General features: G+C 42.4%; 4 protein-coding genes, 1 long non-coding RNA gene and 1 pseudogene across 8 annotated transcripts in view; 3 read left to right on the top strand and 3 right to left on the bottom strand.

Moving 5' to 3' along the window:
- Positions 1 to 121,430: 121,430 nt before the first annotated feature.
- On the top strand, positions 121,431 to 169,556 carry cacna1da (calcium channel, voltage-dependent, L type, alpha 1D subunit, a; the record flags this gene model as incomplete). Its single annotated transcript, XM_079265411.1, has 48 exons — positions 121,431 to 121,732; positions 122,139 to 122,244; positions 134,031 to 134,170; positions 137,553 to 137,725; positions 138,308 to 138,460; positions 139,444 to 139,640; positions 140,010 to 140,113; positions 141,473 to 141,639; positions 143,094 to 143,168; positions 144,666 to 144,753; positions 145,144 to 145,170; positions 145,598 to 145,758; positions 146,210 to 146,435; positions 146,536 to 146,743; positions 147,649 to 147,769; positions 147,920 to 148,007; positions 148,107 to 148,137; positions 148,216 to 148,373; positions 148,471 to 148,600; positions 150,056 to 150,115; positions 150,194 to 150,253; positions 151,561 to 151,667; positions 151,843 to 151,930; positions 152,022 to 152,129; positions 152,237 to 152,289; positions 152,382 to 152,528; positions 152,668 to 152,869; positions 153,208 to 153,366; positions 154,115 to 154,225; positions 155,139 to 155,222; positions 159,420 to 159,452; positions 160,418 to 160,546; positions 160,639 to 160,704; positions 160,800 to 160,891; positions 160,979 to 161,138; positions 161,764 to 161,891; positions 161,994 to 162,090; positions 162,204 to 162,306; positions 162,461 to 162,562; positions 164,301 to 164,434; positions 165,264 to 165,380; positions 165,792 to 166,189; positions 167,008 to 167,034; positions 167,687 to 167,815; positions 167,993 to 168,132; positions 168,415 to 168,521; positions 168,757 to 169,074; positions 169,251 to 169,556. The coding sequence occupies 48 exons, from the start codon at positions 121,431 to 121,433 to the stop codon at positions 169,554 to 169,556; spliced, it is 6,420 nt and encodes a 2,139-aa protein (XP_079121537.1).
- Positions 169,557 to 172,651: 3,095 nt separating this feature from the next.
- On the bottom strand, positions 172,652 to 174,845 carry LOC306775636 (parapinopsin-like; annotated as a pseudogene). Its single transcript has 3 exons — positions 174,255 to 174,845; positions 173,523 to 173,601; positions 172,652 to 172,762 (listed from the first exon to the last, which is right to left on the bottom strand). The product of its transcript is annotated as a parapinopsin-like (transcript).
- A 4,578-nt stretch (positions 174,846 to 179,423) lies between these two features.
- Positions 179,424 to 209,284, top strand: cacna2d3 (calcium channel, voltage dependent, alpha2/delta subunit 3; the record flags this gene model as incomplete). The annotated part of the gene is made up of 39 exons (XM_079266097.1): positions 179,424 to 179,554; positions 180,950 to 181,031; positions 182,110 to 182,334; positions 183,841 to 183,957; positions 185,600 to 185,659; positions 189,762 to 189,924; positions 190,540 to 190,671; positions 191,637 to 191,697; positions 191,808 to 191,958; positions 192,175 to 192,249; positions 192,364 to 192,453; positions 194,720 to 194,833; positions 195,909 to 195,987; positions 196,811 to 196,944; positions 197,319 to 197,336; positions 199,059 to 199,130; positions 199,821 to 199,901; positions 200,006 to 200,080; positions 200,967 to 201,050; positions 201,358 to 201,429; positions 201,546 to 201,607; positions 201,730 to 201,797; positions 201,939 to 201,984; positions 202,098 to 202,195; positions 202,344 to 202,437; positions 203,352 to 203,447; positions 203,570 to 203,691; positions 204,296 to 204,373; positions 204,469 to 204,530; positions 204,617 to 204,661; positions 204,746 to 204,808; positions 205,195 to 205,265; positions 205,395 to 205,470; positions 205,693 to 205,733; positions 206,138 to 206,193; positions 206,337 to 206,454; positions 206,589 to 206,699; positions 206,903 to 206,987; positions 207,918 to 209,284. 39 exons carry the CDS (start codon positions 179,424 to 179,426, stop codon positions 208,008 to 208,010), a joined length of 3,501 nt encoding a protein of 1,166 aa, XP_079122223.1. The 3' UTR covers positions 208,011 to 209,284.
- Positions 209,285 to 209,839: 555 nt separating this feature from the next.
- Positions 209,840 to 227,335, bottom strand: LOC306775802. Its single transcript, XR_013771891.1, has 3 exons — positions 227,254 to 227,335; positions 210,390 to 210,476; positions 209,840 to 210,279 (listed from the first exon to the last, which is right to left on the bottom strand). It is a non-coding gene; the product is annotated as an uncharacterized lncRNA (long non-coding RNA).
- Positions 227,336 to 233,205: 5,870 nt separating this feature from the next.
- Positions 233,206 to 234,593, top strand: LOC306775634 (uncharacterized protein; the record flags this gene model as incomplete). The annotated part of the gene is made up of 4 exons (XM_079266096.1): positions 233,206 to 233,454; positions 233,533 to 233,632; positions 233,718 to 233,767; positions 234,177 to 234,593. The coding sequence occupies exons 1-4, from the start codon at positions 233,245 to 233,247 to the stop codon at positions 234,591 to 234,593; spliced, it is 777 nt and encodes a 258-aa protein (XP_079122222.1). The 5' UTR covers positions 233,206 to 233,244.
- Positions 234,594 to 237,523: 2,930 nt separating this feature from the next.
- The window catches only part of tmcc1b (transmembrane and coiled-coil domain family 1b), a 12,164-nt gene continuing 7,674 nt past the window's right edge, over positions 237,524 to 242,013 (bottom strand). For all 3 annotated transcript variants that reach the window (XM_079265713.1, XM_079265715.1, XM_079265714.1), the window contains exons 5-8: positions 240,270 to 240,689; positions 239,144 to 239,628; positions 238,916 to 239,051; positions 237,524 to 238,837 (exon numbers count right to left, since the gene is read on the bottom strand). In XM_079265713.1, the coding sequence (XP_079121839.1) occupies positions 238,523 to 238,837; positions 238,916 to 239,051; positions 239,144 to 239,628; positions 240,270 to 240,689 (1,356 nt within the window). In that variant the 3' untranslated portion in view covers positions 237,524 to 238,522. The remainder of the gene's footprint in view (positions 238,838 to 238,915; positions 239,052 to 239,143; positions 239,629 to 240,269; positions 240,690 to 242,013) is intronic.

Here is a 242,013-nt window from a genome sequence, read left to right as displayed (position 1 = left end):
AGAAGTGTCACAATAATAATATGTTAGTCACAATCTGTTTACAATATTCTTGCTTATAGAAGATATTATGTGTTACAGTATATTAACTAATTGAATGTATTGAATCATAAAAGTACAGTCACTAAAGGTATTAAAACACTAAGAATCGTTTGAGGGTCAGATAGAGAGTCTGAATGGGACATGCAGCAAATGGAGGATGTGGTCAGTGGGGAGGACAACTGACCAGAGGCGGAGTCAAGAAATGTTTTGCAAGGAGCAAAGATGTTTCGCTGAAGGATCGATCCAGGGAGGGGACAGAATTCGAATGGAGCCAATCACTGATCAATGGAGGATCAGCCACACGTTTTATGACATATAAGAGACTGTTCTAGAGAGAATTCCTCAGACCACATCCGCTCTCGTTTTTCAGTACCTGAATTCAGACCTGTGAGTGAGATGCGTGCGTGTGGTCTTTGTTCTCGAGAACATGATAGTTAATTCCGTTTGTAAGTGAACTTTGTGTAGTACATTAAATATTGTTTCATTTTGAAACCGGATCCAGTTCCGTTTTTCTGATGCGCGTGTGCAGTAGGAAGCTTGAAGCCGAAATCTCCCTGCAGCCTGCTGAAGCCTCGCATCCTTCTGTTTTAAACCCGAACAACAGAGAAAGGGGTAGTGCCGAAATGATTGTACAATGCCACTCTTGTTGGGGAGCAGAGAGGAAATCGAAATAATATAAGCAAATGTAAAAAAAAAACAAGATATGGACTGTCCAATGCCTTTTAAGATGTTAGCATGTAGCGTTAGCAGTTTACGAACAGTAAACAGTGGACATGTGTGTTAGTTAATGTACTGTACTAACGTTATTAGATCATGGTCAAAACATTGTTGTTTGGGTTTTGGCAATATATAAACAATATTGTGTAATATCCAGGTCAGCATTGTTCCGTTGAAGACGCGTCTATGGTCTCCGGTGTAGAGACGTTCAAAACTGGTCTAAGTCAATATGTTTTTCTATTACTTGTTTTATTTACAGATGTCCAGCTTGAAAATATGGCAGATCTCCTGAAACAGGCTCCTGTGTGGCTTTGAAAACGACATTTAAAGAAGGAAAAGGAGATTATGTTTTTATATAAAGAACATTGTTATATTTATATTGTGCTTTAATAAAAACTGAGAAACTGTTATTTCTGAATAAAAATGAATAAAATGTCCCCTGTCCTGTACATCACTGTCCAAGTTACACAAGCATATTCAGTCCCCTCTTCCTAGTTCCACAAGCACTTTCACTGTCCTCTGCCTGCTTAAGCCCATGCCATTTTCCTAAAGTGACATAATAACATTATTACACAACCTGCCATATCATGATACTACCATTTTGGGAAAATTTACACACAGAATACATTCAAAAAATATTTTATTATGCACATATGTGATCATTTATGTACAGAAATTATTTGGTCATACATTTTTGTAATTCATAGTCATTCCCAACAGCCATAACAGACACAAAAATTCAATGCATCACATTATGTGGTTCAGATACAGCTGCCTGTGATTTTACACTTGGCCAGTAGGTGGTATCGTGTGCACATGAAGCTTCGAGAAATGAACCCTTTCTCGAACCAATTGGCTGAAGTGGTTCGATGCCTCATGAGGCTTCATCTCGCCATCACTATAAAATAGACAGTTTGGTGAATTCGGCCAGCGAATATAAACTGTTAAACCTAGGATTTTGGTTAAAATGAGGAACAATGTTGCTGCGTGCCTCCTGTTACCCAAGAGGGATTGGTGGAAAAAGCATTGCGATGGGAGCTGCAGGCAGTTTTGTAGAACAGTGGCTGAACCACAGGGGTCCTGGCGCTGTCTTGGCTCTCGGCCAATGAGATTGCAGCGGTGCATTCAGGTGACCTCAGGAACGCATGGTTTTTTTGGGGGGGAGGAAATTCACACCTTAATGTGAAATTCCTTCAGAGGAGGTTTGGTGCTCATCAAACCAGAATCAGGATGAAGCCTTTGCTTGCAAAAGGGAAGGCCTGACTCTCTTTGTGCCACAGCACATGTTGAAGCCATATAGTCACACCCCAACAGTATCTTTTCCTTTTAATATCTTTAGGTTTTTTGTAGGCCATGCTGTAAGTCAATGAAGCTGACTGATTGTTGATAATGCTGAATTTTGTTTATTTATTTATTTGAATGTGCTGGAATATCTGACAAATCAAGATACTGTTCCATGAAACAGTGAAACACATTTCTGTCTGATTATTTTGTACATGAGCAGTTTATTTTTCTGAAATGTTACTATTATATTATTGTAATATATCAACACTGAAAAATAAAAGTACATATACAAATAGAAGATGGCATCCATATGGCCCACTCAGTGTTCTACAATTTAGTGATTTGATCATTATTAGGTCCAATTTAGAGAGTCCTTATTGCTGTAGCAATGCAATTTCTCTTTAAACCTTTTTAATATAATGGAAACTGAAACAATTCGTTGATTAATTAATGAGTTACTCAACAGAAAATGAATACATTTTACTGTCAAAAATGCCTCTGAAACGTGAATATTTGATGGTTTTCAGTGTTTTCTGATGGTAAACTAGAATCTTTGGGTTTTGGACTTTCGATGAGACTGCACTGCCCCGCTGGTCTGATTAAGATAATAGCGGCAGACGATGCTAAGCCGAGGTTTTAAGGCAGGAATGCGGTTTCCAGTATACATTTAGCTTAGGCCACCAACTAAACATAGACAAATTGCAGGGCCATGTTATGCTGCCACTCTCTGATTTTGGGTCCCGGCTCTCGTACTGTATGAGTGCACGCTTTGTATTTGGAGTTTGTGTGTGCAGAATGTAAACACAGATGAATGTGTCTTGTCTCATGTGATCACATAAGTGCTCAATTCACTCGTGCGAGGACAAGTCCTTGCACGAATCCACAAAATCACTTGTGTCTGGGTTGTGTTTGTGTTGGAGATGTAATTGACCCTTCGCTAAGTCCCGCCCTCCAACACAGACTGGCCAATCACAGCGTGGCATCGGCGAGCTCCGAACAGGGTCGGACAACTAACCAGCTCTGATCCACAGACTCTCAATCGTTCATATTTTCTTCTTTTTCAGGCTGGTGTTTGTGGAGCTGGTTATCTTTAAACGTTGCGTAATAGTGTTGGAGAGGTTGGAAGGAGGTGCACGTTTTAGAAACGAGCATTAGGCCTATATGTAAACAACTGTCTCGCTAACTTTAGCAGAGTACGTCAGCACGCCATTAATTAGCTTTAGCACTTCTATGCTATTTTTTAATCACCTTTAAACCCGCTATCCAACACATATATTCACAGTTTCAAGACTTTTTCCATAAAACTTTAAAGGAACTTCTCCGTTGAACACTTATTTTAAGCGTGTTTTACTTGCTGCTAGTGAGGGCAGAACAGATTCACTGCACCTTAGATTCTGACTAGACACATGAACATACTTCCAAAATATATTCCTTCATTTGGTATTATGCTGATGATGGTGGTGGAGAGTCCAATCAAACATGTCACTCCCAATTCTCCAACAGCTTTTAAACTGAGTTGACGTCGCAGGCCAAAGCTCATGATTTACATCATTTTCATTCTTCTCAAACCAGTCGATGGCCTCTTCTGTGGAAGCATCTGCATTGTTATGTTCCTCATTTATTCAGGTTTTTCCTCTAATAGGTAACCTATCTGCGTATATTGCATACTCTGAAAATTACAGGATTATTAAAAACAGCCTTTTCATGCTGCTGCTCTTTACACTGACCACACGCCTCACATATGTGGAAACATATATGCGAGGCTGCTGCATTGTCTCCTGCATACAGTGGAGCAGCAGGCAGTTCAGTGGGCTAACGGGCGAGCTGTCAGCCCCTTGAGACACAGTGACTGACCTGCTGGACCACCAGCCCTGCTATTTATTACAGTTCCATGTTTATAGAGAGGCACTGTGCATTGTTTACAATGCCATCAGGGATGTAACCAGTGGCGGCCGGCCAATAGAGGGCCACGGGGCCTGGCCCCACTCACCTTGAGCCACAAAAAAAAGAAAATTATAATATTATACTTTTTTTTATTTTTATAATATTAATAAATTATACAAATTGTCAATATTTGTGTTTTTGAGCTATGCAATATACCCAGTAATATTTGTAAAATAGGATATATAAATGCTTTTCCCTGCTTGTCCTCTCTGCTGGTGCACCTCTCAGCTGTCCCCGTGCAAGGCTCTACTGCGCGTGCACGTGCTGGGGCCAGATCGATTTGGCCCAAGGAAGACGGGTCTAATAAGCAGCTTAGCCAATCACTGATTAAGGAAATAAATGAGTGACTTACAATTTGGCCAATCAGCGCCCTAAAAAAGACTTCCGGGAGGACCAGACCCTCCCGGAAGTCTTTTTCTCCCGGAGTGCCCGTGTCTAGTTCTCATCACGTGTGTTCTCGCTACCCAGCTGGACGACGGTCACCGGCTTGCGGTAAAGAAACACAACGAGGAGGTGGATAAAAACCGGCACATTTTATCAAAAATAATTGATTGTGTCAAGTTTTGTGGGGCTTTTGAGTTGGCTTTGCGTGGGCATGACGAGACCCTGGCGTGTTCAAGGGACTGGTGGATTTTGTTGCGTCCCTCGACGGTGTGCTGGAGGAGCACCTGGAGACAGCCAGCGTTTTTAAAGGGACGTCGAAGACTGTACAAAATGAGCTGTTGGACTGCATGCTGTCGGTTGTAAGGGATTACATTCTGGAGGAAGTAAAGAACGCTGATTTTATCGCCAGCTGATTATAATTCCTCAGTATATATGGCAGCAGGATTAACAAAGTGCTGTGTGTGTTTGCTGGACTGTCTCTAGGAAGCTGAACACCGACTCATATATTCAGATGCCAACGGATTACAAAGCACTTTTACAGTACAGTAGTGCATGCTGTATATGTCTAAGAATTCAAAATGTTCATTTACCATGCTTTGTGGATGTGTTTTTTGCTGTGTCATCCCCATTCATATTAGATATTAGATGAACACATTAATGCCGACACTTCTCTCTTTATATGAGAAGTCAGCAGTGTGTTGAATATAGATTTATTTGCGTTGCCTCTGGTGGAATCTTTTCCTCAAATATCTGAACTGTTCTTTTGTTCAGCGGTTGTTTACATATTAGAGAGAACAGAAACTGTGGTTTGCTCCATAAAGCCCGAAAGGTGTTTCAACACAAATACTCAAACTGATCTATTTCCTGTTTCAACATGTTTGTAATTTAAGACCGATTTACTTTAAACAGGAACACAACAATAGCCCACAGAGAAGTCCTTCATGAGCAGAAAAGGCCTTTGACATTAATATGTAAAGCAGGTATTCTGTTTTACACACAATGTATTTTCAATCCCTTAATAAAACACCTTAAAGAAAGAAGCATGCGATTACATGTTTATAGTTGCTGTATCCGTTGAGTGGAGTGAAACAAAATCAAAAGTCAATCACAGTATTAAGCCTAACCTACTTTCCTTTGATTCCTGACTGTTGCAAATGTTGTGCAATGTTTCATAAGTTATGTAAAGTTATAATCTCCATAAAGAATCTCAACTACTTTCCAACGGTGCGGATATATCCCAGCAACTAGTCTTATAATGTTGTACATGTGAATTTAGCTGCTTTGATTTCGTGTTTAGAATAATATTGTAGATCTTATATGAAAATGTAGCATCTTTTACAATGTTTAAAATGTGTACAGTTGTTTCATTTATTGAAAGTTACAATTTTAGTACCGTCCATGCTAACTAGACTAGTCTGGGAATGTGCTATAAGTTACACATTTATCTTTAATATCAAATGCATTATTGTTAGATGAATTAAGTGTCCAGTGCCATACAGTTTGTTTTGTCCAGTTTGACATCATATTCTTGTCATGTTCAATTTGAACATAGTTGAAGGAAATGATTTTAATAAAAGAGTTGAATTATTAATTGACACTTATATTCGTAAATTTCTCCACTAAATGTCCAATGACATCAGCACATTCATTATTCCAGTGGTATAGTTGTGGCTAATTATTAAAGCATCTTGTATTACCTACAAATAGACAGCAAGATCATTCAAATCGGGGAAATACAAAGTTTTATTAAGAAAACAAATTTTCGGGAGGCCCAATTAGCGGCCATCTTGGATTTTTGAATGGCCAATCAGGCAGGTTTAACCAGATACCTCTGCAGAACAACTCCACCAAATTTCATGCTTGTATCATAAATTGCACGATTAATCTACTATCTGCCCCACTACATAAAACATGACACGATCATTTATATCAGTATTTTAAGAGGATTTATATTTTTTATATCTATATATGGTTACATATAGTTTCATTTCTTTGCCATATTTTAAGAATCATGAGAAATCATTACATTCATAAATTCAAAGATAAACATTCAATCTGGTATCCATAGTAACGATGCCATCTAGGACTCCATGGATACAATTCGTGATGTCATCGAATTCCTGTGGTCATCATCAGAATAGAATTCATCACGAATTCTATTCTGTGGCTTTGGTGTTATGCCAGTTTGTCCCTCACACATACCTTCACACATTTGAGAGCAGACATACTTGACAGTTACATTGAAAACTCTCACAGTTTTCACAGCACTCATCAAGTTGGTTCAGAAACAATTTGACAATTGCAATGGAACAAATGAGAAGAAACAAACAGTTGGTCAAGGATCATCAGAAGAAGCTGGAGTCTGAGCGTCAGCCTAAAACTGCCACCAACTACCACCAACTACCACCTAAAACTACCACCAAGGAGGAGATGGAGGTATTTCAGCTCAAGGAGGATCTTGACAAGGCCAGGCAGGAGCTGACAAATGGTCAACTACAATGGCAAAAGGAGAAGTCTCTCTATCACGCCAAGGCTTTCTGTCAAGCCAAGGCTTTCTATAAAGCCCAGATGGCCGAACAGAGAGCGGAGACAAACAGGATCGCAGCAGCTCTGGAAAAAACACAGGACCTGCTGGAGACTGAGTGTCTCATTCAGACTAGCACCAAGGCGGACCTGGACCTCTGTCAGGATACTCTTGATGAACAATTAGATGTCAGCAGTAAGCTCAAAGAGGATCTTGAGAAGGCCAAGCAGGAGCTGAAAAATGGTCATCTGCAATGGCAAGAGGAGAAGTCTCTCCATCAAGCCAAGGCTTTGTCTCAAGCCAAGGCTCTCTCTCAAGCCGAGGCTTCCTATCAAGCCCAGAGAGCGGAGACAAACAGGATCGCAGCAGCTCTGAAAGTAACACAGGACCTGCTGGACACTGAGCGTCACGTTCAAACTACCACCAAGGGGGAGAATGAGATACTTAAGAATCTCTGTCAGGATACATTTTACGAACAGTTGGATGTCAATAGTAAGCTCAAGGCAGCCTTTCACAAGGCTGAGAATGAGCTGAAGAACAGACACTTACTGTGGCAAGAGGAGAAGTCTTCGCTCCTAGACCAGAATAAAAAAGACTGTGAACTTTATCATACTCAGGTGAAGATCACAGCTGATTTTGGAAGAATGGAGAAGGAGGCTAAGGAGACGCTGCAGAGATTCAAGGCAGCTCATGAAGCCCAGCTGGTGGAACAGAGAACGGAGATAAACCGGATCAAAGCAGCCCGGAAAAAGACAGAAGATCTGTCAGAAACTGAACGTTTTCTTTGGCATCAGGAGAAGTCTTCCCTCCTTCAGGCCATCGAAGATCTTCAGGCCACTGAAAAAGATCTTCAGAGCCCGATCAAGAACAAGCAGAAGAAGAAAAAATGGTTCAAATTCTTCTAATGCCCGGCTCCCTACTGTCAAAACAGACAGTAAAACACTGACGCACATACACACACATACACAGACACACAGACACAGACACACGCACACAGACACACTGACACAGACACGCACACAGACACACTGACACAGACACGCACACAGACACACTGACACAGACACGCACACAGACACACTGATACTCCTCCGCGAACCGCCACCTTAACGTGGTGGAGGAGTTTGAGTGGCTCAGTGATCCTGGGAGCTATGTTGTCCGGGGACCCTGGTAGGGTCTCCCAAGGCAAACAGGTCTCAGGGGAGAGCCCAGACTAAGAGCGGTTCAAACATTATAAATAGCAGCCCACAGACTTCAGCCACCTCGGCCGGACCAGGGAAACCGGGGCACTCTCCCGGAGCCAGACCCAGGAGGGGAGCTCGTCAGCGGTGGCCGGGCCTTCGCCCATGGGGCTCAGCTCGAAGAAACAACATGGAGCAGCCACCCTGTGGACCCATCAGCCTCAGGGACAAGCATCGGGGTCTGGTGCAATGAAGACCGGGCGGCGGGCCGGGCCCGGGGCGGCGGGCTGGGCCCGGGCGAGTTTAAACACTATTTCATTGAATATACATTACATGTTTCAGTTTATAAATTACACTATTACCAAGTTACTATTATATATTTACGAGTATATGGATATCACTTTTATTTTAAGATTGCATCCTCATATGAAGTCGAACATGTAATCTATACATCTTTGACCAAGTAAAAAAATAATTCACATGCAAATGTGCCCACAAAGCTGATAGTTGATCCATTGTTTTAGTTCGCTGCCTTCTGTGATAGTAAATAAAATATTTTTGTGCTTTTGGATGATTGGTTGGAAAAAGAAGAAATTTGAAATGTGACCTTGAGAGTGTAGGAAATTGCAAATTTATTTGAGAGAAGAAAAATATTCGGCAGATTCGTCCTTAATTAAGTGATTGTCGTTGTAGCCCTACCAGATTTATTGAAACATTATAAAAGAGACATCCGCAAAGTCAGAAATCATATTCTAATTACTACACGAAGGAAAAAATGACTGCCGTGAAGCAAAGCTCAGGCAAAAGCAGCATCCACCATTACGTAACATCATAATACAGTTTCTGGTGAGGCACTGAGTCTTTCTATCTTTGCATTAAACCGCTTCCGGCTGGAGTCCAGAAGAAATAAATAATGATAAATAATAATTAATAAATTGTATGTTTGTCACACCAACATTTCATGACCAGAGATAATCAGTTTACTCTCACAGTGAAAAGCATCTTATCCTCACAATCTAAATGCTGGAATAAGTCATTGTTTGACTTTTTGTTGGTAAAATTACTTTATTGATTAATTATCAAAACCATTCATTATTTTTTTCTGATTGCAGCTTATCATTGCAACTTTAGATTTGAATATAGCGTTCATACGTTTGTATTGTTGGGAACGTAAAGGGGCGTATTTGGGTTATCAGCATCTAAGAAACTAAATTCTTGACATCAATAGAATTATTGATGTAAGTAACAATTATTAATGACGATTAATAATAACGGGGCACCACCCTGCAGACAGGGACCAATAACCAAACGATAAAACTAAGTCTCATAATTAGTGTTCACTCACAATGTCAATCGTCTGAGTACTATTACACATTCGGAGTGAAAGTGGTTTAAGTTCGAGCACAGACCACATATACAGTTATTATCACAATACGCATGCACAAAGTAATCACAGACAGCTGCTCTTTAAAATAACGTGGTACAGTGGTACAGTGACATGTGACGTAGTTGGGACGTGGTGACGTCTCTCATGCGTGAGACCCAAAATGGCGGATAGCCAACCAGGAGACCCGGCGTCTACATGTGGTAGCAGCTGTTCAGCACGTAGCTAGATTAGCTCAACGCTATATGTGTGTGTGTGTGTGGGTTAGTAAAAGAAAAGGGGAAGGAACCCAAACAAAATGAAATAAAACAAGCAATTACGATCCTCTGCGTCGCGTAGGAGTACTGAAGATTGCTCTCTCAGCCAGGGGAGAGAACAGCGACTCTTTGTCTCAGTCGGCGGTCTTAACCTCCTGAACTGATGAGAAGCAGCTTCGATCTAGGCGGCTCGCTCAACACAGATCACAGTAGCATGGAATACACGCTACTCCTACACGACCCCAACGATCTCAGCGATCGTTAGTGTCGGCGATTATGAAGCATACACCTCGTTATAAAAATGAACAGTACTTTAAGCACGTAAACAAGGTAAAATAAACACAAATTAACTCTCTCTAACTCTGCCCAGACTCTATTTTGCCTAATGCCGTGTTCACACGGGTCGCGTTGATTTTTTGACGCGCGTCGAGATTACATACAAAGTCTATGCACAGACGCGATGAGACTAGCGCGCCGCGATTTTGCGATGGCGCGGCGCGTTGGACGCGTTATTGCAGTGCGGTGGACGCGTTGGATGCCGCAAAATCGCCAACGCGCCAGTTGAAATTTTTCAACTTCAGCGACATAATCGCGTGACGCTGTGGCGCGATAGCCTATCAGCGTTGAGTTGCTCCCCCCGTCATCACTGGCTTTCTGCCGTTGTTGAATCAGGAAATAAATCCTGTAGCCGTCTGTGTTCACCCAGAGCGCTACGATACCTCATATCAACCAACAAATCGACCAAACTATGTGTATGCATGTGTGTGTGTAAACCATACGGTACAAACAATGAATAGACGCTGCCGTATTTACGTCTACGTGACGTTATTGAGTGCTGGTGGAGCTGCTACGATGTTAGCATAGCCTAGCACCGACCCATCAGAGCTCCATTGAGAAGACAAGTAGCCTACAAATCGGCATCATTACGTAGTTATTTCGGAGTCCCTTTTTGTCGGAGAAGACAAGTACAAATCGGCATCATTACGTAGTTATTTCGGAGTCCCTTTTTGTCGGTTTATTGCCGTTGAATCACAGCCAAATCAGTTTATTTTGTGTTCCTACAGCTGTAGTAAACAGCGACCGGTGGCTTGCTCGACACAGTGAATACAGCTCGATACAATCCACGGAGCTCCTCTGAACAATATTATGAACCAGACATGACGGCGTTTGGCATTCCGATGTTTGAGGGACTTCCACAACACGTACAAAGCAGCAATTGTCCTTATTCCTTTCACGGTTGACAGCGGAAATAAATGGCGGCCAGATGGAGGCTTCCAGGACGATAAACCACGCCCCCTCTCCGGCGCTACGAGATTTTGCGGCGTCTGGTGTGAACACGACCGGCGGCGCGTTGGACGCGATTGTGCAGTGCGTTGGACGCTTTTTTGCAGTGCGTCAAAAAATCAACGCGACCGGTGTGAACGCAGCATTAGACGTTCAGACCCCATATCAACGCTTTTTCAACCAGAAATCAACGTTGAAATCCGGGTTAGTGCTCACTGGGTGGGCCTATGTTACATACGTCATATCAAATCAGTGAGGCATTATATGGAGAAAAAAAAGCTTTACTAATCCTGGATGTGTCGCCGGAACATTCTCTGTGTTACATTACTCCATTTTGAACAGCCTTTCTTTACAGGCCGTTTGTGCTCCTAACATTAAACACCAGATGGCAATGTCTCCACAGAAATGTACGACAGCTTCAATGATGGTTTGTTGGATATTCCACCCACTTCCTTAGCCAATAACTGAAAAAAAAGAAGTGAATCAAGACATTTAATCTGCAGAGTTTTTGAATTAATTACTTAATTTTTAAATCATTGAATACTGAATCAATACAACGATGAGAAATGTGTTATAAACCATTACCTTATGAAATGGCACCAGATGTGTGTTGTATGTAAAGTGTTGGGGAACAGTCAGATTGAATGACAACATATCTAAGAGTCAGCTGAGTGTATGTGGTGGTTACACGTGCTCCCTGAGTGTCAGTGCTACAAATCATCGTCCTCTCCTTCCCCTCATTCATTTCCCCCTGCACCTTTTCAGACATGTGATCATCTCTGTGGATTCCTGCTTTTCGCTGTGACTGGGAGGTCACATCCCAGCACCTCAGCGCTCACAGCCATGATGATGCCATCTCTTGAACCCCCCCCCCCCCCCCCCCCCACCATTGCTCTCCTGGTTCCACCGACATTGTCCTTCTCCCAGTTTCCAGCAACTCCTCTGGGCTCCTGGGTCCTGTCAGAAAAGCTTTTCTTCACAGAGCCCCACAGATGCCAGCCAATGGCAGCCTGGGAAGGACATGCCACGTGATGGTGTGCAGCCAATCTCAGACACCCACAACTGCACACTTCCTGGAGGGAAAGTACATTCACAGAGCAAGAATGTTTCTATTTTTAATCTCTCTGGCAGAAAAAGAGGAGCAAAGCAACCACTTTTGAAACAATGCTTAAATATAACGCAGAGCATGTGTGCGTGGCTATTCAAACACAATGCAGAGCTCAGGTAAACAATAATGCACTCAGCATTGTTGGGCTAGAATGATGAATGGGATTTCAGAAGCAGCACAAATGCAGATACACAATACACACATCTTGGATTTTTGAATGGCCAATCAGGCAGGTTTAACCAGATACCTCTGCAGAACAACTCCACCAAATTTCATGCTTGTATCATAAATTGCACGATTAATCTACTATCTGCCCCACTACATAAAACATGACACGATCATTTATATCAGTATTTTAAGAGGATTTATATTTTTTATATCTATATATGGTTACATATAGTTTCATTTCTTTGCCATATTTTAAGAATCATGAGAAATCATTACATTCATAAATTCAAAGATAAACATTCAATCTGGTATCCATGGTAACGATGCCATCTAGGACTCCATGGATACAATTCGTGATGTCATCGAATTCCTGTGGTCATCATCAGAATAGAATTCATCACGAATTCTATTCTGTGGCTTTGGTGTTATGCCAGTTTGTCCCTCACACATACCTTCACACATTTGAGAGCAGACATACTTGACAGTTACATTGAAAACTCTCACAGTTTTCACAGCACTCATCAAGTTGGTTCAGAAACAATTTGACAATTGCAATGGAACAAATGAGAAGAAACAAACAGTTGGTCAAGGATCATCAGAAGAAGCTGGAGTCTGAGCGTCAGCCTAAAACTGCCACCAACTACCACCAACTACCACCTAAAACTACCACCAAGGAGGAGATGGAGGTATTTCAGCTCAAGGAGGATCTTGACAAGGCCAGGCAGGAGCTGACAAATGGTCAACTACAATGGCAAAAGGAGAAGTCTCTCTATCACGCCAAGGCTTTCTGTCAAGCCAAGGCTTTCTATAAAGCCCAGATGGCCGAACAGAGAGCGGAGACAAACAGGATCGCAGCAGCTCTGGAAAAAACACAGGACCTGCTGGAGACTGAGTGTCTCATTCAGACTAGCACCAAGGCGGACCTGGACCTCTGTCAGGATACTCTTGATGAACAATTAGATGTCAGCAGTAAGCTCAAAGAGGATCTTGAGAAGGCCAAGCAGGAGCTGAAAAATGGTCATCTGCAATGGCAAGAGGAGAAGTCTCTCCATCAAGCCAAGGCTTTGTCTCAAGCCAAGGCTCTCTCTCAAGCCGAGGCTTCCTATCAAGCCCAGAGAGCGGAGACAAACAGGATCGCAGCAGCTCTGAAAGTAACACAGGACCTGCTGGACACTGAGCGTCACGTTCAAACTACCACCAAGGGGGAGAATGAGATACTTAAGAATCTCTGTCAGGATACATTTTACGAACAGTTGGATGTCAATAGTAAGCTCAAGGCAGCCTTTCACAAGGCTGAGAATGAGCTGAAGAACAGACACTTACTGTGGCAAGAGGAGAAGTCTTCGCTCCTAGACCAGAATAAAAAAGACTGTGAACTTTATCATACTCAGGTGAAGATCACAGCTGATTTTGGAAGAATGGAGAAGGAGGCTAAGGAGACGCTGCAGAGATTCAAGGCAGCTCATGAAGCCCAGCTGGTGGAACAGAGAACGGAGATAAACCGGATCAAAGCAGCCCGGAAAAAGACAGAAGATCTGTCAGAAACTGAACGTTTTCTTTGGCATCAGGAGAAGTCTTCCCTCCTTCAGGCCATCGAAGATCTTCAGGCCACTGAAAAAGATCTTCAGAGCCCGATCAAGAACAAGCAGAAGAAGAAAAAATGGTTCAAATTCTTCTAATGCCCGGCTCCCTACTGTCAAAACAGACAGTAAAACACTGACGCACATACACACACATACACAGACACACAGACACAGACACACGCACACAGACACACTGACACAGACACGCACACAGACACACTGACACAGACACGCACACAGACACACTGACACAGACACGCACACAGACACACTGATCCACCTCCTCCGCGAACCGCCACCTTAACGTGGTGGAGGAGTTTGAGTGGCTCAGTGATCCTGGGAGCTATGTTGTCCGGGGACCCTGGTAGGGTCTCCCAAGGCAAACAGGTCTCAGGGGAGAGCCCAGACTAAGAGCGGTTCAAACATTATAAATAGCAGCCCACAGACTTCAGCCACCTCGGCCGGACCAGGGAAACCGGGGCACTCTCCCGGAGCCAGACCCAGGAGGGGAGCTCGTCAGCGGTGGCCGGGCCTTCGCCCATGGGGCTCAGCTCGAAGAAACAACATGGAGCAGCCACCCTGTGGACCCATCAGCCTCAGGGACAAGCATCGGGGTCTGGTGCAATGAAGACCGGGCGGCGGGCCGGGCCCGGGGCGGCGGGCTGGGCCCGGGCGAGTTTAAACACTATTTCATTGAATATACATTACATGTTTCAGTTTATAAATTACACTATTACCAAGTTACTATTATATATTTACGAGTATATGGATATCACTTTTATTTTAAGATTGCATCCTCATATGAAGTCGAACATGTAATCTATACATCTTTGACCAAGTAAAAAAATAATTCACATGCAAATGTGCCCACAAAGCTGATAGTTGATCCATTGTTTTAGTTCGCTGCCTTCTGTGATAGTAAATAAAATATTTTTGTGCTTTTGGATGATTGGTTGGAAAAAGAAGAAATTTGAAATGTGACCTTGAGAGTGTAGGAAATTGCAAATTTATTTGAGAGAAGAAAAATATTCGGCAGATTCGTCCTTAATTAAGTGATTGTCGTTGTAGCCCTACCAGATTTATTGAAACATTATAAAAGAGACATCCGCAAAGTCAGAAATCATATTCTAATTACTACACGAAGGAAAAAATGACTGCCGTGAAGCAAAGCTCAGGCAAAAGCAGCATCCACCATTACGTAACATCATAATACAGTTTCTGGTGAGGCACTGAGTCTTTCTATCTTTGCATTAAACCGCTTCCGGCTGGAGTCCAGAAGAAATAAATAATGATAAATAATAATTAATAAATTGTATGTTTGTCACACCAACATTTCATGACCAGAGATAATCAGTTTACTCTCACAGTGAAAAGCATCTTATCCTCACAATCTAAATGCTGGAATAAGTCATTGTTTGACTTTTTGTTGGTAAAATTACTTTATTGATTAATTATCAAAACCATTCATTATTTTTTTCTGATTGCAGCTTATCATTGCAACTTTAGATTTGAATATAGCGTTCATACGTTTGTATTGTTGGGAACGTAAAGGGGCGTATTTGGGTTATCAGCATCTAAGAAACTAAATTCTTGACATCAATAGAATTATTGATGTAAGTAACAATTATTAATGACGATTAATAATAACGGGGCACCACCCTGCAGACAGGGACCAATAACCAAACGATAAAACTAAGTCTCATAATTAGTGTTCACTCACAATGTCAATCGTCTGAGTACTATTACACATTCGGAGTGAAAGTGGTTTAAGTTCGAGCACAGACCACATATACAGTTATTATCACAATACGCATGCACAAAGTAATCACAGACAGCTGCTCTTTAAAATAACGTGGTACAGTGGTACAGTGACATGTGACGTAGTTGGGACGTGGTGACGTCTCTCATGCGTGAGACCCAAAATGGCGGATAGCCAACCAGGAGACCCGGCGTCTACATGTGGTAGCAGCTGTTCAGCACGTAGCTAGATTAGCTCAACGCTATATGTGTGTGTGTGTGTGGGTTAGTAAAAGAAAAGGGGAAGGAACCCAAACAAAATGAAATAAAACAAGCAATTACGATCCTCTGCGTCGCGTAGGAGTACTGAAGATTGCTCTCTCAGCCAGGGGAGAGAACAGCGACTCTTTGTCTCAGTCGGCGGTCTTAACCTCCTGAACTGATGAGAAGCAGCTTCGATCTAGGCGGCTCGCTCAACACAGATCACAGTAGCATGGAATACACGCTACTCCTACACGACCCCAACGATCTCAGCGATCGTTAGTGTCGGCGATTATGAAGCATACACCTCGTTATAAAAATGAACAGTACTTTAAGCACGTAAACAAGGTAAAATAAACACAAATTAACTCTCTCTAACTCTGCCCAGACTCTATTTTGCCTAATGCCGTGTTCACACGGGTCGCGTTGATTTTTTGACGCGCGTCGAGATTACATACAAAGTCTATGCACAGACGCGATGAGACTAGCGCGCCGCGATTTTGCGATGGCGCGGCGCGTTGGACGCGTTATTGCAGTGCGGTGGACGCGTTGGATGCCGCAAAATCGCCAACGCGCCAGTTGAAATTTTTCAACTTCAGCGACATAATCGCGTGACGCTGTGGCGCGATAGCCTATCAGCGTTGAGTTGCTCCCCCCGTCATCACTGGCTTTCTGCCGTTGTTGAATCAGGAAATAAATCCTGTAGCCGTCTGTGTTCACCCAGAGCGCTACGATACCTCATATCAACCAACAAATCGACCAAACTATGTGTATGCATGTGTGTGTGTAAACCATACGGTACAAACAATGAATAGACGCTGCCGTATTTACGTCTACGTGACGTTATTGAGTGCTGGTGGAGCTGCTACGATGTTAGCATAGCCTAGCACCGACCCATCAGAGCTCCATTGAGAAGACAAGTAGCCTACAAATCGGCATCATTACGTAGTTATTTCGGAGTCCCTTTTTGTCGGAGAAGACAAGTACAAATCGGCATCATTACGTAGTTATTTCGGAGTCCCTTTTTGTCGGTTTATTGCCGTTGAATCACAGCCAAATCAGTTTATTTTGTGTTCCTACAGCTGTAGTAAACAGCGACCGGTGGCTTGCTCGACACAGTGAATACAGCTCGATACAATCCACGGAGCTCCTCTGAACAATATTATGAACCAGACATGACGGCGTTTGGCATTCCGATGTTTGAGGGACTTCCACAACACGTACAAAGCAGCAATTGTCCTTATTCCTTTCACGGTTGACAGCGGAAATAAATGGCGGCCAGATGGAGGCTTCCAGGACGATAAACCACGCCCCCTCTCCGGCGCTACGAGATTTTGCGGCGTCTGGTGTGAACACGACCGGCGGCGCGTTGGACGCGATTGTGCAGTGCGTTGGACGCTTTTTTGCAGTGCGTCAAAAAATCAACGCGACCGGTGTGAACGCAGCATTAGACGTTCAGACCCCATATCAACGCTTTTTCAACCAGAAATCAACGTTGAAATCCGGGTTAGTGCTCACTGGGTGGGCCTATGTTACATACGTCATATCAAATCAGTGAGGCATTATATGGAGAAAAAAAAGCTTTACTAATCCTGGATGTGTCGCCGGAACATTCTCTGTGTTACATTACTCCATTTTGAACAGCCTTTCTTTACAGGCCGTTTGTGCTCCTAACATTAAACACCAGATGGCAATGTCTCCACAGAAATGTACGACAGCTTCAATGATGGTTTGTTGGATATTCCACCCACTTCCTTAGCCAATAACTGAAAAAAAAGAAGTGAATCAAGACATTTAATCTGCAGAGTTTTTGAATTAATTACTTAATTTTTAAATCATTGAATACTGAATCAATACAACGATGAGAAATGTGTTATAAACCATTACCTTATGAAATGGCACCAGATGTGTGTTGTATGTAAAGTGTTGGGGAACAGTCAGATTGAATGACAACATATCTAAGAGTCAGCTGAGTGTATGTGGTGGTTACACGTGCTCCCTGAGTGTCAGTGCTACAAATCATCGTCCTCTCCTTCCCCTCATTCATTTCCCCCTGCACCTTTTCAGACATGTGATCATCTCTGTGGATTCCTGCTTTTCGCTGTGACTGGGAGGTCACATCCCAGCACCTCAGCGCTCACAGCCATGATGATGCCATCTCTTGAACCCCCCCCCCCCCCCCACCATTGCTCTCCTGGTTCCACCGACATTGTCCTTCTCCCAGTTTCCAGCAACTCCTCTGGGCTCCTGGGTCCTGTCAGAAAAGCTTTTCTTCACAGAGCCCCACAGATGCCAGCCAATGGCAGCCTGGGAAGGACATGCCACGTGATGGTGTGCAGCCAATCTCAGACACCCACAACTGCACACTTCCTGGAGGGAAAGTACATTCACAGAGCAAGAATGTTTCTATTTTTAATCTCTCTGGCAGAAAAAGAGGAGCAAAGCAACCACTTTTGAAACAATGCTTAAATATAACGCAGAGCATGTGTGCGTGGCTATTCAAACACAATGCAGAGCTCAGGTAAACAATAATGCACTCAGCATTGTTGGGCTAGAATGATGAATGGGATTTCAGAAGCAGCACAAATGCAGATACACAATACACACATCTTGGATTTTTGAATGGCCAATCAGGCAGGTTTAACCAGATACCTCTGCAGAACAACTCCACCAAATTTCATGCTTGTATCATAAATTGCACGATTAATCTACTATCTGCCCCACTACATAAAACATGACACGATCATTTATATCAGTATTTTAAGAGGATTTATATTTTTTATATCTATATATGGTTACATATAGTTTCATTTCTTTGCCATATTTTAAGAATCATGAGAAATCATTACATTCATAAATTCAAAGATAAACATTCAATCTGGTATCCATAGTAACGATGCCATCTAGGACTCCATGGATACAATTCGTGATGTCATTGAATTCCTGTGGTCATCATCAGAATAGAATTCATCACGAATTCTATTCTGTGGCTTTGGTGTTATGCCAGTTTGTCCCTCACACATACCTTCACACATTTGAGAGCAGACATACTTGACAGTTACATTGAAAACTCTCACAGTTTTCACAGCACTCATCAAGTTGGTTCAGAAACAATTTGACAATTGCAATGGAACAAATGAGAAGAAACAAACAGTTGGTCAAGGATCATCAGAAGAAGCTGGAGTCTGAGCGTCAGCCTAAAACTGCCACCAACTACCACCAACTACCACCTAAAACTACCACCAAGGAGGAGATGGAGGTATTTCAGCTCAAGGAGGATCTTGACAAGGCCAGGCAGGAGCTGACAAATGGTCAACTACAATGGCAAAAGGAGAAGTCTCTCTATCACGCCAAGGCTTTCTGTCAAGCCAAGGCTTTCTATAAAGCCCAGATGGCCGAACAGAGAGCGGAGACAAACAGGATCGCAGCAGCTCTGGAAAAAACACAGGACCTGCTGGAGACTGAGTGTCTCATTCAGACTAGCACCAAGGCGGACCTGGACCTCTGTCAGGATACTCTTGATGAACAATTAGATGTCAGCAGTAAGCTCAAAGAGGATCTTGAGAAGGCCAAGCAGGAGCTGAAAAATGGTCATCTGCAATGGCAAGAGGAGAAGTCTCTCCATCAAGCCAAGGCTTTGTCTCAAGCCAAGGCTCTCTCTCAAGCCGAGGCTTCCTATCAAGCCCAGAGAGCGGAGACAAACAGGATCGCAGCAGCTCTGAAAGTAACACAGGACCTGCTGGACACTGAGCGTCACGTTCAAACTACCACCAAGGGGGAGAATGAGATACTTAAGAATCTCTGTCAGGATACATTTTACGAACAGTTGGATGTCAATAGTAAGCTCAAAGCAGCCTTTCACAAGGCTGAGAATGAGCTGAAGAACAGACACTTACTGTGGCAAGAGGAGAAGTCTTCGCTCCTAGACCAGAATAAAAAAGACTGTGAACTTTATCATACTCAGGTGAAGATCACAGCTGATTTTGGAAGAATGGAGAAGGAGGCTAAGGAGACGCTGCAGAGATTCAAGGCAGCTCATGAAGCCCAGCTGGTGGAACAGAGAACGGAGATAAACCGGATCAAAGCAGCCCGGAAAAAGACAGAAGATCTGTCAGAAACTGAACGTTTTCTTTGGCATCAGGAGAAGTCTTCCCTCCTTCAGGCCATCGAAGATCTTCAGGCCACTGAAAAAGATCTTCAGAGCCCGATCAAGAACAAGCAGAAGAAGAAAAAATGGTTCAAATTCTTCTAATGCCCGGCTCCCTACTGTCAAAACAGACAGTAAAACACTGACGCACATACACACACATACACAGACACACAGACACAGACACACGCACACAGACACACTGACACAGACACGCACACAGACACACTGACACAGACACGCACACAGACACACTGACACAGACACGCACACAGACACACTGATCCACCTCCTCCGCGAACCGCCACCTTAACGTGGTGGAGGAGTTTGAGTGGCTCAGTGATCCTGGGAGCTATGTTGTCCGGGGACCCTGGTAGGGTCTCCCAAGGCAAACAGGTCTCAGGGGAGAGCCCAGACTAAGAGCGGTTCAAACATTATAAATAGCAGCCCACAGACTTCAGCCACCTCGGCCGGACCAGGGAAACCGGGGCACTCTCCCGGAGCCAGACCCAGGAGGGGAGCTCGTCAGCGGTGGCCGGGCCTTCGCCCATGGGGCTCAGCTCGAAGAAACAACATGGAGCAGCCACCCTGTGGACCCATCAGCCTCAGGGACAAGCATCGGGGTCTGGTGCAATGAAGACCGGGCGGCGGGCTGGGCCCGGGCGAGTTTAAACACTATTTCATTGAATATACATTACATGTTTCAGTTTATAAATTACACTATTACCAAGTTACTATTATATATTTACGAGTATATGGATATCACTTTTATTTTAAGATTGCATCCTCATATGAAGTCGAACATGTAATCTATACATCTTTGACCAAGTAAAAAAATAATTCACATGCAAATGTGCCCACAAAGCTGATAGTTGATCCATTGTTTTAGTTCGCTGCCTTCTGTGATAGTAAATAAAATATTTTTGTGCTTTTGGATGATTGGTTGGAAAAAGAAGAAATTTGAAATGTGACCTTGAGAGTGTAGGAAATTGCAAATTTATTTGAGAGAAGAAAAATATTCGGCAGATTCGTCCTTAATTAAGTGATTGTCGTTGTAGCCCTACCAGATTTATTGAAACATTATAAAAGAGACATCCGCAAAGTCAGAAATCATATTCTAATTACTACACGAAGGAAAAAATGACTGCCGTGAAGCAAAGCTCAGGCAAAAGCAGCATCCACCATTACGTAACATCATAATACAGTTTCTGGTGAGGCACTGAGTCTTTCTATCTTTGCATTAAACCGCTTCCGGCTGGAGTCCAGAAGAAATAAATAATGATAAATAATAATTAATAAATTGTATGTTTGTCACACCAACATTTCATGACCAGAGATAATCAGTTTACTCTCACAGTGAAAAGCATCTTATCCTCACAATCTAAATGCTGGAATAAGTCATTGTTTGACTTTTTGTTGGTAAAATTACTTTATTGATTAATTATCAAAACCATTCATTATTTTTTTCTGATTGCAGCTTATCATTGCAACTTTAGATTTGAATATAGCGTTCATACGTTTGTATTGTTGGGAACGTAAAGGGGCGTATTTGGGTTATCAGCATCTAAGAAACTAAATTCTTGACATCAATAGAATTATTGATGTAAGTAACAATTATTAATGACGATTAATAATAACGGGGCACCACCCTGCAGACAGGGACCAATAACCAAACGATAAAACTAAGTCTCATAATTAGTGTTCACTCACAATGTCAATCGTCTGAGTACTATTACACATTCGGAGTGAAAGTGGTTTAAGTTCGAGCACAGACCACATATACAGTTATTATCACAATACGCATGCACAAAGTAATCACAGACAGCTGCTCTTTAAAATAACGTGGTACAGTGGTACAGTGACATGTGACGTAGTTGGGACGTGGTGACGTCTCTCATGCGTGAGACCCAAAATGGCGGATAGCCAACCAGGAGACCCGGCGTCTACATGTGGTAGCAGCTGTTCAGCACGTAGCTAGATTAGCTCAACGCTATATGTGTGTGTGTGTGTGGGTTAGTAAAAGAAAAGGGGAAGGAACCCAAACAAAATGAAATAAAACAAGCAATTACGATCCTCTGCGTCGCGTAGGAGTACTGAAGATTGCTCTCTCAGCCAGGGGAGAGAACAGCGACTCTTTGTCTCAGTCGGCGGTCTTAACCTCCTGAACTGATGAGAAGCAGCTTCGATCTAGGCGGCTCGCTCAACACAGATCACAGTAGCATGGAATACACGCTACTCCTACACGACCCCAACGATCTCAGCGATCGTTAGTGTCGGCGATTATGAAGCATACACCTCGTTATAAAAATGAACAGTACTTTAAGCACGTAAACAAGGTAAAATAAACACAAATTAACTCTCTCTAACTCTGCCCAGACTCTATTTTGCCTAATGCCGTGTTCACACGGGTCGCGTTGATTTTTTGACGCGCGTCGAGATTACATACAAAGTCTATGCACAGACGCGATGAGACTAGCGCGCCGCGATTTTGCGATGGCGCGGCGCGTTGGACGCGTTATTGCAGTGCGGTGGACGCGTTGGATGCCGCAAAATCGCCAACGCGCCAGTTGAAATTTTTCAACTTCAGCGACATAATCGCGTGACGCTGTGGCGCGATAGCCTATCAGCGTTGAGTTGCTCCCCCCGTCATCACTGGCTTTCTGCCGTTGTTGAATCAGGAAATAAATCCTGTAGCCGTCTGTGTTCACCCAGAGCGCTACGATACCTCATATCAACCAACAAATCGACCAAACTATGTGTATGCATGTGTGTGTGTAAACCATACGGTACAAACAATGAATAGACGCTGCCGTATTTACGTCTACGTGACGTTATTGAGTGCTGGTGGAGCTGCTACGATGTTAGCATAGCCTAGCACCGACCCATCAGAGCTCCATTGAGAAGACAAGTAGCCTACAAATCGGCATCATTACGTAGTTATTTCGGAGTCCCTTTTTGTCGGAGAAGACAAGTACAAATCGGCATCATTACGTAGTTATTTCGGAGTCCCTTTTTGTCGGTTTATTGCCGTTGAATCACAGCCAAATCAGTTTATTTTGTGTTCCTACAGCTGTAGTAAACAGCGACCGGTGGCTTGCTCGACACAGTGAATACAGCTCGATACAATCCACGGAGCTCCTCTGAACAATATTATGAACCAGACATGACGGCGTTTGGCATTCCGATGTTTGAGGGACTTCCACAACACGTACAAAGCAGCAATTGTCCTTATTCCTTTCACGGTTGACAGCGGAAATAAATGGCGGCCAGATGGAGGCTTCCAGGACGATAAACCACGCCCCCTCTCCGGCGCTACGAGATTTTGCGGCGTCTGGTGTGAACACGACCGGCGGCGCGTTGGACGCGATTGTGCAGTGCGTTGGACGCTTTTTTGCAGTGCGTCAAAAAATCAACGCGACCGGTGTGAACGCAGCATTAGACGTTCAGACCCCATATCAACGCTTTTTCAACCAGAAATCAACGTTGAAATCCGGGTTAGTGCTCACTGGGTGGGCCTATGTTACATACGTCATATCAAATCAGTGAGGCATTATATGGAGAAAAAAAAGCTTTACTAATCCTGGATGTGTCGCCGGAACATTCTCTGTGTTACATTACTCCATTTTGAACAGCCTTTCTTTACAGGCCGTTTGTGCTCCTAACATTAAACACCAGATGGCAATGTCTCCACAGAAATGTACGACAGCTTCAATGATGGTTTGTTGGATATTCCACCCACTTCCTTAGCCAATAACTGAAAAAAAAGAAGTGAATCAAGACATTTAATCTGCAGAGTTTTTGAATTAATTACTTAATTTTTAAATCATTGAATACTGAATCAATACAACGATGAGAAATGTGTTATAAACCATTACCTTATGAAATGGCACCAGATGTGTGTTGTATGTAAAGTGTTGGGGAACAGTCAGATTGAATGACAACATATCTAAGAGTCAGCTGAGTGTATGTGGTGGTTACACGTGCTCCCTGAGTGTCAGTGCTACAAATCATCGTCCTCTCCTTCCCCTCATTCATTTCCCCCTGCACCTTTTCAGACATGTGATCATCTCTGTGGATTCCTGCTTTTCGCTGTGACTGGGAGGTCACATCCCAGCACCTCAGCGCTCACAGCCATGATGATGCCATCTCTTGAACCCCCCCCCCCCCCCCACCATTGCTCTCCTGGTTCCACCGACATTGTCCTTCTCCCAGTTTCCAGCAACTCCTCTGGGCTCCTGGGTCCTGTCAGAAAAGCTTTTCTTCACAGAGCCCCACAGATGCCAGCCAATGGCAGCCTGGGAAGGACATGCCACGTGATGGTGTGCAGCCAATCTCAGACACCCACAACTGCACACTTCCTGGAGGGAAAGTACATTCACAGAGCAAGAATGTTTCTATTTTTAATCTCTCTGGCAGAAAAAGAGGAGCAAAGCAACCACTTTTGAAACAATGCTTAAATATAACGCAGAGCATGTGTGCGTGGCTATTCAAACACAATGCAGAGCTCAGGTAAACAATAATGCACTCAGCATTGTTGGGCTAGAATGATGAATGGGATTTCAGAAGCAGCACAAATGCAGATACACAATACACACATCTTGGATTTTTGAATGGCCAATCAGGCAGGTTTAACCAGATACCTCTGCAGAACAACTCCACCAAATTTCATGCTTGTATCATAAATTGCACGATTAATCTACTATATGCCCCACTACATAAAACATGACACGATCATTTATATCAGTATTTTAAGAGGATTTATATTTTTTATATCTATATATGGTTACATATAGTTTCATTTCTTTGCCATATTTTAAGAATCATGAGAAATCATTACATTCATAAATTCAAAGATAAACATTCAATCTGGTATCCATAGTAACGATGCCATCTAGGACTCCATGGATACAATTCGTGATGTCATCGAATTCCTGTGGTCATCATCAGAATAGAATTCATCACGAATTCTATTCTGTGGCTTTGGTGTTATGCCAGTTTGTCCCTCACACATACCTTCACACATTTGAGAGCAGACATACTTGACAGTTACATTGAAAACTCTCACAGTTTTCACAGCACTCATCAAGTTGGTTCAGAAACAATTTGACAATTGCAATGGAACAAATGAGAAGAAACAAACAGTTGGTCAAGGATCATCAGAAGAAGCTGGAGTCTGAGCGTCAGCCTAAAACTGCCACCAACTACCACCAACTACCACCTAAAACTACCACCAAGGAGGAGATGGAGGTATTTCAGCTCAAGGAGGATCTTGACAAGGCCAGGCAGGAGCTGACAAATGGTCAACTACAATGGCAAAAGGAGAAGTCTCTCTATCACGCCAAGGCTTTCTGTCAAGCCAAGGCTTTCTATAAAGCCCAGATGGCCGAACAGAGAGCGGAGACAAACAGGATCGCAGCAGCTCTGGAAAAAACACAGGACCTGCTGGAGACTGAGTGTCTCATTCAGACTAGCACCAAGGCGGACCTGGACCTCTGTCAGGATACTCTTGATGAACAATTAGATGTCAGCAGTAAGCTCAAAGAGGATCTTGAGAAGGCCAAGCAGGAGCTGAAAAATGGTCATCTGCAATGGCAAGAGGAGAAGTCTCTCCATCAAGCCAAGGCTTTGTCTCAAGCCAAGGCTCTCTCTCAAGCCGAGGCTTCCTATCAAGCCCAGAGAGCGGAGACAAACAGGATCGCAGCAGCTCTGAAAGTAACACAGGACCTGCTGGACACTGAGCGTCACGTTCAAACTACCACCAAGGGGGAGAATGAGATACTTAAGAATCTCTGTCAGGATACATTTTACGAACAGTTGGATGTCAATAGTAAGCTCAAGGCAGCCTTTCACAAGGCTGAGAATGAGCTGAAGAACAGACACTTACTGTGGCAAGAGGAGAAGTCTTCGCTCCTAGACCAGAATAAAAAAGACTGTGAACTTTATCATACTCAGGTGAAGATCACAGCTGATTTTGGAAGAATGGAGAAGGAGGCTAAGGAGACGCTGCAGAGATTCAAGGCAGCTCATGAAGCCCAGCTGGTGGAACAGAGAACGGAGATAAACCGGATCAAAGCAGCCCGGAAAAAGACAGAAGATCTGTCAGAAACTGAACGTTTTCTTTGGCATCAGGAGAAGTCTTCCCTCCTTCAGGCCATCGAAGATCTTCAGGCCACTGAAAAAGATCTTCAGAGCCCGATCAAGAACAAGCAGAAGAAGAAAAAATGGTTCAAATTCTTCTAATGCCCGGCTCCCTACTGTCAAAACAGACAGTAAAACACTGACGCACATACACACACATACACAGACACACAGACACAGACACACGCACACAGACACACTGACACAGACACGCACACAGACACACTGACACAGACACGCACACAGACACACTGACACAGACACGCACACAGACACACTGATCCACCTCCTCCGCGAACCGCCACCTTAACGTGGTGGAGGAGTTTGAGTGGCTCAGTGATCCTGGGAGCTATGTTGTCCGGGGACCCTGGTAGGGTCTCCCAAGGCAAACAGGTCTCAGGGGAGAGCCCAGACTAAGAGCGGTTCAAACATTATAAATAGCAGCCCACAGACTTCAGCCACCTCGGCCGGACCAGGGAAACCGGGGCACTCTCCCGGAGCCAGACCCAGGAGGGGAGCTCGTCAGCGGTGGCCGGGCCTTCGCCCATGGGGCTCAGCTCGAAGAAACAACATGGAGCAGCCACCCTGTGGACCCATCAGCCTCAGGGACAAGCATCGGGGTCTGGTGCAATGAAGACCGGGCGGCGGGCCGGGCCCGGGGCGGCGGGCTGGGCCCGGGCGAGTTTAAACACTATTTCATTGAATATACATTACATGTTTCAGTTTATAAATTACACTATTACCAAGTTACTATTATATATTTACGAGTATATGGATATCACTTTTATTTTAAGATTGCATCCTCATATGAAGTCGAACATGTAATCTATACATCTTTGACCAAGTAAAAAAATAATTCACATGCAAATGTGCCCACAAAGCTGATAGTTGATCCATTGTTTTAGTTCGCTGCCTTCTGTGATAGTAAATAAAATATTTTTGTGCTTTTGGATGATTGGTTGGAAAAAGAAGAAATTTGAAATGTGACCTTGAGAGTGTAGGAAATTGCAAATTTATTTGAGAGAAGAAAATATTCGGCAGATTCGTCCTTAATTAAGTGATTGTCGTTGTAGCCCTACCAGATTTATTGAAACATTATAAAAGAGACATCCGCAAAGTCAGAAATCATATTCTAATTACTACACGAAGGAAAAAATGACTGCCGTGAAGCAAAGCTCAGGCAAAAGCAGCATCCACCATTACGTAACATCATAATACAGTTTCTGGTGAGGCACTGAGTCTTTCTATCTTTGCATTAAACCGCTTCCGGCTGGAGTCCAGAAGAAATAAATAATGATAAATAATAATTAATAAATTGTATGTTTGTCACACCAACATTTCATGACCAGAGATAATCAGTTTACTCTCACAGTGAAAAGCATCTTATCCTCACAATCTAAATGCTGGAATAAGTCATTGTTTGACTTTTTGTTGGTAAAATTACTTTATTGATTAATTATCAAAACCATTCATTATTTTTTTCTGATTGCAGCTTATCATTGCAACTTTAGATTTGAATATAGCGTTCATACGTTTGTATTGTTGGGAACGTAAAGGGGCGTATTTGGGTTATCAGCATCTAAGAAACTAAATTCTTGACATCAATAGAATTATTGATGTAAGTAACAATTATTAATGACGATTAATAATAACGGGGCACCACCCTGCAGACAGGGACCAATAACCAAACGATAAAACTAAGTCTCATAATTAGTGTTCACTCACAATGTCAATCGTCTGAGTACTATTACACATTCGGAGTGAAAGTGGTTTAAGTTCGAGCACAGACCACATATACAGTTATTATCACAATACGCATGCACAAAGTAATCACAGACAGCTGCTCTTTAAAATAACGTGGTACAGTGGTACAGTGACATGTGACGTAGTTGGGACGTGGTGACGTCTCTCATGCGTGAGACCCAAAATGGCGGATAGCCAACCAGGAGACCCGGCGTCTACATGTGGTAGCAGCTGTTCAGCACGTAGCTAGATTAGCTCAACGCTATATGTGTGTGTGTGTGTGGGTTAGTAAAAGAAAAGGGGAAGGAACCCAAACAAAATGAAATAAAACAAGCAATTACGATCCTCTGCGTCGCGTAGGAGTACTGAAGATTGCTCTCTCAGCCAGGGGAGAGAACAGCGACTCTTTGTCTCAGTCGGCGGTCTTAACCTCCTGAACTGATGAGAAGCAGCTTCAATCTAGGCGGCTCGCTCAACACAGATCACAGTAGCATGGAATACACGCTACTCCTACACGACCCCAACGATCTCAGCGATCGTTAGTGTCGGCGATTATGAAGCATACACCTCGTTATAAAAATGAACAGTACTTTAAGCACGTAAACAAGGTAAAATAAACACAAATTAACTCTCTCTAACTCTGCCCAGACTCTATTTTGCCTAATGCCGTGTTCACACGGGTCGCGTTGATTTTTTGACGCGCGTCGAGATTACATACAAAGTCTATGCACAGACGCGATGAGACTAGCGCGCCGCGATTTTGCGATGGCGCGGCGCGTTGGACGCGTTATTGCAGTGCGGTGGACGCGTTGGATGCCGCAAAATCGCCAACGCGCCAGTTGAAATTTTTCAACTTCAGCGACATAATCGCGTGACGCTGTGGCGCGATAGCCTATCAGCGTTGAGTTGCTCCCCCCGTCATCACTGGCTTTCTGCCGTTGTTGAATCAGGAAATAAATCCTGTAGCCGTCTGTGTTCACCCAGAGCGCTACGATACCTCATATCAACCAACAAATCGACCAAACTATGTGTATGCATGTGTGTGTGTAAACCATACGGTACAAACAATGAATAGACGCTGCCGTATTTACGTCTACGTGACGTTATTGAGTGCTGGTGGAGCTGCTACGATGTTAGCATAGCCTAGCACCGACCCATCAGAGCTCCATTGAGAAGACAAGTAGCCTACAAATCGGCATCATTACGTAGTTATTTCGGAGTCCCTTTTTGTCGGAGAAGACAAGTACAAATCGGCATCATTACGTAGTTATTTCGGAGTCCCTTTTTGTCGGTTTATTGCCGTTGAATCACAGCCAAATCAGTTTATTTTGTGTTCCTACAGCTGTAGTAAACAGCGACCGGTGGCTTGCTCGACACAGTGAATACAGCTCGATACAATCCACGGAGCTCCTCTGAACAATATTATGAACCAGACATGACGGCGTTTGGCATTCCGATGTTTGAGGGACTTCCACAACACGTACAAAGCAGCAATTGTCCTTATTCCTTTCACGGTTGACAGCGGAAATAAATGGCGGCCAGATGGAGGCTTCCAGGACGATAAACCACGCCCCCTCTCCGGCGCTACGAGATTTTGCGGCGTCTGGTGTGAACACGACCGGCGGCGCGTTGGACGCGATTGTGCAGTGCGTTGGACGCTTTTTTGCAGTGCGTCAAAAAATCAACGCGACTGGTGTGAACGCAGCATTAGACGTTCAGACCCCATATCAACGCTTTTTCAACCAGAAATCAACGTTGAAATCCGGGTTAGTGCTCACTGGGTGGGCCTATGTTACATACGTCATATCAAATCAGTGAGGCATTATATGGAGAAAAAAAAGCTTTACTAATCCTGGATGTGTCGCCGGAACATTCTCTGTGTTACATTACTCCATTTTGAACAGCCTTTCTTTACAGGCCGTTTGTGCTCCTAACATTAAACACCAGATGGCAATGTCTCCACAGAAATGTACGACAGCTTCAATGATGGTTTGTTGGATATTCCACCCACTTCCTTAGCCAATAACTGAAAAAAAAGAAGTGAATCAAGACATTTAATCTGCAGAGTTTTTGAATTAATTACTTAATTTTTAAATCATTGAATACTGAATCAATACAACGATGAGAAATGTGTTATAAACCATTACCTTATGAAATGGCACCAGATGTGTGTTGTATGTAAAGTGTTGGGGAACAGTCAGATTGAATGACAACATATCTAAGAGTCAGCTGAGTGTATGTGGTGGTTACACGTGCTCCCTGAGTGTCAGTGCTACAAATCATCGTCCTCTCCTTCCCCTCATTCATTTCCCCCTGCACCTTTTCAGACATGTGATCATCTCTGTGGATTCCTGCTTTTCGATGTGACTGGGAGGTCACATCCCAGCACCTCAGCGCTCACAGCCATGATGATGCCATCTCTTGAACCCCCCCCCCCCCCCACCATTGCTCTCCTGGTTCCACCGACATTGTCCTTCTCCCAGTTTCCAGCAACTCCTCTGGGCTCCTGGGTCCTGTCAGAAAAGCTTTTCTTCACAGAGCCCCACAGATGCCAGCCAATGGCAGCCTGGGAAGGACATGCCACGTGATGGTGTGCAGCCAATCTCAGACACCCACAACTGCACACTTCCTGGAGGGAAAGTACATTCACAGAGCAAGAATGTTTCTATTTTTAATCTCTCTGGCAGAAAAAGAGGAGCAAAGCAACCACTTTTGAAACAATGCTTAAATATAACGCAGAGCATGTGTGCGTGGCTATTCAAACACAATGCAGAGCTCAGGTAAACAATAATGCACTCAGCATTGTTGGGCTAGAATGATGAATGGGATTTCAGAAGCAGCACAAATGCAGATACACAATACACACATCTTGGATTTTTGAATGGCCAATCAGGCAGGTTTAACCAGATACCTCTGCAGAACAACTCCACCAAATTTCATGCTTGTATCATAAATTGCACGATTAATCTACTATCTGCCCCACTACATAAAACATGACACGATCATTTATATCAGTATTTTAAGAGGATTTATATTTTTTATATCTATATATGGTTACATATAGTTTCATTTCTTTGCCATATTTTAAGAATCATGAGAAATCATTACATTCATAAATTCAAAGATAAACATTCAATCTGGTATCCATAGTAACGATGCCATCTAGGACTCCATGGATACAATTCGTGATGTCATCGAATTCCTGTGGTCATCATCAGAATAGAATTCATCACGAATTCTATTCTGTGGCTTTGGTGTTATGCCAGTTTGTCCCTCACACATACCTTCACACATTTGAGAGCAGACATACTTGACAGTTACATTGAAAACTCTCACAGTTTTCACAGCACTCATCAAGTTGGTTCAGAAACAATTTGACAATTGCAATGGAACAAATGAGAAGAAACAAACAGTTGGTCAAGGATCATCAGAAGAAGCTGGAGTCTGAGCGTCAGCCTAAAACTGCCACCAACTACCACCAACTACCACCTAAAACTACCACCAAGGAGGAGATGGAGGTATTTCAGCTCAAGGAGGATCTTGACAAGGCCAGGCAGGAGCTGACAAATGGTCAACTACAATGGCAAAAGGAGAAGTCTCTCTATCACGCCAAGGCTTTCTGTCAAGCCAAGGCTTTCTATAAAGCCCAGATGGCCGAACAGAGAGCGGAGACAAACAGGATCGCAGCAGCTCTGGAAAAAACACAGGACCTGCTGGAGACTGAGTGTCTCATTCAGACTAGCACCAAGGCGGACCTGGACCTCTGTCAGGATACTCTTGATGAACAATTAGATGTCAGCAGTAAGCTCAAAGAGGATCTTGAGAAGGCCAAGCAGGAGCTGAAAAATGGTCATCTGCAATGGCAAGAGGAGAAGTCTCTCCATCAAGCCAAGGCTTTGTCTCAAGCCAAGGCTCTCTCTCAAGCCAAGGCTTCCTATCAAGCCCAGAGAGCGGAGACAAACAGGATCGCAGCAGCTCTGAAAGTAACACAGGACCTGCTGGACACTGAGCGTCACGTTCAAACTACCACCAAGGGGGAGAATGAGATACTTAAGAATCTCTGTCAGGATACATTTTACGAACAGTTGGATGTCAATAGTAAGCTCAAGGCAGCCTTTCACAAGGCTGAGAATGAGCTGAAGAACAGACACTTACTGTGGCAAGAGGAGAAGTCTTCGCTCCTAGACCAGAATAAAAAAGACTGTGAACTTTATCATACTCAGGTGAAGATCACAGCTGATTTTGGAAGAATGGAGAAGGAGGCTAAGGAGACGCTGCAGAGATTCAAGGCAGCTCATGAAGCCCAGCTGGTGGAACAGAGAACGGAGATAAACCGGATCAAAGCAGCCCGGAAAAAGACAGAAGATCTGTCAGAAACTGAACGTTTTCTTTGGCATCAGGAGAAGTCTTCCCTCCTTCAGGCCATCGAAGATCTTCAGGCCACTGAAAAAGATCTTCAGAGCCCGATCAAGAACAAGCAGAAGAAGAAAAAATGGTTCAAATTCTTCTAATGCCCGGCTCCCTACTGTCAAAACAGACAGTAAAACACTGACGCACATACACACACATACACAGACACACAGACACAGACACACGCACACAGACACACTGACACAGACACGCACACAGACACACTGACACAGACACGCACACAGACACACTGACACAGACACGCACACAGACACACTGATCCACCTCCTCCGCGAACCGCCACCTTAACGTGGTGGAGGAGTTTGAGTGGCTCAGTGATCCTGGGAGCTATGTTGTCCGGGGACCCTGGTAGGGTCTCCCAAGGCAAACAGGTCTCAGGGGAGAGCCCAGACTAAGAGCGGTTCAAACATTATAAATAGCAGCCCACAGACTTCAGCCACCTCGGCCGGACCAGGGAAACCGGGGCACTCTCCCGGAGCCAGACCCAGGAGGGGAGCTCGTCAGCGGTGGCCGGGCCTTCGCCCATGGGGCTCAGCTCGAAGAAACAACATGGAGCAGCCACCCTGTGGACCCATCAGCCTCAGGGACAAGCATCGGGGTCTGGTGCAATGAAGACCGGGCGGCGGGCCGGGCCCGGGGCGGCGGGCTGGGCCCGGGCGAGTTTAAACACTATTTCATTGAATATACATTACATGTTTCAGTTTATAAATTACACTATTACCAAGTTACTATTATATATTTACGAGTATATGGATATCACTTTTATTTTAAGATTGCATCCTCATATGAAGTCGAACATGTAATCTATACATCTTTGACCAAGTAAAAAAATAATTCACATGCAAATGTGCCCACAAAGCTGATAGTTGATCCATTGTTTTAGTTCGCTGCCTTCTGTGATAGTAAATAAAATATTTTTGTGCTTTTGGATGATTGGTTGGAAAAAGAAGAAATTTGAAATGTGACCTTGAGAGTGTAGGAAATTGCAAATTTATTTGAGAGAAGAAAAATATTCGGCAGATTCGTCCTTAATTAAGTGATTGTCGTTGTAGCCCTACCAGATTTATTGAAACATTATAAAAGAGACATCCGCAAAGTCAGAAATCATATTCTAATTACTACACGAAGGAAAAAATGACTGCCGTGAAGCAAAGCTCAGGCAAAAGCAGCATCCACCATTACGTAACATCATAATACAGTTTCTGGTGAGGCACTGAGTCTTTCTATCTTTGCATTAAACCGCTTCCGGCTGGAGTCCAGAAGAAATAAATAATGATAAATAATAATTAATAAATTGTATGTTTGTCACACCAACATTTCATGACCAGAGATAATCAGTTTACTCTCACAGTGAAAAGCATCTTATCCTCACAATCTAAATGCTGGAATAAGTCATTGTTTGACTTTTTGTTGGTAAAATTACTTTATTGATTAATTATCAAAACCATTCATTATTTTTTTCTGATTGCAGCTTATCATTGCAACTTTAGATTTGAATATAGCGTTCATACGTTTGTATTGTTGGGAACGTAAAGGGGCGTATTTGGGTTATCAGCATCTAAGAAACTAAATTCTTGACATCAATAGAATTATTGATGTAAGTAACAATTATTAATGACGATTAATAATAACGGGGCACCACCCTGCAGACAGGGACCAATAACCAAACGATAAAACTAAGTCTCATAATTAGTGTTCACTCACAATGTCAATCGTCTGAGTACTATTACACATTCGGAGTGAAAGTGGTTTAAGTTCGAGCACAGACCACATATACAGTTATTATCACAATACGCATGCACAAAGTAATCACAGACAGCTGCTCTTTAAAATAACGTGGTACAGTGGTACAGTGACATGTGACGTAGTTGGGACGTGGTGACGTCTCTCATGCGTGAGACCCAAAATGGCGGATAGCCAACCAGGAGACCCGGCGTCTACATGTGGTAGCAGCTGTTCAGCACGTAGCTAGATTAGCTCAACGCTATATGTGTGTGTGTGTGTGGGTTAGTAAAAGAAAAGGGGAAGGAACCCAAACAAAATGAAATAAAACAAGCAATTACGATCCTCTGCGTCGCGTAGGAGTACTGAAGATTGCTCTCTCAGCCAGGGGAGAGAACAGCGACTCTTTGTCTCAGTCGGCGGTCTTAACCTCCTGAACTGATGAGAAGCAGCTTCGATCTAGGCGGCTCGCTCAACACAGATCACAGTAGCATGGAATACACGCTACTCCTACACGACCCCAACGATCTCAGCGATCGTTAGTGTCGGCGATTATGAAGCATACACCTCGTTATAAAAATGAACAGTACTTTAAGCACGTAAACAAGGTAAAATAAACACAAATTAACTCTCTCTAACTCTGCCCAGACTCTATTTTGCCTAATGCCGTGTTCACACGGGTCGCGTTGATTTTTTGACGCGCGTCGAGATTACATACAAAGTCTATGCACAGACGCGATGAGACTAGCGCGCCGCGATTTTGCGATGGCGCGGCGCGTTGGACGCGTTATTGCAGTGCGGTGGACGCGTTGGATGCCGCAAAATCGCCAACGCGCCAGTTGAAATTTTTCAACTTCAGCGACATAATCGCGTGACGCTGTGGCGCGATAGCCTATCAGCGTTGAGTTGCTCCCCCCGTCATCACTGGCTTTCTGCCGTTGTTGAATCAGGAAATAAATCCTGTAGCCGTCTGTGTTCACCCAGAGCGCTACGATACCTCATATCAACCAACAAATCGACCAAACTATGTGTATGCATGTGTGTGTGTAAACCATACGGTACAAACAATGAATAGACGCTGCCGTATTTACGTCTACGTGACGTTATTGAGTGCTGGTGGAGCTGCTACGATGTTAGCATAGCCTAGCACCGACCCATCAGAGCTCCATTGAGAAGACAAGTAGCCTACAAATCGGCATCATTACGTAGTTATTTCGGAGTCCCTTTTTGTCGGAGAAGACAAGTACAAATCGGCATCATTACGTAGTTATTTCGGAGTCCCTTTTTGTCGGTTTATTGCCGTTGAATCACAGCCAAATCAGTTTATTTTGTGTTCCTACAGCTGTAGTAAACAGCGACCGGTGGCTTGCTCGACACAGTGAATACAGCTCGATACAATCCACGGAGCTCCTCTGAACAATATTATGAACCAGACATGACGGCGTTTGGCATTCCGATGTTTGAGGGACTTCCACAACACGTACAAAGCAGCAATTGTCCTTATTCCTTTCACGGTTGACAGCGGAAATAAATGGCGGCCAGATGGAGGCTTCCAGGACGATAAACCACGCCCCCTCTCCGGCGCTACGAGATTTTGCGGCGTCTGGTGTGAACACGACCGGCGGCGCGTTGGACGCGATTGTGCAGTGCGTTGGACGCTTTTTTGCAGTGCGTCAAAAAATCAACGCGACCGGTGTGAACGCAGCATTAGACGTTCAGACCCCATATCAACGCTTTTTCAACCAGAAATCAACGTTGAAATCCGGGTTAGTGCTCACTGGGTGGGCCTATGTTACATACGTCATATCAAATCAGTGAGGCATTATATGGAGAAAAAAAAGCTTTACTAATCCTGGATGTGTCGCCGGAACATTCTCTGTGTTACATTACTCCATTTTGAACAGCCTTTCTTTACAGGCCGTTTGTGCTCCTAACATTAAACACCAGATGGCAATGTCTCCACAGAAATGTACGACAGCTTCAATGATGGTTTGTTGGATATTCCACCCACTTCCTTAGCCAATAACTGAAAAAAAAGAAGTGAATCAAGACATTTAATCTGCAGAGTTTTTGAATTAATTACTTAATTTTTAAATCATTGAATACTGAATCAATACAACGATGAGAAATGTGTTATAAACCATTACCTTATGAAATGGCACCAGATGTGTGTTGTATGTAAAGTGTTGGGGAACAGTCAGATTGAATGACAACATATCTAAGAGTCAGCTGAGTGTATGTGGTGGTTACACGTGCTCCCTGAGTGTCAGTGCTACAAATCATCGTCCTCTCCTTCCCCTCATTCATTTCCCCCTGCACCTTTTCAGACATGTGATCATCTCTGTGGATTCCTGCTTTTCGCTGTGACTGGGAGGTCACATCCCAGCACCTCAGCGCTCACAGCCATGATGATGCCATCTCTTGAACCCCCCCCCCCCCCCCCCACCATTGCTCTCCTGGTTCCACCGACATTGTCCTTCTCCCAGTTTCCAGCAACTCCTCTGGGCTCCTGGGTCCTGTCAGAAAAGCTTTTCTTCACAGAGCCCCACAGATGCCAGCCAATGGCAGCCTGGGAAGGACATGCCACGTGATGGTGTGCAGCCAATCTCAGACACCCACAACTGCACACTTCCTGGAGGGAAAGTACATTCACAGAGCAAGAATGTTTCTATTTTTAATCTCTCTGGCAGAAAAAGAGGAGCAAAGCAACCACTTTTGAAACAATGCTTAAATATAACGCAGAGCATGTGTGCGTGGCTATTCAAACACAATGCAGAGCTCAGGTAAACAATAATGCACTCAGCATTGTTGGGCTAGAATGATGAATGGGATTTCAGAAGCAGCACAAATGCAGATACACAATACACACATCTTGGATTTTTGAATGGCCAATCAGGCAGGTTTAACCAGATACCTCTGCAGAACAACTCCACCAAATTTCATGCTTGTATCATAAATTGCACGATTAATCTACTATCTGCCCCACTACATAAAACATGACACGATCATTTATATCAGTATTTTAAGAGGATTTATATTTTTTATATCTATATATGGTTACATATAGTTTCATTTCTTTGCCATATTTTAAGAATCATGAGAAATCATTACATTCATAAATTCAAAGATAAACATTCAATCTGGTATCCATAGTAACGATGCCATCTAGGACTCCATGGATACAATTCGTGATGTCATCGAATTCCTGTGGTCATCATCAGAATAGAATTCATCACGAATTCTATTCTGTGGCTTTGGTGTTATGCCAGTTTGTCCCTCACACATACCTTCACACATTTGAGAGCAGACATACTTGACAGTTACATTGAAAACTCTCACAGTTTTCACAGCACTCATCAAGTTGGTTCAGAAACAATTTGACAATTGCAATGGAACAAATGAGAAGAAACAAACAGTTGGTCAAGGATCATCAGAAGAAGCTGGAGTCTGAGCGTCAGCCTAAAACTGCCACCAACTACCACCAACTACCACCTAAAACTACCACCAAGGAGGAGATGGAGGTATTTCAGCTCAAGGAGGATCTTGACAAGGCCAGGCAGGAGCTGACAAATGGTCAACTACAATGGCAAAAGGAGAAGTCTCTCTATCACGCCAAGGCTTTCTGTCAAGCCAAGGCTTTCTATAAAGCCCAGATGGCCGAACAGAGAGCGGAGACAAACAGGATCGCAGCAGCTCTGGAAAAAACACAGGACCTGCTGGAGACTGAGTGTCTCATTCAGACTAGCACCAAGGCGGACCTGGACCTCTGTCAGGATACTCTTGATGAACAATTAGATGTCAGCAGTAAGCTCAAAGAGGATCTTGAGAAGGCCAAGCAGGAGCTGAAAAATGGTCATCTGCAATGGCAAGAGGAGAAGTCTCTCCATCAAGCCAAGGCTTTGTCTCAAGCCAAGGCTCTCTCTCAAGCCGAGGCTTCCTATCAAGCCCAGAGAGCGGAGACAAACAGGATCGCAGCAGCTCTGAAAGTAACACAGGACCTGCTGGACACTGAGCGTCACGTTCAAACTACCACCAAGGGGGAGAATGAGATACTTAAGAATCTCTGTCAGGATACATTTTACGAACAGTTGGATGTCAATAGTAAGCTCAAGGCAGCCTTTCACAAGGCTGAGAATGAGCTGAAGAACAGACACTTACTGTGGCAAGAGGAGAAGTCTTCGCTCCTAGACCAGAATAAAAAAGACTGTGAACTTTATCATACTCAGGTGAAGATCACATCTGATTTTGGAAGAATGGAGAAGGAGGCTAAGGAGACGCTGCAGAGATTCAAGGCAGCTCATGAAGCCCAGCTGGTGGAACAGAGAACGGAGATAAACCGGATCAAAGCAGCCCGGAAAAAGACAGAAGATCTGTCAGAAACTGAACGTTTTCTTTGGCATCAGGAGAAGTCTTCCCTCCTTCAGGCCATCGAAGATCTTCAGGCCACTGAAAAAGATCTTCAGAGCCCGATCAAGAACAAGCAGAAGAAGAAAAAATGGTTCAAATTCTTCTAATGCCCGGCTCCCTACTGTCAAAACAGACAGTAAAACACTGACGCACATACACACACATACACAGACACACAGACACAGACACACGCACACAGACACACTGACGCGCACACAGACACACTGACACAGACACGCACACAGACACACTGACACAGACACGCACACAGACACACTGACACAGACACGCACACAGACACACTGATCCACCTCCTCCGCGAACCGCCACCTTAACGTGGTGGAGGAGTTTGAGTGGCTCAGTGATCCTGGGAGCTATGTTGTCCGGGGACCCTGGTAGGGTCTCCCAAGGCAAACAGGTCTCAGGGGAGAGCCCAGACTAAGAGCGGTTCAAACATTATAAATAGCAGCCCACAGACTTCAGCCACCTCGGCCGGACCAGGGAAACCGGGGCACTCTCCCGGAGCCAGACCCAGGAGGGGAGCTCGTCAGCGGTGGCCGGGCCTTCGCCCATGGGGCTCAGCTCGAAGAAACAACATGGAGCAGCCACCCTGTGGACCCATCAGCCTCAGGGACAAGCATCGGGGTCTGGTGCAATGAAGACCGGGCGGCGGGCCGGGCCCGGGGCGGCGGGCTGGGCCCGGGCGAGTTTAAACACTATTTCATTGAATATACATTACATGTTTCAGTTTATAAATTACACTATTACCAAGTTACTATTATATATTTACGAGTATATGGATATCACTTTTATTTTAAGATTGCATCCTCATATGAAGTCGAACATGTAATCTATACATCTTTGACCAAGTAAAAAAATAATTCACATGCAAATGTGCCCACAAAGCTGATAGTTGATCCATTGTTTTAGTTCGCTGCCTTCTGTGATAGTAAATAAAATATTTTTGTGCTTTTGGATGATTGGTTGGAAAAAGAAGAAATTTGAAATGTGACCTTGAGAGTGTAGGAAATTGCAAATTTATTTGAGAGAAGAAAAATATTCGGCAGATTCGTCCTTAATTAAGTGATTGTCGTTGTAGCCCTACCAGATTTATTGAAACATTATAAAAGAGACATCCGCAAAGTCAGAAATCATATTCTAATTACTACACGAAGGAAAAAATGACTGCCGTGAAGCAAAGCTCAGGCAAAAGCAGCATCCACCATTACGTAACATCATAATACAGTTTCTGGTGAGGCACTGAGTCTTTCTATCTTTGCATTAAACCGCTTCCGGCTGGAGTCCAGAAGAAATAAATAATGATAAATAATAATTAATAAATTGTATGTTTGTCACACCAACATTTCATGACCAGAGATAATCAGTTTACTCTCACAGTGAAAAGCATCTTATCCTCACAATCTAAATGCTGGAATAAGTCATTGTTTGACTTTTTGTTGGTAAAATTACTTTATTGATTAATTATCAAAACCATTCATTATTTTTTTCTGATTGCAGCTTATCATTGCAACTTTAGATTTGAATATAGCGTTCATACGTTTGTATTGTTGGGAACGTAAAGGGGCGTATTTGGGTTATCAGCATCTAAGAAACTAAATTCTTGACATCAATAGAATTATTGATGTAAGTAACAATTATTAATGACGATTAATAATAACGGGGCACCACCCTGCAGACAGGGACCAATAACCAAACGATAAAACTAAGTCTCATAATTAGTGTTCACTCACAATGTCAATCGTCTGAGTACTATTACACATTCGGAGTGAAAGTGGTTTAAGTTCGAGCACAGACCACATATACAGTTATTATCACAATACGCATGCACAAAGTAATCACAGACAGCTGCTCTTTAAAATAACGTGGTACAGTGGTACAGTGACATGTGACGTAGTTGGGACGTGGTGACGTCTCTCATGCGTGAGACCCAAAATGGCGGATAGCCAACCAGGAGACCCGGCGTCTACATGTGGTAGCAGCTGTTCAGCACGTAGCTAGATTAGCTCAACGCTATATGTGTGTGTGTGTGTGGGTTAGTAAAAGAAAAGGGGAAGGAACCCAAACAAAATGAAATAAAACAAGCAATTACGATCCTCTGCGTCGCGTAGGAGTACTGAAGATTGCTCTCTCAGCCAGGGGAGAGAACAGCGACTCTTTGTCTCAGTCGGCGGTCTTAACCTCCTGAACTGATGAGAAGCAGCTTCGATCTAGGCGGCTCGCTCAACACAGATCACAGTAGCATGGAATACACGCTACTCCTACACGACCCCAACGATCTCAGCGATCGTTAGTGTCGGCGATTATGAAGCATACACCTCGTTATAAAAATGAACAGTACTTTAAGCACGTAAACAAGGTAAAATAAACACAAATTAACTCTCTCTAACTCTGCCCAGACTCTATTTTGCCTAATGCCGTGTTCACACGGGTCGCGTTGATTTTTTGACGCGCGTCGAGATTACATACAAAGTCTATGCACAGACGCGATGAGACTAGCGCGCCGCGATTTTGCGATGGCGCGGCGCGTTGGACGCGTTATTGCAGTGCGGTGGACGCGTTGGATGCCGCAAAATCGCCAACGCGCCAGTTGAAATTTTTCAACTTCAGCGACATAATCGCGTGACGCTGTGGCGCGATAGCCTATCAGCGTTGAGTTGCTCCCCCCGTCATCACTGGCTTTCTGCCGTTGTTGAATCAGGAAATAAATCCTGTAGCCGTCTGTGTTCACCCAGAGCGCTACGATACCTCATATCAACCAACAAATCGACCAAACTATGTGTATGCATGTGTGTGTGTAAACCATACGGTACAAACAATGAATAGACGCTGCCGTATTTACGTCTACGTGACGTTATTGAGTGCTGGTGGAGCTGCTACGATGTTAGCATAGCCTAGCACCGACCCATCAGAGCTCCATTGAGAAGACAAGTAGCCTACAAATCGGCATCATTACGTAGTTATTTCGGAGTCCCTTTTTGTCGGAGAAGACAAGTACAAATCGGCATCATTACGTAGTTATTTCGGAGTCCCTTTTTGTCGGTTTATTGCCGTTGAATCACAGCCAAATCAGTTTATTTTGTGTTCCTACAGCTGTAGTAAACAGCGACCGGTGGCTTGCGCGACACAGTGAATACAGCTCGATACAATCCACGGAGCTCCTCTGAACAATATTATGAACCAGACATGACGGCGTTTGGCATTCCGATGTTTGAGGGACTTCCACAACACGTACAAAGCAGCAATTGTCCTTATTCCTTTCACGGTTGACAGCGGAAATAAATGGCGGCCAGATGGAGGCTTCCAGGACGATAAACCACGCCCCCTCTCCGGCGCTACGAGATTTTGCGGCGTCTGGTGTGAACACGACCGGCGGCGCGTTGGACGCGATTGTGCAGTGCGTTGGACGCTTTTTTGCAGTGCGTCAAAAAATCAACGCGACCGGTGTGAACGCAGCATTAGACGTTCAGACCCCATATCAACGCTTTTTCAACCAGAAATCAACGTTGAAATCCGGGTTAGTGCTCACTGGGTGGGCCTATGTTACATACGTCATATCAAATCAGTGAGGCATTATATGGAGAAAAAAAAGCTTTACTAATCCTGGATGTGTCGCCGGAACATTCTCTGTGTTACATTACTCCATTTTGAACAGCCTTTCTTTACAGGCCGTTTGTGCTCCTAACATTAAACACCAGATGGCAATGTCTCCACAGAAATGTACGACAGCTTCAATGATGGTTTGTTGGATATTCCACCCACTTCCTTAGCCAATAACTGAAAAAAAAGAAGTGAATCAAGACATTTAATCTGCAGAGTTTTTGAATTAATTACTTAATTTTTAAATCATTGAATACTGAATCAATACAACGATGAGAAATGTGTTATAAACCATTACCTTATGAAATGGCACCAGATGTGTGTTGTATGTAAAGTGTTGGGGAACAGTCAGATTGAATGACAACATATCTAAGAGTCAGCTGAGTGTATGTGGTGGTTACACGTGCTCCCTGAGTGTCAGTGCTACAAATCATCGTCCTCTCCTTCCCCTCATTCATTTCCCCCTGCACCTTTTCAGACATGTGATCATCTCTGTGGATTCCTGCTTTTCGCTGTGACTGGGAGGTCACATCCCAGCACCTCAGCGCTCACAGCCATGATGATGCCATCTCTTGAACCCCCCACCATTGCTCTCCTGGTTCCACCGACATTGTCCTTCTCCCAGTTTCCAGCAACTCCTCTGGGCTCCTGGGTCCTGTCAGAAAAGCTTTTCTTCACAGAGCCCCACAGATGCCAGCCAATGGCAGCCTGGGAAGGACATGCCACGTGATGGTGTGCAGCCAATCTCAGACACCCACAACTGCACACTTCCTGGAGGGAAAGTACATTCACAGAGCAAGAATGTTTCTATTTTTAATCTCTCTGGCAGAAAAAGAGGAGCAAAGCAACCACTTTTGAAACAATGCTTAAATATAACGCAGAGCATGTGTGCGTGGCTATTCAAACACAATGCAGAGCTCAGGTAAACAATAATGCACTCAGCATTGTTGGGCTAGAATGATGAATGGGATTTCAGAAGCAGCACAAATGCAGATACACAATACACACATCTTGGATTTTTGAATGGCCAATCAGGCAGGTTTAACCAGATACCTCTGCAGAACAACTCCACCAAATTTCATGCTTGTATCATAAATTGCACGATTAATCTACTATCTGCCCCACTACATAAAACATGACACGATCATTTATATCAGTATTTTAAGAGGATTTATATTTTTTATATCTATATATGGTTACATATAGTTTCATTTCTTTGCCATATTTTAAGAATCATGAGAAATCATTACATTCATAAATTCAAAGATAAACATTCAATCTGGTATCCATAGTAACGATGCCATCTAGGACTCCATGGATACAATTCGTGATGTCATCGAATTCCTGTGGTCATCATCAGAATAGAATTCATCACGAATTCTATTCTGTGGCTTTGGTGTTATGCCAGTTTGTCCCTCACACATACCTTCACACATTTGAGAGCAGACATACTTGACAGTTACATTGAAAACTCTCACAGTTTTCACAGCACTCATCAAGTTGGTTCAGAAACAATTTGACAATTGCAATGGAACAAATGAGAAGAAACAAACAGTTGGTCAAGGATCATCAGAAGAAGCTGGAGTCTGAGCGTCAGCCTAAAACTGCCACCAACTACCACCAACTACCACCTAAAACTACCACCAAGGAGGAGATGGAGGTATTTCAGCTCAAGGAGGATCTTGACAAGGCCAGGCAGGAGCTGACAAATGGTCAACTACAATGGCAAAAGGAGAAGTCTCTCTATCACGCCAAGGCTTTCTGTCAAGCCAAGGCTTTCTATAAAGCCCAGATGGCCGAACAGAGAGCGGAGACAAACAGGATCGCAGCAGCTCTGGAAAAAACACAGGACCTGCTGGAGACTGAGTGTCTCATTCAGACTAGCACCAAGGCGGACCTGGACCTCTGTCAGGATACTCTTGATGAACAATTAGATGTCAGCAGTAAGCTCAAAGAGGATCTTGAGAAGGCCAAGCAGGAGCTGAAAAATGGTCATCTGCAATGGCAAGAGGAGAAGTCTCTCCATCAAGCCAAGGCTTTGTCTCAAGCCAAGGCTCTCTCTCAAGCCGAGGCTTCCTATCAAGCCCAGAGAGCGGAGACAAACAGGATCGCAGCAGCTCTGAAAGTAACACAGGACCTGCTGGACACTGAGCGTCACGTTCAAACTACCACCAAGGGGGAGAATGAGATACTTAAGAATCTCTGTCAGGATACATTTTACGAACAGTTGGATGTCAATAGTAAGCTCAAGGCAGCCTTTCACAAGGCTGAGAATGAGCTGAAGAACAGACACTTACTGTGGCAAGAGGAGAAGTCTTCGCTCCTAGACCAGAATAAAAAAGACTGTGAACTTTATCATACTCAGGTGAAGATCACAGCTGATTTTGGAAGAATGGAGAAGGAGGCTAAGGAGACGCTGCAGAGATTCAAGGCAGCTCATGAAGCCCAGCTGGTGGAACAGAGAACGGAGATAAACCGGATCAAAGCAGCCCGGAAAAAGACAGAAGATCTGTCAGAAACTGAACGTTTTCTTTGGCATCAGGAGAAGTCTTCCCTCCTTCAGGCCATCGAAGATCTTCAGGCCACTGAAAAAGATCTTCAGAGCCCGATCAAGAACAAGCAGAAGAAGAAAAAATGGTTCAAATTCTTCTAATGCCCGGCTCCCTACTGTCAAAACAGACAGTAAAACACTGACGCACATACACACACATACACAGACACACAGACACAGACACACGCACACAGACACACTGACACAGACACGCACACAGACACACTGACACAGACACGCACACAGACACACTGACACAGACACGCACACAGACACACTGATCCACCTCCTCCGCGAACCGCCACCTTAACGTGGTGGAGGAGTTTGAGTGGCTCAGTGATCCTGGGAGCTATGTTGTCCGGGGACCCTGGTAGGGTCTCCCAAGGCAAACAGGTCTCAGGGGAGAGCCCAGACTAAGAGCGGTTCAAACATTATAAATAGCAGCCCACAGACTTCAGCCACCTCGGCCGGACCAGGGAAACCGGGGCACTCTCCCGGAGCCAGACCCAGGAGGGGAGCTCGTCAGCGGTGGCCGGGCCTTCGCCCATGGGGCTCAGCTCGAAGAAACAACATGGAGCAGCCACCCTGTGGACCCATCAGCCTCAGGGACAAGCATCGGGGTCTGGTGCAATGAAGACCGGGCGGCGGGCCGGGCCCGGGGCGGCGGGCTGGGCCCGGGCGAGTTTAAACACTATTTCATTGAATATACATTACATGTTTCAGTTTATAAATTACACTATTACCAAGTTACTATTATATATTTACGAGTATATGGATATCACTTTTATTTTAAGATTGCATCCTCATATGAAGTCGAACATGTAATCTATACATCTTTGACCAAGTAAAAAAATAATTCACATGCAAATGTGCCCACAAAGCTGATAGTTGATCCATTGTTTTAGTTCGCTGCCTTCTGTGATAGTAAATAAAATATTTTTGTGCTTTTGGATGATTGGTTGGAAAAAGAAGAAATTTGAAATGTGACCTTGAGAGTGTAGGAAATTGCAAATTTATTTGAGAGAAGAAAAATATTCGGCAGATTCGTCCTTAATTAAGTGATTGTCGTTGTAGCCCTACCAGATTTATTGAAACATTATAAAAGAGACATCCGCAAAGTCAGAAATCATATTCTAATTACTACACGAAGGAAAAAATGACTGCCGTGAAGCAAAGCTCAGGCAAAAGCAGCATCCACCATTACGTAACATCATAATACAGTTTCTGGTGAGGCACTGAGTCTTTCTATCTTTGCATTAAACCGCTTCCGGCTGGAGTCCAGAAGAAATAAATAATGATAAATAATAATTAATAAATTGTATGTTTGTCACACCAACATTTCATGACCAGAGATAATCAGTTTACTCTCACAGTGAAAAGCATCTTATCCTCACAATCTAAATGCTGGAATAAGTCATTGTTTGACTTTTTGTTGGTAAAATTACTTTATTGATTAATTATCAAAACCATTCATTATTTTTTTCTGATTGCAGCTTATCATTGCAACTTTAGATTTGAATATAGCGTTCATACGTTTGTATTGTTGGGAACGTAAAGGGGCGTATTTGGGTTATCAGCATCTAAGAAACTAAATTCTTGACATCAATAGAATTATTGATGTAAGTAACAATTATTAATGACGATTAATAATAACGGGGCACCACCCTGCAGACAGGGACCAATAACCAAACGATAAAACTAAGTCTCATAATTAGTGTTCACTCACAATGTCAATCGTCTGAGTACTATTACACATTCGGAGTGAAAGTGGTTTAAGTTCGAGCACAGACCACATATACAGTTATTATCACAATACGCATGCACAAAGTAATCACAGACAGCTGCTCTTTAAAATAACGTGGTACAGTGGTACAGTGACATGTGACGTAGTTGGGACGTGGTGACGTCTCTCATGCGTGAGACCCAAAATGGCGGATAGCCAACCAGGAGACCCGGCGTCTACATGTGGTAGCAGCTGTTCAGCACGTAGCTAGATTAGCTCAACGCTATATGTGTGTGTGTGTGTGGGTTAGTAAAAGAAAAGGGGAAGGAACCCAAACAAAATGAAATAAAACAAGCAATTACGATCCTCTGCGTCGCGTAGGAGTACTGAAGATTGCTCTCTCAGCCAGGGGAGAGAACAGCGACTCTTTGTCTCAGTCGGCGGTCTTAACCTCCTGAACTGATGAGAAGCAGCTTCGATCTAGGCGGCTCGCTCAACACAGATCACAGTAGCATGGAATACACGCTACTCCTACACGACCCCAACGATCTCAGCGATCGTTAGTGTCGGCGATTATGAAGCATACACCTCGTTATAAAAATGAACAGTACTTTAAGCACGTAAACAAGGTAAAATAAACACAAATTAACTCTCTCTAACTCTGCCCAGACTCTATTTTGCCTAATGCCGTGTTCACACGGGTCGCGTTGATTTTTTGACGCGCGTCGAGATTACATACAAAGTCTATGCACAGACGCGATGAGACTAGCGCGCCGCGATTTTGCGATGGCGCGGCGCGTTGGACGCGTTATTGCAGTGCGGTGGACGCGTTGGATGCCGCAAAATCGCCAACGCGCCAGTTGAAATTTTTCAACTTCAGCGACATAATCGCGTGACGCTGTGGCGCGATAGCCTATCAGCGTTGAGTTGCTCCCCCCGTCATCACTGGCTTTCTGCCGTTGTTGAATCAGGAAATAAATCCTGTAGCCGTCTGTGTTCACCCAGAGCGCTACGATACCTCATATCAACCAACAAATCGACCAAACTATGTGTATGCATGTGTGTGTGTAAACCATACGGTACAAACAATGAATAGACGCTGCCGTATTTACGTCTACGTGACGTTATTGAGTGCTGGTGGAGCTGCTACGATGTTAGCATAGCCTAGCACCGACCCATCAGAGCTCCATTGAGAAGACAAGTAGCCTACAAATCGGCATCATTACGTAGTTATTTCGGAGTCCCTTTTTGTCGGAGAAGACAAGTACAAATCGGCATCATTACGTAGTTATTTCGGAGTCCCTTTTTGTCGGTTTATTGCCGTTGAATCACAGCCAAATCAGTTTATTTTGTGTTCCTACAGCTGTAGTAAACAGCGACCGGTGGCTTGCTCGACACAGTGAATACAGCTCGATACAATCCACGGAGCTCCTCTGAACAATATTATGAACCAGACATGACGGCGTTTGGCATTCCGATGTTTGAGGGACTTCCACAACACGTACAAAGCAGCAATTGTCCTTATTCCTTTCACGGTTGACAGCGGAAATAAATGGCGGCCAGATGGAGGCTTCCAGGACGATAAACCACGCCCCCTCTCCGGCGCTACGAGATTTTGCGGCGTCTGGTGTGAACACGACCGGCGGCGCGTTGGACGCGATTGTGCAGTGCGTTGGACGCTTTTTTGCAGTGCGTCAAAAAATCAACGCGACCGGTGTGAACACAGCATTAGACGTTCAGACCCCATATCAACGCTTTTTCAACCAGAAATCAACGTTGAAATCCGGGTTAGTGCTCACTGGGTGGGCCTATGTTACATACGTCATATCAAATCAGTGAGGCATTATATGGAGAAAAAAAAGCTTTACTAATCCTGGATGTGTCGCCGGAACATTCTCTGTGTTACATTACTCCATTTTGAACAGCCTTTCTTTACAGGCCGTTTGTGCTCCTAACATTAAACACCAGATGGCAATGTCTCCACAGAAATGTACGACAGCTTCAATGATGGTTTGTTGGATATTCCACCCACTTCCTTAGCCAATAACTGAAAAAAAAGAAGTGAATCAAGACATTTAATCTGCAGAGTTTTTGAATTAATTACTTAATTTTTAAATCATTGAATACTGAATCAATACAACGATGAGAAATGTGTTATAAACCATTACCTTATGAAATGGCACCAGATGTGTGTTGTATGTAAAGTGTTGGGGAACAGTCAGATTGAATGACAACATATCTAAGAGTCAGCTGAGTGTATGTGGTGGTTACACGTGCTCCCTGAGTGTCAGTGCTACAAATCATCGTCCTCTCCTTCCCCTCATTCATTTCCCCCTGCACCTTTTCAGACATGTGATCATCTCTGTGGATTCCTGCTTTTCGCTGTGACTGGGAGGTCACATCCCAGCACCTCAGCGCTCACAGCCATGATGATGCCATCTCTTGAACCCCCCCCCCCCCCACCATTGCTCTCCTGGTTCCACCGACATTGTCCTTCTCCCAGTTTCCAGCAACTCCTCTGGGCTCCTGGGTCCTGTCAGAAAAGCTTTTCTTCACAGAGCCCCACAGATGCCAGCCAATGGCAGCCTGGGAAGGACATGCCACGTGATGGTGTGCAGCCAATCTCAGACACCCACAACTGCACACTTCCTGGAGGGAAAGTACATTCACAGAGCAAGAATGTTTCTATTTTTAATCTCTCTGGCAGAAAAAGAGGAGCAAAGCAACCACTTTTGAAACAATGCTTAAATATAACGCAGAGCATGTGTGCGTGGCTATTCAAACACAATGCAGAGCTCAGGTAAACAATAATGCACTCAGCATTGTTGGGCTAGAATGATGAATGGGATTTCAGAAGCAGCACAAATGCAGATACACAATACACACATCTTGGATTTTTGAATGGCCAATCAGGCAGGTTTAACCAGATACCTCTGCAGAACAACTCCACCAAATTTCATGCTTGTATCATAAATTGCACGATTAATCTACTATCTGCCCCACTACATAAAACATGACACGATCATTTATATCAGTATTTTAAGAGGATTTATATTTTTTATATCTATATATGGTTACATATAGTTTCATTTCTTTGCCATATTTTAAGAATCATGAGAAATCATTACATTCATAAATTCAAAGATAAACATTCAATCTGGTATCCATAGTAACGATGCCATCTAGGACTCCATGGATACAATTCGTGATGTCATCGAATTCCTGTGGTCATCATCAGAATAGAATTCATCACGAATTCTATTCTGTGGCTTTGGTGTTATGCCAGTTTGTCCCTCACACATACCTTCACACATTTGAGAGCAGACATACTTGACAGTTACATTGAAAACTCTCACAGTTTTCACAGCACTCATCAAGTTGGTTCAGAAACAATTTGACAATTGCAATGGAACAAATGAGAAGAAACAAACAGTTGGTCAAGGATCATCAGAAGAAGCTGGAGTCTGAGCGTCAGCCTAAAACTGCCACCAACTACCACCAACTACCACCTAAAACTACCACCAAGGAGGAGATGGAGGTATTTCAGCTCAAGGAGGATCTTGACAAGGCCAGGCAGGAGCTGACAAATGGTCAACTACAATGGCAAAAGGAGAAGTCTCTCTATCACGCCAAGGCTTTCTGTCAAGCCAAGGCTTTCTATAAAGCCCAGATGGCCGAACAGAGAGCGGAGACAAACAGGATCGCAGCAGCTCTGGAAAAAACACAGGACCTGCTGGAGACTGAGTGTCTCATTCAGACTAGCACCAAGGCGGACCTGGACCTCTGTCAGGATACTCTTGATGAACAATTAGATGTCAGCAGTAAGCTCAAAGAGGATCTTGAGAAGGCCAAGCAGGAGCTGAAAAATGGTCATCTGCAATGGCAAGAGGAGAAGTCTCTCCATCAAGCCAAGGCTTTGTCTCAAGCCAAGGCTCTCTCTCAAGCCGAGGCTTCCTATCAAGCCCAGAGAGCGGAGACAAACAGGATCGCAGCAGCTCTGAAAGTAACACAGGACCTGCTGGACACTGAGCGTCACGTTCAAACTACCACCAAGGGGGAGAATGAGATACTTAAGAATCTCTGTCAGGATACATTTTACGAACAGTTGGATGTCAATAGTAAGCTCAAGGCAGCCTTTCACAAGGCTGAGAATGAGCTGAAGAACAGACACTTACTGTGGCAAGAGGAGAAGTCTTCGCTCCTAGACCAGAATAAAAAAGACTGTGAACTTTATCATACTCAGGTGAAGATCACAGCTGATTTTGGAAGAATGGAGAAGGAGGCTAAGGAGACGCTGCAGAGATTCAAGGCAGCTCATGAAGCCCAGCTGGTGGAACAGAGAACGGAGATAAACCGGATCAAAGCAGCCCGGAAAAAGACAGAAGATCTGTCAGAAACTGAACGTTTTCTTTGGCATCAGGAGAAGTCTTCCCTCCTTCAGGCCATCGAAGATCTTCAGGCCACTGAAAAAGATCTTCAGAGCCCGATCAAGAACAAGCAGAAGAAGAAAAAATGGTTCAAATTCTTCTAATGCCCGGCTCCCTACTGTCAAAACAGACAGTAAAACACTGACGCACATACACACACATACACAGACACACAGACACAGACACACGCACACAGACACACTGACACAGACACGCACACAGACACACTGACACAGACACGCACACAGACACACTGACACAGACACGCACACAGACACACTGATCCACCTCCTCCGCGAACCGCCACCTTAACGTGGTGGAGGAGTTTGAGTGGCTCAGTGATCCTGGGAGCTATGTTGTCCGGGGACCCTGGTAGGGTCTCCCAAGGCAAACAGGTCTCAGGGGAGAGCCCAGACTAAGAGCGGTTCAAACATTATAAATAGCAGCCCACAGACTTCAGCCACCTCGGCCGGACCAGGGAAACCGGGGCACTCTCCCGGAGCCAGACCCAGGAGGGGAGCTTGTCAGCGGTGGCCGGGCCTTCGCCCATGGGGCTCAGCTCGAAGAAACAACATGGAGCAGCCACCCTGTGGACCCATCAGCCTCAGGGACAAGCATCGGGGTCTGGTGCAATGAAGACCGGGCGGCGGGCCGGGCCCGGGGCGGCGGGCTGGGCCCGGGCGAGTTTAAACACTATTTCATTGAATATACATTACATGTTTCAGTTTATAAATTACACTATTACCAAGTTACTATTATATATTTACGAGTATATGGATATCACTTTTATTTTAAGATTGCATCCTCATATGAAGTCGAACATGTAATCTATACATCTTTGACCAAGTAAAAAAATAATTCACATGCAAATGTGCCCACAAAGCTGATAGTTGATCCATTGTTTTAGTTCGCTGCCTTCTGTGATAGTAAATAAAATATTTTTGTGCTTTTGGATGATTGGTTGGAAAAAGAAGAAATTTGAAATGTGACCTTGAGAGTGTAGGAAATTGCAAATTTATTTGAGAGAAGAAAAATATTCGGCAGATTCGTCCTTAATTAAGTGATTGTCGTTGTAGCCCTACCAGATTTATTGAAACATTATAAAAGAGACATCCGCAAAGTCAGAAATCATATTCTAATTACTACACGAAGGAAAAAATGACTGCCGTGAAGCAAAGCTCAGGCAAAAGCAGCATCCACCATTACGTAACATCATAATACAGTTTCTGGTGAGGCACTGAGTCTTTCTATCTTTGCATTAAACCGCTTCCGGCTGGAGTCCAGAAGAAATAAATAATGATAAATAATAATTAATAAATTGTATGTTTGTCACACCAACATTTCATGACCAGAGATAATCAGTTTACTCTCACAGTGAAAAGCATCTTATCCTCACAATCTAAATGCTGGAATAAGTCATTGTTTGACTTTTTGTTGGTAAAATTACTTTATTGATTAATTATCAAAACCATTCATTATTTTTTTCTGATTGCAGCTTATCATTGCAACTTTAGATTTGAATATAGCGTTCATACGTTTGTATTGTTGGGAACGTAAAGGGGCGTATTTGGGTTATCAGCATCTAAGAAACTAAATTCTTGACATCAATAGAATTATTGATGTAAGTAACAATTATTAATGACGATTAATAATAACGGGGCACCACCCTGCAGACAGGGACCAATAACCAAACGATAAAACTAAGTCTCATAATTAGTGTTCACTCACAATGTCAATCGTCTGAGTACTATTACACATTCGGAGTGAAAGTGGTTTAAGTTCGAGCACAGACCACATATACAGTTATTATCACAATACGCATGCACAAAGTAATCACAGACAGCTGCTCTTTAAAATAACGTGGTACAGTGGTACAGTGACATGTGACGTAGTTGGGACGTGGTGACGTCTCTCATGCGTGAGACCCAAAATGGCGGATAGCCAACCAGGAGACCCGGCGTCTACATGTGGTAGCAGCTGTTCAGCACGTAGCTAGATTAGCTCAACGCTATATGTGTGTGTGTGTGTGGGTTAGTAAAAGAAAAGGGGAAGGAACCCAAACAAAATGAAATAAAACAAGCAATTACGATCCTCTGCGTCGCGTAGGAGTACTGAAGATTGCTCTCTCAGCCAGGGGAGAGAACAGCGACTCTTTGTCTCAGTCGGCGGTCTTAACCTCCTGAACTGATGAGAAGCAGCTTCGATCTAGGCGGCTCGCTCAACACAGATCACAGTAGCATGGAATACACGCTACTCCTACACGACCCCAACGATCTCAGCGATCGTTAGTGTCGGCGATTATGAAGCATACACCTCGTTATAAAAATGAACAGTACTTTAAGCACGTAAACAAGGTAAAATAAACACAAATTAACTCTCTCTAACTCTGCCCAGACTCTATTTTGCCTAATGCCGTGTTCACACGGGTCGCGTTGATTTTTTGACGCGCGTCGAGATTACATACAAAGTCTATGCACAGACGCGATGAGACTAGCGCGCCGCGATTTTGCGATGGCGCGGCGCGTTGGACGCGTTATTGCAGTGCGGTGGACGCGTTGGATGCCGCAAAATCGCCAACGCGCCAGTTGAAATTTTTCAACTTCAGCGACATAATCGCGTGACGCTGTGGCGCGATAGCCTATCAGCGTTGAGTTGCTCCCCCCGTCATCACTGGCTTTCTGCCGTTGTTGAATCAGGAAATAAATCCTGTAGCCGTCTGTGTTCACCCAGAGCGCTACGATACCTCATATCAACCAACAAATCGACCAAACTATGTGTATGCATGTGTGTGTGTAAACCATACGGTACAAACAATGAATAGACGCTGCCGTATTTACGTCTACGTGACGTTATTGAGTGCTGGTGGAGCTGCTACGATGTTAGCATAGCCTAGCACCGACCCATCAGAGCTCCATTGAGAAGACAAGTAGCCTACAAATCGGCATCATTACGTAGTTATTTCGGAGTCCCTTTTTGTCGGAGAAGACAAGTACAAATCGGCATCATTACGTAGTTATTTCGGAGTCCCTTTTTGTCGGTTTATTGCCGTTGAATCACAGCCAAATCAGTTTATTTTGTGTTCCTACAGCTGTAGTAAACAGCGACCGGTGGCTTGCTCGACACAGTGAATACAGCTCGATACAATCCACGGAGCTCCTCTGAACAATATTATGAACCAGACATGACGGCGTTTGGCATTCCGATGTTTGAGGGACTTCCACAACACGTACAAAGCAGCAATTGTCCTTATTCCTTTCACGGTTGACAGCGGAAATAAATGGCGGCCAGATGGAGGCTTCCAGGACGATAAACCACGCCCCCTCTCCGGCGCTACGAGATTTTGCGGCGTCTGGTGTGAACACGACCGGCGGCGCGTTGGACGCGATTGTGCAGTGCGTTGGACGCTTTTTTGCAGTGCGTCAAAAAATCAACGCGACCGGTGTGAACGCAGCATTAGACGTTCAGACCCCATATCAACGCTTTTTCAACCAGAAATCAACGTTGAAATCCGGGTTAGTGCTCACTGGGTGGGCCTATGTTACATACGTCATATCAAATCAGTGAGGCATTATATGGAGAAAAAAAAGCTTTACTAATCCTGGATGTGTCGCCGGAACATTCTCTGTGTTACATTACTCCATTTTGAACAGCCTTTCTTTACAGGCCGTTTGTGCTCCTAACATTAAACACCAGATGGCAATGTCTCCACAGAAATGTACGACAGCTTCAATGATGGTTTGTTGGATATTCCACCCACTTCCTTAGCCAATAACTGAAAAAAGAGAAGTGAATCAAGACATTTAATCTGCAGAGTTTTTGAATTAATTACTTAATTTTTAAATCATTGAATACTGAATCAATACAACGATGAGAAATGTGTTATAAACCATTACCTTATGAAATGGCACCAGATGTGTGTTGTATGTAAAGTGTTGGGGAACAGTCAGATTGAATGACAACATATCTAAGAGTCAGCTGAGTGTATGTGGTGGTTACACGTGCTCCCTGAGTGTCAGTGCTACAAATCATCGTCCTCTCCTTCCCCTCATTCATTTCCCCCTGCACCTTTTCAGACATGTGATCATCTCTGTGGATTCCTGCTTTTCGCTGTGACTGGGAGGTCACATCCCAGCACCTCAGCGCTCACAGCCATGATGATGCCATCTCTTGAACCCCCCCCCCCCCCCCCCCCCCCCCACCATTGCTCTCCTGGTTCCACCGACATTGTCCTTCTCCCAGTTTCCAGCAACTCCTCTGGGCTCCTGGGTCCTGTCAGAAAAGCTTTTCTTCACAGAGCCCCACAGATGCCAGCCAATGGCAGCCTGGGAAGGACATGCCACGTGATGGTGTGCAGCCAATCTCAGACACCCACAACTGCACACTTCCTGGAGGGAAAGTACATTCACAGAGCAAGAATGTTTCTATTTTTAATCTCTCTGGCAGAAAAAGAGGAGCAAAGCAACCACTTTTGAAACAATGCTTAAATATAACGCAGAGCATGTGTGAGTGGCTATTCAAACACAATGCAGAGCTCAGGTAAACAATAATGCACTCAGCATTGTTGGGCTAGAATGATGAATGGGATTTCAGAAGCAGCACAAATGCAGATACACAATACACACATCTTGGATTTTTGAATGGCCAATCAGGCAGGTTTAACCAGATACCTCTGCAGAACAACTCCACCAAATTTCATGCTTGTATCATAAATTGCACGATTAATCTACTATCTGCCCCACTACATAAAACATGACACGATCATTTATATCAGTATTTTAAGAGGATTTATATTTTTTATATCTATATATGGTTACATATAGTTTCATTTCTTTGCCATATTTTAAGAATCATGAGAAATCATTACATTCATAAATTCAAAGATAAACATTCAATCTGGTATCCATAGTAACGATGCCATCTAGGACTCCATGGATACAATTCGTGATGTCATCGAATTCCTGTGGTCATCATCAGAATAGAATTCATCACGAATTCTATTCTGTGGCTTTGGTGTTATGCCAGTTTGTCCCTCACACATACCTTCACACATTTGAGAGCAGACATACTTGACAGTTACATTGAAAACTCTCACAGTTTTCACAGCACTCATCAAGTTGGTTCAGAAACAATTTGACAATTGCAATGGAACAAATGAGAAGAAACAAACAGTTGGTCAAGGATCATCAGAAGAAGCTGGAGTCTGAGCGTCAGCCTAAAACTGCCACCAACTACCACCAACTACCACCTAAAACTACCACCAAGGAGGAGATGGAGGTATTTCAGCTCAAGGAGGATCTTGACAAGGCCAGGCAGGAGCTGACAAATGGTCAACTACAATGGCAAAAGGAGAAGTCTCTCTATCACGCCAAGGCTTTCTGTCAAGCCAAGGCTTTCTATAAAGCCCAGATGGCCGAACAGAGAGCGGAGACAAACAGGATCGCAGCAGCTCTGGAAAAAACACAGGACCTGCTGGAGACTGAGTGTCTCATTCAGACTAGCACCAAGGCGGACCTGGACCTCTGTCAGGATACTCTTGATGAACAATTAGATGTCAGCAGTAAGCTCAAAGAGGATCTTGAGAAGGCCAAGCAGGAGCTGAAAAATGGTCATCTGCAATGGCAAGAGGAGAAGTCTCTCCATCAAGCCAAGGCTTTGTCTCAAGCCAAGGCTCTCTCTCAAGCCGAGGCTTCCTATCAAGCCCAGAGAGCGGAGACAAACAGGATCGCAGCAGCTCTGAAAGTAACACAGGACCTGCTGGACACTGAGCGTCACGTTCAAACTACCACCAAGGGGGAGAATGAGATACTTAAGAATCTCTGTCAGGATACATTTTACGAACAGTTGGATGTCAATAGTAAGCTCAAGGCAGCCTTTCACAAGGCTGAGAATGAGCTGAAGAACAGACACTTACTGTGGCAAGAGGAGAAGTCTTCGCTCCTAGACCAGAATAAAAAAGACTGTGAACTTTATCATACTCAGGTGAAGATCACAGCTGATTTTGGAAGAATGGAGAAGGAGGCTAAGGAGACGCTGCAGAGATTCAAGGCAGCTCATGAAGCCCAGCTGGTGGAACAGAGAACGGAGATAAACCGGATCAAAGCAGCCCGGAAAAAGACAGAAGATCTGTCAGAAACTGAACGTTTTCTTTGGCATCAGGAGAAGTCTTCCCTCCTTCAGGCCATCGAAGATCTTCAGGCCACTGAAAAAGATCTTCAGAGCCCGATCAAGAACAAGCAGAAGAAGAAAAAATGGTTCAAATTCTTCTAATGCCCGGCTCCCTACTGTCAAAACAGACAGTAAAACACTGACGCACATACACACACATACACAGACACACAGACACAGACACACGCACACAGACACACTGACGCGCACACAGACACACTGACACAGACACGCACACAGACACACTGACACAGACACGCACACAGACACACTGACACAGACACGCACACAGACACACTGATCCACCTCCTCCGCGAACCGCCACCTTAACGTGGTGGAGGAGTTTGAGTGGCTCAGTGATCCTGGGAGCTATGTTGTCCGGGGACCCTGGTAGGGTCTCCCAAGGCAAACAGGTCTCAGGGGAGAGCCCAGACTAAGAGCGGTTCAAACATTATAAATAGCAGCCCACAGACTTCAGCCACCTCGGCCGGACCAGGGAAACCGGGGCACTCTCCCGGAGCCAGACCCAGGAGGGGAGCTCGTCAGCGGTGGCCGGGCCTTCGCCCATGGGGCTCAGCTCGAAGAAACAACATGGAGCAGCCACCCTGTGGACCCATCAGCCTCAGGGACAAGCATCGGGGTCTGGTGCAATGAAGACCGGGCGGCGGGCCGGGCCCGGGGCGGCGGGCTGGGCCCGGGCGAGTTTAAACACTATTTCATTGAATATACATTACATGTTTCAGTTTATAAATTACACTATTACCAAGTTACTATTATATATTTACGAGTATATGGATATCACTTTTATTTTAAGATTGCATCCTCATATGAAGTCGAACATGTAATCTATACATCTTTGACCAAGTAAAAAAATAATTCACATGCAAATGTGCCCACAAAGCTGATAGTTGATCCATTGTTTTAGTTCGCTGCCTTCTGTGATAGTAAATAAAATATTTTTGTGCTTTTGGATGATTGGTTGGAAAAAGAAGAAATTTGAAATGTGACCTTGAGAGTGTAGGAAATTGCAAATTTATTTGAGAGAAGAAAAATATTCGGCAGATTCGTCCTTAATTAAGTGATTGTCGTTGTAGCCCTACCAGATTTATTGAAACATTATAAAAGAGACATCCGCAAAGTCAGAAATCATATTCTAATTACTACACGAAGGAAAAAATGACTGCCGTGAAGCAAAGCTCAGGCAAAAGCAGCATCCACCATTACGTAACATCATAATACAGTTTCTGGTGAGGCACTGAGTCTTTCTATCTTTGCATTAAACCGCTTCCGGCTGGAGTCCAGAAGAAATAAATAATGATAAATAATAATTAATAAATTGTATGTTTGTCACACCAACATTTCATGACCAGAGATAATCAGTTTACTCTCACAGTGAAAAGCATCTTATCCTCACAATCTAAATGCTGGAATAAGTCATTGTTTGACTTTTTGTTGGTAAAATTACTTTATTGATTAATTATCAAAACCATTCATTATTTTTTTCTGATTGCAGCTTATCATTGCAACTTTAGATTTGAATATAGCGTTCATACGTTTGTATTGTTGGGAACGTAAAGGGGCGTATTTGGGTTATCAGCATCTAAGAAACTAAATTCTTGACATCAATAGAATTATTGATGTAAGTAACAATTATTAATGACGATTAATAATAACGGGGCACCACCCTGCAGACAGGGACCAATAACCAAACGATAAAACTAAGTCTCATAATTAGTGTTCACTCACAATGTCAATCGTCTGAGTACTATTACACATTCGGAGTGAAAGTGGTTTAAGTTCGAGCACAGACCACATATACAGTTATTATCACAATACGCATGCACAAAGTAATCACAGACAGCTGCTCTTTAAAATAACGTGGTACAGTGGTACAGTGACATGTGACGTAGTTGGGACGTGGTGACGTCTCTCATGCGTGAGACCCAAAATGGCGGATAGCCAACCAGGAGACCCGGCGTCTACATGTGGTAGCAGCTGTTCAGCACGTAGCTAGATTAGCTCAACGCTATATGTGTGTGTGTGTGTGGGTTAGTAAAAGAAAAGGGGAAGGAACCCAAACAAAATGAAATAAAACAAGCAATTACGATCCTCTGCGTCGCGTAGGAGTACTGAAGATTGCTCTCTCAGCCAGGGGAGAGAACAGCGACTCTTTGTCTCAGTCGGCGGTCTTAACCTCCTGAACTGATGAGAAGCAGCTTCGATCTAGGCGGCTCGCTCAACACAGATCACAGTAGCATGGAATACACGCTACTCCTACACGACCCCAACGATCTCAGCGATCGTTAGTGTCGGCGATTATGAAGCATACACCTCGTTATAAAAATGAACAGTACTTTAAGCACGTAAACAAGGTAAAATAAACACAAATTAACTCTCTCTAACTCTGCCCAGACTCTATTTTGCCTAATGCCGTGTTCACACGGGTCGCGTTGATTTTTTGACGCGCGTCGAGATTACATACAAAGTCTATGCACAGACGCGATGAGACTAGCGCGCCGCGATTTTGCGATGGCGCGGCGCGTTGGACGCGTTATTGCAGTGCGGTGGACGCGTTGGATGCCGCAAAATCGCCAACGCGCCAGTTGAAATTTTTCAACTTCAGCGACATAATCGCGTGACGCTGTGGCGCGATAGCCTATCAGCGTTGAGTTGCTCCCCCCGTCATCACTGGCTTTCTGCCGTTGTTGAATCAGGAAATAAATCCTGTAGCCGTCTGTGTTCACCCAGAGCGCTACGATACCTCATATCAACCAACAAATCGACCAAACTATGTGTATGCATGTGTGTGTGTAAACCATACGGTACAAACAATGAATAGACGCTGCCGTATTTACGTCTACGTGACGTTATTGAGTGCTGGTGGAGCTGCTACGATGTTAGCATAGCCTAGCACCGACCCATCAGAGCTCCATTGAGAAGACAAGTAGCCTACAAATCGGCATCATTACGTAGTTATTTCGGAGTCCCTTTTTGTCGGAGAAGACAAGTACAAATCGGCATCATTACGTAGTTATTTCGGAGTCCCTTTTTGTCGGTTTATTGCCGTTGAATCACAGCCAAATCAGTTTATTTTGTGTTCCTACAGCTGTAGTAAACAGCGACCGGTGGCTTGCTCGACACAGTGAATACAGCTCGATACAATCCACGGAGCTCCTCTGAACAATATTATGAACCAGACATGACGGCGTTTGGCATTCCGATGTTTGAGGGACTTCCACAACACGTACAAAGCAGCAATTGTCCTTATTCCTTTCACGGTTGACAGCGGAAATAAATGGCGGCCAGATGGAGGCTTCCAGGACGATAAACCACGCCCCCTCTCCGGCGCTACGAGATTTTGCGGCGTCTGGTGTGAACACGACCGGCGGCGCGTTGGACGCGATTGTGCAGTGCGTTGGACGCTTTTTTGCAGTGCGTCAAAAAATCAACGCGACCGGTGTGAACGCATCATTAGACGTTCAGACCCCATATCAACGCTTTTTCAACCAGAAATCAACGTTGAAATCCGGGTTAGTGCTCACTGGGTGGGCCTATGTTACATACGTCATATCAAATCAGTGAGGCATTATATGGAGAAAAAAAAGCTTTACTAATCCTGGATGTGTCGCCGGAACATTCTCTGTGTTACATTACTCCATTTTGAACAGCCTTTCATTACAGGCCGTTTGTGCTCCTAACATTAAACACCAGATGGCAATGTCTCCACAGAAATGTACGACAGCTTCAATGATGGTTTGTTGGATATTCCACCCACTTCCTTAGCCAATAACTGAAAAAAAAGAAGTGAATCAAGACATTTAATCTGCAGAGTTTTTGAATTAATTACTTAATTTTTAAATCATTGAATACTGAATCAATACAACGATGAGAAATGTGTTATAAACCATTACCTTATGAAATGGCACCAGATGTGTGTTGTATGTAAAGTGTTGGGGAACAGTCAGATTGAATGACAACATATCTAAGAGTCAGCTGAGTGTATGTGGTGGTTACACGTGCTCCCTGAGTGTCAGTGCTACAAATCATCGTCCTCTCCTTCCCCTCATTCATTTCCCCCTGCACCTTTTCAGACATGTGATCATCTCTGTGGATTCCTGCTTTTCGCTGTGACTGGGAGGTCACATCCCAGCACCTCAGCGCTCACAGCCATGATGATGCCATCTCTTGAACCCCCCCCCCCCCCCCCCCCACCATTGCTCTCCTGGTTCCACCGACATTGTCCTTCTCCCAGTTTCCAGCAACTCCTCTGGGCTCCTGGGTCCTGTCAGAAAAGCTTTTCTTCACAGAGCCCCACAGATGCCAGCCAATGGCAGCCTGGGAAGGACATGCCACGTGATGGTGTGCAGCCAATCTCAGACACCCACAACTGCACACTTCCTGGAGGGAAAGTACATTCACAGAGCAAGAATGTTTCTATTTTTAATCTCTCTGGCAGAAAAAGAGGAGCAAAGCAACCACTTTTGAAACAATGCTTAAATATAACGCAGAGCATGTGTGCGTGGCTATTCAAACACAATGCAGAGCTCAGGTAAACAATAATGCACTCAGCATTGTTGGGCTAGAATGATGAATGGGATTTCAGAAGCAGCACAAATGCAGATACACAATACACACATCTTGGATTTTTGAATGGCCAATCAGGCAGGTTTAACCAGATACCTCTGCAGAACAACTCCACCAAATTTCATGCTTGTATCATAAATTGCACGATTAATCTACTATCTGCCCCACTACATAAAACATGACACGATCATTTATATCAGTATTTTAAGAGGATTTATATTTTTTATATCTATATATGGTTACATATAGTTTCATTTCTTTGCCATATTTTAAGAATCATGAGAAATCATTACATTCATAAATTCAAAGATAAACATTCAATCTGGTATCCATAGTAACGATGCCATCTAGGACTCCATGGATACAATTCGTGATGTCATCGAATTCCTGTGGTCATCATCAGAATAGAATTCATCACGAATTATATTCTGTGGCTTTGGTGTTATGCCAGTTTGTCCCTCACACATACCTTCACACATTTGAGAGCAGACATACTTGACAGTTACATTGAAAACTCTCACAGTTTTCACAGCACTCATCAAGTTGGTTCAGAAACAATTTGACAATTGCAATGGAACAAATGAGAAGAAACAAACAGTTGGTCAAGGATCATCAGAAGAAGCTGGAGTCTGAGCGTCAGCCTAAAACTGCCACCAACTACCACCAACTACCACCTAAAACTACCACCAAGGAGGAGATGGAGGTATTTCAGCTCAAGGAGGATCTTGACAAGGCCAGGCAGGAGCTGACAAATGGTCAACTACAATGGCAAAAGGAGAAGTCTCTCTATCACGCCAAGGCTTTCTGTCAAGCCAAGGCTTTCTATAAAGCCCAGATGGCCGAACAGAGAGCGGAGACAAACAGGATCGCAGCAGCTCTGGAAAAAACACAGGACCTGCTGGAGACTGAGTGTCTCATTCAGACTAGCACCAAGGCGGACCTGGACCTCTGTCAGGATACTCTTGATGAACAATTAGATGTCAGCAGTAAGCTCAAAGAGGATCTTGAGAAGGCCAAGCAGGAGCTGAAAAATGGTCATCTGCAATGGCAAGAGGAGAAGTCTCTCCATCAAGCCAAGGCTTTGTCTCAAGCCAAGGCTCTCTCTCAAGCCGAGGCTTCCTATCAAGCCCAGAGAGCGGAGACAAACAGGATCGCAGCAGCTCTGAAAGTAACACAGGACCTGCTGGACACTGAGCGTCACGTTCAAACTACCACCAAGGGGGAGAATGAGATACTTAAGAATCTCTGTCAGGATACATTTTACGAACAGTTGGATGTCAATAGTAAGCTCAAGGCAGCCTTTCACAAGGCTGAGAATGAGCTGAAGAACAGACACTTACTGTGGCAAGAGGAGAAGTCTTCGCTCCTAGACCAGAATAAAAAAGACTGTGAACTTTATCATACTCAGGTGAAGATCACAGCTGATTTTGGAAGAATGGAGAAGGAGGCTAAGGAGACGCTGCAGAGATTCAAGGCAGCTCATGAAGCCCAGCTGGTGGAACAGAGAACGGAGATAAACCGGATCAAAGCAGCCCGGAAAAAGACAGAAGATCTGTCAGAAACTGAACGTTTTCTTTGGCATCAGGAGAAGTCTTCCCTCCTTCAGGCCATCGAAGATCTTCAGGCCACTGAAAAAGATCTTCAGAGCCCGATCAAGAACAAGCAGAAGAAGAAAAAATGGTTCAAATTCTTCTAATGCCCGGCTCCCTACTGTCAAAACAGACAGTAAAACACAGACACACAGACACAGACACACGCACACAGACACACTGACACAGACACGCACACAGACACACTGACACAGACACGCACACAGACACACTGACACAGACACGCACACAGACACACTGATCCACCTCCTCCGCGAACCGCCACCTTAACGTGGTGGAGGAGTTTGAGTGGCTCAGTGATCCTGGGAGCTATGTTGTCCGGGGACCCTGGTAAGGTCTCCCAAGGCAAACAGGTCTCAGGGGAGAGCCCAGACTAAGAGCGGTTCAAACATTATAAATAGCAGCCCACAGACTTCAGCCACCTCGGCCGGACCAGGGAAACCGGGGCACTCTCCCGGAGCCAGACCCAGGAGGGGAGCTCGTCAGCGGTGGCCGGGCCTTCGCCCATGGGGCTCAGCTCGAAGAAACAACATGGAGCAGCCACCCTGTGGACCCATCAGCCTCAGGGACAAGCATCGGGGTCTGGTGCAATGAAGACCGGGCGGCGGGCCGGGCCCGGGGCGGCGGGCTGGGCCCGGGCGAGTTTAAACACTATTTCATTGAATATACATTACATGTTTCAGTTTATAAATTACACTATTACCAAGTTACTATTATATATTTACGAGTATATGGATATCACTTTTATTTTAAGATTGCATCCTCATATGAAGTCGAACATGTAATCTATACATCTTTGACCAAGTAAAAAAATAATTCACATGCAAATGTGCCCACAAAGCTGATAGTTGATCCATTGTTTTAGTTCGCTGCCTTCTGTGATAGTAAATAAAATATTTTTGTGCTTTTGGATGATTGGTTGGAAAAAGAAGAAATTTGAAATGTGACCTTGAGAGTGTAGGAAATTGCAAATTTATTTGAGAGAAGAAAAATATTCGGCAGATTCGTCCTTAATTAAGTGATTGTCGTTGTAGCCCTACCAGATTTATTGAAACATTATAAAAGAGACATCCGCAAAGTCAGAAATCATATTCTAATTACTACACGAAGGAAAAAATGACTGCCGTGAAGCAAAGCTCAGGCAAAAGCAGCATCCACCATTACGTAACATCATAATACAGTTTCTGGTGAGGCACTGAGTCTTTCTATCTTTGCATTAAACCGCTTCCGGCTGGAGTCCAGAAGAAATAAATAATGATAAATAATAATTAATAAATTGTATGTTTGTCACACCAACATTTCATGACCAGAGATAATCAGTTTACTCTCACAGTGAAAAGCATCTTATCCTCACAATCTAAATGCTGGAATAAGTCATTGTTTGACTTTTTGTTGGTAAAATTACTTTATTGATTAATTATCAAAACCATTCATTATTTTTTTCTGATTGCAGCTTATCATTGCAACTTTAGATTTGAATATAGCGTTCATACGTTTGTATTGTTGGGAACGTAAAGGGGCGTATTTGGGTTATCAGCATCTAAGAAACTAAATTCTTGACATCAATAGAATTATTGATGTAAGTAACAATTATTAATGACGATTAATAATAACGGGGCACCACCCTGCAGACAGGGACCAATAACCAAACGATAAAACTAAGTCTCATAATTAGTGTTCACTCACAATGTCAATCGTCTGAGTACTATTACACATTCGGAGTGAAAGTGGTTTAAGTTCGAGCACAGACCACATATACAGTTATTATCACAATACGCATGCACAAAGTAATCACAGACAGCTGCTCTTTAAAATAACGTGGTACAGTGGTACAGTGACATGTGACGTAGTTGGGACGTGGTGACGTCTCTCATGCGTGAGACCCAAAATGGCGGATAGCCAACCAGGAGACCCGGCGTCTACATGTGGTAGCAGCTGTTCAGCACGTAGCTAGATTAGCTCAACGCTATATGTGTGTGTGTGTGTGGGTTAGTAAAAGAAAAGGGGAAGGAACCCAAACAAAATGAAATAAAACAAGCAATTACGATCCTCTGCGTCGCGTAGGAGTACTGAAGATTGCTCTCTCAGCCAGGGGAGAGAACAGCGACTCTTTGTCTCAGTCGGCGGTCTTAACCTCCTGAACTGATGAGAAGCAGCTTCGATCTAGGCGGCTCGCTCAACACAGATCACAGTAGCATGGAATACACGCTACTCCTACACGACCCCAACGATCTCAGCGATCGTTAGTGTCGGCGATTATGAAGCATACACCTCGTTATAAAAATGAACAGTACTTTAAGCACGTAAACAAGGTAAAATAAACACAAATTAACTCTCTCTAACTCTGCCCAGACTCTATTTTGCCTAATGCCGTGTTCACACGGGTCGCGTTGATTTTTTGACGCGCGTCGAGATTACATACAAAGTCTATGCACAGACGCGATGAGACTAGCGCGCCGAGATTTTGCGATGGCGCGGCGCGTTGGACGCGTTATTGCAGTGCGGTGGACGCGTTGGATGCCGCAAAATCGCCAACGCGCCAGTTGAAATTTTTCAACTTCAGCGACATAATCGCGTGACGCTGTGGCGCGATAGCCTATCAGCGTTGAGTTGCTCCCCCCGTCATCACTGGCTTTCTGCCGTTGTTGAATCAGGAAATAAATCCTGTAGCCGTCTGTGTTCACCCAGAGCGCTACGATACCTCATATCAACCAACAAATCGACCAAACTATGTGTATGCATGTGTGTGTGTAAACCATACGGTACAAACAATGAATAGACGCTGCCGTATTTACGTCTACGTGACGTTATTGAGTGCTGGTGGAGCTGCTACGATGTTAGCATAGCCTAGCACCGACCCATCAGAGCTCCATTGAGAAGACAAGTAGCCTACAAATCGGCATCATTACGTAGTTATTTCGGAGTCCCTTTTTGTCGGAGAAGACAAGTACAAATCGGCATCATTACGTAGTTATTTCGGAGTCCCTTTTTGTCGGTTTATTGCCGTTGAATCACAGCCAAATCAGTTTATTTTGTGTTCCTACAGCTGTAGTAAACAGCGACCGGTGGCTTGCTCGACACAGTGAATACAGCTCGATACAATCCACGGAGCTCCTCTGAACAATATTATGAACCAGACATGACGGCGTTTGGCATTCCGATGTTTGAGGGACTTCCACAACACGTACAAAGCAGCAATTGTCCTTATTCCTTTCACGGTTGACAGCGGAAATAAATGGCGGCCAGATGGAGGCTTCCAGGACGATAAACCACGCCCCCTCTCCGGCGCTACGAGATTTTGCGGCGTCTGGTGTGAACACGACCGGCGGCGCGTTGGACGCGATTGTGCAGTGCGTTGGACGCTTTTTTGCAGTGCGTCAAAAAATCAACGCGACCGGTGTGAACACAGCATTAGACGTTCAGACCCCATATCAACGCTTTTTCAACCAGAAATCAACGTTGAAATCCGGGTTAGTGCTCACTGGGTGGGCCTATGTTACATACGTCATATCAAATCAGTGAGGCATTATATGGAGAAAAAAAAGCTTTACTAATCCTGGATGTGTCGCCGGAACATTCTCTGTGTTACATTACTCCATTTTGAACAGCCTTTCTTTACAGGCCGTTTGTGCTCCTAACATTAAACACCAGATGGCAATGTCTCCACAGAAATGTACGACAGCTTCAATGATGGTTTGTTGGATATTCCACCCACTTCCTTAGCCAATAACTGAAAAAAAAGAAGTGAATCAAGACATTTAATCTGCAGAGTTTTTGAATTAATTACTTAATTTTTAAATCATTGAATACTGAATCAATACAACGATGAGAAATGTGTTATAAACCATTACCTTATGAAATGGCACCAGATGTGTGTTGTATGTAAAGTGTTGGGGAACAGTCAGATTGAATGACAACATATCTAAGAGTCAGCTGAGTGTATGTGGTGGTTACACGTGCTCCCTGAGTGTCAGTGCTACAAATCATCGTCCTCTCCTTCCCCTCATTCATTTCCCCCTGCACCTTTTCAGACATGTGATCATCTCTGTGGATTCCTGCTTTTCGCTGTGACTGGGAGGTCACATCCCAGCACCTCAGCGCTCACAGCCATGATGATGCCATCTCTTGAACCCCCCCCCCCCCCCCCCCACCATTGCTCTCCTGGTTCCACCGACATTGTCCTTCTCCCAGTTTCCAGCAACTCCTCTGGGCTCCTGGGTCCTGTCAGAAAAGCTTTTCTTCACAGAGCCCCACAGATGCCAGCCAATGGCAGCCTGGGAAGGACATGCCACGTGATGGTGTGCAGCCAATCTCAGACACCCACAACTGCACACTTCCTGGAGGGAAAGTACATTCACAGAGCAAGAATGTTTCTATTTTTAATCTCTCTGGCAGAAAAAGAGGAGCAAAGCAACCACTTTTGAAACAATGCTTAAATATAACGCAGAGCATGTGTGCGTGGCTATTCAAACACAATGCAGAGCTCAGGTAAACAATAATGCACTCAGCATTGTTGGGCTAGAATGATGAATGGGATTTCAGAAGCAGCACAAATGCAGATACACAATACACACATCTTGGATTTTTGAATGGCCAATCAGGCAGGTTTAACCAGATACCTCTGCAGAACAACTCCACCAAATTTCATGCTTGTATCATAAATTGCACGATTAATCTACTATCTGCCCCACTACATAAAACATGACACGATCATTTATATCAGTATTTTAAGAGGATTTATATTTTTTATATCTATATATGGTTACATATAGTTTCATTTCTTTGCCATATTTTAAGAATCATGAGAAATCATTACATTCATAAATTCAAAGATAAACATTCAATCTGGTATCCATAGTAACGATGCCATCTAGGACTCCATGGATACAATTCGTGATGTCATCGAATTCCTGTGGTCATCATCAGAATAGAATTCATCACGAATTATATTCTGTGGCTTTGGTGTTATGCCAGTTTGTCCCTCACACATACCTTCACACATTTGAGAGCAGACATACTTGACAGTTACATTGAAAACTCTCACAGTTTTCACAGCACTCATCAAGTTGGTTCAGAAACAATTTGACAATTGCAATGGAACAAATGAGAAGAAACAAACAGTTGGTCAAGGATCATCAGAAGAAGCTGGAGTCTGAGCGTCAGCCTAAAACTGCCACCAACTACCACCAACTACCACCTAAAACTACCACCAAGGAGGAGATGGAGGTATTTCAGCTCAAGGAGGATCTTGACAAGGCCAGGCAGGAGCTGACAAATGGTCAACTACAATGGCAAAAGGAGAAGTCTCTCTATCACGCCAAGGCTTTCTGTCAAGCCAAGGCTTTCTATAAAGCCCAGATGGCCGAACAGAGAGCGGAGACAAACAGGATCGCAGCAGCTCTGGAAAAAACACAGGACCTGCTGGAGACTGAGTGTCTCATTCAGACTAGCACCAAGGCGGACCTGGACCTCTGTCAGGATACTCTTGATGAACAATTAGATGTCAGCAGTAAGCTCAAAGAGGATCTTGAGAAGGCCAAGCAGGAGCTGAAAAATGGTCATCTGCAATGGCAAGAGGAGAAGTCTCTCCATCAAGCCAAGGCTTTGTCTCAAGCCAAGGCTCTCTCTCAAGCCGAGGCTTCCTATCAAGCCCAGAGAGCGGAGACAAACAGGATCGCAGCAGCTCTGAAAGTAACACAGGACCTGCTGGACACTGAGCGTCACGTTCAAACTACCACCAAGGGGGAGAATGAGATACTTAAGAATCTCTGTCAGGATACATTTTACGAACAGTTGGATGTCAATAGTAAGCTCAAGGCAGCCTTTCACAAGGCTGAGAATGAGCTGAAGAACAGACACTTACTGTGGCAAGAGGAGAAGTCTTCGCTCCTAGACCAGAATAAAAAAGACTGTGAACTTTATCATACTCAGGTGAAGATCACAGCTGATTTTGGAAGAATGGAGAAGGAGGCTAAGGAGACGCTGCAGAGATTCAAGGCAGCTCATGAAGCCCAGCTGGTGGAACAGAGAACGGAGATAAACCGGATCAAAGCAGCCCGGAAAAAGACAGAAGATCTGTCAGAAACTGAACATTTTCTTTGGCATCAGGAGAAGTCTTCCCTCCTTCAGGCCATCGAAGATCTTCAGGCCACTGAAAAAGATCTTCAGAGCGCGATCAAGAACAAGCAGAAGAAGAAAAAATGGTTCAAATTCTTCTAATGCCCGGCTCCCTACTGTCAAAACAGACAGTAAAACACTGACGCACATACACACACATACACAGACACACAGACACAGACACACGCACACAGACACACTGACACAGACACGCACACAGACACACTGACACAGACACGCACACAGACACACTGACACAGACACGCACACAGACACACTGATCCACCTCCTCCGCGAACCGCCACCTTAACGTGGTGGAGGAGTTTGAGTGGCTCAGTGATCCTGGGAGCTATGTTGTCCGGGGACCCTGGTAGGGTCTCCCAAGGCAAACAGGTCTCAGGGGAGAGCCCAGACTAAGAGCGGTTCAAACATTATAAATAGCAGCCCACAGACTTCAGCCACCTCGGCCGGACCAGGGAAACCGGGGCACTCTCCCGGAGCCAGACCCAGGAGGGGAGCTCGTCAGCGGTGGCCGGGCCTTCGCCCATGGGGCTCAGCTCGAAGAAACAACATGGAGCAGCCACCCTGTGGACCCATCAGCCTCAGGGACAAGCATCGGGGTCTGGTGCAATGAAGACCGGGCGGCGGGCCGGGCCCGGGGCGGCGGGCTGGGCCCGGGCGAGTTTAAACACTATTTCATTGAATATACATTACATGTTTCAGTTTATAAATTACACTATTACCAAGTTACTATTATATATTTACGAGTATATGGATATCACTTTTATTTTAAGATTGCATCCTCATATGAAGTCGAACATGTAATCTATACATCTTTGACCAAGTAAAAAAATAATTCACATGCAAATGTGCCCACAAAGCTGATAGTTGATCCATTGTTTTAGTTCGCTGCCTTCTGTGATAGTAAATAAAATATTTTTGTGCTTTTGGATGATTGGTTGGAAAAAGAAGAAATTTGAAATGTGACCTTGAGAGTGTAGGAAATTGCAAATTTATTTGAGAGAAGAAAAATATTCGGCAGATTCGTCCTTAATTAAGTGATTGTCGTTGTAGCCCTACCAGATTTATTGAAACATTATAAAAGAGACATCCGCAAAGTCAGAAATCATATTCTAATTACTACACGAAGGAAAAAATGACTGCCGTGAAGCAAAGCTCAGGCAAAAGCAGCATCCACCATTACGTAACATCATAATACAGTTTCTGGTGAGGCACTGAGTCTTTCTATCTTTGCATTAAACCGCTTCCGGCTGGAGTCCAGAAGAAATAAATAATGATAAATAATAATTAATAAATTGTATGTTTGTCACACCAACATTTCATGACCAGAGATAATCAGTTTACTCTCACAGTGAAAAGCATCTTATCCTCACAATCTAAATGCTGGAATAAGTCATTGTTTGACTTTTTGTTGGTAAAATTACTTTATTGATTAATTATCAAAACCATTCATTATTTTTTTCTGATTGCAGCTTATCATTGCAACTTTAGATTTGAATATAGCGTTCATACGTTTGTATTGTTGGGAACGTAAAGGGGCGTATTTGGGTTATCAGCATCTAAGAAACTAAATTCTTGACATCAATAGAATTATTGATGTAAGTAACAATTATTAATGACGATTAATAATAACGGGGCACCACCCTGCAGACAGGGACCAATAACCAAACGATAAAACTAAGTCTCATAATTAGTGTTCACTCACAATGTCAATCGTCTGAGTACTATTACACATTCGGAGTGAAAGTGGTTTAAGTTCGAGCACAGACCACATATACAGTTATTATCACAATACGCATGCACAAAGTAATCACAGACAGCTGCTCTTTAAAATAACGTGGTACAGTGGTACAGTGACATGTGACGTAGTTGGGACGTGGTGACGTCTCTCATGCGTGAGACCCAAAATGGCGGATAGCCAACCAGGAGACCCGGCGTCTACATGTGGTAGCAGCTGTTCAGCACGTAGCTAGATTAGCTCAACGCTATATGTGTGTGTGTGTGTGTGTGGGTTAGTAAAAGAAAAGGGGAAGGAACCCAAACAAAATGAAATAAAACAAGCAATTACGATCCTCTGCGTCGCGTAGGAGTACTGAAGATTGCTCTCTCAGCCAGGGGAGAGAACAGCGACTCTTTGTCTCAGTCGGCGGTCTTAACCTCCTGAACTGATGAGAAGCAGCTTCGATCTAGGCGGCTCGCTCAACACAGATCACAGTAGCATGGAATACACGCTACTCCTACACGACCCCAACGATCTCAGCGATCGTTAGTGTCGGCGATTATGAAGCATACACCTCGTTATAAAAATGAACAGTACTTTAAGCACGTAAACAAGGTAAAATAAACACAAATTAACTCTCTCTAACTCTGCCCAGACTCTATTTTGCCTAATGCCGTGTTCACACGGGTCGCGTTGATTTTTTGACGCGCGTCGAGATTACATACAAAGTCTATGCACAGACGCGATGAGACTAGCGCGCCGCGATTTTGCGATGGCGCGGCGCGTAGGACGCGTTATTGCAGTGCGGTGGACGCGTTGGATGCCGCAAAATCGCCAACGCGCCAGTTGAAATTTTTCAACTTCAGCGACATAATCGCGTGACGCTGTGGCGCGATAGCCTATCAGCGTTGAGTTGCTCCCCCCGTCATCACTGGCTTTCTGCCGTTGTTGAATCAGGAAATAAATCCTGTAGCCGTCTGTGTTCACCCAGAGCGCTACGATACCTCATATCAACCAACAAATCGACCAAACTATGTGTATGCATGTGTGTGTGTAAACCATACGGTACAAACAATGAATAGACGCTGCCGTATTTACGTCTACGTGACGTTATTGAGTGCTGGTGGAGCTGCTACGATGTTAGCATAGCCTAGCACCGACCCATCAGAGCTCCATTGAGAAGACAAGTAGCCTACAAATCGGCATCATTACGTAGTTATTTCGGAGTCCCTTTTTGTCGGAGAAGACAAGTACAAATCGGCATCATTACGTAGTTATTTCGGAGTCCCTTTTTGTCGGTTTATTGCCGTTGAATCACAGCCAAATCAGTTTATTTTGTGTTCCTACAGCTGTAGTAAACAGCGACCGGTGGCTTGCTCGACACAGTGAATACAGCTCGATACAATCCACGGAGCTCCTCTGAACAATATTATGAACCAGACATGACGGCGTTTGGCATTCCGATGTTTGAGGGACTTCCACAACACGTACAAAGCAGCAATTGTCCTTATTCCTTTCACGGTTGACAGCGGAAATAAATGGCGGCCAGATGGAGGCTTCCAGGACGATAAACCACGCCCCCTCTCCGGCGCTACGAGATTTTGCGGCGTCTGGTGTGAACACGACCGGCGGCGCGTTGGACGCGATTGTGCAGTGCGTTGGACGCTTTTTTGCAGTGCGTCAAAAAATCAACGCGACCGGTGTGAACGCAGCATTAGACGTTCAGACCCCATATCAACGCTTTTTCAACCAGAAATCAACGTTGAAATCCGGGTTAGTGCTCACTGGGTGGGCCTATGTTACATACGTCATATCAAATCAGTGAGGCATTATATGGAGAAAAAAAAGCTTTACTAATCCTGGATGTGTCGCCGGAACATTCTCTGTGTTACATTACTCCATTTTGAACAGCCTTTCTTTACAGGCCGTTTGTGCTCCTAACATTAAACACCAGATGGCAATGTCTCCACAGAAATGTACGACAGCTTCAATGATGGTTTGTTGGATATTCCACCCACTTCCTTAGCCAATAACTGAAAAAAAAGAAGTGAATCAAGACATTTAATCTGCAGAGTTTTTGAATTAATTACTTAATTTTTAAATCATTGAATACTGAATCAATACAACGATGAGAAATGTGTTATAAACCATTACCTTATGAAATGGCACCAGATGTGTGTTGTATGTAAAGTGTTGGGGAACAGTCAGATTGAATGACAACATATCTAAGAGTCAGCTGAGTGTATGTGGTGGTTACACGTGCTCCCTGAGTGTCAGTGCTACAAATCATCGTCCTCTCCTTCCCCTCATTCATTTCCCCCTGCACCTTTTCAGACATGTGATCATCTCTGTGGATTCCTGCTTTTCGCTGTGACTGGGAGGTCACATCCCAGCACCTCAGCGCTCACAGCCATGATGATGCCATCTCTTGAACCCCCCCCCCCCCCCCCCCCACCATTGCTCTCCTGGTTCCACCGACATTGTCCTTCTCCCAGTTTCCAGCAACTCCTCTGGGCTCCTGGGTCCTGTCAGAAAAGCTTTTCTTCACAGAGCCCCACAGATGCCAGCCAATGGCAGCCTGGGAAGGACATGCCACGTGATGGTGTGCAGCCAATCTCAGACACCCACAACTGCACACTTCCTGGAGGGAAACTACATTCACAGAGCAAGAATGTTTCTATTTTTAATCTCTCTGGCAGAAAAAGAGGAGCAAAGCAACCACTTTTGAAACAATGCTTAAATATAACGCAGAGCATGTGTGCGTGGCTATTCAAACACAATGCAGAGCTCAGGTAAACAATAATGCACTCAGCATTGTTGGGCTAGAATGATGAATGGGATTTCAGAAGCAGCACAAATGCAGATACACAATACACACATCTTGGATTTTTGAATGGCCAATCAGGCAGGTTTAACCAGATACCTCTGCAGAACAACTCCACCAAATTTCATGCTTGTATCATAAATTGCACGATTAATCTACTATCTGCCCCACTACATAAAACATGACACGATCATTTATATCAGTATTTTAAGAGGATTTATATTTTTTATATCTATATATGGTTACATATAGTTTCATTTCTTTGCCATATTTTAAGAATCATGAGAAATCATTACATTCATAAATTCAAAGATAAACATTCAATCTGGTATCCATAGTAACGATGCCATCTAGGACTCCATGGATACAATTCGTGATGTCATCGAATTCCTGTGGTCATCATCAGAATAGAATTCATCACGAATTCTATTCTGTGGCTTTGGTGTTATGCCAGTTTGTCCCTCACACATACCTTCACACATTTGAGAGCAGACATACTTGACAGTTACATTGAAAACTCTCACAGTTTTCACAGCACTCATCAAGTTGGTTCAGAAACAATTTGACAATTGCAATGGAACAAATGAGAAGAAACAAACAGTTGGTCAAGGATCATCAGAAGAAGCTGGAGTCTGAGCGTCAGCCTAAAACTGCCACCAACTACCACCAACTACCACCTAAAACTACCACCAAGGAGGAGATGGAGGTATTTCAGCTCAAGGAGGATCTTGACAAGGCCAGGCAGGAGCTGACAAATGGTCAACTACAATGGCAAAAGGAGAAGTCTCTCTATCACGCCAAGGCTTTCTGTCAAGCCAAGGCTTTCTATAAAGCCCAGATGGCCGAACAGAGAGCGGAGACAAACAGGATCGCAGCAGCTCTGGAAAAAACACAGGACCTGCTGGAGACTGAGTGTCTCATTCAGACTAGCACCAAGGCGGACCTGGACCTCTGTCAGGATACTCTTGATGAACAATTAGATGTCAGCAGTAAGCTCAAAGAGGATCTTGAGAAGGCCAAGCAGGAGCTGAAAAATGGTCATCTGCAATGGCAAGAGGAGAAGTCTCTCCATCAAGCCAAGGCTTTGTCTCAAGCCAAGGCTCTCTCTCAAGCCGAGGCTTCCTATCAAGCCCAGAGAGCGGAGACAAACAGGATCGCAGCAGCTCTGAAAGTAACACAGGACCTGCTGGACACTGAGCGTCACGTTCAAACTACCACCAAGGGGGAGAATGAGATACTTAAGAATCTCTGTCAGGATACATTTTACGAACAGTTGGATGTCAATAGTAAGCTCAAGGCAGCCTTTCACAAGGCTGAGAATGAGCTGAAGAACAGACACTTACTGTGGCAAGAGGAGAAGTCTTCGCTCCTAGACCAGAATAAAAAAGACTGTGAACTTTATCATACTCAGGTGAAGATCACAGCTGATTTTGGAAGAATGGAGAAGGAGGCTAAGGAGACGCTGCAGAGATTCAAGGCAGCTCATGAAGCCCAGCTGGTGGAACAGAGAACGGAGATAAACCGGATCAAAGCAGCCCGGAAAAAGACAGAAGATCTGTCAGAAACTGAACGTTTTCTTTGGCATCAGGAGAAGTCTTCCCTCCTTCAGGCCATCGAAGATCTTCAGGCCACTGAAAAAGATCTTCAGAGCCCGATCAAGAACAAGCAGAAGAAGAAAAAATGGTTCAAATTCTTCTAATGCCCGGCTCCCTACTGTCAAAACAGACAGTAAAACACTGACGCACATACACACACATACACAGACACACAGACACAGACACACGCACACAGACACACTGACACAGACACGCACACAGACACACTGACACAGACACGCACACAGACACACTGACACAGACACGCACACAGACACACTGATCCACCTCCTCCGCGAACCGCCACCTTAACGTGGTGGAGGAGTTTGAGTGGCTCAGTGATCCTGGGAGCTATGTTGTCCGGGGACCCTGGTAGGGTCTCCCAAGGCAAACAGGTCTCAGGGGAGAGCCCAGACTAAGAGCGGTTCAAACATTATAAATAGCAGCCCACAGACTTCAGCCACCTCGGCCGGACCAGGGAAACCGGGGCACTCTCCCGGAGCCAGACCCAGGAGGGGAGCTCGTCAGCGGTGGCCGGGCCTTCGCCCATGGGGCTCAGCTCGAAGAAACAACATGGAGCAGCCACCCTGTGGACCCATCAGCCTCAGGGACAAGCATCGGGGTCTGGTGCAATGAAGACCGGGCGGCGGGCCGGGCCCGGGGCGGCGGGCTGGGCCCGGGCGAGTTTAAACACTATTTCATTGAATATACATTACATGTTTCAGTTTATAAATTACACTATTACCAAGTTACTATTATATATTTACGAGTATATGGATATCACTTTTATTTTAAGATTGCATCCTCATATGAAGTCGAACATGTAATCTATACATCTTTGACCAAGTAAAAAAATAATTCACATGCAAATGTGCCCACAAAGCTGATAGTTGATCCATTGTTTTAGTTCGCTGCCTTCTGTGATAGTAAATAAAATATTTTTGTGCTTTTGGATGATTGGTTGGAAAAAGAAGAAATTTGAAATGTGACCTTGAGAGTGTAGGAAATTGCAAATTTATTTGAGAGAAGAAAAATATTCGGCAGATTCGTCCTTAATTAAGTGATTGTCGTTGTAGCCCTACCAGATTTATTGAAACATTATAAAAGAGACATCCGCAAAGTCAGAAATCATATTCTAATTACTACACGAAGGAAAAAATGACTGCCGTGAAGCAAAGCTCAGGCAAAAGCAGCATCCACCATTACGTAACATCATAATACAGTTTCTGGTGAGGCACTGAGTCTTTCTATCTTTGCATTAAACCGCTTCCGGCTGGAGTCCAGAAGAAATAAATAATGATAAATAATAATTAATAAATTGTATGTTTGTCACACCAACATTTCATGACCAGAGATAATCAGTTTACTCTCACAGTGAAAAGCATCTTATCCTCACAATCTAAATGCTGGAATAAGTCATTGTTTGACTTTTTGTTGGTAAAATTACTTTATTGATTAATTATCAAAACCATTCATTATTTTTTTCTGATTGCAGCTTATCATTGCAACTTTAGATTTGAATATAGCGTTCATACGTTTGTATTGTTGGGAACGTAAAGGGGCGTATTTGGGTTATCAGCATCTAAGAAACTAAATTCTTGACATCAATAGAATTATTGATGTAAGTAACAATTATTAATGACGATTAATAATAACGGGGCACCACCCTGCAGACAGGGACCAATAACCAAACGATAAAACTAAGTCTCATAATTAGTGTTCACTCACAATGTCAATCGTCTGAGTACTATTACACATTCGGAGTGAAAGTGGTTTAAGTTCGAGCACAGACCACATATACAGTTATTATCACAATACGCATGCACAAAGTAATCACAGACAGCTGCTCTTTAAAATAACGTGGTACAGTGGTACAGTGACATGTGACGTAGTTGGGACGTGGTGACGTCTCTCATGCGTGAGACCCAAAATGGCGGATAGCCAACCAGGAGACCCGGCGTCTACATGTGGTAGCAGCTGTTCAGCACATAGCTAGATTAGCTCAACGCTATATGTGTGTGTGTGTGTGGGTTAGTAAAAGAAAAGGGGAAGGAACCCAAACAAAATGAAATAAAACAAGCAATTACGATCCTCTGCGTCGCGTAGGAGTACTGAAGATTGCTCTCTCAGCCAGGGGAGAGAACAGCGACTCTTTGTCTCAGTCGGCGGTCTTAACCTCCTGAACTGATGAGAAGCAGCTTCAATCTAGGCGGCTCGCTCAACACAGATCACAGTAGCATGGAATACACGCTACTCCTACACGACCCCAACGATCTCAGCGATCGTTAGTGTCGGCGATTATGAAGCATACACCTCGTTATAAAAATGAACAGTACTTTAAGCACGTAAACAAGGTAAAATAAACACAAATTAACTCTCTCTAACTCTGCCCAGACTCTATTTTGCCTAATGCCGTGTTCACACGGGTCGCGTTGATTTTTTGACGCGCGTCGAGATTACATACAAAGTCTATGCACAGACGCGATGAGACTAGCGCGCCGCGATTTTGCGATGGCGCGGCGCGTTGGACGCGTTATTGCAGTGCGGTGGACGCGTTGGATGCCGCAAAATCGCCAACGCGCCAGTTGAAATTTTTCAACTTCAGCACATAATCGCGTGACGCTGTGGCGCGATAGCCTATCAGCGTTGAGTTGCTCCCCCCGTCATCACTGGCTTTCTGCCGTTGTTGAATCAGGAAATAAATCCTGTAGCCGTCTGTGTTCACCCAGAGCGCTACGATACCTCATATCAACCAACAAATCGACCAAACTATGTGTATGCATGTGTGTGTGTAAACCATACGGTACAAACAATGAATAGACGCTGCCGTATTTACGTCTACGTGACGTTATTGAGTGCTGGTGGAGCTGCTACGATGTTAGCATAGCCTAGCACCGACCCATCAGAGCTCCATTGAGAAGACAAGTAGCCTACAAATCGGCATCATTACGTAGTTATTTCGGAGTCCCTTTTTGTCGGAGAAGACAAGTACAAATCGGCATCATTACGTAGTTATTTCGGAGTCCCTTTTTGTCGGTTTATTGCCGTTGAATCACAGCCAAATCAGTTTATTTTGTGTTCCTACAGCTGTAGTAAACAGCGACCGGTGGCTTGCTCGACACAGTGAATACAGCTCGATACAATCCACGGAGCTCCTCTGAACAATATTATGAACCAGACATGACGGCGTTTGGCATTCCGATGTTTGAGGGACTTCCACAACACGTACAAAGCAGCAATTGTCCTTATTCCTTTCACGGTTGACAGCGGAAATAAATGGCGGCCAGATGGAGGCTTCCAGGACGATAAACCACGCCCCCTCTCCGGCGCTACGAGATTTTGCGGCGTCTGGTGTGAACACGACCGGCGGCGCGTTGGACGCGATTGTGCAGTGCGTTGGACGCTTTTTTGCAGTGCGTCAAAAAATCAACGCGACCGGTGTGAACGCAGCATTAGACGTTCAGACCCCATATCAACGCTTTTTCAACCAGAAATCAACGTTGAAATCCGGGTTAGTGCTCACTGGGTGGGCCTATGTTACATACGTCATATCAAATCAGTGAGGCATTATATGGAGAAAAAAAAGCTTTACTAATCCTGGATGTGTCGCCGGAACATTCTCTGTGTTACATTACTCCATTTTGAACAGCCTTTCTTTACAGGCCGTTTGTGCTCCTAACATTAAACACCAGATGGCAATGTCTCCACAGAAATGTACGACAGCTTCAATGATGGTTTGTTGGATATTCCACCCACTTCCTTAGCCAATAACTGAAAAAAAAGAAGTGAATCAAGACATTTAATCTGCAGAGTTTTTGAATTAATTACTTAATTTTTAAATCATTGAATACTGAATCAATACAACGATGAGAAATGTGTTATAAACCATTACCTTATGAAATGGCACCAGATGTGTGTTGTATGTAAAGTGTTGGGGAACAGTCAGATTGAATGACAACATATCTAAGAGTCAGCTGAGTGTATGTGGTGGTTACACGTGCTCCCTGAGTGTCAGTGCTACAAATCATCGTCCTCTCCTTCCCCTCATTCATTTCCCCCTGCACCTTTTCAGACATGTGATCATCTCTGTGGATTCCTGCTTTTCGCTGTGACTGGGAGGTCACATCCCAGCACCTCAGCGCTCACAGCCATGATGATGCCATCTCTTGAACCCCCCCCCCCCCCCCCCCACCATTGCTCTCCTGGTTCCACCGACATTGTCCTTCTCCCAGTTTCCAGCAACTCCTCTGGGCTCCTGGGTCCTGTCAGAAAAGCTTTTCTTCACAGAGCCCCACAGATGCCAGCCAATGGCAGCCTGGGAAGGACATGCCACGTGATGGTGTGCAGCCAATCTCAGACACCCACAACTGCACACTTCCTGGAGGGAAAGTACATTCACAGAGCAAGAATGTTTCTATTTTTAATCTCTCTGGCAGAAAAAGAGGAGCAAAGCAACCACTTTTGAAACAATGCTTAAATATAACGCAGAGCATGTGTGCGTGGCTATTCAAACACAATGCAGAGCTCAGGTAAACAATAATGCACTCAGCATTGTTGGGCTAGAATGATGAATGGGATTTCAGAAGCAGCACAAATGCAGATACACAATACACACATCTTGGATTTTTGAATGGCCAATCAGGCAGGTTTAACCAGATACCTCTGCAGAACAACTCCACCAAATTTCATGCTTGTATCATAAATTGCACGATTAATCTACTATCTGCCCCACTACATAAAACATGACACGATCATTTATATCAGTATTTTAAGAGGATTTATATTTTTTATATCTATATATGGTTACATATAGTTTCATTTCTTTGCCATATTTTAAGAATCATGAGAAATCATTACATTCATAAATTCAAAGATAAACATTCAATCTGGTATCCATAGTAACGATGCCATCTAGGACTCCATGGATACAATTCGTGATGTCATCGAATTCCTGTGGTCATCATCAGAATAGAATTCATCACGAATTCTATTCTGTGGCTTTGGTGTTATGCCAGTTTGTCCCTCACACATACCTTCACACATTTGAGAGCAGACATACTTGACAGTTACATTGAAAACTCTCACAGTTTTCACAGCACTCATCAAGTTGGTTCAGAAACAATTTGACAATTGCAATGGAACAAATGAGAAGAAACAAACAGTTGGTCAAGGATCATCAGAAGAAGCTGGAGTCTGAGCGTCAGCCTAAAACTGCCACCAACTACCACCAACTACCACCTAAAACTACCACCAAGGAGGAGATGGAGGTATTTCAGCTCAAGGAGGATCTTGACAAGGCCAGGCAGGAGCTGACAAATGGTCAACTACAATGGCAAAAGGAGAAGTCTCTCTATCACGCCAAGGCTTTCTGTCAAGCCAAGGCTTTCTATAAAGCCCAGATGGCCGAACAGAGAGCGGAGACAAACAGGATCGCAGCAGCTCTGGAAAAAACACAGGACCTGCTGGAGACTGAGTGTCTCATTCAGACTAGCACCAAGGCGGACCTGGACCTCTGTCAGGATACTCTTGATGAACAATTAGATGTCAGCAGTAAGCTCAAAGAGGATCTTGAGAAGGCCAAGCAGGAGCTGAAAAATGGTCATCTGCAATGGCAAGAGGAGAAGTCTCTCCATCAAGCCAAGGCTTTGTCTCAAGCCAAGGCTCTCTCTCAAGCCGAGGCTTCCTATCAAGCCCAGAGAGCGGAGACAAACAGGATCGCAGCAGCTCTGAAAGTAACACAGGACCTGCTGGACACTGAGCGTCACGTTCAAACTACCACCAAGGGGGAGAATGAGATACTTAAGAATCTCTGTCAGGATACATTTTACGAACAGTTGGATGTCAATAGTAAGCTCAAGGCAGCCTTTCACAAGGCTGAGAATGAGCTGAAGAACAGACACTTACTGTGGCAAGAGGAGAAGTCTTCGCTCCTAGACCAGAATAAAAAAGACTGTGAACTTTATCATACTCAGGTGAAGATCACAGCTGATTTTGGAAGAATGGAGAAGGAGGCTAAGGAGACGCTGCAGAGATTCAAGGCAGCTCATGAAGCCCAGCTGGTGGAACAGAGAACGGAGATAAACCGGATCAAAGCAGCCCGGAAAAAGACAGAAGATCTGTCAGAAACTGAACGTTTTCTTTGGCATCAGGAGAAGTCTTCCCTCCTTCAGGCCATCGAAGATCTTCAGGCCACTGAAAAAGATCTTCAGAGCCCGATCAAGAACAAGCAGAAGAAGAAAAAATGGTTCAAATTCTTCTAATGCCCGGCTCCCTACTGTCAAAACAGACAGTAAAACACTGACGCACATACACACACATACACAGACACACAGACACAGACACACGCACACAGACACACTGACGCGCACACAGACACACTGACACAGACACGCACACAGACACACTGACACAGACACGCACACAGACACACTGACACAGACACGCACACAGACACACTGATCCACCTCCTCCGCGAACCGCCACCTTAACGTGGTGGAGGAGTTTGAGTGGCTCAGTGATCCTGGGAGCTATGTTGTCCGGGGACCCTGGTAGGGTCTCCCAAGGCAAACAGGTCTCAGGGGAGAGCCCAGACTAAGAGCGGTTCAAACATTATAAATAGCAGCCCACAGACTTCAGCCACCTCGGCCGGACCAGGGAAACCGGGGCACTCTCCCGGAGCCAGACCCAGGAGGGGAGCTCGTCAGCGGTGGCCGGGCCTTCGCCCATGGGGCTCAGCTCGAAGAAACAACATGGAGCAGCCACCCTGTGGACCCATCAGCCTCAGGGACAAGCATCGGGGTCTGGTGCAATGAAGACCGGGCGGCGGGCCGGGCCCGGGGCGGCGGGCTGGGCCCGGGCGAGTTTAAACACTATTTCATTGAATATACATTACATGTTTCAGTTTATAAATTACACTATTACCAAGTTACTATTATATATTTACGAGTATATGGATATCACTTTTATTTTAAGATTGCATCCTCATATGAAGTCGAACATGTAATCTATACATCTTTGACCAAGTAAAAAAATAATTCACATGCAAATGTGCCCACAAAGCTGATAGTTGATCCATTGTTTTAGTTCGCTGCCTTCTGTGATAGTAAATAAAATATTTTTGTGCTTTTGGATGATTGGTTGGAAAAAGAAGAAATTTGAAATGTGACCTTGAGAGTGTAGGAAATTGCAAATTTATTTGAGAGAAGAAAAATATTCGGCAGATTCGTCCTTAATTAAGTGATTGTCGTTGTAGCCCTACCAGATTTATTGAAACATTATAAAAGAGACATCCGCAAAGTCAGAAATCATATTCTAATTACTACACGAAGGAAAAAATGACTGCCGTGAAGCAAAGCTCAGGCAAAAGCAGCATCCACCATTACGTAACATCATAATACAGTTTCTGGTGAGGCACTGAGTCTTTCTATCTTTGCATTAAACCGCTTCCGGCTGGAGTCCAGAAGAAATAAATAATGATAAATAATAATTAATAAATTGTATGTTTGTCACACCAACATTTCATGACCAGAGATAATCAGTTTACTCTCACAGTGAAAAGCATCTTATCCTCACAATCTAAATGCTGGAATAAGTCATTGTTTGACTTTTTGTTGGTAAAATTACTTTATTGATTAATTATCAAAACCATTCATTATTTTTTTCTGATTGCAGCTTATCATTGCAACTTTAGATTTGAATATAGCGTTCATACGTTTGTATTGTTGGGAACGTAAAGGGGCGTATTTGGGTTATCAGCATCTAAGAAACTAAATTCTTGACATCAATAGAATTATTGATGTAAGTAACAATTATTAATGACGATTAATAATAACGGGGCACCACCCTGCAGACAGGGACCAATAACCAAACGATAAAACTAAGTCTCATAATTAGTGTTCACTCACAATGTCAATCGTCTGAGTACTATTACACATTCGGAGTGAAAGTGGTTTAAGTTCGAGCACAGACCACATATACAGTTATTATCACAATACGCATGCACAAAGTAATCACAGACAGCTGCTCTTTAAAATAACGTGGTACAGTGGTACAGTGACATGTGACGTAGTTGGGACGTGGTGACGTCTCTCATGCGTGAGACCCAAAATGGCGGATAGCCAACCAGGAGACCCGGCGTCTACATGTGGTAGCAGCTGTTCAGCACGTAGCTAGATTAGCTCAACGCTATATGTGTGTGTGTGTGTGGGTTAGTAAAAGAAAAGGGGAAGGAACCCAAACAAAATGAAATAAAACAAGCAATTACGATCCTCTGCGTCGCGTAGGAGTACTGAAGATTGCTCTCTCAGCCAGGGGAGAGAACAGCGACTCTTTGTCTCAGTCGGCGGTCTTAACCTCCTGAACTGATGAGAAGCAGCTTCGATCTAGGCGGCTCGCTCAACACAGATCACAGTAGCATGGAATACACGCTACTCCTACACGACCCCAACGATCTCAGCGATCGTTAGTGTCGGCGATTATGAAGCATACACCTCGTTATAAAAATGAACAGTACTTTAAGCACGTAAACAAGGTAAAATAAACACAAATTAACTCTCTCTAACTCTGCCCAGACTCTATTTTGCCTAATGCCGTGTTCACACGGGTCGCGTTGATTTTTTGACGCGCGTCGAGATTACATACAAAGTCTATGCACAGACGCGATGAGACTAGCGCGCCGCGATTTTGCGATGGCGCGGCGCGTTGGACGCGTTATTGCAGTGCGGTGGACGCGTTGGATGCCGCAAAATCGCCAACGCGCCAGTTGAAATTTTTCAACTTCAGCGACATAATCGCGTGACGCTGTGGCGCGATAGCCTATCAGCGTTGAGTTGCTCCCCCCGTCATCACTGGCTTTCTGCCGTTGTTGAATCAGGAAATAAATCCTGTAGCCGTCTGTGTTCACCCAGAGCGCTACGATACCTCATATCAACCAACAAATCGACCAAACTATGTGTATGCATGTGTGTGTGTAAACCATACGGTACAAACAATGAATAGACGCTGCCGTATTTACGTCTACGTGACGTTATTGAGTGCTGGTGGAGCTGCTACGATGTTAGCATAGCCTAGCACCGACCCATCAGAGCTCCATTGAGAAGACAAGTAGCCTACAAATCGGCATCATTACGTAGTTATTTCGGAGTCCCTTTTTGTCGGAGAAGACAAGTACAAATCGGCATCATTACGTAGTTATTTCGGAGTCCCTTTTTGTCGGTTTATTGCCGTTGAATCACAGCCAAATCAGTTTATTTTGTGTTCCTACAGCTGTAGTAAACAGCGACCGGTGGCTTGCTCGACACAGTGAATACAGCTCGATACAATCCACGGAGCTCCTCTGAACAATATTATGAACCAGACATGACGGCGTTTGGCATTCCGATGTTTGAGGGACTTCCACAACACGTACAAAGCAGCAATTGTCCTTATTCCTTTCACGGTTGACAGCGGAAATAAATGGCGGCCAGATGGAGGCTTCCAGGACGATAAACCACGCCCCCTCTCCGGCGCTACGAGATTTTGCGGCGTCTGGTGTGAACACGACCGGCGGCGCGTTGGACGCGATTGTGCAGTGCGTTGGACGCTTTTTTGCAGTGCGTCAAAAAATCAACGCGACCGGTGTGAACGCAGCATTAGACGTTCAGACCCCATATCAACGCTTTTTCAACCAGAAATCAACGTTGAAATCCGGGTTAGTGCTCACTGGGTGGGCCTATGTTACATACGTCATATCAAATCAGTGAGGCATTATATGGAGAAAAAAAAGCTTTACTAATCCTGGATGTGTCGCCGGAACATTCTCTGTGTTACATTACTCCATTTTGAACAGCCTTTCTTTACAGGCCGTTTGTGCTCCTAACATTAAACAGCAGATGGCAATGTCTCCACAGAAATGTACGACAGCTTCAATGATGGTTTGTTGGATATTCCACCCACTTCCTTAGCCAATAACTGAAAAAAAAGAAGTGAATCAAGACATTTAATCTGCAGAGTTTTTGAATTAATTACTTAATTTTTAAATCATTGAATACTGAATCAATACAACGATGAGAAATGTGTTATAAACCATTACCTTATGAAATGGCACCAGATGTGTGTTGTATGTAAAGTGTTGGGGAACAGTCAGATTGAATGACAACATATCTAAGAGTCAGCTGAGTGTATGTGGTGGTTACACGTGCTCCCTGAGTGTCAGTGCTACAAATCATCGTCCTCTCCTTCCCCTCATTCATTTCCCCCTGCACCTTTTCAGACATGTGATCATCTCTGTGGATTCCTGCTTTTCGCTGTGACTGGGAGGTCACATCCCAGCACCTCAGCGCTCACAGCCATGATGATGCCATCTCTTGAACCCCCCCCCCCCCCCACCATTGCTCTCCTGGTTCCACCGACATTGTCCTTCTCCCAGTTTCCAGCAACTCCTCTGGGCTCCTGGGTCCTGTCAGAAAAGCTTTTCTTCACAGAGCCCCACAGATGCCAGCCAATGGCAGCCTGGGAAGGACATGCCACGTGATGGTGTGCAGCCAATCTCAGACACCCACAACTGCACACTTCCTGGAGGGAAAGTACATTCACAGAGCAAGAATGTTTCTATTTTTAATCTCTCTGGCAGAAAAAGAGGAGCAAAGCAACCACTTTTGAAACAATGCTTAAATATAACGCAGAGCATGTGTGCGTGGCTATTCAAACACAATGCAGAGCTCAGGTAAACAATAATGCACTCAGCATTGTTGGGCTAGAATGATGAATGGGATTTCAGAAGCAGCACAAATGCAGATACACAATACACACATCTTGGATTTTTGAATGGCCAATCAGGCAGGTTTAACCAGATACCTCTGCAGAACAACTCCACCAAATTTCATGCTTGTATCATAAATTGCACGATTAATCTACTATCTGCCCCACTACATAAAACATGACACGATCATTTATATCAGTATTTTAAGAGGATTTATATTTTTTTATATCTATATATGGTTACATATAGTTTCATTTCTTTGCCATATTTTAAGAATCATGAGAAATCATTACATTCATAAATTCAAAGATAAACATTCAATCTGGTATCCATAGTAACGATGCCATCTAGGACTCCATGGATACAATTCGTGATGTCATCGAATTCCTGTGGTCATCATCAGAATAGAATTCATCACGAATTCTATTCTGTGGCTTTGGTGTTATGCCAGTTTGTCCCTCACACATACCTTCACACATTTGAGAGCAGACATACTTGACAGTTACATTGAAAACTCTCACAGTTTTCACAGCACTCATCAAGTTGGTTCAGAAACAATTTGACAATTGCAATGGAACAAATGAGAAGAAACAAACAGTTGGTCAAGGATCATCAGAAGAAGCTGGAGTCTGAGCGTCAGCCTAAAACTGCCACCAACTACCACCAACTACCACCTAAAACTACCACCAAGGAGGAGATGGAGGTATTTCAGCTCAAGGAGGATCTTGACAAGGCCAGGCAGGAGCTGACAAATGGTCAACTACAATGGCAAAAGGAGAAGTCTCTCTATCACGCCAAGGCTTTCTGTCAAGCCAAGGCTTTCTATAAAGCCCAGATGGCCGAACAGAGAGCGGAGACAAACAGGATCGCAGCAGCTCTGGAAAAAACACAGGACCTGCTGGAGACTGAGTGTCTCATTCAGACTAGCACCAAGGCGGACCTGGACCTCTGTCAGGATACTCTTGATGAACAATTAGATGTCAGCAGTAAGCTCAAAGAGGATCTTGAGAAGGCCAAGCAGGAGCTGAAAAATGGTCATCTGCAATGGCAAGAGGAGAAGTCTCTCCATCAAGCCAAGGCTTTGTCTCAAGCCAAGGCTCTCTCTCAAGCCGAGGCTTCCTATCAAGCCCAGAGAGCGGAGACAAACAGGATCGCAGCAGCTCTGAAAGTAACACAGGACCTGCTGGACACTGAGCGTCACGTTCAAACTACCACCAAGGGGGAGAATGAGATACTTAAGAATCTCTGTCAGGATACATTTTACGAACAGTTGGATGTCAATAGTAAGCTCAAGGCAGCCTTTCACAAGGCTGAGAATGAGCTGAAGAACAGACACTTACTGTGGCAAGAGGAGAAGTCTTCGCTCCTAGACCAGAATAAAAAAGACTGTGAACTTTATCATACTCAGGTGAAGATCACAGCTGATTTTGGAAGAATGGAGAAGGAGGCTAAGGAGACGCTGCAGAGATTCAAGGCAGCTCATGAAGCCCAGCTGGTGGAACAGAGAACGGAGATAAACCGGATCAAAGCAGCCCGGAAAAAGACAGAAGATCTGTCAGAAACTGAACGTTTTCTTTGGCATCAGGAGAAGTCTTCCCTCCTTCAGGCCATCGAAGATCTTCAGGCCACTGAAAAAGATCTTCAGAGCCCGATCAAGAACAAGCAGAAGAAGAAAAAATGGTTCAAATTCTTCTAATGCCCGGCTCCCTACTGTCAAAACAGACAGTAAAACACTGACGCACATACACACACATACACAGACACACAGACACAGACACACGCACACAGACACACTGACACAGACACGCACACAGACACACTGACACAGACACGCACACAGACACACTGACACAGACACGCACACAGACACACTGATCCACCTCCTCCGCGAACCGCCACCTTAACGTGGTGGAGGAGTTTGAGTGGCTCAGTGATCCTGGGAGCTATGTTGTCCGGGGACCCTGGTAAGGTCTCCCAAGGCAAACAGGTCTCAGGGGAGAGCCCAGACTAAGAGCGGTTCAAACATTATAAATAGCAGCCCACAGACTTCAGCCACCTCGGCCGGACCAGGGAAACCGGGGCACTCTCCCGGAGCCAGACCCAGGAGGGGAGCTCGTCAGCGGTGGCCGGGCCTTCGCCCATGGGGCTCAGCTCGAAGAAACAACATGGAGCAGCCACCCTGTGGACCCATCAGCCTCAGGGACAAGCATCGGGGTCTGGTGCAATGAAGACCGGGCGGCGGGCCGGGCCCGGGGCGGCGGGCTGGGCCCGGGCGAGTTTAAACACTATTTCATTGAATATACATTACATGTTTCAGTTTATAAATTACACTATTACCAAGTTACTATTATATATTTACGAGTATATGGATATCACTTTTATTTTAAGATTGCATCCTCATATGAAGTCGAACATGTAATCTATACATCTTTGACCAAGTAAAAAAATAATTCACATGCAAATGTGCCCACAAAGCTGATAGTTGATCCATTGTTTTAGTTCGCTGCCTTCTGTGATAGTAAATAAAATATTTTTGTGCTTTTGGATGATTGGTTGGAAAAAGAAGAAATTTGAAATGTGACCTTGAGAGTGTAGGAAATTGCAAATTTATTTGAGAGAAGAAAAATATTCGGCAGATTCGTCCTTAATTAAGTGATTGTCGTTGTAGCCCTACCAGATTTATTGAAACATTATAAAAGAGACATCCGCAAAGTCAGAAATCATATTCTAATTACTACACGAAGGAAAAAATGACTGCCGTGAAGCAAAGCTCAGGCAAAAGCAGCATCCACCATTACGTAACATCATAATACAGTTTCTGGTGAGGCACTGAGTCTTTCTATCTTTGCATTAAACCGCTTCCGGCTGGAGTCCAGAAGAAATAAATAATGATAAATAATAATTAATAAATTGTATGTTTGTCACACCAACATTTCATGACCAGAGATAATCAGTTTACTCTCACAGTGAAAAGCATCTTATCCTCACAATCTAAATGCTGGAATAAGTCATTGTTTGACTTTTTGTTGGTAAAATTACTTTATTGATTAATTATCAAAACCATTCATTATTTTTTTCTGATTGCAGCTTATCATTGCAACTTTAGATTTGAATATAGCGTTCATACGTTTGTATTGTTGGGAACGTAAAGGGGCGTATTTGGGTTATCAGCATCTAAGAAACTAAATTCTTGACATCAATAGAATTATTGATGTAAGTAACAATTATTAATGACGATTAATAATAACGGGGCACCACCCTGCAGACAGGGACCAATAACCAAACGATAAAACTAAGTCTCATAATTAGTGTTCACTCACAATGTCAATCGTCTGAGTACTATTACACATTCGGAGTGAAAGTGGTTTAAGTTCGAGCACAGACCACATATACAGTTATTATCACAATACGCATGCACAAAGTAATCACAGACAGCTGCTCTTTAAAATAACGTGGTACAGTGGTACAGTGACATGTGACGTAGTTGGGACGTGGTGACGTCTCTCATGCGTGAGACCCAAAATGGCGGATAGCCAACCAGGAGACCCGGCGTCTACATGTGGTAGCAGCTGTTCAGCACGTAGCTAGATTAGCTCAACGCTATATGTGTGTGTGTGTGTGGGTTAGTAAAAGAAAAGGGGAAGGAACCCAAACAAAATGAAATAAAACAAGCAATTACGATCCTCTGCGTCGCGTAGGAGTACTGAAGATTGCTCTCTCAGCCAGGGGAGAGAACAGCGACTCTTTGTCTCAGTCGGCGGTCTTAACCTCCTGAACTGATGAGAAGCAGCTTCAATCTAGGCGGCTCGCTCAACACAGATCACAGTAGCATGGAATACACGCTACTCCTACACGACCCCAACGATCTCAGCGATCGTTAGTGTCGGCGATTATGAAGCATACACCTCGTTATAAAAATGAACAGTACTTTAAGCACGTAAACAAGGTAAAATAAACACAAATTAACTCTCTCTAACTCTGCCCAGACTCTATTTTGCCTAATGCCGTGTTCACACGGGTCGCGTTGATTTTTTGACGCGCGTCGAGATTACATACAAAGTCTATGCACAGACGCGATGAGACTAGCGCGCCGCGATTTTGCGATGGCGCGGCGCGTTGGACGCGTTATTGCAGTGCGGTGGACGCGTTGGATGCCGCAAAATCGCCAACGCGCCAGTTGAAATTTTTCAACTTCAGCGACATAATCGCGTGACGCTGTGGCGCGATAGCCTATCAGCGTTGAGTTGCTCCCCCCGTCATCACTGGCTTTCTGCCGTTGTTGAATCAGGAAATAAATCCTGTAGCCGTCTGTGTTCACCCAGAGCGCTACGATACCTCATATCAACCAACAAATCGACCAAACTATGTGTATGCATGTGTGTGTGTAAACCATACGGTACAAACAATGAATAGACGCTGCCGTATTTACGTCTACGTGACGTTATTGAGTGCTGGTGGAGCTGCTACGATGTTAGCATAGCCTAGCACCGACCCATCAGAGCTCCATTGAGAAGACAAGTAGCCTACAAATCGGCATCATTACGTAGTTATTTCGGAGTCCCTTTTTGTCGGAGAAGACAAGTACAAATCGGCATCATTACGTAGTTATTTCGGAGTCCCTTTTTGTCGGTTTATTGCCGTTGAATCACAGCCAAATCAGTTTATTTTGTGTTCCTACAGCTGTAGTAAACAGCGACCGGTGGCTTGCTCGACACAGTGAATACAGCTCGATACAATCCACGGAGCTCCTCTGAACAATATTATGAACCAGACATGACGGCGTTTGGCATTCCGATGTTTGAGGGACTTCCACAACACGTACAAAGCAGCAATTGTCCTTATTCCTTTCACGGTTGACAGCGGAAATAAATGGCGGCCAGATGGAGGCTTCCAGGACGATAAACCACGCCCCCTCTCCGGCGCTACGAGATTTTGCGGCGTCTGGTGTGAACACGACCGGCGGCGCGTTGGATGCGATTGTGCAGTGCGTTGGACGCTTTTTTGCAGTGCGTCAAAAAATCAACGCGACCGGTGTGAACACAGCATTAGACGTTCAGACCCCATATCAACGCTTTTTCAACCAGAAATCAACGTTGAAATCCGGGTTAGTGCTCACTGGGTGGGCCTATGTTACATACGTCATATCAAATCAGTGAGGCATTATATGGAGAAAAAAAAGCTTTACTAATCCTGGATGTGTCGCCGGAACATTCTCTGTGTTACATTACTCCATTTTGAACAGCCTTTCTTTACAGGCCGTTTGTGCTCCTAACATTAAACACCAGATGGCAATGTCTCCACAGAAATGTACGACAGCTTCAATGATGGTTTGTTGGATATTCCACCCACTTCCTTAGCCAATAACTGAAAAAAAAGAAGTGAATCAAGACATTTAATCTGCAGAGTTTTTGAATTAATTACTTAATTTTTAAATCATTGAATACTGAATCAATACAACGATGAGAAATGTGTTATAAACCATTACCTTATGAAATGGCACCAGATGTGTGTTGTATGTAAAGTGTTGGGGAACAGTCAGATTGAATGACAACATATCTAAGAGTCAGCTGAGTGTATGTGGTGGTTACACGTGCTCCCTGAGTGTCAGTGCTACAAATCATCGTCCTCTCCTTCCCCTCATTCATTTCCCCCTGCACCTTTTCAGACATGTGATCATCTCTGTGGATTCCTGCTTTTCGCTGTGACTGGGAGGTCACATCCCAGCACCTCAGCGCTCACAGCCATGATGATGCCATCTCTTGAACCCCCCCCCCCCCCCCCCCCCCCACCATTGCTCTCCTGGTTCCACCGACATTGTCCTTCTCCCAGTTTCCAGCAACTCCTCTGGGCTCCTGGGTCCTGTCAGAAAAGCTTTTCTTCACAGAGCCCCACAGATGCCAGCCAATGGCAGCCTGGGAAGGACATGCCACGTGATGGTGTGCAGCCAATCTCAGACACCCACAACTGCACACTTCCTGGAGGGAAAGTACATTCACAGAGCAAGAATGTTTCTATTTTTAATCTCTCTGGCAGAAAAAGAGGAGCAAAGCAACCACTTTTGAAACAATGCTTAAATATAACGCAGAGCATGTGTGCGTGGCTATTCAAACACAATGCAGAGCTCAGGTAAACAATAATGCACTCAGCATTGTTGGGCTAGAATGATGAATGGGATTTCAGAAGCAGCACAAATGCAGATACACAATACACACATCTTGGATTTTTGAATGGCCAATCAGGCAGGTTTAACCAGATACCTCTGCAGAACAACTCCACCAAATTTCATGCTTGTATCATAAATTGCACGATTAATCTACTATCTGCCCCACTACATAAAACATGACACGATCATTTATATCAGTATTTTAAGAGGATTTATATTTTTTATATCTATATATGGTTACATATAGTTTCATTTCTTTGCCATATTTTAAGAATCATGAGAAATCATTACATTCATAAATTCAAAGATAAACATTCAATCTGGTATCCATAGTAACGATGCCATCTAGGACTCCATGGATACAATTCGTGATGTCATCGAATTCCTGTGGTCATCATCAGAATAGAATTCATCACGAATTCTATTCTGTGGCTTTGGTGTTATGCCAGTTTGTCCCTCACACATACCTTCACACATTTGAGAGCAGACATACTTGACAGTTACATTGAAAACTCTCACAGTTTTCACAGCACTCATCAAGTTGGTTCAGAAACAATTTGACAATTGCAATGGAACAAATGAGAAGAAACAAACAGTTGGTCAAGGATCATCAGAAGAAGCTGGAGTCTGAGCGTCAGCCTAAAACTGCCACCAACTACCACCAACTACCACCTAAAACTACCACCAAGGAGGAGATGGAGGTATTTCAGCTCAAGGAGGATCTTGACAAGGCCAGGCAGGAGCTGACAAATGGTCAACTACAATGGCAAAAGGAGAAGTCTCTCTATCACGCCAAGGCTTTCTGTCAAGCCAAGGCTTTCTATAAAGCCCAGATGGCCGAACAGAGAGCGGAGACAAACAGGATCGCAGCAGCTCTGGAAAAAACACAGGACCTGCTGGAGACTGAGTGTCTCATTCAGACTAGCACCAAGGCGGACCTGGACCTCTGTCAGGATACTCTTGATGAACAATTAGATGTCAGCAGTAAGCTCAAAGAGGATCTTGAGAAGGCCAAGCAGGAGCTGAAAAATGGTCATCTGCAATGGCAAGAGGAGAAGTCTCTCCATCAAGCCAAGGCTTTGTCTCAAGCCAAGGCTCTCTCTCAAGCCGAGGCTTCCTATCAAGCCCAGAGAGCGGAGACAAACAGGATCGCAGCAGCTCTGAAAGTAACACAGGACCTGCTGGACACTGAGCGTCACGTTCAAACTACCACCAAGGGGGAGAATGAGATACTTAAGAATCTCTGTCAGGATACATTTTACGAACAGTTGGATGTCAATAGTAAGCTCAAGGCAGCCTTTCACAAGGCTGAGAATGAGCTGAAGAACAGACACTTACTGTGGCAAGAGGAGAAGTCTTCGCTCCTAGACCAGAATAAAAAAGACTGTGAACTTTATCATACTCAGGTGAAGATCACAGCTGATTTTGGAAGAATGGAGAAGGAGGCTAAGGAGACGCTGCAGAGATTCAAGGCAGCTCATGAAGCCCAGCTGGTGGAACAGAGAACGGAGATAAACCGGATCAAAGCAGCCCGGAAAAAGACAGAAGATCTGTCAGAAACTGAACGTTTTCTTTGGCATCAGGAGAAGTCTTCCCTCCTTCAGGCCATCGAAGATCTTCAGGCCACTGAAAAAGATCTTCAGAGCCCGATCAAGAACAAGCAGAAGAAGAAAAAATGGTTCAAATTCTTCTAATGCCCGGCTCCCTACTGTCAAAACAGACAGTAAAACACTGACGCACATACACACACATACACAGACACACAGACACAGACACACGCACACAGACACACTGACACAGACACGCACACAGACACACTGACACAGACACGCACACAGACACACTGACACAGACACGCACACAGACACACTGATCCACCTCCTCCGCGAACCGCCACCTTAACGTGGTGGAGGAGTTTGAGTGGCTCAGTGATCCTGGGAGCTATGTTGTCCGGGGACCCTGGTAGGGTCTCCCAAGGCAAACAGGTCTCAGGGGAGAGCCCAGACTAAGAGCGGTTCAAACATTATAAATAGCAGCCCACAGACTTCAGCCACCTCGGCCGGACCAGGGAAACCGGGGCACTCTCCCGGAGCCAGACCCAGGAGGGGAGCTCGTCAGCGGTGGCCGGGCCTTCGCCCATGGGGCTCAGCTCGAAGAAACAACATGGAGCAGCCACCCTGTGGACCCATCAGCCTCAGGGACAAGCATCGGGGTCTGGTGCAATGAAGACCGGGCGGCGGGCCGGGCCCGGGGCGGCGGGCTGGGCCCGGGCGAGTTTAAACACTATTTCATTGAATATACATTACATGTTTCAGTTTATAAATTACACTATTACCAAGTTACTATTATATATTTACGAGTATATGGATATCACTTTTATTTTAAGATTGCATCCTCATATGAAGTCGAACATGTAATCTATACATCTTTGACCAAGTAAAAAAATAATTCACATGCAAATGTGCCCACAAAGCTGATAGTTGATCCATTGTTTTAGTTCGCTGCCTTCTGTGATAGTAAATAAAATATTTTTGTGCTTTTGGATGATTGGTTGGAAAAAGAAGAAATTTGAAATGTGACCTTGAGAGTGTAGGAAATTGCAAATTTATTTGAGAGAAGAAAAATATTCGGCAGATTCGTCCTTAATTAAGTGATTGTCGTTGTAGCCCTACCAGATTTATTGAAACATTATAAAAGAGACATCCGCAAAGTCAGAAATCATATTCTAATTACTACACGAAGGAAAAAATGACTGCCGTGAAGCAAAGCTCAGGCAAAAGCAGCATCCACCATTACGTAACATCATAATACAGTTTCTGGTGAGGCACTGAGTCTTTCTATCTTTGCATTAAACCGCTTCCGGCTGGAGTCCAGAAGAAATAAATAATGATAAATAATAATTAATAAATTGTATGTTTGTCACACCAACATTTCATGACCAGAGATAATCAGTTTACTCTCACAGTGAAAAGCATCTTATCCTCACAATCTAAATGCTGGAATAAGTCATTGTTTGACTTTTTGTTGGTAAAATTACTTTATTGATTAATTATCAAAACCATTCATTATTTTTTTCTGATTGCAGCTTATCATTGCAACTTTAGATTTGAATATAGCGTTCATACGTTTGTATTGTTGGGAACGTAAAGGGGCGTATTTGGGTTATCAGCATCTAAGAAACTAAATTCTTGACATCAATAGAATTATTGATGTAAGTAACAATTATTAATGACGATTAATAATAACGGGGCACCACCCTGCAGACAGGGACCAATAACCAAACGATAAAACTAAGTCTCATAATTAGTGTTCACTCACAATGTCAATCGTCTGAGTACTATTACACATTCGGAGTGAAAGTGGTTTAAGTTCGAGCACAGACCACATATACAGTTATTATCACAATACGCATGCACAAAGTAATCACAGACAGCTGCTCTTTAAAATAACGTGGTACAGTGGTACAGTGACATGTGACGTAGTTGGGACGTGGTGACGTCTCTCATGCGTGAGACCCAAAATGGCGGATAGCCAACCAGGAGACCCGGCGTCTACATGTGGTAGCAGCTGTTCAGCACGTAGCTAGATTAGCTCAACGCTATATGTGTGTGTGTGTGTGGGTTAGTAAAAGAAAAGGGGAAGGAACCCAAACAAAATGAAATAAAACAAGCAATTACGATCCTCTGCGTCGCGTAGGAGTACTGAAGATTGCTCTCTCAGCCAGGGGAGAGAACAGCGACTCTTTGTCTCAGTCGGCGGTCTTAACCTCCTGAACTGATGAGAAGCAGCTTCGATCTAGGCGGCTCGCTCAACACAGATCACAGTAGCATGGAATACACGCTACTCCTACACGACCCCAACGATCTCAGCGATCGTTAGTGTCGGCGATTATGAAGCATACACCTCGTTATAAAAATGAACAGTACTTTAAGCACGTAAACAAGGTAAAATAAACACAAATTAACTCTCTCTAACTCTGCCCAGACTCTATTTTGCCTAATGCCGTGTTCACACGGGTCGCGTTGATTTTTTGACGCGCGTCGAGATTACATACAAAGTCTATGCACAGACGCGATGAGACTAGCGCGCCACGATTTTGCGATGGCGCGGCGCGTTGGACGCGTTATTGCAGTGCGGTGGACGCGTTGGATGCCGCAAAATCGCCAACGCGCCAGTTGAAATTTTTCAACTTCAGCGACATAATCGCGTGACGCTGTGGCGCGATAGCCTATCAGCGTTGAGTTGCTCCCCCCGTCATCACTGGCTTTCTGCCGTTGTTGAATCAGGAAATAAATCCTGTAGCCGTCTGTGTTCACCCAGAGCGCTACGATACCTCATATCAACCAACAAATCGACCAAACTATGTGTATGCATGTGTGTGTGTAAACCATACGGTACAAACAATGAATAGACGCTGCCGTATTTACGTCTACGTGACGTTATTGAGTGCTGGTGGAGCTGCTACGATGTTAGCATAGCCTAGCACCGACCCATCAGAGCTCCATTGAGAAGACAAGTAGCCTACAAATCGGCATCATTACGTAGTTATTTCGGAGTCCCTTTTTGTCGGAGAAGACAAGTACAAATCGGCATCATTACGTAGTTATTTCGGAGTCCCTTTTTGTCGGTTTATTGCCGTTGAATCACAGCCAAATCAGTTTATTTTGTGTTCCTACAGCTGTAGTAAACAGCGACCGGTGGCTTGCTCGACACAGTGAATACAGCTCGATACAATCCACGGAGCTCCTCTGAACAATATTATGAACCAGACATGACGGCGTTTGGCATTCCGATGTTTGAGGGACTTCCACAACACGTACAAAGCAGCAATTGTCCTTATTCCTTTCACGGTTGACAGCGGAAATAAATGGCGGCCAGATGGAGGCTTCCAGGACGATAAACCACGCCCCCTCTCCGGCGTTACGAGATTTTGCGGCGTCTGGTGTGAACACGACCGGCGGCGCGTTGGACGCGATTGTGCAGTGCGTTGGACGCTTTTTTGCAGTGCGTCAAAAAATCAACGCGACCGGTGTGAACGCAGCATTAGACGTTCAGACCCCATATCAACGCTTTTTCAACCAGAAATCAACGTTGAAATCCGGGTTAGTGCTCACTGGGTGGGCCTATGTTACATACGTCATATCAAATCAGTGAGGCATTATATGGAGAAAAAAAAGCTTTACTAATCCTGGATGTGTCGCCGGAACATTCTCTGTGTTACATTACTCCATTTTGAACAGCCTTTCTTTACAGGCCGTTTGTGCTCCTAACATTAAACACCAGATGGCAATGTCTCCACAGAAATGTACGACAGCTTCAATGATGGTTTGTTGGATATTCCACCCACTTCCTTAGCCAATAACTGAAAAAAAAGAAGTGAATCAAGACATTTAATCTGCAGAGTTTTTGAATTAATTACTTAATTTTTAAATCATTGAATACTGAATCAATACAACGATGAGAAATGTGTTATAAACCATTACCTTATGAAATGGCACCAGATGTGTGTTGTATGTAAAGTGTTGGGGAACAGTCAGATTGAATGACAACATATCTAAGAGTCAGCTGAGTGTATGTGGTGGTTACACGTGCTCCCTGAGTGTCAGTGCTACAAATCATCGTCCTCTCCTTCCCCTCATTCATTTCCCCCTGCACCTTTTCAGACATGTGATCATCTCTGTGGATTCCTGCTTTTCGCTGTGACTGGGAGGTCACATCCCAGCACCTCAGCGCTCACAGCCATGATGATGCCATCTCTTGAACCCCCCCCCCCCCCCCCCCCCACCATTGCTCTCCTGGTTCCACCGACATTGTCCTTCTCCCAGTTTCCAGCAACTCCTCTGGGCTCCTGGGTCCTGTCAGAAAAGCTTTTCTTCACAGAGCCCCACAGATGCCAGCCAATGGCAGCCTGGGAAGGACATGCCACGTGATGGTGTGCAGCCAATCTCAGACACCCACAACTGCACACTTCCTGGAGGGAAAGTACATTCACAGAGCAAGAATGTTTCTATTTTTAATCTCTCTGGCAGAAAAAGAGGAGCAAAGCAACCACTTTTGAAACAATGCTTAAATATAACGCAGAGCATGTGTGCGTGGCTATTCAAACACAATGCAGAGCTCAGGTAAACAATAATGCACTCAGCATTGTTGGGCTAGAATGATGAATGGGATTTCAGAAGCAGCACAAATGCAGATACACAATACACACATCTTGGATTTTTGAATGGCCAATCAGGCAGGTTTAACCAGATACCTCTGCAGAACAACTCCACCAAATTTCATGCTTGTATCATAAATTGCACGATTAATCTACTATCTGCCCCACTACATAAAACATGACACGATCATTTATATCAGTATTTTAAGAGGATTTATATTTTTTATATCTATATATGGTTACATATAGTTTCATTTCTTTGCCATATTTTAAGAATCATGAGAAATCATTACATTCATAAATTCAAAGATAAACATTCAATCTGGTATCCATAGTAACGATGCCATCTAGGACTCCATGGATACAATTCGTGATGTCATCGAATTCCTGTGGTCATCATCAGAATAGAATTCATCACGAATTCTATTCTGTGGCTTTGGTGTTATGCCAGTTTGTCCCTCACACATACCTTCACACATTTGAGAGCAGACATACTTGACAGTTACATTGAAAACTCTCACAGTTTTCACAGCACTCATCAAGTTGGTTCAGAAACAATTTGACAATTGCAATGGAACAAATGAGAAGAAACAAACAGTTGGTCAAGGATCATCAGAAGAAGCTGGAGTCTGAGCGTCAGCCTAAAACTGCCACCAACTACCACCAACTACCACCTAAAACTACCACCAAGGAGGAGATGGAGGTATTTCAGCTCAAGGAGGATCTTGACAAGGCCAGGCAGGAGCTGACAAATGGTCAACTACAATGGCAAAAGGAGAAGTCTCTCTATCACGCCAAGGCTTTCTGTCAAGCCAAGGCTTTCTATAAAGCCCAGATGGCCGAACAGAGAGCGGAGACAAACAGGATCGCAGCAGCTCTGGAAAAAACACAGGACCTGCTGGAGACTGAGTGTCTCATTCAGACTAGCACCAAGGCGGACCTGGACCTCTGTCAGGATACTCTTGATGAACAATTAGATGTCAGCAGTAAGCTCAAAGAGGATCTTGAGAAGGCCAAGCAGGAGCTGAAAAATGGTCATCTGCAATGGCAAGAGGAGAAGTCTCTCCATCAAGCCAAGGCTTTGTCTCAAGCCAAGGCTCTCTCTCAAGCCGAGGCTTCCTATCAAGCCCAGAGAGCGGAGACAAACAGGATCGCAGCAGCTCTGAAAGTAACACAGGACCTGCTGGACACTGAGCGTCACGTTCAAACTACCACCAAGGGGGAGAATGAGATACTTAAGAATCTCTGTCAGGATACATTTTACGAACAGTTGGATGTCAATAGTAAGCTCAAGGCAGCCTTTCACAAGGCTGAGAATGAGCTGAAGAACAGACACTTACTGTGGCAAGAGGAGAAGTCTTCGCTCCTAGACCAGAATAAAAAAGACTGTGAACTTTATCATACTCAGGTGAAGATCACAGCTGATTTTGGAAGAATGGAGAAGGAGGCTAAGGAGACGCTGCAGAGATTCAAGGCAGCTCATGAAGCCCAGCTGGTGGAACAGAGAACGGAGATAAACCGGATCAAAGCAGCCCGGAAAAAGACAGAAGATCTGTCAGAAACTGAACGTTTTCTTTGGCATCAGGAGAAGTCTTCCCTCCTTCAGGCCATCGAAGATCTTCAGGCCACTGAAAAAGATCTTCAGAGCCCGATCAAGAACAAGCAGAAGAAGAAAAAATGGTTCAAATTCTTCTAATGCCCGGCTCCCTACTGTCAAAACAGACAGTAAAACACTGACGCACATACACACACATACACAGACACACAGACACAGACACACGCACACAGACACACTGACACAGACACGCACACAGACACACTGACACAGACACGCACACAGACACACTGACACAGACACGCACACAGACACACTGATCCACCTCCTCCGCGAACCGCCACCTTAACGTGGTGGAGGAGTTTGAGTGGCTCAGTGATCCTGGGAGCTATGTTGTCCGGGGACCCTGGTAAGGTCTCCCAAGGCAAACAGGTCTCAGGGGAGAGCCCAGACTAAGAGCGGTTCAAACATTATAAATAGCAGCCCACAGACTTCAGCCACCTCGGCCGGACCAGGGAAACCGGGGCACTCTCCCGGAGCCAGACCCAGGAGGGGAGCTCGTCAGCGGTGGCCGGGCCTTCGCCCATGGGGCTCAGCTCGAAGAAACAACATGGAGCAGCCACCCTGTGGACCCATCAGCCTCAGGGACAAGCATCGGGGTCTGGTGCAATGAAGACCGGGCGGCGGGCCGGGCCCGGGGCGGCGGGCTGGGCCCGGGCGAGTTTAAACACTATTTCATTGAATATACATTACATGTTTCAGTTTATAAATTACACTATTACCAAGTTACTATTATATATTTACGAGTATATGGATATCACTTTTATTTTAAGATTGCATCCTCATATGAAGTCGAACATGTAATCTATACATCTTTGACCAAGTAAAAAAATAATTCACATGCAAATGTGCCCACAAAGCTGATAGTTGATCCATTGTTTTAGTTCGCTGCCTTCTGTGATAGTAAATAAAATATTTTTGTGCTTTTGGATGATTGGTTGGAAAAAGAAGAAATTTGAAATGTGACCTTGAGAGTGTAGGAAATTGCAAATTTATTTGAGAGAAGAAAAATATTCGGCAGATTCGTCCTTAATTAAGTGATTGTCGTTGTAGCCCTACCAGATTTATTGAAACATTATAAAAGAGACATCCGCAAAGTCAGAAATCATATTCTAATTACTACACGAAGGAAAAAATGACTGCCGTGAAGCAAAGCTCAGGCAAAAGCAGCATCCACCATTACGTAACATCATAATACAGTTTCTGGTGAGGCACTGAGTCTTTCTATCTTTGCATTAAACCGCTTCCGGCTGGAGTCCAGAAGAAATAAATAATGATAAATAATAATTAATAAATTGTATGTTTGTCACACCAACATTTCATGACCAGAGATAATCAGTTTACTCTCACAGTGAAAAGCATCTTATCCTCACAATCTAAATGCTGGAATAAGTCATTGTTTGACTTTTTGTTGGTAAAATTACTTTATTGATTAATTATCAAAACCATTCATTATTTTTTTCTGATTGCAGCTTATCATTGCAACTTTAGATTTGAATATAGCGTTCATACGTTTGTATTGTTGGGAACGTAAAGGGGCGTATTTGGGTTATCAGCATCTAAGAAACTAAATTCTTGACATCAATATAATTATTGATGTAAGTAACAATTATTAATGACGATTAATAATAACGGGGCACCACCCTGCAGACAGGGACCAATAACCAAACGATAAAACTAAGTCTCATAATTAGTGTTCACTCACAATGTCAATCGTCTGAGTACTATTACACATTCGGAGTGAAAGTGGTTTAAGTTCGAGCACAGACCACATATACAGTTATTATCACAATACGCATGCACAAAGTAATCACAGACAGCTGCTCTTTAAAATAACGTGGTACAGTGGTACAGTGACATGTGACGTAGTTGGGACGTGGTGACGTCTCTCATGCGTGAGACCCAAAATGGCGGATAGCCAACCAGGAGACCCGGCGTCTACATGTGGTAGCAGCTGTTCAGCACGTAGCTAGATTAGCTCAACGCTATATGTGTGTGTGTGTGTGGGTTAGTAAAAGAAAAGGGGAAGGAACCCAAACAAAATGAAATAAAACAAGCAATTACGATCCTCTGCGTCGCGTAGGAGTACTGAAGATTGCTCTCTCAGCCAGGGGAGAGAACAGCGACTCTTTGTCTCAGTCGGCGGTCTTAACCTCCTGAACTGATGAGAAGCAGCTTCGATCTAGGCGGCTCGCTCAACACAGATCACAGTAGCATGGAATACACGCTACTCCTACACGACCCCAACGATCTCAGCGATCGTTAGTGTCGGCGATTATGAAGCATACACCTCGTTATAAAAATGAACAGTACTTTAAGCACGTAAACAAGGTAAAATAAACACAAATTAACTCTCTCTAACTCTGCCCAGACTCTATTTTGCCTAATGCCGTGTTCACACGGGTCGCGTTGATTTTTTGACGCGCGTCGAGATTACATACAAAGTCTATGCACAGACGCGATGAGACTAGCGCGCCGAGATTTTGCGATGGTGCGGCGCGTTGGACGCGTTATTGCAGTGCGGTGGACGCGTTGGATGCCGCAAAATCGCCAACGCGCCAGTTGAAATTTTTCAACTTCAGCGACATAATCGCGTGACGCTGTGGCGCGATAGCCTATCAGCGTTGAGTTGCTCCCCCCGTCATCACTGGCTTTCTGCCGTTGTTGAATCAGGAAATAAATCCTGTAGCCGTCTGTGTTCACCCAGAGCGCTACGATACCTCATATCAACCAACAAATCGACCAAACTATGTGTATGCATGTGTGTGTGTAAACCATACGGTACAAACAATGAATAGACGCTGCCGTATTTACGTCTACGTGACGTTATTGAGTGCTGGTGGAGCTGCTACGATGTTAGCATAGCCTAGCACCGACCCATCAGAGCTCCATTGAGAAGACAAGTAGCCTACAAATCGGCATCATTACGTAGTTATTTCGGAGTCCCTTTTTGTCGGAGAAGACAAGTACAAATCGGCATCATTACGTAGTTATTTCGGAGTCCCTTTTTGTCGGTTTATTGCCGTTGAATCACAGCCAAATCAGTTTATTTTGTGTTCCTACAGCTGTAGTAAACAGCGACCGGTGGCTTGCTCGACACAGTGAATACAGCTCGATACAATCCACGGAGCTCCTCTGAACAATATTATGAACCAGACATGACGGCGTTTGGCATTCCGATGTTTGAGGGACTTCCACAACACGTACAAAGCAGCAATTGTCCTTATTCCTTTCACGGTTGACAGCGGAAATAAATGGCGGCCAGATGGAGGCTTCCAGGACGATAAACCACGCCCCCTCTCCGGCGCTACGAGATTTTGCGGCGTCTGGTGTGAACACGACCGGCGGCGCGTTGGACGCGATTGTGCAGTGCGTTGGACGCTTTTTTGCAGTGCGTCAAAAAATCAACGCGACCGGTGTGAACACAGCATTAGACGTTCAGACCCCATATCAACGCTTTTTCAACCAGAAATCAACGTTGAAATCCGGGTTAGTGCTCACTGGGTGGGCCTATGTTACATACGTCATATCAAATCAGTGAGGCATTATATGGAGAAAAAAAAGCTTTACTAATCCTGGATGTGTCGCCGGAACATTCTCTGTGTTACATTACTCCATTTTGAACAGCCTTTCTTTACAGGCCGTTTGTGCTCCTAACATTAAACACCAGATGGCAATGTCTCCACAGAAATGTACGACAGCTTCAATGATGGTTTGTTGGATATTCCACCCACTTCCTTAGCCAATAACTGAAAAAAAAGAAGTGAATCAAGACATTTAATCTGCAGAGTTTTTGAATTAATTACTTAATTTTTAAATCATTGAATACTGAATCAATACAACGATGAGAAATGTGTTATAAACCATTACCTTATGAAATGGCACCAGATGTGTGTTGTATGTAAAGTGTTGGGGAACAGTCAGATTGAATGACAACATATCTAAGAGTCAGCTGAGTGTATGTGGTGGTTACACGTGCTCCCTGAGTGTCAGTGCTACAAATCATCGTCCTCTCCTTCCCCTCATTCATTTCCCCCTGCACCTTTTCAGACATGTGATCATCTCTGTGGATTCCTGCTTTTCGCTGTGACTGGGAGGTCACATCCCAGCACCTCAGCGCTCACAGCCATGATGATGCCATCTCTTGAACCCCCCCCCCCCCCCCCACCATTGCTCTCCTGGTTCCACCGACATTGTCCTTCTCCCAGTTTCCAGCAACTCCTCTGGGCTCCTGGGTCCTGTCAGAAAAGCTTTTCTTCACAGAGCCCCACAGATGCCAGCCAATGGCAGCCTGGGAAGGACATGCCACGTGATGGTGTGCAGCCAATCTCAGACACCCACAACTGCACACTTCCTGGAGGGAAAGTACATTCACAGAGCAAGAATGTTTCTATTTTTAATCTCTCTGGCAGAAAAAGAGGAGCAAAGCAACCACTTTTGAAACAATGCTTAAATATAACGCAGAGCATGTGTGCGTGGCTATTCAAACACAATGCAGAGCTCAGGTAAACAATAATGCACTCAGCATTGTTGGGCTAGAATGATGAATGGGATTTCAGAAGCAGCACAAATGCAGATACACAATACACACATCTTGGATTTTTGAATGGCCAATCAGGCAGGTTTAACCAGATACCTCTGCAGAACAACTCCACCAAATTTCATGCTTGTATCATAAATTGCACGATTAATCTACTATCTGCCCCACTACATAAAACATGACACGATCATTTATATCAGTATTTTAAGAGGATTTATATTTTTTATATCTATATATGGTTACATATAGTTTCATTTCTTTGCCATATTTTAAGAATCATGAGAAATCATTACATTCATAAATTCAAAGATAAACATTCAATCTGGTATCCATAGTAACGATGCCATCTAGGACTCCATGGATACAATTCGTGATGTCATCGAATTCCTGTGGTCATCATCAGAATAGAATTCATCACGAATTCTATTCTGTGGCTTTGGTGTTATGCCAGTTTGTCCCTCACACATACCTTCACACATTTGAGAGCAGACATACTTGACAGTTACATTGAAAACTCTCACAGTTTTCACAGCACTCATCAAGTTGGTTCAGAAACAATTTGACAATTGCAATGGAACAAATGAGAAGAAACAAACAGTTGGTCAAGGATCATCAGAAGAAGCTGGAGTCTGAGCGTCAGCCTAAAACTGCCACCAACTACCACCAACTACCACCTAAAACTACCACCAAGGAGGAGATGGAGGTATTTCAGCTCAAGGAGGATCTTGACAAGGCCAGGCAGGAGCTGACAAATGGTCAACTACAATGGCAAAAGGAGAAGTCTCTCTATCACGCCAAGGCTTTCTGTCAAGCCAAGGCTTTCTATAAAGCCCAGATGGCCGAACAGAGAGCGGAGACAAACAGGATCGCAGCAGCTCTGGAAAAAACACAGGACCTGCTGGAGACTGAGTGTCTCATTCAGACTAGCACCAAGGCGGACCTGGACCTCTGTCAGGATACTCTTGATGAACAATTAGATGTCAGCAGTAAGCTCAAAGAGGATCTTGAGAAGGCCAAGCAGGAGCTGAAAAATGGTCATCTGCAATGGCAAGAGGAGAAGTCTCTCCATCAAGCCAAGGCTTTGTCTCAAGCCAAGGCTCTCTCTCAAGCCGAGGCTTCCTATCAAGCCCAGAGAGCGGAGACAAACAGGATCGCAGCAGCTCTGAAAGTAACACAGGACCTGCTGGACACTGAGCGTCACGTTCAAACTACCACCAAGGGGGAGAATGAGATACTTAAGAATCTCTGTCAGGATACATTTTACGAACAGTTGGATGTCAATAGTAAGCTCAAGGCAGCCTTTCACAAGGCTGAGAATGAGCTGAAGAACAGACACTTACTGTGGCAAGAGGAGAAGTCTTCGCTCCTAGACCAGAATAAAAAAGACTGTGAACTTTATCATACTCAGGTGAAGATCACAGCTGATTTTGGAAGAATGGAGAAGGAGGCTAAGGAGACGCTGCAGAGATTCAAGGCAGCTCATGAAGCCCAGCTGGTGGAACAGAGAACGGAGATAAACCGGATCAAAGCAGCCCGGAAAAAGACAGAAGATCTGTCAGAAACTGAACATTTTCTTTGGCATCAGGAGAAGTCTTCCCTCCTTCAGGCCATCGAAGATCTTCAGGCCACTGAAAAAGATCTTCAGAGCGCGATCAAGAACAAGCAGAAGAAGAAAAAATGGTTCAAATTCTTCTAATGCCCGGCTCCCTACTGTCAAAACAGACAGTAAAACACTGACGCACATACACACACATACACAGACACACAGACACAGACACACGCACACAGACACACTGACACAGACACGCACACAGACACACTGACACAGACACGCACACAGACACACTGACACAGACACGCACACAGACACACTGATCCACCTCCTCCGCGAACCGCCACCTTAACGTGGTGGAGGAGTTTGAGTGGCTCAGTGATCCTGGGAGCTATGTTGTCCGGGGACCCTGGTAGGGTCTCCCAAGGCAAACAGGTCTCAGGGGAGAGCCCAGACTAAGAGCGGTTCAAACATTATAAATAGCAGCCCACAGACTTCAGCCACCTCGGCCGGACCAGGGAAACCGGGGCACTCTCCCGGAGCCAGACCCAGGAGGGGAGCTCGTCAGCGGTGGCCGGGCCTTCGCCCATGGGGCTCAGCTCGAAGAAACAACATGGAGCAGCCACCCTGTGGACCCATCAGCCTCAGGGACAAGCATCGGGGTCTGGTGCAATGAAGACCGGGCGGCGGGCCGGGCCCGGGGCGGCGGGCTGGGCCCGGGCGAGTTTAAACACTATTTCATTGAATATACATTACATGTTTCAGTTTATAAATTACACTATTACCAAGTTACTATTATATATTTACGAGTATATGGATATCACTTTTATTTTAAGATTGCATCCTCATATGAAGTCGAACATGTAATCTATACATCTTTGACCAAGTAAAAAAATAATTCACATGCAAATGTGCCCACAAAGCTGATAGTTGATCCATTGTTTTAGTTCGCTGCCTTCTGTGATAGTAAATAAAATATTTTTGTGCTTTTGGATGATTGGTTGGAAAAAGAAGAAATTTGAAATGTGACCTTGAGAGTGTAGGAAATTGCAAATTTATTTGAGAGAAGAAAAATATTCGGCAGATTCGTCCTTAATTAAGTGATTGTCGTTGTAGCCCTACCAGATTTATTGAAACATTATAAAAGAGACATCCGCAAAGTCAGAAATCATATTCTAATTACTACACGAAGGAAAAAATGACTGCCGTGAAGCAAAGCTCAGGCAAAAGCAGCATCCACCATTACGTAACATCATAATACAGTTTCTGGTGAGGCACTGAGTCTTTCTATCTTTGCATTAAACCGCTTCCGGCTGGAGTCCAGAAGAAATAAATAATGATAAATAATAATTAATAAATTGTATGTTTGTCACACCAACATTTCATGACCAGAGATAATCAGTTTACTCTCACAGTGAAAAGCATCTTATCCTCACAATCTAAATGCTGGAATAAGTCATTGTTTGACTTTTTGTTGGTAAAATTACTTTATTGATTAATTATCAAAACCATTCATTATTTTTTTCTGATTGCAGCTTATCATTGCAACTTTAGATTTGAATATAGCGTTCATACGTTTGTATTGTTGGGAACGTAAAGGGGCGTATTTGGGTTATCAGCATCTAAGAAACTAAATTCTTGACATCAATAGAATTATTGATGTAAGTAACAATTATTAATGACGATTAATAATAACGGGGCACCACCCTGCAGACAGGGACCAATAACCAAACGATAAAACTAAGTCTCATAATTAGTGTTCACTCACAATGTCAATCGTCTGAGTACTATTACACATTCGGAGTGAAAGTGGTTTAAGTTCGAGCACAGACCACATATACAGTTATTATCACAATACGCATGCACAAAGTAATCACAGACAGCTGCTCTTTAAAATAACGTGGTACAGTGGTACAGTGACATGTGACGTAGTTGGGACGTGGTGACGTCTCTCATGCGTGAGACCCAAAATGGCGGATAGCCAACCAGGAGACCCGGCGTCTACATGTGGTAGCAGCTGTTCAGCACGTAGCTAGATTAGCTCAACGCTATATGTGTGTGTGTGTGTGTGTGGGTTAGTAAAAGAAAAGGGGAAGGAACCCAAACAAAATGAAATAAAACAAGCAATTACGATCCTCTGCGTCGCGTAGGAGTACTGAAGATTGCTCTCTCAGCCAGGGGAGAGAACAGCGACTCTTTGTCTCAGTCGGCGGTCTTAACCTCCTGAACTGATGAGAAGCAGCTTCGATCTAGGCGGCTCGCTCAACACAGATCACAGTAGCATGGAATACACGCTACTCCTACACGACCCCAACGATCTCAGCGATCGTTAGTGTCGGCGATTATGAAGCATACACCTCGTTATAAAAATGAACAGTACTTTAAGCACGTAAACAAGGTAAAATAAACACAAATTAACTCTCTCTAACTCTGCCCAGACTCTATTTTGCCTAATGCCGTGTTCACACGGGTCGCGTTGATTTTTTGACGCGCGTCGAGATTACATACAAAGTCTATGCACAGACGCGATGAGACTAGCGCGCCGCGATTTTGCGATGGCGCGGCGCGTAGGACGCGTTATTGCAGTGCGGTGGACGCGTTGGATGCCGCAAAATCGCCAACGCGCCAGTTGAAATTTTTCAACTTCAGCGACATAATCGCGTGACGCTGTGGCGCGATAGCCTATCAGCGTTGAGTTGCTCCCCCCGTCATCACTGGCTTTCTGCCGTTGTTGAATCAGGAAATAAATCCTGTAGCCGTCTGTGTTCACCCAGAGCGCTACGATACCTCATATCAACCAACAAATCGACCAAACTATGTGTATGCATGTGTGTGTGTAAACCATACGGTACAAACAATGAATAGACGCTGCCGTATTTACGTCTACGTGACGTTATTGAGTGCTGGTGGAGCTGCTACGATGTTAGCATAGCCTAGCACCGACCCATCAGAGCTCCATTGAGAAGACAAGTAGCCTACAAATCGGCATCATTACGTAGTTATTTCGGAGTCCCTTTTTGTCGGAGAAGACAAGTACAAATCGGCATCATTACGTAGTTATTTCGGAGTCCCTTTTTGTCGGTTTATTGCCGTTGAATCACAGCCAAATCAGTTTATTTTGTGTTCCTACAGCTGTAGTAAACAGCGACCGGTGGCTTGCTCGACACAGTGAATACAGCTCGATACAATCCACGGAGCTCCTCTGAACAATATTATGAACCAGACATGACGGCGTTTGGCATTCCGATGTTTGAGGGACTTCCACAACACGTACAAAGCAGCAATTGTCCTTATTCCTTTCACGGTTGACAGCGGAAATAAATGGCGGCCAGATGGAGGCTTCCAGGACGATAAACCACGCCCCCTCTCCGGCGCTACGAGATTTTGCGGCGTCTGGTGTGAACACGACCGGCGGCGCGTTGGACGCGATTGTGCAGTGCGTTGGACGCTTTTTTGCAGTGCGTCAAAAAATCAACGCGACCGGTGTGAACACAGCATTAGACGTTCAGACCCCATATCAACGCTTTTTCAACCAGAAATCAACGTTGAAATCCGGGTTAGTGCTCACTGGGTGGGCCTATGTTACATACGTCATATCAAATCAGTGAGGCATTATATGGAGAAAAAAAAGCTTTACTAATCCTGGATGTGTCGCCGGAACATTCTCTGTGTTACATTACTCCATTTTGAACAGCCTTTCTTTACAGGCCGTTTGTGCTCCTAACATTAAACACCAGATGGCAATGTCTCCACAGAAATGTACGACAGCTTCAATGATGGTTTGTTGGATATTCCACCCACTTCCTTAGCCAATAACTGAAAAAAAAGAAGTGAATCAAGACATTTAATCTGCAGAGTTTTTGAATTAATTACTTAATTTTTAAATCATTGAATACTGAATCAATACAACGATGAGAAATGTGTTATAAACCATTACCTTATGAAATGGCACCAGATGTGTGTTGTATGTAAAGTGTTGGGGAACAGTCAGATTGAATGACAACATATCTAAGAGTCAGCTGAGTGTATGTGGTGGTTACACGTGCTCCCTGAGTGTCAGTGCTACAAATCATCGTCCTCTCCTTCCCCTCATTCATTTCCCCCTGCACCTTTTCAGACATGTGATCATCTCTGTGGATTCCTGCTTTTCGCTGTGACTGGGAGGTCACATCCCAGCACCTCAGCGCTCACAGCCATGATGATGCCATCTCTTGAACCCCCCCCCCCCCCCACCATTGCTCTCCTGGTTCCACCGACATTGTCCTTCTCCCAGTTTCGAGCAACTCCTCTGGGCTCCTGGGTCCTGTCAGAAAAGCTTTTCTTCACAGAGCCCCACAGATGCCAGCCAATGGCAGCCTGGGAAGGACATGCCACGTGATGGTGTGCAGCCAATCTCAGACACCCACAACTGCACACTTCCTGGAGGGAAAGTACATTCACAGAGCAAGAATGTTTCTATTTTTAATCTCTCTGGCAGAAAAAGAGGAGCAAAGCAACCACTTTTGAAACAATGCTTAAATATAACGCAGAGCATGTGTGCGTGGCTATTCAAACACAATGCAGAGCTCAGGTAAACAATAATGCACTCAGCATTGTTGGGCTAGAATGATGAATGGGATTTCAGAAGCAGCACAAATGCAGATACACAATACACACATACAGGCCTATGCACTAAGGCTTGCTGACATATGCGCATATTGACACACAAACTGGAATATTCTCACACTCCTATGCATAGAATCTTACACACATTCATGAATCTTGGGACATTGCTTTAATGCCAGTCGCCCCTTCAGGATTGAGCCTCTTCCTCTCTGCTCTTATCACTCCATTTCCTTAAATCGCTCTGCAGTCACCATGATGACATAGTGCTTGCCCTTCTATCTGAGAGCTGTCTGTCACTCAAAGGCCCCACCCCCTGACAGTGCATGAGACAAAAGCAGAGGATTTATGATGGAATTATCAACAGTCATATAGCTTTTTGGTGATCATCCTGGAAGTCAGTGTCTGGGCCTGGTTGAGGGCACACATTGGAAAAATAAAGCAGTGAAAAGGACTGAGACGTAGAGGCATAGAGGTGGAATCAGTGAATAAGTGAGGTAGTCAAACCAAAGTGCATAAAGGAACTGGTTAAAGACGAGCGTTTTAAAGATTCAGACGCAGAGCTTTAAATAAGCAGAGAGAGAGAGTGGATGAAGAGAAACAAAGAGAGAACGGAAGCTTCAGAGAGAAGAGTAGAGTGTGCGAGCAGGGGTTAAGGCTGAGCGTGTGTTGTGGGCTCAGCAGTGAAGTTGACGATGCGCTGGGAGAACAGTTACGCTGCAGGGCTTTCAGGCTCCATCACTACTGCTCTCCTTCAAGCAGCACCACCAACACACTCCCTCCCTCACACTCTCACACACACACACACACACACACACACAGCTCTCTCATAAACATGCAAACACTGATTGTTGCATCAGTGCTTTTGCATGAGTGCCTGCTAACCAGGTTTTACATGCATGTTGATGCTATGAAATCAGACATCAAGTGGCACATGCTAATATTCAAATTTGTTTTAAAAAATGCCAAATCCTCATTACCATAAGATTTCAGATAGCAAGTGAAGATATAGAAATGCTGAATGAGACTAAATGAGAACAGCACGAAGAAAACAACAGTTTTGCAGCTTATGAATGAAGAGTTCATATAGCTTTATTGCAATCTGATTTAAAAAGGGAGGGAGGGAGAGGATGAGGCTGAAGGATAAAGTGTAAAAGCTAAGTGCATTTATAAAGAGATCAAAAAACAAACAAACATCTGTTTGAGTGACTTGTCTGTGTAAACTAAAAACCTGCATTTTTATCGAGTCAACACATCATAATCTCTTTAGAGGTTGGCCAAACACAAGATTTACACGACCTTCACCTCAGCAGAGCTAAGAGCCAAAGACCTGCTTTGTGCACAATTAAAGCCGATTGTCTGATGTGCTTATGCAGATTACAAGACATATTCATGTGGATCTTTAAAAAAAAAACCGGAAAATAATGAAAAATAAATAACTGGGAAATTAAGATTTCATTATGTTTCTTTGTTACTATGAAAGCAGAAAAGCTTAAAACTCCTGTTTTCTAATGATTCGGGTTCAAAGTGAATCCCCATATTTGAATAAAGTGAATTTCGGTTTTGAATGTTTGGTGGTGCAGAGAGGAAAGAAGCAGATCAAATCGTAGGTGGGTGCAGACTGCTGGGTGGAGCCAAATGGCATCCGTGGTCCCTGGGGGCCACTGCACCCTCTGTTTGTATTTTTACTCCATTTGCAGTGAAAATGAACTGCAATGTGCTTTCCCACCAGGGACTACAGACTGGGTTTGTGTGTGTAAGTATTTTTTACACAATCTCAAAATAAAACACAAACACATAAATACATGCATAGATACTATTCCAGGTGAATGAACACAGACACCTAAAACTATTATTTCCACCATCCTCACTACTGTGCGGCCATCTTTGGAGGGAAATCCACTCATCGGTAAGAAACCAGGTCAAGAACAGAAGAAGAAGCAAAAAAGAGAAGAAAAAAACATTTCTCAAGAGTGAGGTTAGAAAAATAAACAGAAGTGATTTGTTTCCTTTTAAAGTACAAAGCATTGCTGATAGGTTATTATGTCTGAATCAGGGTAAAGTGATACCAACCTCCAATGTCCTGGATGTGAAGGATGTCAACATATTTTGGGAAGACTTATTTGCTTTCTTGTCAGGAGTTATTAGAAGATTTGTGCATTGAATATAAAGCTAGAGCCAGCAGGCTTTTAGCTTAGCGTAAAGACTGGAAGCAGGGGTAAAAACAATGCACCAGTGCCTCTGTAGCTCACCAATTAAGACCTATATTATATCGTGTTTGTTTAATGGGTACAAAAACCGTGCTGTAACTATTTATTAGCAAGGCACAGTGACTTCCTGAAGTGTGTCCGGATTAAACAAATGGGATATAACATTTTATTTAATAAGCTTTAGAGGTGCAAACCCAGTTCATGCATAGCTAAGCTAATTGCCTGCTGGATCCGTCACATTTACTCAAAATAAATGAATGGTTTTACCCCGTGTCAGAATATTCGAGTGCACATCTAAACATGTAGCAGAATCTTGACGAAGAGCTCATGATAACCACATTTACCAAAACAAAACTCAATTCAACATATCACAGACAAGTTAAATAATTACAGGGCCAAAAAATCTTTTTTTTCAGTGTGGACACAATAACAGAAATACCTACTAATAAGCCCTGGTGAAAGTCTGAATTTGGGGAAACTGATATTTGTTTTTGTATGAAGATGTTGAATAGAATATGTTTTCAGATCACAGTTTCTTGTTAATCAGGTGTGTCTCTTATTTGCCAACCCTTGAATTACATAATCAACAAGTGCCAATTAATAAAGAATGTCATCAAACCATTTTCTGCCATTTGACACACGCTGCCACATAATTACCAGCAACACAGAAACACACACACACACACACACACACACACACACCACCTCATCTGTAGGTGAATAATTCAAGACGATAGAGGAAACCATTATCCTGGGCAGACAGGTAAGATGATGCGATGAGCCTCGTCCCTGCCTCCTCGCCCCGCAGCCGTTCTCCACCTCTCACCAAACACTGCTGCCGTTCACTCACTCACCAGCCTGCCAGGGAAGAAGATGATGTTTTCTGCTCTTTGTTGTCAGCTGGGACATGCAGGTGAAGCAGAGGCCTAAGGTCAGCTCTTCTACTCTGGCAGGTATTTTCACAGACTACTGAACTGTGGTCACTGCTATTTGAGCAAACTGCCACGAAAACATTTTATGATACCAGGTTCTGTTTTTACGTTGTAGTATGGTTGATGGATATTAATGAAAGCATTATGCGGAAAAGGAAATACCATTCATTTAAATATTTTAACTTTTATATTACACTGCGAAGTCAGTCTTGTCCAACAGTTGCTGGAAGAACTGTTGGACAACACTGACCAACATAACAAGTGACTGACAATAAAATTGAGAGAAGAGTTTTTAAAGGGTCTGCTGAGGTTCCGAGCTATCATTTGGTCATTAGTTTTTCATAAGGGTATAGATTAACATGTAGCGTTATGCTTGACAGATGTACAAGTGCCTTGTGATGCAGTTTGCGTTTGTAACTTACAAATTAACGTATTTTATGCGACAACAATGTTAAAAGGGCTGGTGTAAGACAAGGTTATGTGTTTTACAAAACTAAACACCACAAAATAAATCATTTGAGATCAGAAATGAATGAGTTGGACTGGTGATTTAGTATTTTACAGACTTTTTAAAACATTATTTCTGATCGTAAAAGAGCGTCACAGCTGTACGTCTCTTTTTAAAAAAAAGATAGTTGAAGGAACAGTTTTGTACATACACATCTGAAATATTACAGAATCTGCTGCTCTCAAAGAACGGCTGTAATGGTAGAGAGGTGTATGTGTGTGTTACATCTACAGTATCTGGCAAGGTGGTGTTGACTTACTTTGTCATCATGGACACATGCACTGGCAAATGGGAAATGTAGTTACATATTCAAAAGGGAACAGTTAAAGGAGGGCAACATATTGTCAGTTGAAAGAACACATTTTCACTGACTTTGGCAGGAAAACATTTGATTCATGGTCGACATGGCTCATTATATAATTTGGTATACAGAATATATGTTTTTAAGGCTGCTGTAATCAATATGTTTATTCTTACAATGTATCAAACAACAATGTGAACAATGTGGCAATGTTGTAATGAACCTAATGAAAATCATCACCTGAATCTGCAGCTCCGCTACAATGAGTTTCAGATCATTGTTTCGCTGTTCGTATCACTTTACTTTGTATTATTTTCACTGCTCTCATTTAGTTGTTTTTTCAGTTGCAGCAGGCATCTGTTTTCAGGGAAACAACCCTCTAAAATACCTACTGTACACTATTTGATCAGCACTGAACAGCAGACAGTTAGTAACTAACTGGAGGACATATATGGAGCATTTAGTTAAAGAAACAGATATGTCGCTCAGGAGTTGGCGGAGACTAAAAACAGAGCTAAAAGAGAGTGACTATTGCACTTCTATCATATTATTTTCAAAATTTTCTCAGAAGAAAATGACATTTCTAACATTTCAAGTAAGAAATAATATAAATTCTCACAAATGGATGAATATTATTTCGTGACCAAACTGTAAAAACATAATGGGAGATGGGACGTATGCTGTATTCTAATCCAGCATGGTTTATAGTTGTAGATCTGGGAATTTGGGAGGCAGCAATTGTTTTTATTTGGGTAAAGTTCAATTTTTTAACAAAATATCTGAACATCAGTGGTTGTATTGCTGTCCTGCTGTATTTCAAGATGTCTGGAATACATGCAATACCATTCGGCAATCCTTATAAAGGCTTAACCGAATGGTTAACTAATAATTCACTAATGCTTATAACCAGTTAACAGGATCACATTTTGGGTTGCCAAGATATGAAAAGCTCTAACAAAGAAGACATTTATTGACAAATAAGTTAATATTGTAACTGCAGATTTAAATGTAGATTAATTACCTGTTAACATGTTTAACCACAGACGTAATGGCTTATCAGAAAGTTGCAAACCATGAATTGTTATTTCAGCATTCTTTCCAAATAGAAATGAGACAAAAACAACTGCAGGGGGGATTTTTCACAACTTGGCAAACCACAATTAGTTCATAATGACTCATAATGTATTACATTTACAATTGAATGCATTTGCCATAACAAAGCATGCAGGGTGCCTTATTAGAAAGTGTACCCATGTCAGTTTAATGAGATCAGTTGCTAAACCAGTGTTTTAATGGTAGCCTACCATGTTGTCTTAATGACCTTCACGTGAGCAATGGATGCTGAATGTGACGCCCTGTTTGAAAGTTGTCTCCTTGCGCTACATTGCGCACATGTGCATGCCATAGCACCTTTGTGATGTGAGGGGTCTTGTGCAGCAGCAGGAGGAGAGCTCGCTTTCTGATGTAGACTCGTTTCTCTGTTAACTGGCGCCGTGACGATAAGTAGGCAGCGGATGAGGATGCTCTGTTGTGTGGTGCGCACTCTCCTGTCTCCAGCTCTCCACGATCACCATGGAAGAGCATAATTAATGCACAGGCTTTATGTGTCCCTCCTGCTGCCGGAGCTGATGCATATTAAACCGCCGTTTGAGACCGGACTTGCGATTTTGTCCCTGGACCCGTGTTACCGAGCGGAGAGGACCGCGGCTGAGTCATAAAGTCTTCAGAAAAGGTACAGCGCGGTGCGGTTTCTGCTCCGCAAACTGAAGTTAGCCTCTTAGCATAGCTGCGTTTTGCTGCATGCAGGCAATGGTGATGCTTTCCTCATTATTGTCAGAGGACAGCAGTTATTATTAAATGGCCACTTTCCTTTCGACGCTGTCACGTTTTGTGGAGTATGGGGAGGAGATTCATCGCCTTGTCATGAACAAGACATTTAAATATACATTTTAATAGAGCATGGCCAGGGCTGATGCCAGCTGGTGCCTTTTCTCCAAACGGACGTGGGCTCTGGTCATGTGGACTGTCCACTATATTAGCCCTGAGTGCAAGAGCATCACTGATTGAGGTTTGTTGTAATAACGTTGCCAGCTGTTTCTGCTGAGCAGGACCATCTGACGGCTGTGCGTTGCTCAGTTTTCCCTGTGAGCGCTCGGAGTTAAGTCAGTCTGTCATTTCACATCATTTTTGGGGTGATTTTTATCACATCCTACCTTGGTGGAGTCCAAGGAGACATACGAGGACAATTGATGATGGTTCATTTGTCACGAGTCGCTCATGCGGTCAGTGTTCGTTTTTATCACGGGTGAACGGTCGACGTTGTCGATGCAGCGGTGAAATTAATATTCCAAAATAAGCGCATTTTGCACGCATTGTTCCCATATTGAGCTTGCACTAGCCCGGGCTACATGAAGGCAGCATCTTAGCACAAAGGAGACCTGAAGCTGGCAGCCTAAATTCTTCACAAGATGTGCAGTCTTACATCACAGTACCACTCATAGCCCATTTGTCTGTAAAATATGAAGATGCATTCCTCTTGGAGCATCACTGCAATGTGACCTTTCCTGCTTCTTCCTCTGCGGGCCTGCTCGGCAGTTCAAGGACTTACACAACTGATGGGACCAAGTGATGCCTGAGAGTGGCAGCTCTGAATTTACAGCTTAATTTGTGTGTGTGTGTGTGTGTGTGTGTGTGTGTGTGTGTTTTGACATCGGCATGTCATCTGCTTACAGTTTTTTTCCCCTCATAGAATATATTCAGTTTCAGGAAATTAATGTTTAATAAAGGCAGTCTTGATGGCAACATGAGAACCAGGCCAACGTGCCTTACCTCTGGTTTTGAACGATCCTCGGCGTCAGTTGCACATCTCACTATTTTCACATAAGATCACATTATTTTATTTGCATGTTTTAGGGGAAACAAACAGCTTCTTTATCCTTGAAGAGACTACAGCAATTCAACAAGCTGCCATCTTTACATTTTGCAGGTGTGTGTGGTCATAATATCAGCTGTGTCTAAGCTGAAGTAAAAGTTCTCACATTGTCTTAACCCTCCTGTTACTTTTGGGGTCAATTTGACCCCATTCAATGTTTAACGTCTCTAAATAAATAATTGACATCATTTTTTTTGCTTCATATTTAATGACTTTTCCTAATTTAACGGGGACAACTGGGTAAACATAAAATGAACATGATGATATGTTTTCAATGTCCTGTACACATGCTGTACGCATCGGTGTTCTTTGGGGTCAATTTGACCCCAGGCTGTTTTAGCTGTGTAAAACATATAAGGTCTGCAGGTGCAAGCACATACTTGCACCTGCGGCATATTATCAAACAATCTACAAAATAACACATTTGAACCAATTTGGGTGTGGTGGTGGGTGGAGCTGGTGCTACTGTGAGAGCCTGTGAGTGCTATAAAAGCTTGGTGCTTTGGGTGGTCTCTCTTTCTGCTCTCTCTCTCAACTGAAAATGACTTCTAAAGAAAGATATTCTGTCAGTGAGGTGTTGTCACAGCTCTTTGACCATGAAAGTGACATAGAGGAGGAGAATGTCTCTGAGACAGAGGATGATGTTGAGAAGGACCCTGATTATGAGGCATCCTCCTCTGATGAGAATGAGACTCATTGTTGACCCTCCTGTTGTCTCTCAACCACCAGCAAACACTCTACCTTCCAAAAATGGAAAGTTATTGTGGTCCGTCTCCCCACTTGAACAACAGGGTAGACTTAGTGCTTCTAATGTCATCAAAATGGTTCCAGGTCCCACCAGATACGCTGTCAGCCATGTCAATGACATAAAATCAGCATTTGAGCTCTTCATAACACCATCAATTGAAAAGGATATACTTGAGATGTCAAATTTAGAGGGCAGGCGTGTGTATGGGAAGAGTTGGAAAGACTTGGATGTGACCGACTTGCAAGCCTACATTGGGTTGCTCATTTTGGCAGGAGTGTACAAGTCAAAAGGCGAAGCAACAGCAAGCCTTTGGGCTGCTGACACTGGAAGGGCAATATTTCCAGCCACCATGTCTCTAAACACCTTCCATGTTTTCTCACGTGTCATACGCTTTGATGACAGAGAAACAAGGCAGGGCCGACGAGAGCGTGACAAACTTGCAGCAATACGGGATGTATGGGACAAGTGGGTTCAACGATTACCCTTTCTTTATAATCCAGGCCCCTACGTGACTGTGGATGAATGTCTGGTTGCATTTCGTGGACGCTGTCCCTTCAGACAATACATTCCGAGCAAACCGGCCAAATATGGAATCAAAATATGGGCAGCATGTGATGCACAGTCTAGCTATGCTTGGAATATGCAGGTGTACACTGGTAAATCCCCTGGAGAAGCACCTGAAAAAAATCAGGGCATGAGGGTGGTACTTGACATGGCTGAAGGACTGAATGGTCACAACATTACATGTGATCATTTTTTCACATCGTACGCCCTGGGTGAAGAACTTCTCAAAAGGAAGATTACCATGTTGGGGACAGTGAGAAAAAACAAGCCGGAGCTTCCCACTGAGCTGCTTTTGATGAAGAACAGGAAGGTAACATCTTCAATTGTTGCCTTTACTGACAAAGCCACTGTCGTCTCCTACTGCCCCAAGAAAGGGAAACATGTCCTGCTGATGAGCACCATGCACAAAGATGCTGTCCTGAGCACCAGAGAAGACAAAAAAACACAAATGGTCTTGGACTACAACGAGACAAAGGGAGGTGTTGATAACCTGGACAAGGTCACAGCCACATACAGCTGCCGACGCATGACTGCCCGTTGGCCCCTTGTAATTTTCTTCAACATCATTGATGTGAGCGCCTACAATGCCTTTGTAATATGGAGGGAAATGAACAAGGACTGGAACAGCGGACAACTGAGTCAAAGGAGGATTTTCCTGGAGCAACTGGGTTACGCGTTGGTGAAACCTCATATCGAGAGAAGACGGTGCCTTCCGAGAGCATCAACAGCTGCTGCAACCGTTGTGAAGGACATCCAAACAGAGACATACACCCCAACTCCTCTAGTGGTTCAAACTGGAGGCAAGAAACGTGGCAGGTGCCAGGTCTGTCCCAACAGAAATGACTACAAGACCAGCAACACCTGTGTGAAATACATCTGCAAGGAACATGCATGCACTCTCTGCACATCATGTGTACAGTAGTGCAAACAACAGGCTGGAATGTACCTTCTGGTGGCCTGAAGGAAAAATAACATACTGTTCATATTCTGTCAGTTCGTATTCTGTCAAACTAATTTTAGTGACCATGTTTGTTTTTTACTATCTCGCACATACATAGTCGCATTAGTAGCATAGAACAATCCCTGATGCACACGTCTTTTTTATAGTTTTTTTGTACATACAGAAGTGTTATGTGTTCTTTACTGATGTTCTGATGATGATGATGTTCTTTAAAAAAAATAAAATCCTTCAAAATTTTGGAAATTGGTTTTGTTTTTCCTGGGGTCAAATTGACCCCGAACATAACGAATGTTACTCGTCTTAATAACAGAAATAGTTTTTCATTCCAAACTTTACAGATAACAAAAATATGTACTTAGAGACAATATAAAGCCATTAAAACACCAACAAATTATCTCTTTTAAATGATATGTCAATCAGTGAGATTTTATTCTGATCTGCATATTTCTCCATAGTCGCTTAACAGGTATTCCCGGATGTTTAAGGGGGTGGGTGTCTTTTAATTTTTTATTTAATGCGCTATTTAGGTAGTCAACAAACAAGCAAAAAGTTCCTAATACATAAACTTGGAGAAAAATTTGAATTATGATCATTTTCTGGAGGTTGAAATTGCTGGGGTCAAATTGACCCCAATAGTAAAAGATGTTAGTAAATTTGAAGGTAACAGGAGGGTTAAATATTAATTGTGGGCCAGTACTGTATATACACCAGTATTAATTACTCCTGCACCTTTTTATTTCACTGAAGTCCCTTTGTCGTTGAGACCATTTGGAGCATCTTGCTGTACTTACCTGCTGCAGCACAACACAGTGCTGTGAAAGCCATAGTTTAGTTCAGAAAGTACAGTTTGCAGTATGAGCTGGATTGTCAATATTTAGCTTGAAGAAAAACACATTTAATTAAAGGCAAGGGAAGCATCATTTATATTGCATCTTTCATATGCTCATAAGTTTGTCAAAAGACAAAGAAAAGTAATAATAATAGTAATTCACTATTAGCTATTCACGACACGCATACAGGGAGATTCACATATTATTCAGTTAGAAACAATGTTTTGCACATTATCAGTATATCTTTCATCAGAAAGCTTATTAAAGCATCAAGGGGCATAACATCTAAAGGCAGCTTCACCAGTTGTTGAACCGACTAAAGAATGATTGAAGTTATCAGACCAGTTGACCTAAGAAGGCCGTGCATGGCTTTATAGACAGGCAGAAGAACCTGAGTGCATTCTAGTGCATTGTGGAAGTCAATGTAGTCATTTTAAGGCAGACAAAAGCAATGTCAATAATCCTTTTATTGTTATATAAAGTGTAAAATGTACTAATGCCATGATCTCATCTCACCCTTTTCTCATTCTCAGAGGCAAATTATGCCAGCAGCACCAGAGTCACTCCCCCTGGTGACGTGCCAGCTCATTGGTCAGACTATTCTGCCCTTCTCTAGCCACCCAGTCTACCCTGGCAGATCCATGCTGCTGGATGCTCCTCACAGAGCCACGCCCACACTATGAGCGCCAAAGGGCCTGCCCCAGACCCAGCCCCCACGGCCCCAGAGGCCCCTCCGGCCTCAACCCCTGCCCCTACCCCTGCTGCGGCCCCAGCCCCTGTGGCACCTCCCGCACCTCCTGCCCTGCCTGCTCCAGTGTCCAGTACCATCCCGGTCGGTGCGTTGGCACAGAAGAAGCGGCAACAGTATGCCAAAAGCAAGAAACAGGGCAGTAACGCCAACAGCAGGCCACCAAGGGCTCTGTTCTGCCTCAAACTCAACAACCCCATACGCAGGGCCTGCATCAGCCTGGTGGAGTGGAAGTATCCTTTACAGTGGTGTTATGTAGAGCTGGGTGAATGTCGGAGTGTTGGGATTTGACCAAAGAGCATCACCTGTTGACAGAGCTGAAGCGGTTAGATTAGAAAACGAATGACTATTTTCATAATCAATTCCTCAAAAAACTTTTCAAGGTTTTTTTTTGTTTTATATCAGTGTTGATTAGATACCTTCGGGTTTTGGATTGTAATTCGGACAAAACAATCTTCACTTTGGGCACTGGGAAGCTGTCATGTGCATTTTTTCCACTATTTAATGTTAATTTCATGTCGCGCTTTTTAAAGTAATCAGACTACATCAGGAGATTTGAAAAGTGTTTTGTCGTGTGTTATTTTGTATTGCTCTGTTCCATAATTTTCTTCCGTGTTTTCCTTAACTTTTGTTTCTCAGGCCATTTGATATATTTATATTAATTGCTATTTTTGCCAACTGTATGGCCTTAGCTGTCTATGTCCCCTTCCCTGCAGATGATTCCAACTCCACAAACCATGACCTGGTGAGTAGTCTGTATATATGTCACTATGATACATTTATTCATTTGGTGCCTGTTGTATCAGTGCTGCTACTTAAAGGCAAAAACAGACTGGTATTGCTTTGCATAGGTTTTATATAGTCTCTCCGAGTTCACATTGTCAAACTCCTAATGTCTGGCTTGTTAGGTTTGTGATAAGGAGTTAAAGAATGGAAGATAATCTCCTTTCGTGCCTGTTGTTCTGTTCTTGTTTGGTTGAATAATTTCAAGATTCATTACAACATGCATTGTTACTTCATAATCCTCTTTCAGATGAAAACATGTGATTGTATCGTCCTTTTGATAAGAGATATGGTAGGTATAGTATATAGAGATTTGCTGTAATAGTAAGACGTTTCATACAGATTGTATCTTCAGTGTATTGCTCTATCATGCAGATTTCAAGTATCTGCTGTGCCGACACAGAGAAACACGTTGACAACTATCCTCATTGGTGCTTTATCATGTCATAGTTTCCCTGTACAGAGCTTTTATTCAGCTCTCTATTTTTAGAATGTATCGTCATTGCACCACTCTGTGCACCTTGTGCATTCATGTCTGTGTGATGAATTATGGGTGATGTAGTGTTGTAAGCATTGTTCCACAGCTGAGCATGAGTGCTCTCTCCAAAAGCCAGACAAACACACAGAATGTGGTCCTCTCTACGTGAGCGGAATTCAGCTGTAGTGCTCAATGATTCATGAATACAGTGTGTCTGCAGACATTTCAATGTTCTTGAAAGCTTCGTCTGAGAGCAGGAACATGTTTGAGGAGGTTGCCGGCTCGCTGTACAAAAGCAGCGGAGTGTTTCTCAGTCCGTTACGCTGTTGAACCTGCTGTGTAAGATAAGCTGGTTAAAAGGGTCTCTGCTCTACTTTAGAGAAGATGTTCTGCTTCTCGGTCTGACCTCCTGGAGGGTGACCTCAGGGTGTTTGTTTACACAGCGGTGGTGCATCAGGGGAAAGTGGGCCATCTGGGACATTACAGTACCTGATGCAGTATTATGTACAGTGTGTTGTCAGGGTTAGTTTGGGAGTGAGGTTTGAAAGAGTTGGATTGTCCTAATAGTGTCAACTGGAAAGGGGAAATGTTCACACTTGCGTGAGAAGAAACAAACAAGAATCTAGAAAAACATTGAAGGGCTGGTTGGAAAAAGCAATGCTGAAACATCTGTGCATTTTGCTGATGTGAATACAAATACAGCAGCAATAGAGTTTAAAGACTGTTCTAATCAGCATGCAAGTCTTTGTGGACTGGGGTAGTTACACACACACACACCAGCTGTCTTTTTGTTTTTGGTTTACGGATGCAACAATCCGACCCGTTGGATTGGTATCTGCACCACACTGACCTTATGAAGTAAATCAGGTACTGGCCAGAATATACAAATGTAGTTTATTTTTGTTCATTTTCTGTTTCGAGCTGGTCTTGATGCTTAAAGTAATTGAACACATTTCTTTTAATGTGAAGGCTACTTTCGGTTGTGAGTTTTCAGAAGCCACTCACTATTGTGTGTCCCAGCCTCAGACTGACTGTAAACCATGCGTTGACGGGTGCTTATTTCATACTGGTAGCTTTACAGTATGTATAACCTCTAAACCTCAGGTCTTCTTATTCATTTGCAATGCAGCCATTGTGGAGCCTAACTGCAATGTTTATAAATTCAGAGCGTCGCCAGAATTGACATTCATATGTTCAGAGCTTCACCGTCTTATGTGTTCAGATCACTAAAGGTCTGGCACCAACTAAATAACTAAGCTTGCTTGGAAGTTAAATACTATGTCTCATCTCAGCCTTTATCATGCAAACCAAATCTGTAAGTGTGAACATGTGATGGATAGTTTGGCATTTTTTAATGATGCCTTCATTATGTCTTTTGTCTGAACCTGTTGCGGCATCGCTGTGTAAGATTTGTCACTGTATTCTCATGGATGTTGCATATGTCTCCTCTGTCCACGAGTAGAAGATTAGAGCTGTGGACCTACTAGGAATGAACCACAAAGCTACATTTTGTGCACTTTTGCGCAGACAGTTCAGGACTGAGCAGCATCATTGATGCGGCTTACGTGCTTCATGAACAAGATCATGAAGTAGAGATGAGACGATCATGTTGATGATTCGATTTCAAGTTATTCATCATTTAGTCACATCCTTTGTAGTCAGGACAAAGCTTAACTTTTTGAAAATGCATAACTGCCTCCTCTGTGCTTATATGGATGCTTCCTTAACTGCACTATACAGTATATGTTTTTGCTGATCCTCATACTGATCCTTGTCATGCTTGCACAAGCCTTTGGTATCTGATACAATGTCGACACTGCAGAATTAAACCAGAGGGCAAATACTGCAATCTTTCCCTTTTCAGCAGAGGTTGAACAATATAATACTTTGTAGGGCAGGTGTGCCAGCTTGGCCTTAGTTGTTCTACAGAACTCACGCTGTAGTCACAGGAGGAGCACTAGAGACAAAAGTGCTGAGCTATGTTTTCTGTAGCGGCCAGCAGGTAAGCTGTAGTGGAGATTGTCATTTCACACCGCTCCGCTCTGCAGCCTCAGAGGTGGACTGAGAACTCATATGAAACCTGAGGTGGGGGCGCTGAGGGGCCTGATGTGTAAAGCAAGGATCAAATTACATCACTAGGCTGTCGAAGAAGCAGGTTTTTACGCATCCACGCATTCAACACAAAGAGACACTGAAATGTTGCAATACAGACCAACTGACGTCTAGGCTCGTGAATGTGTAGACTGTTCATTTAGTGCATTCTCTGGTAACACCATCAACATTAACACCATCAACATCAACACCATAAACATACTGAATATGTTTGCTGGTGTCACACTGTCCACACGGTGCCTCGGTGCTGCAGAGCTGCTCCGGGTGAGAACAGTGCAATGCTGCAAAGTCACAGAGGCCTTAATAGCATGAGTCTGCCCGTCTTGTTCGTAAGGCTTGGTTAAATGCAGCAGCTCATTATAAATAGAAAGCTATTTCCTCCTCAGGCGGAACACTGGGCAAAGGCTTGAGGTGCTGCTACCACCAGGAGGCACAAGTGAGTAACAGGACGTAGCGAGCACACACGTGCATGTAAGACAGCAAACCCTGTCAGGAACCCACAGTCATTTCCTCCTTCTTCTGCTTAGCTTTCTCCTTTATAGCTCTTCCTTTGTTGAGTCATTTCACTGCAATATAAGACACACAACCCATCCTGCCTGCACGTGACTGTGTGTCCTCTGCACCCACCTTGTCTCGGGGACAGACAAATAGTCTGCAACCCTCCTGCCTTTGCTTTAAGGTCAATTCTGACTTATCTATCTGAGACACAACACTCTGGGCAGCTCCGGCTGAAGGTAGCTGAGCAAAACAATGACCTTTTCATGGTGAATATGAATCATACATCTCCTCCTTACTGAGGCAACACACAGTGAAACGCGTATGGTATCATGTAGTGTTTGCCCGTGCCACTGTTGTTGCATAACTCTGGAGCCGCAGAGCGATTTATTTTACTGGGGACAAAAGGACACAAACATGTAAAGACTGAAATGTCCCACACAAACCAATAGAGAGGTCATTTGGACGACAGCAGAGAACTCGCAGCCTAAATCAGCTTCACATTTAGATGCCGTTACATTTGAGGATATCAGCATTTTCATCAGAAATTTGAGATGTATGCTTTTGTTTTTAGCAATTTAGATGACACACACTTGTGTATCACAATATGATTTCATCATGAAATTATCATATTGAATTACTGCCCAGTCCTTACGTGAATAATTGTGCTGAATAATATTCATATGTGATTTAATGGTATTGACAGAGGGACTGAGGAACACAAACACACACACACACACACACACACGCACACACACACACACACACACACACACACACACACACACACACACACACACACACACACACACACACACACACACACACACACACACACACACACACACACACACATGTTGGTGCCTGGTTTTAGTGAGTCCCTCATTTAATATCTGTATTTCTGGTTATAAAAAACCCATTTGTTATGATGTTGACATTTGGTGTTAGAATAAGCTCAAGTGGTTTACGCAGGATGAGGTGAGAGGGGCGGGAGATGGTCATTGTAGACAACTGTCCCATCTGTTTCAGATGAAGTGCAGCTTGTTATGACACTTACATGCTTGTCATCTAATGTGATGTAATCTTTATTGTGTTTTATATTACACAACTAGACAGCACAGCTTTTCTAATTTCATCTGTATTGAGATGGCAGGGAGATGGCAGGCTTACAATTTATAAATGCTGTGCGTGAGTGAATACTAATGGGTTGAACAAACAGAAGCCACACATGGCTGCTATGGAGAGTAGTAATAAATCTCCCTTTCTTCATCAAGAAGTCACGCACAGGATGCACAGTTTTGACCTCTAAAGTCACACACCGTATACTTGTCTTCATAGTGCACCATGACAATTAATCCTGTGCTGCAAGACACATTTAAAATCGATTTATATCAATTGGCGCTTAGCTTTATGGCACACGACTGTATTCAAACGTAAACTGGCCTTGTTCATCAACACCATTCAACACCATTTGCAGGCCAGCAGAGGTTCCTGGTTCACACGTTCAAACACACTTAAGCGTTACTAATTAAAACAGATCTATCATCAGTTATCCCCTAAAACTTACACTGAGTCAGTCAGCTCACTCATGCACGCAAACTCTCAGGCCTGTTGCACGAGACAAAAGCCACGCTAAAGCAAAGCCGCGTTCATATATTCTGTATTTGCATGCAACTCTGCTGTAGGCGTGAAATGCACATAGCGACCGTGCCCTACAAAGTGAGCAACTATGAACAAATAAGTCATTTCTGATGTAAATACATACCAACAACCATCACAGTGCCAGACTTGTGACTGGCAGCAAATGCCTGTTGACTGATCACAGTCACCAAGTGCTTCAGTGTGACACCCAGCCACTAAGAGGCATCTGCCAGATTGCAGTGGTTCTTGTCAAATAAGATCAGAGGCACAATGCAGTGAAATGTCTTCTTTTGAGCTGACATCTGACGATATTGTAAGTGCCTCCATGATATCCTGCATCTTGCCTTTTCAACCTATTTTAAGGATGCAGATCAGGAATGTAGAAATGTAGAAATACCACTTCAATATATATTTCACATATTAGTTCTGCGCAGGTTCTCCCTCAGTTTGCCTTTGTTATTCTCTTGTATTAAAGGGCCTTGTGTTATTTGCCAGCTTTGTAGTCACCAAATCAAGGTCACAGCCTCTGTGCCAATTAAACATTGTGTGCTGTACATTCATAGAATTGCAATGAAATAAAAACACTTTTAGTTAACATGCACCACAATCTTTCAGGTAATTGCCCTTAATTGACCATATCCTGTCTGTATTTACAATTCAAAACACAACCTGCCACTGTGTTTTTTTTAAATACGATTGCTGATGTTGCTTTTTGCAAAAGTCTTTGACAGTATTTGTAGTAATGTTTCGAGTCTACGGTTGGGGAGTTGATGACATATATTTCCATCTGAGGAGGGCTTCGTGTGTTAGTATTTTGGCTGCACATGTACAGAAGAGTGTACATTTGTACGTGTGTGATGGATGAAGCAGTTGGCGGTGTGTGTGTGTGTGTGTGTGCAACGTCTGGACTGTGGCCTCCCATAGAGATGATGTTAGAAGTATGTGTTTAGTCACTTAATGTAACTGCTCATTTGTGGCTCACACTAGCACTGTCCCTGCTTGTTATCTTGAATGTGTATTTCTGCACGTGTGTGCAAGTGTGAGAGTGTGTTTGCGTGTGTTTGAGAGGGAGTCAGAGCCGGCTTTGTGTGGATACTCTGTGGAAGTGCAGTCATGATTAAGAAGAGAAGAGCATGTGCACACTGTGTGCATCAAACAGGCCATCTTAAAGGGGAATGACAGATGATTTATGAATTTTTTTTTTCTCAGGTTCTGTAAATAATAATTATGATTTCTTATGAATATGATGTAATGAACAAAAGTGACAAGTGACAAGAGTGAGTTTTCTGTTTCTTTAGTGTCTTCATGACTTGTTGTTTTGTCCTGCTTATACTCTCAATGTAGTTATTTTCACCAATGCAAATGTTATATTAGCATTTGACAGTTAACATATTTTCACATTATAATATTTTGGGACTTTATACTAGATTCAAGAGAGTTGTATCTTTGTTGCAACTCTGCAATCTGTTGCTAAGTCAGTAAAGATAAATAATAGCTGTGTTGCACAAAAACTACGATAACAAGTTTTATGATGAGTATCTTCTCTCATCTCTCAGCTTCTCCACTCACAGGAAATGAAAAAACACGCCGTGAAACTCCAAACTTTTTAACAGAAGCGCTGCCGATCACTTTGCTGATTCAAATCATTTTGTTCAATGAAGGTAAAAGTTGTAAGTCACTAACTGTGAGTTTGTTCTCTTTTTTTCCCCTTCGCAGCATCACAGCTCAAATGCACTGCAGTACGTACATCAGTACAAACTGAAGAGCAGTCCAAGTTCATTTTAATACAAAACTGCACATAAGGTTATTAACTAAGCAGCCAATTATTTATAACCGAGTTATGATTGTTTCTGTGGCTTTTGCTGTCTTTCAGGAGGTTTTTAATGAGAATTGTTCTTTTGCTTCTTTCTTGTCTTTTGTTTGCTTTGGTTGACTAACATGTTGGTTTAGTGGCATGATGGTTTATTTCCAGGGTCAGTTGAATACTTTTTTTGTGAAAATATTCAACTTAAACTTCATCGAATGCCTGCTTGAGCCAAAAGCTTTAGAGGAATTTCAAAAAAACTGAAGATCCGAGAATGCTTTACTTCCTGTGAGGTGTTGCAGAATTGAGGTTGCAGATTCACTTCTTGCCTCTTTCTCTACATCAACACTCACAGGAAAACACCGACACAATTAAACAACACCAAGAGAAGCTTTAATGGTTTTTCTCATGAACTCAGCAGGTTGAATCTTTTTGGCTGACAGACAGATGTCACTCTGCGCAAGTCGTGCTGTATCGGCCGCTTTAAAAAAGCTGATTCCAGTTGAACTGCACTGAGCTATTGCTGTGTTCAGCCAAACAGGGTCTGACAGCTGCAGCATTTTACAAGCTGAAAAAAAACATCTTGATTGAACGACTACATCGCTGTTCAATTCTGTGTCGATCGTGTAACTTTAGGGCAAAACTAAGCGATACATCACTGAGCTTATGCAACAAGTATTCAGTATGATGTTTTCTTCCTTTGTGAAGACATTGGTGGAGCGGGTATTCTTAAGATGACCTGCACTTGTAGTGTTTTCCTTGGCAGAGTGACATCCACATCCTCACACAATTCCTGCCGCCCCCACATTTCTTCACATACACACACAATTGTGTGTACACATACACCATATACAAAGACACATCAATATACTGCAATGTGCATCTAAACGTACGGTCCCAGCTCTATAGAGCTATAAAGAATGTTGCATACAAACAGATGTGCGGTACACTTAGTCGTATCTTGTGTAGTCGCTGAATTAAAATGTTGTGGATTCAAGTACAAACAAGACATCTTGTTGCTGCTGTTATTGTTTTATTGTTGGATTTAGTCAGTACGGTAGTTCAGAATTAAACACAAGAACAGTTAACAATAAAAGCAATGCAAAGACATGTGGAGGGATTTCAGCAAACACATTATACTATTTCCTGATGAGAAATAGCAATAAATGATTAATAAACTGTGATAAAATGAAAACATGACTACAAATAGAATCACCTGGTAATGTGACAGGCCTCATCGAAATATACTGAAGATGAACACAAACCCCATACATAACACACACTTATGCACACGTTTTAAGTTTTTCCTCAAAACTAGAGAATGAGACTTGAATTTTACGCCAAAGCCTAATTTTATGTTGCTAACAACCAACAGCCTTAAACCATACAATCAGAACCAGAATCAGAACCGTTTATTGCCAAGGAAGTTTGCACCTACAAGGAATTTGTCATGGCGGGATCACTAAAAGAAAAAAATATATCTGTAGTAATCTATTTTTTTTTTTTTCAATCAGTCTCTCATATCCACGTGCACTAACATGCACTAAAAACATGCACAGCCGGCCTGGCTATGTCAACATCACACATCTGTGTGTAGCCTGGAGGAAGATAGATGGAGCTTCATGGGCATTGTGCACAGGGCCATCTGAATTCTTACGTAATAGGTGTACATTGCCGCTGGCCGCATATCTCAGTAAAATGGGAAGTTATGTAAAGGAATGCATGGTTCCGCGGGTTCCTTTGTCATATGGGGATCTGAGCTCTGTGAGTGTGTGAGATGAACCGTCGTGCCTGTAGACATGAACGCTCACCCTGCGGCAGAAGGGAAACTGTACGACTGTGGGGGTCGAGGAGGAACACGCATTATGCCGTGTGATGAGTTTGTCATATTGTTGGCGTGTATTTTAGAACATAAATATATGCCGTGCAAGTGTGTGCATGTGAGCGTGTGTAATGTATCATGTTGTGTGTGGTTAACACAAGAGCAGCAAGTTATGTGAACACTTAAAATTAATATATTATATGCTGCATGAGAAAAGGGAACATACTACTGTCTCTTTATAGCACAAATCAACTAAGATAAGTCAGAGATATTTATGGTCATCCCCAATGGCCTCTTTCCTCACTCTCCTTCTCTTTCTGTGTCTCTCCCTCTGTCTATTTATGCTCGCAGAATAACGTGCTGATGATTGAATAAATTGCTGGTTGATTGAGAACGAATGGTTATCATTTGCTATTATATTTAACATGCTTTCACAAAGCAGGAAGTGGCAATTTGCATAAATTAACTGTGCCTTTGAAAGCTAAAACTGTTCCGACAACGTATTACATGCTGCTGTCTGTATCTTTACGATTATTACTCAATTACTGCTGTAGACCACACAAGAGGAAATATTATATAATATATCATATATATATTTATATGTATATATATATATTCACATGGAGAATGTGCCCACCACTAGGCACTATGTTGATAGACCTTTGGCATATAAGAAGACATGCTGGATACCTTTTGTTAATGTGTACTCAACCATCTAACTGAAGCCCGTGTTACACCAAAGCAGTTTTCTATCGCTCCTTTTGGCCTCAATGTTCACTTGTCTCTCCGTCACTTCCCTTCCATCCTCGATTGAATCGCTCAGTTCTCTCTGGTCCCTGCGGCCCTGAGCATGCTCCGTCATGGAGGCAGCAGCCACAAGCTTAACTCAACCTTTTACTTCACCAACAAAGAGGCCCATGTCTCCTATTCTGGGCTAAGTGCTTCTCACAATCTGCAGTAAACTGTTGGGAAAAACGAGCCCCTGCAGCCCACAGTGCTCTTGCATTTATGGTGTCCGCAGAGAACACAGAGCAAAGGATTAAGGACTCCCTCAGGCAGAAGAGGTTATTATCTATATAATAATATATATATATATATATGTATATATATATGTGTGTGTGTGTGTGTGTGTGTGTGGCTTTTAGCATTTGTCTGCATTGTGTATTATAAGAGCCCTTGGGCATCCCATGTGAAAAGTTAAATGACTCCTGTATTGATGGAAAGATATCATGGTTACCAGTGTGCAGAGTTTACATTGACCTGCCTGATGCATAAAGGAAGAAGAGGGCCTCTCTATGGTTACATATCTCCAGGGAGGTCCCAGGACTGTCCTAAATAAGCTGAGTCACCCTGGTGTGTCCACCTACAGCGTCTCACGCATCGCACTGCGCTAAGACGGCACATGCCACCTTTATCTAGCAACGTGTGCCTCTGTTGTTATCGTCACTCGACCTGGCCCGATGTTCCTGTTCTCTCTCTGTCTTTGAAACAACAGTAGAATGGTGCAATGCTGTGTTACATCACTGATTCTACACAACATCTTTTTAATATAAGTGTGTTTTCCCTTTTTTAACTTCGCTCAGCCGATTCATACAGCGGTGGGCGAGAGATCTCTGACTGGTTGTTCTGATAAGTGAATCAGTGTTTTCATCCATCAGTGCCGTTTGGTCCTTATTTGTGCTTTCCCATGTTTTCCGCCCACAACGGCACAACTTTTTACCTTAATATTATATCTAATTATCAAACAAGGAATCTCTGTCATGTCTGTCTGTCTGTGGGCATGAACCATTTACACCATCTATTCACACTTGGTGGGTGTATTGCTGGGGACCCAAGGAAGTGCTTCCGTCAAATTTGATGCAAATTGTGACATGCAACACATTTAATATCAATAAACTTTGAATAAATAAATGCTCTGTGCAGCAGTGGGTGCAGAGTTTCAGGACTCTGTGGACTCAGGGCCTGTACACTGCACTTCCTTTAGCTGCTGGATGCTGGACAAAGTCTGCTTTGGGTGCTGGGTATATACTGACGTTAAATGGATGCTGGATAAAACGTTACAACCACACTCTGGTTCACATAGTCAACAGGAACGGATAGCCAACTGGAAGCAGAATCAGACTTTTGTTTCGTCGTGTTTCACAACTTAGGAGTGTTTTCCAACTATGTCATGGCATGTGTGTTGAGTGTAAAGTTGTTTGTACGAGTGGTTTTCAAGAAAGCTGAAAGCAGCAACACCACAGGCCAAGCCACGGCCAGTTCTGAACACATGTGTTTTGCACTGGACTAGTATTATCAATGAAACTTCCAAGTTAATTCAGTTTTGTTTTGTTATTTTTGGATTATGAGTTCAGACTACTGACTTGTCATTTGCTGTCATGGAGGCTCAGAAGGTAGATCTCAGTTGTCAGCTGTCCGATGTGGTGTGTTCAATCCCAAAAACGTTCACTCAGTCTTCCACTTCCGGGTTAGTTTGGTGTGTACGAAACAATGAAGCCAAACAGCTTCTGGTCTTTCCAGTTTTAACTTGAGGTTACATGATACTAAATCAAAACACTGCTTTTCCTGTCTGTCTTTCCTAGAGTGGAAAGGTGTCTCATGTTTGCATGTCTTTCATGATGTTCTGTGAATATGTGCAGAGATAAATGTTGTAAAGTGTCACAACCAAATCAGATCAGAATGAGCTCAAGATGTTGGCTGCTCTGGTTAAACAAGGCTGTTTTTACTTTTTGAATTGATTGAACTTTCACATGGAAAAGAACACGTGACACTGGTGAACTAGATATTATACAGTCGTCCTCCTATTCTTAGACTCAGCCAGCTTGAATAGCTCATCCAATATGAAATACCCCATTGATGCTTTCTTCACTGCAGCCATCTCTGTGACTGGCATTTGGGTAACGATTGGCAGGTTGTGACCATATTTAAAATTTGGTCAGACACTGAATTGGTGACAGGAATCTTGGGTGCCCACCTTGAAACTGTGGTGATTGTATATATTCAGTGCAGCCATGTTGGACATGTTTGTGAAGCATCTATGTTTTAGAATTTGTAGCTTCTTTGCAGCAACATAAATACATATTGGGACCATCTGTACATTACAGACCGTAATCTAAAGCATTACCCAAAATGTCCTGGACCTATTTCCATCGTTTTCTCAGATCCTTCCTCAAAAAAGTTGCGTTCTCTTTACTCCATTGAGCACATTCATGGATACTACAGAGCTGGATTAAAATGTTCACACCAGATTCTTGTGTCTGCTCTGTATTTGTGACCTCTGTACGTTGCACCCAACACACTGTATTTATGCCATGCTCATGGTCTTTCATGATAATCCATCATATCTAGTTCTTGTCAAAAATCTATTGTTCTCTCTTTTATTCTGTGTACCTGCAGGAAACGGTTGAGTATGCCTTCCTCATCGTTTTCACAATTGAGACCTTTCTGAAGATTATCGCTTATGGTTTGGTGATGCACCAGAATGCGTACGTGAGAAACGGTTGGAACATGCTGGATTTCGTCATTGTCGTCATAGGGTAAGTCATCGAGTTCAGTTATTTCAATCGATGTTTTCTTCCATCTTAATATAATGTATTTGATTGAACATATTACCTGCACCAGTGGGCATCATGCCAGGTGATCCAAACATTGTGTCATTTTACAGATCGCATCATGAGGTTTTGTTTTTTCAGTGGATTTAGTATTTAATCTCAGTTTTTTAAAATTAATTTATTGAAATATTATTTATCCAGGAAAAGCCACATTGAGACTAAATATTTACAAAAGTCCTGGCCAAGACAGGCAGCAGCACAATAAACAAAATGTCAGATATACTGGTCAATAATATCCAGTTTATCAAGACTCTCTGCTTTGTCACATTTAAATGAGCCTCCTGTCTTGAATGTATCATGTTAACAAAATAAACAAATGAATTGTCAGAGCATATAAAACAAGGCGTCGAGGACGGACCAACACCTCAGAATTAGAAGAGTCCGCATAACAGTTTGACAGTTGCAGGTTACAGTGTATCTGAGCGAGGCAGTCGGTGTTAAAGTTAAAGTTGCTTCAGCCTCTGCTCCAAGCGGCTAATAGAGACCCTCATACACCCACAGTATATGACCCAGAAAAGACAGAGAGAATAAATCACAGCTTTACCACCACTGGAGTGAGTCACCATCTCTCCATACTTCATCTCTTCTCCAACACTCCCTCCCATTTTTCCTCTCCTCTCACTGCCTTTCTTTCGCTCACACTCTGCCATCCGGCTCTGCTTTGTCTCTGCAGCTATTTTCTTACACTTCCCCCATCCATTTTGATCTTGTACGTCATGCTGTACCCTTCTCACTCTGCCCTCATTCCTATCTCCTGCACGTTCTCCTCTCATTATCTTCATCCTATTCATTCATTCAGATCTCTGTCTGTATGCGGCATGCAGGGTTTATCTGCCATGCAATCAAATGCAACGACGGCTGCTCCTGCTATGAAGAGTGTCTGTTGCTGCTACATCACTGAAATGACACACTGAAATAATATGGCCAGAAATCAAATATATGGCTCAATACCGCCCCGAAATGGCTAAATAAATGAATGTTGCAAGGCCAAAGGTCAGCCCACTGCAGGCTTCAATATGTTTGTGTGTCTTTGTATTTATAGATTATAGAATGGCACGTAAGGGTTCAACAGAGGTGTGAAAAAGGATGTAGGCGCTCGAGGATACAGCTCTTTGAAGAGTTTGAATGTATTTCGTCGTTAAGTGACGCTCTTCATAGAGTGAAAGATTGCCTGTTGTCGAAAGATTCAATATAATCTATTGCTGTCATAAAGACAGCAATAGATTATATTGAATCTTTCTGCTGCTGTGCTTGTACGATGCTTTTTTTATCAGATCAAATATTGTTGGTTCAATCAAGATTTGAGAGTGTGAGAGTGTCAAGTGCAAGAAATAATATCTGAGGTGTTTGAAGTATAATGTTACAGGGAACATCCTTCTTTCTTGACTTGTCTGACATGTGGGGAGAAATGTACTAAAGATTGATTTAAAAGATAATTGTATTAAAAGGACATAGTTGTCAGAAATTTAAATCAGCTCTGTAGCAAAAACAATCATGCCAAAATCATAAATGATCATGCCAGTGTATTGAGCTAGCGAGCTCTTAAAGCACCTGTCTTTTAAAGGCTGCACTAATGAATATTTTTTTTATATTAACAATGGATTAAACAAATGGATATACTCTTAATCTGCAGCTTTTAGTTAGCAACTAGCTGATGAACACTTTGCAGCAAAAGATACATATATTCCCCTCAGGAGGTAGAGACCAACATATAAAGACAATGAATATTGGATTTACAAGTCAATGCTAATGTTGCCTTGTTGCTGGATTGTCTGGTATGTATATAGATTTTAACATTTGACCAATTTCAAATAAAGATGATATGGTTCCATATATTGGGATGAACAGTTTTCAAAATTTTTACATGCAGCAATTGTTCACATACTTTTCTGCTTAGTGTGTAGAATTTCAGAAATACCATGAAACCAATGGATGCCTATCACAGAAGAACGAAACATTAAAATTCCTAACACACAGTTAGCGGAGTTTACAAATTGATTGTAAAGTGATTTGCATTTTAAACCACTTTTATACTTCCTTCGATAGTGCGGAGACACATTGAGGTTATGCAGCTTGACTGGTAAAGAAACCTGACGCATCACTTTCTCCTCAGGTATATGCAGTAAAAATGTTGATGTGTTTTCCTTTCAACATGACTGGATGAGTAATGAAACCCCAGTGGCAGGCGGTCAGTCTTACGGCTGTGACTCAGTATAACATAAGCCTGAGCAGACTCTGCTTATTGGCCCTCAGAACTCCTTCCTATCGGCAGCTTCATTCACTGCTTTTAGTCCGCATCTTTGATGCGACGTGTCGAGATGATTTCCCCTCTTGGCTAGGTGAGAAATGTCTATCTGACTGTAATGAAGTGTCCTCGTTCATGGTGAGAGATTTGTTCACTGCTGATTTCACTTTGTGATCACAGTAGGAAACCGTTCTTGTACTCCATTTATCTGCTGTTTGCATACTCTTAACTGCATTGACACAAAGGGGTGGAATGCTGCTGTACTACACTCACAGCCTCGCCGCCGGCGTTATCTAGAAAATAAATAACTGGCAATTGTTTTTTCAGGGCTTAAAATTACAGTGTGGAAGCTACCAGTGCAGTGTTTATTAACCAGTTTTTATAGCATCTATTAACATTAATGGCCACTGGATTTATTACGTGTGTAGTACTTTTGTTAATCCAACCGTATCCTGGTGATCAGTATGGTTTGTGGGTGGCTGTAAAGTAAACTGATGACACAGGCTAAATTATAGTTTCACTGCTAAATGATAAATGAGCTAAATTTGAGGGTTCAACAACAATAAAAAAAACGCGTTTTAAGGGCAACCTGTCTCCACATGAATGATTATTGATACGCTTGTAATATCTGGAATAAGTACAGTCAGACAAAAAAATACACATCTCGTATATTGCTTGAAAAAACATCGCCTGTAATGTTAATATGAAGAAACAACGAATTAATTTCTTTATTGATTAATGCTGCTGATTATTTTCTTGATGAATTGATTGGTCGTTCTTTCAAACAAAATGCCTGGAATAATTTTCCAGACTCAAAGGTGACATCTGCAAATAGTTAGTTTGGCGTGTCCTTTTTTTGAAAACAGACTCAAACAATTAATCAAAATAGCTGCTGATTTATTTCCTATTGATTGACTCATCTTTTCAGCTCTACTGACACAAGATAAGGATTCTCTGGAACAGACAATAAACGATAAGCAGCTCAGATCTAAACGTGTTATGGTGTGTCATACAGTATGTTTTCCTCGCCGGACTAACAGTGTGAGGTTTGCTTTCTGACAGACTCTTCAGTGTTGTGTTGGAGCTTTTGACCAAAGAAGAGAAGGTAGAAGTCGAAGGAGAAAATGACCATCCGTCAATGCAAGGACACGGAGGTAAACCAGGTGGATTCGATGTTAAAGCCCTTCGAGCCTTCCGTGTGCTGCGACCCCTGCGGCTGGTCTCAGGAGTACCCAGTGAGTACTGAGCTCCATGTGCCAACACAACCCACGGCAACTCAATGTAAGATAAGATTCACCACATATCTTCTGTATATACTGCGTAATGATCACAGCCCTGAATAATCCCAGTGAATTGTAGGTTGGATGGTTACACATGATGAGTCCAGATGGTCGATGTATCATCCCTGAGGACTGTTCTTCAAAAAAATCCATTCATCTACATCAGCACGCTAGAGACATGAGCTCTGTGATTAAAAACTCAGAGTAAACGCAAGTGACACATTCATGAACTTTATGTTGTTCTAGATTTTCTGAAATATTTACTGAAACTGGTATCAAATATTAGAAAAACAACTTCCTTTTTGTGGGGAAAACGTACAGTTGGCTACAGTATAGCTGCACACATACTGTATGCTCACATCTGTTGTTGACAAACAAAATATTGTAAATTCATAATTTTGTGTTGACATCATCAGCTTTTTTGCAGTAAGACCAGGGATGGAGACCGACGCAACCAACGTTTGTAGCGGTATTTTCTCACTGCGCATTCAAAGTACAGCAGCTTCATATAATGTGTTCATTTTCTTCCTTGCTTAGGTTTACAGGTGGTGTTGAACTCCATCATTAAAGCCATGGTACCTCTTCTTCACATTGCCCTCCTGGTCTTGTTCGTCATCATCATCTATGCTATTATCGGCCTGGAGCTCTTCATCGGTAAAATGCACTCGACCTGCTATATTCTTGGCTCAGGTACGCCCTCTTGATTGTCTGTTGTACACATGAAATCAAGTCAACTTTCTAGTCGACACATCTTGTATTTTGAATACTGTAACAAGCAGCAATGTTAGCCTGACCTTAAAACTTTCAACAAACATCAACATGCATTTCTCGATTCTGAAGGTGAAACCTGATATTTAATCTGACCACATGTGGGCCCAGTTTAGCAAGTGAGCAAAGGATTCTTTACACAATTCACCAAGTCAGGTTTACATAACAGCGTATGTGCGTTACATATTGCACAGCCTCAATCATAGAAGTTTAGGAACACTTTTTCATCATTTGATTTAAATCTTAAATGGGGAATAAAACATGTTTCGTGTATTTCTGGTTTCAGCACCATGACACGATATGTGCAGCCAGCTAGGATTGGCCAGGCATCCATGCTCGTCGAAATATCCATATGGGGTCCCAAACTTAAATTACCTGGTGGCCACTGGCCAGGTTCTTCACTCCTAGGGGGGCCACTTAAAACCAGTGCTTGTTTTTCCCCTGCCTCCCTCGTACATGGTGCTGCTCTGCATGTTCATTAGAGTAACACCGAGTGAGAACGCTTTCCAGGAGAACAGCAGCTTTCTCCTTGCAGGTGTGAAGTGACTCACGTTACACTCCATGGAGAACAACAATCCACCTGGTGGTCAACCTCTCTTTGAGGTGTAGAAAATGTAGAATGCAGTCGCTCAAAGCAAGTGTTAAATCAGCAGCTAAGCCTAAATGTCAAATAGAAAGTAATTTCGTTGACACTATTTTGAAGTCTTGCTTGAAAGTTTAATGATTTCTCCAATTACATTGGGAAAATGGGAAAAGTAAAGAAACGTATTTGTAGGCCAGGTATAACAATGCATTGTAACCATGGTGAGGGCCTGATTCAGTTTCCAGAGGGGCTGTAGTTTGAGATAATGTTTTAAATAATGTAGCAATGATTCTAGACACATTTCTTTCCTCTTTTTCTTTAGATGTGCTAGCAGGAGAGGAACACGCTCCATGTGCGATCTCAGGGCACGGGCGCCAATGCCCCATCAACGGCAGCGAGTGTAGGGAAGGCTGGCACGGTCCCAATGGTGGCATCACCAACTTTGACAACTTCCTGTTTGCCATGCTGACAGTGTTTCAATGTATCACCATGGAGGGCTGGACGGATGTGCTGTACTGGGTGAGTCTCTGCCCTCCCAGTTCAACATCCTGTGACTGTCACACGCCTTCAGCTTAAATGTCTGTTCAGATCAGACTCACGACAATGATGTGACTGGCATTCTGACGATGAAGCTGCTGATAACTTCCAGAGACAGCTCTGATCACTCTGATGTGATTGATTGACTCAATGATTGAATGCGTTCAACAACTGACAACAAAAATATGATGCTATCCTGGTACTTTTAGTCTACCTGCAAAATCTCTATTTTTCTTCATCTGAAGAAAAAGCTACTTTTTTTCTGTTCTTCTTGTCTGACAGTTGATTTCACTATTTTCTCCCTTTCTTCTCCCTGTTCTCCTTCTTTCGTGCTGATGCTTGTTCCTCCAGATGAACGATGCTATGGGCTTTGAGCTTCCATGGGTTTACTTTGTCAGTCTTGTGGTCTTCGGCTCCTTTTTTGTTCTTAACCTGGTTTTGGGTGTGTTGAGCGGGTAAGCACCTTCCTCTCTTTGCTCTTTGTTTGAGTTTCTGTCTGTTAACCGTCTACTTTTGGCTCCTGTAGGTCAATGACGCCATTGGAGGGGGAACACCTTCGATTTATTTTGTTAGCCTGATCATACTGGGATCCTTTTTCGTGTTAAACCTTGTGTTAGGTGTGCTAAGTGGGTAAGAGGAAACTTGTGCAGTGGTTTTCGTTTGCAGTGAGCAAAGCGTGTTTGCAGTGGTTTGTTTTGCACTCAGGCACATCTTACTCTGTAATGTTAGCCTATAAATTACTGGATGGATGTAAGATCCTGACTATCTTTATATCAAAATATATTGAACTATTACCCCGTGATTGTGCATTTGGACCATGAGATAAATTAATATTTTCTCAGGCATTCTTCTCTGACCTCTGCTGGCATCAAACTATCACGTTTCTTTCCACGGCAACTGCAAAGTGAGCGTTTCCTCCCCCCCCCCAACCTCCTGAGAGAGAAATTAATCTTATTCCTCGCCCTTCACTCCCTCTGCGCTACTAAGCTCTCTCAAACCCCAGTTTGCTTCCCCAGCTCTGTGGAGTGGGGGGTGGGGTATTACAGTGGAATTAACTCTGGGTGGTTGACCAGCCAGCAAAGCCCGGTTTGCTGGTTTACAAGGCAACAAGGTCAACAGAATCTCCAACTCAGACACTCTTGCAGTCCCGTCAGCTGCTTTAGATTGTCACAATTTATTCTCAACTGTCTCAATGCAGTTCTAAAAATGCTGCTTTGCTCCCCTCTCAGCATCAAGTATCTTTTTTTGTCTTTTTCAGTATCACAGCTTAACTGCAGATCATTCTCAGTAACGACAATATTCCACCATGCACTGAATACATTTACGTACCGTCTTCTGAATTCCTCCATATTATAATTTCCACAGTCGTTGTTTTATATAATCTATGAGTTTAGACGCTGTGCAAATTTTTCGTGCCGCTTGAAACCATCTGTCCACCTAAATTGCCTTTTGTGTACGATTAAGATGCTCGCCTGAAGGACACGCTACTGTACTTTCAGCTCTAAATAAAGTGCTGTGTTGTCTGTCAGGAGGTGTACATCTCCCTCCAGTGGCTAGGGTTCACAAAAACACAAGGCATTTCAAGGTTGTGATTAAAGTATATGAATACGCAGCGTGTCTTCATGCAGTGTAGTGAATGCCGTAGAGAGTATTTAAATACAGGAAGGAAGATTTGTTTATTTCCATTTCATGTGAAAAAAACACCTTTTTCTTCATTGCTGTTAAAGTATGTTTGTCTTTGTTTGTGTATTTGATCATTGATGTACTCCTGTGTGTTTGTGTTTTTTTGTGTATGTGTGGCTCTGCAAACCCAGAGAGTTCTCCAAGGAGAGAGAGAAAGCCAAAGCTCGAGGAGACTTCCAGAAGCTGCGTGAGAAGCAGCAGCTGGAGGAGGATCTGAAGGGTTACTTGGACTGGATCACTCAGGCTGAAGACATCGACCCCGACAACGAGGATGAGGCCGAGGAGGGCAAGCGCAACCGTAAGAACCTTTCCTCTGGTTACTGCCAGAGTCATGCTGCGCTGGCATCACCAGAGCCCTTCAGTACTGACCCGATCTCTTACTTCCACTTCATAAAATACGCAGCAGGGTTTATTATTGTTGGCTTGAGAGTATTGTGAACTGTAATTTTATATTTATATAATTGGGAAATGCAAGAGTTTGTATAAATCTACAATGTTGTGTGAGTTTTGTAAAAAAAACACACAGTGGATTAGCTAAAAGATCATTACTCTGGAGGAGAAATATGTATACCAAAATACTGTTTAAAACAAAAGAGGTGCTTTTCCTGGCACTCCTGTGTCCATTTTGGTGCAAAGTGCTCTATTTTTTCTTATTGCCCCATAACAAGTCAATCATGTTGATACAGTGGGTATTAATTCGGAAACAAGAGCCTTCAAGCTGAAACATGGCCTCGTCTTTCTCCACCTTCAGTAGCATCAACAGTCCATAATGCAATTCATGCAGATCTTTTCTTGGTCTAATTATGCTTTTCAACAGTAATTCTGGGAATTGTAAATAACCACTAACTGAAGCAGATGAAACAGTTTTAGGCTATGGTCAATAAGACTTTCACAACACACACACACAGATACATACCTACATAACATAGTGGCATTTATCGGTGAAGAGAGAGTCTTTCTCTCGAGGTGTTCACTACAAACAAAGGTGTTTGAAGCAGAGCGGTACAGCATGTTCTTATCTTCACGCTCAATGTAAGTCACTGATGGAAGTGCAGCACGCTGTGAGTACCACTACAGTTTATCTAAGAACGGTAAAAGGGGAAAAAAGATGTTACTTGAGCTCTTAATCCAAATCCTCTTTATATAAGCAGCACACATGATGCAGAACAGAGGAACTGCGGCTGATTCACCTTACATTTTGAGTATAAGATGTTTATTTTTTCCATTCTGCTCATTCCAATCAGTCTTCCCTCATGTTTGATGTACTTGTCCATTTACTTTCGCCTTACTGTCTTTTCCTCTAGTCATACTTCATTTATAAAGTTTGACTTTTAGGGTCCTAGTCAAAGCTGTGGAGGTTCTGTGTGACAAGGAGGCAAGTCCATACTGCCTTCCTGCAACATGCATCCTGGCTTTTGTTGTCTGTCGACGATACATGAGCCCCTGCTAACACGTTAACATGCAAATGATTTGACATGCACTGTAACATGTTAGTACAGGGCCTTGTCACCTGCAGGCGCTTCCAGTGACTAACAGCTCTCCGTGTTGTTCTTCTGCCCTCCTCAGTGTCTGCAGCCCCGGTGGCTCCTGCTGCTCTTGTCATTGTTGGATATTGATATTTTGAATACTGTTGTTGTCCTGTGGTGCTTGTCTGCTCTGACCCATTTTGATAGCGGCCCATTCTCGCCCCCCATGTCCCTCTGCTGTTCCGTTGTGTCTGAATGCATGGGCTTGCATGCATTACACATGAAGGGGTGACTCTGGCTGACCTTACTGAGAAGAAGAAAGGAAGGTTTGGGTGGTTCAGCCAGTCGTCCGACACTCATGGTAAATCCTGTGGTTTCCCTCCAGTGTTCTCTTGCTTTTGTGTATGCGTGTGTGCACCTGTGTGTGTGTGTTTTGATGCTCGAATGACAGAAAAATGTGTCTGTTTTCACTCAATGATCAGACCAGAATCTGATAAGAACTGAACTCTTCTTTTGTTTTACAAAGTTTTGCCTTTTGTTACATCTTGTGAGCAAAACAACACAAAGAAAAACATGTACTTTGCCCTAACTTCCCTTTACACTACTTAACAGCATATATCAGGGAAGAAGGGGTGATCTGTTTTTCACAAATACTACAAATACTCTACATTATTGGGGAATACATGAGGACTTAAAATCTCGGAAATGAATGAAAAAGATAAGCCGCAGTGGCCTTAAAATCCCAGTTGGAGCATCTAAAGTGACTGTTGAGTGAGTGTGTGTGTGTGTGTGTGTGTTTGTGTGTGTGTGTGTGTGTGTGTGTTGATGTGCAGCCTAATGTAATACCTCATCACTTTGTGCTTTACTATTTTGTTAAACCCGTTGTGTCCGAACATCACAGCCTTTTTTTTCTGTTTTTGTCCTCCATGTTTTGTTTTTTTCATAGGTTTACTAATTCTAAATAAAAAATGTTTTACTCGTTAAATTAGTCTAAAATGGAATAGAAATACAGCTGCGTTTGATAGCAGGCACACCCCGTTTACCTTCCATGTCCCATTTCAAAAGCAGTGGCTCAGTGTGACTATAGGAAACAGGGCTAAACCCAGATCACTACTCCAGCAGTCAGCACTATTTTCAGAGCTGAGAGCTGTCCGACCACTCAGGAACCAAAGCCAACACGTCTACGTAAGCTAAGCAGCAGCACACACCACGCTCCCTCGTACGAGTTAAAGCACTGAGACGTTTTGCACGGTTAATCATCATCTGTCTGCGCAGACAGTCTTTCCGCAGCGCTGGCAGTACTTTTCACTGTGGCATCTCAGAGACGGCTTTAAGAGCTCTGTCCTCCTCGGCCAGCTCCCCTCTTCCCTCTGCTCCCTCATTGTGTGCATCAGTCAGCCCTCGTAGAGCAGCTGTCCACTCGCCTGTCCCATGTCAGCTCCCTTTCAGCACTTGGTAAACGACACGAATGATGACAGTGATGCGCAGCCACAGCACGTAGTTCCTTTCTTTCTATGAGGTCAAAAGTTGTATGGCTGCAGCATTGCTTTCAAGATAAAAAAATAATAATAATTTTGTGACTTCTTTTTTTAAACCACTATCAAATCATTTTGATGCTCTTCATTTTTGGAGCGTAATCCTTTTTTTAATCTTTGCTGAATTATAAAAGATGTTCTTTAGTGTATCTTATTTGCTTCCTTTTGGAAAAAATGGCTATCAGAATAGCCGGATGTGATGAAGGCAGTCTCCATTTTCTTTCTTTTCACACTTCTTCCCCCTGGGATGCATTGCACTGTGTCTACGTAAAAAAATCTCGTGAGTATTATTTTGTAAATATCTGCTTCATTTGCTGCTTCAGCGAGCGTTCCAGCCAGCGAAACAGAATCCGTAAACACCGAGAATCAAAATGGGGAGGATGAAAAGACGCCGTGCTGTGGACCTCTGTGGTGAGAACTTTGCACAACAAACCTTTTCATAAACAAGAACACTGTTATTACTTTGAATTACAATGCTTTGATTGCTGCCCCCTCTGGTGTGACCGCTGCCGCAGAGATTTAAAAAAAAAAAAAGCAGGCTCTGACGTTACAGCACAAACAGCCACATTTGATCCTGTATAAGTGCTACCTACTCTCTTTACTTTCTGATTTGTAATAAAAGAAAAATGGTCAAATGGTTAAAGCAAACAACTCACTTACGTGTTCATTTTGTTTACATGAGCTGCTGACTCTTGTGGTTGGACATGTTTTACATTGTTATCAATGAGCCATAATCACTAATCAATGCTTCTTCACACATCTGCTACAACCTGCATTTGTAAACTTTCTTCTTTCTTTCAGTCAAAAAATTTCCAAGTCAAAGTTCAGGTCAGTATCTTCTTGGGTCTGTGTCTCCGCTCGGTGCAAATATCCGTCACTGTGAGAGTTAGTGCCCAGCATTAGATTATCCAGATATTTTTTTTTGTAAGTGCTTGGCTTTCATTTTACTGTATTTTAATGAGACTTTACGAGGGATGATAAATCAACAGCTTTTCGAAAGTCAGCATGTACCATAAGGTATTTTTGGAGAGAAGTCTTACGCAGTATTTTTCAGCTCTTTTGCTGAACAGTATGACTTGCAAAAATGATATTGATGCAGTTCCCCTGTGGCTCTTTCCCCTCACTCCTCTGCATTCTTCTCAGTAATAGAAACAAACTATGATTTCCTTATAAAAACACTGAGGTGATGTAAGTAAGTGTCAGTGTATTTATTTGAAGTTATTTTCTGCACTGACGTTGCGTTCTCCTTCTGTAGTCGGCGCTGGCGCCGCTGGAACAGGTTCTGCCGCAGGAACTGCCGGTTGGCTGTCAAATCGGTGCCTTTCTATTGGCTGGTCATCATCCTGGTGTTCCTCAACACTCTCACCATATCGTCAGAGCATTACAACCAACCGTCGTGGCTGACACAAGTGCAGGGTATGAAGAGCACTACAGTGCACATGAAAAAGAAAGAAAGAAAACCTTTTGATTCAGTTTATTACCCAATTTGTCTGTTGTTTAGTTCGTAGGATATCTTATCTTACATTTCATTTTCAATGAAATAGGTAGAACCATTTGTTTTAATCATTAGCCATTGTAAAGGGTTTCTTATTATTCCTCTTAATATTGCGCTCTCACTTATTTAAATATAAATGTAAAATAGAATATTAGTGAACATTTTTGTTTTATTTATATTTTATTTTTGCATTATGTGTGTGTGTGCTGCTATTATACTTGTGCAGCCTTGGCAGAGTTTAACAGTACAGTCTCTGAGCGGTTTAACAGCAGCGATGATTCTTTGCATCGTTTTTCTCTTATTTTTTAGCAAAACAAATGTCTTTGTCTCTCTCTCTCTCTCATTGTGTTTCTTCATTATTCTGGCTTTCAGATGTGGCCAACAAGGTGCTGCTAGCCCTGTTCACATGTGAAATGTTGGTGAAGATGTACAGTCTCGGGCTACAGTCCTACTTTGTGTCACTCTTCAACCGCTTTGACTGCTTTGTGGTTTGTGGAGGAATCACGGAAACCATTCTGGTCGAGCTGGAAGTTATGTCTCCTCTCGGTATCTCTGTGTTCCGCTGCGTCCGCCTGCTGAGGATCTTTAAGGTCACGCGGTAAGACCGTGCTGCGTTTGTGTGTGTGTGTGTGTGTGTGTGTGTGTGTGTGTGGTGTTCAGTTAATCACCTGTCTCTCCTTCTTTTCTCTGCTTCATAGTCACTGGCAGTCTCTAAGTAACCTGGTGGCATCTCTGCTCAACTCCATGAAGTCCATTGCTTCTCTGCTGCTGCTGCTCTTCCTCTTCATCATCATCTTCTCCCTGCTGGGCATGCAGGTGTTCGGCGGAAAGTTTAACTTTGACGAGACGCAGACCAAGAGGAGCACCTTTGACAACTTTCCCCAAGCCCTACTCACTGTGTTTCAGGTATTTCCTGTTCATATTATGGATGTACACCACGGTCACTCTGAACAGCAAACATGCAGCATATGACATTCAGATACAAAATTGAAAAAGCTCTTTGTACAATTTTTTGCACAAACAGACAGAAATAATTATGGTTAAGAGGTTTTACAGACTGTGGAAGGCTAAGAGAAGATAAATAGAGCCAGACCAATGAATCAGCCTGGCGGATATTGGCTCACTGCACATAATAGTTTTACAGAAACGCCACGCTGGGTTTGACGTCATTTTGAAACACAATCAGTTTTACAAAGTTTATAGCATTTTTCAACTAACACTTAGTATATATTGTGGGGACGTCCTAAAAAAAGAAAGAAAGCTAGGGGAACTGTATCAAGATTTTTGATTATGTAAAGAAATGAAAGATCGTTATCAGATCTTTTGTGGCCACGAATATTGATGCAGAATCACAAATCCAGTATTCAGTTTGGCTTCAAAAATAAATGAATGGATTAAAGCGATCCTAGTGCCAAACATGAATATGTAGTTGCGGTTTTGTGCCTGGTCTTGTATCTGTTTCGCTGAAGTTCCCAAAATTTTAATTTTGCTGACAGTTCCTAAAGTTGGTGCAGTGTCAAAATAAGAAGCATATATATGGCCATATTTCAACAAGCATGCATCTCCTGTATCTCTGCCTATTGATAGCAGCTGTAACAGGTTATTGTGGCCTCTCAGTGGCATGTGAAAGTGTTGTCAACACATACCCTTTATAGACAATTTCACAGTTTATTATCTGTCTGAGTATATGTGAATGGCATCAGCTGACAGGAAGTAAACACGGTCCCAAGCTGTTGCTTAGCAATGCAGTTCTGTTGAAACGGTACTGTTGATGTATTTCCCTCAAAATAAAAAACGATGATCGATTTTAGATCCTGACCGGAGAAGATTGGAACGCTGTTATGTACGATGGCATCATGGCGTACGGAGGGCCTTCCTCTTCTGGGATGATCGTGTGCTTTTACTTCATCATCCTCTTCATCTGCGGAAACTGTATCCTCACTGACGCAAACATACTTTAAACTGTTGAAACAAGCAAATACATGAGTTAACCTGCTCTCGTCATTTCATGTATGGCCGATATGAAGCAGTTTTAAAGTGCTTTTACAGAGAGAGTTGTCCTTTACTCAACACTTTGCTCAGACATCCTCCTGAATGTCTTCTTGGCTATCGCTGTGGACAACTTGGCAGATGCAGAGTCTCTCAACGCCGACGGAGGAAACAAGAAAGGGTAACACCTGGATCGTTTACGATGTCTCTCTGTGACAAATATGCTCAGATGTGTGCTCAAACTCTACTCTATTCATAACAATATCTATGTTCATTACAGGGACAAAAAGGAGGTGGAAAAAGATGACAAGGTATCCTCACTCTCTGAATCATACAGTAACTTATCGTTACAGTTTGAGGCGTGATACTTACTTTCTACGTGTTTGTAGGAGGACGAAGAGGAGAATGACGACACTGCGGCGGAGGAGGAGGAGGATCCAGAAGTCCCAGCGGGGCCTCGGCCGGTCATCTCTGACCTGGTGAAGAAGGAGAAGATCACTCCTATCCCAGAGGGAAGCGCCTTCTTCATCTTCAGCACCACAAACCCGTACGAAACACATTGTGTTCACACACACGGACACGTACACACCGGTTGTGCCTCATATCTCACCGATGTCTCCGGCTGTGTTTCCTTTGTCCTCCAGGTTTCGTGTGTTTTGCCACAAACTCATCAACCACCACATATTCACCAACCTCATCCTGGTGTTCATCATGCTCAGCTCCGTGTCACTCGCCGCCGAGGATCCGATCCGAAACTTCTCAGCTCGCAATATTGTAAGTCAACAAACCCAAAACCGAATTGTATTTAAGGCTTCTGAAAGACAAAGACAAGCAACATTATTAATAAATCACTTTTCTGGGTGTAACGTTAGTTTAGTGCTTTGAGTTGCAAATCTATAACCACACTGGTGGTTTTACATGTTTCAGCCCATTTTTTTATAACTTGCATATGTGACATTACTGCTGACCATTTTCCAAAGCATTTGTCATTCTATGCATTGATTTCTTTCTTTTGAAGCAGCATGTATGATTATGTCTCAGTAAGTCAGTTTTAATTATTTGACATGCAAGATAGAAGCAACTTCAGGAGCTCTGTTCTTAACAACACCATTGTCTGAGGAGGATTTAAAGCTTTTTTCACAATAAGTAAAGCAACAAACAAAGAATGCATTTTAATTCTTTTCGAGAGATGTCATCAAAAAAATCATCAATTTACCAATTTGAGACATTTACCGATTGTTTCTGAGAGTTTTAACTCAACCAATCTGCTCATAACTCATAGATTGTGTTATTTCTCTGCAGAGAGAGCTTATAGTCCACTGCTGCTGTTCTGCTTCACACCGAGATGCAAAAAGGAGAAGAAACTGATTTTCCTTGTATACTATCTTAGTCATTTATCCTGTCCTTGACAGCGCATAAAAAAAAGTATTTTTTTTTCAAAAACAATACAGACAGTGTAATTGTGAGGACAAAGACTGGTCCTGTCAGGATGGCGGGATAAATCGTTGAAAAGATGCGCTGTTGAAAGTTAATGTCGACCTCTGGCAACGCTGCTAATGCTGGTCTGGTCCAACATTCATGATTTAGGGGTCTAGATACTCAGGAGCAACCTTTTAAAGACATGATCTTTTTGACAATGGTGTTTGTTTCTTGAAATTCTTTTAACTGCATCATACCTTATGAATGCATTGCAGCCCACAAATCACAGATGTCAGAGTGTCCTTAAACGCACCATGAAGGAGAGCTTTTGAAAATGTTGCCAGGTTTCTGAAATACTGATAATAAATTAACCTTTGTTGCTATCTGGAACACTTATGGTACTGTACACTTTGGCTGACAATAACGTTAAGTATGCAATTCATATTTTATAAGTTAAAACAGGTAAAACTGGTAGAGTCCAAAACGACTAAACATTCAACCAGAGGTCTTTGTGTTTCATTTGCCGTGCATTGTAATGCTTTTAACTGCACTATGAACACGAATGCTTCTCTGTTTATGTTTGAGATATATTGCATATAAATGATGGCGTAGTAAAAGCACCTTGCACTACATGAACTACTCAATAGATACTTTTTAAAAGTAATGAATGTACTGTGTGACATTAACTCTAACAAACTCTTTCCAGAAAATGCTCCAATTTCTTTTTTTTTTTATTCATCTTGTTTACATATAATGTATGAAGTTGCACAATTAACTGTCTTTGTCAAACATGTACGTTGCTTTTTGCAGATACTTGGTTACTTTGACTATGCTTTCACGGCTATCTTTACTGTTGAGATCGTATTGAAGGTAAATGCCATGTGTCCCCTGTCCGTGCTGTGACTAACCACACCCCAATAACACTCCAAACGTCTCGTTGCCTTCCAGGTCCTAGGCTATGCAGATTATGTCTTCACTAGTATGTTTACATTTGAGATCATATTGAAGGTAACCCCTTAAATGACAACGAGAGCCTTGCTGCATTCTCTCCTTGTGTGTCACCTGCCACTCAGTACAACCTGGCTTGTTTGTTTCCTTTCTCTTATTTACTTTTTTCTTCACGGCACCTCTTTTAAAAAGCAAAAAATATTGGAGTTGCTACTTTGCACACACTTACACAAACACAAGATTTGTTCAAATTACACCAATCAAATAACTCATGTTGGGGGAAGGAAACATCACATCTACATTACATTACATACTCACATGGGAGTCACGTCATTCGCTGAAATGATTTTGATGATGCAGATATGTAAAACATGATGCAACCTTTAGTGTGATGCAACAAATTGTAGTGGGCTGTTCAGACATCGTTAAGGCATTGGCTGAAGTTGAGTTCGGGATCATCATCAGGGAGGTGTTCGAAGTCAACTCCAGTCGAAGCTGACTCCATGCCTCTCGTACTGACTGCTCTTCAGATTAGCCATAAAAGAGGGGGCAAAACCAACCATGTTCCTGCCGAGCATGGTTCAGTCTGCTTTCCCTGACTGAGTGCATAGAAATGTGGAGTTGCGTTTGCAGCCATTTGGGCAAAACCTTACCGTGTCCATCGCTGTTTCACTTCAAAATGCTCCAATGCTCCTCGTTAGCGCTTTCCTCTCTCCGTCTTTCTGCAAGGCTCCACATTTACATGCACTTGGGAAATTAATCCTTTACTTTTATTATTTGAAAAAGAGTTGTTTTGGCTGGTTTTTTCTTCTCTGCCTGCTCAACTTTGAAGTTGTAATTGGGAGCTGCTTCCCTTTATATTATTACTATTAAACTATTAAAGAACATAATGGAATGTGCTTTAAGATGACGGTCCACATGAACGTGACAGTAAGGCCATTTCTACTTTCCAATCACTATAACTGGAGCTCTTGCAGGTAGTAAATATTCCTGACATGGCAACAAAATGCATGTTTTATTGCCTCATCCCATAGTCGATTGAGAAATGAATGACTTACTACTACATTCATGTAGTTAAGGGCTGTGGGGGTGGCGACGGTAGATCTAGCCTCCTGTTTCACCGCTCTGAGCTCGCCACCCTGAATCAGAGTGATCTAAAAGAGTGTGGAGACGTGTGCGCGTGTGCAAGATGGAGAGTGCTGTATGTGAGGATATGTTTTCCTGTTTAACATGTTCATACTGTACAGTATGTGTGTCTGCATCCTCTGCAGTGTAACTCTGTGTTTGTGTGTTTCGAGTGCTCTGGATGAGATGTGTATTTTTTGTGGTGTCATTTGCCCCTTTAACTTATTCTGTCGTCTCCTCAGATGACAACATATGGAGCCTTTCTCCATAAAGGGGCATTCTGTAGGAATTACTTCAACCTCCTGGACCTGTTGGTGGTGGGAGTTTCCCTCGTTTCCTTTGGCATTCAGTGAGTATAAACAAACACCGCCTTAGTAGTTCCACGACCATCAAAAGTACATTGTACTACACAGTGCTATGGCAGAGAAATTACTGAATTCCTGGTTCTTCTGGTTAAAAAGTTCCTGAAATGGTTCCTGGGCTTCTGGAAACTGACACGACAACCCTTTGCTTTCATTGTTCAGGTCCTCGGCCATCTCTGTGGTCAAGATTCTTAGGGTCCTTCGTGTTCTTCGACCCCTGAGGGCCATCAACCGAGCCAAAGGCCTGAAGGTGGCAAAGTCATCCTGCAGCTTGTCCAAAACAGTAACCACAATCAGAGGTTGCCACAGTGTGTAAACCTGTTTATGTCTCTGTCTTGCAGCACGTGGTGCAGTGTGTGTTTGTGGCCATCAGAACGATCGGTAACATCATGATCGTCACCACTCTGCTCCAGTTCATGTTCGCCTGCATAGGGGTGCAGCTGTTTAAGGTCATCAGCACTGAGATTGAAGAAAATTACATGTGAAGTCAGAGATATTGAGTTAATACCTTTAAAATATTATCATTAGAGTGTAAATATTGTGTTTTCCTGCACAGGGAAAGTTCTATCGCTGCACAGATGAGGCCAAGTCCAACTCAGAAGAGTGCAAGTTAGTTTTTCTTGCTCCTTCACAGCTAATTACCTGCAATTATGATCCTGGTTTCAGTCATAACCTTCACGCAACATGTCATTTTCTCATAGGGGCACCTACATCCTGTATAAGGATGGAGACGTGAACCAGCCAACCATCCACAGACGAATTTGGCACAACAGTGACTTCAACTTTGACAACATCCTCATGGCTATGATGGCTCTGTTCACTGTGTCCACTTTTGAAGGCTGGCCTTCGTAAGATTCAAAATGTTTAATCCTATTAACGCTCTGAAAATGAGAGTTCAGTATTATCAACACTGTCTGAAAAAGTTGAAAACAAAGGTTTGGGCTGAGAGGCTGGATCACATGCGCTCTCTTTTTGTTCTCTTCCCAGTTTACTATACAAGGCGATCGACTCAAACAGGGAGAACCTGGGTCCCATTTACAACTACCGCGTGGAGATTTCCATCTTCTTCATCATCTACATCATCATCATCGCTTTCTTCATGATGAACATCTTCGTCGGTTTTGTGATCGTCACATTTCAGGAACAAGGAGAGAAAGAGTACAAAAACTGTGAACTGGACAAGAACCAGGTCAGAGTCAGCAGCTTCACAAAGTGTTTGTTTGTTTGGTGAAAGGAGAACTTACAATATACTGATTTTAACTATTTCCAGGTCTCTTGACTTTGTGGTAATGTGTGAAAAAAGGCTGAGACATGATTTTCTTGACAATAAGCACTAGTTATAGTTATGGTTATAGTTATTGCATGTCCTATTTGACAATGTTTTGTACAAATTCTAAAACTGATTATCACCATTACACTGTTGGTTATTACTGTGGCTCACATGAATGCTCTAGGTTGGATTGAAATAAAGGTATCGAGTGTGTCATTAACTGAGCATTAAAACCAACTTTGTATATCTCTGTGCAGCGGCAGTGTGTCGAGTACGCTCTTAAGGCGCGTCCACTGAGGAGGTACATCCCTAAAAACCCGTACCAGTACAAGTTCTGGTATGTGGTGAACTCCACTGGGTTTGAGTACATCATGTTTGTGCTCATTATGCTCAACACGCTCTGCCTGGCTGTGCAGGTAAGGAGTCACACTGTATGTACACCGCTGAAAGCAACCAGCTCTGTGACAAAAATAAGACAACATCCGTTGAAAGGAAAGGGCTCATACTGAATAGCAAGAAGTATGAAGTAGTACTAACATCAAATATATTTACAGATTGCAGGTGTTTTAAATGTGCTCATGTCTATTTAGTTTGAAAGCAGAAGTTGAGAAAGGTTTTTTTTGTCAGTGGGCATTTAATAATCATTCATAAATAAAACTGTTTGATTAAGTCCTACATTTTTGTTTGTACATGATAAAACATCTGCAGTCAAGTCTCCTTTACAATGTATCAAACATTGATCTTAGTGCAGTGATGTTTTCATCAGTATAGATGAGCTACTAGCTTTCTGCCTGCCATGGTTACTTAAGCATTGCAGGTTATTTTCTGGTACAATGTGTACAGTTTTAAAATGTATATTTGTGGCTCCATCCAGTGGTATTATCATAAAAGACACTGTGTTATATATCATCAATGCAAACTGGCCCAGGGCGAAGGAGATAAAGGGACTGAAAGCAAAGCATGCAACATACATTTTCACCCAGATTGTTTCATTCATTTTTACAACGTACAACTTAATCCTTAAAATGTTCTTGTTTTTTGTATCTTTCTGACCCAAGTCTTTGATTCACGGAAGTCTTTGATTTGTGTCAAATGATTTAAGTACATATTAAAATAACATGAGCTCTGTTTTCTTCAACTGTCCCTTTCTTTGCCTCTCTGCAGCACCACGGACAGTCAGCACTCTTTAACTACGTAATGGACATTCTCAATATGGTCTTCACGACTGTATTCACTGTGGAAATGGTTCTCAAACTCATCGCTTTCAAACCCAGGGTGAGCAAATGTCTTCACTGACAACCACTTCCATCCGCCTCTCAGCAAGAGAGCCAATATGCGCATTTCCCCAAAATGTTGAACGATTGCTTGAATGTTTAAAAATGAAGCAGTTGTATGTGAACGTGTGACAACTGATGAGTCAGTGAATGTTTTTTTGTGGTATTTTCCCTTCAACTGCCTGGCCAACAGCTCTGTGTTGCGAAGAAGGACAGGCTGCTAGTAAGAGACAGAGTGGCGTGGAGTGCTGATCTTTTTGATGAAAGTAGCACTCGCTGTTTGTCAAGTTCTGGCAGCAGTGTTTCTGCATGTAACATTAGTATCAACATCAATTTGGTGCAGATCTGGTACCCTGCAGCTTTTAATATCGCTCTCTGCACTATTATCATGAGCCCTTAAGCTGAAGTAGCCAGCAGGGGTTCCTGTGTGTTTTTATATTAGCACAATCAGTCTGTATTTTTCAGTGTAAAACTCAAGACTTTGTGTTTGTGCCTGATCTCGCATCCAACTTGCACACTACTCGCTCCACCTCACTCAGGGCTATTTTGAGGATGCCTGGAATGTGTTCGACGCCCTGGTTGTGATTGGCAGCATAGTAGACATTGTTCTGAGTGAGATTGATGTAAGTAAAGCTCAGCTACAACGAGTCCCGCTGCTCTCTGACCCTCTCTCTGTTTGGGCCACCTCGGCCTAGACCGCTGGTTTCTACTCTGACTCTGATTCTGGCGTTTCATCTGCCCAATCTTAATACTTGATGTCCTTTTTTCTCTCTTTTTGTCTTCCCCCGACTCTGCCATTTCATTAAATCCACTCTTCTGATCATCTGTCTGATTCTGTCTCCCTCTCCTTCTCTTCGTGGTCTTTCTCTTTCATTCCCATCTGCACCCTTTCATGTAACGCCATGCATTAACAGCATTATTTCGCTGATGCTTGGAACACTTTTGATGCCTTAATTGTTGTCGGTAGCGTCGTCGATATTGCTATCACTGAAGTTAATGTAAGTACTTCTTTTTTCTTCCTTCCAAGTTGAAGTGAAGCCTTACAGGAAAGCCACATGGCAATCGGCAGGATTATTGTCAGCCTCTAGTGCAGCGGTTCCCAAACCTTTTGTCTTAAGGACCCTGAAAATGAAGTAGACTCTTGACAAGAGTTGAGAGAAGATCAATGAATGAGTTTATTTTAATCTTCTTCTTTGATTTCTTTCATTGAAAGGATTTTAGACTCCTAAAGTGCTAAAAGTAAAAACATAAGAAACATCATTACGTGTCACAGATCGCATGATGGCCCTTCACACTTTGTCTGGGAATGTCTTGTGGGAACCACTTCTCTAGTGTGTTCAGCTGTAGCCTTTACTTTAACATCTTATCAGCTAAACTAAGAGCTTCCATTATCACGATACTTAGCATGCTAAAGCTTGACATTTGTATTTGTGAGAAGGCATTCATAGTTGTTAAAGCGCCATTGGCTTATTCTGTAAAGCTTCAGTTTGACCTTTATTTCTCTCCTGTTGTTATTGGTGCTACATCTACAGTACATTGAGTGAATCCAACAGTCTTTTGCCTCCGCTTAATGTTTTATTGTCAATGTGTTGCAGTACTTTGTTGCAGGAATCATGACAAATATCTGATGAACGTGTGCTGATTGTTAACTCTTGGACACGGCAGTGAAAATACGAGTCAAAAACAGGAGTCTCTCTCATTTCTTTGTGAAATGAAGCCTGTATTTGGTTCAGAGAAGGATGATTTATGAAATGGTTGTCTAATTCTTACTCTTGTTCATTTTGTTTCCATAGAAACTTGTAGAGGCAAGTATGACAATGAACTAAAATGTTGTGTGTGTGTGTGTAACCTGTTGTTTATAACAACTTTATCTCCGAGGCCCCGTTTACAGTGGATCAAAAACTAAACTCGTCATTTAATGTTTAATTGACTCAAGCAAAAATAGATTTTTGTAATTTTTGTTGAACAGTAACACATCGATTTCATTTTAATTGAAAGCTTATTTCAATATTGATCAAAGTCATTCGCTTTGAAAATTCATGTCACGGCTCACTAAAAGAGTGGATGACTACTTCTCCACATTAGCCAACTGCAAAAACACACTTCATGGTTTGGTTCTTCACAAAAACCCTAAAACAACGACTAAGCGTTGGTGATCAACTTCGTTGTGTTTGCTTTGAGTTTAACAAAAACGGTAAAGATCAGATTTGTAGTCCAAACAAACACCAGGAATGCTAAAGTCAAGGTTCTGGTGATTGTGCTCGTGAGAGTTGCAGTGTACCAAAGACTCACCGCTCAACCTGCCCCTCCTCCCCCTTCTGAGCGCTCTCACATCTGAGCTGCAGTTCTGTTTTTCTGGAGTTATATTTCATGTTTTCTGTGTTTTCTCAGTTTGAGTTCCTAAATGTGTGTCTGCATGAGTGTATAAACAAGCACTATCTTTGTTTAAAGCATACAGTGGTGGTGTGTGTAGGTTAATATTGTTATGCATGTGTGTTTAACATAGTTTGTACTTTAAGGTGTATGTATAAACGAGTGTGTGTGTGTGTGTGTGTGTGTGTGTGTGTGTGTGTGTGTGTGTGTGTGTGTGTGTGTGTGTGTGTGTGTGTGTGTGTTGGTAATGTTGGGGACATTATGTTGATTTCACAAGGACCGTCATAGTGGTTCTTGTGAGGCACCTTTCATCCACCATTTACATTATATGTGTTGTTTGCATTGCATGTGGTTGTTGTTGTTTGTGTGGTACAGCAAACTGATCAGACAGTAAACTTCTCCATGAAATCAATTGTAATAGCTGATCTGCAAAGAGTTTGAATTTTGATTTATAGATGACGTTACCTGCTTGCCATTCCACTCATGCGTGTGATCGTTAGTTTCCTGCCTGACTGCTGTGATCTCCCCAAGTGCATGCTGGGAAGCGTCAGCCCTTCACCTCACTCCCTAACATCCTTTCCATGTCCCGCCTCTCACAGATGGCGCTCGGCCACCCGCTCCATTCCCCTCCGGTCAGTTTTTTGCACCGCGCCTTGTGAAGTTTGATCTTTTCTCTCCTACCATACCCCGCAATCTTTGCCTCCAGACAGAATGGCCCTGTAGCTCAGAGCTTGGAAATGTTCATCCTACACACAACATTCAGGACAATTTTAGTGTAGAATCAGTGGAGCTCAATCTGCTTGAAAAGCTGAAAATTGTGATGAGATTTTTAAGAAATGTCATCTTTTACTTGCCTTATAGTTGTGTAGACCACTGCATCTCAACATGTTTTTGATTTAGTGCATCAATATTGTGTCAAACAGATGTCATGTCGTGAAATGGAAAGGAACATAAGCTTTTAGCGGCAACTAAATATTAGATTAGGCTTCAGTTACAGTTCTCAAATTAATGTTGAAGTCTCAGCATCCTTTTACCAAACAGTTATCAGGTAAGAATCTGTGAACAAAAAAATCATCAGCCGATAAGAAGACACTGAGCTCGTCGTTATTTTTGTACATTTCCACTAACGGTGGTTTAACAGCTGGGTTTGAGGTTCTTTGATGATCTTGTGTTTGTGTCTTTGTGAGTGATCGTCTCTGTGTTTTGTTCTGTCTTCCTGTAGTGAGCTCTTAAAGCTCAGAATGGAGCTCATATGTAGCGCAGGTGTGTAGACTCCAGTCAGGTGCATGAACACAGTAACTCTCTCCTCTTCAAACCTCTCTGCACTTCCTCTTCTTCCTGTTCCAGTATGGCTCAATCTGTCTGGTTTTACGTCCTGTCAAAGTGTTGGTCTCTACCTCTATTTTTCTCCTCCTCCCTCTCTGTCCTTCTCTCTCCTCTGCTCTTCATTCACCTCTTTCTGCACCGGACTGTGAGAGCGACCTGCGATGGCAGTTTTGTTGCAGCGGGCACCACTGACATGCATGAGTTGCTGCATTGCTATGAGTTCACCAATGGCTCCTCATCTTACAAATGCCTTGCGTGTGCGCGCAGTGCTTCCCCAGCAACGTGGCAATGCCGTGCGCATGCTCCATCAGCGCTGTGGCCAGGATTACCTAAAGAACCTCCTCAAGCTAATTCTACATTTATTTTATCATTGCTGTTCATTCTGCACCTCATACTGGCGGGTTGTGAAGTATCGTGCTGAGGGATTTGAATGAAGCCATATCTGTCTGGAGTGTCTCTTTGTTTTCAATGCTGAGCCTCCTGATATGACTTTTTTCAGTGTTAAGTTATTGTCATTCTTTTGCAAAAAAAAAATCACAAGATCATTATCCAGGTTCAATCTAGCCGCCACCACTGTGATTGATTTTATGTTGCACCTAAACTTTCTCTGTGTTGAAATGCTCGCTGAATACTGCTGATATCCTGTGATTTGTTGTTAAATGACGTGAATCGCAAACAACAACTGTGTTTAGGTGTGAGTCTGAGTGAGCAAATGTGTCGAACAAACTATTTCATGATGCTCGATCTCTTTTTGGTCAGCGAGTGTTTTCATCTCAGACACGGAGAAATACACAGAGAGAGAGTGAGATTGCAGCTTTCTTGAATGTACTACAATCATTTTACTGGGTGCCATTAACGATGCACAGAATGTAGGAGTGTCACCCAGTTAAGTCGTGTTAATGACAATATACAGAAAAAAACGAATAATTAGCCATGTGTTGAGAAGAAAAATAGCAGACGGTGCTCTCATCATGACATGAATTCATAACATTTGTGACGTCAGTCAGTTATCTTCTCATTAACGTTGTCTGAAGCTCGGCAAAGACATCTCAGCCATAAAATCCAGTCAATCCCATCATCAGTAGGGACCATTACACCGGGGGAGTGATAAAGTTGTGTGCCAGTCTTACATGTTACTAAGTAATTAAGTAATTTCATGTTGTTTGTCAGTCTGACATGCAAGTCCTACATAAGAATGTTCAGCTGTAAACCTGTTGTGTGGCAGTCCGTTAAAGTGTTAAGATAATGTATTATGTCTGTCATTGTATCGAATAAGTGTACATAGACAATGATACATGGATGTCCGTCTTTGTCAAAGTGAAACGAGAGAGTTTTGTCCCGTCTATGAGAAGAGTAGTGACTTTGTTCTGTCTGCGTCTTGACTGACGTGTGCTGGCCGTTGTGTGACACTTTTCCAATGTTTACGTGTTTGGCCCGATGTGTGTGAGACCTGCGGGCCCTGTCCATGACATTAATACAGGTCTTTGATTTTAAAGCCAACGGAGACGCCTCAGGTGGATGAGCAGGGGGTAAGATGCTCCGCCCCCCCTCCCCCTTCAGGGCCATGCCATGTTTATTAGATCTGCATCTCTTTGTTTGGTATTTTTCTGTTACACCTCCTATGATCGCTTATTTCTATTTCAATTATTTTCTCATGGTATGTTCCCATTCCCTGTATTTTTTCAAACATTTTTCTTGCATTTGTTTTGTTTGTTGATTTGCATATATCTTAAACACAAAAATGCTTTTCATTTTTCCTCAATGTTTGGAGTTATTCCAAAGGAGAGTGTGTCACTCAAACGTGCCGCTGCGTGTCCTGTGAGGTGGGAACGGTTTTTGTGCCGCTCCCCACGTTTGTGATGTTGACACTGCTACATGGCCTCCCTTCTTGCGTGGGGTAGTTACCCATGGATGACCCACGGGATCAGGTCACTCTGCTCTGACCTGTGAACTCCCTGGCCGACCTGTTCGGGTTGGCCCCACTGTGACTCTGCATGCAGTGACTCTGGATTGAGGGTGCCATGCTTGCGCAGATGTTCCCTTTCAAATATGCGGCAAGGTTTTCTCCAGCATGCTCGCCTCCTTGCTTCCTCCCTTGTAGGTCTTTACAGAGACAGGGCTCCTGACAGTGCTTTTGATGCAGACTAACAGAAACATATCGGCTGCAGCTGCTCTGCTTTGATGACTCTGTTTGATGATGATTTGACCAGAAATTGCCTAAAATCTGCAGGCTTGTATATGCTGTATAGAATAACTGCACAACATGTAAACAATGTTGCCGCCACACCAGAAAACTACTCAAATGCAAAACTAGGTTTGCTCGAAACACACAGTTTTGCCCATAAGATGCAGTGCTGCTTTTTCAGCCCATATGTATCTGACTCCGGGGTCTCAGTTGTGACCTCTTCATCCCGTAAGGCGCAGCCAGGTGCTCTGTGTCCACGACATGCGCTGTTGCTGTCCTGTCCTCTGACTCCGGCCTGTTTCTCCTCAGAACACGGAGGACAGCGCTCGCATCTCCATCACCTTCTTTCGTCTGTTTCGAGTCATGCGGCTGGTCAAGCTCCTCAGCAGAGGGGAGGGCATTCGCACCCTGCTTTGGACTTTCATCAAATCATTCCAGGTGAGGTGTAGCACGATTATCTTATCGACGGCTGAGGGAAACAGTAAAATCACACACATTAATCAACTGTTTTTCCTCTCTTTTGCTCGTAGGCACTGCCATATGTTGCTCTTCTGATAGCCATGCTGTTCTTCATCTACGCTGTCATTGGCATGCAGGTTGGTAACTAAATGTGACAGAAACATTTTCCCTTTGTGTTACCCAAATTGGTGTGGCTGCAGTTACATTCATGCGAGCCATATTTCTGCTTCAGGTGTTTGGAAAGGTTGCCATGGTGGACGGCACGCACATCAACAGAAACAACAACTTCCAGACCTTCCCTCAGGCAGTGCTCCTTCTCTTCAGGTCTGCAGCTTTTTGGGGTCATCAGGAAACCGGTTCACTGTTTTTAGTTTTCTGCATTACTTAATTGAGTGCTTCATTTTCCACTAGGTGTGCCACTGGAGAGGCGTGGCAGGAGATCATGTTGGGCTGTATTGCAGGGAAACTGTGCGACCCAGAGTCCGACTACAACCCCGGCGAGGAGATGACGTGTGGCAGTGGATTTGCAATAATTTACTTCATCAGCTTCTACATGCTCTGCGCCTTCTTGGTACACACACATTTTAAACAGTGTTTATCTTAATACTAGTTATTTACTTTATAGCATCGGTAGATTACCATGAGATTTAAGATTTTAAATTTCTGTGTTTGAAGGAATGTCTTTCCTACAGTCTGAGTATGATTCATTGGATAATATGTAAAGCCTGCCTTTCATTTACAGGCCATGCAGCTCCACTGATATTCCATAAACAACATGGCTCCCAATAATTAGAGAACTGAACAAAGTTGTAATATGACATTGGCCGTAACTCAATAATAATCGGTGCAAACAATATAAAACGTTGGAAGAGAGAGCAACAACCAAGACAGCATCGTAGTAGTTCCTTTCCAATAAAGTACCAAACAATGCTATTCAATCTATTGTTGTCATTTAGTTTATCTGATCTAGTCATAGCATGTAACATCCATAATTCACAGCCCTTTCTAAACTGGCTGATAGCCAGTATTTACACTTTTGTTTTGAAGTTCAGATTTATTTTAACCTAGATTGCTCAAGTTTCAAAAACAACATCTGTGTCTAGTAATTGTGATTGATATGATTCGTTGAAACACATTGAATATTCCGCACAATGCCAAGCAAATGTATGTAACACAATCTTCTTGTGCCGCTCCAGATTATCAACTTGTTTGTGGCAGTCATCATGGACAACTTTGACTATCTAACACGTGATTGGTCCATTCTTGGTCCACATCACCTTGATGAATTCAAGAGAATTTGGTCAGAGTACGACCCAGAGGCTAAGTATGTGCTTTATTACCGTCAGTACCAGAAAGTATTTCATATTCATTTGACCGTGCAGTCGTTTGTCTGTACACTGATCTTTCATTGTTTTTTCTCATAAAGGGGCAGAATTAAACATCTGGATGTTGTTACACTTCTTCGTCGTATCCAGCCTCCTCTCGGCTTCGGCAAACTGTGCCCTCACAGAGTGGCTTGCAAGGTCTCTTCTCCCTTAATTTAACATCTAATTTACAAAATCCAAACAGACATACTGATCATGCAGCTGGCCTGACCTGACCATGTTAAAGGCCTCTATGTGCTCTCTTCTTTCAGAGGTTGGTAGCCATGAACATGCCCCTGAACAGTGACGGCACCGTCATGTTTAACGCCACTTTGTTTGCACTGGTGCGCACGGCCCTGAAGATCAAAACAGAAGGTATGAGCCAAACATATATCCCATTACACCGCTCCTGAAAAAGACACATACAATATTCTGCTGTTGCCTTCAATCACCAACTTGCTTGGATTTAAAATGGCTGTGGGCCGGAGCGCTGGTTTCTTAGGGACGTTTTTATTTCCCTGTGGTGCAGGTAATCTGGAGCAGGCCAATGAAGAGCTGCGCGCTGTCATCAAGAAAATCTGGAAAAGAACCAGCATGAAGCTGCTGGACCAAATGGTGCCTCCTGCTGGTGGTTAGTGGAATCTGCCCGTCAATGAAATCACACGCACACACACTCACACACACGCACACACACGCACACACACACACACACACACACACACACACCTCTCTGTCCTTCTGTTGTAGTTTGACACACAAATCAAGCTGAAGCCGCTAGCACACACACACACACACACACACACGCCAGATGCTGCCCATATGCTATTTGCATAAAATGACAGGAAGCTCAAAACTGCTCTTTCAATGTCCTAAAATAAAAAACTCGCCAACACACATTGATGCTCACACACAAGTAAAGCTGTGTTGTGCTGTTTCTGCTCTGCTCATTTTCTCCTGGTTGTCCCTTCAGCAGTGTGTTTCTTATCTATGTGTGTGTGTTTGATCGACACTCCTCCCTCCTGCCGTGGATGCTGATGGAGGCCACTGACTGTCTGCTGGGCTTTGGGCTTGCATGGCCTTGTAGACCACTGTGCAAGTGCATGCTCTGTCTTCCTCACTAATACGTCTCTCGTTTCTTATGTATCTGTCTCTCTTTCTCTTTCCTCAGTTCCTCTGATTCACTCTGTTGTCTTAATCTCTGTCCTTTTCTCACCGCTTGAGCTTCCACAGCTTATTCTTCTCACACTTTCATATCTCTGTATCCAAACTCTGAAGCTCTTCAGAATATTCTGAAGCAGTTCTGTTTTAGGGTGGTGGCATGGAACTAGTGTTGCCTCTCTCTCCGCTCTCTGTCCCCAGCGTTCTTGTTCAAAGTGATTCAGACCCCTGCTTCAGAATGATTCTCACACACTACAATAACAATAACAATAAAAAATCCAATGGGACAAAAAATACATCCGTGAACATCCACGTTCGTCCGTGAACACACAGTTTTAAGTACAACCGTCTCTGGCTCGTACACATATAACAAACAGGCATACATGAGCACAAACAGGTGAATTCACGCAAACATACTGACATGTATGACGCATACTGTAGATCTGCTTGCTTGCATGTGCTAAAGTAGTAAATTAAATGGCATTCTCTGACATGTAAAACAAATAATTTGGTTCACACACCATCCTATCTCCCAGTAAAAAATCTCAAAAATATTTAACAAATTATAGAAGTGTCTCAAAGGTAAATGAATGGCAGTTGCTTCAGACAAATGTTATCTTAATATTTAAAAGTCTTGTTTTTGCAGCCTGTATTTCACTACTAATTACATACTGCTGATTGAAAAGCAGCAGTATTCTGTGACATCTAGTGTATGTTTATTTGTTGTCTATCGGACCTTGAGTCTGCTCATCCTGTCCTGTACAGAGAGGTTACAATAGTTATTACTCTCAGCTTTAGTGGGTCCTATTTATACAATTGAATCCATCCAATTTCAAAACAATTGTACATCTGATTCTGTTATTGATCACCTAAAGCTGTTCAGGTGTAGAAAGCCACACACACATGAAGGGTTTGTGGCAAATATTTGATTCATTTTGTTCTTTTTTAAAACACAGCAAAGGATCTCATGTGGTGCAGATTGAGGTACAGTATATACACCATCAAGATGGATGTATATAATTGGGATATGAATTACTTTTGGTTGATTTGGGGTTGAAGAGTGCCTCCCTTGTCTGTAGTCCTGAGGAGAAGGACCCACAGTTGATAGAGAATGGACGAGAGAAGAGAAGCGTGTCTCCTTCTCTCGATGAGGGGTTCTGTGTGTAGTGACCTGCTGACACAGGAAGCATTTGTGTGGTCTGTTCACTCAGATGATGAGGTAACCGTGGGGAAGTTCTATGCCACCTTCCTGATACAGGACTACTTTAGGAAATTCAAGAAACGTAAAGAGGAAGGCCTGGTGAGTGCTCACCCGTCGCAGAACAACACAGCTATCGCTTTACAGGTGAGTCTCCTCTTGTGTGTGTGTGTGTGTGTGTATTATTTATGAGAGAGAGAGAATTGAGTGAAAACATGGATTTATGAGCGTTGCAATTCTGTTGTGTCAAGTCTGTAAAATGTGTCTTTGTGCATTTCATTCAAATGCCATTAAGTGTGCTAATGTTATGGTTTATGATCCAGCAGGACGTTCATGATCTTGGTGTACAGTATGAATCTGTTACTGTGCTGTTGTTTCCAATGTGTGAATTTGTTGTTTGTGTATCTGTGTCTTTAGATACCATATATGTTGATGTTAAGCGCGTGTCATCGTCTCCAGCCATATTTTCATGTGTTTTCACAATTCACTCATCGATTCATGAAATTCACACGCAAAGCTTGTCGCCATTTCTGTTACCTTTACGATGTACTGTATGATATATGGCTACAATATAACCCCATATATCATTGTCAGACAGTAAACATGACCAACCTTTCATTTAATTACAGTGACAATTTGTGTGTATTGTTCTAATTTGGTGAAGTACAACTACAAATCAAGGAAAGGAAGAAAAGTAATTATTCCCTCCCTGCTGCTCGAGACATCTCAGAAGAGTAATCCTCACAGCAGGCTGCATTGAGGAGAGCACATTTGTCTGTCTATGTGTTCTCATCTCACACAGTCTGTCAGTATACCGTTAATGTCAGGTGTTGCATATTCCAGCACAGGTGTGTGTGTGTGTGTGTGCCCAGTATGTGTGGTGGTTGTGACTGTATGACCTCAGATCTGCTACTGTGAGTTGTAAGATGAAGGTTCCCCGCTGTAGCGTTTAGCCCTCTTATTGTCATGGTTACAGGCTGGCCTTCGCACGCTGCATGATATTGGGCCCGAAATTCGCCGAGCGATATCATGTGATCTGCAAGATGACGAGCTAGTAGACTTTATTCCAGAGGAAGACGAGGAAATTTATAGGGTAACTGATTAAATTTTACATGACAAGAGGACATTTTAAATATTGTGTTTGTAAAGTTGTTGGTGTTTTCCATTTTTGTTTAAAGCTATAAAAGGAAATGTACTCAGTGAAATATGAATCATCTGAATTTAAATACTAGCTGTTGTCTTTAATTTATGTTGCTACAATACGTAGCTTTTGGATCATTTGGTTTGTTTTGGCTTCCTTTGTTTTCCTTCATTTCAATTCAAACAAAAGTGCATTCATGTTTGCTCACGTCATGTGCCATGAACCAGCTTTTGAACTTATTTTTGCTCATACAATTTCTGAAAAAGAAATCAGTCCTGAGACTTAACATCAATAGCACATTTGTTCTGCTGCTTTGTAAGAAGTCGAGGCTCTGGAGGATTGACTTTGAGCATTCCTTCGCAGCGTAATGGTGGACTCTTCGGTAACCATCTCATGAATGGCGGTCACCGGCGATCCAACGGCCACCAGACCAACGCCACACAGCGACCTCTGCAGGTGCAGCCTCCGCCTCACTACGCCCACATGGAGCAGCCGGTGGGACGCCTGTCTCGAGCCAACGCAATGTCCCACCCCAACCACCCCAACCACCATCACCACCGCCACCACCACCACCACCGCCACCACAACTCCTACGGCAAGTCTCCCAAATCCACCAACGTCAACCTCAACAACGCCAACGCGTCCAGTCTTCCCAACGGAGGACACCATCGTTACTATGAACACGCGCCTCCCAATGGCTACCCGGGTCTTCGCAACTCCGACTACGACTACGACAAGCCACGGACACCCCAGGGTCAAAGGTATCCACACGCCGATCGCCAGCCTTTGATCTGCTGCAGAAATAGTTCAAACAACAGATGTAGATTCAGACCTTTCAGCACATTTTATTTGGGGGTGTGTTCTTATTCCTGAACTTGCCAGATGTGGAAATTGAATAGATAGGAAAAAGAAAACCTCACCGGAGATGTTTTCTTAGTCGCTTCAAGCAGCTCTCTGACTGAGGAATTAACTTATTAAATAAAATAAGAAAACACAAGTTTCTATGCATCGAGTGCTCGCTGCAACAAGGAGGACATCTTATTTTAAATTATTATCTGTTGCAAAGTCTTTTTTTTTCAACAGGCAGGACCTGGCTTCTTGTAAAACCTTTCCTTTTCACAAACCTTTATTGTAAACCCTTCACTTCATAATGGGTCACAATCCTACTCTCACACTGACAGTTCATTTCATAAGTGATCAATAGTGCACTTATCTCATGATTTCCCATCCGATGTTTATTCAGCCGCTCCATTGGGCCTGTTTTTCTTCAGTACCCAATAAGTTTGGGGGACAATTTCATTGCTGCCACTTTACAAAAGACAAATGATTTTTTTGTTTGTTTCTTATCTCAAGAATAGAAAATGGAATTGTCAACCAACACTGGAGTCCACATCAGCCATCACGCTCTGTCCTCCTCATACATATATATATATATATATGAGAATGCTGTATATGTTTCATATACTGTATGATATATATGTCATGCTTTCTCTGTCCTTTTCTCTGTGTTCTCTCCTCCCTTTTCTCCTTCCTAACCAAAATGCTTTCTCTCAACCATCCCTCTGCTATCTTGGGACAGAAGGCGCTACTATGAGACCTATGTTAGGTATGTTGCTTTTATAGGTTTGGCTCCAGCAGTATGTCTCAACAGCAAAGGAAGGACTTTATTTTTATGTTTATTTGATTCATTTTGACTTGATTTTGAATCGGCGAATGGTTGCATCCTTGTTAAGTCAGTGTTATGCGCTACATGCTGGCCGGTCATTCGTCTGGTTGTCATCTGCCTCTGTTATAACGCAGTTGTGTCAATGCTTTGAAATAGAAATAACATAAATGTCAGTGGCCAGCATATCGCTGAGAGCAGCCCTGCTTTATGCATGTGTAAAAGTTTCCTTTGCACAAGCACCCAGATGCTCAAAAACAAGGTGGTGTATGAGAATGTTTTAAAAACCGCACTACTAGTCACCGCTGGTTCTGAAAATAATTGCAAAGTCCTACACTTAGTTCACTCCAGAAAAAATCGGTGTTTTAACGGCGGGCCTCAGGGTGGATGGCGTGTCGACAGAGTGATCTCTTTAGCGCGAAACCTCTGCCTGTTGTCTTGGTTTGGATGTGGTTAATATTTATAAGAGTGATCGGTTGCATCGCTGTCCCCTGGAGACTGGAGTCTGCATGGCAGTGCATGGCCATATTCCAGTTACGTCACTGAACAGCAGCAGCGGGCACGCTGTGACCCCTGTGCTCTAACCTTTCATCAGGTCCCACGGAGTAGATGGACACCACCCCACCATCCGCAGGGAGGAGGAGCTTGATGAAGACCGCCTTTCTGGGGAGTATTACAGCGGGGAGGAGTTTTATGAAGACGACAGTATGCTGTCAGGGGACAGGTATTACTCTTTCTGACTCGTGTGGCCAGTTGTATGTGCATTTGTACCCGGCTCAGAATAGAACACGTGTACAAAGATTTATAAAGAATCACAAACTCAATGGTTTCTTATGGGTGTTGGGATAGTGTGTGTAAGACTATTGCCGGCCATCATGCTCTTAATTCTGTGTGTTGACAGGTATCAGAACAGTGACACGGAGTATGAGACTCCCAAAGGTTACCATCACCCTGACAGTTACTATGACGATGACGAGCAGCCTCTCTACCACGACTCAAGGAGGTCACCAAAGAGACGGTTGCTTCCTGCCACGCCTCAAGGTATCTTGACCCCATGAATCCTGCAGCATAAGCATGTTTACCTTATACGTATCTATACACTATATATATTATTCTATAAACTAAAAGCTCTGGATAAAATAACTCATTAAACAGCTTTTTTTTGTTGTCAAAGAGTCACTCTACTGAATGCATTCATACCAATACGTTTTACACCCACTGTATGATTTACCCACTCACCAGGTTTCATATTCCTTGAGTGTTCGCATGCTGTCAAAGCTTCCTGCATGAGGTCACTCACTGGTTCACTCCTGACTCACTCAGGTCACAGAAGGCCATCCTTCAACTTTGAGTGTCTGCGCAGACAAAGTAGCCAGGACGAGCTTCCACATCAGCGTACTGCTCTACCACTGCACCTTATGCAGCAGCAGGTAACACAGGCTGCCCATGTCTCTCGTGTTTGCTCACTTATATTGTTTTGAACACCGTACCACATCTTAGACATTTTTAGAATTTGTTTATTATTTACAGTCTCTAAATTAAATAATATAAAACGTGCATTTGTTGAAGCAAGATAAATCGTGCACATATCCTCCTGGAGTTAGTAAAATGTGCCTGAGTAGAGTAGAACAGAGTTTGTGTCATGTGTCTCTTCTGATCCAACAGATTATGGCTGTAGCAGGCCTGGACTCCAGCAGAGCCCACCGCCTCTCCCCAACCCGCTCCACCCGCTCCTGGGCCACTCCTCCTGCCACACCGGCCAGTAAAGACCAGTCACCGTACTACACCCCTCTCATCCGCGTGGACCACCCACACAGGGAGAGCGCTGCTAGCAGCCAAGTGTCTGTGCGCAAGAGCTCCTGGTACACAGATGACCCCGAGTTCTCCCAGAGGATGTACTCACCTGTCCACCTGCAGGTGCCACCTGAATACCACAACCAGTACCACCAGAAGAGAGGTAGCGCCACCAGCCTTGTGGAAGCGGTGAGTTTGAGCCTTGGTAGGGATGTAGGAAGAGGAGAGGTGTGTGTGTGTGTGTGTAATTTGATCTCACAGGCACAGATTTATGCTGCTGTCAAAACAAAACTGGAAAAGCCAGAAAACTGAAACAAGAACAATCCACTCGAACATATTTTTTTTCCTCTCATTCTGTCGAGCAGGTTTTGATATCAGAAGGGCTTGGGCGATATGCCAAGGATCCCAAGTTCGTCGCTGCCACAAAGCACGAGATAGCAGACGCGTGTGAGATGACAATAGATGAGATGGAGAGCGCAGCCAGCCACCTGCTGAACGGAGGGATTCCTCCGATCGTCAACGGGGTCAACGTGTTCCCACTGCTGACTCCAAGGGACTATGAACTGCAGGACACTGCAGCCAGCTACAGCGACGAGGAGCCAGAGAGAGAACCGAGAGCTCCTTATGAGGAGGACCTGGCAGACGAGATGATCTGCATCACGACTTTATAGCAGTGGCTGGATCGAACGGAAATCTGCTATTTAGAACCTTGTCAGACTAAAATCAGTCAAAAAAAAATAAAAAAATGCATCTGTTGGCTCCGACCAAAAGAAGTGCCTTTAACATTGAAGAGAAAAGGCATATAGAAGAGAGACACATTAGTCCTGTTCATTTAATTGTTCTCATAACACAGAGCCAGATACCATCCCGGCTGAGCACAGAGGGACTGACTGCACCCTGCTGTCAAAGGCCTTGTGCTGGAGGTGACATACAGGTTCAGCTCCAGCCAATCAGATGTGTCTGTATTGATGCCAGTGAAAAACGGACCAACTCGCAAAGGTGTGAGATACTCTCTAGGGCGGGTCTCTAATGGTGATGACAATCAGATGTACGATGTCATTACCTCGGTCACTTTAATAAGGTTTGGCATATCATGCAAGTTTTCAATGCAAGCATGAAAAGGCATATCTCTTCCCGTAGTTGTTAGTATGAGTTGATCCCTTTGTTGTTATTGCAGACCGTTTAATGAGCGCTACAGCTGAGTCAAAAAGTGAAGAGCACCAGTAGAGTTGTACCAGATTATGCAGGAAATAACTGTCCTACTTATAGCATCATTCAACTTGAGATATGTACTTTTGAAGTGACAAAAGCATTTGTGATGCAGGCAGGTTATTTTAAATTCTTAGAATATCCTGATTAATATTTCATAGTTGATATGCTGTAAATTGTATTATAGAACAAAATTAACTTTGTAAAGAGATATTCTATATTTTGTAATTATGTATAATTTAAAAGATCAGCAATATGGACCCTTGTGACTCCTGCTATAAAAGCAGACTTGCATTATTTTATTTGGTAGGTTCCGATATTTATTTGCCTTTTGTTGCTAATATGCACCCTTTATTTTGCCGATGGAAACAGCATTATTAAGAGGTTCTACTTGTGTGACATCACTACTGCACAAGATATGCAAATGACTTTGATTTCTTAGCTTAGGAGTACATGTGTTACTTCATTAAACCAACACCAGTTGCATAAGGTTAAGCCCCCTTTAAAGGAGCATTTTATGGATCCAGCGCTGAAATTTTATACAGATGTGATGAACACATTTGTTTGCATATTTTGTGCAGGGCATGCACAAGAATTTAAAATGCACAGTGCATTAACAATGCTGCTTTTTTAGTTGGTTTCAGAGTCAAACCTAGGTTTCGTCACACCCCACTGAAATGCCTTTTTGCTGCTGAGAGGACGAGAAATGATAGATGGTAATAACAGGGATAAATTAATATTTCTCATAGCTTGTGCTGGGATTTTCCATGACATGCTCTTTGTTGATGGTGTACTTCCATTTAACCTTTGTACTGAATCTTGGCAATCACATCTTAGCCTTCGTGTAGTGTGCGAGTCCTCGCAGCCTGTGGTGGCAGGAGACGCATGCACACATCCAAAGGTCAGAAACAGTCCAATGTGTGTTGTAGGTGGAAGGACAGAGGGTGTCCTGGTGTCAGGATGCTGGAGAGAGGCTAAGCAATACTAACCCCTCGCCCTCTCAGCCGGCCTGGTTCCTGCATTCAGTACAGTGTACCTCGTTCGGCAACAGTGACAACATATCATTGTCTCAACTTACCTGTCTGTCACAGTGTCCCGCAGTAGAGTCTTTGATTAGGTTTGAACCTTTGTGTTTTTCCCCTGATCAGATTTATTAATGAGAAAACTCACCCTGGATGCATAAAGAGGAGCAACTAAATCCCACAAGTTGGAACAAAAAGACAACTAAATATCTATTAAGTTTTTATCAATGACCATTTATTCATATATTACATTACGGTTACTGGTATAAATAAGCAGAAGTGGGCTTTTACCATGGAGAGTTTGAATTAGCACCACGGATATTTAGGGGTAATGTGTCGTTCATGAGTGTTTGATTTGTCGGCGAGTGCGTACTGTACTCTAAATCAACCGAATACTGTCATGAAAATGTAGGTTTTCCATTTTGTGTGCACATTGAAAGGGCTCTTTGAATTGTTTGTGAGTGAAAAAAAATAAATGTGTTCCAGTCCTTTTGTTGATGACTGTCATATAAAAGGACCAATGCACATAACAGGCACATTGTACTATTCGTAGCAATTACAGTACTGATGAACTGAAGATATGCATTATTTTGTAAACACTTTTAAAAGTTGTGTTAAACTAAAGATGAAAAGAACTTACTTTTACCTCATGTCAGGGATTCCTGAAAAAAGAAAATAATGATTTGGTTCGGTCTATACCAATGGTATTTAAATATTAGCACATAGCTGTTTGTCTTTGCACAAGTAACTGTATAGTGCTTTCGTTTCTCCTTTTTCTAAACAGATTTGTGTATTAAGGTGAGACATTTTTGTACTTTTTGTGGACGTGTGTATGGTTTAGTGGAATCTATATTTGTCATTTACACCTCACCTTACAATGCTGGGATTGAAAAAGTATTAAAAGATATTTTCAAGGTGCAATGTTTCTCTGTTCGCAGGTAGAAAAAAAAAAAGGTAAAGTACCAGTTCAGAGAAACACATATTGATTTGAACGTTTCTATTGGTTTTCTTCATATTGTTATGATTATAATTACGATTACAACTATTAATGTTCTGAAAGCTGTATTAAAATAGAATATAATGTAAAATATGTACAAAAGTATGGAAAGACCCATGGTAATGTTCTACTTGAAAGTCTTGATATTTGCTCCTTAATGTTTTTATTCAGTAAACATAATTTCTCTTAGTAGCAAATGCTTTACTATGACCTTCTGGGTTTTTTATCAATACATATTTTGTATTTTTCATTTAATTTTGGCCTTTACTTTATTTGAATCGACACTGATATTTTATTTTCTATTGATCATCATTGAATAAACTTATGCTGAATTACTGTTGTGGTTTATTTGTATTCTGCCCTTTTTTAGAGACACTGGACACCAATAAGTCTGTACCCGTGAAATTAAAGAGATCGTCACCGATAAAATCACAATTAAACTCTAAATTAAACTTTAAAAAGACACAAACGTGGAACAGATTTTTATACATTTCAGGCAAAGATCTTGTGAATACACAGCTGTCGGGGTTTTTACATTTCAAGCAGGAGACACTTTGTTGGTGGAAATCTCCACAGTCGTTGCCTCTGATGCCTCATCGTCCTCCAAGAGCTCTTTACACAGCAGGAAGGGCACTGCGTATTTACGAACCTATGGACAGCAAAAGGAGACAAAGAGTAAAACGTTTTACCAAGACAAAACATACTGTCTCCTCTTTTAATGGAATAACATTCAAACATCATTCAGCTACTAGTACAAGGTGCATCATTCTGCGCATAAAATACATCCAAATCAGAAAAATTATACGTGCTATGTAATATTTGTTATATAATATGTAACTCATATTTCACAAAATTGTTGAATATATTGTTGAATGAACCACAACTTGAATAATTATAACATTTTTCTTTAACTCCCCCTATTTATCATTTATAAGCAGTGTATAAAGCTTTTATTAATGGTTCATGACATCGTGTGTTATGACTGTAATGTAGTTGTGGACAGAAATAAGTGTTTTTTAATGTGGTCGTAACGCCATTGTAATAATGTAAAATATGTCTTTATAGGAGAAGTTGTTGTTCATTATTGACAAAGATTGTACGTTAATAAACACATTAAAATGTATTTGTATCTGCTTACAAAGACAACGTGTTTAAAAAAATAAGAATGAAGGAATTCTATTAAAAAACTTTATTGTAAGGGAAGACTTAAAATAATGAAAGAGTTATTATTACATTCAAATGTTGTTATGTCTTAAGAATATATCCTAAAACGAGGTATACTGTCCATCAATACCACTAGATGGAGCTGACGTGAAGTATTTAGAGCTGATTCGCAGCAAGTTTTTCCTACATTCTTTTCATCATATGTGGATCAATTCAATTCTTGTGTGTATGTGTTGTTACATTACCTGTTTGTTGAGATAGATGTAGATGATAGGGTTGAACGCAGTGCTGCTCTTGGCCAGGTGAACTGGCACTGTGCCACTTCTTTAAAAATACATTATCAGTAATATGTGCTTTAAGAATACAAATTAAAAGTACTCATTCTGCAGAAAAATGGCCCATGTGAGTGATATATTATAATGATTACTGATGCAACAAGTAAGCAGCATTTTACTGACAGCTGGTCGAGGTGAAGCTCATTTTAAATATCAAGTGTAGTCCAGTGGTTCCGAACATGGGGTTCTGGTCCCCTCCAATGGGTCACAAGATAAATGTGAGGGGCTGTGAGATGATGTCTGCAACACCAATTTTTTATTTATTTTTTGTGTGTGTTTTCTCTCTCTCTCTCTCTCTCTCTCTCTCTCTCTCTCTCTCTCTCTCTCTCTCTCTCTCTCTCTCTCTCTCTCTCTCTCTCTCTCTCTTTGAGCAATCAAAATGTCTCTGAATCTTTTGGCCTGGAAAAGTTATTTCAATAAAAACATCGGAGAAATTTAGAGGGGATATTGGCTTTTTAAAAATTCATTGACATCTGAATTGAGGGGCAGCTGGCGTTGGGATTTGCAGGATGTAATTTACTGCAGATGTCAAATCAATGTAATGGATAAAAAAGTGGTATATTTCCCTCTTAAGTGTGAAAATACTCAAGAATGGCACCTCAAAAATGTACTTAAGTTCAGTACTTGAGTAAATGTACTTACAGGAGATACTTTACACCACTGCCTGTGATGAAGCCACATTTATAGATGCTCACCTGGTGTAATGTCCACATTAGCTTCGTGTAAGATGCCAAGATAAGCGCAAAGGGAACTGCAAAGCACACAGCAAAGTAAGCCAGGATGTAGGAGACGTTTTTAGGGTCTTGGTTGTGCCAGTCGGGTGCACAGGACGTCCCGACGCCCTCCAGCTCATACCTGCCCCAGCCAAACAGGGGAGGTAAGTTCCAACAGAGGGACCACAACCAGGATAAGGCAATACCTCCGACTGCATGTTTCTTTTGGAAGGTTATCTGTCCCAACGGCTTACACACAACAAACATCCTCTCCACTGCAATCAGAGCAACTGTACACAGCGATGTGATGCCTGCGGACCAGTGAGGGAAAACAAAGTCAGGGGGACACATGAGAGAAGCAGGGAAGTGCCTGAAAAATAGTAGAGTTGAGTATGATGGCCGGACCGGTGACAAGGGCCATAATGATGGCGAGAATGATGAAGCCAGTGCGTGACAGAGGGGGTTCCCCATGTGGTCCCACATAGGAGGAAGCATTTGAGAAAAAAACTGATGGTTGCATGGATGCAAAGCTTCCAAACGGTGGTCAGGAAGTCTCAGAGCTACTGGGTGTAGAATATGTCACTGCTGTAGTGGGACAGCGGAGATTAGATGCCACAGTCTAAGCATAAGTCCTCCAGATCTGGACTTAACAAAGAGTGATTCCTCCAAATGATGATCCTTGATCCCTCACCTGTTGCCAAATTGTAAAGGCACTTAAATAGGCTCCACACTGCTCCGCATCAGCCCCCTAAAGAAGTGCAAAAAAAGAAATGCTCAGAGGAGGCGTGTCTGTAAATACAGTAAATATTGATGATCTCCTTCTGGTTCTCTCTGTCGCCTTTGCTCTCCTTACATAAACCAGGGATCAGAGAAAGTACAATCAGCAGTCAGGTCAACTTATTTATAGAGCTTATGTAATAACAATAGATGTTTACCAAACTGCTTTACAGAATCATTCAAGTACATTTGGGAAAAAAACGAAAACGATGGCTTTGCCAACTAAATAAGAGGGATCATGTGTTTACGTGGTCTGCCTTGTTGGTAGCAGTGAGGAGTCTGTCTGCTGCACTGTAGACAAGCTGCAGGTGAGACTGACTGACTCCCAAATAAAGAGAGTTACAGTCATCAAGTCTCAGATAAATGAGAAAAGGTAGAACGTTTATGTCAAAATTGATTTTGTAAGCATGATCTTCCTCCTTTGAAAACTGTTTATATTCAACCCAAATGTGGAAAATGGCAAATTGATTAATTTAAACCTGCTGCAAAACATCATTGCACCATGGAAGTATTAACTGCACAAATCAATGCCAAGTAGAAGACATATTCTGGTGGACACTTGCTTGTATTTTCTTGACTATTACTGAAGCATTTTAATTATTTTTATTTCAACAGACATAAGTAGAAGAAGCCACAAAGTTAATTTGTCAGATTTAAACTTTCAAGTTGTGGTTTGATGAATCAGTATGTGGGAACGGTTTAATTCCTCGTAATTCCTCGAGGTGAGATGTAATCTCTCTGCAGGAACAGTTCACAGGATGAGAAGAAGTTGACAGTTGTAGGTGGTCTGGTATGAATTATCCGGCGTCTGCTGAAGGCATGAGGCGAGGTTAAGCCTCCGGACTGAACATGGCAGGTGTCCGAAGTTTAACCCTCGAAGAGGTTTACGTCCAATCAAGTCAAGAAAGAGATTACAACTGTTTGGGTTGAGAGTTCAACAGCAGTCTGGCTCCTAATAAATAGCGTTATGCCTTCATGTAAAGCTTTTCCCCTGTATCTTTTCTCAACTACATGGTGACCATTGAATTCAAATTATTTCGTCAAACTTCTATTTCCAAGGATAAGCATAAACTTACATCGAGCCATTCTGGACAAAAACTCCTCAAAGAGCTGTGGATTAAATGATGCATGACAGAATAAGCCCCAGAATAAGCTTGCACTTCAACCTTAACTATTTGTCTTTACAGAAACAACAAGGAACTTATATTTTGTGTTGATGCTGTCGGCCCCTGAGGATGAAAGCAGTGTTTTCAATAATCACCGCTCCAGGAAAGAGCACCACACATTGAAGCATATTTTACATCGTGGCCAAACCGTGGAGTTACAACTTCCAAGTCCATTGGGCCCAAACATATTTTTCGTCTGAAAAATCAATATAGCCGTATCCCATGTTATTTTCCTTCCTCCTTTAATGTGAATGAGCCCGAGAATGAGGCTGGACCGAGGGCTGGTGGTGTAAAAGGAAACGCAATGCTGTATGAATAAAATATCACAATCTAGGAGGAAGGGGGACAATTCAGGATTGGTTTTGTAAAATCCTGCAATTCTCTCCATCTGTTCAATGACTCACCAAGGTTAACTCATGTTTTATTCCATGCTCTATCACCTTGACTTTTAGCTCTTTTTTATTTTATTTGGTCTATTCTTATCTTTTTTTCTTGGCTGATCCTCCCCTAGTATCAGCCATAACCATATAAGGTCAACTAGAAACCTCCGTCTCCCTAACCAGTCAAGTTGTAGTTTACATCCATGTCTGTCCAAAATGTCATTCAAATATCATTCAGATCAGAGGGAACAATATTAACCATATCATGAAAAACAACACGATGTAAAAATGAACACAGCAGTAAGGCTACTGCAGATGTAAAAAACACAAAAGCAGTTGACTTACCAAAGCTGCTTATCACTAAAGACAAAGTCCAGCCTCCTCTCTTTGGTTATAAGAGTTTAATCCCACGGTTGTACAGAACATCGGTGCGGTTCAGTTCCAGCCAGAGGTTCTTCTCCATTCATGGACGCCAGTGAAGACAGTCCAGCCTCCCCAGTTGTATTTCTTGAATACGTTTTAATGTATATGAGAGCTGAAAAAGTTTGCTTGACAGAGGCAGTCGATTTTGGGATTGTCACCGCCAAACATGCCAAAAACGCTGTTACCTGCTGCGGACAGTATTTGAGATGTGATGTGATGAAGGTACCAAGGAAAACACCCACACAATGTTACTGGATATATTTATAGTAGGACTGTGAATGCTGGGAGCCATGTGCACAGCTGGGACACAGAGTTGTTCCTTTAATTCTCCCTGCGAATAAACATAGACAACTGCAATCAAGTTGAGAATGTGTTGTGTATCCTGATGCGTTGAGGATGGTGAGACTGGTGCAACGACCCGGAAGAAGGTAACACATTCCTTGCTCAAAGACACTTCAGCATGAGTCCCAGTCGTGTCTTCAACTGGACAAATACAACTAGTGGACTTTTTTCAGTATATTGTGACAGAGAACTGCATTTATTTGCCATCAATAGTTCATTAAAGCACTCACGGAGGCTGTGTTGTGAGAGAGGCTGGATGATACTGTCCATCATCCAACGTGCAGGAACCTTATCGGCACGTCCCAGACAGTACAGGCTCCTCACAACTTTGATGTACGATGCAATTACTAAACTAATAAAAGCTTCAAGTGGAAACACGGTTCCTGGTGGTGGTGAAGGTGGTGGTGCATCAACCCGCCTGCTGCATTGACATCATTATCGCGTCCTAATCAGCGTTCAGAGAAGACGACGGGAACATTGTCCAGTCTTATTTTATATAGTAAGCACTGATGACACCGACTGAAACTTCAAAGCCTACTTCATAAACTTCATGAGTTGTTTCTTCAGTCTCGCGACAGAGGCGCTAACTCACTACACCTTTAGTCTGTACCTATTGGGTCCAGTGACGTCATTAATGAATCATCAGACTTCAGTTATTCACAGAAAAATACACAAGGTTGTATTTGTCTCATACTTCTACTTCACCCCATTTCAGTAGGAAATATTGTAGCCTACTTTTCACCATTTATTTAGGAGCATTAGTTAGAAATATTTTTCAAATTAAAGGTTGACATACAAAACGTAAGATTATAAAATATGCATTATCACAAATGAAATGGCTCAAATAAGCTCCACTTTGACCAGGGACAAAATTAAAGTAGGCTAGGCTGCATTATTACATTAATAATAAATGCTATAAGAACATAACGCTTTTATAATTTTGGGTGCAGGACTTTCACATGAAATTGTGTGTCTTTATGCTGCACTTTTACTAAAGTAAATCATTTGAATACTTCTTCCACCACTGTCTCTCATTTTGGTTGTTTTGTATACTGTTCATTGTCTGAACTCAATGTGCACATTGTTTGTCTTTTATGCTGCTGGCAGTGCGGAAGCCTCCATGAAACATCTGCAGTCTCATTATCGCCCAGAGAGCCATTTTATGTCCGGAATCTCCCCTTATTGTGTGCTGCTTATTTTAACTTCCATATTCTTACGAATCCATGACGTAATCCATAATAATACCATTGCAGTTGTAATAAAATCCCACGCTTTCGCGGGTTTTGTGTGTGTGTGTGTGTGTGTGTGTGTGTGTGTGTGTGTGTGTGTGTGTGTGTGTGCAGCGTGGAGCTGGGGGAGAGCAGTTCAAGCGTGTAGTATACTGCAGCGTCAGCGTTAAATGCAACAACTTCTGAGCAGTCGACATGAGAGAAGTGCGTCGCAGAGAAGAACCAAAGTTCACATCGATCATCAGCATTTTGCTGAAGAATTTAAATTATTCTCGGTAGATCTGTGGCCGGCAAACACCTGCATGCTGCTAATTCTCAGTTGGAAATTGAGGAACCCCCCTCGACTCCAGGAATCAGGGTCGATTTCGCCTCCTTAAGCTTTTCAGTCTTTGTTTCAAACACTCAGACGACACGTTTCCAAGAATAAAAGGTTTGTGATCATTGCAGCACAGAACCGACTGAGGGGGTTTCCCTCTTCAGAGAACGGCGAATGAGAGGAGTATTGAGGCTGGAAGGTGACTCTCTCTCTCTCTCTCTCTCTCTCTCTCTCTCTCTCTCTCTCTCTCTCTCTCTCTCTCTCTCTCTCTCTCTCTCCCTCTCTCTCGCTCTCTCTCTCTCTCTCTCTCAGATACAGTAGGGTACGTGCTGGCAGAACCACGGCTGGAGACTGTGCACCGGGGTCCAGCAGTCCAGTACGGTGTTGGGACGGGATTTTTACTGTACAGATATTTTATTATCGGAGCTGAAGATGTTTGGGAGCTGGAGAATCCTGTTGTCGCACATGTGCAGCAGCAGCAGCAGCAGCAGCAGCAGCAGCAGCAGCAGCAGCAGCAGCTTCCTTATGCTTTGGATCCTCGTCGGCTTGAATGTGGTGGAGGTGGCGGGGTCCCAGCAAGGGATCCCTCTGTCAGTGTGAGTGAGAGGCAGCTCTGCAACTTTGTTTCACATGGAATTAGCTGAAGTTGATCTCGTATTGGTAAAGAGTGATACTATAGAAGGGAACCTGCAATTACAGATGGGATTTCAGCAAATAAGCAGCATGAGTGAAAATCTCCCCTTTCTTTTATGTTCTATGACAGCATTACATTCAACAAATTTACAATAAAAATGATATGTGTTCTTAAATAGCACGCATTACTGTTGGGCTCCACTGTGTTCTGCCACAAACTACAGACACTTTTATTTCTCATGGACATAACATACATTTTTAGAGGCACCTTTTATCTAAATAATTTTTCCTACATGTATATTAATTCAACTTGATAAAGAGCAGGTTATTTTTTGATAACTTTCACAAACTTTTCCGATAACTTTAAATTGGTTCAATTTAATTCACAGTTTTGCAGGCCTTTACAAATGTAATCTAATAATGCTCAATTTGTTTGCATATCACAACAACAATGAACTGATAGTGAATCACATTCTTCTTCATTAGTCAGACTGAGCCTTGTTCAATAGCTGTACCTTTTACTCTGGGAACTTTTATTTGCAGGATTTTGTTTCCTATTTCTACCTAAAACAATTCAGATAAGAAAAGATAATGGGAATTCCCAAGTAAAAGTATAATATGTGAATGCATATTCAGAAAGTTAATCTCACCCATGACAACGTTCATGCCAGAGTTACATATTTTTTAAACTCTTAGCACAACCTTAAAAGGGCTAGATTAAATATCCTGCAGGGCATTTTGTGTCTTTAACTGCACGGATCAGGAGTCGTGCTTCTAATTAAAAATAAAGACAATAAATGCTGTTGTCCTCGCAAGGTCTTCGAAGGGTTAGTTTAGTTTAAAATCCACAATGTTACAAAAACAATCAATAATATCAGGCAAACCAGTAGAAAACAGAACCGTGACTGAAATAATTTCATTTTTAAAGAAACAGTTTAGGAAATGGTTCTATTTCCAAATACCTCTGATCTGTGTTTGAACAATTGGCTCTGCAGATATTGGACACTTTACACTGCGCATGGGCTAACGACAAATCTTTAATTTTTTTTAATGTTTTCCTTCCCAAGAGACATTTTCAGTTTAATAGAAACGCTATACAGTAGATCATCAAAATGAAAGCAATCATTTGTCATGAGAGTGAAGGTCAGGGACACCGGGCCATATAATCTTCTGACTGATCATGTCAGACAATTAAAAGATAAGGACATTTAAAAGTAGCTCGATTAAGATATTATTTTCCTTTATTTAATATAATCCCTTACCTTTCTCTGTGTTTCATTTCACATTTGGACGCACATTGTTCTATAATACTTGGGCGACTGTTGGCTAAACTGTTATTTATCTGCACTTTGTTCCAGCGTAAAGCTATGGGCTTCAGCATTTGGTGGAGAAATTAAATCCATCTCTGCAAAATATTCTGGATCCCAACTCCTGCAAAAGGTATTCTTCTTATTTCCCAGTCTTGTGGACACAAATGCACTTTTCCTTTTGTCTGATGGTCGTTACACACATTGTATTATGTAATCTAATGGCTGCAGAGACATTACGGTGTCTCAGCTGAACGCTCATGCGCTGTTTTAGAGGAGACTCAGGTGTGTTTGGCAGGGACAGAGGTGCGCGTGTGTGTGTGTGTGTGTGTGTGTGTGTGTGCGTGCGTGTGTTTGTACTCGACACGGCCCATTAACCACGGCTCTGATTCCTCTCTCAGTTAAAACTCTCTGGAGTCAAGAGTTTCAACCTCTGGATATGAATGCGACAAGGAGACAAATTGAATAAGTGTGGTTGAGTTCGATGGGTGAGGCGACGTTGATATGATGAGTGAAATCAGCAGCGAATGAGTGATGACCCAGTGCAGCAGATTTCACTTTTTGTCCACTGGATGGCAAAGGTGCGCTCTGTGTTGCAGGCCTCCGGTGGTCTGAACTGAGTTAGGTGCACTGAATGTTCACCGTTCGTCAGCAGGCTTACAATTTGTTTTAAGTCTCTTTTACCCATGTTAGATTTATATATAGATGTGTGAAAGATTACTAGCTGTACAAAATTAACATTTATGTCTTATGATAATTTAAAGGCCTTAAATCCTAATTAACCCCTAAATGTAACCTTAATTAGTAAGGAAGTTTTCACTGAAAACAAGAGAAAAAGAAAAATACAGAGAGACGGACTGGACGCTAAAAACATGAACACAGACTGAACAAGCCACAAAAAATATAAATGTGTTTCTACATTTAAGAAACCCTACATTTAAAGAAAGTATCCTCTCTGTGACAGTTGTCCCTTGTTTCAACAGAATACTGAGACCATGTGAAATAGTCAAACTCAACACTTTGTTTTTTTATGACTGCATCATCACATCGGAAGTAAATGTTCTGGAAATCTTGCGCTTTATTTCATGCTTGGACACCGTGATCCATGTGTCAACAACAACTCTTTCATTTCTCCCTGTAGGTTAAGTTACTACACGAGTCCTTGTCGTACTTGTTAATCCTCTGCATTTGACTCATCCTCACTATTTTAGGAGCTGTGGGCGATCACAGTGCTGCGTCCGGGGACCAACTCCAGTACTGAGGCCAGTGCCTCGGCCAGGGGCGGTAGCAGGATCAATCCTAAAAATGCTGCATGTCTTGGAGCGTGGGAGGAAAGCGGAGGAATCAGAGGAAGTCCACGCAAATACGGGGAGAGCTTTCAAACTGCATATAGAAAGCGGCTCCTGGGTTCAAACCAAGGACCTCCTTGCTCTGAGGTGACAGTTCCTTAAAGATATGATTTAAAGTTCAAACGTGTGGTGGAAGCTGAAGCGCTGTCCTTCCATTTCTAGCCAAACTTTTCATTTTTTGTCTAAAAACATTTTGTAACATGCCCTGCAGATTTGTTCCCTTTTTTGTGTGTGTATGTAAGCACTTTGCTCATGTTCCTGTTCATAGAGGCACGTCTGGAGAGAGCTGTGCCGAGCAAGTCAGCACAAAGCAGTGAGCTGTGAGGGAACTGACGGGTCGTTAGAGGCTGGGCATTAAGGCTGATCATTAGATGCTTTTATGGCGAATTACCCGATTTCACTAAGATTTCAGCAAAGGGGGAAACACGAGAGCTCTTCAGGCTCCCGGCCTTACTACAGCATTGGTCATCATTACTCGAATCAATAATCATGATCAGTGTTTTTGATGAATGGGGCTTGACCTCCTCTTCATGATGACTGGAGGAGTGTGAGGGAGGAGGAGGAGGGTGTGGGGGAGGGAGTCGGGGGGGACTTGGGGATTCTGGGTGCTGAGGCGAGGAGGACAGGCGTGAAATGAACTGTTCTGCTCTACTGCGAGCCCACACTCTTCCTTTCAGTAGGTCATTTGTCGCCTCATGTACTGGTGTGTGTGTGTGTGTGTGTGTGTGTGTGTGTGTGTGTGTGTGTGTGTGTGTGTGTGTGTGTGTGTGTTTTGCGTGCATCCTGTCCTCACGATGTGTAATGTGTTTGAATGTGCTACGAGCCTAACGTGGCATATGTTTATTTTTAGATCTTGGAAGTGTGTGATGTAGCTGACTGGACAGCGTGAGAGGATCAGGTTTTTGTTTTCATTTGGCATGTGTGTGTGCGCACCAGGTGTGGGATTATGTAATGTTATATTCCTCCGAGCTGTGGCGGGCTCTGTTCTGTATCACTGGAGGTCCTGTGCATGCAGCAGAATCAGCATTATGTGAGGTGTAGTTCATTACCCAGAATCGCCCGAGCTTGACACGTTATTATCTTTTTCCTGTGCTTTGACTCCATTTCAATTACCCTCTTACCATGCATAGCCTTCAGATTCAGCCCCCCCATGGCCACCCAACATGCCATCTCCAGCCAATCGGAGAGAAAGAAGCACCATGTGCAGCCAATGACTGAGACGGGATAAAGACTATCAATCATTCTGTGTTGCAGGGAGGGTTTTATCAGCCGTTCATCTGAGACTGGCTGCATGCAGCTTGTCAGCCAACATGTGAAAGCTTATAAGCCTTGTTTAACAATTCCCCACCTCTCTGGAGTGGAATGTAATGAAACAACAGTACTCTAAAATGTTGCAGAACACACACAGAAAAGATGATTATCTGAATGTTTTTTTTTCTTTTCTTATTAAGTGGGCATTTAAATTACTCCTAATGGGTTGATCAACCATCTGAGCTCAATATGTTTCCAGTATGTGTTCTTGCAGCCAATGTTGAAAGATTGAGAGTCGTCCCCTCTGCCAATGCCACACTTGTGTTCCCCGCTTATTTTCAGAAATACAAAGAACTTGAGAAGTCAGTCAGAGTGGAAGAAATTGATGGTGTGAAACTGGTCAAAAACCTGGCTGTGGAGATGGAGGAAGTGTTCCGGAAAAAAGCAGAGGCCACCAGGGTAGGCACAATATTAAATATGTCGTGGGGAAAAGCATTTTATTGTCTTCATATTTCTGGAATGTTCTGCAGAATTCTGTTATAGCCATATTGTTTGGCAATAATTGACTGTACTTCTGAAGTGCCATTTGTTGGCTATGTGTCTTTGTCAACATATTAAGGTTTAAATAGGAGAAATGTGTTCTTTTGTTTAGAGATATTAGGGGGGAGGATGCAATGTTTCTTATTGGGTCGAAAGAAAATATGAATAAATGTGGGGAGGGTAATGTTTAAAAAAAAAAGTCAAACATAGACCCCACAATAGGCCAAATTGTTGTATCGTCGTTGTAAACGCAGCTGTTCAAAGACTAAATCTGTACTGAACGTTGGTGTAAAAGGTCCGTCTGGAATATGGTCGTGCATGTAATTTATTACAGTCCAGCCTGAGCGGTTGTCAGCCGCACAGCAGCAGCCTCTCTGCGACCTCAGCACAGAGGAGCTTGTAACCATTTTAATGCTGCACCTAGCAGGGACTGCTGGGAAATGATAACGTTTATCTCCCCCCGCCTGATGCCACGTGTTCATGACAGTTCGGCCTATAAATTACACTTGTATGACAGCTATTCATTTGATTTGATTCCCTGAGATACGTCAACATATTGGTTTTTTTAATTATATGCGAAAACAATATAGGCACACATTTGGCTTTTGTAAAAATAGAAAAATAAAAAAAACGACACCAAAACGGGAGTGCTAAATCCTAATCTGGACGTCATTACTTTGATCCAAATTGAGAAGCGAGTTTTAAAATGAGGCAGCGACCTCAGTGGTGGAGGTCGGGTGTCTGCAGGTATATTTCATAAGAAGAAAAATGATGCCTATAGCTATGAAGAGAATATAAGTCAGAAATATTTACATCATTATGTTTTTTATATTCGCCAACTGCTGACGACATGAGATCTCACCACGAGGTCAATTGAATTTGGCCACCACCGCCTCGGTTGTGTTTATATAGCAGTTATTTTGTGACAGACGTTAATTACCTGCTTGGCTCCGAAGGCGAGAGTGACTGTAACGTTTAGGTGGCATTTCCCGGAAACACAGAGCCAAGCACATTTTCCAGAATCGAGTTATTACAGAAGCGATGGTGCTTTGGTACACGACATGAAATCCTGCTCCAACCTTCCTCCATCAATCATTTCACTGTGGCACTCCCCAGTAGTGCCCTACATTTTATGCACATTGTTTTGCCCTTAAATATTACTATCAGGATTTCCAAGGACGGTGGAACAGTTCTGGCAACACGTGCTATTAAAACAAAAGCTTGACATGGATTCCATCCAATCCAAAAATTAATCTTAAACCTGGCAATGGTCCTCGATCATGTTCCTCTTCAATGGAACGACATTTGTTGAGATTTGAAAATGATGGAGGGACATAATAATGTGCAAACAGCAAGTTTGAGAAATACGGAGAGCAGCGAAGTGTGAACCATGTGGCTCTGAAGGGATTTATGGAGGCCTTTTGGGAAGTTTGTTAAAGTCTTAAAGAATATGTATACATATTTTCCTATTGTAAATATGCATGTTTTATAGAATTTGGTCGTTTGCATATATTTTAAACGTATTGCGTGTATTAGCTAAACCATTTTTTCCTCCTCTCAGCGGCTCGTGGAGGCAGCAGAAGAAGCGCACCATCAGCACGAGGATAATCCCGATCTCCAGGTGAGGTTTGTGCCGGAAAAAAATAAGAAGAAGGAAAGGGAACGTGATTGTTGAAAATGTGGTGCGTCATTGTTTAAGACCAGGCTGAATCATTTTAGTCGGGCTGGGGAGGAGCGGCTGCAAGGTGAGAGAAGGGTAATAGACCCTAAAAGTCTTTAATTGCCTTGGCATCGTCCTTCACACTCATGGCCTGTCAGCGGTTTGATACATAATGCTTCTTTGATAAGCAATGCCGCACACATTGAAGGCAGTGCGACGCTGTTATAACTCACGCTGACCGTTTATAAGTGTAGCCTCATCGCACAGCTCAAAAACGGGTCTTTGCTGCTGCAGCGCCTTAAAGTTCTGTACAGTAGCCGTAGAACTGTAATACAGTATTGGAGATCTTTTGCCAGTGTCCTGATGTTGCATGCAGAATTAAAGACTGCCGAAGGGTGTAATGCATGGCAAAATATTTCGATCAGAGTAACATTTCTCTGGAGACAGTGTTGGACTGCAGAGAGAAAAATGGGATATAAATCGGCCTGCATTGCTTGTCATTTTAATCGTATTTCACAGGATATGCTCATGTGCTCAGACTCAGGTCGGGACATTATTTAGCGGCTCTCATTGCGGATTTCCAGGGCGCACTGAGCTCTCTGTGTCTGCAGAGGGAATGCAGTATTTCTGTCGTTTGCCCTCTCTCTCTCTCTCTCTCTCTCTCGCCCCCCCTCCCTCCCTCCCTCCCTCCCTCCATCCAGTAGACAAAGATAAATGAAACTTTGCGCGGCGCATTGTTTCACTTTCATGGCTCGAGATTGGAAAGCCACTCGAGCAACAAAACACTGAAATAACGGCAGCACTTTACAGTTCATAGTAGCATTTACATCATAGGAATACATTCCACTCGCATTGTTCCCTGCCCGTTTCTCTGCTGTTCACACAGCCAGAACAAGACAGGTAGATAGATTGCGCCTTTAAATATGACTGCTATTTTTAACTGTAGACTATTAATAAAAGAAACATTGATTTGTTTTCACCAGTATCCTTGACAATTTTTCACGTAGACTTTAACAGATCTGCAACTGCAATATTGCTTTGCCCCTCTCAGATTGCTTACAAAAACCCAATTTACTGAAGGATTTGTGCATGCATGGTAGGCCTATGTTTTCATTGCATATTTTATTTAATTATATTTCAGCTATTATTTCTGAAAGAAAATGTGCAAGGTTTCCATTTACTCCTAAATGTATTGACAGTTTATCTTTTATTCTAAAATCAATATTCCTTAAATCCAACATTGTAGACTCCAAATATGTATGAAAACATCAGTATTCATTCAATTATCTATGATCATTGCAATTGCTTTGTTTTTATATTTTGCCTTGTGAAAATATGTATATATATATATATATACTTAGCCATTATTGTGTTTTTACGAATTACACAAAAAAAATGTTTACGTTTTCTAAGTTCAAGCTATGTGAATACTTTTATTCCAGCAATTGAAGTAGTCATTTTATCTTAAAGGCCATAAAAAGTAATAAGGAAAATTCAATATCCACCAGCGATAATGATGTGATGTCATGATACTGCTCCTTGTGGCATCATTTAGCCAGCCTCGCTTCCCCTGACACTGCACGTTTTTCACGCACCATTTCACTGACCACAATGAGATAAGCCGGCTGCTCTTATCTCAGATGCTTTGTGTCAGGACAGTCGGGTGGTTTGCATTGACCCCAGCGTAGTCTGTGGTTCAAGGGTGTGGAGATCAGGTCTGATGGAGCAACAGACTTGTCTCTTACTTCAGAAATGTTATTTACTGTCATGTTTTTTTGGGGGGGATTAGTGTATTTTTACTAACATCTGTGGGCCTAGAAAAAGCCTCAAATAGATTTTGATAAACAGGAACATTTCGGAAACATGAAATGAAAAAATCTAAAGTAGCATTTTAAATAAACAAGCTGAATTAAACAGTTTGCATTCAATGCTCTTTGCATTAAAACACATTAAATCTATTCAAGCTTCAAGTTAAAGGCCACATTTCTGACCCCTGAAAGATTTGAAGCATATAGTAAACAGTAAAAAGAAATGCAATATTATATCGAATGATATAGAATAATTAAAAAACACACGTTGCAAAATAATGCTACAGAATAACAATCTGTATGATTCATATAGTAAAGTGTATTTTGCTCATATGCTGAATGTTTTTAATGATATTACTGTAACTTAACATCTTGAACAATGTGATCCGTAACATCAGGGAAGTGTGCAGCCTCTCAACAAATTAGTTCAACTCTATGCAGCTGTTAACAAATGCATTAAGAGTGAGGGCCAGTTAAAGCTTATTGAGACACCCCATCTCCAGATTTTGGAGTGTGGGTACACAGTAAGGCCCAGCAGGCCGTAATGGAGGGCAGATCTCTGCAGTGGGGCCTACAGCTAACTGCAGAACCAGTGGAGCGTCTCGGAGAGCTGCAGTGTCCCATGGCCTGCTCTACAGTAATAACCCTGGTGGTTAACGTGCCTCTCTACAGCACTATCAGTTCTGCTGAGGGTGCACATTTCTCTCCCCTGCTGCTCCTCCTCTGCAGCAGCACCCCGCCGCCGCCACCACCCCTCCGCCCTGCCGCAGCTCGTCAGAGAGCTGCTCAGGCGTGGTATGAGCTGTCAGGGGCTGCTTGATGGTGATGCCCGCACGGCCTCCCCCGAGTGTGATACTGGGGAGTCCATCACCCATCTCTCTCTCTCTCTCTCTCTCCCCCCTCTCTCTCTCTCTCTCTCCCCCCCCTCTCTCTCTCAATAAAGGCCACAGAGAGGCCACTCAGACAGGATGAGGTAGTCTTTCTTCTGCAACAGCAGGCAGTGAAGGACAGGACAGACAAACTGTTGGGTTTCACTTTAGGGAGGCGAGACTTTTCACTGGCAGTCATGAAGTCCTCTTTGCACGTCCAGTTCCTTCTTAGACCTCAGTGACAATTGCAACTGCTGTAGTTAATGCACATTTTCGACACACTGGGAACATTTAAAATCGAATTAGACATCCACAAAAAAATCTTCACTCACACACAGACACACACACACACACACACACACACACACACACACACACACACACACACACACACCTGTTATCATTAAAAGTAGCTGTAGCTTAAGTGGTGGAGCAGATTTATATATTACTGCCCGTGTCCAAGCGTCCTTGAGCGAGACACTGAACCCCAAATTACTCCCAAGTAGTGAGTGTGTATTTGGCAGAAATAATTTAGATAATTTTGTTCAAAAACCTCTTCCAAATAAATGCAATAGAAAATGTGTAACATATTTGTTTTCTACTTTGTGAGAAGCAATTGATATTTGAACCATTCCGGCTTTGTTTTACTGTCTAATGTTTCTGTTTCATTGAGACACTTCCTTTCAGCTTTATTTTGGAGTCTTGGAGGACAGATGTAGACAGATGTAGACAGATGTAGACAGATGTAGACAGATGTAGACAGATGTAGACAGATGTAGACATAAGCAGACGTTACTGTGCATATGATGAATAATCTGTGCGGGAAAGGCAACCTGTATGAGGGGAATTTAACCCCTCATACCCCTCATAGGTTCAGTCTGCCTTATAAAACAATACTTACGTTCAAACATATGCATGTTACAGTTTTTGGTTGCTGTAATTGTTCTTCCTGTCCATACTGCCTGTGAAGAGATGGGGGACAAAATCAATCCCCGATACAATCGTTGTGTTTATTATAGCTCAACCACAGCAACATGTCAGGGGACACACAAAGAAGGAATTGATACTAATAGGGCTGTAACGTTGGAGGATGCTCAGACTAACTTAGACTGATCAAACTTTAGCTTTGACTAAACTTTAGAGAGCACTTTTTGCACAGACTGTGGATTCTCTTCCCCATCACTTTCATTGAAATCCCTTTAGGCAGGGATCTCTTACTGGCCAGTATTTACAAGAGGAATGATTACAAAACGTTTTCAATATCCATATGTGAGTATTGTGATAAGATAGATTTGTAAACATGTGAACCTATTCTTTCGTATTAATATCAACATTGCTTTCACAGTTACTACATTTAACTTTGTCCGTATTCACTCTTTTCCTCAGTATGAGTACTTTAACGCCGTACTGATCAATGAAGTGGACGAGGAGGGCAATAACGTAGAGCTCGGAGGAGAGTTTGTTCTGGAGCCCAACGACCATTTCAATAACCTGTCGGTCAACCTGAGCCTCAGTGTGGTGCAGGTGCCCACCAACATGTACAACAAAGGTGAGAGCTCTGCCTGTGGCCTGCAAAAAGCCTTATTATGTGAGTGTTATTGACCTACAGTGAGCTGATGAGTAGGGAGGAGAAGAGGACCGGGGAAAGTGTAAGTGTAAGTGGTGAAAGAGAGAAATGGCAGCTGAAGCTGCCATTTCTGTATCAGCAGCTGTGTATCAGTGTCCCATTTTGGAGAAGTGGAGTTGGGCGATCGATGACAGTCCAGACATAATATGGAAAGCAACTGCAGACCTCTCAAAGAGACTGAAAAGAGTAAAGAGAGGGGGGGGATGGGAAAGATGTTTATCATACGCTAGCTGTTCAGTCGCTTCTTGTTTTTTAACGTGTGTGTCACCTCTCCCTGAGTAACGCCAGGGCTGCTTTTGTTTGGCTATAATGGACTCCCCATAACTCTCTGTTCGCAGCACAAAGGGAGGCTCGTCCAGCAGGAGGAGGGGAGGGGATGATGTAGTCACAGGCTTTGTAGCTCTTTCAGGGGGGTCAATAAGGGACAAAGGTCAACTGTGCACTCGGTAATGGTGACCAGGATGATTTCTATTATCACCACTTCATTTACTTGTTTCTCTCCCATCTCTGTGTCTTTGCCCTCCTCCTCCTCCTCAGATCCTGACATAGTGAACGGAGTTTACTGGTCCGAGGCTCTGAACAAAGTATTTGTAGATAATTTTGAGAGAGACCCAACACTGATCTGGCAGTACTTTGGGAGCTCCAAAGGTTTCTTCAGGCAGTACCCAGGTGAGTGCTGTCACCCTGTTAGTCGTCCCCACTGTCTGTCCCTGTGTGTGTGTGTGTGTGTGTGTGTGTGTGTGTGTGTGTGTGTGTGTGTGTGTGTGTGTGTGTGTGTGTGTGTGTGTGTGTGTGCGCGTGCGAACAGAAAGGCTTGTCTCAAGGGAGTCATAAGCCGTCATTGCGAGAGTAAAAAAAAGATCAGAACAAATGATTTAGAATAACTAAAAGGGTAATTTGGCTAATGTTGTAATTTTACAGACCATCAGAGAGGATGCACATATGCAGACTGTAATTAATCAGAGTTTGCCGTTGTGGGTCTACAGTCATGCTGAGAAACAGTGCGTGGCTGCTGGATCCAACTGAACTCATCAGACCGTTACAGTTATATGAAACAGGCGGTCGACTCACTGCAGTGTTGGAGTTAAGCTGCAGAGATACACAGCTGATGATATGCTTTTACAAATATGGACTCTTTATGTTCAATGTATAAGGAGCGATTCATGCAAATGTATTTCTTTCACCAGTGTTTTACAACAACCTTTTACTAATGTATACATCATTTAAATGTTAGAATTCACACTCCATTGAACTCTCAATATGAAGTTTATACTGTAAGCAGTGATGAAAAGTAACGAAGTACATTTACTTTCAGTCCTTTACTTAAGTCAGTTATTTGATTACTTCTTCCACCACTGACTTTACATGTAGGGCTCAAAACATCCAAAACAAAATGATTGGTCACCAATATAAAAAGCCAAAGCTGTTTAAACATAAGGCATTGCTGTGAATGAGTAAATAGTTTGTGTTGATTTTAAATGCCACAGTCTGAGCACAGCATTCACTGTATAACAGCGGCTTGGTGCAGCACGCTGGCATAGATATCCTGTCTTTCTTTTCTTTGTGTTCATCCAGCTTGTTATTTTCTGTTTTCCGATATTTTCTCGTAATTGACTTCCTGATAAATTTGACAGGAGTAAAGTGGCATCCAGATGAACATGGCGTCATTGGCTTTGACTCTAGAAACAGGAAGTGGTAAGCCTTTTACATACCTGCTCTTTGTTCTGCATCTCATCTTCTCTAAAAAACACGTCTTTTTCTATTCTGCAACAAGGTATCAAAATGTGTCATTTAACATATTTCAGGTACATCCAGGCAGCAACGTCTCCTAAGGATGTTGTTATCTTAGTCGATGTTAGTGGAAGCATGAAAGGACTGAGGCTGACCATCGCCAGGCAGACTGTCTCCTCCATTTTAGATACATTTGGAGATGACGACTTCTTCAACATCATTGCAGTAAGTTTTTTTTAAACCTTTTCTCAGTTTGATTCTGTAATGTTTGTATCTTTGTTCGTTCATATTGTGCATCTCTATGTTCTATATAATCTCATTCTAATGCTGTGTATTAATAATATTTACCAAAGACATATCTGTTTAGACTTTCAGATAACTGGAGCTCATTCTTCCATGAAGAAATACTAATCCATCTGAATGTTGTTTGCATTTCCACAGTATAATCAGGAGATCCACTATGTGGAGCCTTGTTTGAATGGCACACTGGTCCGAGCTGACAGAACCAATAAAGACGTGAGTGGAGCTCAAACTGAAATGTAATGAGTATATATGTGGATCGTATCAGGTTGAATTTGTGTGGTTTCATGTTTGAAACCTGTCTTTTCCACTTCTATCGTTATCTATTAGCATTTCCGTGAACATCTGGACAAGCTGTTTGCCAAAGGGATCGGGCTGCTGGGTGACGCTCTGGCCGAAGCGTTCACAATCCTGAATAATGTGAGTTCCAGTGTAAACCGCTCTGTATCTGTGACTGTCGCTTTAAACACAAATCTTCTCCATTCCACTGAAATCTTTTATCCCGAAGCAGATCAACTGAATTATTTTTTACGTGTTATGTGACATTGCTTTTCAGTATTCATGAGTTTTCACAAAATGATTAACCAATTCATTAATTGATTAATTTAACATAAAAATAATGAATTTGTGTTCAGCCATCACAAAGGCACTTTGTTTTCATTTAAGTGAAGGACTCCACTTGACCAGAACATTAGGAAAACTTTCATTTTACAAGCAACATTTGTTTTCAGTGACAGGAAGTGTTCGAGTACAACCCTCTGCTTGTTCCCTGCTAATCATAAAAAAGTAGCACACTCCAGTCAAATATATTTGAGTGTTTGGGAGGTGTGTCGCCTGTCGAAACGCTCCAGCGCCATCCCTGTTCCGCCCTCCAAACACAGACACATCCATTCTGAATCGTGATTAATGGCTCTAATTAATGTCGATGATTGATAACGTGGCTGATTGGAACACAAAGCAGATAAGGCCAGGAGCCGCACTCCTTTTATCTCCCTGTTTTCAGGCGGCTGCGCTGCTGAAACTGAGGGACTGCAGCTTTTACCTCTGCATTTGTCAGATTAATTAAAGCCCTGCAATGAATATGGTAATCAGGTAGCCAGTAGCCCACAACTGAAATGCATTGTTATACCACTTCCCGGTGAATTAAGTCAGAACACAGCCTATCGTAGACCAAATCAAAAAGAAACTCGCTTCACTTGAAGAGCACTGCACCATTTTCATAGGAGCAGTGTTGAGATAAAGAAAAGCTCAGCCTCCCCCCTCACGGGCCGATGCTACGAAAGAATCACAAAACAGCGAGCATCTAATTCAACATTTCAGCATATTTTAGCTCATCTCCTTGTTGGATGACTTTACAACAAGATCATTAATTTACCTCTCAAACAACGAGGGTGGGATTGATTCCATTTTATCAGCATCAATTACTGAATGATCCCTGTCATTGATTATGTCCTTTATCATTAACATTTAGATTCACTATTCCTTATTTACTTACAGTACTGAAACAAAGGGCATACTATTCAAACAAAGGCTAAAGGACAGATGCTCTGCAGCAGATGGTGCAGAGAGTCTCAATAACGACTTTTGACATTTTCGCTGAAAATCCTCGTCTGGCTCAGTGAATGAAGGGTCCATGTGAGAGATGTATTAGAACGCGTCATTTATTGAACTCAACGTTACAAAAAATGAGGATGTTCACATCAGCAATAAAGGCATGCATTCCTGTGTAGGGCATGTGTTATGCTGGTGTGCATAAGGAAAAGAACCAGACGCAGCTGAGGGAAGAGAGAAAAGGAAGAGCTTCAGCCCATAAAAGTCCAGATGAGCAGCCGACCCTCCAACGTCGGCCAGTTGCCTCCTGAGCTTGACGAGGAGAGCCCACAGGCTCAGGGACTTAACATACTGGGACAACTTTTTTCATCACATGTCAAAAGCACAGGTTTAAATAACAGAATTAATGATGTAGCTGCTTCAGTTTCAGGGTCCTTGTATTGTGCATGCTGGCTCACTGTCACTGCTTGGACACTGAATGGAACAGAGCCAACGTTAATGTTGTTAATAACACATGTGCCCCTAAGTCAAAATGGTTCATGTGAAAAAGTCTATGATGAGCAACCAAATAAATATTTCATGACTTACTTTAGAGCTGATTTCCTATTATTGAACATGAAAACTACAGATAACAATCAAACGTTTTCTAATATAACACTTTTTTTGTCTCTCACATACAAGTGGCCAACCAATGCAAACTTTTAAGACACACAAATTATAAATACTGTTGCAGTGATGGAACAGTCGGACATTCCCATAACTTTTTATATTACAAGACTTCACACTTTATAACAGCTGTTCTGAAGGCATCCTGTGATTTAAGAGTAGCGGTGCTCAGCAGGTTTCATCCTGTAACCGCGTCACTACATCCTCCTTTTTCTCCCCACATTCATTCTGTTACAGGTCAATGAACCACTTAATTACTGCGATGCATCTTCTGGGATCAGAACAAAGTGTACCGCATTCCTCAGGTTTATTTACCAAGACATGATGTATTGACTGATGGCTGCACAGCTGCCATATCAGGCATTATCATCGGTGGAAATGGACAGCTCTGTTTGTTTAATGTTTAAACAACGCATATATTATTTGGGTTTTAAATTTATATCTTCATGTGTTTTCTCTCATTTTGCAGTTTAATCAAACTGGACATGGCAGTTTGTGCAGCCAGGCCATAATGCTTGTGACTGACGGGGCGACTGAAATGTACGACGATGTTTTTGAGAAGTACAATTGGCCAGAAAGAAAGGTCAGCACTTTATTTATTTTCCTCTCTCTTCTGCTCCTCACAGTGCCTAAAGTTCAATGTCATTTGTGTCCTTTTCCAGAATAATCTGCTAGCCCTTTGGTTTTCATCCAGCGGGGATAGATGTACATTTTAATACTTCATGCCAGCTGGACCTCCTGTCTTGACGTTCGGAGGAATTGTTTTCTTTACTTCATTACCACCCATAGCTCTGTAATGTATACAGTCCATGTCAATATGATGGTTTTCAACGTATTGACGCATTACAGCATAATGTTTCCCCCCACGAGAAATAAAACATTGGAAATGAACTGCTTTCAAGGGCAGAGTATGTGCAGTGCAAGCAGCTCAGTCTCAAAGGCTCTGGTCTTCGTCCCCCCACCGCTGTGCCTTCCCCACGTTTCTTCCTGGAATCAACGATGGGTTTAAAATCTTTTGTCAGCCTCCCTTTGTAAGACCTAAATGCAGTTGAAATGAAATGGACTGCTGTGCCACTCACAAAGCAATAAAAACAACAGCTCCGGGGCTTTTGTTCAGTCCTAAGCATATGTGTGTTGGCAGTGTTTGGCAGGGTGCAGGGCAGTATTTGGCAGGGTACCCCCCCCCTCATATACCCTCAGGGCCGCTATATGGCAGCCATTCAGTGTTTTCTATATGCTTCATGCTAAGCAAAGCATCTGGAGCCAATGAGCCGTGCAGGTTTGGCAAAATGTCACACTGCGTTCTTTAAAAGGACAGTGGATTATGCCCTCGTGCCAAACCCCCAACAAAAGAAAATTAACAGAATTTAACTGCACTGAGAGTACAAACTGAAAAAGAATCCCCAAATAACTGTTAAAAAAACTGACAAAGATGGACTGAAAAAAGTTAAAGGATGAAAAGAAAGAGCTGGAACAGCAGCTTAATGCTCAGTGTTTCGTCATGAAGATGTGAAAGCATGCAGCTACTTCTTGCTCCAACGCCTGATAGAATCAGGACAGGAAGATAAAGTACTAAGGAGACGCATCGCTTTGCGTGTTGTTTTTTTGAAAATCCTTCCATCTTTGAAACTCTCGACATCTATGTGTCCTCTGTACAGGTGCGAATATTCCCGTACCTGATTGGACGGGAGTCTGCATTCGCTGATAACCTCAAATGGATGGCGTGTGCCAACAAAGGTTTGGGACCTTTTGATAAACGCTTCTCGAGACAGCTTCTTGTCAGAGTGTGGAGTACGGGCTGATGTGGTGTTTCTGTGGAGGATGTGTGGGTGTACGTGCAGTTTGGCTGTGGATGTAAATGTGTGTTTTTCGTGTGTGCATGCATGTGTATGTGCTGGCTCAGACTCTTTCTGCCAAGAGGCAATGAAGTGGCACTCGGGGAGGGTCAGAGGTCAATCTGCTCTAATCCCTCTTCCTGTCAGAGTGTCTCCCTCTTGGCTGCTCGCCGCTGATGGCCCCTACGTGTCAACGCTCTGGATGAGCGCCCTCTGGAAAGGAGAGTAACAGTCGGGAAAACAGAGGGATTGTGGGCGGACAAGCCCCAAACATCCTCCCCATACTGCTCCCCACTGTGGAATGACCTTACCTGTCCAATATGAAGCATTGACAGCAACAGCAGGAGCTGACACGAGTCAAAACGCTCCTGTGTCAGTGCAAAGTGAACCACTTGAAACCTGTTTCCAGGGTGTTCAGCACAGCGCAGTAATGTCAGGGACATCAGCAGAAAATGACACCATTTTGTAAAGGGCTAAAGGGTGCATTGGGGAAACGTGGACACAAGACTTCAGTACTTCTAAAATCCTTTGTGCGGCGCTGTTTTCTGAAAGTACTTTTATTTAAGTTCCAGACGCAGGACCAAACATTGCTGATCCAATACTTCTTTCAACCACTGCATAACGTCGAGTCTCAAATAGTCCAATTACATGTAGGATTGCACATTGTGAAAGATGTAAATGCTGTCTCTTATTTTAGGTTAATATATGTGTGCATTTAATTGCAGGTTATTTCAGTCAGATCTCGACCTTAGCAGATGTTCAGGAGAACGTGATGAGGTATCTTCACGTCATGAGCCGCCCAAAGGTTATTGACCACGAGCACGACACAGTGTGGACTGAAGCTTACATGGACAGTGCTGTGAGTGTGTTACAGCGCTAGTTATGAGTCCTCATTCCCAATTTACATTTGTATACGAGTGCGACTGCATGCGTGTCTGTACAGTGCAGCAACATGCTTTGATTAGACTTTCTGAGGCTGGTGTCTGTGTTATTTGCAGGATTCACGTTATTTTCTGCATCCCTGTACCGTACGGTAGATGTGCATATGTGTTGTTCTGCATTCTCATCATTACTCTTTATGCTGCTGGAATGATTCCTCATTATGAGCTTCATTAATCTGTATGGATTCCCCCCCCCCCCCCCTTACATCTGAGTCCATAAAGTCAATGCAGAATGTGAAGGCTTTGATCCTCTGAATGATTCAATCTTTATGCGTCTTTTCTTTCATTTCAGCTTTCCCAGGCTCATAAGGTAAATATATAGATGTGATCTGTTCTGATCTTTACGTGCTCTTAGCTATCATATTTGTCAGAAACATAATTTATCTCTTGTCTTATCATAACATAATCGACCAGATGCTGTTGGAAGTAGCTCTGAACAAGCATTGGAAAGGAGATCACATGCAGGTTATAAAAGGTTTCCCCTGCGACTCAAATTTGAGCCATGTTGTATGAAGTAGAAGTGCCTGAGAGGAACTTCCGAGGTTAACTGGTTGCTTATAGACTACTTTAAGATCTCTGAGGAAGTCAAAAGTGAGGAGATGCTCTTCTTCTCTGGGGGGCAGGAGCAGTAAATGAGCATTTATTGTACTTCTATCCAGTACGGAGCTTATGAGCATGCACACACCAAACACACTAAAACACGTACACACACAGACACACACACACACACGCACACGCACACGCACGCGCACGCGCACACACGCACACACAGAAGGGTTGGGAGATTGTCCTCTGGAGTGTGTGCTCTTGTATCTCAGCCTCAGACACACCATTCATCATTCTGTGGATCATTGCATTTTATCTCCTGAAGCCCATAATAAAACTGACATTGGAGGGGAGACCAAGAAAGAGAGAGAGAAAAGGGAAAAGGAGAGAGGGGGGTGTTGGAGTGCTTGGCCTTACCTGTGTGTGTGTGTGTGTGTGTGTGTGTGTGTGTGTGTGTGTGTGTGTGTGTGTGTGTGTGTGTGTGTGTGTGTGTGTGTAGACTTAAGCAGTCCAGTTTCTGCTTCCATTGTGTGTTTTGATGAATTTAAGGACCCACCGTTCTTCATTTTGTCAAGCTCTAGATATCACACACTACAATTCACAGCTTGTTTGTTTCATATGCATGCACATACACACATTAGCATCCAACCACACAAACAGGGACATGGGCACATTCGGCTGTGTCAACTCACGAGGTGAGGGAATAGCAGACCTACTTTAACGGCGCTCGTGTGCTTAATTATGTCAGCCTTTATCCTATGACCTCCTCTGAGACTCGCATGGTTCAGGTTTGACAACAGAAAGGCTGCGACCAGGATCCTGTGCTTCTGCAGGAATTCATTTGGAGGCTGCTATTAATTAATTCTGTGTCAAATAGTACTGTGATGTAATGAGACCTTTGTGTCCTTACTCCTTACGTTGGTAGCCACTTTTGCCTTCATTATTGTCAAGTCCTGAGGCTGTTATTCCCCTCCTCGCTTTTCTATCCAAAAGATTTAATTGAATTTCATGTCAATTAGGCTGCCTCTTCACTGGTAATTACCTACTGTACTGTGTGAAAAAAACCAAATTGTTCCTTGGGCCGTTAACGTTGATGTAACATTTCCAAGGCAGCTTGTACATTTAAATTCTCATATGATTTTGTTGAATGGTTTAGATGATTTTTTGTTTTAAATAAAATTATTGTTTTAGTCATTAATGGCATTTTTCTACAGTAGTTGCAACAACAATTCAATCTCAAACTCCTCTTGGAATCTCAGTTTGTCAGCTCAAATTGAATATATATGCAGTGTAATAAATGCGTGTGCAGTGTGTTAGTTTTTGCTCAAAATGCATGAGATGTGCTGAGTAAATGTTTCAGAGTTCTGTGGGCATAATAATGCAGTTTAAATGTGTGTCGTTCTCATGCTGACACCCCCCTCAATGGGATTACGCAGCTGAAATAGCAGCATTCAACAGTTAGAAATGTCTTCTTTTTGTTCTTCAGTTGAAGGACAAAGTGGGCCCCAGTCTGATGACCACAGTTGCCATGCCTGTCTTCAGCACAAAGAATGAAACGGTGAGGGAGTCAGTGAGTCTGAATGAATGTCTCGTAACATGTTTGGCTTGTAACCCCTTAAAAATAAATATTTCTGATGGCTTCTTGTCACATTTCTGATCTCAGTCTATCAGTTGTTAGCAGTTCCACCAAAGTTACATTTCTCCTCTTAACTTCTCACATGGTTTCATTTTAACAACTTTCCGAGGTCTAAAGAGGCAAAATTTGATTGGCAAAAAGTCCATAAATTATTATAAATTGTGCATTCTGTTTTTCTATTTCTTTTGATCTTTAACACCCACCATCTCACTGTCCCTCAGATTTATCTTGTGAGCCTTTTGAAGGCCCGACTCCTAGTTTGGATTAAACTACCTAACTGTATATAAAACGGTTCAAATGAGTCACCCCTTGACCAGCTGTAACAGTGAAATACTTACACATTGATGAATCAGTATTATCTGTCATATATAGTAGATCACTGACGGGACATTTCTTTATGTAACGGTAACTTTTGCTTTTTTACATTTTGTTGATAATTCTTCTGATCTTTTATTTAAGTCGGATTTTGAATTCTACCTTTAACGGAGTATTTTAACGATGCGGAATTGTTACTTTTACTCGACATGAGTACTTCTTTCGACATTGCTAAGTGAATATTCATACAGATTTATTCTCAAGTTGTGCACGTGTGTTTTGAATCTCTTCGTGCAGAAGAACCAGGGTATTCTGTTGGGGGTCGTAGGAACAGACATCCCTCTGCAGGAGCTGATGAAGCTCATCCCTAAACATATGGTACAATCAGCTGTTCTTGTACTTTTTACTTGAAATAAATGAATTCATTGATATGCATTTTGTTTTTTAACTTCTTCCTTGTGTATCTGATTTTGTGTTTCTAGTTAGGAATCCATGGGTACGCATTTGTTATCACAAACAATGGCTACATCCTGATTCATCCGGACCTCAGGCCTTTGGTAACTCAGTTTCTTAACGTTACTTTTTCACCAGGAAAGTCTCACAGCATTCCCTGACTTTACCCTGTTTTCCTTGTTTTGTCCATGCAATTCTTTGAATAACAGAAATGATGAACTGAAAGCCTCCGTTAACGAGGGCACACGGAGACAAATGTGTTATAGGAGGCTGAATGGGCTCGTATAGTCTGTAATCCCAACCTTTTCCTTTGATGTATGCATGCAGGGATAAAGGCCACTCATAGGGCTGGCTGGCCTGAGATTTCCCAGAGGTAACTTAACACTCACTGGCAGAGACCACAGCCGCTCGCCCTGGGACCGCTGGTTCCTCAGGAGCGATGGCTGTGCTAGTGGATCTGTGTGTGCCAGTGTTAGTGCTATTCCTCTCTGTGCAACTGTCTGTGTGTTGGTCGGTGTTGTTTTTTTGTGAGTGTGTCTTTGTGGCTAAAACTGTGCTGTGGTTGTAGTCATTGACTTGTTGTTTCTTGTGAACCAGACGACAGACAGAAGCAGAGTTTGACATTTTAATGACAGTTTAATGCATTGATGTAGACTTCCTATCAATCATATTCATCATTTTTAATTTACATGACAGTGTTAACTTCACAGACGATTTGTTGAATAATTACACAGCAAAACCTCCATAACAATCCTTGATGAATAGGAGCATACTTTTGACATTGAAACACAAAAGACAGATTACAGTGAAGCTTTTCTAAATAGATTTGTTGATTTAATATCAAGCTCGTAAATTTAGAAAATGATGTGTCACATGATTTCACAGTTGGTCAGGCTAGAGCAGCAGACATGTTTATGCAGCGGTTAGTCCAAATACAACGTCACTACACAAAGTGGATCATTTCTGTGTATGTTGTGCTCCTCTGTGCAGTATCAGGATGGTCAGAAGAGGAGGAAGCCCAACTACAGCAGTGTGGATCTCTCAGAGGTGGAATGGGAAGACAAAGATGATATTGTATGTGTCTAGCTCCTACAAATGTTATAGAAGTCATTATTCACTGTACAATATGAAACACCAGATCTACTTTGTTCTACATGCAACATTGTGTGACTGCAATGGACAAACAGCCTTGCTTTCACAATGTTACTGCATGTTCAGTAGTTTGTCCCGTGAATGATCTATTATTTCAAATGAACTCAAAGAATCATCAAAGCATGACTCTGTTTTCAGTATCCTAGTAAAATGGCAGCCACACAAAGGATCAATGAGCCAGCCTTGACTCCTCTGCCCTATGTGCCTCTTTGTGTTCTTTATCTTTCAGCTACGCAACGCGATGGTGAACAGGAGAACAGGGACTTTCTCCATGGAGGTGAAGAAGACGGTGGATGGAGGGGTGAGGCTGCTGATGAAGATGTTTAATGTCTCTTTATCAGAAGAGGGTTCTTCTCTCTGTTGTCTCTAGACTCAAGAAGCAAATTTCATCTGCACCATTTGTTCTGCTCTTTTTAGAGGCGTGTCCTGAAGATGCACAATGACTATTACTACACTGACATCAAAGGAACACCATTTAGGTGGAGAAAAAGTTTCATTACATTCCTAAAACGACCTTCTGTCTGTTTGTTTTATTGAATTGAATTGAACTATGTCTCGGTTACCGTTAAACGTTGATTCCCTCCTCTGTTTGTGTCTCCAGTGTTGGAGTTGCTCTCTCCAGAGGTCATGGAAAGTACTTCTTCAGAGGAAATGTATCAGTTGAAGTCGGTATGTCACTCTGACTCTGTTATTAGCTCTGTTATTAACTAAAGCCTGAATACAGTGAGATGCATGTCACTCTGAAGGGGCTTACTGCGTCAGTCTACTCAGGCTGGCTTTGCTGAAGCGTTACTGACTTGTGTTTTTCAGGGCTCCGTGATCTGGAACAGCCAGATGTCGCCCTGGCAGATGAATGGTAAGGCTGGGGTTATGGGAGCGGGCATTCATGCGTTATGTAGGTTATCCCTCTGTGTTCATCAGGGATGTTGAGGGCTGTGATGTAACAGCGGGGCTCTGTTTGGACCACAGGACGTACTGCAACACAGAGGAGCAGCATGAGCACCGTCACCTGACCCAGATTCAAGCCATCAAGCTCTTCATGACGGGCCGCAGACTACACCTCAAATGTAAGGGACATCTGAGTCAGACCGCAATAAACTACACTACGCACAGCCTGTTTTTATCCACAATTAAATTATCATATGAAGATTGAAATGAATAAATAATGGTTACAAAAGAGATGGGTGTTTTGGGTCTTTAAACAACACTGTGCAGGTGACAGAGAGCTCATCCAGGAGGTGTTATTTGATGCTGTGGTCACCGCTCCACTGGAGGCCTACTGGACTGGACTGGCCCTCAACAAGTCAGAGTAAGAACATTTTCTTGCTGCTTAATATTCTCCTTGCAAGTCCACTTACAAGTGTTACAAAGGCTGTCTAGGGTTTTCTAATGAGCCAACATTGAATGTTTGTGAGTCGGAATTATAAATGATTGCAAATGTATTATATGTTCTTACAATAATCAATGAAGTCTGCGTTAGTTAATGGTAATAAGTTGCCATGATCAAGTAGAGGAAACACCAGCCAAAGGGATTTTTCACAACCTGACAACACAAACATTGTTTTTTAGTTTTATGGCTTATAACTGATGTTTAAATCATTGTTAGCCACTAACAAGACCATTAGTTATAAACTCTTTCACACGCCTTTTTAGAAAGTGGCAACCGCATTCTTGTGTTGGACTGAGGATAATACAAAGGGAAGTTTGTACTTAAGAGAACGTAACTTTGGGAGATTCGCACTTTATTGCTTTAAATCAAACTGAAAACTCATATTAGTTGCAGCTGGAATAGAGAATCTCGACCGATCTCGATGCATATGTGGACATTTACTCTGTGATGTGAGGACTATTCCGTCTGTTGATATTTGATAAGTATCCCACTTCATAGATATTACTGTGATGTTTAGTTCTTTGCTGTATGTTTTCTTTACTTTACAAAGAAAAGAAAAGGGAAGCTTGCTTACCTGGCATGTATGATGAGGATCCAACCCTTTACAATAAGAATATATGAAACACATGTGGACGTGTGAGTTCTATTTTAAGACAAAGCACATGGTATTTTGACAATATACCTCCAAAATGAGAGCTACATCAGCTGCGTCAAGAACTTTCCTCTAATCACCTCTCGGTGTAATCAGCAGCAGATCTGAATCAGTGCATTCAGGGAAAGCGTTCAAAAATGTGACGCATAGATGTGTTTTACTGCTCTGCATAAACCAACAGGAACTCAGACAAAGGAGTGGAGATCGCCTTCCTGGGTACACGCACCGGCCTGTCGAGGACCAACCTGTTTGTGCCCGCCGATCAGCTCTCCAATCAGTGAGTCCTGCTGCTCAACATCTCTCTAATCACTACTTACAGCACAGGGCGAGGCCGTGATTGGGCTTGATGAAACGAATCCTTTGCTCCTCTCCTCACTTTCATTCTGTGTGCTTCCTCAGAGACTTCCTGACAGCGAAGGACAAGGAGGGTGTGTTTAATGCCGATCACTTCCCTCTGTGGTACAAGAGAGCTGCAGAGCAAGTCCCCGGCACATTTCTCTACTCCATTCCCTTCAGCACAGGTATGCAGAGCAAAACCAGAGATTTAAGGCAATAGCCCAAGTGTGCATACAAAATAAAAGTCCCCTGAACCCGAACAAAACTGCACCGTCCATCTTAATATATTTTCAATTATCGAGTGCAGCATTATGTCAATTACTTTTTGGAAACGCATCTGGTGGCTTTAGTCATTCAGAATTTGAACATCTTAATCAGTCTTTTTGTATGTCCCTCTCTCTGTTATGGACTGTGGTTTTTACTGGTCTCCACTGATAGGATGTGCAGCATAGCTCACCTCCCTCACAGCCTTTATGCCGTTAATGTTGCCCACGTTCAGCCTGCGAGGCAGAGGATGGAGAATTCAGCTTCACTCTCCAGGACATTTACCACCTTCCCTCTGTCAATGATGACTGCATCCACTCATAACCTGAAATGATCCTATCACAGCACCCATTTCAGAATTATTGGAGTCGTCTGGCTGTAGAAAACGCTCTGACCAGACTTTGCTGTAGTGTAATGTGATGGACTGGTACTGCGGTTTCTTTTCAGCCGGCCAACCGGTGAGTAAAGGGCACCATCTAGTGAGCAGAAAGTGTAATCTGAATATTCTCTGCTCTTCCTCTCTAGCTTTAGATAATAAGAGTGTGGTTTTGGCCAGCACAGCAATTCAGCTCCTCGATGACAGGAAGTCTCCAATCGTTGCAGGTAACGGCCTCTGAACCATCTTTCACAATGATCTTCATGTTGAGACTTATTTGTGTAGATTGTGCAGTCTCTTAAACGTTTGGTTGTATGCTCAGCTGTAGGGATCCAGATGAAGCTGGAGTTCTTTCAGAGGAAGTTCTGGACTGCCTGCAGACAGGTAAACACACACAACAACTGCTGCAGCCTTTTACAATGAGCTCCCTTATTCGTTGTACAGCTTAACGACTTATGTTTTGTTCTCAGTGTACAGCTCTGGATGGAAAATGTAGCATTAGCTGCGATAACGCGGTAAGAGCAGTAACATGACTCTAACTTTCTATTTTCTTTCAGGTTATTTCGTGAACATAATCATTTTGTTTGCCCCTCTGACAGGACATTAACTGTTATCTCATTGACAACAATGCCTTCATTCTTGTCACAGAGGAGCAATCTCAGGTACGGTGTAAACTGTAATGTTTGTGGGTGCATGTTTACATCTGAAATAATGTAAACACCTAAACACATGCCCCCCCCCCCCCCCGTTTCCTTAACTGCTCCAATTGTCCCTTAAATGTTTTTGCACAAGTCTTGAAAATGTATGTAGCGCAACATGGGGTTCTTCCAAATAAGATAGGTTGACGATCTGGAGGGAAGCAGGGTGAAAGATAGAGGAAGGCAATGAAAGTCTACTTGTCATTTTGCACTTAGAACATCCCACAGAAACTCAATAATGGTTAGATCTGATAATAAAACACACTGAAATAAATACCAGTTTCTCTGCTGATGCACTTTGTCTGTGTTGAGCTGTGTGCCTGTGTGCCTTGACATAACTTCTCTCTCAGACAGGGCTCTTCTTCGGAGAGGTGGAGGGTGCTGTTATGAACAAACTTCTCCAAATGGGGTCCTTCAAAAGGTCTGAGACACGGCAAAACATTTCTCTGAGTCCTGAACTTACACATTAAACATAACTTTAAAAGCATGTTGTTATAAACATCATATTTGATGGTTATTACAACCTCTGCTACTCTGTTTGTTGTTGCAGGATCGCGCTGTATGATTACCAGGCCGTTTGCAGAGAGTACGCTGGGCGCAGGGACAGTGCACGCACTCTATCAGACGTAAGACACAAGATGACGCTAGAAGCAATGATTACGTCTACATTTGTACAACCTGAGTTCAGATCGTCAGCATCAACCTTGAAACCTGTATCTCAGAGTTTGTGGTCAACACTGGAGGAACATCAGTACAGAGCACAGTCTAAAAATCAACTCCTACATTTAAACAACCTCGTATATAGTTTCATTTCAGACTCTAACATTAGCTCTTTTTTTCTCTTTCAGCCTTTCACAGTTGTTAAGTGGCTCCTGGCTGAACTTGTTATGTAAGTACACCACAACATTTAGATACGTGTACATTACATGGGCCCATGGAGTACATGCTATGATGTACACAATCACAATGTGTCTTTATAAAAGGAGAATATTGTTAATTAATAGTTAGTATTTGATCAAAACAAAAAGGCTGGAGATGTAAGTGGATTACTAATATCTTTTAAAAAGTAATTTACACATTACACCCTATCGTGTGTACTAACAGTACCTCATTCCTCAGCATGTCAACCAGTAACAAGACAAATAGTTCATGGTTGCTTACTACTTATTATTGTGCTTAAATAGTTACATATTAATCCATTTTCTCATTTACTATTTTTTACTTTGAGAAAGACAATAGTTTACAGTTAATCCTTGTGTTACCTGACATTCATAAGTATTTTTCTTATTACAGTTTTCTGCTAGAATTTAACCTGTACAGCTGGTGGAATGTGGATCTTTCAGTTGAAGGTAACTGTGGTTGACGATCATTACAGGCGTGTATGTGTGTGAGACAGAGAGGTGAATGTGTGAGAGAGTATGAGAAGTGGAGCTCTTCTCTGTTTTTCTGTGGTTTTGATCACTTACTGCAGATCAATTTCTCACACATTCAGCTCAGAGGTCTCGGGGTAAACCCACGATGGTGCCGTGTGATACAGAATACCCCGCCTTTGTCTCCGAACGCACCATCAAAGAAACAACAGGCAACATTGACTGTGAGGGCTGTATCAGGTACTTCGTCAGGCCAACAGCAGACACAGTGAATCATCAAATGCTGACACTGACTTTCTTAAACAGTAGATATTCAGTCTGCTACTAATCCTGCAACAGTTTGATTCCAGTGTCTGTCTCTGTTTGGGCCGCAGGTCATTTGTCATACAGCAGATTCCCAGCAGCAACCTCTTCATGGTTGTTGTGGACAATAAGTGTGACTGCAGCAGTTCTCCTCCAGTAACCATGGATCCCAACGAGATCATGTATATCCTTTTTCGGTGAAACACAGATGTTTGATATGTGGAAGCAGATGCAGAAAGTAGATCATAAAAATATTTTAGTTACTGACTGTGAGAATTATGTTTGACTTTCACTACTTAAGTGTTGCTTCAGCCTGAATGAGTTGGGGAAGCTCTGAACTTATAAACGTGTTCAGTTGATGTATTTTCACCCTTGACGCCTTTGAACACAACGAGTCACTAAAATGTGACAGACTGAAGTTTCAGAAGGACAGAAAGAAGCCTGAATCGTGTCATCCTTTCCACCCTGAGGTATGAGGATGTGTGTTTTGTCTGCATGTGACTACATGTAGCCGACAGTTATACGGTGACGTTCATACTGGAGCACAGAAACAGTCTGGTTTGCGTGCAGAAGTATTTGTTGACTTCCTCGAGTTGTCTGGTGACGGCCAAGCTCCAGGAAGTCACCGCTCGCGGCCAAGACGTAACGAATATTTAGAGGAGCTCAAAGGCATATATTTAGGTCAAACAGAGCCAGGCTAGCCGTTTACCCCTGCTTCCAGTCTCTATGCTCATCCTGTTCAACTCTAACAAATCAAAAAGGTCTTTGTTAGGACCGTAGAAAAATTTACTCTGTAAAATATTGTAGATCAATCCATAAGTCACGCATCAACCATGAAGCAAGTTGACCACTTATATGAATTCTCACTCTGAGAAACTAAGAAGCTCCATGGAATGAAACACAGACAAGTTATGCATGATTTGATAGTAACAGGATATTTTCAGCTTATTACAACTTGAGTCTTACGTTTGTAGTTTTGGCCATCATTCACATTGGTAATAATAATATTGTAACACCATACTAATTGTTGGTCTATGGGAACGCTATGCTATTGTTAAAAAGAAGTCCAAAGGGGCAAAGAGTCCGCCAGTCATACTGGTTGTAAATACATAATAATAGATATATAATAATAAATAAACCCTGAGGTTAGCACATTTATTGGGATGAAAAAAGGAGGTGAATAGACAAAATATCCCCCAAAGGCCAACTTACTACCTCAGCTTTAACCAAACTCCTGTGCAATTAGGTATTATTAACAGTATTTTAGTTGGGTTTCATTTTGGTTTTTATCTGGAAAGAAAGTGGTTTAACTTGTTCAACAACAACAACAACAACAACAGTTCACATCTATTAGCAACCACTACTCTCTATCCCATGACAAATGGCTGTGTCTTCTGCAGGAAAATGCCATGGAGTGTGGTTCAGCAACACGCCTCTGCAGTCCTCTAACAGCAGCTCTGCTCCCTCTGATAGCAGCGACCATCAGCAGGTGACCTTTAGCAGCAGAACTGCACATCAGGACTAAATCAACAAGAAGATGCTTTAAACACATAGAGAACATGGCCAGTCAGAAATGAATTTGCTCATCCCTCTGCAACAGGCAGCGCTATACGAAGAAAAAAATCTTTATATGTAGCACTGAGACTCGCATCCATTATTGCAGAAAACATGAGCGATGTGGCGCAGCAAAAGTAAATGAGATGAATGTGAGTGCTTGGCGACTTTGCTCAGAGCATTGCTTATGATGCCACTGACAGTTTGCCATATTGTACTGAATGTGTGCTGAAATTAAATAAGAGAAAGAAATATACTATGTCAACAGTAAAAATAAGGCATTTTTTGTCAAAGTATAAAACAAGTCCTTTCTGCAAAGGATGATAGGAAGAGATCAAATATATGTTTGTTTCTTTATGAGGAAAAAATGTAAGGAATGTAAAATGCACTTTTGTCGTGTGAAAAGAATGCAGAGCTGTCTTTATTTTGGCAGTAAATTGTTAGAAAAGAGTTGACAGTGTCATCATAGTTTTCTTTTCTTCAAATATTTTAATTTGTACCTTAATTCTTTTTGGTGTCTGTAATAATCATGTAAAACAGCTGCGAGACAAGGGGGAATTAGAACTTTCTTTATTCTGCCAGTTTTAAAGCAGACGACATTTCAGACGAGCTAAAGATGCATGAAGAAGATCACAGAATGTCACATCAATGTATCCCGCCATAATTTGTCAAGGTGCCCATACTCTTAACCTCATGTTTGAGAAAGCTGATGAATAAATACGAAGAAATATTTTCCTTCCTTTATTTACTCCTTGTGTTATTTTTTTAAAGTGTGTGTGTGTTTGGCGACGTGGATGCGGATGTGTGCTATTGTGAGAGTAAAAAAATATATATTGTCATTATATTTTATATAAATAAAATGTAACGTAATCTAATTGAATGTAATGTTTTCCATTTAAAGCGCCATAGAAAGAAACCTCAACTTCAACCTTTGAAATCAATTTGTACTTGTAATAGTTGTGAAAGCATTGCGACACATGACACACGTTATATTCTGACCTTACTTCTGTGTCTAGTCAATGAAGTTCAATTGAGCCATTACACCATTATAGTTTCAACTCTTTGGGATAATGATGTACTAAGCGTAAACAACTAAACTGTACATAAAAAAGCAAAGTGAAAGAGGAGCAAGAGAAACTGTTTGTAGGTCAAGTTGACGTTAGAGTGCTGTACACTGCATTGCTCAGCGCTGATGTAGCTGGCCTCTCTCAGGTGCAGCTGATGTCCCGCTATAAGAAAAAGAAACAGACATAACTGTCGTCAGTGAAGTGTTTTTATCAAGAATAAAAGTTGCACATGTTTAGTATCTGTCATGCTGCAATAATAACTTTTGTAGGAGTGTACCTGTCATGTTATGCCTGTTAACTGTGATCTTTAACAATTATATATTGTTTTAACCATACACAAATTATATTAATTTCATATATATATATTATTATCATTTAAAAGTTTCTGGAGATATTGCAATAATACAGTAACCGTGTAGTGAAAATCTAATATGACAGCCCTACTATGAACCTTCGACTACATTCAGGACGAGAGAAGCAGCTCACCAGTTCGTAGAGTAGGTGACGACACTGTAGGTTTCATCATAATCAACCTGCAAACCATTTGGTCTAAAGGGGAAAAAAGTTTAAAACAAGGTTTTGTAAAGAGTGTTTCTTCATTAAAGAGGAGAGCAAAAGCAAAGTACACATTACCAGATGAATGTACTGTATTATACTCTCCAAACATCTAAATGATGTGACTGAAAAGTGACTTTCTGACCCGACAGTTGTCACTATTACTCTGCTGATTCCTTCATGTCAACACCTACTTGTTGCTGTGGCTTGCTCCATCGACCTACCTCCTCCTCCTTGCTTTTATTCAAGTTTCGTCAATTTGTTGCCTTAATACGGATCTATTGTGATCTCTGAATTATGTATCCTATGTCTCCTTTGCTGCTCAGACCTTTTGAGAGGTCCCTCAAAGAACCTTAGTGCCAAATGTCCACGTGCCCTTGAGAAAGACATTTATCCTGCAACTGTAGTAGAGCAGCTCAAAGACAGCTGCTGTCGTTGTCCTAAGCAGCTGCCAGAAAGAATACTTGAAACGACGACTGTAAATTAAAGCAATGATGAAAAAGAATATACACATAGTGGTATTCACTGCAGTTTACGTGACAATATTTGAGAAATATGATTTCTTACCTCTTGGAAACACATGTTTCTAGAAAATGCACAACAAAAATAACCAATGATTATTGAAAACAATGTGAAACCACATTAAATATTTCCTATTTTAGAAAGAACACATGGTTATTGTTATTTAATTCTTACCAATCCTGCTTTGATTCAAGAGAAGTGCCAATCCAAGCAAGAGGACTCCCACAGTCACACCTCCTCCAATCATCAATGTGAACTTCTCTGCATTAATAGAAGAGACAATTAACAAGTGCCTTCCTAATGTTAACAGCAATGATTGAAGACGAGGTAAGAATACAAACCCTGAGAAACATTTATGTTCAATACTCCTCCCAATATCAACGTGGTCATGCAATAAATGTAGCACTCACATATAGCATAATACACATATATGTGATTAATGGAAGTCTGACTCAATGTACCTGTAATTGTGTTACCTGACGTTTGTTTTATAGGAGTTACAGGAGTTGAAGCAAGGAGCCTGCTAACAGTAACACCTGCTGAATAAAAATAACAAATATATCAGTGATTCGTGATAATGATCTGGATTTCTATTTAAATGTCCTACCTGTGGTCATAGTTGGCAGCTTAGTCTGCGTCGTGCTTGACTCCACAACATCTACAACAAAAGAAGATGGATTTGGACGTGTCAGCTTCATGTGTGAACAACAGTGTGGGACGGTATTTGTACAATCGCTGAGCAGGCAGCAAGAGAAGAAACAATTTGTGATTAATAAATGTCACATGTAATACATCTAGAATTGTGTTACCTGATACTGGTTTCCCAGTAATTCCAAAAGTGGAAGCAGTAGACCTGCTATCAGTAAGATCTGGTGAATTGTTGGGCTGAAACTCACACCCCACAGAGAGAAGGCCGGAGCACGTGTGTCCGGCTGCTTTGTGCAGTCGACACGCTCCAATAAGAAATCGACCAAGACTGGTTTACAATTATAAGGAATTTAATTCCACTGATGCAAGTACGATTACAGTTAAACATTGGAGTACATACTCCTACGAAATATTACAATATTAACCCCCTTTGGAAAAAAACTACCTCTGGTCCCATGAGACACAGCCGTCCCAGGAAAACGCATGCTAGAAAGAGGCAGAAAAAACACTTTCTAACCCGCCCACATATTCGTTCGCGACTCCTCCCCTGCCGTCTATCTCAATTTCTATTGGCCAATTTCCCTACGCATTCTGTAAACGCCTATCTCACATCTCTAACACATTCAATCCCCAGTTATGGCTTAATTCCTTCTATGATAATCCTTCAGTATATAAACTACACTTCTGCAACCTTGGCAGAAGCTTCATTTCTTTTAGCTACTAATCCTACATCACTTTATGTTTATCTTAATTATGCATTCCCAAAACCCTTATGTTTATGACTAATTATGAATTCTTAATTATGAATTATTAAACACTTTTATTATATCTACTAACTACAGTTTTTTGCTCAAATTTCTTACAGAATAAATACACACACAAAAACTTTAGAAAATATATTTTATAGTATTATGTGATGATGTTCTGGATTGCTATAATAAGTCCTACCTTTGTTCTTCATAAATGCTGAGTCTGTGGAGGTCATGCTTGATTCTTTTTTCACAATATCTACAGCAAAAGGAAACAGATTTGTGTCTGTCAATTTTACATATGTACAAATAAATACCAATTCGTGTTTTGCCTCCTATTTGTGAAGTGACTTAAGCAAAGAACCTTTAAAAAGACAAGAAACCAGAGAACATGTACGTTCATTTTATCCATGGCAGAGGAATGGCCTTAGGGATGGCAATGGCCACTGAATGGTCCACACTGAAATATTTGTTCTTGTTAATATATATCAGTGGCGGGCCGTGTATTTTATACCTGGGCCTTCAGTGCTGTCCTACTACAGTTGAACCACCTCCTAATAACCTCATTATGACGCCACAGCTATGTAATATCTGCAGCACTCTGTTCGTCCGTCACTGTCCTCAAAACCAACTGTCCTGTCTGAAAATGTCTTGTATTGTCTAATTTACACAATTCAGATTCTGCTGTCACAGCATCATATAGAAACATTTCAAATGACATGCAACAACAAACATGCAAAAAAACATAATTTGTGATGTTTGTCTGAATTTATACATTCAATGGAAATTAACTTTATTCCATTCATTAATTTCTAGTGTTGTGTCACAAGAATATAGATAGCATGTGTGTCCATGTCTTTGCCAACTCACCATCCAAGCTGGATCGATCACTACGAGGAGACAAAGAGTTGGGTTCACTCCCCAAACTGTAATCACAGCTGGCATCGCTTCTTTGAAGAAAATGAAGGCGTCTCAGCAAATCATCAATTGTGACAGTAAACTGGCAGAACCACAGATTGTTTGAGGTCCTTTTCTTCCAGACAGTTGTTGTTGTGACTGCACGACTTTCTTCTCCAAAGTACAGGTTACATCTCGTGTCTTTATTAGCAGATCCAGGCAGAGAGCAAGTAAAAATAACCTGCTCACCGTCAAAATGCTGAAGCATCAATTGTGGTTTTTCACCTGTTAAGAGATGGGGAAAAAAGGAAGAATGAAAAGTCATAGTATACCATGGGCCATTCTGTAATCAAGTAAAATGTATGTTGCAGCATCAATTTCAAACTGTGCTCACATTCACAGATGTCCTTTCACACCTCTTTCATCATGTTTTACAATTAACATTAAATTTAATGTTTCATTATGATGTGTCATCTTAAGTGAGTGTGAGTTATACTCGTAACAATAATATCTCAGAATAAAGCAGACTCTGACAACAAAAATGCAATATTTTGAACTGACAAAACTGTAAAAATGTTAAATAGTATTCATCCCACAGGTAGCATAATGTGAATGGAAGTTGAATCATTGTTTTTTTAATCCCTTCAAAACACCTGAAATATGACACCACGTCACTCACAAGTTATCTTCCGGTAAAACCATATGATAATTCATCAAAGAATCGGATAAGCAGTCACTCACTCTGTATGGTGATGGAGGATGTGTCACTGTGTGGAGATTGATCGTTGTTCTCTCCAAGCATTACAGTGTAAAAACATTTCACTTGAACCTCAGCAGGTGATCTCTGCTGTGACATCCTCAGCAGCTCAGTTCCTGTCAGTGTCTGCAGACAACTGAAGCCTTTGGCATTTTCTCTCCCCACAGTGTAGAAATAACATTGATGCACAGGAACAGATGATGGAGTCTGACAGGCCAGTGTGACTGTTTCCGTCTCTGTGATCACCGGCAGATTCACTATCAGTTTAGGTTGAGGTTGGTAAATTCCTGGTGTAAAATAGTATAAAAAATAGTCAATATTAAATAATTAAAGACTATAATAAACTCCCCTACAGTGAAAACAGCACAGCTAGACATGAAAGAGAAACGATCAGAGACTGACCTTGTGTTTGAATCTTGTGAAAGGAATCTGTTGGAAACACAAAGTGTTGACACGGCAAACATAATAACTCATTAATACGTTCAACAAAATAAAGAGGAGTAAAACTCCACACAATGTCAAATTCTTGTCAAACATATACGTTGGAGTAGTGAGATCAAGATCAGGATACATTTTATTTAATTTATTTAATGGGGAAATGAGTTTTGGACTGAAGTTACACAAAAAGTTTACAAATAAGCAGCAACAACACAGACAAAACACACATAATGTACAATTATAAAAAAGCATGTATGGTACAACGTACTGATACTGTATGGCTGACATTATATATTAATGTCATGTTTGCAAGTGAACCTGCATTAGTTTGTAACAGACAACATAAATAATGAGAATCGATAGGTTTAACTTACACATGAGGATGACAAACAGCAGGCGTCCAGCCATGATGAAGCCAAATACTGAGACTGACTACAAAGAAGATACTTCTGTGTCTGACTATGTGAAATATCACATGCAGAACATGTTCTCAGAAAAACCACAGCGTGCATAAGAAGTGAATCAAACTGACAGAAAGGCCACAGGAACACACACACATTTATGATGCCCCCCCCCCCCCCTTGGAAGGCAAGGCAAGGCAAGTTTATTTGTACAGCACATTTCAACAACAAGGTAATTCAAAGTGCTTCACATAAAACCATTAAAAGCATCAAAACATAAGGCAAAAGAAAAGGAGATTTAAAAACAATTAAAGAAACAGTGTAAGAAATAAAATTCAGTCGTAAAAAGTAAAGGAGATTTAAAACATACATTGAAACAATAATTGATGTCTCCCTGAGACATTACGCTGCACGCAATCAACCATACACTGCCGCAATTCTGCAATTACTCGCACACAAACCACGTCTGGAAAAGATCTCTGCCGATCTGCGTTTTATAGTGTACGCCTTGCACGAACTCGGTCCCGGAGGAAATGGCGATATATTGTGTAGTCCTTTTAAAACCATTAAAAGCATCAAAACATAAGGCAAAAGAAAAGGAGATTTAACAGCAATTAAGAACAGTGTAAGAAATAAAATGCAGTAGTAAAATGCAGAAATGCAGGAAATTGATTAATATATTAATTGAATGTGGTTCAATTAAAGGCAGCAGCAAACAGAAAAGTCTTCAATCTTGATTTAAATGGGGGGGGAAGCCAGTCAACTTTACACTTAGTCTTAAGATAAAATACTTAAATACAGTATTTAGTTTAGGTCTATACTCAGCTCAAACTTGCACACAGGTGTAGATTTATACCATTACATTATTCAGATATACACAGATGACGTGTTCTGAAGAGAAAAAACATCGGAGAAGATCAGTCTAAAATGTGCATGCAAATGGAGCAAGGGGCCTTTTCAGATTTCTGCAGCTTTTTCCTTTTTAAACAAACTTTATATTCATCTGGACTTCCACCCAGTGCACGCACAGTCTCTTTTGGAAAATAAAATATGCCAAGGGGCGTCAAGGACCATTTTTTTCAATAACCCTGTAATTTTTCATCAGTGACCCAATCACACATATTTTACTTTCACCTGGGCATCCTTCAACCTCCACATTTTAAAGAACACCATGCAATACGGCCTGATGCAATTCCTACTTCCACTAATTTATTTACACTTACAATTCAAACACCGACTATTACAGTTACAGTTACACGGGAAAGATCCTGAGAGACAAGGAACAATTAGAACTTGCTTTATTCTGCCAGTTTCTCCTTGTGTTAAAGCAGAGGACATTTCAGACGAGCTAAAGATGCACAAAGAAGATTACAGAATGTCACATTCATATATCCAGCCATAACGTCAAGGTGACCATACTCTTAACCTCGTGTTTTAAAAAGCTGATGAATAACCCCTCTTGTGTTGTTTTTTAAAGCGTTTGTAAGTTTTGGTTTAATTTGTAAAATTTAATTTTTTTGTTTTTGTTTAATCAACCAAATATTTCGCGGACCCCCTGTTGAAGACCTCTGGTCTAGATTATACCAGACAACTTTAAACACACGGTTTACTTTACTGACAGTAAGTTGTCTGCTTTCTCTTTCTCGATGCAGTATTAATCAGTTTGTGTTTCAGTGTGGCTGCACCGTGCTGTACACCATCCCCTTCAGGGCTGAGGCAGCTGGCTCCTCAGAGATGGTGCTGTATAAATGGTACGTGTCGAACTAGGAAAAGAAATATACCAACTGTAGCATCCATTAATATATATGACAAATATATCTAATACTGGCCCTCCTGTCAGACTTATATTCTCCTGCCACCTTTTCACTTCCTCCAAACCTGCCCCTGTGAAATACACAAGGCCTGTAGCCTATATATCAAATAATACATTTCTCTAAATGAAAGAATAAGTCTTCAGCCCGGCTGATTAGGTTCAAGAATGTGAAGGTCACAGTATAGACAGCATTACCCTTTCAAGTCCACAAAATACACTGTTTAGAGAACAATTTCTGTGCCATCTCTACTCATGCAGTATTTTGTTCACATGTGAAAAAGAGTTCGACCCGAGCAAAGGAGGTTATTTTTGTTTCAGTGCAGTGGTTGTCACACGTGGTTTATTTTCAGTTTGAGGTGCAGGTCTTGTATGTTTGTTCCGTGCAAGCTGAAGATTTACACAACAGTTATTTTAGTAGCTCTGAGCTACGTGAAGGCTGTTCAAACTAAACAAATGTGAATGAGCATTCAATATCTCCTGGAAACTGCAGATGTTTTTAAGATCCCAGCTAGAATGTGTGAATGGGACATCTGTAACTATTCTTCAGACAGAACAGAGGAGCTGCGCTTACAGCTGGCTGTCAGCATGCCCATTACAACCTGACACTTCACAGGGATATTCTGCTGAGACAATCGCGGCAATGACGTTTGCTGTTAAAGTTCCTTTCAACAACCTTCTCCTTATCGGCCATATTTTTGATATTGTTAATCCACCAAAAATTGAATGATGTTGGATTTTCAGAGCGCTTCCTCTCAAATAATATTACATTGATATATATTAAAAATAGCCAATTCCTTTGACAGGTGTCTCTGACTAAAGTGGTATCTTTTTTTGGTGCTTATATATTTGAGTGTTCGTTAAATGTCAAGATGCAAAGATTGTAAAAATGCTACTTTTAGATATTTATTGTTAGAGACAATCTGACAAATTCTACCCTTCAGTATTAAACAGCATGTATTTACACCCATATAAAACAGATGCTGACTTTATTAGACAAACACATCGACATTGTTCTCACCAGTTCTTTTTTAGTTATGCAGAAGTGCAGAAACCAGCAAGATGCCCACCGTTACTCTACAAACCAGCCACAACTGCTACAAACTTCCTTATGCACGTTTCTGCTTCGCCTCAACAGAAGCCATAAACAAGTGTCAGTTTTGCTTCTCACAACATTAACAAAGAGCAGGAAGACTGTGCAGGACCACCATCTTCCAACCACCAATACCAGTGCATACCAAATATACAAACTGAAAAGCACATTATTGCTTTGTTAATGATTTATAGCAATAATTAGTGAGAGTAATTTAGGTGGTAAAGATAATTGAATCACTGAACTCAAGTGCTAAAGAATTACACATACTCATGTGAGGCTGTTTGCAGAGTGGTTGCCGGGTTAGAGCTCTCTTTAGTGCCAGGAGAACAAACACTTGAACCTAATATGTGCACAGCCACAAACATTAACACCACACAGTAATACATGTCAGCATTTTCATGCAATAATAACAATCTTTAGTCTACCGGCTATTTCATCGAGATTCATAGGAGTCGTACTAGTTTCTGGAACAAAAACATATTAACATTACAACTATATATTGTTTTCCTTTGTACTGGGGGTACAAATATGACACAGCGCATTGTTCATTTACTTGAATAACCTAACCTGGGCTAGCATCTGCAAAGTAGGAAGCTTGGTTGGATGATGAGACGTTGGGCCCTGAGGCGAAAGGCGTGTCTGTGCCTCTTTGGGCATTTTGAGTCTCTTTGTGGTTGGATTGACCCTTTTCATAGTGAGTCTCTTTTGGAGTTCTATTTGTCTTTTGGTGTCTCTCTGTAGTTGTTCTATGTTTCTTTGTGGTCATTTTGAGTCTCTTCCTGGTTGTGCGTGTCTCTTTGAGTGACAGTTTGTGGGTGAAGGCCCTGACACTTTGCCCCTTTGTACCCATCACACACATACAAGATAAAACTGAGAGTGTTACTTGGTGAACCAACAATCCAACCTGCTGAATCAATAAAACTACATTTCAATATACTGAAAACACTGAAACACATAATTTGTAACTAACTTAAGTCACATTTATTATGTGTAATTTTGTAACCAGATGTTTGTTTAAAAGAGATCAACTAAAAATATATAAATATATTCATGACGGTTTTGAACAAGACATCCCTTATGAATAATACAGAAGTAATTCAAAGTATGGTAATATTAGTAGACAGTGGTCTAAAACATACATACATACTTTATGTAGCTCAGACAAAATATATCCAGTTACAAAAAATATGATCAACATAAAAGAGGAAACATTATAAAAACAAAAGAGAAAATTACTAACATGATTAAAGTAAAACTAAATACATTTCTAGTCGTGATTTAACAACATTTAAATTAAAATGCAGTTTAGAACCCACGCTGTGCTTTATACATCATAAAACTCGATTTGAAAGTTGGATCTAACTGTTGGAAAATGTTCATAGAACTTCTGTGTTATCAACATAAACAATTTGGATGATCTGAGAAAAATACATTACAGTCTAACATTAGTCTGGATTAGGGGTCTTCAACGTTTTTCAGGCCAAGGACCCCCAAACTGATAGAGAGATGGAGCAGGGACCCCCGACTATATATATTGTATAAAATTGTGTTTTATATTATATGGGCCTAGTACCGTGTATAAACATACCTCTTTATTGTGCATTCAACACTAAGCTATTCAAATAATACACAGGTTCATATATTCATGTTGTTATTTTAAACATGTGCAGGGTACAGTGGGTAGGGAGCCGTGCCGCTGCCATTGATAAACACACCTTGTCAGCTGATACCAATGCCAATATCAACATTGTCTGTCAATTGCATGACAATCCTGCATACAAGGTATTCAAATTGATGTTTTTATTTTAAACGTAAATGTGGAAACCAAAAATGAGTGATGGCCTATTAGTGCCACTGCCATGCTTAAAGATACCTGTTATCTTGCATACAATACTGAACTATTAAAATAATGGACACATTCATGTTTAGAGAAAAACAAAAATTAAATTTTTTTTTTTTTGTTTAATCAACCAAATATTTCGCGGACCCCCTGTTGAAGACCTCTGGTCTAGATTATACCAGACAACTTTAAACACACGGTTTACTTTACTGACAGTAAGTTGTCTGCTTTCTCTTTCTCGATGCAGTATTAATCAGTTTGTGTTTCAGTGTGGCTGCACCGTGCTGTACACCATCCCCTTCAGGGCTGAGGCAGCTGGCTCCTCAGAGATGGTGCTGTATAAATGGTACGTGTCCAACTGAAAAGAAAGAAACCAACGGTCTATTAATATATATGGCAAATATATTTGACGATGTCCCTCATGTCAGACTTACATTCTCCTTTTGAGCCTCCCGCCCCCTTTTCACATCCTCAGAACCTGCTCCTAAGAAAGACGCACAGAGTAAGATGATTATTTTCCACAACTTGCAATTCATTGCAAAGTTTGTATATCAAATGATATGTTTCTCTGAGTAAACGGAAAAGTTATCTGTCCATCTGATTGGATATATATATATGGCTAGCATTACAATTTCAAGTTAATCTCTTCGCCAAAACAAAGTAAACAACAAAATATAAGTTGTCAAGAGTACGAACCCAGGGTATTTGAGTGGAGATTGTATCGCTCCACTTGACATAGTCCATACAGGGACTGACCTTAATGGGGTCAGCTGACGTGGATACTCTTTAAGACACTTCACATGGTAGCTCGGATTGGTGACACATGGTTATATAAGCACCACGTGTGTGGGCCTCTCTGGTTTCCATTGTCAAGCAGTGAGATGTGTGTGTGTCTTGGCACTGAGTTGTGATTTGAGGGCCTCTCTATGGATCGCTGTGTTTTTCCTCCTACACAGGCTGTTGGAAGGATGGTAGCTTGCGCTCCGGTGTGGCTTATGTGTATCGGCGTCAGCACTAACGCACACAGCCGTATAGTTCCCTTGGAATCTGACCATGGGGTAAGCAAGACCTGGACTCGCTTTGGTACAAGTAACGTGTGGTTTACTTTGAGTTTGAGATGCAGGTCTTGCATTTGTGTTCAGTGCAAGTTGATTAATTACAAATAGTTGTTTTAGTAGCTCTGAGCTACATGTTCACCTGAACAAATGTAAAGCTGCATCAAACGTTTCCTATGTTTTTGTTTCGTCCTGTTATGTTCCGTCTAAAAAACAGCGATTAACTAGTTCCCACTGCCCATTTTAATGAGCGTTTAGGCAACACCAAAATGTGTTAGTTCAGACGAAGCACTGGAGACACGCCTGCATTAGCTGACTGCCATCATCGGTTTCATTCATGCTTCAATATCAGTGGCTCTTTCACCATCTGTGTGGCAATCTGCATGCCACACATACTCACTGATACACTCACGCCAATGATGTTATTTGCTGCTGCTGCTTCTTTCACCAACCTCCTCCTCATGAGCAATACATTATGTATTGTTAATTTAACTGAAGTTGAATGCTGCTGAATTCTTTGAGAGCTTCCTTGAATCAGCAATGTTAAATATGATTGTATAGCCATTTGTTAAAAATTACCAATTTTTTAAACTTGAATTCAAATTACATTTGGGTAGTTGTTTAATCCTCGTCAACTGAATAAATCTGAAGATGCAATGATTGTGGAAAAGCAATTTTAGAGCTTACATGTTTAATCGGCCTAAAACCAACTGTCTGATGAAAACAGTGAGTGAACACCCACATAAAAAAACTGAGTCTGACTTTATCAAACAAACACATCAACATAGTTCTCACCAGTTCTTCTTTTGTTACACAGAAGTGCCGAAACCAGCAAGATGACTCCCATGGTTACTCCACAACCAGCCACCAGTGCTACAAACTTCAAAATCCACGTTTCTGCTTTTCAACAACATGAAGCCATAAACAAGAGTCAGTCTCGCTTCTCAAAACGTTAACATGGACTGTGCATAACTACAGTATTTCAACCAGTAACATCATTTTCATGCAATAAGAATGTTTCATCTGTACCTGTTATTTTATCGCCAGATTCTGGATTCACAGGAGTCATTTTTATATCTGTTTCTTAAAGGCACAAAAACATGTTAACATCAAATCTATATATTGTCTTAAAAGGACACAGATTTAATGTGCTGTTAGTAGCTTTATTTTACTTGAACAATGACTATCCCAATGAGCAACCATCACCTTAGTATGTGCTGTGACAGAGACTCAGGATAATCACTTTTCATAACCATATTCAGTGTTTCACATGTGAATATTAGATAGTGTGTATATGAACTTTGTAACGAGGCTGAGTCGTTGAAAAACGTAATAATTACCTGATGTTGGTTTCACTGATGTGAGGAAAGTAGATATTAAGCTGACAGTGTTACTTGATGTACCAACAGTCCACCCTGGTGGAACAAAAGTACACTTCAATATAGTTCTAATGTTTAGAAACACATGATTTGCGATTTATGAAAGTCACATTTTAATTATCTCCACCACATTTTGTTACCTGATGTTACAGCAGTTTCAGGAGTTACAGGAGCAGAAGTACGAGGCATACTAACAGTCAGACCTGCTGAATACAAATTGTATAACTTTAAAAATAACAAATATAGTATGTTATTTGTGATGTTCTGGATTTTTATTTAAATGTATGTCCTACCTGCGGTCATAGTAAATGCCGGCATAGTCGGCGTCTTGTGTGACTCCATTTCCACAACATCTATAAAGGAAGGTGAATTTGAACCTGTCAATTTCATGTGTGGTAAACTGTGTGTGACATCATATTTGTCTTATCTCTTGAGCAGTCATTTTCACAAAATTAGAAACTAAACAAGCATTTTGATAGAAATGGAGGTTGTAAAATAGTCTCTCTCTCTTTCTTTATGTTTGTATCCTCTGGAAACAATTTCCCACCTGAATTATAATGCCACATCACTTTTCTTGTGCTGATACTGTATCAATACATGATAATGATATCAGATGTGAGAAACAGTCACTCACTATGGATGGTGATGGAGGATGTGTCACTGTGTGGAGATGGATAATTTTTCGCTCCAAGCTTCACAATGTAAAAACACGTCACTTGAACCTCAGCAGGTGGTCTCTGTTGTGATATCTTCAGCAGCTCACTTCCCGTCAGTGTCTGCAGACAAGAGGGGAATCTGACGGTTCCTCCACTTGAAGTGAAGAAACTACACCGAGGCACAGAAGCAGACGATGGAGCCTCACAGTTCAGAGTGACCGAGTCCGTCTCATGGATCACCGGTGGATTCACTGTCAGTTGAGGTGGAAGAGATGCTGAAAGTTTCGTAAAGTGAAATTATAAGTATAAATTTGATTAACTAACTGACAATTGCATTTATCTAATATAAGTATTTTGATACATAATGAGACAGGATATCCTTTCTAAATCGTCTGTCTCTTCTTCTTTTTAAGACCCAACCCCCATGTGCTCGTACTGTAGCAAGATATCCTAATATTAGTCCACAGCAACAGTGTTTACTCACTTCGAATGATGATGGATGACATGTCACTGTCAGGAGATGAAAACACTTTAAGATAAAAACACGTCACTTGAACCTCAGCAGGTGAACTCTGATTTGATATCTTCAGCAGCTCAGTTCCTGTCATTGTCTGAAGACAAGGGAAGCTTTTGGCAGTTCCTCCTCTTACTATACGGAAATAACACTCAGTCACAGAAGCAGATGATGGAGTCTGACAGTTCAGAGTGACTGAGTCTGTCTCTGTGATCACCGGTGGATTCACTGTCAGTTGAGGCGGACGAAGTGCTGAAAATTGTAATATATGTTGCATTAACTGAAAACAGCCTTTACTTACAATTATTCTGATGATAAATGTGTGTGTTTGACAAACTTAACAGTTGCATTAAGATGAGGAAATAATAAACTGAATTAATCATAAACAGCATAGAAAAGACAAGAGTACTGTACAGCCAACTATGTGCTAAACTGTGCTTACAGTGATAACATTCTACTAATAACTAATATTCGGGACTGACCTTGTGCTTTCATCTCAGAAAAGGGATCTGTTAGAGAAGAAAACATAGTTTACAGAGAAGCATGTTATAATAAATAGTAAACATATGTTCATTTTCTATTTCTTTCAACCTGACGTAAAATGTTCATAAAACATGCTGATACCAATACATAATGGGCTGGCATAACAAATGCATTTGGCAATTGCCAATAAAATGTACCTGTGTTGGTGAGTAACTTTACAATGGAAGAAAATGAAAAGATGTTCAACTTACACATGAGGACGACTAACAGCAGGCGTCCAGCCATGATGAAGCAGAATAATGTGAACGTCCAAGAGTTCTTTAAAGGCAACACTTGTGTGTCTGTCTACGTGGACTGTCACATACACAATGCGTCATTCTGCAGAACATGTTCTCAGGAAAACCACAGAAAGAATCACAAGGGAACCACACCGACATGCAGAAAGGTGGCAGGAACACAGATGCACTTGAACATTTTTATTTAGTTCCAGTATGTGTGACACTGTATGTTTCGATCACATCTAACACAGTGATGGCTTACTGGTTAAAAAACAATAAGTTTCTCCATTAGTTGCTTTCTTATTGTTGTTCATATTGTTTGTTTTTTTACTTGTTACTTTTTCTAAAGTGACAGGACTAGTGCTGACTTAAACGAATATCAATAAATTATTCCGATATGGACAGGTAGGTAATGTGCTCTTAAGAGATACAAACAACATTTGAATTCTTGCAGTAACATAGATCAGATGTGGTCAACTTGACAGAGAGGTAAAATGTGGTACTGAAGTTAGGGACCGCCTCAAAAGTGTATACCAGTGAGCCATAGCTCATAGCTTTTTCTTATTTATTTATTTTCATATTTTGCGTGATTACACGCACACACAAACATGTAGTTATTTCCCATTTTTGTCCTGACCATTCAACACAGAAATATGCATTTCGCTCATTCTTGTATTTTGGGAGGATAACTTGAAAGATGGCCTCTGAACCAAAACATGCATGATTTGTTAACAGGCATGTGAACCTGCAACCTGCATGTAGCAGGCGGGGAAGCCCCATCTGCGGGCTAACAAAGACCCTACGTTTCTGCCTTAATCTACCAATATGCACTTCACCGCGCTTAACCTGACTCTTGCAGCGCTCTTGTTAGTCATTTAACTGTGTGACAGGAAGTAAGCTAGGTTGATAATAGGCGGTATTCCCCTTGCATCACTAATGGATACACGTTTATACTTGCTAACATGTCCACTATTTCCAGCTGTTTCGTACACTAACTTGAAGTGGCCCCAGAGAAAAAGAAAAGAAACACGTCATAACAGATGGTTGTCTTATTTTTAAAAGACATGGTTCAAACACATATAAAGATATCCACATTCAATCGAGCAGGCATTGTGTTACAGGTAATAAAGTAGCAAGCTTATGCCTTCCCATCTTTGACTTGAATCTTTAAAGATTTAAGTTTGCTACAATCTGGTGTTATGACCATAAACACCCTCCAACTTCACAAGATAACAATTGTGAAGAATACAAGTCGAGATTAAATGAAGATGCCTTTTTACCATTTTAGATCATATCTCCGCTCATTCTTTGCACCTATTTAATCACAAATGCAAACATCCGTTTCTCCGTATTTCTATATCAAAATCCAATGATCCTTTCTTTCTGTAAAACAAAATATGAAGTGTGCTAACGTGCTAAAAGCCACCCAGCTGAGAACTGTTTAATTTATGACAGTTGATATTTTAGCCTGGAAAGATTCCACGGTCGACTTTTCACAGGTCAACACCAGATCACATATGTTATCAATTTTACAAAAAACATGAAGAGTTTAAAAATTAACTTAAATAAAATAAAACATGGATTAAAAATAATTCTTTATGCTGTCTGCTTTCTGTTTCTCTACACAGTATAAAAGGTTTGTGCTTCAATGTGGCTGCAGGGTGCTGTACACCATGTCCTCCAGGGCTGATGCAGGTGGCTGCTCGGAGATGGTGGCGTAGATATTCAACACTGTGCAAATCTCACTTACGTCCTCATTTTGAGGCGCTTGCTCCTCCAGTTTCTCAGAAGCTGCAAATGTGAGAGAGAAAAGCACACTAAGATGATTGTTTTCTGTCAAGTTTGGCATTTTATTGCACCGTCTGTAAAAAGCCAACAGTATACCACCTGATCTATGTTTAGAATGTGATGGGAATTGTGCTCTCCTAAATTTTGTCATCTTTAATAAGATTTCATTGAATAAATATTGGCCGATAACACAAGCCAGTAAAAGTATTGTGAAAACAAAAGCCTGTTTTGGGGATGTTTGTGTTAATACACTAAAATGGTTTCGGGTTGTTTGTTGTTGTATTGCATATTCAATTAAAGTGTATAATAAAATGATTGTAGTTATGAAGGTATCTAACTATATTAGTCATACACCTTCTGGTATATTTTGCCAGCAACTAATGCTGCAAATTAATTATGATTCTTTTTTTATTGTACATAATATACATTATGTAAAGAATAGAACCCTGATCTTCACCGTTTACAGGGTACAGGGGGGATGTATACATGTATACATTCATGTAGGTGTAAAGAGAAAAGCAGCCCACCAGTAGGACAGTCAGCAGCAGCTGCTGAGGTGATCATACTGTAGGCTCCCTCATCATCTGCAGGTAACTAAAGATAACAGGAAAAAGAGGAGATTGACACATCACTGTAATCCATCTTGAGGAGCATTGCTGTTTGAATGACTAATAATTAGATTGTTTAGGGTGATATGAACGTTACATCTGACAGAGAAAAAATGTATTAATTAATTACCGATCCTCCATGTTCAAGATTTCTCATGCTCATTAAGTCATCTGCAACATCGGGGAAAAGACACCTCAATAAAAGACCAAAATATAAATGCAATATACGAATGTGTAAAGAAATGATACAGTGATGATGCCTGACTACATGTGCACATTACCAGTGACATTGGCTTGTGACCTATACAGAAATAAAAGGGGAACAAGTGTTAATACAGAGTGAGTGTGTCCTCATTACACAAGAAGCAGAATGCACTGTAGGACAATAAACATAATATGATAATAATCTGAGACCACCGGCCACGACTAAAGCTTAGGGTTTAATGAGGAAGTTGACTCTCTCCACTCATTTCAACTAATGTACTGCAGCTATACTTGCAGTGAATAAGATGAACTGAAATGAAATAATCAGTCCTTACCGGTACTTAGCTTTTGCTGAAAAGGTAAAACAAAATCTTACCTCTTGTTCGAACATTTTCCTGAAAAAATGAAAAAGAGAGAAAAGCCTTTCATTAGTACAGGCAGAGCACTGAAGTTGTGCTTGTATTGAAATCAGCTTTTGACGAAATGCTTGGTTGGCTTGCACGGGTGACCAGTGACGTCCAATCATATTCATGCATATGTGGTCATATTGTTGATTAAACAGAGTCATGTGCATGAGTGTGTTTAAAAGGGGCTTTAGCTCTTTTATAGCCTGACCTCTGCTCAGATTATTTGAGAGCTCCCACAAACAGCAGGGAGCAAAAAAATCATTCAATCTTTACAGACACGTGAATCAAGTTCTCACCAAATCTTCTTTTGGTACAGAGAAATGCCAGTCCCAGTAAGAGAACACCTCCCAAACAAGCCGCAAGTATCATGTACCGGTACTTCGATATCCAAGTTTCTGTTTTGGAAGTCACAACAAAGTCAGTTTCAGTTTCACCTTTAACACAAAAGCATGGAGGTGTGTGTACTGAATGCTTACTAATGGCACCCCAAGTATAAACAATGAGGAGCAATCTGTTGCTTTGCAACTGATATAAATTGAACTTGTAAAAAAAAATTGTGAACATGATTAATCATTGAATTCAGGATTATAATCACGAATAAGGTGGCTTCACTGTGACACTTTAGAGCAATACATACGACTCAAACCCAGCAGATATACATGGTATGCACTGTTGATGAGGTGGGGACCATTTCTAACAATATAATATTAAATCTTAAGCATTTGTTCACATTTTACAAGAAGGAAATACTTAAATAAAATTAATTGCATCTCATCTGTAAGTTACTTTTTACTCCCTTGATGCTGGTTTAAGTGTGCTTACAGGGAGAGCAGTGTTCGTCTTAAGAAGTGTCTGAGCTACAGGCGTAAATAAATAAAATCATTCATCGCAAAGAATTTCAGCATATGATGCAGTCACCTTTAATATTGTCTCCTGGTAATATATTCATAGGAGTGTTGATATCGTTAAAATATTCAATAAACAATAAAAAGTCACTGTGAATAATTACGAAACTGATTATTTGTGTCACCTGATGTTGGTTTTACTGGTGTTGGGGAAGTAGAAATAAAACTGCCAGTGTTGCTTGATCCAACAGTCTGATCTGGTGAAAGAAGAAAACTGCATTTAAAAAACAATTATTAATACTTTTTTAATTTTTTTATTTTGTTATTTTTATTTAAATATGACAAAGAAAAGAGTATATTGTATTCATATTCTATATGTGTGCTCCTGTATATGTGTGTTTGTCAAAATGCTCAAATAAAAGAAAAACATTTAAGAGAGAAAACAGTCATAGCACTCACATATAGCATAATACATGATGTGTGATTCATTAAAGTCCGACTTAATGTACCTGTAAGTTTTTTACCTGACGTTTGTTTTATAGGAGTTACAGGAGTTGAAGCAAGGAGCCTGCTAACAGTAACACCTGCTGAATAAAAATAACAAATATATCAGTGATTCGTGATAATGATCTGGATTTCTATTTAAATGTCCTACCTGTGGTCATAGTTGGCAGCTTAGTCTGCGTCGTGCTTGACTCCACAACATCTACAACAAAAGAAGATGGATTTGGACGTGTCAGCTTCATGTGTGAACAACAGTGTGGGACGGTATTTGTACAATCGCTGAGCAGGCAGCAAGAGAAGAAACTATTTGTGATTAATAAATGTCACATGTAATACATCTAGAATTGTGTTACCTGATACTGGTTTCCCAGTAATTCCAAAAGTGGAAGCAGTAGACCTGCTATCAGTAAGATCTGGTGAATAAATACACACACAAAAACTTTAGAAAATATATTTTATAGTATTATGTGATGATGTTCTGGATTGCTATAATAAGTCCTACCTTTGTTCTTCGTAAATGCTGAGTCTGTGGAGGTCATGCTTGATTCTTTTTTCACAATATCTACAGCAAAAGGAAACAGATTTGAAACAGAGAATGGCAATGGCCACTTTGGTCCACACTGAAATACTTGTTATTGTTAATAAATATATATATATACACATACATACATACATACATACATACATACATACATACATACATACATACATACATACATACATACATACATACATACATACATACATACATACATACATACATACATACATACATACATATATATATATATATATATATATATATATATACACATACACATACACATACACATATATATATATATATATATATATATATATATACACATATACATATATATATATATACACATACATATATATATATATATATATATATATATATATATATACACATATACATATACATATACATATATATATATATATACATATACATATATATATATATATATATATATATATACATATATATATATATATATACATATACATATACATATATATATATATATATATATATATATATACATATATATATATATATATACATATACATATACATATATATATATATATATATACATATATATATATAAATATATATATATATATATATATATATATATATATATACACATACTGTATACACACACACACATACTGGTGTGTATGACACCAATATACATGAACTAAAAGTAACTCAACTTCATACCTTTGTGCAACTTGGAAATGTGAGTGAAAAGTCAATCCACAGACCCTAACCTCCATAGAGTGCTGCATGAATGGCAGACATTTATGCTTCAAACATCATAAAAGTGTTGGTCATTTGTGAAGATTATCTTGATGAAAAAAACGATTAAGTATCAAAAACATTTGTTTGCCACAGAGCTTATGTTCTGAAATAATCCAAAACCCAATGAAACAATCCCATTGGCTTTCTGTCAGGAAAATATGCCTGCAGCACTTTATTTGTCCGTCACTGTCCTCAAAACCAACTGTCCTGTCGGGCAAATTCTTGTACTTGGCTAATTTACACAATTCAGATTCTGCTGTCACAGCATCATATAGAAACATTTCAAATGACATGCAACAACAAACATGCAAAAAACATAATTTGTGATGTTTGTCTGAATTTATACATTCAATGGAAATTAACTTTATTCCATTCATTAATTTCTAGTGTTGTGTCACAAGAATATCGGTAGCATGTGTGTCCATGTCTTTGCCAACTCACCATTCAAGCTGGATCGATCACTACGAGGAGACAAAGAGTTGGGTTCACTCCCCAAACTGTAATCACAGCTGGCATCGCTTCTTTGAAGAAAATGAAGGCGTCTCAGCAAATCATCAATTGTGACAGTAAACTGGCAGAACCACAGATTGTTTAAGGTCCTTTTCTTCCAGACAGTTGTTGTTGTGACTGCACGACTTTCTTCTCCAAAGTACAGGTTACATCTCGTGTCTGTATTAGCAGATCCAGGCAGAGAGCAAGTAAAAATAACCTGCTCACCGTCAAAATGCTGACGACTCAATTGTGGTTTTTCACCTATTAAGAGATGAACGAAAAGACCATCATCATCATCATGTCATACTGTTACAGCTCAGTCATTGTGGTTTACAATTATCATTGAACTTAATAGTTCATAAAAACTCTGTGGGAATGTAAGTCACACTGTAAAAAAACATTATGCAGAATAAAGCCCAAATCTGACAACAAAAAAGGAAACATTTCATCCCACAGGCAGCATTTTATTGTAACAACTCGGAAGTTGTTGAATCCTTAGTTTGTTCCTCTTTTTTCAGTCCCTTCAAAACACCTGAAATATGACATGTCACCGAGTTATCATTCACCAACAATATATGATAAGCAGTCACTCACTATGTATGGTGATGGAGGATGTGTCACTGTGTGGAGATGGACTGTTGTTCTCTCCAAGCATTACAGTGTAAAAACATTTCACTTGAACCTCAGCAGGTGATCTCTGCTGTGACATCCTCAGCAGCTGAGTTCCTGTCAGTGTCTGCAGACAACTGAAGACTTTGGCATTTTCTCTCCCCACAGTGTAGAAATAACATTGATGCACAGGAACAGATGATGGAGTCTGACAGGCCAGTGTGACTGTTTCCGTCTCTGTGATCACCGGCAGATTCACCATCAGTTTAGGTTGAGATTGGTAAATTCCTGGTGTAAAATAGTATAAAAAATAGTCAATATTAAATAATTAAAGACTATAATAAACTCCCCTACAGTGAAAACAGCACAGCTAGACATGAAAGAGAAACGATCAGAGACTGACCTTGTGTTTGAATCTTGTGAAAGGAATCTGTTGGAAACACAAAGTGTTGACACGGCAAACATAATAACTCATTAATACGTTCAACAAAATAAAGAGGAGTAAAACTCCACTCAAATTCTGTCAAACAGACGTTGGAGTCAAGATCAAGACACTTGTTTTTCCAAATGAGGAAATTTGTTTTGACTCTGCACTGCAGTTCTACAATAAGTTCACAAATAAATACCACAGAGCAACAACACAGGCAATAGGAACACACATAAGATAAAATCACCAACCATAAAAAAGATAAAACATAAGTATGGTATTTCATGGTAATATATGGAAGACATTATATATTAATGTCATGTATGCAAGTAAGCTAAGTAGACAACATAAATAATAAGAGAATCTATAGGAGGTTTAACTTACACATGAGGATGACAAACAGCAGGCGTCCAGCCATGATGAAGTCAATTACTGAGACTGACTAGAAAGAAGATACCGGTACTTGACTATGTGGGCTTTGATGTACTCAAGTGTCATTTTTCCGAACTTGCTCTCAGAAAAACCACAGCTATCATCGAGATGACTCACACAAAGAAACAGGCCACAGAAACGCCGCAACGCTGTGACATCTAGCATGTGCTGTGTTTAGATTAGATCAGCCACAGTGTTGCTAGATGCGGTAGTTCAGAAGAAAATGAAAGAGTTTGTTCATCATTTGTTCACAAGCTGCTCACACCTGCACACACACAGAGCATGTTCAATGTCAGCTCTCAGCAAACATGCAGTTCTTAAATTTGTGTCCTGACAAACACGGAAATCTGCATTTCACTTCATATTTCCAGAGTTATCCTGCACAGATGTGTTTTGCTCTAGTTGTTAGTTAAGTGAAATCAATGCCCCCATGTTTCCCATGAACTCTTTAAATATACCTTACTGCCTGGGGAAACTATATATACTAAAAACACACAACTGATATTAATTGTCCACCTTTTAATAAGCAGTAAGGGGCCGTTTTAATTGCAAAAGGTTTTTCGTAATAAGCATGTCTTCATCAGTGGTTGCATTTACATTTTCTGCAATGTAATGGCCCTCAAATTTTTACGAGTATCTTAAGTGTAATGGAGACATTTGCTCAAGTGCCGTAAACGAGGAAAATGGTAAAGCTAAAAATTAAAAATACTTTTTCATCTGGAGATCATGCATGTGCTTGGCAAATTCAATTTGATAATTTATAGTCATAGTTTCCAAAGACAATAGTCAGACCTGTGGCATACCAACATAAATGAAGACAAAACACACACATATTGTTCAGATACTTAGAGTCGTCACCTGACACGGGTGTTGCAGGAGGGACAGGGGTGAACAGTCACACCTAATAATGTCGTCTACAGGTTGCTATTAGCCCTTCGCTCTCAATTTACCTTAAATCTGTAGGATCGGCTGTCTGTCACAGAGTATTTTTTGATACCACCACTTGGGAGCGCCAAAGTTTAATATTTTCAAATTCTCTATATATATGTTTAATTTTATACAATGATATAACTGCTGAGAGGGATGTTTCAGGTCATAAGGGTTAGTAATCCCACCAGCAGAGGTTCCCAATTCCAGAGCCCGAGACCCTGAACAGTAATTACAATAAATAGCTGTTTAAATTTAGACCCGTCAGCTCAAATAAATAAATACACCAGAAAACATACAAATAAAAAATCTGTGACATGTAAACAATATGAACAATGAATTCAGTTAGAGGGAATACAATTGATCCATCACGTTTATGTGTCACTGTAAAGAATTTATTCCTATTGTAATTATTTAAATACGATATCTGCTTGACCAGAACTGTGCCAATCATGAGAACCAGTTGTGTTTTCCCAAAACAGCAGAACGGATTATATTCCTTGTTATGTGTTTTTTAAACATGTTGTGTTAAATACCTAATGACGATAATACACAAAAACACATTGTCTAAGAAAGCGTTGTGCAAGTTTTGTGAAATGAATAGCAGACTAAAATAGATTTCACATCTGTGATAGTAAGGCTGGACATGAAGATATCAGGGACTGACCTTTTGATCTCGTGAAAGGAATCTGTTGGAAATAACAATACGTTTACAAGAAATATAAATGCAACTGATAAAAATATTTTGAAAACTTTAGCGATAGACAGAATTATTGCAACATAAATGTGATGCTTGCAAGTAAACATTTACCCATATTAGTGCACAATAATCTTTAAGATAAGAGATGAACTCACTGAGAGGTGTGGTTGGTGCACCTTTTCCTGATTATTTTCAATGCACTATTTTTGTGTTTCTTTAAAGTTTGAAGACATTTTTGACCTCGAATATGAACGTTTTGGACCAATCCAAGTATTTCTGTAGAATATTGCAAAAGAGTGATTGGACTTTGGTGAGGTAAGATGACACGTTCAAAGAATTCAAAAGTGCCTGAAGTAGGCGGATGAACCAAGATCATTTAAAAACCCTAATGGATCGCACCTGATGCTGATGAGATTCACCTGGTCTCATGTTGCCGGAAGCAGCTGCATAAAGACGGAGACCAGCATCGCTCCTCAGCCTTCACCTCACGCGCTGCTTTTAGTGTCTTGGTTTCCGGTTCATATTGAATTCTCAGTTATGCCTCCTAAAAAGACAGCAGCAGCCTCCGCTGATCCGCCTGTGTCGTCCACCAGCGATACTCCGGTGGGAGAGAAGAAACCAGGTCCGCTTGTTTTTCATTTAACCCGATAACATGACATTTTAAACCCGTCACTTATAACTCAACGGCCATTTGCTCTCCAGATGCTGCGGCGCTGCGCAAACTTGCGACTCATCCCTCCACAGCAATAATGATGACGGAAGCACTTAAAGAGTTGGACTCACGCAAAGGGGTCTCCTCCCAAGCGATTCAGGGGTACATCAAACAAAAATACCCCTCTGTGGATTTGGTAAGGTTTAAGCACTTTGTCCGTAAGGCCCTGAATAAAGGACTCGAGACTGGCACGCTGGTGCGGCCTGCCAACTCCACTGTCACTACCGGCGCAAAGGGGAAATTTAGGGTAAGATGTCCAAATACAGTTTCATCAAATGGGGTCAAATAACGCTACTAATCGCTCCTTCTTGTCCTCTGACACTAGCTTGCACCAAAGGTGAAGGAGGCAAAGCCAAAAACTGAGAATGTGGATCCCAATGTGCTAAAAGAAGTCAAGGATGAAGCCAAGAAGCCCAAGAAAGCAGGTATGAATAAAACTCATTATGCCAACCTTATTATAAGCCATTTTAATGAAGGGGTGTCTGTTTAATGGCCTGTAACGTCTTAAAGGTACTGCTAAGAAGAAAGTCAAGATCAATGAAGAGGACAAGTCAAAGGAGGTGAGGCAATGTTTGTGGGGTAAACGATAGCGTTAAACTCTGCAATGCAGTCGATGTTTTTATTTAAAGTTACACATGTGCCTACTTGCAAATATTTTGACACGTAGCAACTCCCAACAGCTTTGAGGCCATGATCTACAGACTCTGGGGCATAAAAGTGTATCAATGGACTATTACTTTGTTCAACCCTTTCTTACACAGTGGGTTGGCTGAGCACATGCTGTTCCATTGCAACATCCTGCCAACAATTCAGTTGAACCGAACTATAGTGTGGAAATTTAAAAAATGTAGAACTTTAAACGTACATTTTTCTGGGGCCTGAAGGGGCTGCTTGGACTTGACTTAATTATACGTTTTTGGCAAAAGCCTCTAATTACTTAAAAAAAAAAAAAAATTTAATTCATTTTAGGAATCTAAGCCTCCCAAAGACTCTAAGAAAGAAAAGGAAGCTGCTACCGCCGACCCAACTACCTCGAAGGTTGCTCCAGCAAAGAAGCCAAAAACAAGAAAAGCTGCAGAGAAGAAGGGTGATGGAGCCTCTGATTCAGCCAAAACTAAAGCAGCAAAGACGACAACGGACGCAAAGGACGCAAAGGCCGGAAAGGCGTCTCGGCGCAAGGCTACCAAAGCAGGCAGCGACGCCCCGGCTGCCAAAGCAGGCAGCGACGCCCCGGCTGCCAAAGCAGGCAGCGACGCCCCGGCTGCCAAAGCAGGCAGCGACGCCCCGGCTGCCAAAGCAGGCAGCGACGCCCCGGCTGCCAAAGCAGGCAGCGACGCCCCGGCTGCCAAAGCAACTGGGAAACGAGGAAGGAAGAAAGCAGAATAAATGTACAATTGAGTGATATTTTATACTTTTTTTTTTTCAATAAAATCTAAATTTTTAGACCTTGTGTGCTTTCTAATTGATGTGCGTTTTGAGGATGATGCGATGTCCTATTTTGCGTGTATCTGGATATACAGCTTAAGTAGAACTGATGTGTGATTATGTTTTGCACTACTGCTGAAGTGATGCTTGAGTCTAGACATTTTATTGTCTCCTTTTCAGGATGTAAAGTGCAGGAAAGTCCTTTGGATACTCTGAAATTGCGTCACAGTGCCGCCAGGAGGATTAGAAGACGTGCAGCTGCATGTTTTCATCAAGGGGTGAAAATTGGACACACAACTCCAAATGCTGCTCATAAGAGCCAGCAGCAGATGTATTGGTTCTCCAAGAAGGGACCTTATCCAAACCTTCAAGCTGCACCACCTGCTGTTGCTGCTCCATCTTGAACAGGTGTGGCTGACATGCTTTCAACGCCTCCTACAGGATGGAGACTGAACTGTCAGTGAAGGTGCTCCAATGACAAATCGGCTGAATTAAACATTCTGACTTGATCATGACCAAGTTAACAGAGACCCCGGGCTCCTGTTACTCCCTTTGCTGTACAAAGGAATACTACCTGGCCCCAGACTTCCTGTGTGGTAATATGCATAAACACTTTAGTTTTGGAAAATGCAGCATTTAATGAATGAAGGTATTAAAACTACATTTGTATAAAGGAACCCTCTTCAAGACAGAGCCCATAGTAATGCCTTTGTCCTATCAGTGGATATTCTGCATTAGTGGTGCATTTTCAACAAAACCAGCTGACAGCCTGGAGCTTTCCAGGTCGACTAAATGTAACGGCCATTAGTAACATTTGTGCTTTTTCTTCCATGACAAACGGTCTGCTGTGACAAAGACACGACTATCAGATATCTGTAGCTTTCGTAAGACTGATAAGCACTCTTCTCCTCCATGCTGGCAAGTGCTTTCAAATTTCATTGAGGTTAAGTTCTCTCACATTGAGCTGCTCCCTGTATCGCTCTTATAGGGCCTCTACTATCCCTGTAGTCTCGTAGGATTAAGGTTTCAGAACATTCCTCAAGTTGGCCATTGTTTTCCCAGAGCTCTTGGATCTCATGCAATACAACATCAAAGCCTGATGCCTGGGTATGATCAGGGGTGTTGTCCCTGGAGCTATGGGGTTCCTCCATGAGCTCCTGCAGAGCCAGACGAAAGAGCAGCTGCCCTGTCCTAAGTACCCTCGTTCCCCCGGGGCTAACACTCATCTCCCTGGGTTTCATCCAAGTATTGTAGGGCTGCAATGTTATCAGTGCTTCCAAACTTTTGCAGATGAGGGAAGGACACCACAACTCCAGCTGATGAGTAAGTGGAGAGAAGCTGGAGAGACTGCCTGTTGTGTAATGGGTAAGATTAGGTTAGTAAGCAACTAGGCCTTAACTTCATTTGATTATGCCAAAAGCAACATTCTTCCTTTTCGTATTACAATCATTCTTTGTGAGAATCTGAGCACGAGACCTCTACCTGGTATGAGGTTACTATCTTGCCCCTTCTTCTATTGATTCCATCAGAATTAGAAGAGATATTAACATGTTATTTTTGTCCATTGAAAGGCATGTTAAAATACTGGGAGTGTGAGTTTTAGCAACAAAAGGTACCAGGAAAGCACAACTTTTGTGCATAACCAAAATCCCATTGAATCATCTCAACTGAATTGCGGTGGAAGCAGATTTAGGAGACGACTCAAGACCTGCAATTGAACCCAAATCTGCGGATGATCGTAGGCCTACTAACTTCGTTAAGATGGTAGCGACTTACCTGGATTCAAACCAAGTTGTCTATTTCAGTGAATTCCGACCTGTCGGGTATCAATCCCGACACAGCTAGTTTGGCCACTTTGGTTCCAGATGTTTTCACTTGGCCGTAGTAATTAAAAGCATTGAGCATGAATGGTTTGACTCGGTAAACAATCGTACCACTGTTCTGAACATGCTCGTCATTCAGTTATATTCATTCATGAAAGTTTGCTAAACTAACGTTCCACCGACCGCCAACAGGTTTTCATGTTATATTCGTAGAACGTGAGTTATGTTAAAACTATTGAATAGATTGAGTTTTCCTCAAACAAATTGAGTTTAAGAACCACTCGTTTTCACGGCTATCACACATGCCCTCTATAGTTAAGAGTTGTTTCTTAATTATTGGGCCTGATCAGACCTCTTTTCAGGACTGTCTGGGCTATAAACTACAAAGTTACTTGACTGACCTCTACCTGACTCCCTTGATGTTGGCTTTGAACAGCATATTCTTCCGCACACGCTCAAATGCACGAATATACCTTGTTGGCAGCACACATCTCGACATGTCATGGGAGTGAAACACACAGGTGAATAACACATGGATGGCTCAATTGTCATTTGCTATGAAAGGCATCTTAATGGTCTCCTTTGCTGAGCCCAAATGCACTTCAACATGTTGAGGAATGAGTGTTATACTAAATGTTAACATGTCACATTTTCAGTACTGGGTTTTTTCCACATTCGCAACAAGTACGAGTAGGATAATGTATCAACTGCTACAGTCAAAACCTTCTTCACTTCATGCCTGTGTTACTCTCATGGCCTTAAGTCCAATTCTGTTAACATTTAGAAGATTTTGGAGAAATAAGTAGTCACCGGCCTCACACTGGTAACGGTGTTCATAGCACCTGCAAGAACACGACCACTCTCTTAAATACAGTGTATTCCAAACATCTGGCCAACAAGTGAACCAAAGTGGCCCCAACACGAGGCGTTTTGTTGTGTGATTTACAATTTAGCAACTTCATGACATTAGAGACAAATACAAGTTACTTTCAATTTCACATTTTAAAACAGCAAATTTATTTGTCTTTAAAAAATAAAAAAAATCAACTAAAAAGTATCACTATTTCATTGTCACTAAGAGAAACAGTACGGAAGCACTGAGTCTTTGAGCGCTTTAATCGCTCTTCAAGTATGTTAATTCAGTTCATTGATTATTCTTCTGCAGCGGGAAAGCCACCAGGACAGTCGGAGCCAGTTGGCCCAGAGGGCGGGGTTGCAACTCCAAACTTAAAAGTTCTTCATAGCAATATCCTGGTTGAGGCAGAACCAGTGTTATTGACTTCACACATCCATACGAAACAAGTCAAGAACCCACTTCTATTTGATTCCAGTGACAAGTCTGGTTCCAGAGCAAAGTAGCTGATGTGCAAGCACCCCAAGTCTTCAGAGTGTAGTGAGCAGGAAGAGGAAGAGTTGGTCACAGAGGCGGACATGTTAAGACTGAGTAAAGGGGAACAAAGAGAGCAGACTGGAAAAAAACAGAGTGGCAAGACTAGAAGAGAGAGAATGTACAAAAAAAGAGAATATGGACAACTAAATCAGCAGAGCACTGTCAGTTCATTACAGTTAAAAAGTTAATAAAATCAATTAGCTGTATTAAAAATAGCGGTGACTTCAAAACAATACCACTTGAATTAGCTTGAAAGTAATAAAACTCTGAATTACAATTTCTTCTGTGGGAAAACAATGCAATGTTTTCCACATGTAAACAAATTCACTCAGAAGAGAGAAATCAAGTGTGCAGTTCTCTCAGCCCCTCCTTCACTACGATGCCCATTCACCCTTAACAGTACGTGCTTGTGCCAACTGCACCAAAGACAGCAAGTCAATACCAAAACATCCAACCTTTTCTCCCCTTATTCTCTGATGTTGTTCTTCTCAAAACACCTTTCAGGAAGAGATAAAGTGACAAACCTCTGATGCAACCCTCCCGAGTGTTCAGAGAAGCTGCTGAAGAGGCAGAAAAGGAAGGACAATTGAGTTTCAACTCCCTGTACGGGTCAGTGTCCTCCCTTTACACTTCAGCCCCAAATCCTCCGTCCCGTCAGTAAGCCTCTCCAAAGCTGGTCATCTGGGGTGCAGAAGAAAGTGATGCAGATACTCTGAAATGGCATCCCAGTGCCTCCAGAGGAAGGCGAGGAGGACTACAAGGAGCAGCGTAGAAAGCGTGCGGCTGCGTGTTTTCATTAATGGGACGACACAGTTAGCCACTGTGGACACGAACACCAAAAGGACGGCCATGACAGCCAGCAGCACATTGATTAGTTTTCCCAGGAGAGTCCGTGCTGTGGCGTTCTCCAAACCCTCGAGCTGCACCACCTGCTGCTGCTGCTGCTGCAGCTCCATCTTGGAGATACGAGTCTGACACGCCTCCAGCGCCTCCTACAGGTCAGAGACAGCACTGTCAGGGGAATAGCTCTGATGACAAAGTAGGAACATGTTCATTTCAGTCAAGCTCACCTGAATGTCCCTCGCTCTTTCGTAAGACTGGTAAGCGATCTTCTCCTCCATGCTGGCTAGTTCCTGTTTCAAGTTCAGAATTTCATTTTGGTGCAGTTCTGTCAAGTCATTGAGTTGTTCTTCTAAACGTTCACACCTGCAAAACAGTGACAACAGCAGTACATCACAAACGGGACGATTTCCTTCTACCCGTACGGAGCTATTAGTGTATAGGATATGATATGACACCTGTATCGTTCTTCTTGCAAGGTCTCCATGATCATCGTGTAGTCGCGCTGATAGTGGGCCTTTAGGTTTTCAAAGGACTCCTCCAGTCGACCTTGGTTTTCCCGCAGCTCTTGGATCTCATGGAGTATGGCATCAAAGCCTGAGGCCTGGCCGTGATCGAGGGTGTTGCCCTTGGAGCTTGGGGGGCCTCCGGGGGCTCCGGTCGTGCTGTTGGCTCCTGCAGAGCCGGAAGTAGCACTCGAACAGTCCTCGACGCTGCCATACTTTGGGCTGGACTGCAACTGTCCGGTCCCAAGGGTCCTCATCCCTCCGGGGCCAACACCCTCGTCTCCCTGGGTTTCATCCAAGGAGTCCTTCAAAGCCGCAATGTTATCAGCACTGCCAAACTTGTTGCGGATGAGGGAGGCGATTTCCCTCGGCTTGGACACCACAGCTCCAGCTGCAGAATGAGTGGCATGAGAGAAGCTGGAGAGGCCCCCCGTCACCTGTAATGAGTGATTTCAGGTAAGTGGTCAGGCTGCGTCGAGTTAACAATATGAAAGCTAGTTTAACCGCGGTCAAACTGATCACTGACGTATTGATCACAGAGCCTGACAGCTTTAGCAGTTATCATTAAATAGCCTTAAACACAAAGGAACAGCATGAGCTGGTCAGCTGCTCTGACCAGATCACTGGAGCTAAAGACAAATTCTGCTAACCAGGCTAATTGGGCTAACCAGGTTTACTTCTTGCAACAATGAACATTTTCCACCCATTACTTTTGTGTAGTTTAAGGCACCACAATAACTCCTCATTCCTGTTTGTTTTCTGCATGGACAAAACTCTCTTCATGACTATCGACCATTATCGGCAAGTAGACACGTTTTTGTTGTATTTGGCAAACTGACCGTTTAACTGGAACAACAGTTTCTGCTTTCAAGTGAGAGAAACTGTTTCCCTTACATGTGCCAGTAAAGCGTGCGCCATACTGGCACACCTAAATGGAAAGCAGCCATTATTCATTTTATAACAGTCTATTCTCAAACAAGTTGTCTGCTCTCTTGACCCCTTTACTTTTAAGTGATGTAGTGTTTTTGTCAGTAACACCTCCTGAATATTCCTGAGAGAAAAACAATGAAGCACACACCTTGGCTCCAACATCTTTCAGCCCCTGGTGCATGTCTCGGAACACATCTTTGGACTGGCGAGGGATGCCGTTGTGCTCCACCTCTCGAAGCTTCCGGTGGTAGTGCTCCAGCTTCCTCTGCAGTTGCTGGATAGTCTGAGCTGACTTTTGGTTCTTCTTCTCGAACACCTGTTTGATGCGAGCGCTCTGCTGTTTGTCCGCATTATTGGCGAGTTTCAGGTATTCAGCCACGTTGTCATCGCGTGCAGTTTGTTCAATTTTGATTTGTTCCGTGAGTTTGAGGATCTTCTGTTGTAGTTGGGCAATGGCCTGCTTAGTTCGCTGGGGGTCCGGGGTACTGTCCACTACATCATACCCATCTGCACCGTAGGGGAGAGCACTGGGTGACACAGCGGGGCCTGATCCATCATAGCGGTCCAGCTGTGAACAGAAGAGACGGTGAAATTATGAAGAAATGATCATCATTTAAAGTTTATCAAGACAAAACATTAAAATCACTGTTTGTCAAGATATAACTTTATCATGCATTACTGTGCGAGTGCTGGCTGATGTATTGCTGTCAATACTTTGGTGTTTATGACCCGGTCTAGTGCTCTAGTGTTTAAAGTTGTGCCTCATGAGAACGGTTACAGTATCTAACGTGAACACTGATTCAAATCGGTTTAAAACACAGTGCTGCAGTGTGTTTCTTACTAACATTTGAAAACCTACATACACTTGTCACTACGCATTCACTCTTCACAACAGCAGATGGCACTAGAAGAACAAAAGATGCCTTTTGGCTGTCACTTCACAACTCCACTTCAAGGAGTCACAGGTGGAGAGATGCTGTGACTATTGTGGGCAACAAAAGCTCAAAAATAAGACAAGTTAACAGAGGGCTGATACGAGGGGTACTTTAGATAAAAAGCCCAGTGCAAATGATGTGAAGCCATAAACAGTCGTCAGAGCCTTGAGGCTCAAACTGAGGCGACAGGAGGAGAGCACAAACTGAATTGGTCTCATCATAAGAGCCCTTATTGGAAATAGACCAGCTGTTGAGCTCCTTGTACTCTGAAGAACTACTATAAAGTATTTCCAGTTTAAGTGTAAACCATGAAGACAGAATAAAGCATTGTGTTTATCTGAGAATGTACAGTACAGGAAGATGTCTTTAAAATTCACATCGACGGAGGCGATTAGAAAGAGCTGCCAATGAATAACTTAACAGAGGTGTTGGTTTACACGCCAGCATCTAACAATAAATTACCCATTTGATTCCATGCATTTTATACTTAAACTGTAAGGTATCTAGCACTAATACAACAAATATGAAGTAGAAAGAGGTTCTTGGATAATGACTTTTGAATCTGCCCTTGTTGAAAGAGCTACCAAGCAAGATGGCAACAAAAAGACAACTTGTTTCCACGGAGGATAAATCAACCTCAGTTGATTATCGATTACAAATAACAGGTCATACGTTTCCTAAGATAAATGGTTACATAGGGGGGTGAAGCTTATGACATCTGTTGATGAACTTAATTCCAGCGAGTTGCCAGAACAGTGTGGCATTACCCCTCGTCGTCTTATGACGTCTACGTTCTCCCGATTTGTCATTCCAGAGATTCTCCTGTCACACTGCTGGCATCTAGTCCCCGACTTCAGACTTTATCATCTGCTGTAATTACTGTGTCAGGTTTTATAAATGATTGTTCTTTTTTTTTACACCCTTTTACAGTGTCAGCGGTTATAACACTGAAGGTGT

The sequence above is a fragment of the Melanostigma gelatinosum genome (assembly GCF_949748355.1).
Source record: "Melanostigma gelatinosum genome assembly, chromosome: 3".
NCBI lineage: Eukaryota > Metazoa > Chordata > Actinopteri > Perciformes > Zoarcidae > Melanostigma > Melanostigma gelatinosum.
The sequence above is the reverse complement of the archived record's forward strand: the minus strand, read 5'-3'. Positions and strand labels throughout refer to the sequence as shown.